General features: G+C 43.5%; 1 protein-coding gene and 2 long non-coding RNA genes across 36 annotated transcripts; 2 read left to right on the forward strand and 1 right to left on the reverse strand.

Moving 5' to 3' along the window:
• Nucleotides 1-55,534: 55,534 nt before the first annotated feature.
• Nucleotides 55,535-222,739, reverse strand: CFAP20DC (CFAP20 domain containing). Of its 34 annotated transcripts, none has more exons than XM_037903800.2 (18): nt 222,390-222,537; nt 220,044-220,152; nt 211,664-211,751; nt 209,347-209,436; nt 207,797-207,890; nt 205,341-205,413; nt 176,784-176,822; nt 172,466-172,580; nt 168,595-168,751; nt 163,429-163,593; nt 151,741-151,880; nt 149,933-150,113; nt 137,735-138,066; nt 126,511-126,918; nt 111,825-112,028; nt 97,586-97,647; nt 69,295-69,386; nt 60,170-60,907 (listed from the first exon to the last, which is right to left on the reverse strand). In XM_037903800.2, exons 2-18 carry the CDS (start codon nt 220,079-220,081, stop codon nt 60,795-60,797), a joined length of 2,391 nt encoding a protein of 796 aa, XP_037759728.2. In that variant the 5' UTR covers nt 220,082-220,152; nt 222,390-222,537; the 3' UTR covers nt 60,170-60,794. The 34 variants fall into 34 exon arrangements, with proteins under 34 accessions (XP_043406699.1, XP_037759728.2, XP_037759727.2 ...); XM_037903799.2 differs by having other exon boundaries at nt 211,664-211,754; XM_043550765.1 differs by lacking the exon at nt 220,044-220,152 and adding an exon at nt 96,122-96,140 and having other exon boundaries at nt 60,772-60,907; nt 211,664-211,754; nt 222,410-222,738.
• LOC122466520 lies at nt 84,235-91,839 on the forward strand. Its single transcript, XR_006292117.1, has 3 exons — nt 84,235-84,546; nt 87,122-87,295; nt 91,702-91,839. It is a non-coding gene; the product is annotated as an uncharacterized LOC122466520 (long non-coding RNA).
• A 22,330-nt stretch (nt 222,740-245,069) lies between the features above and the next one.
• On the forward strand, nt 245,070-249,429 carry LOC122466759. The gene is made up of 3 exons (XR_006292528.1): nt 245,070-245,546; nt 247,782-247,943; nt 248,976-249,429. It is a non-coding gene; the product is annotated as an uncharacterized LOC122466759 (long non-coding RNA).
• The last annotated feature ends 38,929 nt before the right edge of the window (nt 249,430-288,358 follow it).

Genomic DNA, 288,358 nt, shown 5'->3' on the forward strand with positions numbered 1-288,358 from the left:
TATGTATTTAGGCAGGTTTCTTTTAAGCATCTGTTACTTTTATGTGCCTGATGCCAGGAACAGCTCTTTGGAGGGACTGGTTCTCCACGCTGCGCTGTATGCAATATACATCTTTCAGGATCCAGGCCCCGTTCACCTGGCACATGGTGAATGGAGCCTTGTCCTTTTTCATTCCCACCACTTAGAGCCAAATGGATTATCTTAGAGGTTCAAAAAGTAATTTTCAGCATGACAACTTAGATCCCACATATCACCCCAGAGCAAAGCTTTACAGCCGAAAAGCAGGGCTGGTAATTGAAATACTGCTGACGTACCCCTACCTAGAGCGGCACTTCCGGGCTGTAATGGGAAACGTGAACAGCGAGGCCCCCATTCGTCTGAGGTCAGAAGCAGCCCCTGGTCTGTGGCAGACATTATTCAGCTCTAATTAGCATTTTAAGGGTTCTCTGCTTTGTGCAGAAAGATTTTTGCCCCCTCCCCTTTTCTTTGCATTCCCTGTTGATCCAGGGCTTTTGCGTACAGATGTCTTGCACTCCTTCCCCTGACCAAATGCAGGCGTGGATACTTTATCAATACGGTTAACCACCAGGGTCCTGATCCAACCCACATTAAAGTCAACGGGCCTGATTCTTATGAACACTAAGGCTTCTTAACCACCCTTGGGGCAGTGCAAACAGCCTTAAGATGCATGTAAATAGAAGAGTGGTGTCAAGGGGCTTCAGTGTAAGTGAGACTCCGGCCCAAGGAGTTCAGTGGGAATGGCTTTAGATCCCAGGTTTCCCAGCTTGCATTGCCTTGCTCAGTGTGGAGAGACGTGCCCCGTGGCTGCCCAGACCCCACTAGCCCTTCACCTGCAGGAAATGCTTTGAGGCAGTGAGAAAGTGAGCTCCCTGCACCCTGCCCAGCCGGAGAGACTCAGGGGGAGAGGGGGCGGGCCCCAGGCGGGCTGACTGATGTCCCACTCCAAACCCCGGCTCACGGGCACAGCAGCGAAGGGGCAGAAAGCGGGTTGCTCCTGTTCTAGGGAGAGAACTGCAGGGAGCATGGGAGCTGCTCCGGAGAGCACAAGTTCAGGGTCCGTGTCGCTAGTACCTCAGTGCCACTCGTTTTGCTAAAGCAGCTTCTGAGCTGCTGAGCAGTTTTGTTAAGGCAAGAGCGACCATTTCATCTGCTCCTGTGACCTCATCACCCCTGAATTCTTGTCTAGCGGGGAGAGCAGCACAAGAACATTGAGTGTTCGGTGACCTCACTCCCAGACATGGATCTCGCTCTATACAAGGCCGCTGCGGCTCCGAATGTCCCACGAGACCCCTCAGGACTCTGTGAACGGTGTCGTGGGGTCCTCCCAGCTAGGGAGAAGGGAAGGGGTATGGACTGACCTTTCTGCGCAGCATGGACCAGATGCGGAGGCCCCGTCCCATTGATTTCGGGGGAACTCCTCGTGAATGGAGGTGCTGCTTAATGTGAGCAAAGGTGGCAGATCCCCTCCCTTCTGTCTCTGGGGCTGCCTTCCACCTGCAGCCTCGTGATGAAGCCTGGCAAACCACGACCGGGCTCATGGCGCTCACGGCATTGCCCTTCCCAGTCAGAGGCTCACAGCAGCGTGGCAGAAGGTGGTGCCATCTTGGCTGGCTACCCCTTGTTCATCAGAGGCAACAAGAGTGGTTGGACTGAGGAGAAAGAAGGTGGGGAAGGAAGGTGACGCACGAGGGAGCAGGGACCCAAGCCTCACATCCCTAGTGGTGTTCAGGATTTGCTGAAGCCGGGAGCAGTTTCACTGATTCCCACTCTCTGGCCTGGTCTGGTCAGGACACCTTTCAGACTCAGGCCAGTCAAGGCCCAGTCCTGTCATGGTGGATCCCAGAGTCCCAGGAGAGGATGGGGTGGCAGCCATGATGGAACAAAGCTCAATTTTTCCCGTCCGTGGTTCCCACTGCTCCCATGTAGTGACCCTCATAGTATAGAGGAATCAGGTATTATCCCTTTAAATAGCTGGTGAGCCCTCTAGCCGTGCTGTCTGCGGTCTGAGCCTAGACACCCGGAAGCACAGCAATGTGTGTATGTAGCTAGGCCTGGCTCGTTGCGAACAGTCAGTGTACCCATCTAACCGTCGGCGTAACTACGTTGTTCGGGGGTGTGGAAAATCCACATCCCGGTGTGACGCAATTATACCGACCTAGCGCCCTGTGTAGACAGCGCTATGTCAGCAGGACAGCTTCTCCCGTCCACATAGCTCCTGCCTCCCGGTGAGGTGGCCTCACTGCGCCCATGGGAGACGCTCTCCCGGCGACGTAGCCTGTGTCTTCACTAGGTGCTACAGAGGTGGACCCGTACCATGCAGCACTGCAGATCAGCCCTTAGTTATCTGACCACGGTGCCGGTCTGGCTCCTTCACGCTACGTTCACTGCGTAACCAGCAGAGAGCCACTGCCCCAGACACATGGAGTGCAAGGAGGGGGCCTGGTCTCATCCGTTAGCATGAACCAATCAAACACATTGTGATGGCTTGACTATAAACATGGCTTCCCATTCTGGACTCTGCAGGTCATCGCTAGGCCAACCTGTGACTTTAGCAGGCGCCGTCAGCCCCCTGAGCATGGTTAGGCAGCCCAGTTCGTGCCAGCGTTTGTCTCCACCTCTTTTTCATAAGCCGTTTTCTGTGAGGGGCTGGCTGGGCTCCCGTGACCCTGAACGCCTTCGAGTAGAGGCGTCTGCACAAAAGGGGACCAGTCTGCAAATCAAAGATCTGGAGCCGGTCGCCGTTTCCCTGCCCCTTTAACAACTGGCTGCGTGTCTCTCGCCCTTCATCTCTCCCTTCTTCCCGTGTCCTTGTCCCCCTTTCCTTCCAGCAGTTCTCCTTGCCCACCTCCTCTGGCCGGTCTCCCTTTGCTGTGCTAGGGCTGGGGCTCGATCTACATCCCAGAGTTTCCTCAGGACTGCTGAGGGGGCTGGAATGTCCTTAACACTCACTGATTGCCGGGGGCTGCTGGGCTCAGGCAGGCAGGCGAGAGGCTGCGGGAGGGCGACTGCACGCCTGTTGCTGGGTGAGTCAGTTGGACATTGCTGGGCAGGAGCGCACGGTGGATCTGATTGCAGGATCGGGGCCCAGGGTGCTGTGCTGTAGCTGGGCAGGGCTGACCGATGTAATAATCTGATGGGCCCAGCCACAGCCATCTGGACATCAAAGTGCACCTGTTCGAGCCACTCTGGGACTGGGGTGATGAGGCCCTCCCCTGTCCGTAACAGCAGGGCTGTAAAATCACATTGCGGCTCTTTTCACACTGATCACTTTAACTAACAGAAATCTAGGACTGAACTTTGCATTTTGATGCTTGTCGGCCTCAGACAGAAATTTTAGCTGCAGTGAGAATCTGGGCTTAAACAGCACATTCTCAATCAGCAGCCTCTTCTCTCCCCAGGGAAATATCCTTCCTATTAGTTTGTTTAGCTGCTGGTAATAACCGGCTCTGCTCAATAACAAACAGCCTCAGAGACCCCAGTATGCTGCAGCCCTACGGGCCTCCCTGGCTCTCTGCAGCGTCTGAGACGCGGCCTAATTTGGGAAGCTGTAATGATAAAAGCCTAGCTTTGGCTGGAGGAGGCCTGCTGGGCTCCCCAAGCTGCTCTTCATACCTGGGGAAGTCATGCTTGTGAGCGAGAGCGTGAGAAGGTTCACTGAGCATGCTTGGGACGTCCTTGCAACAGCTCCTCTCCTTTGTCTGCCTGTAGAAGGGAAAAGGGACCCAATGGGGCCGAACAAGATGAGCAAAGAAAGTGAGGCCAAGGAGTCTCTATAAAAGGTTGGGGGCACTTCCCCTGCTAGAGGCCACATCGTGTTGGTGTGAGAGGATGGGGGGGGGGGGGCGGCATTGAAGTGACCGCAGAAAGTGCTTAAACACTGAAAGCATCTGACTGAATGGGCAGGAAATGTACATCCATGATCGACAACGTCACAGGGCAAAATATCACCAGCTGAAAGGTGACCTGCAAAGTTAATGGAAATGGGGCCCAGACCCTGTTTTGCTTCTTTATGGTGGAGAATGAAGATCTGAAAGGGGTTTCCAAAAACAGCGTTTGTTTTTCCCCTCTGCTTCTTAGGTAGAGATTCAGTTTTCAACTACCCAGGAAGACTCTATGTTCAACTGGAGAACTCTTGAGACATCACAAGCTCCAAGGAAGTGAAAGCAGTTTAGTCAATGGGCTGGTTTCAGTGGGGTTTGGATCAAGTCCTAAGTGTATGTAGACTGCACGGCTCTAATTTTGGTTGCCCCCTATTTAATGGACACACTTGGGAGAGGAGTTTGTTTTCTGAGGGATTCCCTCTCCCTCCCCTGCCCCCTTACCTTCCACCAAGGACTCAGAAAGCTCCCAATATACATTTCTGGGTCATCCAAAAAGCCCTCCAACAAAAAAAGGGAGAGGATTAGACTCAATTCACCAGACACTTCCGGAAGGAACAAGAGGAAAAACTTAAAATGCAAAGACCCTCTTAGCAGACCTATTGTAGCCATCATAAGGAAGCAAAAGAGGGCACAACTCTCCCTATTTTAAGAACACAAGAACGGCCATACTGAGTCAGACCAAAGGTCCATCTAGTCCAGTATCCTGGCTTCTGACAGTGGCCAATGCCAGGTGCCCCAGAGGGACTGAACAGAACAGGTAAACGTCAAGTGATTACATTGCATTAACTCTGTCCAATTTCTTCTCAAGTCCCACTGGGAAGGGCTGGACCCAAATCCCCAGCATTTGATGCCTCAAAACTTGCGGAGGAAGTTTATGTCCAGGATTGCCTCTGGGGAGCTCAGGCACCATCTTGTATTGCAGTGACCCACAGCAAGGTGCAATTAAAATGAAGCACACCATTATTCAAGACGTCAATACATCAAACTGCGGGAGCAGATCATTAACTTGATTGCAACGTAGCAAATAATAAACCAGAGCCGTGGAATGGAATGGCATTGGGCTCAGGCTGCAATCTTCCCATTGGGAGAATCCTTCACGGTTCTTAAGGACAAGGAGGAATTAAAAAAAAAATACATGTCATATTGAAAAGCTGCCAGGCAGGGGAATGAATAATGTGCCATGCAAACAACAACGCACCGCCTTTATAGCAGCATTATCCTGTAGCCATTAAAGATAATAGTCCAGCTTCCATGTGTAACTCTTTTGCCAGGTGTGATTGGCAGCAGCAAGGGCTGGCCTGCTGATAGCTGGGGGTCCACTTTAGCAATGCTGGCCCAAGGTCCCACCCAGAGTCTCATTGGTATTCCTGCTCTGGGAAACACAATAAAACAAAGCCCTCTCTGGTCAGCCTTGTCAGGCGGTTCTTCTCCTCCAGCAAGCTCTCTTGCCTGGGCTGGAGCAGAGAACTGTACTGAAGGGAAAGGGAACACAAACAAGAGACCATAGGAAACCCAAGATTATTAGATGCACAGGTAAAGTGAAGAAAAGCACACTGACTTGCAAGGAATCTGTTCATCTCCCCATCCCCGCAGCCTCAATACATGCTCAGTACTAGCCATCCATCTCCTTGACCTCCCGGCTGGTGCCCACCAGGGACAATCAGGGGCAGCTTCCCTCGCTGGCCCTGGCTCTTCCCATCACAGCCGCCTGGCCTGGTCCCACCGTAGGGTATGGCTGCACCTCAGCTCAGGGTTCAGCTTGCCCTCACCCCAGGTGGGTTAAGGCCCCATAAAGGCTCTTCAGCTTCTCATTACTCAGCCCACCCCCTGCTCCATGTCACCTCTCCAAAGAGCCTGCATTGCTGGGCTGGCCCTGGCCTCTCACTAGAGCAGCGTAGCTCAGCTCTATGCTGCTCTTGCTGCAGCTCCTCCGTGTCGCTGTCTTCAAGCTGGGAGCTCCCCGGGCAACGCTGAGCTGCTGGTGAGAGTCCTCGCCTCTTAGAACCAGGCCTCACACCCCAAGATGAGCCCCCACCCCCTTCCATTCCTGTGTCCATGCTGCACAGCCCAGCCATGCAAGACTGGGGTTTGCACCAGGGTGATCCCTTCACCTCGATTTAGTACAGGGTTTTGCCTTCTGGTTACACAACAAGGATAGTGATATTTCATTACGAATTTTAGCCAAAATGTTCACAGTGAAATGGTGGGTAACAAACATGCAAATGAAGCTTGTTCACTTTGTCTTTTCCCCCTGACACCAAGGAGGGGGCCAGAGGGGAGCTGGAGGGCTTTATTCCTCGGTGCTCCTGCCACGGGGTTTATGCATGGTTAAATGTCAGGACAATATGGATGGCTACAAAGCCTCCTGTAGGTATTGTGGAGGCAGAAGTTTGGTCCCGCACCCTCCTGATCTGGCCCCTTACAAAGAGAGGACCATCTCCTAGCAGAAGGCATGTTCAGCAGTGAGACGTCACTCAACCACCTCTGAACACAATGGTGTATGGCCCCAGCATCAGTGTGACAGCATCTCTTGCGGCCGGAGAAGGTCGAATAGAACTGGGTTCATTCGTGGAGAAGCACGTGGGGGTTAGTGGTGCTGAGGGTTTGGGCTGGTCAGGTTCCATCTGCACAGAGGCAAATTTCCCTGTCCTCACATGGATTCAAACAGCCACCAGCTCCTAGTGAAACACTGGTGAATGCAGAGATGTTAGCACAAAGGATGATTACACCCATGCAGCGTGTGTTTGCTCAGCCGTGTTCATTACTCCCCAGTTTGAAACACTCAAGTCACCTTGTCAGGGGACAGGGCCTCTTGTAATCACTGGGCCTACAAATTTACTCAAATTGTGAGAAGTGGGTCAAAGTTCCTACAGTGCCGGAGTGCCGTGTAACAACACGTGTTGATGGGAAAAGGTGCAAAACGAAAACAGAAAAGCTGAAATAGTCCAAACAAAAAGACGCCATGGTATAATTCACAGACTCTGTTAAGCTCGTGTGTGGTAAACAAGAAAAGTGTAGGACTGGAAATTAGTGAACTAAAAAGAGTAGGTCAGAAATTAGGCTTAATTGGTGAACAAAATAACGAGGGAATGAGCTATTCTGCCCTTCATTCCCTTTGGGGGGGGGGTCTTTAAAAAAGATACTTTGGGGGAAAAGACAGATGGCTGGAAGCAAACGCTGGCTGGCTGAACGACAAAAGAAGGGAAAGGAGCAAGCTTCACCATCCCTGGCTGCCATCCCCACCATCTCCTGAGATGCCGGGCCTTCTTCATCCTGATCCTGAGAGATGTCTGGACCCGAGAGAGGGACCCAGATGACACCGCCACATCCACCGGCTCTGGCTAAATCCTAAATACTACCTGGGATGTGAGACTTGGTCTCCCACAGCCCCATGTGTCCTTTTCCTTGCCCAGCTTATTTCTATCTTTCCTATCTCCTTTTTCCTTCTGCCTAGTAAGAGCCTGGCTAGCCAGCCAAGCATGCATATTTTGCAACACTGCTATAAGCCTGAGACCAGAAAGGGGCAGCTAAATGTAATACCTTAAACAGCTCAATGCTGGAACAAGTTTGCCAGGTCTCAGACTTGCTGATCAGACCATGTGCTGTGCTTGTCTTTTTCCAGCAGCAAGTCTGCAAGTGAGAGTCAGCACCAGAGACAGAAGCTGCATTTTCGCTCTTTGCTGCTCTTTTCTTTCCGTGTGTGTGTGTGTGTGTGTGTGTGTTTGTCTTCTAGGAAAGGGGATTGGACTTTAACAACAACAGCAACAACGAGCACTCCAGCCCATCTTAACTAACTTCTTCTCTATTCCCCAGGAGGACAGTTATTACCCTCTATAATGCCATCTAAGAGACTGTCAGACCTGGTGGTGGTGGGGGGTCCATATATTCATCTACAGGAATACAGGAGGCCAGGCCATGAGACAAACCTTGGGAGACAGGCAGCGAACAGCCCAAGAACAGCGCTTGTGAACTGTTTGTGCAGAGGATTCAATGAGCACACACAGGCAGCATCGCTTTGCTAACAGTCTGCTAACCGAGATGTGCTAAAGGCCTAACAAATACCACCCGTAAAGACTAGTCTGAGCAGCCCTACCTATTACAAACAACGTCACAGGGGCTGAAAGCCAACAATATGGGTTCAGGCTGCTGCGTGCAGGACAAAGCTACAGGACATCAGAGGGACCCTTCAGACTAATCGCAGCTCACAAGCCAGACAGCCACGTCATTGGTTCCACATCAGCCCGTGAGTCACACATTGAAGAGATGGGTTCATCACCATCCAGGCTTGCTACCGGCCTCTGATAATTACGCCTCTGATGACCACTTCCGGGGCTGAGAAGGAACATCATCTGTTAAAAGCAAACCTCAGCCCGCTCAGGAGTTTAGCTCTCTGATCCACTTTTGCAGTGCACGCATATGGAACAGGGAAAATGAAATGATTCATTCAACTAAGGAACGAACCACATTAGCAAACTGATCACACCTTCATCGGGCATTACCGCAGTGCAGCTGGAATCCCACTTTGCCGTAACTTGGTTCTGCTGGCAAACATTTGCGAGTGGTAGCTATCCCAGTCCCCTTATGGGCTAAAGGGGACAATAAATAAAGGCAAATGCTCCATAAAAGTATACGATAGTAGACAAATAAAGTGTGAGTATTATTCTGCACTGCACTCAGCAGTCTTAACTTGTGCAGCCAAGAGATAACATCTGAGTGTCTTCTCCGTAACGCCGTGAGATTGTCTACTGGTGGTGCTGTTGTGCAACTCATCAGCTGCTGCATGCTGGAGGCACGCTGAACGCGTGTATGGAACAGCTGTGTAAGCAAAGCCAAATACTCACGGTTTTACCCTTAGAAGAGAAACATAAGTAAAGCCAAATTATAACGGTTTTACCCTTAAAAGAGAAATTAGCCCATACAGCACCAACCACACAGTATGCCGGGCTAGCCAAATACAGAGCAATCTGTTTTTATTGTTTCTTATGAGTCCTCTTCAACCAAAAGATGATAAATACCTAGAATTAGAGGAATGTAATTACTCCATATTAGTTGGATTCACAGAGTATAGACACAGATCATAAACAGCCCCTGATTATTACTAATTTTGCATTTTTAACATTTTGAATTGCTGCAATTAGGCACGTCCTAGGAAATTAGCTTCCATTTCACTTTATCAAACCCTCATTCATCACCCTGTATTTATGTTGCTTACTCTCAAAAGGTTATTTTCAATGTAACCCCCTCCCCATCCCTACTATGTACCCTAGCCGAGTTCTGCTCAGTTTGCTGAGGACTGGCCTCAGGTGGAGGATAGAGACCAGGTGTTACCCAAACAGTAGGCCAGAGCTTTATCCTACCCAGTTTAATTATGGAGACAATCAGTCCCTGAGGCCCAGGATCTGCCCACAGAGGCACTTATCAGTAATGTCAGACTGAAGCACCTAGAGACGCAGGGGCTCACACTTGTGCAAATCAGATCACTAATACTTCGGTGCCTACCCAGCTGCGTGACGTTAAGCTTGACAGTTGTGGCCTGGATAACGGAATGGTTCTTCCAGGCAGCCACACAGCACGGCACGGCACGGCACGGCACGGCGCTCCCCCCTGGCCCTGTTTACAACACACAAGTGCTGTTGAACTCTTGAGCTGCTCCCCCATGGTGCCATTTATACCCAGCAAAGGGGGGGGAAAGTACTACCCGGTGACCGTGCACAAGTGCGAGTGACGATGTCAGGTGCGAAGCAGAGGAGAATCAGGGGCACTAGTGTGCAATTAAACTGTCATCGTAACAGCCACGTCCCATGGCACAGAACGCATGCTGACACCAGGATACCAAATGACTTCTTATGGAAAATAATGATGCCTAGCCCTTCGGTCACCTTTTGTAACAGATCTCAAAGTGCTCCACAAGCTTGAACGTGTTTAGCCTCACGCCCGCCTGTGGGTAGAGGAGTGGTATTGACCCCGTTTTGGAGACCTCCAGTAAGTTTGTTTTAAGTGCCTTTTCCCCTCCTCTGGCACAAACAGTTGAATAGCACAGAAAATACATTGCTAGTTCCCTGACATCCTTGCGAGAGCCTGGGGAGTGTAGCCCAGTAGCAGTTTATGAGTTAGCCTCCGCAGAACAAAACGAAGAGAGCCAGAAATGTTGCGTTAGCTTCTCGTGTAAAAGTTTTCCCAAGAAAAGATGCTGTAGTTCTTTTGTTGAGATGGTTTCTCACTGACTAGGAAATACTGGGTTGAGCAGAGACATCGGACGTCAATAGTTTGGCATCATTTCTTTGTTCTGATGGAAAATGTGCACATTATAAGACTGAGATTGCAGTGTTCCCGCTATGCCACAGACAGTGGGTCTGTTTCCAACAGAACAACAGTTGGGGATCATCCTGTGCAATTCTGGAGAGTTGATCGTGGTTTGAGGGGAAATTAGGTGCCATCCCATATGCATCCAAACCTTCCTTATTCATTGGCACTTACACAAGGTTTTTAATGTGGCCTTCGTGATGTTCAGCTTTGCCTTGCTGTACAGGAGCAATTTCACCCTGAGTACAAAGATCCGCAGATCTGTAAGATTTACTCAGCCGTGTGAAGTCTAGCTGTTCATAACTGGCCGGAATCCAAGAACTGGCCAAACCAGCCCTAGTCAGACGCCTTGGCTCCGGGGATTATTAGAGGTCGGTTACCTCTGCAGCTGCCCCTTTCTGAGCTGTGCTGAAAACCCCTGGGTTCAGCTGAGGTTCTGGGCCCTGCATCTTCTGAATGCCTGTAGGTTTTCCTCTCGGTCACCTAATTTGACATTAAATTTGTGTTTCAGCCTCTAGAGCTCTGGTTAGTTCATTACACGAGGGGCTTGCCTGGCATTTTCCAAGAGCAGGATGGATGTCTCACTTTCCTTGCCACTGGTGTGTAAAATTGATGTGAGTGGCATCTTGGCTGCTGGCGACAAGTTAGAAGCAAGGCCATTGTCTCCTCTCATACGAAGTGGCACCGAGGGGGAGGTGGGCATAGAAGGGAGGCAACCAGCAATGCCACACCCTGTTTACCCAGTTTTCTGCAGTTAGTCTAAGAAGGCATCTGGTGAAGTTTTGCCAGGGGCAGAATCTCCAGCCAGATCCGGTTGAAAGGTACTGGAAAAAATACAGAGTGGCCACTGAGCACCCTGCACAGCAAGCAACCCCTGCAGCTCGGTTTCCATTTGCTCTCTGGACAGCTGTAATGCTTGCTATCTATTTCCCATCGTCGGCGATCATCCCTGGCTTCAGAGTATTGATGGCGACGGCAGAGCGGGCCTTGACTCAACACCCTAGATGCAATCGTCCCTGGGGGTGTTCACAGTTCAGACCCAGGTCTGGATGAGGGCTGGGCAAATGGCCCCAATAAAATAATAATACCAATAATGGGCCCTTTGGAGTGTTGGAACCTGGATCCCGGTTTTATGGCTTGGAAGCACACGTGGTGCAGCTGCTGGTCGTTTCACTTCCTGCTCGTCTGGCAGGCGCTCGGACACTGGGGAGAGGAGGGCTGGAGAGAGACCCAAAGACCAAAGCACACAATGGATTCAGAGATTTTAAGGCCAGACGGGTCTATTGGTTCCTCCAGTCTGACCTCCTGCAAAGCACAGGGCACGAAGCCGTCCTATAGTTTCTGCATCACGCCCATAACCATGGCCTGATTTACCCTTTACAAAGACTTCCAGCCTTGCTTTAAAGGCTTCAGATGACCGAGAATCCAACAGAGTAGACTAGAATGGGCCCGTCTCTGGCTGTGAGCCACGTAGCAGTTTGCCATCCTTTTCTTCTACCCTTTGCTACCTCAGTATCCTGTGACACTTCCTTTGCAAATCAGCTGATTGCTGTTTCCTAGCCTTCTGCTCCCTTCAGATTGGGGGTGGGGGGAGTGCGGAGAGCCTGGAGGTGCCCAGATCCAGCCTGGTCCCTGGGGAGCGGATGGATGGAAAGGGGAGGTAACATGCTGCAAAGCTGCTGCTTTGCCTTGACCCTCTCCTTGCAGCAGCAGAAGGGAGCAGCCATCCTGAGAGGTTATTTGTGATGATGATAATTCATCTCTCAGTGGGGCCTGGTGCCCCCATCAGGGGTCAGGGCCCCACTGCCACAGACAGGCACTAACACTGCCTTGAAGCCCTCACAAGCTAATTAAGCCTGAGTCCGGCCTGAGCCCCATTGCGGTGGGGAAAGCGGTGCGCTGACAAGCCGGCCGTGCACCAAGCAGCAGCATTCTGATGATGATTTTTGCACTAACGAATGCAGCCGCTAACATACAAACCCCAAACGATCCCCGCCGCTCCTGGGTGAAGGCAGACCCGATGAATATCCAGCATTTAAAGTAGCTAGAGTGAGGCCAATGAAGGGAATGTTCACATTTTAAGCACAGTCTCTCCTTTAAACTGTGGACAAGGCAATTCCCATTATTTCCAAATGGCGAATTTGCACCTCTAGTGGCTTCATGCTGGGGACCTTTCTCTCTGGTACGTTGGCGACTGTCCTTCCCCTGGACGGGAAACGAAACGGGGGATTGATAGGCTAGCGGCACAGCATTTCCTTGTTACAGAAGCACAGACAGCATTAAAAAATGAATGTCGCTATAAATGATTAATGCTGGCACAGGTCATTTCTAACCCTATTAGTATCATACCATTACATTTGTTTCTTATGCACAGGCCGTGTTTTTATTGCAAAGCGTAACAGAGCATAATGCTAACACTGCAACACTGGAGTTGGTCAATTAATGAGGAGGGGGAAAGAAATGGGAAATGGCCAGCCGCTGACCGAGGGCAGCATTTGGCAGGGCAGCTCCTTCCGCGCGTTGCCTTTGCTGGGCGTAGTAATGACGGGACGTCTGGCTGGGCGAGTCCTGCCAGCTGAATGCCGAGCAAAACAACAAATGCTTGGAGTTCGGGCTGGAAAGAGCGCTCATGGCTGGTGCTAAGCAATGTGGGTATCAGAGGAGCAGCGCCAAGGGGAGGCCCGCGCCATCGCACCAAAACCATGGCGTAGCTAGCAGTCGTACGCTGTGGCTCGGGAGCCAAGCCCACGCCCCTCTCGAGGCTTCAGAGCCGAGCTCCAGCCCGCTCAGCGATTTTCATCGGAGTCTCTAGGCTGGACGGAGGCTGCCGTGGAGCTGCACCCCGAGAGACCAGGGCCCCGTTGCTCGGCATTGGACAAAGACATGGCAAGAGACCACCCCTGCCCTCCCTGGGTGGGAAGAGTAGGAACCCCATTTTACTTACGGGGAAGCAAGCCCAGGGCGGCTAGGGGGCTTGCCCAGGGGTCTGGGCAGGAGCTGGGAACTGAACGCAGCGCTGCTGGCACAAGGGCGAGACACACCACCCTTCGTCCTCTCCGTGCCCCACTAGCATCGGGAGTGCCAGGGAAAATGTCGCAGCCTGTGGGAGGGAAATCTAGCAGCTCAGTGGGGGGCGGAGCAGAGCCTGTGTCCGTGGTGCTGGGACGGGGTGGGCCTGCCCCGCCACGCTGCTCCAGAGCAGGCCTGGCTGCTACGCACCTCGCTGCGGTTCCGGAGCGCCTGCCCTTCCCTAGCCGGCAGCAACACGTGGGAGGTCTCCCCAGGCCGGGGAAGCCCCATCAGCCCTTGCAGGGAGACTCTCAGGGTAGCATCACCGGCGGACCAGGCCAGCACAGCTCCTTCCAGCAAGGGGCGGGCAGGTGGACTCGGTGTGGATGCCCTTTGCCAGATTCCCCCAAGCTGGGCAGGTCTGGGCCCTGAACCCCCTTTCTTCAGGGGCCGAGGGAGAGGGCAGCTGGGGGAAAGGCTAGCTACACTCCTCAGGAGAGGAATTAGGTGGCAGCTGCATGAGTTGGAGTTCATGGCGCGTCCACTCCCCCACGTGGGGGCTTGTCCCAGTGCAGGGTGATCAGGGCTTTCTGAGAAGTCCCCTGCTGAGAGCACGTCTCACTGTCTGCCTCAGGCAGGGTCCTATTTATTTCATCCCAGAGTTCTGGCCACGTAGCAACGGCAGCAGGTTTTACTGTGCGCGTTCCCTAAGACACTGCAGAAAGATTATGCACGCTTCCCCCATGCAAGCTTTCATTAGGTTGCAGACGGGGTTAACCTGATCCTTGTCAGCACAAATCTAATGCCCAGGGTGAAGGAAATAGCATAAATTGAGGACAAGAGGTGACCGCTTTTACCACCGCTCTCGAGACTTCTCTGGCATTTTTGCGTGTTGTACACTTTTTAATTGGGAGGTTTTCCCTTTGCCAGAGGATTTCTCGCCTTCTTTACCAATGAGGCTGACGTGCAAAAATAAAGCTGTGGAACGACAGTGTAGGACAGAGAATAATTTGGCAGCGAGACAAAAAATACTGGCATCGCTCTGCCAATGTGACCGTTTCAAACCCTCGTTTGGTTGCCAAGTGTAACAATTTCTGCACAAACATCTTGCTAATAGGAAACAATGAAAATGACAGCCCAGCCCATAACTCACCATGGAAATGGTCTCAATAAAAATGTAACCCAACTCTAAAGACATCTATTGTGCCATCCGTGGGGCTTAGCAGCTCCCACTGAGAATCACCAGTGAGGTCCCTTCTTCTGCTGGAGAGGCAGAGACACCCTGCAGGAACTGCAAGTTTCTCTCTAACTTACTCATTGGCTCCATAAAAGGGCCTGCATAATGTCCTTGTCCGTTTCCTCTCGTGGACCATTATGGCGCCTGCCATTTTCCGCACACGACTGAATTTAAGTGCCATGATTGTTACATTAGCACAAATCACACAGAAGCTTTTCTTTATTCTGCAGCCACAGCCCTGTAAATGTTAATAACAGGCTGTTGTCCTTGGAGGCTTTTAAACAGTGCGAGTTGAATTGTGAATGGTTTGGGATTTTTTTTTCTTTTTGTGTTGAAAAGATGTATTCAAATGAAAGTACAGTAATGCTGTACTTTGTGCTGGCCAGATTTCCTTAGCGTTTCAGACAGAGGGGGACAGTGGGGATGGATCAATTGAATGCCAGGAAATTGCCTGCTATTTGGTGCAATTAGGGAGCATGAGGCATTACCGATTGCCACTCGCTTCTCCAGAATGAAACCAATATGAGATTCCAAGGTCAGGAGACACATTTGGCTGGGTCAGTGGGGCCACGGAAGAACCGGATGAATGGCACGAGGCTGAACAATGGAAACTTCCTCCTCTCCCCCTCCAATTCTGAACTGCAGTACCAACCTGCCCCCGGAAGTGTCCTCTATGTCTCGCCGTAGGGTACGGCCAGGGCATTTTGGGTCAGAGCTGCGCACAGTTACACCCCCACAACCCCCCTGCATGATCTGGCAGAGACACCCGCAGTACGGCTTGGCCCTGCACCTAGCAGGGAGGTACAAAGCCCCCTGCCCTGCACAAAGGCCACACGACACGGCCACTGCATTTTGGCCCTTACACAGCTGCTTTGGCACAATACGTCCCTGTATGAAAGATCACAGCTGGGTCAATCACCCTTTAAATTCAGTAGTTAGCTTAGAGCCTTGGCAAAAGGCCGACTGGCCCTACATTGAGAGAGGCTTGGAAACTTGCTGAGATCTTGATGGACAATGACGGTGATATGAACCGCTCAAGTCCTGGGAGTTTTTTCTCCTTAAAGACTTTGCATAATGCTAGGGCTGAATAGCAGGTCAGGTTTGTAGGTGCTGGCCCCTGAGCTCAGGTGAAAGACAGGTTAGGGCCTTGAAACGTTCTGTGGATTGTTTATTTTGCTCTATGTAGCACACACAGGCAGAGTTTTGTCTCCATGATCAGCAGTGTCCAGCTTGCAGCAGGGACAGTCCCAGACAGGGAGCTGAATGTGGGGTGGTGGGGAATGGAGAAAAGATTTGGGGAGAAGTGTCCAAATTGCTGTTCAACTTTTCACATTAATTCTGTAACTCGTTACTATATTTATTAATAAAAATATTCTCCCATCTTCAACCCCGGTGCAGTTGCGCCAATTCCAGCAATCGATGGAGCGGAGCAGGTGAATACTCCAGTTACTCTGGGTGTGTCTACACAGCTGACCCATGCCAGCTGACTCAGGCTCGTTGGGCTTGGGCTGCAGGGCTGATTCATTGCTGTGTAGACTTCCAGGCTCAGGCTGGCACTGGGCTCTATCACCTGCGGTGTGGGCCAGACCCAGGTTTTTTTTGCTGTGTAGACAGATCCTCTCTGCATTCTCTGAACTGGTACAGGTTTCAGAGCGGTAGCCATATCAGCAAAAATAACGAGGAGTCCTTGTGGCACCTTAGAGACTAACAGATTTATCTGGGCATAAGCCACAAAAGCTTATGCCCAAATAAAGTTATTAGTCTCTAAGGTGCCACAAGGACTCCGTGTTATTTTTGAATTGGTACAGCATATCCTGGTTTCAAGCAGGGTAAGCTCATTTGATGTAAATAGCATCTTGGCCTGTCTACACCAGGACTTTGCTGTGGAGGCCAGGCCTTTGAGGGTGTGGATTGGGGAAAATCCCCACTGGAGAAAGGACTGGGAAAATATGGAAAAAGATACATACAATAAATTGCCCATGGAGGCTGTGGAATCTCCATCATTGGAGGTTTTTAAGAACAGGTTAGACAAGCTCCTGTCAGGGATGGTCTAGTTATTACGTAGTCCTGCCAGGGTGCCAGGGACTGGAGTAGATGAACTAGTGAGGTCCCTTCCAGTCCTTCACTTCTAAAGTTCTGCGCTTCTCTCCTGAATTAGATACAGGTAGCCCTCCTGATGTCAGCTGGATCCAGTGACCTATTAACCTCACTAGCTGGTCCCTGATGTGAAAGAGAGCATAATCCAGAGCATGTTTCCCCATTACCCCAATCCTTGTGCATCCCAAATTCTGAAACGATTGGAAGAGACAATAATATAACTGGCTTCAGGAGGCATTATAAGTGTGTACAGATCCCTTAAGAAACGGCAGAACTAACAGCCCTGGGCAAATTGCCCTGGCGTGTGTCAATGGATCTAACACCAACAAGGTTAGAACTTGAGTGTTGATTCAGGTAAAGCAATGTAGCATGCTCAATTTAGGCAGAATTAGAGGAAAAAGAGGATGAGATTTCATTATCTATTACATGATCTTCAATGAGCTGTGAGGCAGGAGGTTAAATTAAATGCTTTCAGCCACCCTTGGGTGGTCGGCAGCTGGTGAAACAACCTACGTTTGCAATAAGACCCCATAGTGTTCAGTATGAATAACTTTGGGGTCATTTAAATATCTTGTAATGATTTAAAAGCTGGCAGACTAGGGTGTTTTGTATTCCTGCCTATTCAGAAAGGCTTTGATCTCCACACGCTTCGTATTTCTTTTAACATCCTAAAATTCATTTCATGTGCGAGGGACACGTCTGGTATTATGAGCGTGAGGATTAGGCAGCAAATGTAGCAAATTATTATCGATTGGGGACACCAGATACCGGGCTTGCCCTGTTCTGCTGAAATGAAACAACTGGTGGGAAGCCAGTGGAAAGTTTGGTTTAACCGTTCATTGGTGAGTGCCTTCCGCCGTGGCAGAGTTAGGGCTGGGCAAATGTTCCTCCCCCCCACTCTTTGTGAGGCGTAAGGTGGAAAGGAACAGACAGTGACTATTTTATAAAATTCACTGGTTTTTCCTTCTTCTTCTGGGATTTGTGTAAAGGCCCTGCTGGCCCCTCACTGAAACGTAGTGGGTCCCGTCCTCCGTGTGAGCTGGTTCTGCTCGAGCCCCCACCCTAAGTGACCACGACAAGATGGGGGTCGAGCCCCCCAGGAATCCTGGGCCCAGCCTTGTTGGGGTTACGAGGACTCTGCCACCCAGGAGAGCGGAAGGGGAGCCTCCAGGGGAGGCAGGCCTCTGGGTAAAGGGAGTGGGAGCGAGGACTCAGATCCCTTCGCTAGCCCATGCCACCGGGGTGGGGTGTAAGCCAGGAAAGTTCCCCACAAGAGCGTCCCCTGATGATATCAGGATGAAGGAATCTCTCCCCCGTTGGTAAGGAGGTGGCAGCAGAACCTGCTGCTGGTTCAGAAGCGCTTGGTTTGCTCCCAGCAGCAGTTGTTCGGACACGGCTGTCGGCTCCAAAGGGAGGGAGTGGCCCAGGCCCATGGCCTTCAAACACTCAACCCCGGCCTCCGCTTAGGAGATGGAAATGGGCACTTGATCCATCTGCGGCCTAGGCAGCTCGCCCCGCTTGTCTCCATTCAGAACGCCCCGCCTCCGATTGGCCCCCGGTGCCCGTCTCCATCGCCAGCTTGGTACATTTTCACACCAGCCGCTTGGTGCTTTCTCTCCCGCTGACCCTCGCGGTTGGGAGGAACTCCCAGGAAACACCAGCAAAGCCAGCTCATTATCCTCCCTGCTCAGAACTCTTCTTTGCCATGATGCCGCAAAGAGCAGCGAGGCCGCAGGTGTGCAGAGACCACGGCCCATCATGCTGGCTCCGGGGCACGATGGCAATACAAATAATAAATAAAAATAATAATGATTGGGAGGTGCTGGAAGGCAGGACTAGGAATCAGGGCTCTGGTCCGGGCACTGCCCCACACTCCCTGGGTGCTGAGGGCCCTGCGTACCACAGAACCAATGCAGCTGTGCTCCGCGGGAGGGAGAGGGCAGGATTTTGGAAGGCTGGGCAGGATGGGGCACTCTCTGCGCAGCACAGAGACCAGCTACACGGGGGCCCCTAAGAGCCCATTACAGCAAGGCTGCAGAGGGACGGCCTGTTGCTCCAACAGCCCTTCAATCCTCGCCCTGTATTGGGTGCAGAGAGAGGTGCTCGAGCCATGGGATCTACTCCAGCTCTCGGGCCCGAGGAGCTGATGCAAAGAAGTGCCACACCTGTGCTATAGCCCATGGCAGGGTGGCTTCCTCATCTGACCCTGTGCCGCTCGCTGGCACCCAGCCAGCTTTCAGGAAAAATTGGTGCTTAACCTCTTTGCCCCTCAGTTACTAATCTGCAGAATGGGTGTAATCCCTGCCTCCCTTGAGGGGTATGATTAGAATCAGCCAGTGAATGTGCCATGAGAACTGGTGAAAAGAGCCAGCTATGGAAGTGCAAAATATTCTGCCCAGTACTCAGGGTGGTGTTTTCTGTGTACTGCACCTTTCAACTTCTAACAACACTGCCTGCCTGCAAAGAAGGGAGGGAGCCATTTTGTTCTCAGTGTTGCCACCATGTGTAAGGCTGGAAACACACACCCTGTGCTCTCTGGCTGGCAGATCGCGCTTGCGTTCTCTCTTATTGGTCATTTTTAGGCTGATAATTCATGGTTTGTTCTCTGCGTATGGAGCCATAACTCTCTGCATTTGTTGTCTAGAGCATGAAACTTGATTACAAACTTATATTACTCTCAATACTCCCCTTGATATGCTGTGAGATGAGCAAGGCGTCCTATGGTGCTGTTTTGTACACAGTCCCCTCGCACACCCCTCTCTGTCTCTTTCTCACAGAACTGCTTCCACTGTAAAATTCATGTGAAAATATTTTCACTGCCACAAAATTTCCTCTCCTGTTTCTCCCATCCAGATGCCACCAGCACTGAGAGCTGACGTGTAGACTGGGAGCTGGGTTAGACAACCAAGTCTTGTCTTCTGCTGTGGGTAGCCCCAGTGCAGAGACACTTATGGACTCCGCTCTCTCCCAGGATTTAAACATGTAGCATTAGCTCCATTCCTCGTGTCTTTGGAGCCAGCCATTTCTTCAGAGGTCTGCCTTGGGCCGGTGGTTAGATGCTGCAGGATGGCATGTTCATTCCTGTCATCTCCGCCATCTTCATACAGTCCCACCAGCAGGGTCCCTGCAAAGGGTTGTGTGAGAGAGCGTCACTGCGGCGTCCGTGGCCATGAAAGAGACCCGCAGCAGGTCACACACAGGCCTGGGGCAACAGCACCCCTCTGGGGTCGCATGTTCTCAGCACCGCGCAGGGTCAGGCCCCGGGTGTTCCCAGCGCTGGTGCTTTCTCACTTATGCCAAAGCTGCCTTTAAAATGCATGTTGGAGATGAGCCTGTCTGATTGAGCTCCCCCGGGAGTCCAGGAGAAATAAAACACGGGTCTCAGGAAGCTCTCTCAGGCAGCAACATTTTAAATAAATAACTACGCAAGCCAGACAGGCAAATGCTGTGGTTGTTTTATCTCAGTGATGAACACGCCTCTCTTCTGGGAAATGGGCGATTAGGCTGCCCCGTGCGAGCAGGAACAGGCCTGTGTATTCCAGGTGTCACTGCAACCCAATGAGCGCGAGGATGAGAACGAATTCATCAAGCCTCCGAATCAGCGTTTGGCTGGCGTGTCCCTCGCTTACAGACGCCCTGCTCTGCTGATAGCTTGACTCTCAGCACACAGACCGATACAGCTGTACTGACGGGTGAGTAGGGCCCTACCAAATTCGTGGCCATGAAAAACACATCACGGACCGTGAAATCTGGTCTCCCTGCCATGAAATCTGGTCTTTTTAGTGCTTTTACCCTGTATTATACAGATTTCACGGGGGAGACCAGCTTTTCTCAAATTAGGGGTCCTGACCCAAAAGGGAATTGCGGGGGGGTCGCAAGGTTATTTGGGGGGTTGTGCTGCGCTGCCTTCGGAGGTGGTCAGACGGAGAGTGGCGGCTGTTGGCCAGGTGCCCAGCTCTGAAGGCGGCGCCCTGCCAGCAGCAGTGCAGAAGGAAGGGTGGTGATACCGCACCAGGCCACCCTTCCTTCTGCACGGCTGCCTGCAGAGCTGGGCGGCCGGAGAGTGACGGATGCTGACTGAGGGCCCAGCTCGCAGGCAGCCGTGCAGAAGGAAGGGTGGCCGTACCGCAGCCCTCCGAGAGTAAACGTCTGCCACCCCCCAACTCCTGTTTGGGTCAGGACCCCTAAATTCCAACCCTGTGACATTTCAGATTTAAATCACTGAAATCATGAAATTTATGATTTCTGAAATCCTATGACTGTGAAATTGACCAAAATGGATGATGAATTTGGTAGGGCCCTACAGATGAGGGAAGGAGAAGAACCTGGATTAATACCAGATACGTTAAAACAAAATGACACAGGAGCTGGATCGCAGAGGCCTGTGGGTCTGAATGGGAGAGACAGGCAGAGGCAGTGGCCTCCTGTAGCACGGGGCAGGGGTTTAGGCTAAATCACATTAAGGGTTGATTCTGGATTGGACAATGCTGAAACTTACAAAGGGGCTGCCGCAGCTTTCTGCAGGGACCTTGGACCATCAGTGCCCTTCGGAGAGGCTGTTTCCTGCCCTCTGGGCAAACGCTCCCCCGGCTCAGAAGGCCAGGCTGCCAGAACCTCTCTGGGATCTGTCCCCACGCCCAGGAAGGTGATGGGGGGGGCCCTGCACCGGTCACACAACGGAGAGATCGCTCCTTAGAATCACAGGCTTCAACCAGCGGCCACATCTGGAGTGGCGGGCATAGAAAACTGCACGGACGCTGTGAAAAGCAGAGCTGCCGAAGAAATGCAGCAGCAGGTGGGGAGCAGGATCTCTTGAGAAGGGCCCTGGGACCTGCTGGGGAAAGGGGAAGCTTCAGTGGATGAGTGGAAGTGACTGCAACAGCCCCATTGCTGATTACAGGGCAGGTCTGGTGGATTATGATGGTACACCCCCACGCCCCTGAGGGCTGGCGCATCCAGACGTCATGCTTTCAAGCTTCCCTCCCCAGGCACCAGGACCAGGACTGCGTCCCCAAATGAACACTGGGGTTCTCACGTAATAACCTAAGCCCAGCAACCGGATCTTTACGAAAAACGCCCACGTATTGCAAGGCTGGGGGTCAACTCCTGGGAGCGGGCAACTCTGTAACACGTAGGCAGCGTTATGCTACCACGGGAGTTTTTAACCAAGCCGTAGCAACAGTCCATCCCTATAGAACGAACCAGCCACTAAGTCCTTTGTAAAACTTAACATGTTTCGACTCAGCGGATGAAAGCGTCTACAAAGCTGAGACTCTACGGACTGTCTTTGTCTGGGGGCTGCGATTCAGACCTAGGTGGGCTTTGTTCCTTTTACCGAGAGTTTTCGTGTCCTCCTGTGTTTTATGCAACCTATCCACGTCTGTATGAACTCTCTCAGTGCTGAGGAGAAGGTAATAATATGGTAAACGTAGTGAATACGGCTTTTATGTGTTACGTCTTTCACAGAGAAATAAAGAGCAGCCCCCAGAAATCCCCCCCCCCCCATACACTGGCTGTGCACTGGGCAGAGGATTTGGACCTTCCAGGTTTAATGTCTGCATTTTGCGAGGAAGGTCATTCTTGTTGCTATGAGCTTTTTGTGTATGAAAAGGACCTCCCACTGGCCAACTCTCATCAGACTTTCAAGAGTCTCATGACTGTGGAGTAATTTTACTTCCTTCTCAGAGTCTTTAGAGAGGCCCCTGCTAGCTCAGGGTTTCTGGGGGAACTGGAATGGATGCGGCAGTTCTGGCTGCAGCCGCTACATGACTCTGCTGAGAGCCAAAGCTGCGCGGATCTGGCTGCAGTTCGCCAGGAGAGGCAGATGGAGAGGTTGCTGCCTCCCGTAGGCCCTGCTCCCCTGCGATAGCCTGCCCAGTGAGAGAAGGGGAGCAGCAACCCAGAGGGCAGGAGAAACAGTGGGGAACCAGCTGGGTGCCAGATGCAGGAGCCGCTCCTACCCGCCCTGTTCATTCCCCCATCATGCTGCTCAAGGAAGGGAGAAAGGGACCCCAGGGCCACATGCACCCCTCACATTGCTACTGTAGCGTAGGGCAATAGAGTAGTATCCCTGTAAATGATCTGTGATCCCTCTAGGGGCTCTGACTGTGTTTTAGAAGCCACCAGAAACCAGTCAGAGCTGCAGCGTGGCTGGAGCTAGGCCCTGCATGGCTGTGTATATTTAGGAAATATGGTTACTTGGGACCCAGGTAATTTCTCCTGCATCCTCTGAGCTCTTCATTTTAGGGCTTGTGAGTCCTTCCCCTGCCTGTCCTCTCCCTGTTGTTGCTAGGGGTGGTCTCCTCACATTCTCCCTCCAGGGACTCTCATCTCCCTTTCCCCGAGCCCACTGGTTCTTGCTGCACTAAGGTCGGCATTCCTGAGCTGCTCCGAATGGGAAAATGTCTTGCATGTGTAAGCAGAGTCAGGATGGGCTCCACCCTGACATCTGGTGGTGAGGTGTGGCAAGTAGTGGAAAAGAACTTCAGGGGCTGATCTCAATTTGCATAGGCACACCCACCCCGCCTAGAATGAGGCCATAACTGCCCAAATGGTCACTTTGGCTGTTGTGGGATCCCCAGTGTCTTTGTTATTGGGGCAGGAAGAGTAAATTGTTATTACCCTGATTATGGGAACTGTGCTTGGAACTGTACTTGGCCTTTTGTTATGATGGAGGGACTCACCATCAACTGAGTAGCACTCGCTAGGCAAGGGACATGGGTTCCAAAACTCTGTGAATTGAGAGAGACTTGAGACAGGTATTAGTACCTGGTGGTGTGGGCCCCTTTGTGAGGGCCTGAAGCACCCATTGCACCTCTGTCTCTCTCCACTGTGGAATGTCAGAGCTAATTTTGGGTCTATTAAGAGTCTTGCTGCAGGCACTGTGCTGCATTCACTTTGGCCTTATGGTGCACCAGCACTAAGGCCCCCACTACTATGAGCTGAAATCACTAAGAGCTGAAATCACTAAGAGCACTGTGTCAAGTAGTGGGGAGCCAGAAGCTCTAGAGTGCAGTGGTGCTGTTCGTGAGACAGCGGCGTGTTCGTGAGACGGCGAGCTGAGCTGAGCAGAGCCGTTCGTGAGACGGCGAGCGGAGCTGAGCGGAGCCGTTCGTGAGACGGCGAGCGGAGCTGAGCGGAGCCGTTCGTGAGACGGCGAGCGGAGCTGAGCGGAGCCGTTCGTGAGACGGCGAGCGGAGCGGAGCCGTTCGTGAGACGGCGAGCTGAGCGGAGCTGTTCGTGAGACGGCGAGCTGAGCTGAGCTGAGAGGAGCTGTTCGTGAGACGGCGAGCTGTGCAGAGCGGAGCTGTTTGTGAGACGGCGAGCTGTGCAGAGCTGTTCGTGAGACGGCGAGCTGAGCAGCGCGGAGCTGTTCGTGAGACGGCGAGCTGAGCAGAGCTGTTCGTGAGACGGCGAGCTGAGCAGAGCTGTTCGTGAGACGGCGAGCTGAGCAGCGCGGAGCTGTTCGTGAGACGGCGAGCTGAGCTGAGCGGAGCTGTTCGTGAGACGGCGAGCTGTGCAGAGCGGAGCCGGTCGTGGTGGAGCGGAGCCGTTCGTGAGACAGCGTAGCAGAGCAGAGCCCTGTGGGGCAGTCAGCTTCAGGACACGTAAGGTGCCCCTTACCTCTTTCCCCCACACACAGGCATATCTTAGCCAGACTGGGGAGTAACACTCTGCAGATGAACTTTTGAACTCTGGGGCTGGACTTTTTGGATTTTGGGTGATTTGAGGATTGCTGGACTCAAGAGACGTTTGGGTTCTGGGACTCAAGAACCTGAGGGAAAGGATGTGGCCCAATTTTCTGGGGTGGGTCTTTGCTCATGGTTTGGTTAATGAACACTAGTTGTGGTGTTTCCCCAATTTAACGCTGATGTCGTTTACCTCATGTTATTAAAGATTCTCTACTACACCGAGACTCTGTGCTTGCGAGAGGGGAAGTATTGCCTCATTGAGGCGCCCAGGGGGTGTGTAAGATTTTCCCAGGTCACTGGGTGGGGGCTCAAGCCAGTTTTGTATTTACTTTGATGAGAGGGAACCCCTGTGTACTGAACCCGGCCCTTGCTGCTATCAACTTGGCCTGGCAGAATGGTTACACATGAGTCCAGGGATCGATTCCCCTGGATTTTCCGTATAACCAGGAATTGCAGGAGTAATTAGCGCTTTGGGTCCATTGCTGCAGCAGGAGCGTGCGTCATTCCTGGGTAGCGCTCAGTCACACCCGACTGTCTGTGAGTCGCAACAAAAACTCTCACTGCTGCCCAAACACCGCCTCGGCCGAAGCTGCACCCAACATCCAGGCCATTCCAAACACTGGACACGGCCACAAAATTCTTAATGGGCCCTAGATTGCTAGGCAATAAAGTGAATGAATAAATAACTAAAAGAAAATTACACATCGCAGTGAAATTTATTTATATTGCTGGCTCCATTAGGGACCAAGCCATTATTTCAAATGGGCACTAAATACTTTCCACCGAGGGTCCCATCAGCAGGACATAGGCTGTCCCACAAGCCCATAGACAAACACTCCGAGTGGATAAGTTCGTTAGTGCAGCCCATTATTTTTATTTAATTATAGCTCAATCTAAGTAGTTAGAAGCCTTCTGAAGCCCTAGTGCTGCACCGTCGCTCGGAAAACAACGTTTTGTCCTTTCCTTGCTAATGAACCCTTTAGATTCCAGGAACCGGTCTGGTCCAGCACAGCGTCTTGTTCAAAGGGGCAGCAGAAATTAAAACCCTCCAACGGAAGCAGAGCCCCTAGAATGTTGCTTCTATTGTCTGTAGGATAGTTTATGATATTTCAGAGTAACAGCCGTGTTAGTCTGTATTCGCAAAAAGAAAAGGAGGACTTGTGGCACCTTAGAGACTAACCATGCTCAAATAAATTGGTTAGTCTCTAAGGTGCCACAAGTCCTCCTTTTCTTTTTATGATATTTGTCAAACAGAACTGTTTTACTGAGGGAGAATATCTTTCCTCCCATGCTGTGTCTCTTAGACACCTTAAAGAAGATTTCAGCTTGCTAAGGAAATAACAGATAGACATAGGCTGCTCTCTGACACTGGTACAAGTTATTAAGTGTTTGGATACAAGAAGGAAACTCAGAAAGTATCACCAACACAATGATCAGCATTAAATTGTCACCATTTGCTGACAGTTACTAGACAGTGCTACTGTATCTTTGATGCCCCTGTACACAGAATAGGAAATAACTGTTGTCTTTTTAATGTCAAACATTGTACTTGTGGCCGGAGAACTCTGTGGCCAATCTACAGTAGCTGACCCTAAAGGAATCCACTTTTGACTTCAGCTTGCTGCGGAATAGAAATCTGCACACATTTACCAGCGAGAGGCACTATTTCAACGTGTTAAAATTGTGTCACCTGACTGAACAGTGGAAAGTGCAGCTGAGAGCACCAGAATCTGGACCAAAAAGAGTGGGCTCTTAGGAAATATTTTAAATTACATAGAAACTAGAATGATTTTTCATTCATTACTTTGAAGGGTGAATATATATATATAAAAAAAAACCCAACAAAAAAACACAAGCCTGTAGGGACAAAACTAGAACGGCCAAGGCACAGAATGAGATTAAACTAGCTAGGGACATAAAGAGTAACAAGAAAACATTTTATAAATCTATTAGAAGCAAGAGAAAGACCAAGGACAGATAGGCCCGTTACTCAGTGAGGGAGGAAAGACAATAACAGAAAACACAGCAGTGGTTGAAATGTTCAATGTCTTTTTTGTTTCAGTTTTCACCAAAACGTTTAGCAGTGACTGGACTATTAACCTTGTGAACATCAGTGTAGATGGGGTAGGCTCTGAGGCTGAAATAGGGAAAGAACAAGTTAAGAATTACTTAGACAAGTCAGATGTCTTCATGTCAGCAGAGCCTGACAAAATATATCTAGAATACTTTGGGAACTGGCTGAAGAGATCTCTGAGCCATTCGCAATTATCTTTGAGAAGTCGTGGAGGACAGGGGGGATCCCAGAGGACTGGAAAAGGGAAAATATAGTACCTATCTATGAACACGGGAATAAGGACAACCCAGTGAATTATAGACCAGCCAGCTTAACTTTGGTACCCAGAAAGATAATGGTGCAAATAATCAATCAGTTTGCAAACACCTAGAAGATAATAAGGTTACAAGTAACAGTTAACATGGATTTGTCAAGAACAAATCATGTCAAATCAACCTAATGTCCTTTTTTGACAGAGTAACAACCCTTGTGGATGGGGGAAAGCAGATGATGTGATGTATCTCAACTTTAGTAAAGCTTTTGATACTGTCTCACATGACCTTCTCAAAAACAAACTAGGGAACTATAGCCAAGGCAAAGCTACTAGAGGGTAGGCATGCAACTGGTTGGAAAACCATACTCAGAGAGTAGTTATCAATGGTTCACACAATCAAGCTGGAAGGGCATACTGAGTGAGCTTCTGCAGGGATCTGTCATGGGTCTGGTTCTATTCAAAATCTTCATCAATGATTGGATAATGGCATAGATAATACGCTTATAAAATTTACAGATGATACCAAGCTGGGAGGGGCTGCAAGTGCTTTGGAGCCAGGATGAGAATTCAAAATGATCTTGACAAACTGGAAAAATGGTCTGAAATGAACAGGACAAAATTAAATAAGGACAATGCAAATAGAACACTTAGGAAGGAACAATCAGTTGCACAAATACAAAATGGGAAACGACTGCCTAAGAAGGAGTACTGCAGAAAAGGATTTGGGGGTTATAGTGGATCACAGACAAAATGTGAATCAACGGTGTAACACTGTTGCAAAAAATGATCATCCTTCTGAGATGTGTTAGCAGGAGTGTTGTCAGCAGAAGATGAACAATAATTCTTCTGCTCTACTCAGCACTGATAAGGCTTCAGTTGGAGTCGTGTGTCCAGTTCTGGGTGCCACACTTTGGGGAAGAGGTGAACAAATTGGAGAGAGTCCAGAGGAGAACAGCAAAAATGATTAACACATGACCTATGAAGAAAGATTGAAACAACTGAGTTTGTTTAGTCTGGAGAAGAGAAGACTGAGAGTGGGACATAAAAGATGCAATAAAGAGGAGGGTGATAAATTGTTCTGCTTATCTGCAGAGGACAGGACAAGAAGCAATGGGCTTAAATTCCAGCAAGGGAGGGTTTAGGTTGGACATTAGGAAAAACTTCCTGACTGTCAGGGTGGTTAAGCACTGGAAGAAATTACCAAGAGAGTCTGTGGAATCTCCATCACTGGAGGTTTTAAGAATAGGTTAGAGAAATACATCAGGCATGGGCTAGATAATACTTAGTAGTCCTGCCTCAGTGCAGGAGACTGGACTAGATGACCTATAGAAGTTCCTTCCAGTCCTACACTTCGATGATTCATGCTACAAAAAACAAATCTCTGTCTTGCTTCCCTTGTCCACCACATCAGCCTCAAATTCTTTCTCCTGCACATTCTGATCTCCTGATTGTTTTTGCCTCATTTTGCCCCCCCGATGCCCATCAGACTAGCTTTCCCTCAGACAACACAATCATCCCCAGTCAGATCTTGTATTTTGCACCAAAGCCCAGTTTATGCCGAGCTGGGTACTTGAACTCTCTTAGTCACGTCAGCCACTGACAGCACCGTACCATACATGGTGCCCAGTCTTTTCGCTGAATCTCGGCATGCAGAGTGGATTGGAAAAGGCAGTGCCCCAGATCGCCAGCTCAGCACGGTGCCTGGGGAGCTGTGTGACACACACATGTGCACGGCAGGGATAAAAGCAGAGGGCAGGGGACATGCCAGGCCAAGAAGTTTCGATCCAACAAAGCAGAGTATTTCTGCATGACCATCTGGCCTGCACTTTATGAAGCAATAACAGGGGCCTGAAAGCATTGCCCACTGCATTTCACAGTCCAACGTTTAATTCAGGGGGCGGTTTTGCTTGACTAGGAAGGGAATGCAAGACTGAGACCCAAATAAACAAAGAAAAGAAAATCTAACCCAGACACAACAGCTTGAAATGAATCAAGACAAAATACTGAACTTACCAACTAACATCAGCAAGCTTCCCATTGGGACAAAACTCCCTGCAACTTCATTATAGCCAATGGCCCAGTTACATTCTAATGCCACGTTGAGGTGATCCATAAATACAGTACATTACAGACAATAATTTGCACCCTCATATTTATGGTCTAAAGATTGTTTTTTTTTAAGCTCTCTCTTCATTTCACCTCCTCTGCAGAGTCTCTTGCTCTCTCATTCTCCTTCTTTACAGCCTTGTCTTTCTGTTTTCTCTCTTTTGTGGTGCCTGGTTTGGCAGAGGGTACGTTGTGTCTTAGTCACATAGTGTCTCTTCACATTAACTTTCGTTGTCTGTTCCTGCACCCATTCTGGATTTTGGCAATAAAGGGGAATAAATGTATTCCTAGCTGACTTGCCTTCAGGGCTCAGTTTCTTACAGTTGATCAGAATGGTCTAATTAAGGTTTGGAAGTTTATTTCAGGGACAGCTAATAGATTAATTAGTTAAATTAATTGGTCCTTATTGGGCATACATACACGTTTAGTTTGGCTGAAAGGGGGCCTGCTTAAAAAATAACATGTTCATTCTGACTCACCAGAGCGTCTGAGCAGTCAGAATTCATCCACAAGCCTCGCAGAAAGAGGGGGACGAAGTTTTAAAGTATGATCAAGTTTTACAGCTAGATCCTCTGACCCAGCGGGGCTGTGATGGGGAGGGGTTGAGGGGCAAAGGTGGCTTTGTGTCATCATGGAGTGAGTTCAGCCCCTGGAGCAACTTAGAGCAGTGTGTGGACCCATGGGGTCATGTCCGTGGCTGGAGATGGCTGGAGTGCAGAGGTGCTCCAGTTGCGGTCAGAGATCCAGCAATCAGGGAGGTATAGATGGATTTATTGTCCCTTTGGTCTTTCCAGAGCCACAGGATATAAGTAGTGCGGACTCAGCACAGGGGTGAATGTCACTCACCTACTCGAACTTCACTCATGCACATCCGTTCCAGAGCTGTTTCACCTTTAGCCACTGGCTGGAGATTGGGTGCAAGGCACATAACCCATCCAGTGGCCATTACCAAAAGGGGAATGCCCTGTTCAAGGCGAATTTGGCATTTTTAAAGCTCTCTTGGCAGAAGATAAACCACAGGAAGTTTCAGAAAGAGAAAAAGTTTTACAAGGGTGATCATAGATTGGAGAGCATCTCAGTGATGTCTCTGATTCTTTCCCCTTTAAATCTCCTGCACTGGGAGCCTACGTTACCATTTCATCGGTGACCTGCTTTGGTTTGATCACCCGAAAAAAAGCTGCACCCACTGAGTTGCCTCTGATCCTTTCTGAGATGGAAGGAGGGTGGGAAGACTGACTAAGCAGGGCTTTTCTTTGTTGAGATGCAATGTAATTACTTTGTGGGGCTTGCCTGATGTGTTAAACTCAGCCGTGACAAAGCGCGCGGCAGGTTACATAACTGTGCGGTTTGTTAGAGATTTGTGGAGCAAGGGGTGTAATTTTACACTTCAATAAGTTCTAGTTTGAAGTTGAATGTTGACATGTTTCTTAGTTGTTTAGATATGTTTATTTAGCCTTTACTCTTGTGTAAAACAAATATCTTGGGAGGGGAAAAGAGATTTTAAAAGATAGAGAAAACAGAGTTGTTTTCTTTTTGAAACTTTTTGAAAGCACTCCCTAATAAACAACATGAAATATACTCTGCTGGGCCCAACTCATGGGGGGTTTCAGAAGGAAAAAAGCATTCAGGACAATGTTACGATGCGAGAGGACAAATGGACACACACCGGCAGTCAGCTCAGAGCAGCCCGTCCTGAGCAGGCCAAGCTTGTCTGTTATAGACAATTACAAAGCTTTGGGTTGCAAGTGAAGCTGGTGAAAATCAGCAAAGCTTCACTGACCAATGGATTTACGCCAGCTGAGGATCTGGCCCTTGGGACAGGTACCTGAACAATCTTGAGTTTGGCTGCTCCTAGCTTTCGTATGCATGTAAATCTCATCTTCCTGATTTGTAAAAGTTCATTTAAATGAATGGTGGTTTATCCTTTCATTCACAGCCTGAGGTGGCAATGACCTTCGGTGTAACCTCAGATTCTTTGGTCTTATTAGAGGTTACAATGTGCTTCTCTTCCGCCTGTGATTTAAATTCTGTACTGGTTTCCCACAGACTTGCCGCACAAACATGAATGTTCGTCATTCTGTTGACTGCAGTCGGCATTCTTAGGGTAAAACTTCTCTGCTGGAGTAATTTCACTGACACAACGGGAGTTTTGTCAGCAGATAATTTGGCCCATAGGGTGAAATCCAGGTGCCACTGAAGTCAATGGTAAAACTCCCATTGGCCTCAATTTCCCCCATAGATTTTAAGGCCAGAAGCAACCACTATAATAATCTCATCTGACCTCTTGCATAACACAGGGCTTCAAGGTTCACCCATAACTCCTGCAATGGAAGAAGCTATTCTTCCCTATTATGTAAATGACACTATCAAGTTCAATAACTTGTGGTTAAACTTGAGAACATAAGAGCGGCCACACTGGGTCAGACCAATGGTCCATCTAGCCAGTATCCTGTCTTCCGACAGTGGCCAATGCCAGGTGCTTCAGAAGAAATGAACAAAACAAGCGATCATCGAGTGATCCGTCTCCTGTCGTCCATTCCCAGCTTCTGGCAGTTGGAGGTTTAGGGACACCTGGAGCATGGGGTAGCATCCCTGACCATCTTGGCTATTAGCCATTGATGGGTCTATCCACTATGAACGTATCTAATTCTTCTTTGAACTTCCCTTAAAGTTGGTCTCTAAGGTTTTTGCTTTGCTACATTTTCCATTAACCCACACAAACGCAGTGGCCATGATTCTCCTAGCACTTATACAGGGTTTCACTAGAGTAACTCCGTTGTGCCCGGGGGAAGGGAGGTTACTCTGGGTTCATGGTGAGTGATGGTATGTGCCAGGAGAAGCAGGCTCAGTGACTTACATGGTGCTACATGCATAGGCCCCGATTTTCAAAAGCGCATGCTCAGAAGTGTGCATCTACTTCTGCATGTGCCCGCTTCAGGCGTGTACGTCCCTCACGTGTGCATGCAGCTCAGGGAATGTACACACGCACATTGCAGGGGCTTGCACACCCACACTGGACAAGCTGAAAAATATGTATGCACGTTTGCATGCCTCTCTTTGAAAAATGTGGGCTTTAACATTCGCTGACTTCTATTTTGGCCATCAAACCAGTTTGTTTCCACAATCCCATTGATACTGCTGGCTAAATGCCTCAAAAGCGCTATAAAGAAACACTTTCAGGCTAACTTCAGAAAACGTAACCTGCCTTCCCCTCCTTTCTGCAGCCGATAGTCACTCCCTGCGTGCGTGGCATACATATAGAGCAAAAGCTATTTTCTAAGTGCAACTCTTGGAGGCAACATTTACAGCCTGAGGTGTGAACAGAGATCCAGGTGGGGGCTAGACAACTGGCTAGGACTGTCAGAGATCTGCCACCCAGATTTTAGCATCAAGCAATAGGGGGACAGTCCAGATTCAGTGATGCTCCAGAACACTCATGTTCACAAAGCCTCTGTGTTGCGTTCATCGCCGGGCTAAGCCCATTTGTTAAGATGCTCGAATTAATATTTCACATTTGTGCTCCAGCAGGGCAGGAGTTTTAAAGCACAAAGTTGTCAATTGAAATATTGACTGCCTATGCTTCTGCTTATTAGGATGCTCTGGGCACAGCTAACATCGTAGCCAAATGAAACTTGGAGTAAAACTGCAAGTAACAGATGATATTGAGTAGTTAATGCTTTACCATCCTCGGGCTAGGATGTGCAGCTTGATCTGGCACAAGGTATCCACTCAGCTTTGTCAACATATGTTGGGTTGTAAGAAGAGCTGGTTAGTTATTGATCTTGAGTCCATTCTGTAATCACATAGGGTCTCTCCTGTTGCAGGAGAATGGTGCGACTGTCCACAGTGCGACAGAAAGACCAGCAGCTGAAGGGAGATAGCACAGCATTGACAAAATATGAGGATTTCTGACCTGGTGAGCGCCAAACAATTGACATGGCTGGAAGGCCAATCAACATCAAGCGAAGTACTTGCTAGTCAATTGCAAAAAGAGGCCTGGGGTAAAAGGTAGATCGGAAGGAGCAGCCTAAAAGATAATGTGTGGCTTTGGGCAGGGGGGAGGGGTTCAGGGCAAGAGGAGACGACTGAGGACACTGCTGATGTATGTAATACAAGTTGTACAGGTCACACACACACCTGGCTACTGTCTTATATACACATGGCTACATCAAACATGGCACAACAAGAGAGGAGCTCTGACCAAAACCTTTCCCTCAAGGCGAGGTCATTCACTTGGCCTTTCAAAGCCTTATCCAGGTTTCGTTGCAAACCCCAGGGTGGCTTGGAAAACACATCTGCCCCTGACTGGACTCAGAGTGAGTTTCCTTAGGTCACTGGTCTGGTGAACTCTTCTCTAACGTGTGGCAGGTCGGTGCTGGTCCTGGCTCCTTGACCCACCCCCAGGCCGGAGGGGCAGTGTCTAGCCTACAGCTCAGCTGTGGGTTCATGGAAGGACCTTGTCCTGGTTTTGGTGTCTGGCTGTACAGATGTTAGTATCTGGGCTTATCACCCTCCACCATTTCCCAGCCACACAATCCTCATCCCCTTTATCCCAGAAAGCATGTGCTTTGAGCTGTAATCTTACCTCCAGCCAGCATCTTTGCCTTCTCTCTTAGGCCACTAAAATTTAAACATAAAAACAAAATAATCTGGAGAGGTGCTGTCTCAAATTCCCTGGACTGAACGAAGTTACAGAAAGGGCTCTCAGCCATCAAAGAATATTTTATTTTATGGTGTTCTTTCTTTCCATCTGACTTAACGACAATTGGTTAACAGGATGGCCTCCGAGCACCCTGGGGTTTAAAGCACCCGCGTGCTAGAGCTTTTCCTCTGTCTGCACTACATGCAACCATGAATTAGTGATATGAAAATTGATATTGACCAAAAAAAATCAATACTGTTTGATGAAACATACCGTGTTTTCTCTCCCCTGGATAAATGGCCAAGCCAGAACAAGGTTCTGCGGCTCTGTTGTAGTGTATAATTCATGCTGCGGCACCGTGATCTATTGTTTCTCTTCAGAGATTGGGTCACCCCTATTTACTCCACTGAAGAGGTCTTCTTAATCCCAGCTGCTATGGGAGCTTTCTGTAGGCTGCGATGTGGCACAAAGCGCCTTTGTGCAGAGGGCTAGCACAGGGACCCTTCAAACTTCCAAAACAGGATTTACGCCTATGTGGCCCCCTGCCCAGGGGTGAGTTTCAACCCTAAGTAATTACAAACCAGTGAAGCTGAGCACTGCAGAGTACAGGGCACCGTCCCTTTCCCAGGGCCATGGGATAATGCCTTTGTTCTTTCTGACTCCATGTCCATCGATGTGGAGCCTGTCCTGACACTGACCATGGAGCTAATTACTGCAGAGGTGTCATTTCACTTGCTGACCCTCCTGCGCCAGATCTGCTGTATTCTGAAAAGCTGAAATACCTTTCGATGACGGAAAGCATTTCTCTGAAACGGGCGCCGTATCGGTTTCCCTGATAGGAATTAATGAATGCTGTGGCTTATCAACCGGCTGTTTCGGGTGTCCGGTGCCTTACCATGGATAATAGCATGAATAATGAAAATCATTATTAATATTTTCATATGTCGTTTCTTCCAATATTTCACTGAGCTCTTCAGCTGCCACTGGTAAGGGAACTGGTCCTTGCTCCGTATTTCAACGGATTTAGTATTTGTTCCCTACATTTGATTAGCGCCTCAAAGATTTTCTGATAGAAGGCTGTCTCAATACGTGGGCTGGGACAGAGTAGAAAACTCCACTGGCACTCAGCTGCTACAGTGAAGACCACAGAAGAAAACCCAGAGTGCATTTGCATTAGTACGGAATATTCCCTGGACATTGTACACACCTGTGAGCCCAGTGCAAGGCGCGCGCTTCGTTTTCAGCTGCAATTCAAATTTCACAGTCAACTCATCATCGAAACAACAACAGAGAAAAGACGCATTGGGTCGCTGTAACGATTAGCTTTATTACTCGCACCACGGGAACGAGCCTCAGCACAGGTGGGAGGCAGTCGCGGCACAAAATACCGTCGCGTACAGAATTCCAGTGGCGGTGACAGTGATCGATAGCCAGCGGCGATGCTGCAGATTTCAGCTGGAGCTGACAGAACCATTCCACGTTAATAGAGTTCGTTGTGAGCGTAACCCCCGATTAGGCTGGTGAATAACAAAGATTCAGGAGGGTTCCGGCTGAAGCATTTGCCCTGTAGTTTGCAGCCAGCCTGCTTGAGGTCTGCCCATGTCAGCTTTTGGCTATGGGCAGTGGCTGGGTGGTCACTGTGCTCCCAGGGCACTGGGTCCTCTTCTTGGGGGATGGCGAGCACATTTCAAACCAGCCAGTGGTGCAATTCGGAGACATGTTTTCAGACACTCATTTGTGCGAAACCTGTGTAACCGGGGAGCTGCCCCCGTGCAAGAACAGCTGCTCCCAGCTGGGCCAACTAAGAAGGCAGGGGAGCAGCTGGGGCTCTATGGAGCCAGGCTGGCAGTAAGGAAGGGAAGCGGGAGCTGCAGGGCGTTCACTGGGAGGGGAGGCACTGGGAATCTGCTGGGGAAAAGGGCCTCCAAGGAGACAGCCTTGGGCAGTGGGAATCAGCAAACATGGCTGGGAAGAATCCTGCAGGAGGCCCTGAAACAGGAGGGACTGAGAGGGCAAAGGGGAAAACCGCCCAGGAGCTCTAGCCCAGGAGGGACGGCTTTGGGGTTTTGTCTATGTTTGGAAAATAAACCTGTGGCCAGAAAGAGACTCTGGGTCTGGCAGTGGGTCCTTCGTGGGCACCTTACAGGGGCTTTGCAAACAGTTTCATGTGCCCCTGGCAGTTGTCCAAATATTTGCAAGTCAACCCCGTGCAGAGGGTTGGCGCACTGCCTGTCCCATATGGCTTCATCAAGACCAAAGTGGGGCAGAGCAGAACCCTGGGACCAGCCGCCCTCTGCGCAGGGGGAATTTCTTCACAAGACTATCGAGAGCCAGAAACTACGGGGAACGGAACATGCCAGTTTTATTCTTGTCTCCATTTTGACCAGTTCTAGTTTCGGTTAACGCAAGGGGGGGCAGTCGGTGTCAGTGTTATTATGGGAGGGTCACCGAGCGCAAGGGCTCACCCAGCGGTGAAGAAGTGATGCCCGCGGTTCAGTGTAAATCCTGACTCTGCTCTGTATCCCTTCTTTGAGATGTAATGTCTCATTATCTCCCGAATGACCCTCCTGGATGAATGTTCCCCTTGCCTGATTGACCTCAGAGTCGAGAATTTCCCCACAATGGCGAACTCGAACCTTCCCTTTCTTATTTCAGGCTGTTGTTCTTTTGCCTGCTCTCTGTTAACTACTCTGCATAATTCCTGCCCTTTGTTTCTGTAACAAGCCCTGCGCTGTTTGTCCTGCAGACAGTTATCGATACAGGCAATTTTACTGCAGCCACAAAGGAGCAGGCAAGAGATGATGGCCAGAAGGTCAGACCCGCAATCACTGTAGTGAAAGAACGAGCCAATTAAATCACTTGTAACTCTTTCTTATGCTGCACTGGCCAAAGGCCCATTGCTGTCCTCTTCCGAGCCTGCGACCCCAGGAGGCTGGCTCGTGTCCCCCTCTGATCTCCACCTTCCCCTTCTGCTACCTGAGCCACCTCCTGGGACCCCAGGGCTCGCGCAGAGTGTGCTCTGTTGCACTCATCTCCGAGAGGCGGACAGAAGGGTTGGGGCCTAGAGAATGGAGACTCTTCAATATTTTATTCTTTTATTAGAAACGTGTAATAATGTACTTAGCCCAAGGAGCGCATTCGGGGGCACAGGCCTTCTGCTAGGCTAGGTCCTGCAGACACGGCCGTGCGAGTGAGTAATGGGGCTCACCTGAGGAGTCCCTACGAATATCAGCGTTAGCAGGATCAGGCCCACGCAGAAGGATCACATCATTGCATTGTGCTTATGGTGCATTGTAACCGTGCGGCTCTCCCTGAATGGCTCCCTGTCATGACCCCCCCGGTCTCAAACCTGGGTCCGCAGGATCACCACGCTCCGACCCTCCACCTGACAGCTGGAACCAGGGTCCCATGAAGCCCAGCGCAGAGAGGAGGCTCCGCCCCCGGGGTCCCAATTGGTGCAACACCAGAGCCCCTCACTGGCCCACTCCCCCTGCTGAAGTCAGGAGGAGGAACAGGGTGTCGTCCATACAACTGGGCAACCTGCTGCTTTGGGTCGTTCACCCAGCACTACCTGCTCCTGCCCTAACTCCCGACTCCTGACATCCGACTCTTGGTTCCTAACCTCAGCCCCTGACCTTCTGGGTCTGAACCCCAGCGGGCCTGGGGACCCCACCCCCACATCCTGTGCTAACCTTCGTCCTGGCCCTGACTTACCTCATCTAATCAAACCGCCACAAGAGCATTTGTAGTTGATATCTTAATAAATGACTAACAATCCATCAGCTTGTGATAGAATTCACTGCCGCAAATTATCTTCTTCATGGATTAATTTGGGCTTCACAGATAAACACTGGGCTCAGAAATTGAAATTTTTAGTATTACAATTTGATTTAGGAATAAAATCCCCTTCTCGTTCATTAGACAGACGAGGCATTCGTTAGAAGAAACCCTAGGCTGGGTGACTACCATGTCTCCTCTCCAATCACTATCTGCTCCTTTGATAATAAGCACAGTCATTAAACAAATTAACATCACATTCCTGAAGGCTGAGGGCACCTTCACAAGGTTTAATTACAACATTAGGAACCAGGACAAAGCATCTAAGTAAACAGGCCACAAATCCAGTGTGGAAAGTGAGCAAAAAGCCCCTTCACTCATGACACAGGGCAATGCCATTAAACAAAAGCCACTCGATACACGGCTTCTGTGGCTACTATCCCGTGCAGACTGCGGGAACCTCCAGAGCTCTGCAGGGGCCCACGCCTACAGGCTGTTCCCTTTGGACACTGCCAGGTATGTTCTTATGTGTCGGCCTGTGACTTCCATTTTCGCAGGAGATGAGTCTGTGACGCCCGCCCACCGCCTGGCGTTGGGCTCTAGGTGTTGGGTTTCAGGCAGGCCTTCAGCGCACTCAGGACGGACTCGACATGCTCAGCGCTCCTCTGACGTTCTAGCGGGCAGATTGTTCCCACCCTGAGCCAGGAAGCAAGGGATGGATCCTTCAGGTGCATAATGCCTGGAATAAGTCTCCCACCCCCCAGCTGCTAGTGCTGAAATGGAGCTCAGCTGATAAAGGTCTGGTGGGATAATGATCCCCCCCTGCAGCAATCCGGAGTCTGTCTAAAGGGATAACATGATCACTCTCACCAGCTGGGTGGCCTGCACCCTCCCCCACCGAGGCAGGGGATAATTACAGAATATCAGGGTTGGAAGGGACCTCAGGAGGTCATCTTGTCCAACCCCCTGCTCAAAGCAGGACCCATCCCCAATTTTTGCCCCAGATCCCTAAATGGCCCCCTCAAGGATTGAACTCACAACCCTGGGTTTAGCAAACCACTGAGCTATCCCTCCCTGCAAAGGCATTCAGCAAGCTGCCATGTGGCAGCAATGGTTCTGGCAGAGCTGCATGGGGCCTGCAATGCTGCCCGGCACAAACCAACTGCCCGGCAGGGAACAGCAGCCCCTTGCCACGCAGGGCGGCTTTCTCGGCCCAGTGACGCACGTTTCACACTCGCGGATAATGACCTGGAGGAATCACGCTAACAAGACAGTGCAACCCACCCATGTGATGTCAGGCTTGCAGCAACCCTTGAAAACACTCCCACTGTTGCCGAGGCAGCGTGGCCCAGTGGAAAGGGAACGTGGACCCCGGAGAGGTGCGTTCAATGCCTGCCGCCGTTTCCCCCTCCCACCGTTGCTGTCAATGCAGATTGTCAGCTCTATGGGCAGAGGCCGTCTCTCACTAGCTGTGTTTACAGCAGCTTGCACAAGGGAGTCCTCGTCTCAGCTGGGGCAGCTAGATGAGATTGGAATACAGCAAATCGCTCACAGTGCTTGTATTTGGTAGCTAAAGTTCCATTTTTACTAGGCAGTTGGTGTGCATTAGTGACATGGGGTGGGGGGAGCTGAAATCAGGGTTTCCTTTACACTCTCCTAGGCAACGCTAGCAGACAATTTAACAGAATAGGACGTCGTGTAACAGTTAAGGTCGTCTTATCCAGGAGCGTGTGACTTATGACATTTTTATGGATAGTTTGTAGCCGGTGACTTGGTGCCCACATGAGAGAGATTGGCACAAAATATTTATTCAGAACCATTATGGCCAATAAGCTGCGAATTAAGAGGGATTTAGATGATAGTCTCTGAAAGCTGTTTCAGAGCCGGGAGAGTCTCATCAATAATCCAGTCACAAGAAAATGCCAGTGCGTGTTCTTGAGCGAAGATCGTCACCGCTCTTAAAAGGCTGCTATGGGCCACTGCAGGAAGGAGAGACAGTAGCTTAAATATTCAAAGCCACTCAGTGCCTTTGGGCTTTGCCGTGTGTTACTCTGATTTATACAGGACATAAAAAACAATCCTCAGAAATGCTACACAAGAATCAGAAGCAGAAGTACAGCGATTCACTCTGAATGTGCACTGGTAATGCAAGAGAAGAGGATTGCGGAACCACTGGCAAAGGGAGAGAGAAAAACTAAACTCAGTGCTTACTGGAAAATAATTTCCACAGTATAATAATAATAATCCATTATCCCTGGAAGAGAAGACGGTTGTTCTCTTGGTGCCACAATGTTTCATCTTTCCCAAAGCAAACCAAACCCGCATTAAGCACATTGGAATCTCTTCAGCTTTTTTATGCTAATCTTTGATTCAAATAAAAAACCTTGTTGCCCACAGGAAAAAAATGCCCTATAAGAAATACAAGGTTATAATTCAGTCAAGGTTTTCTGGTGATGTCATACACTGATTTTAATGGGAAAAGAGCCCTGAAATTGAATTAGTGCCTGAAGATTTTGTGCAAGATCCTTCATTGTTAAGGGGCCTTGTCAGATCATATTTTATGTGGTTTACAAGGCGTCAAATAGCGTACATTTAAACTGCACAGAGAAGAGTTTATAGCACAGGGAGCACGGAGGGAGGAGGACGGCAGGATGGGAGGTGGCTGGGGACAGATCACGGAAATCAAAGGCACACATTTCCACTGGTCACTCTCATTTAGCTCAACTTTTCTACTCTGGAAACCAAACAGCTGTCTGTGCATGAATGTCAATAAAATCTCACAGCTGAAATCTGCATGCTAGGGGTCAGGGGAAGGCCCCTGGGTCTGCAATTCATTCCCTGGCTTGTCGAGCTCCTTTCTGACAGGCTGCAGGGAAAGGCCTGCATATGTAAATGCTATCCAGAGGCTGCGGGGGCTGCTGGGTGTTGGGGGAAAGGGGGGGTTAGTTATTTTGTTTTCCTGTGTTAATACTGGTCTAGCTGATGTAAGATGGTTTATACCATGGTAAATGCACCTGGAGATAAACCATGGTTGTGCTACACACATGGAAATACCGAAGTACAAAGCCTCCCTTCAAAGGGACGCGTATCACCGCCTAAGTCAGCGATTCCAAACCTATTTCTCATTGTGGGCCGCATATGCAGGCCACAAAGTGTTACCTGGGGTGCAGGTTGAGAACCATATTGTCCCCCACCTGACCTGCCCCACAAACCCTTATGCCCAGCTCCCTCCACCCAGAGACCCCTCCATGGAGTGGGACCAGGAGCGGAAAGCCGGGCATGGGGTGGGGACCCCGATCCAGCCATAACCCTGGACCCCACCGTGCGGGACCATGCAGCAGCTGGGACCCCGATCCCGCTGTGCCGGGCCAGGTAGCAGCCAGGACCCCAGACCCTGCATGGGGCTGGGTGGCAGCCGGCAGCCCGGACCCCGCTGTGTGGAGCTGGCGGTAGCCGGCAGTCCCGAGCCCGCTGCATGGCAGGGAAGCTGGGAGCCCACGGCCTTTAACACACAACTGAGCTGGGCCGCAGCTGTGTGCTAATTGGGCTGCATGTGGCCTGTGGGTTGAGAACCGCCGGCCTCAGTCATAGGAGTTGTAATGTCTGAAAGTGGCAATCAGGCCACTTACCTCACATCAAAGTGAGGCCCGATGAGCTGAAGACAGGGTGCTACCTGTTCAAATTGGCTCAGACACCAACCAGACTCTGTGTCCTGAGGTGAATTACTTGTCTTCCAGGCTTCACTTTGTCCCCTGTGCAATGGGGCTAACAGTGCTGAGTTCCTGTGTCGACCACACAGCAATGTTTTGAGATTGAATTTGAAGCTACACAGCTCACCATCGCCTACAAGGAACATGTCTCTGAATAGGTGATTTTAGATCTAGTTCCCATTGCGAGAACTGGAGCCTTGTGCTGCAAAGGTAGAATGTATCCCGGGGTATATTTTTTGCCCCAGGCCATTTGTAACCTGGATGGAGAAAGAAAAAGCTGGAATTTTACAGCAGTGGAAGAGAGAGACAGCACCAGTTGCCTCCCAATCTTACAGCCTGATCTTGTAAAGAACTCATGAAGATTTATTAAAGACTATTATTGCGCTTTTATAATGTGTGGAAGGAATTTAACAGAATGGCAAGTTTGTTCCCCACAGACACCCTGGTCATTTGAATCGCAGTTCCTGGGATCTTTTTCTAAAGCTCAGTTAAGATGGTGTCTGACATTACTGTTGCGTCTAGTTTCATTGCCCAGAAGGACAGAGGCACTGTCTGAAACGTGGGATACCAACCGCACAGCGGCACTCAGGCAGAGAAAATTCCCATTGACTCCAATGCAAAGTGTGCTTGACCAAGATAAGGTCTGAAGGGCTGCTGGATGTGAATCTGGGAGTTTACTAATACCATTGGCATGCTGTGGCATTTTGACAGGTTTAAATGAGGCACTTTGAAGTGCACTGGCATTATTTCAAGCTTCTCAAGGCACAGCCTCTCTCTATCCCCTTCTGATGATACTTCTTAGGCTGGCATTTTCACGATGCCTAAGTGATTTGGGTGTCAAATTCCCGTAGCTTTTGTTTCTGGCCAGCAGGCTAAATGGTCACATTCTGGCATGTTCCTTGGTATTCCTCACATCATCCGCATCCCATGCTGCCCTCCATGGCTAGCAAACACAATGCTTGGTTTTGCACCTTTCCAGCCAGCTGCTGGGACCCATCAAGGTTTCCTTGGCTGACTGGCGAGTTCATCACTCTGTGCAGCTAAAATGTCTTTGTGAATTAGCACCTTCAGGCCCATATTAGCAACCACTCCTAGTAACTCACTGAGAGTAAGGAATGGGCTAATGCAGGAAGAATTTCCCTGCAAACTATCAATTACTTAGAGGGCATTCCTGCCATCCTAGCATTATTGTAATTTCAAAGCTGGTGCTTCGGGGCGTTTTGGAACAGGCTACTCAGGCTGGTTAATATGGTTCGACATTACGACTCAAACTATAAATCTGACGATAAACGTGCCTTTCCTCTTTAAGCAATGGGTCATTAACTTTAGTGTCGAAGTGTTCCCAGTATAACATTCAGCGTAATTAGCACGCAAAGTAATATTAAACGCCACACTTCCCACGGAGGAAGACATTTATACCTCTCCTTTGGGCGTGGGGGTGTGTGTGGGGTGGCTAGGAATAGATACAACAACCCGCTGTCCTCACTGGGAGTGAGTTTGAGAGAAGCCATGTAGTGCTGGGGAGATGGAGCATGCGACAGCATGTAGGGGCCAGACACAGTGGGAGGTGGAGGGATAGAGATGAGGCAGACCACGTCTGCTGATCACCAGCGTACTGCCTTGCTGCTTGGTTCAGCTTTGCTGGTGGTTCGCAAGCCAAGGAAAGGCAATCAGAGAAAGATCTGTCCTGGATGTGCGCCAGGCATTGCCTTCCATGGGCACCCGGAGGTCACTGTCTTCCTTTAAATTGTCTGTTGCACTGACGGAGCCCAGGGCGCTGTACGGTAACCGATCAGTGGCACACAGCTAACGAGCGCTCGCCACGGGCACAGGTGGAGCCGATGGCTCTAGGCGGCCTGCAGCCATTCAGGCTTGGACATGCGGTGATGCAACGGGCTCCTCAATCGTGTTCTTCAGAGAGTGGCTCGAGGGAGCCTGGCGTAACAGACAGGCTGAGCCTTGGCATGCACAAGCGGAAATGCTTGTTTCTGGCAGAGAACCCCCCTTCCCAAAGGCTGGCTCCCTGCGTGAGGACTGCTGTTCCTGTTGCTTCTTAGGGCAGGGGTCTCGTCTCTCGGCTGCTTCAGGGTGGCACCAGAGACCGAGGGCAGGTTCTTCGGGCTGCAGCCCCTAACACCCTGTGTGCTCTGGGGAATGCTCCTTTGGCTTTGACCACAGGATTATTTGGAGGCCAGGACGAGGGTTAACTGAAGAACCTCCCTTGTGGACCAGCCTCTCTCTGTCCATTTCCACAGTCTTAACAAGTAATTTCTCCCCTGCTGCTTTTGCAGTCTGGAGCAGCCTTTCTATATTTCTTCACCTCCTTTCCCTCTCGTCCCTCTCCCTCAGCCGCTATTCACATAATGCAGTAACCCGGAGGTTTACCTTTGTTAAGCACTTGGGGGTTTCAGAGTAACAGCCCTGTTAGTCTGTATTCGCAAAAAGAAAAGGAGGACTTGTGGCACCTTAGAGACTAACCAATTTATTTGAGCATGAGCTTTCGTGAGCTACAGCTCACTTCATCGGATGCATACTGTGCTTAATAGTAACAACTTGGGGGTTGTTACTATTAAGCACTGCGGGATTCCAGTTAGTGATAGCCTAGGATAACCTCCAACGTGCAGGGTGCTCTACGAACACATAGCAACAATCCCTGCCCTGAGGAGTTGACACTCTACAAAGGCAGAAGCGGATAAGGCGGGGGAGTGGGATATAGCATTCAGAAGAGGGTGAGTACAAGTACTAGCTATGGGTTACGATTAGTACAACCAGCTAGACCAAAAAAGTTGTGGTGTATTCCTGAGTTAGAGACTGCCATTACACTTGTTCTCCTCTCATTCAATTCCATCTTGCGGCCCCCACATCTCTGAACCCAGCCACTTATCTATGCCCCATCGGCAAATGTTATTCTGCACCTCTGTTAAGAGTCCAGCTCCAGCAACAGGGTGCTAAAGAATCAGAGGCAGCGTGGTAATTAAACTGGATAAAGATGCATGGGCTGCTCATTTGCAAATATGCCACAGATGGGCACTGTGTGCAGGTCAGTGCGAGAAATGTGGATGCTCTAAAGACTCCTCTGGTTATTGGAAAAGAGGAGGAAATAAAAAGGTTTGATTATTTTTTGTTATTCTTTTGCCTGAAAGTCACCCAGACGTTAATTGTTTTTTTGGGGGCAGTTGTTTCTGAAAAGCTACATGCTGCTTCTCTCACTTGGCAAAACACCAGCCATTTTAACTTGAGCTTCTTGTGGCCTGTTAGCAACATACAGCACAGATTCCTGTCCTTACTACCCAGACAACCTAACCAAAAGCTGCCTTGTAAAATTTAGAATTTCAAAATTCAACCCCAGCCAATCATGTGCAGGGCACAATAAACTTGTCCATACAATGGGATTCCAGCATTTACAGTCCTTTCCAGGCTCCAAGATTGGGTTATAGAAGGCATGAAAAACCCTGGCTTATTTGCGTCATTCTTACAGTGAAGAAGGAGCCCCCAACCTTAAAGGAAATTTTCACATTTCACAGCTTTATGAATTCATTTGAAAATTACTCAGCACAATAATAAATGCAAGTAGAGCTTTGTTATTTTTCACATCAGGTGGTAAAACTGTAGCCGTGAATAAATTGTCTGTAGTAAGGGTTTCGCCGTTAATGCTGCAGTAGCAGATGGCCTAATAAATATGCAGTGTTTTAAAACTACATTTGCAATTTCAGAGAGCTACGATTATTTTTTTATCTCCCACACAAACTGCACAATCACCCAATATTAAACTTTTTAATAGAAAAAGTTAAGCTGTGTAACGTAAACATTATTTGATGTGCAACTGCGTTACTAGTTTAGTCACAGTTGCAAGAGGAGATAAGAAGTCTTTCTTTAAAGTTCATGAAAACTACACACCACACCCAGGCCAACACTGTCTCTTTCCTTTGAGCCCTGATTAGGGACACCACATCGGTGTGTCATTCCCAGAGCAATGCCTCAGAGACGCAAGGTTCCTTCCATGCTCACTGCAGCAGGGTCCAGGCCAGATGAATTCCTTGCACACTGGCCCACCTGCGCCAGTGGAAACGTTGCGTGTGTGTGTGTGTGGGGGGGGCAAGGATCCTCTCATTCCCCACCCATATGCTTGACTGGGGGACAGGTGCGCAGCCCTCACTGTGATCTGGCACCAACACCTGGTTTGGGATCAGTAATTTCTGGAAGACCTGTAACTGCTTTGCATTGTGTAGCCAAGTGGGAAGTTACAGAGGGGAGCTAGAGTTTAAATGTCTGCTCCCTGCTTGCACAGCAGTTACCAAGAAAGTTGACCTACTTAATAACGAGAGAGAGAAACTCCAGACCCTCAGCAAAGCTCTGTGTCTATTTCCCATCCTGGGAGGGGGGGAGAGGGGGAACCTCAGCAGGGTCAGTACTTTCCCATATAACCCATGCCACACAAACAACTAGTCAGATGTCGGTGCCCCTTGCTTGCTCATCTCTGAAATGAGGCAAAGCTGGACTAGGCTAGAGCTGGCTGTGCCTTGGGATCTGCTCTGGCCTTGAGTCTGCTAACAGGGGGTTGGGGGCAGGGAGGTGGACCCGACTCACCGAACTGGTTAGAATCGTTCTGGAGGTGGTGAATGTGACCAAGGAACTAACCCATCCTGTCCAGCACGTCTAGTCGTGGCTGCTGCCCTCGCACAATGAGTGACACCTCTCCACGGCAGCTCAACAGCCCAAGGCAGCTGGCATGGGCCAGCCGCGGGTTTTTACTTGCAGTGTAGACGTCCTGAGTGTGCTTTGTACTGCTGCTTTAAACCCAGACGCCCAGATTGCCCCTTCTGGTGGGAGCACTGCACTCAGCCCAGGCTCTCCGAGACATGATCCAGGCCCAGCCTTGCTATCACTACACCAGCCCTATGACCCACCGCATCAGGCTCCCACAAACCCAGTCTTTGCTTCTACCCTGGGCTGCCGCAATGCTCAGGCCCACGGCAGCAGCCCTACTCCCTCTTCAGTCCAATTCCCCAGCCCCACTGCAGGGTTCAGCAGGCCTGGGTCAGCACCTCTGCTGATCTCTTGCTCACCAACTTCCCCATAGTGCACAGCAGGGCTCCCGAGAAAATCCGGTCTTGCCGACGCTGGGGTTTCCAAGGCATGAGTACATGGCAGGGGAAGTCCAATACAGCAGGAAGTTTAAAGCGCGCACTGATTCCTCTGTATTTCTAACCCAGCTGCCAAAAAAACGGACCAAAGAGCAGAGACTGAATGTCCACAAGTCATTGCCCTTCCTAACGGTTAGCAAACCAGGAAGCAGGGCTGCTTCTGAAGGGGCAATGGGATAGGAAAAGGCTCGGCTTGGTTAGCCTGCGCCGGTCTCCAGCATTTCAGGCTGGTGAATGTGGAGGAGTTCATGGCAGTTTCCAAAGCTTCATCCATGGCTGCAGGGTGTGTACTGGTTCGAACATCTGGGGCAGGGCCTGAAACATCCCAGTTCCAGCTGTTTGTACAGCTGCTAAAAAGCAGGTTAACTCCAGCTATGAAAACTGCAGGCATCGGCGGCACACACCCCTGGCGTGCCTTGAAGCAGAGCCATCGGCTTAGCAGGGGGCTGATTTTAAATAGTTTTTAGTGCCAAAAAAGGTAGCAGTTGAGGAGGCCACATTACTATAGCAACCAGGGGAGAAAGTGGAAATTAGCAATGATGCCACATCGGACAGATTGGTTTTATTTTTGTTACATGTAGAGCATTGCTTAAAAAAATGCCCAACATATACCACAAAGACAGCGGGGGAAGTCCTTTTAGTATAGAATAGGATTATGCAAAATGATTTTCTAAAATTTTATCAAGAGGCAAGTAGTCTTCACAATCTTGGCTTTTGACAGACATGCCCCCAGATAGGAAGTTTTTCAGAGCAAGAGTATGTAATGTGACAAAGCTCTGTCCTTGCCTCCGTGGGTCCAGCGTTTCCTGGCGGATTTCGCTAGCCTCAGAGGCTCACTGTGACCCTCCACGTAACCCTTCTCTCTCTAGAGACAAGGGTCACAGTCTACTGAGCCATTTTCATCATAAGCTAGTGAGGGAGGTGAGGAGAAGTTATCCTTCCTTGCACAGTCTCTGTTGTCTCCCAGTCTCAATGATTAATCAGGGGGCAAAGGTGGTGGAGGGGGGCAAAGCCCGGGCCCACCCTCTACTCCGGGCTCCAGCCCAGGGACCCTAATAGTATCAGCTATGGTAGCTGACCTTTTAGAAACATGACATGTACAATTCCCTGGGCTACTTCCCCCACAGCAGACCTCACTTCCTCAAGCTCCACTTCACCCTTACCTCAGGGCCTCCTTCCTTGTGCCTGATATGGTGTGTACTACTCAGCCTCTCCAACAGCGCAACTTCCTCCCACAGCTCCTGACATGCACACCCACCTGACTGACTGGGAGGCTTTTAACTAGTTTCAGCCAGCCCCTGATTGGCTTCAGGTGTCCCAATCAACCTAGCCTTCTCCCTGCCTTCTGGAAAGTTCTTAATTGGCCCCAGGTGTCTTAATTGACTTGGAGCAGCTGCCATTTCATTTATCCTGGTACCAGGGATTTGTTTAGCCTGGAGCTAATATATCTATCTCCCTCTACTTTTCTACAGCCATCTGGCCTTGCCCCGTCACATATCCCCCCCCTCTGCTCAACACCATAGAGTTGGGCAACTTGGGAAGCCAGGCTGTATGCTCGTGACAGACCATCAGCGTTGCCATGGTGGCATCCAGCCCTGTGCCGTATGTGGAACTGGAATGGTTGGAGGGATAAGAACCACCTGGTGACCCTTGCATTCTTTTCCTTATTCCGCTGCATCCACTGGAAGGATGCATGGTCCGTCACAAGAGTAAATCGCAGGCCTAAGAGGTAACAACACAGTGTCTCCATAAGTCATTACAGAATCTCATGGTATTGTCAGGTTTAGGCACTAGAACAATTGGACTGGACCACTGACTGTAAGATTCTTCAATAACCCCTAATTCTAACATTTTCTTTACTTCTGCCTTGATTTCTTCTCTTTTGGCTGCTGGGATTCAGTAGGGTCTCAATGTTACCTTGGTTCCGGGGATCGTGTGGATATGGTGATAGGTCTCAGTCGTCCGCCCTGGTTTTGTAGAGAACACATCTCGGTTGCGATTAATCACGTCGGCTGCCTCAATCTTTTGGATCGGCGTCAAGTTGGATGATATCGTCACTTGCTCGTGTAAGTTATCCTCCTGGGGAAGGATCTCCTGCATAACTAAGCATACCTCTCGATCGTGCCAAGGTTTTAGAAGATTGATGTGGTAAATTTGCTCCGATTTCCCTGGAAATCAGAGGAATTGGTGGGTTAACACAGGTCAATTCCAATGACAGTCGAATAAGGAATAAGTCTGCTAGGGATCCTTAGAGTGGAACAAAAGGTCAGGCTCTTGTTTTTGTCAGCCGTGAACAGGTCCTAATGAAGGATGACCCCTTTCCTGGGAAATGACGTGAAACACAGACTCCTGGATTATCCACTCATGAGCTGATGAGAAATGCCTGCTCCAACGGTCCACCAGAGTGTTCTGCAAACCTGGAAGGTGAATCGCTGTGAGAGGTACTCGATGGTGGGGATGGCTGTGCCCCCCCGCCATATAAAACATGAAAGTCATACTGTCAGTCAGAATTTGGATAGTCAGCTCTTGAATCTTGAATGCAGCTGTCACGCATGGTTTGGTATGTAGGGGTGGATTAAAGGGTACTCCTCTGCACACCTTGTTGGGATCATTCTGCCAATGTAGTGATGAAAGCATGTCTTGGGTAGGGCTGGTTCTGGGGCAGGCGAGCAGGGCGGTTGCCTGGGTGCCTACTTCCTGGAGACGCGATACCGCTCTAAGGTTTTTGGTGGTGTTTTCTGGTTTTGGCTCAGCCACATGGGGTGTGGGTGCCGAAAATATTTTCAACCCTGGCTGGCAAAACAAACAAGGCCACTCCTGCTCTTGGGGAATCAGCACAGGGCCTTTCCATGTAGTGTCTGCTCAGTGCATGTCCTGATTTTAGCCAACCCCGCACACAGCGCAGGAGTAGTCTGGCATGCTGTGTGATGAATGTGCAGGAGGCCAGGTATCTGAGTAGACTTAGACAAGTCCTTAGTGTAATCTGTGGAGTTGTTTGTAGTTGAGTAACAAGTTCATGGCTTCGAACCTGTTTTGGGGGCAGACCGGCTCTGGCTGTTGTAGAGTCTAATGCTGCCCCTGTGGATTTTATTTGCTGTGCTGGTATTAAAGGGGACTCTTCTCTGTTGATATTTAGGCTGAGCATCATGAAGAGTTGAAGAATCTGATGGGTGGAGGTTTCCACCTGTTGTGGAGACTTTCCTCAGATGAGCCAGTCATCCAGGTACATGTTATGCCTTGTCTTCTCAGATGAGCTGCTTCCTACCTTTCTCCCTCAGCGAGGCTCCACAGTTCCCCCGGGGTCTCTGGAGTCCTCCAGTGGCCTAGTTCCTGCCGGCGCGGTCCCTTTTCCAGGTTCGTCAGGCAGCCTGGAGTCCGTCTGGAGCTTTGTGTGCAGTGCCTTGTAGTCAGGGCCTGTAGCAGCTCCCTGGAGAGAGCCTGCCATCTGCCTCCTCCCCCTTCAGCAGCCTGCCCAGATTGAGCTGGGCTGCTTCCTTTTATACTCCGCCTCCAGGCTGAGCATGCCCAGCAGAGTCGGAGGAGCAGGGTTTCCTCAACCTGTAAAGCACAGTTAACCCTTTGCAGGCTGGTGCGGGGTAGGTATACCCCATCACATATGGCTAAACATAAATGTATAATCTAGGAACAAAGAATGTCGGCTGTACTTTCAGGATGGGGGACTGTACCCTGGGAAGCAGCGACTCTGGAAAAGATTGAGGGATGGTGACAGACAATCAGCAGAACATGGGCTCCCAGTGCAACACTGTGGCTAAAATAGCTCATGGGATCCTGGGAGGCATCACCAGTGGATCCTGAGTAGGAGCCGAGAGGTTGTTTGACCCCTGGATTTGGCCCTGGTGTGACCGCTGCTGGAATCCCGTGTCCAGTTCTGGTGTCCACAGTTCATGAAGGATGTTGATAAACTGGAGAGGGTTGGTGCCTGATCTATTGATTATTAATTACATTGATCAGCTAGAAATCCTAATTAATGCTCAGTGGGTTGGCAGGATCCTGCAATCAGACCCAGAAGGATTAGAGTTATTACAGTGATGAGGTCCCTGGTGTGCATGAAGGAGAGATTACGTTTAGGAAAGGCATTCTGCCCCAAGAATAATTTCATTTAGCACAACTCGCAAAGCCACAAACGCTCCAACCCAGGAAAGAAGGTAGCGATAATATAAAATGAGCATCTGAGCGTTCATATATTCACACCATACGTTGCAGAAAAACCCAGAATGTTAGTCATCCTCCTTCTCCTCCTCCTCACCACCAGTGGTTGTCATCCTGACATCTCTCCAGGCATGCAGGTGGGGACACAGCTTTCATAATGTGTTACGCTAACACCAATATGCCTAATCCATATTCAGCAGGGGTTTCAGCCCGTCTTCCTTATTTGAATATCCACACCCCATTAATGTTGGGATGCCTTTCTCCCATAGGTTACTAGGCTTTTTACCTCAAGTTCATTAGCGTGTATGTCCATCAGCTGCCATAGCATTCTTGTGGTCAGACATCTGCTGATGTTACAACTTTAAAATATCTCAAGCTAGTATAAACTGACATCTTGGGGTTACCTGTCAGCAGTTTAGACATACTTGTGGATTCCAGCATTCTATCTTGTGATATCTTATGATCTAAGTCACTCCTGGTTAGCTGTACATATGGACTTTATGCCTTGATTAGTTTAGCTAAACTATTGTCTGACAGGCCTTCAGACCTATAGGCTCATTGGGTTACTGCCTTAACTTTGCCTTCCTCAGCAAATAGTTATACCTACAGGCTACAGGGTTCAGAGAAGAGCCATGAGAATGATTAAAGAACTAGAAAACATGACATATAGTGATAGACTCCAGGAGCTCAATCTATGTAGTTTAACAAAGGGAAGGTTAAGGGGTGACTTGATCACAGTCCATAAGTATCGACATGGGGAACAAATATTTAATAATGGGCTCTTTAATCTAGCAGAGAAAGGTCTAACACCATCCAATGCCTGGAAGTTGAGGCTAGACAAATCCAAATTGGAAATAAGGCAAAAAATGTGAACAGTCAGAGTAATTAACTTTTGGATCAACTTACCAAGGTGTTGCTGTGGAATCTCCATCACAGACAATTTTGAAATCAAGACTGGATGTTTTCCCAAAAGCTCTGCTCTACAAATTATTTTGGACAACACAGCCACAGGCACTTGTAAATCTCCACTCTGAGTTTGTTCCTCCTTCTAAGAAATTTTCTCTGGTGGCCGAGGATCATGTGTTGTCCTCTGGAGCACCAGAGGTTTTTGCCCTTGCATAGAGGAGGAGGTGCAAAGACTCTGATCTCAAGCGCATGGGCCACATGCACACCAAGAGTGGAGTGTATATATATATATATATATGGACAAGCACTTGAAGAAGAAATCCCCAATCCCTTTAAAAGCTGGTTGATTGAAAGGAGGGTTGCCAACCTTACCAGTCTGAAACAAGCCCACATGTGACATGTACAAGCTATAGACACAGGGTCCAAGGTCTTTGATGAGTTTCATTCAAGCCTTGCCAACCGCAGATAGCATCTACCAAACTAGCTGATTCTTGCAACTTCACAGCTCAACTAGAAAGCACTGATGAGGCATTATTAAAATTGATTGCATTTCAAAACTTCTTTACTCTCAGGGATCAGTTGTTGGGCTGCCTGCAGATAGCCTGAAAATCTTATGCCCATCACAGTTTTTACGTGTTTGGAAGCACTCCCTAGTGTGAATTTTGCAATTCTCATGAATCACAAATCAAAACATTGTACATAACTGCTAGAAGCAAATCTATGTGCTTCCTTAAGTCTTGCCACTTTCAGCATAAATGCTGACTTTGATAAACTGGCTGAAGAAAAGAATCAATAACATGCTCCACCTTAGTAATGCTTTAGTTCGAGGCTCTTAGAATGATGATGAAGAAGAATGGCAGTAACAGAAGCTACGCCTTGTTTTGGTCTGCACACGGTGCTGGAGTTCACATGATGATGGTCATGCAGCCCATAAGATGTCAAACAGACAATGCTGCTCATTAAGACAAAAAGGACAAACATCCCAACATAATGCTATAGGAGTGCATTCCTCACATGCAAAATACATGTCATAGTGACAGGAAGGCGCAAACAATGTAACAACATCGCCCTCTGAAGCAGCAAGAGACTTATATGCAGTTCCTCCCTCCACTGGCCAGCCTGTACTTTCTTTAGGCTCTATATTGTTGCCAGAAGCATAGTATCTGAGCATCTAGCTGCTGAGCCGTACCCAGAAGCTCCTCATTCACTTTTCCTGCTACTCAGTGAGCTTAACTGCAATTTTAGGTGGATGGCAATGTTCCCTCTAATTTTTGACAGGCCGTATGTGCAAAAAATGTCTTTTGTGCAAATTTTTGACAGGCCGTGTGCGCAAAAAATGTCTTCTGTGCAAATTGTTGTACGTGCGGTGTTTTGCCGTGTGCGCGGGGTTTAGGATCTGTGTGCGCGCGCACACGCGCACAGCTTAAGGGAACAGTGGTGGATGGAGAAAAGATTCAGTTTAAAATAAATTCCTGTGCAATCTTCGATGAAAACCCTGAATGCTGGGTCTCCATGTGCTTTTCTGTAGGACCGGTGTTGAAGCCCTAGGAGAGGGACAGTGAAGTGAATTCTAGCCCACCCCCAAGTTACAACAATTTCTGACAAGCATTTTAAACAAGTGGCTTTTCTCTCCCCATGTTCATGAAAATATTTTGGTCAATACCAATTTAAGATTTACTCATCTTTGATTAAATGTGGGACTTTTCCCAATTCTAAATACTATAGGGAGTTCCTGATGGTGTTTAACACATTTACCATATGGAGAACAAATGCTTTCCACTATTCTCTCCTCATTGCTGATAAGCAGTAACCTGATCCAAAGAGCACTGAGAAGAAAGTATTCTGTGTTGTAATTGAAATCAAAGTGTACATTATTTTTATTACAAATATTTACACTGTCAAATGATAAACAAAAGAAATAGTATTTTTCAATTTACCTCACACAAGTACTGAAGTACAATCTCTGTCATGAAAATGCAACTTACAAATGTCGATTTTTTTGTTATATAACTGCACCCAAAAACAAAACTATGTAAAACTTCAGAGCCCACAAGTCCACTCAGTCCTACTTAGAATCACAGAATCATAGAATAACAGAGTTGGAAGAGACCTCTGGAGGCCATCTAGTCCAACCTCCTGCCCAGGGCAGGACCAATCCCAACTAAATCATCCCAGCCAGGGCTTTGTCAAGCCTGACCTTAAAAACTTCTAAGGAAGGGGATTCCACCACCTCCCTAGGTAACGCGTTCCAGTGTTTCACCACCCTCCTAGTGAAAAAGTTTTTCCTAATATCCAATCTAAATCCCCCCCACTGCAACTTGAGACCATTACTCCTTGTCCTGTCATCTGCTATCACTGAGAATAGTTTAGATCCATCCTCTTTGGATCCACCTTTCAGGTAGTTAAAAACAGCTATCAGATCCCCCCTCATTCTTCTCTTCCGTACACTAAACAATCCCAGTTCCCTCAGCCTCTCCTAGTACGTCACGTGTTCCAGACCCCTAATCATTTTTGTTGCCCTTCACTGGACTCTCTCCAATTTCTCCACATCCTTCTTGTAGTGTGGGGCCCAAAACTGGACACAGTACTCCAGATGAGGCCTCACCAGTGTCAAATAGAGGGGAACGATCACGTCCCTCGATCTGCTCGCTATGCCCCTACTTATACAGCCCAAAATGCCATTGGCCTTCTTGGCAACAAGGGCACACTGTCGACTCATATCCAGGTTCTCGTCCACTGTCACCCCTAGGTCCTTCTCTGCAGAACTGCTGCCTAGCCATTCGGTCCCTAGTCTGTAGCGGCGCATGGGATTCTTCCGTCCTAAGTGCAGGACTCTGCACTTGTCCTTGTTGAACCTCATCAGATTTCTTTTGGCCCCATCCTCCAATTTGTCTAGGTCCCTCTGTATCCTATCCCTACCCTCCAGCGTATCTACCACTCCTCCCAGTTTAGTGTCATCTGCAAACTTGCTGAGGGTGCAATCCACACCATCCTCCAGATCATTAATGAAGATATTGAACAAAACCGGCCCCAGGACCGACCCTTGGGGCACTCCGCTAGATACCGGCTGCCAACTAGACATGGAGCCATTGGTCACTACCCGTTGAGCCCGACAATCTAGCCAACTTTCTACCCACCTTGTAGCGCGTCCATCCAGCCCATACTTCTTTAACTTGCTGACAAGAATACTGTGGGAGACCGTGTCAAAAGCTTTGCTAAAGTCGAGGAATAACACGTCCACTACTTCTCGTTCTGCCAGTCACTAAGACAAACAAGTTTGTTTACATTTACAAGAGATAATGCTGCCCTCTTCTTATTTACAATGTCACCAGAAAGTGGGAACAGGCATTTGCATGGCATTTTTAGCCGGCATTGCAAGGTATTTATGTGCCAGATATGCTAACCATTCATATGCCCCTTTATGCTTCAGCCAACGTTCCAGAGGACATGCTTCCATGCTGATGATGCTAGCTAAAAAAATAATGCGTAAATTAAATTTGTGCCTGAACTCCTTGGGGGAGAAGTGTATGTCCCCTGCTCTGCATTCTGCCTTATATTTCATGTTATAGCAGTCTCGGATGATGACCCAGCACGTTGTTCATTTTAAAAACACTTTCACTGCAGATTTGACAAAATGCAAAGAAGGTACCAATGTGAGATTTCTAAAGATAGCTACAGCACTTGACCCAAGATTTAAGAAACTGAAGTGCCTTCCAAAATCTGAGAGGGATGAGGTGTGGAGCATGCTTTCAGAAGAGCAACACTTAAAAGAGCAACACTTCGATGTGGAAACTACAGAACCTGAACCACCAAAAAAGAAAATCAACCTTCTGCTGGTGGCATCTGACTCAGACAATGAAAATGAACATGCATCGGTCCGCACTGCTTTGGATTATTATCAAGCAGAACCCGTCACCAGCATGAACGCATGTCCCCTGGAATGGGGGTTGAAGCATGAAGGGACATATGAATCTTTAGCACACCTGGCACGTAAATATCTTGCGATGCCGGCTACAATAGTGCCATGCGAACGCCTGTTCTCACTTTCAGGTGACATTGTAAACAAGAAGCGGGCAGCATTATCTCCTGCAAACGTAAACAAACTTGTTTGTCTGAGCGACTGGCTGACCAAGCGGTAGGACTGAGTGGACTTGGCAGGCTTTACAATTTTACATTGTTTTATTTTTGAATGCAGTTTTCTTTGTACATAATTCTACATTTGTAAGTTCAACTTTCATGATAAAGAGATTGCACTATAGTACTTGTATGAAGTGAAGTGAAAAATACTATCTTTTTTGTTTTTATACAGTGTATTTGTAATCAAAAATAAATATAAAGTGAGCACTGTACATTTTGTATTCTGTGTTGTAATTGGAATCAATATATTTGAAAATGTAGAAAACATCCAAAAATATTTAAATAAATGGTATTCTATTATTAACAGTGCGATTAGTCACATGATTAATCATGATTCATTTTTTTAATTGCGCGATTAATCACAATTAATTTTTTTAAATGTTTGACAGCTCTAGTCTTCCCCGAATTCGGTCTACTGCCATTTGGGGCTGAGATCATACTGCTTCAAGGATGATACCAGTGCACCGGAAGGTGTTCTTACAGCAGACTGCTGCCGTTTGCTCCAGACCATGCCATCCCGAGTTTTTACATGAAAGTCCGTGTTCTGTTTCCGTTGCGAGGGGGTTGAGAGTCGGCATTTAGTCGAGTGGCTAGGTGTTGAACGAAACCAAATGTCAAGACACAAAGGCAGCTGCAAAGGAGGAACAATGTTGTCAGCCGCATTTGCTATAAGTCATTTTTTACTTCAGTCTCCCCTGGGGATCTGGGATTGTTGGATATCGGCAAAGACACGTCTTCTTTCTGGTACAACTTGAATTAATTACCCTGGTAACACTTTATTTACCTTTTGTTTGTTACCAGTGATTTGAATTTTATATACAAATGAACTAAGTTTGGTTACCAGGTTTGAATTCGATAGTTTGATTCTTTCCACTCTCCCCAAACCTGTGGGTGGTGAGGGCAGTGCACCCTTGAAATACGTGGGTGTGTTTTTATTTTTGATGGAGAGTCCCTGGCAAGGAAACATCTATTCTCCCAGAGCCTTAGCAGTGGCAGAACAGTTTTGTTAACCTTTTAAAGGAATCGCTGTCTCCCACTTTGAGAGAGATCCACTACCTCCTACCTTTGGTGTAAGAGAGAGCGGTCCCACAAAATCAATTCAGAGGGCTTAATTGGTCCCCTGCTGTTCTTCAAAGGGAACACTTACACTGAGAGTTTTAACCGCAAAGTTGGTTTTACAATATTTTATTTTCCTTGTATAGGACTTTAAATTAGGGATTTAGTCCTTTTGCATTCCCTTAATCAAAGAAATTCAGTGGGAGTGACAGGTTGGCTCACAAACATGTGAGCGTCTGTTTACATCACGCCCCTATGATCCCCTTTTGGAGAATAAATTAGCTTTATTATTTGGATGTACACAGGGTCCATTTGACCTTTTACTTTGAGAACATAAAGGGGCTTCCTACGGCAAGAGGCTAAAACACTAATACAACACAACAGTGGGATGTGTAAGAGGTGAACCATTTGAGCAGGCAAATCCTCAAATACCAGAAGGACAAACATTTTATCAGGGCATTAGATACTCAAATAGAACCCTAAAAGAATACAATTCACATATGAATTGACAATACACCACAACATTCCATTGCAGTACATTATGCTTAGCCAAATCAACCTATAATCCAAAAGACCAGGTTAATCCCAATCTCAACATCAAGTTAATGCTGAGATTTGGTACGGTCTAATCCCGAGCTCAGGCCCAGTGTTAGAATTACTATTATGTGACGAATCCTGACGTAGACAGTTGCAACACTCACATGAAGGAAAAGCCTTCCATATTTACAAGGTTTTTTAACAGTATTAACAAATTTGGAAACGCTCCAACCCAACAAGGCTAGGTAGAAATAATACAGAATGAGCATATGAGCCTTTATATACTCACACCATCCCTTGCATAAAGACCTGAAAGTCATCCTCGTCATCCTCACCACCACCAGTGGTCACTGTCTTGGCAACTTCCAAGGCACACAGGTCAGGATAAAATGTTTATAATGTGTTATGCTGACACCACTATACCTAATGCATATTCAATAGGGGTTTTAGTCCCTTTTCCTTATTTGAACTTCCACACCCACTAATGTTGGGATGCCCTTCTTCCATACGTTACTAGGCCTTTTACCTCAAGTTTATTAGCATGTACGTCCATTAGTTGCCATGGCATTCTTGCGATCAGGCATCTGCTGATGTTCCAACTTGAAAATATCTCAAGCTGGTATAAACTGACATTGTGAGGTTACCTGTCAGCAGTTTAGTCAGCCCAGCATTCTATCTTGTGATATCTTACAATTAAAGCTACGATTCTGTCACGGAGGTCATGGTTTCCATGACTTTCCAGGATCACTTCCAGGACAGGGCTGGAGCAGCAGCTGTCAGAATAGCTGAGCAGCAGCCAGCCCAGGGCCAGCAGAACAGCTGACTGGCGGCCAGCCCCGTGGCCACTGGAACAGCAGTCCCCAACCTGCAGGAGCAGCAGCTGGGATTGGGTCAGCCCCTGCCGCAGGAGCAGTAGTGGGGGGGCTGGAACGGCTGCAAGCCTCGACAGTGCTCTCTTTGTCCCACCCCTCACCCGGGTATTTTTAGTAAAAGTCAGGGACAGGTCACAGGCTTCCATGGTTTTTTGTTTATTGCCCGTGACCTGTCCCTGAGTTGTACTAAAAATACCCATGACAAAATCTTAGCCTTACTTATGATCCAGGTTTACTCCTCATTAGCTGCTTATGCTTTTTGGGCCCTATGCCTTGATCAGTTTAGCTAAACTACTGTCTGACAGCCCTGGAGGCTTGGTATGCTCATTGGGTTCCTGCCTTAAATTATACCTGTGCCTTCCTTGGCAAACACCTACACCTACAGGCTACAACCCTGAAGATGGGGGTAACAGGCAAGAACCCTTAGAAGAAAGGATGACTCACCATGAGTATGGCCTTACTAGATAACTTCCTGGACCATTAGAGATAGTCAGGGATCTAAGGATGGAGCTCTCAATGCCCCCTGTAAGTAGAAGGCCTTCACATACTTCTCCTGGTTTTCCATACTCTCTATATCCATCCAGCAATAATTTTAGACTACACTGTCACACAGCATCTGCTGAGTGCAGCTGTTATAACACTCCTTGCTGGGGAGTGACTCTCACCAAGATACATGGAACACAGAACATACGTTGGTCCATTGCAGATTCTGAGTCTTGCACGATGGACACTTCTTACAGCTAGCCACTTTGTCACAGTAAGCCATGGTTCAAAACCAGCAGTGAACCAGGCCTGATTCACAAGGCAGCCTTGGCAGCAGCAGGTCACTCCTCTGAGACCTGGAGACCTGAGGCAATACAAGGAACAGAAATGATCTGGTTTCAAAAACCACCAGAGAAGAGAGCAGACCAACATAACCCCCCATAATTATCCTGAGATGAACAATGTGTTTCTAAGAACAATTGCCAGAAATACAGTGGACACTACAGAGAGAGACTCAGAATGCCCTGAGCTAAGTGGCGCTGGAAGGAGGGAGGTTGGGTCTGTATAACCTTGTATAGCCTATTTCAGAGTAGCAGCCGTGTTAGTCTGTATTCGCAAAAAGAAAAGAAGGACTTGTGGCACCCTAGAGACTAAAAATTTTATTTGAGCATAAGCTTTCGTGAGCTACAGCTCACGAAAGCTTATGCTCAAATAAATTTTTTAGTCTCTAGGGTGCCACAAGTCCTCCTTTTCTTCTTGTATAGCCTAGAATCTGCAAGGAAGTGACTATCCCATAAGTGAGGATCAGCCAAGGCAATTCTCAAAGGTCAGAAACATAATTCCAATGCACATTTAAATTGAATATAGGAGTCACAAAAAAAGGGTCTAAAACTGGTTGGCAGAAATATGTTGACACAGGGTAAGTGAATTACATCAGTACAGTATCTGTCTTCCTGCAGATTCTGTTGGCACGCTCACTTGAATCAATTTGTGATGATACGCTTAAGCCTGCCAAGGAAGCCAACTACATGATTTGATCTTATGCCAAGCTCCTATTAACAACTGCATTTTCTATTGATGCCAGGATGTTCATTAACTGGGATCCATAATTACAAATAATTTAGAGACATACCATTTTCAATCACTTGCCAGTTGTAACCTAAACCTGACCTTAGAATGCTTTATTCTTAGCAAAAATTCACAGAGTAATCATCTTGCAAATGACTGCTATAGCATAGATATAATCAAGCAGAGGGTCAGAACACTAGAAATGTCTGTAGATCCCTTGGGAAATGCCCTGGGAGTAAAGCATTCGCAATCAGGATTGGGGGGCGCCTTGTGCTCGGTGCTGTTCAAATTCAGACACATAGACAGGGTATCCAGCTCTGAAAGCTTATAGCCTAATTTAAGGCAAGGTGAAACAAGTGAGCAACACACAACAGGAGCGAAGATGCAGGAAGAAAGCAAAATACATGGCTACATAAGCTAGAAAGTGCAAAATGTGGGTAAATCCAAATCAGTAACTTTTTAACGGATTCGAAAGCCAGCAGGGACCATTGTGATTATGTGGCCTGAGCGCCTGTGTAACACAGGCCAGAGAACTTCCCCAGAGTAATTACAGAGCAAAAAATACAATTTGGTTTAATCAGATACCATCTTTTGCTGGGAGGTGTAACACAGCAGCTGTACGTGCGCCCAGAGTGCATCTCCACATCTGAGAGATGCACCCAGCTTCCTCCCTAGTAACCCACTTCTATCCATAGCTCTGCTTATCGAATGGTGGAACCCCACCCCCACCCGTTGGAAGAGGGAATCTGTGAAGTGAGATTAATCACTACACTTTGGGATCATGGAGTTTTCCAGTCAGATAGCAAATCTCTATTGTGGTTTGGATTCACAGCTTGACCATGCACATACTGGGTCAGCTTTGAACAGCATTGCATTGTACCACTTGAGAGTTTGGGTTTTGTACCTCTGTGCCAAACTGTCGATAGAGGGGATTGTGACAAAACCCAAGAAACGTTCACACAATCCAAAAATACGAAATGAAGAGGCTTTAAATCTGCTAGCAGCAATCCAGTGTATTACAGTAACCTTATAAGGATTATAAGCGGATAAGATTTCTCAAAAGCAGCTCCTATACTGCCATTTAATCAGGACAGAGACTTTCCCGGAGAGGAAGGAAAATGATGTTCTTTCTAGTGAATAAGAGAGAGAGCCCATAAAGCACATGCCTTTGAACATCACACTCCATTTCTTCGAGTACAAAGTTAAGGTATCATAGAATCCATTTAAACAAACATCTGATAAGTCAGAAATGAAAAGATACATTTTCTTTCTATGAAGCCATAATTTACATATTAACACTGAAAAACCTTTGGATTCCACCTAATTTGTTCATACACAGAATCTTTCAATATTTAATATAAAACAAACTAGTATCACAAACAACTGTCAAAGCCACGAGAGTTTGTGCGCTGTGATGTTCTACTGTATTATAACAATACAAAACTACAAAAATAAGATGTTACATTATCTGTAAAATATATTCACTTGCTTGCAAAATGATTTACGGATTCAAATTTTTAAATTATGCAATAAAATGTTACATTCTAGTTCATACTTTCCAGAGAAATAGATGTTAATTCTGTTCTGATGGAGAGCAATATTCTCTGAACCATGAACTAGCTAAGCCAATTCATAGTATTTTCCAGTTTCTGGATCAAAGTAACAGTTTAGACATGGATCATACAAAAGAGTCAGAACTTCCTCATCCTCCTCAGCACTGAAGTCATCTTCACCTGTGTGAATGGAGAAAAAGAAGAGTAAAATTACCCTGCTAGTCACTCTTGAAACACAGGAAAAGCACCCTTCTATCACAGATGACAATCTGGCAGAGTGCCTCTTTAGGAGGGTGTAATCTCTTGGCTTTTGTGCAGAATACTAAAATTGTTACCTTTGAGGTTAACATTTATTCATGTTTTCATTCATGTTTCTAAAGGTTTATATTTAGTTGAGGTAAAATTATAATGCAAAGTTTGCCTAAGAACTGAAAGCACAGACAGTTTGCTGGAATAGTAGATTTAAAAGTTGGTCTAAAAATCTATCTATCTATCTATTAATAAGGGGTCAAAGTACTCCTACCGGAGATCTTTTTCACAGAATTGCTCAAATAATTGTATATTAGTATGCACAAAAAATACAGAGAATCAGCTCTTAATCTGTGAAAATGAAACTGCGTTAACCATTAAAATGTTCTAGATGAAAGAATCAGATAATCTAACATAAAGCAAAAGGTCTTGTTTTAGAGATTTTATCCTTGCTATGCTTGTCTCACACAATTTACCTTTAAGCTTGCTAACTTATTATTTAATTTGATCAGTTTTCTGTTGTTGAAAGTTATAAATGTATTAAATATAAGTAATTAAGTATGTACAATATGTTTCATTAATTGGCTTTAAACAGGTGGGTGGAGAAATTCTGTGTCAAAACTAATCTAACAAATTTATTACGTCAGTAGTGCTGTAATAGGTAAAATCAAGTAGGCATTTCTTTGACTATAAACTCCTTGTGTATTGGATCATGCTTCAAGCTGGTAAACAAACTTACCTAAAATGTTATTGGTTTGGTAACTAGAGATGGTGTTATTCTGATAAACCTTTTTTACATATAGAGCAGCAGAAATAATAATTTAGATCCTGCTCCAAATGCAGTTTGCTATCCCTAAACCAAAAATGGGTTCATTTAAAAAATGTATAAAATTTGTAAGTAATTAGTCCTTACAGTGAGTATAGTATAGTGAGGCAGTGCACCATTTTGAAAAAAAACACAGCAAATCAACTATGAAACCTTCAAGAAATGTAACTGAAATTTAATTTTCACGCATGCACTGCAATGACTGCATTTCCTACTGTCTTGACATCATACTGGTCATTACATCATGACATTATAGGTTCATTATAGTTTTGTTATAACAGTAAAAAGACGTCAGCGGAAGTCTCTGGAAACCAAAGTTACAATGCAAAATCAAAAGTTTGGTGATCATGTGGGCCAAATTCTGATGTCAGTTACTCCGTATAGATACACAGTAGATGGAATCCACTGATCCATCCTCCGTTGCCCATTCCCAACTTCTGGCAAACAGGGCCACGTCAGAGTTTTTGCATCCCAGGTGTTGCATCCCTGCCCATCCTGGCTCATAGCCCCTGATGGACCTATCCTCCATGAACTTTTGCTATGGGCTTCAGTGGGGCCAGATTTTCACCCAGTAACTCTACTAGAGAGCATGGTCAGATGACACGCAAGAAAATTTAGCAATGCTTCATTTCACTAAAAGGAATAATGTCAATTCAGTTTCGACTAACACTAAAGAAGTTTGTTACTGCTAAAACAAGCAATACGCACCCTGACTACAACTTCCTTGTTCCTAGACTTTACAGCATGTTAGAAATTTTGTAGAAAAACTTACATTTTGCAAGATAACGCCATTAGTGATTTTTTTTCCAGGTAGCAGAACAACCAATAAGAATTGGGTCTACCTCAGTTCCAACAACTACTGAAATGCACGATACAGAGGAATTCAAGTACATTTTTATAATATTTCTACTGCTTTCCGGCAATACAATATTTCTATTTCTTGAATGTCAGTTTGTACATGCATCCGACGAAGTGGGTATTCTCCCACAAAAGCTTATGCTCCAATACGTCTGTTAGTCTACAAGGTGCCACAGGACTCTTTGCCGCTTTTACAGATCCAGACTAACACGGCTACCCCTCTGATGGTTTGTACATTAACCCTGATGTACAAGATTGTAATGCAGGAGTCAGATTTTCTAGCCCATCATCCATTACAGGCGAAGGGCGTATGAAACCTCTCAGCACCAAAGAGTTAATAGGATGCAGTCAGCTAATAAATCAGTATAAATCTAATATTTTGGGCATTATGTTAACTCCAAGAATGTTTTTAGGATATGGAAATCATTTCTTAGCCCCAAGTAGAAGTACACTGATAGCGCTAAAGATGGATATGTACTATAAACGTTTCATATAGTAAAGTTCTTTTCTCAGTTCTGTCTTTTATAAAAGCTAAATGTAAGTTATGATATATAAGTTTTTGATAGGAAATAATTGACAGTTGAATGCAATCTGTATCTAGCATTTCATCCTAAACGTTTACCTCTTGCTCAGAACAGTAATGCAAATCAGGCGGTTTGCACGCGCCGCTCCCTCATAGGAAGTAATAGCCTGTTATGCTAACACCGCTGGTTTCACCACACTCAGCGTCTATTTACAGCTGGGATTGCACAACGATATATGGGTTATATTATCAGGTGGCCAAAAAATAGGCTGGTGTGATAGCTGCGCACAGAAATACAGGGTACTTGCCCGTCCAGTAATCAGAGTTCTTTGAGATGTTTGTCCTCGTGGGTGCTCCCCAGCAGGATGTGGGCGTACCAGGGCACACTTGATGAGAGATTTTTCGTCAGCAGTGTCTGTGGGTCTGCACCTGCGCCCCACACAGCCTTGCGGTCCAGTACAAGGGCATATAGGAAGGGGTGGTCTTGCCGTCGCTCCACTTCCTTCTCAGTACAAAGCCCAACAGCAGGGCTCCGCATCAGAGGGAAAGAGGGCAGGTGGAGCAGCACCCCTAGAGACAAAACATCTGGAAGAACTCCAGTTACTGTACAGGTAAGCAATCTCTCCCTCTTCAACACTGAATTTCATCTCCCATTTTGTTGCCCAGTCTCCCAGTTTTGCGAGATCCCTTTGTAACTCTTTGCAGTTTGCTTTGGACTTAACTATCTTGAGGGCCACAAAAGCGGAACAGGCATATTTGAGGACTTGTCAGTTCCTGCATCTGTGAAGGCAGATGAGGGCTGCAGCAGGACGGAGACCTCCGGTTGTCTCGGACTCCCCTGCCACCGGGTCCAGGCTCCTTCCTGTCAAGTTTCGTGAGGTTGTTGCCTGCACACTGGCTCCCACACATTAAAAGATTTCATGCATAGGCCTCTGCCAAGGGTGTTAACATCTCTCACTATCGAAGTCCTGTGGTGATAGATGAGTGGTGGTGGGAACAGGAGCAATGAGCTCTGGGAGTCCCTAGTCACAAATCTGCATGCAGGTGGCAGCCGTGTGTTGGTCGTCTTGCGCTTAGACTTGTGAGACAGAAGTGCAATTTTGGCAGCTGCCACCATGACTGAGCAGTCCTTTTCAGGATCCCATCTGCTCATCCTGAACAGGGAAGGGACTAGAAAAGGTGCCCTGAACATAGGCTGTCTCAATGCCCTCCTGGTTGCATGGCTGTGTCCAGCCGGATTACTCTACCTACGCTCAGAACATCCAAAGCAAAATAATGAAGTTCCCCACTTGGAATGTTCGCACTCTCATGGATTCCCCGAACAGTGACGGTCCTGAAAGAAGAACTGCCATAACAGCTAGAGAACTTGAAAGATCTGACATTGATATTGCTGCGGTAAATGAGATCCCTTGGGCAGATGAAGACCAACTGAAAGAAGATGGAGGTGGTTATACCTTCTTTTGGAAAGGAAAGACATCTGAAGAGAGGCATATTCATGGGGTTGGTTTTGCCATCAAAAACAAAATTGCTAACCAGCTTTTAGAACTCCCTATGGGTATTAACGAATGTCTCATGACTCTTCATCTTAAGCTTAGTATCAACCAGTATGCCAAGGTCATTAGTGTGTATACTCCCAAAGTGGACGATGACGAAGACAACAAGGAGCAGTTCTACTGTGCTCTTGATGAAGTTCTCACTGCCACAGCCAGGGAAGACAAGCTTATCCTCATAGGTGACCTCATGGGTGACACCCCAAACTCTGGAGAGACGCCACTGGGAAAAAAGGGCTGGGGAAAGTTAACTCTAATGGCATTCTTCTCCTCAGCAAATGTGTGCAACATGATTTTCCTATCACAAAACCATCTTTAGACAGAGGGACATATATAAGACCATTTGGAAACACCCATGTTCCGAACACTGGCATCTTCTTGACTATGTCATTGTCACAGCCTGTGATCGTACTGATGTCCATATTACACAAGCCATGACAGGGTCAGATGACTGCTGGACAGACCATCGGTTAGTCAGATCAATCACGAACATACGGCTTGCACCATAACACAGTAAACAACTAAAAGACTAAAACTAAAACAACTAAAACTAAAAAATACGGAAGAGATTTAACATCAAGGCATTTCAAAACCATGCTAGTCACGAGACCCTTCCGCAACGCCGCAGTGAGAGGCTCGCTGACCTACCTGACAACATCAATCACATCCAAACACACTGGGAGATTTTAGAGGTCCTGAGCTCCCCCATCTCCTACTGAAGGGAACAGGATCTTCAGCTGGTCAGCACCTCGGAAAACGAGGCTGAAAGGATGAAATGTTGCCTCAATTAAATCAGTGGGCGTTTTGCCACTGATTTTAATGGAGTCAAGCTCACTTTACATGTCTGAAGTCGGGCATCTAAAAACTGAGGTGCTCCCAGAGGCCATTTCTGAAAATTTGGCCTTATTCTTATCTAAACTCAGAGGCATAAGATATTCATTATTTATATTACAGTAGTGCTGCCATGTTTATACAGTGACCATAGCCCAGAGCATGGGTATAAAGACATCCTCCTATTTTATACAAAAGGGGTTTTCACTGTATTCCAGGTTTTAGTACCTGAAAACGGCTCACAATCTGGACATCACTATAGGCATACATGGGCCAAATTTTGACCTGGACTCTGTGGTGGTAACTCTACTGGACCCACTGTCAGATGTGCTGCACATTTAGCAGAATATCCTTAATGTTTTCTCCAATATTATCTTGGACAATAGGCAAGGTGCTCAGACCTGTATTGTAATTATATGCTCCAGAGTTAATTTATAAATGTTGCCAAGAGTTGCACCCTGAGCAACAAGACTGTTTAGCATGGTCCTTAGAGTTCTTTCATGAGAAGTTAAGGCAAGTAAATTGATGAAAAAAGAGGCGAGTTCCAAAGAGTTTATGTGTGAGTCATTTACTACCCATTTTTTCATATGAAAGATATCAAATAAAATGTAATGGACTCTAAATCATAAACATCAATGACCAAAGGAAAAAAAACTTTTAAAGATATCAAACAAATTGGCTCAAATTTTGCTCTCAATTACATCTCTGCAACCCTATTGACAATAAGTCTATTTCTTGTGACACCTGGATACATCTCTGGATATGCCAAAAGAAAAGGAGTACTTGTGGCACCTTAGAGACTAACCAATTTATTTGAGCATAAGCTTTCGTGAGCTACAGCTCACTTCGTCGGATGCATGCTGTAGCTCACGAAAGCTTATCCTCAAATAAATTGGTTAGTCTCTAAGGTGCCACAAGTACTCCTTTTCTTTTGGCAAATACAGACTAACACGGCTGTTACTCTGATCTCTGGATATGTTTCTAAAGGAGCACATGCTTAAGAATGTAATTGTAAACTTTAAAGTGCAGTGGTTTTTATGGAATATTTCCACTTAGGTATTTCCCTTGAGTTATGCCAAAAATAAAGAATATCTTCCAAATCTTTTATTAACATGAGCAAAATTATATTGACTTTTTTGTTTTAGGATACTGTTAAAGAAGTATATAAAAGATGACAAGGATATTTTGTATGGGTTATAAATAATTACAGGTGTTCATTATGGATATGATTTTATTATCTTTGGCACTTGAGTGTTCATGATTTCAGAGTCATAAGTTCTTGAAGTCTGGCAATTGCTATTTGTACAACTTCACAAGATAGATTAGAAAATTAACTATTAAACTAACATTTTGTTTAAAATAAAGATAGGAGGGCAGAGGTTGTTGGTATGAACGTTCTGATCCCATTCACCAAGCAGTTCAGGAATTTAAGGGTAAGTAGTGTGAACCTGGTAAGCTTCTGTGAACCTGAGTTAAAGGGTAACTGAGTTAAGGGTAAGCTTCTGTGAACCTGAGTTAAAGCTGTTATAGGTTTATAACAGAATAGGAAATTTTTGTATAATGTCTTTCATACAAAGTACTGCAAACACCCAGTTACCACTTACAGGTCAAATTTTGTCTCGTGTTTGCATCTGTAAGGGGTTCGTCCACTCAAGATAGCTACAAGTACATTTAAACACTACCGACACACATAAAATATTTTATCATTAAAGCAAGTGAATTTATGAGGATTTCACAAATTACCTTGGTCAGAGATTCCAGTGAGAATAATAAGGAAAAAACAACAAATTAGCAAATATGCTTTGGTGTCACTTTCTTAACTAAATCTTTCAATTTTCAACCTTATGGAAAGGTTTTCAATTTTCAACCTTATCACCTCCTGAGGTCCCTTCCAACCCTGATATTCTATGATTCTATGAAATTCTAGGGTTACTGCAGCAAGTTTTGGATTCCACAATACTGACATCAAGAATCATCTGAGGCCCCTATCAGAAATATATGTCTAACTTGCTTTTAACTCAAGGATTACTGTCCCATTCTCTTTGGTTTATTTAAGCCACTTAACATAACATATTATTCGATTCTTCAAAGCAAGGTCCCCTCTTGACAGCAGAGTTCTATTTTGCTGTCATAAGCAATTACAAATGTACACCTATGAAAAGATTCCCAATTTGAGAGGCATAATCAATTTTAGACAGTATATCACTGAGACATGTTCATCCCTTGGGCAGCCAAAATACACAGCTGAGATTTATGAGATCTCACACTGAATTCTCTGTACCTGGAGAAAAATATAGGAACCTATTCTATTCCGTAGGGTAGCAGAAAAGAAAAAAGGACCTTTGTAGAAAGAGATGTATTTATTTTAATTCTATTGTTGTTCACTGTCCTGTTTCAGCACATGTTCTTTGTCATCCTCCAGCCAGGGTTGGATTTAGGGGTGCCAGGCTCGGGGGTGCTGTTTTTGTTGTTAGCGGCAAAAGGGAAAATAGAATGTTTGAAGTAACATGTTTCAGGTATTCTGTATGTGGATTCATTTTTCACTAACTTTCTAGAATGTTCTGGACCTTTGTAGAATCTCATGGAACCTTCCAGGCTTTCTGAGCACTACATTTTCCTCAAACCTCCTAGAATGTTGTCAGCCATGCCCTTGCGGGTATCTAAGGGGCGGGGCATCGCTAGTCAGTCAGTGAGACATAAGAACGAAGTGAGAGCCCAGCTGCAATATTGTGAACCTTGTTTTATTGTGTAATTGTGAAAGTGCACTTGTGTTTTAAGATTTGAAGAGTGTAAGTAGCGACTAATAAAGGACATATTTAATGAGATGCCAGAGATATCTGTCAAGCCCCTGTCTCTGCAGCAATATAAAAGAAATACCGGTACTTCTTTTGCTATACTTAACACGTAACGTTTGATGACTTTCTAAGACTGTGGAATACAGACTTTTGCTCTCCCTAATACTGTCCGTTTCCCCCCATAGAAAATAAAAGATGTCCCCGAAGAAGCCTTCAGGAGCTCAGTATAGGAAGCGAAAAGCTCAGTTGCAATCTAGTTTGCAGCACGGGGCAAATTTTACAGAGCCTATGACAGGGATAAAATATGCATGCAAATTGTGCGTCAAAGTCGTGAAATGGGCTACAAATGCAATAAAAATAAGGTATTCAAAAGTTTAACAAATGAGGGGGGGCACCAAAGGCGCTCCTCACCGGGAGCACCATTTGGTCTAGAACCAGACCTGCCTCCAGCGAAGAACCTTAACGTATGGGTGCTGCTATCATGTTAGGTGATGATTGAACATTGTTTAACAGTGCTCAAGAGAGACACCAAGCTTTCACTTAGGACGTGATCTGAACTCTTTACTCACATAAGCAATGCTTACTCAGTGGAGCTATTCTTGTGTGTAGGGATTATTTGCATGACTAAAGGTTGCAGCCTCATGTTTACACATCCCCTCTATATGGACTCTCCATTCCTACCTCCTTCTACCCCAGCCCCCAGGAGCAACGTCCCCTTTCAAAATGAACAGTAAGAATCAGAGGACTTAAAGAGTCAGACCCAGAATTTAGCTCCATGGAAGTGCAACCAAATGACCACATTGACTTCCTTGCAGAAGTCAGCATTTAACAGATGTATAAGAACAATATTGAGCAATACTTCTCTGTTACAATTTGTAAATTATTACACATCCTTCACATATTCTCCTCACTGTCCCATCTTTATAAATTCCTACCTGGAATATTTAGACTTGCTGAAGCTTCAATATGCTTTGCTAGCTCTTGGCTTGGAAGAATTATGGGGGGGCTGAACACATTTAACCAGTCCCTGAAAAAGATGAATCCAAATGTCAGTCATTCTGAACAAAGTTGTTTTGTTCCTCCCTAAATCTCACAATTAAGTTAAAAACGTTTCATAAACATCTTAGGTGTGGTGAAACAAAATAAAGCTAGATTTCCAGATGTTATCAAATTATGTGCTTTTCCCATTTAATAAACTCAATAGCAGCAGTCTTCAAAAGTTTGAAAATTAAGGTGTACTTAGCAGCAAAACGAGTATCTCCTAGGTAGAAATCTCTAGACAGTTCTACAGTGAGCCCTAAAGCTCACCAAGTAATTTTCCTTCAAGTAAACACATTCATGAATTTTGACTATAACAGAAAATATCTGAACAACAACAAAACCCACCTCTATTTTAAAATTACCCGTTTTCTGTGCATTGCATTTTGATATACTGCTAACACCAATTACTAAACCAAAACTAATGAAATAAGCACAGTTAACCAGATATACAATGGAATTTCATAATCACAGACAAATACACATTAAAACACATTCATAACAACACATCTATAAAGACTTCTCATGGACTTTCTTGCTAATGGAGCATTTTCTAACAACTTTTTATTTTGTTTCTCTAATTATAGCAGACAGAAAAATTCCTATATGGCACCAAATTACAGGTTTCTATTAAACTGCAACACAGTTAGCTCATTATATGAATATACTTGCATAATCATATACATACACATATTTACACATGTACACACTTCTGGTCTGATTTTCAAAGGAACATTTGTTTTTATTTACTGCATTATTATTTCCAGAATATATCCAACAAAAGTGATAGGGAAGAAGAATGTTCAGTGTAGTTTAAAAAAAAAAAGGGGGGGGGGGGATTAACAACATGTACCAGACCCCTATAAATGAGAAAATTATACAACAGTATCTTAAGTCTTATTACCCACAATCCATGATGGCAGAGGGAGAGAGAGAAGAAAGCGTAGTAGCACAACCACAGTAAGACCATATGCTCTTCTGGGCAGGGCCCATGTTTTTGTTATGTGTTGGTCCCATGCTTAACACAATAGGCTTGAAACGCCTCGGTGCTACTGCAGTACAAACAATAAAAACAACAATATGTACACATTCACTAGGATACCTTTTTGTATAACTACCACAGAGCTAAGAAATGCAGAGTAAATTAAGAACACATTTTACTCGCCAAATATATAGTTAGAAGACTATGGAGAAGGACCCCTCCCAGACCCAACTGCTGCAGTGGTGTTTTGCTTCAGTAAATAACAAAATTTGGTGGGCCTTTGATAATTAAGATTTGGTGGGCTTTCGGTAATTAAGAAGGGAGTCTGGGCCAGTTAATCCATGGATGGCTTATTTATCCCTTATTTAACTTGACCTGCTTTTTATGCCTTTGTTGCACTTTGTATTTTCTAAAGCTTTGTGAAATGACTTTCATGTTATCATGTGTTCACACAAAATCCAATTGTTCATATACTGCACTCCATTTGTTGCAGTTGAATGTGGTATGACAGAAAGCATCATATTTCAGGTAATGGAGAATAAAACAGACCTTTAGGGAAATGTGTGTTTTGGTTGCAGACTGAGCTGCAGACTTTTTCACCAACAGAATTTGGGCAGAAGTTGCCGCATCAGCATGCCCAGGTTACCAGGGCAGTTCTTTCACATTACACTGTGAATCAAACCAGCTCTTGCGCACCACTAGGGGGCCATGTTTCAGTATGGAAAAAGAGCTGCAAGTACATGGGCCCATCAGTTTCTACGGCAGGACTCTGGTATTTGTCAGAACTTCCACATAAACCATGAACTAGCCTTAAATGCGTTAAAAGCTTTAACAGTTGAACACGGAATCCCGATGTGGACCTTGGTAAACAAACCTACCTTATTAGATTAAGGCATGTCTCCAGATATAAACCTAGGTCCCTCCTGCTGGGCCAAGCTGTGCTCAGTGCAAAACTGAAGGTGGCGGGGGAGGGAGGGAAGGGACAAAGGTGCCTTTAAAGGTGCCACCCTTATGTTTGCCTCATGCTGGGGCTGGCTTAGGACTGGGTGGGTTTCTGGCATACGTCAGAGCAATTTCTGGGCTGCCGTAACTAATACCTTATTGGTCGTGGTTCCAACGGGCTGTTCCAGCAGCCAGACACAGGGATGTCCTGGGCACGTCCCTATGCCGTAGGCCAGGAGGACGAGGTGTAAGTGCTGCTAAGGTGGCTCTTAACCACTCAGAGATTCCTCTGGGCTAGGGGAATGCTCATGAAGCCAGCCAGATCTGCTGGCTTTTCACTATTTTCTGGCTGCCAGCTTGGGGCCCATGATCTGGCACATAATAAATATGTAAGATACTGGTGCTTACAGTGCTTTCTGCAAATCTATGCCGACCTGAGATAACACACACTCGGATTTATTTCTGAAAGAGAAACCTGGCAGAGCTCAGCTGGATACTGTGGCTGCTAAAATAGGCCTTTTGCTTTCCTTCTTTCAGTTGGTTCTTGTGCTGCTGGTGCATGTTATTGCTTCCACATCATCTGCTACTGGTATGTACACACAATCTGGGGTGAATCTGGGGACATACACCTGCTCTTTTGCAGCCAAGATGAAAAAACCTAATTTTCCACCTCAGAAAACACAACTGCTGGGGCGGAAGTTCACCAAGTACAATAGAGGGTTTAAAGAGATATATATTGAATTTTCCATAATTTTAATATGTACAAAATAAAATTTAAAATGTTCTTTTATACCATCCTTGTATTAGCACCTAGATGACCAACTTCACAACCAGTCCTAGCTACCACTCAGCCACTGGCAGTGAGGACCAGTCCACGCCGTGCACACAACAGTATACTTTCTCCAGACTGCTCATTACCATTTCTCTCTGCCACTCTCCACACACACATTCTCCAAAAACACCCTAAAGAGTATCCCGTTCCACCCAAGTGTCCAAAGCGTCACAGAATGCCAGTTAGGTAAGAGAGCGCACCAGAACGCACAGTGTCACAGGTAAAACCACTTCAGTTCCTGCAATTTGCATTTCTGGTATTATCTACCTTGAGCACAAGCTCTTGAGTTTTTGTGCTTTTGCTGGGACCAGGGTTTAATCATAATTAGCTGACATTATAGTTAATCTCAGATTTGACCTGGTTCATGCTGTGTGGTCAGTCATGATCAAGCATCGTGACAGCTAACTTGACTCTTCACAATCACATTCAAACACCATTACGTTTTGAGTGAAGACAAGCTCCAAGAGAAATTACAGGGGGAATTGAAAGAATATAAAAGGTAATGTTTTGCTGGAGCATGTGTCTTAATACCCTACACCAGCAAAAAACACCACACAATCTTTAAGGAAGAGTGGTGGGTCAGATCCAGAGAGAGAAAGAGAGGACTAGACTGTGTCTCATCTGAAGGACAGTACCTCCAGCAGGTGCCTATTAATACCATGCTGGTGCAATGGCCAATTTTTAAACTGCAATATCTTGGCTATTTAAAATTTTTTTCTTTTCAATTTAATATTATGGACTCCTTGTTGGCCAAAAGTTACTTTTAAATTTGAAGCCATTCAAACAAATGCATGTTAAAAATGGATCTCATATTTCCACACGTGACCAACCCAACCTTTTCCAAAATTGGCAAACAAAATTCCTATCTGTGTTGAGATCTTGTCTGCCAACTTTCAGAAGAAAGCAAAGATTTGCAACGGATTGATAAGCCTCTAAAAAGTGGATTTCTAGTGGAAATGCTGACAGATGCTTTACTCTAGCAACCAAGGCAGGCATTAGGCACACATTAAACTGGTAACCTCTAGGGGCTCAGCTTTCAAGGAAGCGCCTAAGATAGCATGTGTGCGTGAGCGGGAGAGAGTATAAGTGAGCTACATTTTTTATAACATTCCTTGTTGAAATCGTTTTTATACCTTTGTATAAAGTAAGAAGTCTAGCAGACAACTGGTCATTAGAATGCTCAGCAATGTAGATTGTGGGCTGCGTGTCTAATTTATCCTTCATCTTACACTGACTGAAGAAATAATCTTCTTAAAGAAGCCAGTTTATCTCCTCAAAACAGAAAAACTAATCAAGCATTTTGATTAATTAGAGACACCCTCTGTTTATGCTATTGTCAAGACCTCAAGCTGTAATCAATACAATCAACACACCGGGACCTAGCTAAGGCTTTCTTGATAACAAAGTTGAATGCTAAACAGTACACTCTTTGACATTGTGAGTTACATTATGTGAAGGCCCAGAAGAGGCAGTTTTCATAAACGTTCAAAGTTAGGTTTAGCCCTGACTTTGACACTAAGATTCTTACAGTAATACAGAGACTCTAAGGTACCACAAGTACTCCTCGTTCTTTTTGCTGATACAGACTAACACGGCTACCACTCTGAAACCTATACAATGTTACCATCTCATTCCCTTTTTCCTCCAATATTTGTATCAGAAAATCTGTCTTATATATTCAGGAAGTAATTATAATATATTGAAAATCACAAGATAGTTGAGCATCATTTAAATATGAACATAATCATTTGTATTTCTGTAAACAGCTTCTGTTATAGCTATGTGACAAACTTAATTAATCTTTGCAACAAATTGTGCCGATCAGTGAAGTATGCTTGGGAAACCTTGCCAATACTTTGTAACTAGCATGGACACAAAGCCTTTGCCAGTGACAGTAAGAGTAGCATATCACAATTGTCACCATTAACAATAAATTGCTAGCAACAGCAGAATTCAGGAGCACTGCAGGTCCCTTCTTGAAACGTGAGAGCTTGCCAACACGGTGTGGCAAAGTGCGCCAGAGGGGTGTGATTTGTAAAGTTAACAGTCCCACATAGACCCTATTGGCCTGCTCTAACAGGTACCTCTTTCACACAATGCAGACAGATCTGGACAAGCTCCCCCTCCTAGACACTCGCCAGACTGCTTGCTGTGAGGGGATACAACAGCTGGATCCTGTGTGTTTTAAACCTCCAGAATCTGAACTGAGACTAGACTCTGCCGTTGCCCTGGGCCTCTAGGCACACTCGTGGGGTGTACACCCTCTGTTTAGCAACCCCTCCTGAGAGCTGCAACCATGCTGCCCACTGCCCAGCCCCTGGAACCAGTGCTGACCCCCTCCCCCATAGCTTAAACACAGCCTCTCCCATGTGAACATGCTGGGTCCAAAGGTTAACTCTCCAAGGGCACGTGCAACCTGTAACACATAAAACGCAGGCACTTTGCACAGGATTCTAACACCAGTGTTCTTTATTTAATCACCTGAGGAATATAAATATCTATACAAAAATAAACCCTTCAAACATTTTCCTGCCTCAGTTTCCTCACCACTCCAAAGCATTCTTTGGGCTAGGTCAGAGCTGTCTAGCGGCATTCAGGATCCTCCTGCTGCAGCACATGGTCTGTGTTCTGAAAATGGAGCTTCCTCTCACCAGCCAGCTTTCTCTGACTAATCCGCCCCCTTCCTCTCTCCTGCCGAAAGCTTCCTGGGTAATTCTGTGTGTCCTTTTTAAACGCCTGCTTTGTTACCTCTGTCTTTTTGTCTTGTTAGGAAATTTCCACACTCCACTCTCTGCTCTCTACAGACAAGCAGAAGGAAGTAGCTTCTCCTTGGCTCCAGCTAACTCACTGTCCCGCCATTATACCTGGTCTGGGAGGGATGTGCTTAAACTTTGTCAGGAATGGTGGATACAAAACAGATAGAGACGCTGTCCCTGATACAGCAACATCATAACAACCACCTCACAATATCAACCAGAATTCAGAAATTGTACAGACAGATTGTCATGGCTTCATACCCTGATTTTCATAGTCGTGATCTGTTTTTATGGGACAGGGTGAGGCTGGAGCTAGTCAAATAGTACAGAAATAATAATTAATAAGCACATTTGTGAATGAATCTGGCATATTTGTTCCACGGTTATTCGTTTTTATGAGTATTCAGAAAATGAGTTTATTTGCTCAAAATTATTGTAAAGCCCAAACTTTATATAAGTTTTAGCACATTTGTCTCAAAATCCAAACAGAAAGTGTGTTATTTATTATATGCTATTGATTATTCTTCTGCATAAAAAAACTGAGTTGTCCAATCAGGGAGCAGAAAAAATTTGACTTATGTGACCAGTCAGACACTGACAATGATGAATAGTAAATAGTTGAAGAGGACTTATGTAGGAACAACTGATAGGTGATATTTAATTGCATAAACTATTTCGTGAATATTTAGGAATAACAGATGAGGACAGATTCATGAATGATTCACAAGCAGATGAAAAGGGCTGAATTTGTCGAGTAACTTATTGGCAATGAATAATTTCACTAACTCTACATGAGGTCAAAACACCCCAATTTGTGGGCCAAAGCTACAAAAATATTTTGAAGAAATACAGAAACAAAATTTCTACATCTCTGGTTAGTATCCATAAAGCACTTGGTATATGGGATTTCTCATGTGCATAATGTTAAGCACATGTGTAAACATTCGGATGACTGGGGCTTTACACTGTAATGTATAATGTACATGTAGTTGGAGAAGTCATCTTGTTTTATGGTAACAGTTCCATTAAAATAACAAATGAGTTCTCTTCAAAACTTGCTTTACAGTGACTTTAGGAGCGCTGAAGTCCATTAACAATGAACAACAAGAAAAGATGTGTATGTAACTTCTGGTTCATCTTATATCTGTTCTGGGGATACAAAATGTTGAAATCAAATTTCAGTTACTGCCATCAGCTATGGTCAATCATAATGCTGCAGTCATCTTTGTCTTAAACTGTCCATTACTGCCTCTAAAAACTCTTCAGTTTTGCTGTTTGAACATTCTCACAATTACTTAAATCAAAAATGCCATAAAACCATGAGAAATTCCTCATTGAGAAAACTGGTCATTTTTTCTCAACTCCAGGTCAGAAAACAACATTTCTATAATGGATAATAGAGAGACTGTGCAGAAGCATAAGAAGATGCATTACCTACAAAGATACATAGTATATTTATACACACAAATCAGGGAAAAAGAGATTTTCAAGGGCATATTTTAATAGAATGTTTAAACAGTACTCAGATACATATGTTGGTGTGTCTACATTTTATTTTGCAATATAAGTTTGTATGACTTGAAAAATATATTTTAAAAAGAAATATCACAATTATTTTAAGGTCAAGCTGGCAATATGTTGATGATTAAAAAATGCAAGGCATGAGCTATATTTTATTACTCTCCTAGAGTGTTAGTGTAGTTTTAAAATATCATTAAATCAGCACAAACCAACACTTATCATTTCCTGCACATTTTTCACAGTGAGCTGCATTCTGACTATGAGTAATCTGTTAATCTGTTCTTTTCCTCACAATCCGTCAAAGTGACAGATTCATTCCATCCCTAATACATAATATCTTCATTTACTGTATGCCTTACTGGAACTTTCATTTTTGCTAGCACTGAGATTTAGAAAATCACAAGCAAATTTACAGAATCTCACAAGCTCTTGGTCTTGCCTCTTTCCTGCTATCCACCACTTTGGGAAATCCAGCCTGTCACAGTTCAGGGTAACTGCACCTGTAGTTCCCCTCAGTGGACCAGACAGGGAACCCAATCTTGGGCTTCCAGATCCCGAACTGTTGCCTGTCTTGGATGAAGACCTGCGTTCCTCTCCCTTCTGACGGGGTATTTCCAGGCTGCAAGCTCCCTGCCTTTACGGTCTATTTCCCAGCACAGACAGATTGCCCAAGACCTCCTGCTGGCTTTCTCTTTTGAGACGGTTAACAGGTGTAATTGCTACAGATGTAAGTTACCGCACAGCACTTCCTATTGAAGCCTAATTTATTCTTAAGGTAAAAGGTACTACAAAGAAAACATATTAAAAACAATAAAAGAAACTACAAATATTAACAAGTTTACCAGAACTGACTCCAACCCTAACATGGATTCTTGTAGGATCAGTGCTTCACCCCCCCACCCACAGGGGTTCTGCTGTGGTCATGAGTTCATCACAGCTTCAGCTCAGAACAAGCCGCCAGTCCTTACAACCATACCCTGAGGACTGGGGCCCTCTGTGGACTAGGGGTCCTGTCTATTTGCTGGATCAGGAAGAAAAGGACCTGAAACAGTTTAAAACCAGGCTATTTATCCAAAACCCTTTCTTTGTCTGTTGGTCCCTGGAGAATCCAGTTTGAATTAGTATATGCACGTTTCTCCAAGAGGTGGCTTCAAAGTGTTGATAATGGAGGTAGCAAATTAGCATACCCCCTCCTACTAGGGAAGAGAAGGTACATACAATGCCGCAATAACACATACACAATTGCATTTTTAACACAATGGACCCCAAAGGTATTAATACTAATTCAATAAGGTTTAATTTAATTTAATAAAGTTTATCTAAATTCCATAAGGTTTGTTCAGGATATTACAGGATATTGTCAGTCTGTTACAAGGCCAACTAAATGCTCAGTAATCCTAAAGGACGCAAAGAGATTTTTATTTTTAAACCTGACTAATTTAATGTTTAATGACTAAATAATTAAAGAAGAGGTCGCTAAAACTACAAGTGAGATTGTACATGGAGATCCTAATTTGGCTCCTATTAAAGTATCTTTCCATTGGCTTCCATGAAAGCAGAATCAAGTCCAGAGAGAGTAAAGCAGTCATGAATTCTACACATTGAGCTAGACCCTCAGCTGGTGTAAACACTGTAAATCAGCATAGGCACACTGATATCAGTTGGCTTACAGCAGTTGAGAATCTAGTCTATTAAATCTAACAGGATTTTCTTTCAATGTCAGCTGTCGATGGATATATTTTAGTAGTTTATTAAAAGCAAAAAGAACACAGGAATATTCATTTACATTAGGCTGAAAACGGTAGCGAAAGGCCTGCAGGTTAATAATCATTTAATAATAAGCAGATCTTGCTATTTGGTGGTCAGATCTTCCTTAAGTAAGTATGCACAACTCCCATCATGTTTTATGTTTAGTAGGAGCTAAACTGCAATTTTACTTAAAGACTAAACTTCCATTTTATTATACTGGTGACTTGCTGGCTAGATTTCAAACTTGGTGTTCACTGCTCTTTTTGCATTATAAATGATGCCAACAGAGAAAAACAATGTTTTATTACCTAATTTAACTAAGAATATTATGCCCTTTCTTCTTTGTTAACTTTGATTCATTTGTTTATCAGTGTATTGGCTGTATAAGTTGCAGTAAGGAAGATTTTAAAGAAAAATAAGTTACTTGGCAAAATTCCTACATACTCACATTTAATCTCAGTCAAATAGATGATAATAAAGCATATCAATTATCCACTGTCATCACTTGCATTCACCTGTCTGCTAGTTCAAATGCCCAAATATTTAACAAAGTGTCAGTTGGTGGGGGTTTTATAAAACTAAAATGCTGAACACAAGCAAATCATTCATTTTAAGAATTACATTTTAATGTTTCATCAATTCATAAAACGCCTTCTAACTAACCTCGTTGCGGCTAACATCAATTGCTTTCTCTCATACAGTCAACCCCCAGCAGCATGCTTCTGTCCTACGCCATAGACTGCATCCCATTTATTCTTAATGGATGACTAGGGAGCTAGGGGCTTTTAAAAATCAATGGACAAGTACAACTCAACGGAACAATAACTTTAACGTTAATATACTCAGATTAGTTAACAGTTGTGCTGCTGAAAACAAAACCTGAAAATTACTTTTCCTTCTCTGTGAGAGGAATCATTTAAACAAATATACTCAAGATGAGATTGGACTTTTGGCATATAATTACACTGGCCTGGTTTTATTTTGATATAACAACAGTATAAAATGAAGCCGTAAACTAAATTAATGTGGCAAAAACTCTGCTTTTGCAGTGTAATCTGCTTTTAAAAGTAGCAAGGTTTTTCAATAACAGTAGGATAACTACAAAGGAATGCTGAGTAATAAACTCTTTTGTGTAGCAGAGCAGATGTATAATTTACCACGTCATAACCCACCCCCAGAAAATTATAAAAATTAATAGCTTTTCTAAAAGGAAAGTGAACTTTGGAAGTTACATGAGACTGACTGATACCATCCTGGAAAAAGGGATGTAGGACCCTAATCCTGTAACTGTCTCTGTGTGGGTGACCCTTATGTCTGCGTGGAGACAACTCCAGGATCAGGATGTAAGTGAATTCCTGCTCTGCTTTGTCTGCCTGGCAGTCTGCTTCAATGGAGTCTCAAAGAAACCCCATTAATCCCACCCCTACACCCTGGGGACACTCTTGTGTTGCAAGGGTAACAATGGTCTTACTTTGCTAGAAAGATGCCTCTGTACTGCGAGCAGCCGGATCTCTGTGGAACCAAGGAGTGTCAACTTGATGACATGACTGAATTTACCAATGCCCCCGGAAGTGAGAGGTCACTCCTCAACTTACTGTAGGTCTCTAGAGCTACAGCTCACAGTGTTGCCACTGAGCTAGCTTAAACCTCCACAGTGTTTTAGTGGCATAATAAAAGAGGCTAATCTATATGAATAAGCTGTTTAGGGCAGTGGTTCTCAAACTAGGGCCACCACTTGTTCAGGGAAAGCCCCTGGCGGGCCAGGCCGGTTTGTTTACCTACTGTGTCCGCAGGTTCGGCTGATCGCGGCTCCCACTGGCCGTGGTTCGCTGCTCCCGGCCAATGGGGGCTGCAAGGAAGTGGTGTGGGCCGAGGGATGTGCTGGCCGCCCTTCTTGCAGCCCCCACGAAAGGTTATGCTCAAATAAATTTGTTAGTCTCTAAGGTGCCACAAGTACTCCTTTTCTTTTTGTGAAACAATGAAGTACAGGTTCATTTTGACAGTGTCTTGCAGACAGATCAACTGTGTGTCCAAATGTTTCACAGAGATAAGTACTAGATAGCAGCGGGGCGAAGAATTGAAGAGGTCTCAGCAAGGCAGACAACGACACATGTCAACCCGCAATTCTGAAGAAATGGGGTGGCAGCAGAGGGATCGAGAAAAGCATGTCTAGGCAGGAGCTGCACAGGAGAAAGGCCTCACCCCAGCAATGAGCAGTGGGTAGTGAAGGGACAGAGATGAGGCTGATGCTATGGCAGGAACAGGGAAAGGGGGTAGAGCTCGGATTCTGGGCTGTAGCTGAGCTCAGGTTTATGCATCCTTTGGATCTCCTGTGTTCTCGAGCTGCCAGGAGCCAGGTGAGCCCCTTGTGCAAGCTTGAGCAGCCCCAAGTGGTGCTTTACAATTGGATAATTTCCCTCAGGCAGTGGGTCTTCCTCAGTGGGGCAATCAGCCACTGGAGCTGCACAAAGGATCCAGGATCCAGCTCATACTTAGGGCCAAGGTCTGTGCAACAAGATAGGACAAGTCCAAGGATGGCTGTATGAAGTGGGAAGTTTTGTATTGGATTGTGAAATGAACAGGGAGCCAGGGATTTATCTGAGGAGAGAGGTGATCACTCTGACATCTGCTGGGAGAGCAATAGAGCAGTGCAGACTTCCCACTTCTTGCACCCACTTCTTCTTCCTCTACCAGTTCTTCCCTGTTTGTGAACAGCAGGTCAAGAGGAGCATGGCCCCTAGATGGTTCCTCCAGCACTTGCACCAGGAAGTTTTTGGAGTGTGCTGGGAACAACTTCCTGGTGCAAGTGCTGGAGGAACCATCTAGGGGCCATGCTTCTCTTGACCTGCTGTTCACAAACAGGGAAGAACTAGTAGAGGAAGAAGAAGTGGGTGGCAACCTGGGCAGCAGTGACCATGAGATGGTCGAGTTCAGGAGCCTGACAAAAGGAAGAAAGGAGAGCAGCAGAATACGGACCCTGGGCTTCAGAAAAGCAGACTTTGACTCCCTCAGGGAACTGATGGGCAGGATCCCCTGGGAGGCTAATATGAGGGGGAAAGGAGTCCAGGAGAGCTGGCTGTATTTTAAAGAAGCCTTATTGAGGGAGCAGGAACAAACCATCCCAATGTGGAGAAAGAATAGCAAATATGGCAGGTGACCAGCTTGGCTTACCGGAGAAATCTTCGGTGAGCTTAAACACAAAAAGGAAGCTTGCAAGAAGTGGAAACTTCGACAGATGACTAGGGAGGAGTATAAAAATATTGCTCGAGCATACAGGGGTGTTATCAGGAAGGCCAAAGCACAATTGGAATTGCAGCTAGTAAGGGATGTGAAGGGTAACAAAAAGGGTTTCTACAGGTACGTGAGCAACAAGAAGGTGGTCAGGGAAAGTGTGGGCCCCTTACTGAATGGGGGAGGTAACCTAGTGACAGATGATGTGGAAAAAGCTGAAAGTACTCAATGCTTTTTTTGCCTCGGTCTTCACAGAAAAGATCAGCTCCCTGATTGCTGCACTGCACATACTACACAGTATGGGGAGGAGGTGAGCAGCCCTCAGTGGTGAAAAAAACAGGTTAAGGACTATTTAGAAAATCTGGATAGGCACAAGTCCATAGGGCTGGATGTAATGCATCTAAGGGTGCTACGGGAGTTGGCCGATGTGATTGCACAGTCAGTGGCCATTATCTTGGAAAACTTGTGGTGATCGCGGGAGGTCCAAGACAATTGGAAAAAGGCAAATATAGTGCCCATTGTTAAAAAAGGAAAGAAGGAGAATCTGGGGAACTCCAGAGTGGTCAGCCTGACCTCTGTCCCTGGCAAAATCATGGCGCAAGTCCTCAAGGAATCCTTTTTGAAGCACTTGGAGGAGAGGAAGGTGATCAGGAACAGTCACCATGGATTCACCAAGGGCAAGTCATGCCTGACCAAACTGATTGCCTTCTATGATGAGATAATTGGCTCTGTGGATATGGGGAAAGCAATGGATGTGATATACCTTGACTTAAGCAAAGCTTTTGATACGGTCTCCCACAGTATTCTTGCCAGCAACTTAAAGTATGGATTGGGTGAATGGACTATAAGGTGGATAGAAAGCTGGCTAGATCATTGGGCTCAACGGGTAGTGATCAATGGCTCCATCTCTAGCTGGCAGCCGGTATCAAGCGGAGTGCCCCAGAGGTTGGTCCTGGGGCCGGTTTTGTTCAACAACTTAATTAATGGTCTGGATGATAGGATGGATTCAGAGGTGAAAGTAAGCCGGTACTAAGAGCCGGTGCGCCATACCGAGACCGGCTTTCCCAGGCGGCAATTTAAAGCCCTAGGGTAGCGGCGGCGGGGCTGCGGCGGGGATTTAAAGGGCCCTGGAGCTCCAGCCGCCGCTACCGCTCCGGCCCTTTAAATCCCTGCCGGAAGCCTGCTACCGAAGCCCTAGGGTAGCAGCGGCAGGGCTCCGGAGGGGATTTGAACAGCTGGGGCGGTAGCGGCTGCCAGAGCCCCAAGCCCTTTAAATCACCACCCGAGCCCTGCTGCCGAAGCCCTGGGGTAGCAACGGCGGGGCTCTGGCGGGGATTTAAAGGGCCCCGGAGCTCCAGCTGCTGCTACCACTCCGGGCCTTTAAATCCCTGCCTAAGCCCTGCTACCCGAGTCCCGGGGTAGCGGCGGCGGGACTCTGGCGGGGACTTAAAGGGCCCTGGAGCTCCAGCCGCTGCTACTGCCCCGGGCCTTTAAATCCCTGCCTAAGCGCTGCTGCCCGAGCCCCGGGGTAGCGGTGGCAGTCGGGAGCACCCAGGACTTCTCAGTCATTTAAAGAGCCCGGGGCTTCGCAGCGGTAGCAACAGCTGGAGCCCTGGGCCCTTTAAATCGGCCCGAAGCCCTGGGGCTCCCAGCTGCCTCTGCAGCTGGTCGCTCAGGTGTGATTTAAAGGGCCCCGGGCTCCCAGCCGCCACTACTGCAGGTGGAGCCCTGGGCCCTTTAAACCCAGATTTAAAGGGCCCGGGTATATAAGGCCCTGCCTCTTCTGGTTAAGGCCACGCCTCTTCCGGTTGAGGCCACACCCCCTGCTCAGGACTCAGGGGTACTGGTAAGTCCTCTAACTTACTTTCACCCCTGGATGGATTGCACCCTCAGCAAGTTCGCAGATAACACTAAGCTGGGGGGAGAGGTAGATACGCTGGAGGGGAGGGATAGGGTCCAGAATGACCTAGACAAATTGGAGGATTGGGTCAAAAGAAATCTGATGAGGTTCAACAAGGACAATTGCAGAGTCCTGCATTTAGGACGGAAGAATCCCATGCACCGCGACAGGCTGGGGACTAACTGGCTAAGTGGCAGTTCTGCAGAAAAGGACCTGGGGATTACAGTGGACGAGAAGTTGGATATGAGTCAACAGTGTGCCCTTGTTACCAAGAAGGCCAACGACATATTGGGCTGCATTAGTAGGAGCACTGCCAGCAGATCAAGGGATGTGATTATTCCCCACTGGTGAGGCCACATCTGGAGTATTGTGTCCAGTTTTGGGCCCCCCACTACAGAAAGGATGTGGACAAATTAGAGAGAGTCCAGTGGAGGGCAACAAAAATGATTAGGGGCCTCGGGCACATGATGTATGAGGAGAGGCTGAGGGAACTGGGCTTATTTAGTCCGCAGAAGAGAAGAGTGAAGGGGGATTTGATAGCAGCCTTCAACTACCTGAAGGTGGGGGGGGGGGGGGTTCCAAAGTGGATGGAGCTCGGCTGTTCTCAGTGGTGGCAGATGACAGGACAAGGAGCAATGGTCTCATGTTGCAGTGGGGGAGGTTTAGGTTGGATATTAAGAAACACTATTTCACTAGGAGGGTGGTGAAGCACTGGAATGGGTTCCCTAGGGAGGTGGTGGAATCTCTATCCTTAGAGGTTTTTAAGGCCCAGCTTGACAAAGCCCTGGCTGGGATGATTTAGTTGGGGTTGGTCTTGCTTTGAGCAGGGGGTTGGACTAGATGACCTCTTGAGGTCTCTTCCAATCCTAATCTTCTATGATATTGGTCAGGCTTATTTAGAGGTATTAAAAGGCAGGAAGCAACATACATGTACTTGCTTCCTGGAGGGTGGGAGACAAGACGAAAAAATGATACTTTGGCTGCACGTGGTATGCAAAAGGTGGATTCCACGGTAAAGTAATTTTGAATACTCCAGCTGAGGAAGCCTGACAAATCTTTGTCAAATCTTCCCAGAGAAGGAGGGGAAGAGGAAGACAGAGTATATAGACTCAGACAATGGGAAGCCATGTGTTTTTCACCAGGATTCCCTCACATCTTCTATACCTTTTGGTCACCAAGTTCTTGAGAACCCCTTGGCAACCAGCTGTTTTGCCAGCATTATGAAAACTTTCTCAGGTAGGTGTTAACCAAGCGTGTTCTATATAACCCGCGTTTATTGTCACGGCACCTTTGGTGCATATTGTGGCCTGACAAGTGCAGCAGAACTTCGCTAATTCAGATTAACGACCGGGAGGTCCAGTGTAAATTACTGAATTTTGTGAATGAGCGAGTAAGTGAACAAGCCTAATGAAAAAGCAAAGTACATTTTGTGATACATTATCCCCGTTTGCTTATTTTGACAGCTGCAGTGTAGTTTTATAATACTTCATAATGTAATGTTGTCTGTTTGGTAAAAGCAATAAAGTTGTATGACTTTGCTCTTGTAATGAATCATAAAAATGAATATGCTTCTTTGAGTGTATTGCTGCACTCATTTTTTTAAACTTACACTTTCAACCTTGAGCTACTTTGCTATTAAATCTGTGCTTGGAAGAGGGTGAGACAGCCGTTGTTTATGTATGAATTCGACAGCATGCAGATTAGTGAAATTCTGTTGTAGTGCAAATATGTATGTACTGTATAATCCTTTTGTGACTGCACTGTATTTTAAGGAAGTTTGAACGATACAGCAAGATTAAGGGTACAAACCAACAGTGAATGTACACCAGAGACTGGTCTGTTTGGTTTTCATTAGCTGAGGCAAACAAGTGTGCTTGAATTGCAATCTCAGCACTTAATGAGCCCCTAGGTTTTACTTTCAAGACAATACGTGGAGTTTGCACCCATGTAGCAGAATCTTGCATGTTGTCATAAATATAAAGGAAAGGGTAACCACCTTTCTGTATACAGTGCTATAAAATCCCTCCTGGCCAGAGGCAACATCCCGTTACCTGGAAAGGGTTAAGAAGCTCAGCTAACCTGGCTGGCACCTGACCCAAAGGACCAATAAGGGGACAAGATACTTTCAAATCTTGGGGGAGGGGAAAGGCTTTTGTTTGTGCTTTTTGTTTACATGTTTGTTCTCTCTTGGGACTGAGAGAGGCCAGACAGAAATCCATCTTCTCCAACCCATCCTAATCCAAGTCTCCAATATTGCAACCAGTATAGGTAAGCCAGGCAAGGCGGATTAGTTTATCTTTTGTTTTATGTGAATTTTCCCTGTGTTAAGGGGGAGGTTTATTCCTGTTTTCTGTAACTTTAGAGTTTTGCCCAGAGGGCGATCCTCTGTGTTTTGAATCTGATTACCCTGTAAAGTATTTTCCATCCTGATTTTACAGAGATGATTTTTACCTTTCTTTCTTTTTTTTTTTTTTTTTTTAAATAAAATCCTTCTTTTAAGAACCTGACTGATTTTTCCATTGTTCCAAGATCCAGGGATTTGGGTCTTTGATGATTCTGTAACAAATTGGTGAGGATATTATTCTCAAGCCTCCCCAGGAAAGGGGGTGTAGGGCTTGGGGGATATTTTCGGGGAGAAGACGTCTCCAAGTGGGCTCTTTCCCTGTTCTTTGTTTAAAATGCTTGGTGGTGGCAGCATACGGTACAAGGACAAAGCAAAGTTTGTACCTTGGGGAAGTTTTTAACCTAAGCTGGTAAGAATAAGCTTTGGGGGCCTTTCATATGGGTCCCCACATCTGTACCCCAGAGTTCAAAGTGGGGAGGGAACCCTGACACACGTCCATTACAAGTTTCAGGCTGTCTGATAAGGGCAAATGCTGAATGCCGCTGGAAATGAAGAGTTGTGAAGAGAACTCTGTATCAGAGAGATTTAGTTAAAGGAAACCGAGAAGAAGCCACATGCTTACTTAGTCAGGCTAAACACAGAGGGTGGCCTGGAGTCATGCACTGAAAGATGTGTTAAAATGTCACAACATTATTGATCGGATGCATCAGATAAACCGTAATAAATACTTTGTACTTAAGTGCCTTCCCTTTGAGGATCTCCATGTGGCTTATAACCATTAACTATATTTAGCTTCACCATAACTCTGTGAAGTAAGTTTTATTATTCGCATATTGCATATGAGGAAACCAGGGCCTGCAGTTAAAATTATTTATCCAAAATCACACAAGAAGTCTGGCAGAGTCAGGAAAAGAACTAGTTCTCCTGATTTTCATTACTGTGGGATTTAATCATTAGATTGTTCTTCCTCTGCAGGTAGCTGGAGTGCCCCCCTAATTTGAATAAATTTATGGTGGAGTGAGCAAGTGTGTTTCCTTTTTAAACATTTCTCTAGTTAACATTTCAACATCATACCTCTATTTGAGCCTCCGGGCCTCAAGGTTGAAACTAAGCTAAAAAATGAATTCAGAAAGCTGCTTATCCATTTTTATGATTCATTCCTTTACCCACTGTAGACAGACATAACAAAAATTAGAAAATCACATGCTGTGATTCAGTAATAATTAAGGATTTTGGTTCTGCTATGCTCAGGAAGAAGCACATACCTTTTTTCTAATCTTTTGAAGTTGTTAATCTCTTAAAATGTTCTGATTTGCAAGTCACTGAAATAAGAAATAATTTGGGATGGTACAAATTTCAGATCAATTGAGATTTTATTATAACATTAAACAATTGAAGCTGATTACAATGCAACCTCTGTTTGGTAATTTATTGATCTGTACACTTTATCTGTTTCTGTCTGAAAAGATTCATTCACCAAAAGAGGGAGAAAACATCATGCTTACTGGCTCCAAAAAAATATCTGAGATTGTAAAGGAAAGAAAAATGACGACATCCTGATCAGTCCAATGTAATACATGTCGGTTATGATGACAAGACAGCTTGCTTCAGTCAGCCCATATTGAACCAATGTGAACTGAGGTCAGTGGCTATTAATCATTTGTCAAAGACTGCAGGCCCTTATCAGCCAGTTATAGATACAAGGATGTTTATATCACAACCACAAGTGGCAAAGCTATAAAGAATTTAAACCATAGCACAGCAATGACACTTTTTATAGATAAAATAGAAATCTAAACGAAATGCTGGCCTGGATAGCATCATCCATTCCCAGTTAGGTATTTTAGTAAATACTTCATAAGTTCTTTAGGGTTTTAGAACCTTGGTTAGTTTTTCTTTTTTTCTATTTTGTAAAAGCCAAAATAAACACAAGACATGCTCGTAAAGAGGAAACAGACTGTGGGTGAGCTGCAACTGAATGCAACTGCCGCTTATTTTACCCAATCAGTTATTGGGCCTTTATCCAGTGATGAGCTGCCAAAATGTTAACAACCGGTTCCCTCCTCACCCCACGAGGGGGTCGTGGCCTGCCCCCGCCACTCCTGCCCCATCCAACCCCCCGCGTTCCTCGACGCCCTCCCCCCTGGGACCCTTGCTCCATCCACTCCCCTCCCCATCCCCTGACTGCCCCCAGAACTGGGCAGGAAGGTCTCGTGGCCACCGTAGTGGGTGTCCACCCTGCCCCGCCCCTAAGAGCCTGAGGGACCTGCCAGGGGGCGAGGTGGGGAGTCCCGGTGGTGCTTACCTGGCGCGGCTCCCGGGAAGCATCCAGCAGGTCCCTCTGCCTCCTAGGGGCAGGCTAGCGTAGCTAGGGGGGGAGCAGGGGGAGCAGCCGCTCCCCCCACTGATCACATCAAAAGTGGCATCTTAGGCACCGAATCCGTAGGTGCTCCGGGGCTGGCGCGCCCACGGGGAAAATTTGGTGGGTCAGAGCCCGCATTGGCAGCTCCCTGCCCCAGCCCACCTCCGCTCCGCCTTCTTCCCTGAACGCGCCGCCCCACTCTGCTTCTCTGCGGCCCCCCCTCCCCAGCTTCCCACGAATCAGCTATTCGCACGGGAAGCCGGGGAGGGCTGAGAAGCAGGCGGCGGCTTCGCGCTCAGGCCTGCAGAAGTGGAGGCAAGCTGGGGCGGGGAGCGGTTCCCCTGTGCACCCCCCAGGTTACCTGCTGCGGCGCGGGCGGCCCTCCTCGCGCCCCCCTGCCCCAGCTCACCTCCGCTCTACCTCCCTGGGCCTGAGTGTGAAGCCACCGCCTGCTTCTCAGCCCTCCCAGGCTTCCCGCGCGAACAGCTGATTCACAGGAAGCCGGGGGGGGGGGGGGGCGGAGAAGCAGGGCGGGGCAGTGCGTTCAGGGGAGGAGGCGGAGCGGAGATGAGCTGGGGTCAGGCACAGGGCGGGGAGCTGCCAGTGAGTGCTCTGCACCCACCAAATTTTCCCCGTGGGGGCTCCAGCCCCGGAGCACCCACGGAGTTGGCACCTAAGGCGCCACTTTTGGCCGGTTGTTAAATTTAGAAGCCCTTTTAGAACCGGTTGTCCCGCAAAAGGGCTTCTAAATTTAACAACCGGTTCTAGCGAACCGGCTCCAGCTCACCACTGCCTTTATTCCCACATATCTGAGGGTAGGACTGAATACTATAAAGGCAACAGAGTAATTACAAAAGAGTTACTGTCCATAGCAACTGTCTGCAGGAAGGTGGACTGGTAGGCTGGGGAGAACACGCAGTTTGAGTGAGAAGAGCTGTGGAGTGTGGAGCAGGAAGGAGAGCAGTGAAGCAAAGGGGAGGGGCGATGGGAGCCCAGTGAAAAGGCATTCCAATTCCTCCTGTGGACTCTGCTGGACTTGTTGGGATCTTTATGGGTCAGAGCCCTTATCCCACCCCCAAGCCTTAGTAGAGGCATAGGAGAGCCCTTCAAAATGGCTCCCACTCAATGGGATCCTGATTAACCCCAGGAGATCCCAACTAGTCTAGGGAAGTTTGTCAGCTCCCTGCCCTTCCCAAACAGCCTAAGCAGGGTCTTTGGGAGATTGACAATTCTGTTTAGGCTTTTGGGGACTAACAAGTTTCCTAAATCTTGTAGTTTTATTGGGATTAAGGTGTTCAGCTGTCAGTGTGCTTGTTTGGTCCATACTGGGGCAGAGTGAAAGCCGTGGTAGCTATTTGAGAGCGTCTCAGTGCCTTGCTTGAGAAGCGTAACCTTCACTCCTACATTCCTGGCTCTCGAACAGTCTAGTTTTTACTCTGGTTTTTAAAGGTGCAATACCTATAAGTCACTGATATGGACCAGCCACCTTACCTACAGCTACCAGATATTGTCATCTGGGAATAGAATATAACATGATCAGAGAACTCTCTCATACAGCATGGGTAAGATTTTAAGTGCTGGCCTTTCATGCTGCGGCCACAATCCAAAGCAGGTAGACATCTAACTACAAATATCTGTGCCCAAAGTTTATTGTGGGTACATTTATTTTGCACAGGTGCAAAGTCACAAGCCCAGCTGAAGCCTGACTGAAAATCTGGCTGTGCATCTTTTGTAGGAAATTACTGAGGTGTAAAATACGTTTCTTATTACAGGAAGCCCAGTTTAAGTGCTGAAATATTTATGTCCCGTCTTAGCTTGTTTATGCAGTTACTTGGGAAACCAGCTGCTTGAACTTCAGTGCATAAATTTCAGTAGGTGGCTTGGGAAGAGCCTGGTATGCCACCATGCCAATATTGTGACAACTGGTGAGTCCCAGGCAGAGCCAGTGTTTATAGCAATCGTTTTCAACTTTAATAAAAAAAAAAAAAAAAAGACAGAAAATCAGCTCTTTTTGGAAAAACAGATTTTCTGAAAAGAGTCTGTAGAAACTTCAAAAAGTCTGTCCATGCAGTGCCTACAGCTTGGCTCACAATACCTTCTTGAGAGCCGTTCCAGGTTTTACAGCCCTGCAGGGCCCGAAAGCCTGTACAATATTTCTCTTCATTTAGCGTTTCTTTTGATAAAGCTTTCAAACCTTCCATGCCACGTGGATCTGATGGAGGATGAAACAAGGTGGGTGGCCCTCTACACTAGAAGGAGAATTCACTCCTAGGTGAGGGTAGTGGCAGCAACGCCACTGCCTCTCTCTTTGGGCTCAGCTGGGGGAGAGCAACTTTCAAATCCAGCCAGGACGTCACAGGAGTCCCACTTATGGAAACTGGCCGGCTGAGGCTTGGAATCCAGCACATCTCCGGGTGGGCCTGGCCCTGGCCCTCCCAGCCAACCAGGCTCACTGTGCTAGCAGGTTCTGGACCCCACAGACGACCATAGTCTGGGGGCGGCTGGTGTCACTGTACCAATATTCCAGGGTGGGTTTCTGACCTGGGCTCTGTGGAACCCCTGGAAATTGAGTCTAGCTCTAGCCCTTTCTGTTTATTGCTCTCAGTGCCATTATTTTTTAAGTGGTTTTCTTTTCATATCTGTTCCTTAACTTGGTTAGGGATAGAAGTTAAATTTACTGGATAGTAACTGCCATGATCACTCTCTCTGTATTTTATGAATAACATTACCGCCCACACTTTTTCCCAGTCATTTGGTACCTTCTCAGTTGTCCATGACTATTCAAAAAGAAACTGCTTGTGCTGATTGTCTCAATATCGTTATGTTGGATATCATTCACACCCGCTAATCTACATAGCATATATCCCTTTTTCAAATATTCTCTTCCCTGCTTCTCTGCAACAGCTACTGCCTGCTTATGAGGATTTAGATAGTTCCCAACTGTCCAAATGTAGCCCCCTTTTCTTTTTCTTATTTCATGGTTTTCGGCCAATAACTTATTGCTGTAATCAGAACGGCCAGGGATAACCCATACGGACTCTGTGGGTTGGATCTCAATACAGTTTCCTGTAATTTTACAGGTTAGTTGGACCTTATTGGTCTGCAGCAGTTATATGTTAAAGTATCTCTAAAGTCCTTAGTCCCAAGAAGAAAAATAAGTATAGCAATGGGTCATAGTTAAAGGGATAGGGAAGTTTGCTACTAGCCTAAAAGGCTGCTGCCTTGGTCTTGTTATTCTAAGAAGCAAGCTTAGAATTAAGTAAATCGGGTGCTTGTGTTGTGTGAATATATATGTTATTGAGACACAAAGCATGGCCCTGTGTCCTGACTGGCAGAGCACCAGTCAGATCCACGCCCCCGCCCCCAACTCTTCAGGGAGCAGATTGAGCTGCCAGAGGTAACTCAGTTTAAATCTGTGGGTTGGATCTCAATATGGTTTCCTGTAATTTTACACAAGTCAGTGGAATTGAGACTGGAAAGACATCTGTGATTGTTCCTTTACGATTGGAGGCCAAATGTCTTTGTGAGGTGTATTATGTCACTGAACCAACGACAGTGTGTGAGCCTAACAGCTGCAGTAATTGTCAAGTTTTTTTTCTCTTATGTGAAGTTGTGTATGTTCTCCATGTCATGGATGTTGAACAACTATTTATGAAGTATAACTGTTTTATTTAATTGTCAATAGAATACCCAGGGTGAGCCTACATGAAAGCAGAAGATCCCTGATTGTAAGAAGACCCAATCTCTGTATTTATTTATAATACAGTGGTTCCCAAACTGGAGGGGTTCACGAAATGTTACAGGGGGGTCTCGGGGGAAAATTCCCTAATGGCGGACAGAGCTGTCCTTAGGAACCCCGGGGCCAGCATCCCGGAGCCCCTGGATTTCCAAGATTTCTAAGCAGATAAAAGCAAGCAGATCTATCACACTGAGGAGATTTAAACTTCAAGACTCCTTAAAAGAAATGGAAAGGGAGTTGGATATTTTTTGCTGTTTTTAAAATTAAATAGGCAGCTAGTATTGTTTTTAAAATTATTATGAAGAACAAGTTTAAGCTTTGTTGTAACGTGCGTTGTTTGCTTGGACTGCTCAAGACCTGAATGCTTGTGCAGGAGGAAGTCTTTGAGTTGGCTTCTTAAATACCTTCCTGCTCTTTCACATCTGATACTTCTTGACGAAACACAGGAGCCTTGTCTTATAAAGGCTTATTCAAAGTGATACAAGCTACGAAAGTGAGATCTTGGAAGAGTGTTGCCATTTTCATAATGTAATAAAAATACTGTAATGATAAATAATAATTAATAACAGTGTGTGATAAGCATGTCATAAAAACAAATTTTATATTTCCAAGATCACTGCCTTTATAATTTATACTCAGGTAAAGGAGAAAATACTTGGAAATATTCATTTTTAGGAGGAGGTTCGTGAGACTTGACATTTTATTGAAAAGGGTCCACAGTTGTTAAAATTTGCGAACCACTGATTTATAACAATTTTGGGGGTTAGGCCTGTGTTATATTTTTCATTTGAAAAGAAAAAATCTCTAGTTAATGATGTTAGTCTAGCTAGGTGCATTGGAACTGCTGTGCTGTAATAGTTTATCATTGGAGTGTTAGTCATAAAAAAGAATTTGAAATTATTAATTGTGTGTGCACATAACTGTCTTATGGTGAAGAGGAGTACTGGATTCCTAAGGAGAGAAAGAAAGTGAATCTATTATTTCCACTTTTAGTATTTAGAGGGATCCTATAGAAAATCCAGCTACAGTCTCTTTCAAGGACAGGAATTCATGGTCTGTGCTAACAGTTTAAGTCAAAGAGAGGATTGGTAAGTAAATTGACTTACCTCCCCCCTCTATATAGGTTACATACACATTTTTTCTTAGGGCTTGGCTACACTTGCAGATGTAGAGTGCTGGGAGTTAAACCAGCCCTCGGAGACCACAGCAGGGAAAACGCTGCTGGGTATTTACACTCAGCTGGAAGCGCACCGGCGTGGCCACATTAGCAACTCTTGCAATGCCACAAAGAGCAGTGCATTGTGGTAGCTATCCCAGTGTGCAAGTGGCTGCAGTGTGCTTTTCAAATGGGGGGGGGGTGGGATGTGACAGGGAGTTTGCTGTGTGTATGTGGAGGGAGAGACAGCACGTTTTGAGGGGCAGAGAGTGTGTCAGCATGCTGTTTTGTAAGTTCAGACAGCAGCAGACCCATAAGAACATGAGAACGGCCATACTAGGTCAGACCAAAGGTCCATCCAGCCCAGTATCCTGTCTGCCGACAGTGGCCAATGCCAGGTGCCCCAGAGGGAGTGAACCTAACAGGTGATGATCTAGTGATCTCTCTCCTGCCATCCATCTCCACCCTCTGACAAACAGAGGCTAGGGACACCGTTCCTTACCCATCCTGGCTAATAGCCATTAATAGATTTAACCTACATGAATTTATCCAGTTCTCTTTTAAACCCTGTTATAGTCCTAGCCGTCACAATCTCTAGGCCCCTAGTTCTTATATTATGGGAACAAGTAAATAACTTTTCCTTATTCACTTTCTCCACACCACTCATGATTTTACAGACCTCTACCATATCCCCCGCTAGTCTCCTCTTTTCCAAGCTGAAAAGTCCAAGCCTCTTTAATCGCTCCTCAGTGGGACCCGTTCCAAACCCCTCATCATTTTAGTTGCCCTTCTCGGAACCTTTTCTAATGCCAGTATATCTTTTCTGAGATGAGGGGACCACATCTGTACGCAGTATTCAAGATGTGGGCGTACCATGGATTTATGTAAGGGCAATAAGATATTCTCCATCTTATTCTCTATCCCTTTTTTAATGATTCCTAACATCCCGTTTGCTTTTTTGGCTGCCGCTGCACACTGCGTGGACGTCTCCAGAGAAATATCCATGGTGACTCCAAGATCTCTTTCCTGATTAGTTGTAGCTAAATTAGCCCCCATGATATTGTATGTATAATTGGAGTTATTTTTTCCAATGTGCATTACTTTACATTTATCCACATTACATTTCATTTGCCATTTTGTTGCCCAATCACTTAGTTTTGTGAGATTTTTTTGAAGTTCTTCACAGTCTGCTTTGGTCTTGACTATCTTGAGAAGTTTAGTATCATCTGCAAACTTTGCCGCCTCACTGTTTACCCCTTTCTCCAGATCATTTATGAATAAGTTGAATAGGACTGGTCCTAGGACTGCGCTTTGGGGAACTCCACTAGTTACCCCTCTCCATTCTGAAAATTTACCATTTATTCCTACCCTTTGTTCCCTGTCTTTTAACCAGTTCTCAGTCCATGAAAGGATCTTCCCTCTTATCCCATGACAACTTAATTTACGTAAGAGCCTTTGGTGAGGGACCTTGTCAAAGGCTTTCTGGAAATCTAAGTACACTATGTCCACTGGATCCCCCTTGTCCACATGTTTGTTGACCCCCTCAAAGAACTCTAATAGATTAGAAAGACATGATCTCCCTTTACAGAAACCATGCTGACTTTTGCGCAACAATTTATGTTCTTCTATGTGTCTGACCATTTTATTCTTTACTATTGTTTCAACTAATTTGCCCGGTACTGACGTTAGACTTACCGGTCTGTAATTGCCAGGATCACCTCTAGAGCCCTTCTTAAATATAGGCATTACATTAGCTATCTTCCAGTCATTGGGTACAGAAGCTGATTTAAAGGACAGGTTACAAACCATAGTTAATAGTTCCACAATTTCACCTTTGAGTTCTTTCAGAACTCTTGGGTGAATGCCATCTGGTCTCGGCGACTTGTTACTGTTAAGTTTATCAATTAATTCCAAACCCTCCTCTAATTACACTTCAATCTGTGACAATTCCTCAGATTTGTCACCTACAAAGGACAGCTCAGGTTTGGGAATCTCCCTAACATCCTCAGCTGTGAAGACTGAAGCAAAGAATTCATTTAGTTTCTCCTCAGTGACTTTGCCGTCTTTAAGTGCTCCCCCATCCCCACCTCTCTCTCTCTCTCTCTCACACACACACGCTGATACAGACTAACATGGCTACCCCTCTGAACCCCCCCCCCCACCCCTAGGCAGCAGCAGCATTCCACAGTAACCGTTTGCTTTGTCCCAGAGCAGATAAGCAGCCAGCTGTCAGAAACGGAACTTTGAAAGGGGGTATCCGCATGCCTGCGGCCGAGTTCAAAACAATGAGAAGAGTGGCCACTTGATTATGGGATGTTTCTGAAGGCCAATCACAGCGCAGTAATGCAACACGTTGTCCACACTGATGCCCGGGCGTTTCAGCTGGAGCATAGCAAGCTTTATGCTTCTCGTGGAGGTGGATTACCGGAAGCGCTCCAGCTGCAGAGTCCAGGTGTTCTACGTGCCTTGCCGGTGTGGACACCTCAGGAGTTAGGGCACCCAGGGCTGATTTAATGCTCTCTAACTTGCAAGTGTAGCCAAGCCCTTACACTGCTTGTTAAAACTGGTTTTAAAGAATAGTTCAGGATTTCACTCATTTTAGAATCACCATCAGTTTTATCTCCCTTCTAATTTACTTGTCCCCCTTTCCTCCATGGTGAACAACATTTCTCAGTTTTCCATCTTCAAATAAAATGTAACAATGTGAATCATGATTTTTCAGTCACAGGCTATAAAATACTTCTGCATTACATACATCTTCTCCAGTTTTTATATCCTGATGCAAGCTGACCTCAAAATTTTGTCTTCTATATTTACAGCCCAATAATGCCTTTCTGGCAGTTCAGAAGGGATACTGAATTTATGAGGCAGTTGCAAGTCAGGTATTTTACAGGTATTTTGATTGCCCACATTTGTCAAAAATGATTTTGTAAAAAAATTAAAGATTACTGTGTGATAGATTAAACAGCAGTACAAAAGCTGGTAGTAATTTTTGCCCAGAAAATTTGACTTTGAATCACACAAACTAAAACACAAACTAACTTTCTTGAACATATTAACCTGACCTTTAAAAATGTTTATCTTATGTTTATGATAAAGGAGTTTATTAAATTTTTCAGTATATAAAATGCATCTGGCACTAAAGTGTTTGAGCATATGCACAACATTTCATATACTGTAACAATGACTTTTTACAAATGAACTACTCACCCTTCCCTTGGGAAAAAGCCTGCAAAAAGAGGTGAACCATGAGCCATGCCCTAAAGATAGAAGACTTGAGCACTGTCAGACCAGAGAGAGAAATCAATCCCAGAATTAAGGGCCCTGCACCCAGAATGCCCACATACAAGCTACCTGGCATTTATATCTGGGGAGCTGGGTTAGATAAGCAGGTCCCAAGCTATCTATGGTCTTTGTAGACCAAAGTCAACATCTTGATGTACACATGAAAGAGAAGAGGAACCCAGGCCTGCTAACAAATAACTGCTGTAATACGCTCTCTGAAGCAAAGACCACCAAGAATGCAAATAGCTGCCAAGTGCACTAGCCGATGCTTTCAAGTGATCTTCAAGAGTAGTCCCACGCACATCACATTAGGGTAACAAAAGCATGGATGACAGTGCTGAAATCCAGGCCTGAGAAACAAATGGTTGCAAACACCTAGCTGAACAGAAATGGAAAAGGTGCTTTACTACTGACAACCGGACACCAGAAGCATCCCCAGATTGCTAACATCCTGAAACAAGGCAAACAGACCTCCTCAGTAATAGAGGAATATATCACACCCCCGAGATCCTTTCCCTGCCCCACCAGCATGACCTACATGTTGCTCAGATAGATTAAACTTCATGCATCTTGCTTTAATCTGAAAACAGTCTTGGCCAAGCATTGGGAAAGCAAAGAGAGCATCATTGGGGTCAGATGAAAAATGAGACACAGCTGTCTGTCTGAACTACTGGTCAACACGGAGGCTCAACAGTGGGGTGACAAAGCGATTGTAAGATTTCACAGATACAGTAGTTTAAGAGGTTTCTGATGGTGGACAAGTCTCTCTCTCTCGCTTTCAAAAGGTCTCATTGAAATCAAGGGGAGTTGTGGTCCTGACTACAATGGGAAGAGGCACAACTTCAAACTTGAATAATTTATATACATTACAGACAGATTAAATCTGCAAATGCCCCAGTACTATCACATAATACTCTACTCTTGAAAGTGCTGTGTAACTAAAGGTCCTGTCTAACTCCATAATGCTAAATCATGTATCATTTGTGAAGAATGGGGCTCCTTGACTACAAGGAATGCAATCCGCCCTCCCCCCTGCAAACCAACCCACACCCCCAAATGACTATAGCCCCAGTCCTGCAATGTGATGTGCATACAAAGTCCTACTGTGTCATGCACCACTTCACAGGATCAGGGACTACATCGGTTACATTAAATGCATGACGCTATGTGCAGATGGCTATTACGTATAGTAGAGTTCTGTCCTGCACTCTGGGGTAATGTGGTCGCACTGCAATATTATAGAACTCTGAAGAAAAAGAGCGGTGGGAAAACTCTATGAAGAGGTAACAATTGAAAAAATGATTTAAGATGAAATCAATGAAAGATACATTTACTAGCCAGAATATTCTAACTGAATTCTCACTGCCTGACCCATAAACAGAATCTTACCTTGGATTGGAATGAGCAAGTGGGTTCATTTCTTTCTGATAGTGATGACCTTGATTGACAGGCTGTGGAAAACACAAAAAACAGTAGTGAGAAGATAACTGTGCAAATATTTTTTCAATATATCTAGAAGTATAGGAGAGAATCCTTTTGGAACGATATATTTGTAGTATCTGATATATTAGAATTCTATGGTCTTTATCACTGAGGTGGAATTCCAAAAATGGTATTCAGGTTCCAATTTTGTAAAAGTACATTTTAAATTGATGATTTTCTTGGTTGATATGCCTATACGTTGTACACTGAGTTACAGTATAAGCATTTACATGAGATTTGATCACCTTGCACAAAGTAGATGCAAATCCTCTGAAATGTCGTTGACTCTAGTTTATCAGTGTTTATCTCCATGATGTGTCCTACTCAGTTTAAATGTTATATAATTTGGATCATATTTTTAATTAAAAGAAACAGTGTATCTGACATAAAAAACAAATGTTCACAAACTGATATAAAAAAATCCAAGAGTTCTAAATTTTAGGAATATATTTTTGTCTCAGGGCAAGGTAACAGAAGACTAATCATTACATTTACAAAGCACTCAGCTCCACCCAAAGCACTCAGGGCATGACACAGACAAATTAAAACATAACCATACACAAACATTATCAATACACAATGAAATGAGAAATATTAAAAACAAACATGCAGCTTTATTAAAGGAATAGCGTCTTAAACAGGGACCAACATTAAAAAAACGAGTATGTTCACATGATTTTTGGAAGTGGAGAGAGATAAGAACATAAGAACGGCCAGACTGGGTCAGACCAAAGGTCCATCCAGCCCAGTGTCCTGTCTGCCGACAGTGGCCAATGCCAGGTGCCCCAGAGGGAGTGAACTTAACAGGTAATGATCTACTGATCTCTCTCCTGCCATCCATCTCCACCCTCTGACAAACAGAGGCTAGGGACACCATTCCTTACCCATCCTGGCTAATAGCCATTAATGGACTTAACCTCCATGAATTTATCCAGATGTGATAAAACAGATGTCCCTGGGGAGTGATGTCCATATCACAGCAAAAAAACTCATTCACTGGTCAAACTGTGATAGTGAACATCCCGAAAAAGGGTAGTAGAAGAGAAGGGAAAACACGGAGCACCTAATCAGGCTATCTATGAATCATAACCCCTGTTCCCAGTGATCTGTGATCTGGTTCTCCAGTAAAGAATAGCCTTGGTTTTACATTTTGACTGAATGGGAATATATCTGCCTTAGGATGACCTAGTTAAGATATCTGCTGGGATACGTCTGGGTTTAAAGATCAGTTTATGTTGTCTGTCCGCTTACATCTTATAATTAACTATATATTATTTGCATCTCCATAGTGCCTAGGAGCACCTAATCATGGATGAGTACCCACACTGTGCTAGACACTATACAAATACAGAACAAAAAGACAGTCCCTGCCCAAAGAGCTTACAAACTAAGTATAAGACAAGAGACAACAAATGGATACAGACAGACCAATGGGAGCACAAGGAAATAATAAGCGACAGGCAGGGTGGTGGTCTTGTCCACAGTAAGAGAGAATGGAAGTAATGGGGAAGGCTTGGGGGGAGGGGGAAGATAAGAGCTCAGTTTTATTCCTGTTTGGCTTAATCTTATCACTAGACATCCACAAGAAGATGTCAGAGAGACAGGCTGAGACTTTAGTTGGTACAGAAGGAGACAGGTCTGGAGTATAGAAGTATACCTGTGAGTCGCCAGCCTAGAGATGGTAGCTGAATTTGTGTTTGTGGATGAGATTATCCAGAAATAAGGAGTAGCAGAAGACGAGAAGGGGACCAAGGACAGAGTCCTGTGGAGACCCTGCAGAAAGCTGGAGAGGAGGAGGGATGGGGAGGATCTTCCAAAGGATGTGCTGAAGGAGTGATTAGAGAGGTAGGAGGAGAACCAGGGGAGGACTGAGTCAAGCCAAGGGAGAACAAGATTTCAAGAAGAATGTGGTCAACAATGTCAAGGGTGGCTGACTGGTCAAGGAGGATGTTTTGGAAGTAGTTTATTAGAGTGTCTCAGGTGTGCTTCCCTCCTGAAAGGCAGGCATTTGTGGTCAGGATATTTTGGAGGGCTGGGTTTTTAAAGGTATTTAGGTGTCTTAGTGGAATTTTCCATAGCCGCTAGGTGTCTAGCACCCATTGAAATCAATGAGTGTTTACGTGCCTAGGTGCTTTTGAAAATCTCACTAGGTCCTTAAGTACCTTTAAAATCTGGCCTGGAGTATCCTACCATCAGGTGGGCTTCCTGTTTCCATCAAGGGAGTGACTGAACCATGTAAACAGAATCGTCATTTTCCTTTTCATCTCCTGTTGGGAACAGCTGCAGGCACATAAGAGGAAGCCCAGAATGTCGAGGAGTGCTGATGTGACAAATCTAGGGGTGCTGTATCTGAATCCGTATTTGCCTCTGGAAGAGTATTTTAGTACTGAATATTTTTGAGGAAGTGTCTTTCCATAGGGGACCAACTGGGATATTCAGAGCAGGAAGGAAAAGAGGTCTCATGGTGGTTACTTAGCTGTTTCCACTTATAGTTCAGGCATTATTCCTAAATACCTCTTGTCATGCATTCACAGGGTCAGGTCCATGCCCTGGCCTTCAACCAGTCTCCTGGGAATATCCCTTCAGTGGACCCCAGAGATCCACGCTGTTCTGCAAGAGCAGGCCTGTAGTTTCCATGACTCTGAAATGAGCCCTTTCTGCCACAGCGTTGCCCTGGGAGCTCACGTTCAGTTGCTTGTCTGAAAGTCTTCAGCCTAGCCTCAGGAAAGTGGGCTTAGGACAGAGTGTATATTGGGGAAGCCATGGCTTCTCCAGGCCCTCTTTCCCTGAACTCCATCTTCGCTCTTCCCCGTCCCTTTGTCTGTCAGTCCCAAATCCATCATTCAGTGCCAAGTGAGGTGTGTAGTTGACCAGTCAGTTTGTAACGGGTGTTCATAACTCTGAGGTTCTACCGTATATCTATACTACTTGTACATTTCCCCAAAAAAGGTTTAGTGTTTGTTATATGACAGTAATACGACTCAAATTGATACCGCACCTTTCATTTCAGCACTGCCAAATGTCTATCAAGAGCATTTTAAATGAGCAAAGTCAGTCAAAGCATTAACTGTTAACGTGAATTAACTGACTGTAAGGGAGGCGTGGCACGGCGTACTGCCACCTTCACTTCCGCCCTGCGCTGGCGGCGCGGTTGGGCTGAGCTCCCAGAGACCACGGCTCCAGAGCCTGCCTGCAAAGACAGGGTAGGGAGGCCCCCGCCCCACCCCCCAACAGCCAGAGACTGCACCCCATGCACCCAATCCCCTCACTCAGGGACTGCCCCCAGCCCCTCCCCAGTCTGCTCCCAATCACCCAACCTTCCTGGGACTGTCCCCCAAGCATCCAGAACCCCCCCCCGAACACTGGGCTGGCACACATCTCCCTGCAGAGACAGGGTGCCCTGTCCCGGGCAGAATGCTGCCCCCAAGGACTTCTGCCTCCACCATCCAGTCCCCTACCCAGGGATTGCCCCACAGCACCTGCCTCAGCACTCAGTCCCCTAAGGACTGCCCCTTCCACCACTCAACCCCCTCCCCATTCAGGGACTGTGTCCCAGTATCTAGCCCCCCATCCACGGACTGCCCCCAGCCATCAGCCCCCCCACCGAGAGTCCGTCCTCCATGTACCAGTGGCATCCCCCTCCCCATGGCCCTAGCCCCCTGCACTCTCTTCCCCGCACCCACCGGTCTTTTACCTCTGCTGCATAGCTCAGTTGTGCAGCCTGCCCTGCCTGCCTGCTGCTGAGATCTCAGTGCTGGGGAGCCTGTTCCAGCCAGGGTCACTGAACCCGGGATCCTGCGGGGTGCGCTGAGCACCCTGGCCTCCTGCTAATACTGCTGGGTCTGATCGGGGGTGGGGGGAGGGACACGACTGACACTGGGTCCAAACTTGCACCGCCCCATTTTTGCGCCCCCTGCTGGCTCTGTGCATGAGGCAAGTGCCCCTCGCCCTGCCACAGTTATGGCCCTGCTGATGTCACATGGGCTGCAGCCGTGTGCTGATTGGGCCACAAGCAGCCCACAGGCTGCAGGTTGAGAACAACTGCTTTAAGAGTCTAGGTGTGTCTTTACGGTACTTGCCTAAACAGTGCCTCACCATCTACACTACTATTTGTATCAGTGCTGGGGGGGCATGCAGTGTAGTTACGTTACACACTGCCGTAAGGAGTGTGCAGTGTAGACATACCCTAAGAATGGAAGGACTGTGAGTTTCTGTCCTGACACAGATAAGAACAAGAAACCTAGCATTAGAGAGGGGGTGCAGTGCTTTAAGTTTATTGTGAACTTGTGTGCCTAGAGACCCTGAGAGGCCCCTGGAGATGATGCTGTGGTAAGTGTGTCACTTAAGAATAGCAATCATCACTACCACTACCTTTGTGAACATGCTCGTGAGTGGAGAACAAACGCATGGTTATGTAGTGACAGTGTCAATTTTCATGGGTCAGCCAAAAAATGGATGATTATTGGGTTGGATCTGAATTCACAGATAAGCAGCAGCTCTAATATAGCACTTCTCATCCAGATAAGCTTCTGCGAGGTACATCAATATCTGCTGGGGACACACATATGATAGTTTCAGAGTAACAGCCGTGTTAGTCTGTATTCGCAAAAAGAAAAGGAGTACTTGCGCCACTTTAGAGACTAACCACTTTATTTGAGCATAAGCTTTCGTGAGCTACAGCTTATGCTCAAATAAATTGGTTAGTCTCTAAGGTGCCACAAGTACTCCTTTTCTTTATATATGATAGTGCAAGCCAGTCTCCATCCTGAATTTCATCTTCATTAATCTTTTCTGGCTTTTGAGAAATCAGATGGCCAAGACCCCCTCCCCAGATTCTTTTTGTTACTGTGAAGAATATGGAGCAGAGCCCTGAGCACCGTTTGTTGTGAGAGACAAGCTTCACTGCTGTTATGTCTAGGAGATAAGAAAGCTGCTTCAATCTGGCCGAGTACTCGTCAACTCACAAGGTTGGAGACAGAATGACAAAGGGGATGTGGAGGATCTCCAGACAGCGAATGCTGCACTGCTGTCTAAAACTGACTGGCACCAACTGTCTGAGAAATGGGGCCAGCAAGGCCTGCCAGGTAGGTCTATTTCTGGGTGGCAGCAGACCAGAAACAGACATTTTGACTTTTTGGAATAGGAGGATGAAGTGTACAGCAGCAAATATTCCACAGGATTGCGCAACACCTGTATGTATATTTCATCTCTCTGAAAAGGTCAGGCGGGATGCAGTGTAAAATATTTTCATTTTTAAAATACTTGTATTTTTTAATTCTACATATATATTCTATTACTGATTTGGAATCTAAGCAATTTTTAATTTTCACATTTTATAAAGCCTTAGGAATCAATCACCTTCAAGGTAAAATTCAATGTTTTAAAAAATATCTACAGCTGACAGCTATGCTGGGTAATGTACAGTACCTAAAACTATTTTATTCCTTTTGGGCTGCCACAGTTTAGAACAGCTGCTAAACAACTTATATTTCAACAATTTCTTTTGACAGCATAGATATTACATTTCAGTTCTTGGAAAACTATTATTAGCCATAAAATTCAGTTTTTAGTATATCAATTTTATAGTTGTATAAGAACATCTGTTCATTTGTTTTAACTGCAGCTTAGCAATATGATCTATATACCTTTGGAGTTCAGAAGGGTTTTTTTGAACCTCATTAAAGCCAAAAATAGATGGGCATCTTTTAAATGAAACTGAAAATCAGACTAAAACATGCAAAATGATGGAAAATTTAAAGTCACAAAAAACATGTTACAAGTAAAATATTACATACGTTTACTAGGTAACATACCTATATGCTATACTACTTTATAGAAAATAAAGCGTATTCCAAAGATGAAAGATATAAAATATGCCTTCTGGTGGTGCTGTTGCTATAGATTACATCAAGGGATAAAATTACCCAGCATTTAGAACAAAAAGGCTTACCTTTTGGGGAAGAGCTGTTGATAATTTTTGTGGAAAAATAAGAATAGCCTTAATGGAGGAATATGATTTGCAAAAACATTATCAATTTAATAGAGAGGAAAAGATGTTAATGCTTTAAATCAACAGAAGAAGACTACCTAGAAATGAAGTAATCTCTCAAGGTTAATCATAGCCAGGAACAATTTTTCAGATTGTCCTTAATTTTATAAAGTATAATGTACAGATTAGTTCTAATTTGTTTCTGATACATTGTGCAGATGAACCATGCCGATGTGTACAAATGGAAGATGGATGCAGGTACACAGTAGCTTTTCTGTGGTTTGCACATAAATATAATATTTATTAAGGTCCTGATTTTTAGCATCTGCAGCTCCCCGACTCTTTGGGACTGATGAAAATCAATCCCAGTGTAAATACGAACTAGCTTTTAGTTACACAAATTCTGAACTTCAACACAGACTGGAAACTGAAGAAATGAAGGCCTTTATTTATGTAGGGTGACATTCACCTGTAGCCATACAGCAGCACAGTGCAGGGAAGAGAGGAGAACAGTCTGCAAACACTTCCTGCTCACTTTAGAAGGGAGCTCCACATGGAGTCCGAATAGGCTGAATTTTGAACGGTCAGTTACCCTGCGTGACCATGGAGTAGCACAAGTCTACTGCACATTTGAGTTCTGCTTAATGTCTGGATTCAATGAAAACTCTGTCCATTAGCTAAGACATTAGTTCATAGATTAATTGATGTTAAGGCTGTTAGATCATCTAGCCTGACCTCTTGCATATACTGCCATTAAATTTCACCCCGTTACCCCTCTACTGAGCCCAATAACTTGTGTTTGACCAAAGCATCTTCCAGGTTGGCATCCAGTCTTGATCTGGAGATATCAAGAGATTAACCTTGTTCCAAGGATTAATCACCCTCACTGTTAAAAATGTGCCTTATTTCTAACTTGAATTTGTCTGAGTTCAGCTTCCCCCCACTGGTTGCTATGCCTTTCTCTCCCAGACTGAAAAGCTTTTAGTACCTTGTATTTGCTCCCTGTGAAGATACTTATATACTGTAATCAAGTCGCTTCTCAATCTTCTTTTTGATTAACTAAACAGACTGATGCTAAGTCTCTTGCTTTAAGGCATTTCCTCTAACTCTGGAATAATTTTTGTGGCTCTTTTCTGCACCCTCTCCAATTTTTCAACATCCTGTTTAAGATGTGGACACCAGAATTATATGCAATGTTTTAATATCTGTCTCACCAATGCCATACACAGAGGTGAAATCACCCCCCTGCTTCTACTCACCACTCACTGTTAATACACCCCAGGACCACATTAGCCCTTTCTACCACAGCATTGCATTGGGAACTCATGTTCAATTGTTTGTCCACTATGATCCCTAAATCTTTTTCAGAGCCATTGCTTTCCAAGATACAGCCTCCACAACCTGCAGGTATGGCCTGCATTCTTTGTTCCTAGACTGCATTTGGTTATATTAAAACACATTTTGTTTGTGCTGAGCTTACCAAGAGGTCTAAATCACTCTGATTGACTTCCCTGTCCCTCATCATTATTTTCCACTCCACCAATCTCTGTGTCTTCAGCAGTGATTTTATATTTACTTCCAGATCAGATACAAATGTTGAATAGCATGGGGCCTAGAACTGATCCCTGCATCATTTGATGATTTCCTGATGACAACTACTTTCTGAGATCTGTTAGTTAGCCAGTTTTTAATCAATTTAAAATGTGCTTTATTGATATTGTATAGTGCTAATTTGTTAATGAAAATGTCATACAGTACTAAATCAAGTGCTGTACAAAATCCTAAGTATATTAATTACCGCTACAAAACTACCTTTATCAGCCAACCATGTAATCTCATTGTGATGCTGGCAAACTAGGTGTCAGCTCATGCCAAAGCCCCAGGCCTCACTGAATGTTTACAAATGATGGTTGGAAGCCAGGCCAATTCACTTGTGTATTAGCATAAATCAAAGTGATTGTTAAATGTATAAGAGTGTATTTGGTGTTTAAACTCCATGAAAACTAATGGGGTGTTACTTGCATTGTTTTCATTTATCTGTATCCTATTATATCATAGTAGTAAACATTTACATTATGTATACCCTGTAATTAAATAACCCATTGAATGAAAAAGAGGCCTTGTGGAATTCAAATGAAGAACTTCAACAGAAAAGCGCTAATTTCAAAGCAAGTGGTGATTGTGTGTGATACCTGGAGGTCAAAGACTCTAAATGCATTCCTCATTCTCCATCACCAAAGGAAGAGCCAACGTGGGTAGTGACCCTGTCAAATTGTTTTCTGTGAGAAGAAGCTATAAGTAGGGATTCAGGGAAAGATCCTTCATCTCTGGACTGTTTGGATTCTAACAAGGTGGAATAACTGAATAAAGAGTTATTCTGGGTAGCCCTGAGAGACTTTTGGGAAACTGGCAGACTACAACATCTCTGTTGCTGTTTGGAATTATAGACTGCGACTCACCTGTACATATATTTTACCTGCTTTAATTTCTCAATAACTCTCATTTCCTTTTCTTAGCGAAGAAACCTTTAGAACTGGCTACCAACGTTGTCTTTGGTGTAAAATCTTTGGTACCAATTGTGACGATGTGACGCAGCAGGGAGGGGGAAGTGTTGACCTGGGAATGTGCCCTGGGGACGGGAGACCTGAGAGCCTGTCACCTGAGCCAGGAGGGGGAGGGGGAGGTGACACCTCTGCCCAGGAATGTGGACGGAGGCTGCAGCAGGGAACCTGCTGGGGGGGTTTAGTTTCAGTTTGGGGCTGGGGGGAGGAACACAGGGAACCCCAGGGCTGGGGTCTGAGCTCCCTGCTCCCCCAGAAGGACTTGACTGAGGGGTCCTGGGTGTACCCACAAGCTCTGTTTTGGACTGTGTTCCTGTTGTCCAATAAACCTTCTGTTTTACTGGCTGGCTGAGAGTCTCAGTGAATCCCAGGAAGAGGGGTGCAGGGCCTGGACTCCCCTACACTCCGTGACACCAATCAATCTGGGGTAAATGACTAGACTTTGGGTCTGGGAGCAATCTTGATATGATTTTTGGTGTAAGTGACCATTATCACTCAGTCCAGGTGGCAAGATAGATTGGAGAGTCTAAGGGGACTGTTTGTGACTCCATGGTAAGACTGGTATAGTGATCCAGGAGTTCTCACTTGTTACTGGGTTGGTGAAATCTAATTATAGAACATACCACCACCTTATTTTGTGACAGTATGCCCTCATCAAAACATTAAGTCAGGTTCATTTGACTACACCTATGTTCTATAAAACCATATTGACTGGCATTAATTAATTATATTCCCATCCTTTAATGCTTTCATCAGCTGAATCACGTAACAGCTTTTCCGTATTTTGCCAGGGATTTTAACTGGCCTATTACCTGGATCATCCTGCCTGCCCTTTTGGAATATTGGCACAACATTAGCACTCTTCCAGCCTTCTGATATTTCTCCAGTATTCCAAGATTTATTAAAAATTAACATCAGCAGCCCAGAGAGCTCTTCAGCAAACGCTTTTAGGTCTATTGGTGCAAGGTATCCAGACCTTATGTTTTAAAAATGTTTATCCCTAGTAGTGCTGTTTAACATCCTCCTTAGTTACGAATGGACTGCAAAGTAATTCATCATCCTCATGTGATACAAGTACATTATCCCTCTTTCCAAATACATAAGTATATAACAGTTGATGATTTCTGACCAGTTTCTAATAGATGTAAATCCACACCCCAAAAATCTGTGATCAAAATTGGCACTAAATGGCACCCTGGCAGCTCGCTCAGAAAAAGATAACAATAATTGAATGAACGGGCATGGATATAAACTACCATTTTATTGCTACAGGATGTTCCCCTAGGTGAGGTATGTTGTTAGGGGAGTGTAAGGAAGGGGTTGGATGGACATACGAAGACTTTCAATTTCTAGTTATACATGGTGGGCGACGTAATATCTTTTATTGGACCAATGTCTGTTGGTGAGAGACAAGCTTTCAAGCCGCACAGAGCTCTTCCTTCAGTTGTGGCTCGAAAGCTTGTTTCTCTCACCAACAGACATTGGGTCAATAAAAGATATGACCGCACACCCCTTGCCTCGCTAACATCCTGGGACCGACATGGCTACAGCAACACTGCATAACATTTCTAGTGATGTCCATCTGGCATTTTTCAGAAACGTTACATTCACTTTCTAAATTAAAACAAAACAAAAAAACCTCCCACTACAATCTAACAACTTTAAAACCCTATGACCTAGTTTGCAGAGAGTAGAGCAGACGACTACACAAAGTTGCACAGATAAGACTCACCAATTCATTACTTGGGTCTTGCATGATTCAGGTATTTGAAATATTACTTTTAATTGAATTTGGATTTAAGTTAGAAACCTTGAAAAATCTGCCTCTGCCAAAGTTCACTACATTTCCTTATTGGTTTGATTTATATAGGCAGAGATGGCCACAAAAGAATATTCTGAGTAACTACAGCTATATCTAATTACAATTTTAAATGACTAATTAGCTATATCTAAACGCTTTAACTGAAGACATTAGTCTGAAACGTACAGAAGATGATCAAAGTAGTGAGATCAAAGAAAACTCTTTGCATTTACACCATGCTTTGCTAAATATCGGAGAAATACATTTTATAGTAAAACTTTTTTTTTAAATCATATAATATATGTAAAACCAAACCTGACAGGTCTCAATAATCGTATCAATTTCCTGATAATTACTTAAAAATTAATGAGTTTTATATGCTCTTCATTTGCCTGAAACCTACTGGTCCAATCCTGCAGACTTACTGATACAAGCAGTTCCATTCAGCTCAACGGGACTGCTTCTGCGAGTAGGCACTTAAGGATCAGGCTCTTTGCATGGGTCTAATCAAGTGACTACTAAGAAAACCATATGTAGGACTTGGGACGCAAGGAAGTGCACAGTGTCAGTGTGTTATGAACAATTAGAGGAAAGCTATGTTTATCTGCCCTCCCCCAAAATACTAGTTTGTAAATCAGACTTTTATTAAGACAGTAACAAATTTATCAATACATTTCTGTTCACTTTAAACCTCTACTCTCTAGCCCACCACAAAGCTGTAATGTAGCATTGATCATTCATTATGGAAGACTGCTATAATGATTCTGCATTCTGGCAAATCTCAGTTCATATATTTTCCCTTTTGGTCGCTGGTAGTTACATAAATTAGAGCATTACTCAGGTCTCAATAACTTATGGTGAGGGACAACTAATGCAAGACTGGACCCACACCTGAGGGTTGTTCTGTCTTAATTCTTATCCACAGGGCATTTTCAAGGTTTATTATGGTTTCATCTACTACTACCTTGCCACAAAAAGTGGGACTGTGCTAATAAAATCTGTGGATGACACAAAGTTGGGAGGTACTGGCCATATGGAGGATGACCAGAATATCATATAAAAAGATTGGGATGACCTTGAAACCTGAAGTAATAGAAATGAGATGAAATGTAATAGTGGAAGATACAAGGGCATGCACTTAGAGACTAATAACAAGAATGTTTGCTATAAGCTGGGGATTTACCAATTGAAAATGACAGAGGAAGAGAAAAACCTGTGTGTACTGATTGATCACAGGATGATTATAAGTTACCAATGTGATATGCTGTCATAAATATAAAGGGAAGGGTAAACACCTTTAAAATCCCTCCTGGCCAGAGGAAAAACCCTTTCACCTGTAAAGGGTTAAGAAGCTAGGATAATCTCACTGGCACCTGACCACAATGACCAATGAGGAGACAAGATACTTTCAAAGCTGGATGTGGAGGGAGAAACAAAGGGTCTGGGTCTGTCTGTGTGATGCTTTTGCCGGGGACAGAACAGGAATGGAGTCTTAGAACTTAGTAAGTAATCTAGCTAGGTATGTGTTAGATTATGATTTCTTTAAATGGCTGAGAAAAATATGCAGTGCTGAATGGAATGGATATTCCTGTTTTTGTGTCTTTTTGTAACTTAAGGTTTTGCCGAGAGGGATTCTCTATGTTTTGAATCTAATTACCCTGTAAGGTATTTACCATCCTGATTTTACAGAGGTGATTCTTTTTTACTTTTTCTTCTATTAAAATTCTTCTTTTAAGAAACTGAATGCTTTTTTCATTGTTCTTAAGATCCAAGGGTTTGAGTCTGTGGTCACATATGCAAATTGGTGAGGATTTTTATCAAACCTTCCCCAGAAAAGAGGGGGTAAGATTTGGGAGGATTTTGGGGGTAAAGACGTTTCCAAATTAACTCTTTCCTAATAATAATAATACCAGTGTTAGACGTTTGGTGGTAGCAGCGAAAGTCCAAGGGCAAAGGGTAAAATAGTTTGTACCTTGGGGAAGTTTTAACCTAAGCTGGTAAAAGTAAGCTTAGGAGGTTTTCATGCAGGTCCCCACATCTGTACCCTAGTGTTCAGAGTGGGGAAGGAACCTTGACATATGCCCATGAAAAAGACTAATGCAATCTTATGATGCATCAGGTGAGGTATTTCCAGTAGATATAGGAAGTGTTTGTGCCATTACACAAGGCACTGGTGAGCCCTCATCTGGAATACTGTGTGCAATTCTGGTCTCCCGTGTTTAAGAAAGATGAATTTTAACTGGAACAGGTGCAGAGAAGGGCCACTAAGATGATCAAAGGAATGGAAAACATATCTTATGAGAGGAGAGTTTGGCTTGTTTAGCCTAACAAAACAAAGGCTGAGGGGAGATCTGACTGCTCTCTATAAATAAATCAGAGGGATAAATACCAGGGAGGGAGAGGAGTTATTTAAGTTAAGTGCAAATGTGGACACAAGAACAAATGGATATAAACTGATCATCAACAAATTTAGGCTTGAAATTAGATGAATGTTTCTAACCATCAGAGAAGCGAAGTTCTGGAACAGCCTTCCAAGGGGAGCAGTGCGGGTAAAAAAAACCTAACTGGCTTCAAGACTTAGCTTGACAATGTGTGGAGGGGAAGGTCTGATGAAACTGCCTACAATGGCCTGTAGCCATTCTGCGATTGCTAGTAGCAAATATCCCCAATGGCCGGTGATGGGACATTAGATGGGGAGGGCTCTGAGTTACTACAGAATTCTCTCCCACATGTCTGGCTGTTGGGTCTTGCCAAAATGTTCAGGGTCCAACTGACTGTAATATTTGGGGTCGGGAAGGAATTTTCCTGCAGGTCAGATTCGCAGAGATCCTGGAGGATTTTTGCTTTCCTTTCCAGCATGGGGAACACATCTCTCGCAGATTTAAACTAATGTAAATGGTGGATTCCCTGTAACGTGAAGTCTTTAAACCATGATTTGAGGACTTCAGTAACTCAGTCAGAGGTTAGGGGTCTATTACAGGAGTGGGTGGGCGAGGTTCTGTGGCCTGCAATGTGCAAGAGGCCAGACTAAAATTAGTGGTTCTCAACTTATTTATCATTGTGGGTTGCATACCTGCATACCGCTGGGTGGCGGGGCAACCCGGATCCCACTCCGCTGGGCAGCCGGGAACATATGCAGGCCACAATGTGTTACTGGGCCACAGGGGCTGGGTGGCAGGGCAGGCGCAGTCCAAACTCTAAGCTTGGACCCCAGACACCTGCCAACAGGGCTGGCAGGCTGCCCGCCCTGGACCCCCTACCCCATGGGGCCAGCTGGCCCGGAGCCTCTGACTCCGTGAGGCTGGCCAGGAGCCCTGGCCCCCACCGCATGGGGCCAGCTGGCTGCCCTGGATCCTGGAGCTTGTGGGACTGGACGGCAGTCCCAGATCCTCAAGCCCATGGGGCCAGCCAGGAACCCTGGACCCCGGATCCCCACTGTGTGGGGCTGGATGGCAGCCCCACACCCCCAACCCCGCGAGGCCATTGGGCTGGCCTTAAGCACACAGCTGAGCTAATTGGGCTGTGTGCTAATTGGGCTGCATGCAACCTGCAGGCAGCAAACCGCTGGACTGATCATGATGGTCCCTTCTGGCCTTAAAGTCTATGAGTCTATTAAATAAAAACTAGAAGTGTTTAGATAAATGGACTACGAATTGTCTAACTTTATGGTAGCTTCTGTAAGTATCTTTGTACGATTGCTGAAATGTTATTCTGTTATTATACCTCAAAATTGGTGAAGACTTTTACTGAACATTCATTTAAGCATTTTTAGAGCACTCTAAGATTTAAACTTACTGGGGGGAGACAAGAGTTCCAGGTTGTTGTCTCATCACTGCTTGTACTGATGCTGACATTACAGTTGTCAATCTGAGATGCACTCAGTCCGTGTGAGATCCCATTATCCTCTAGCTCTTCATTTTGTTGTCTCTTCATACTAGCCAACATCTGTAGTTCAGATGCACTCAATATGCTTGGCTGGTAGTTTCTCCAGTCATACTCCTATGAAATAAAATTGCACACGCAACAGTTAATAATCTAGAAAGGATAATGGAAGAGAATACATGAACAAAACAGATCACTTGGATAAGCTTAAATATATTTTCAAGAAGAAGCTAACCTAGAAGGAGAAAAGCAAAATATTTAGTAGACAGGGTTAATGAACAGACTCCTGGTTCCACTCTGAAGATCAAGCATAAATACTTCCACAGATTCATAGATAAGAAGCAACATAAAAACAAATACTGCTATGGAGGGCAGGTTGAATCAACAGTGCATGGTGAATCTGCTGTTCCTCATAGAGACTACAATAAGGTTTAGACAAAAAAAATCAAGGTAACTTAACTTGGACTCGACCACACGTTTACCATGGTGTCATAAAGGTCACAAAAATGAAAATGTATGTAGGTTCACACAAACTATAGCAAACACAGGGTTTTTAAGACAGATCTGGATTCTGGAAAGATATATTGGCCACTTGGTAGCATAAAGTGACATTTATTTTAAAATGTACATTTTAGTTCATCATGTTTTTGATCACTTAAAAGAGGTTGGTTCATAGGATTTCTAAAGTGCTGCAAACCTCCATTAGCTATTGTGTGGTCTGCATTACATTCGTGAGGCTGACCTGTGGCACACATGGAAACCTCTATGACAGAAATGTGAAAGTTCACCATTACCTGTGTTGAAATAGTCTTTTCAGTGAAAAATAAAGTTTTTAAATGAGGCTGGAGGGATACCTGCTTCCCAAAAGAGGAAATCTAAGAACTAAGGGGGACTGCTGAAGCTTCCATTTCATTCAAAGGTGGATTTTCATTTGATTTTTTAAAGAGCTGTTCATTGGAGCTTCAAAAGTGACTGAAAAATTTTTACTTAAAAAGTGAATCCAAAATAACGGCGAGGATTTCAGGTACTTGAAATTCCTATAACGTGATGTTGTGCTGCAACCCACTTCAGTACCACAAATGGCATTAGTGATCGTAGTCCAGTTCCTATGAACAGATCTTAACATCAGAAATAACAATTGCTGTCATCCTTATCAGTAATTTCACCAGTGATGTTTTGGTTACCTCTCACATGACAGGCAGTCCCATCAGGCTGGATTTGAGGCACACTGGTGTGGCAGCGCAAGGAAACTTGCCTTGACACTTATATTGTGTTTGTTGTGTTGAGAGACACATCGGCCTCCAACGCCATCAAACTGGCAACTTCAATAAGCTTTACATTTGCTTTTAAAAATTTCTGTAAACATCTAAGGGCCTGTTTTATTAAAAGATGATATGGGCTCAATTACAGGGCAGACGCCTAAGATATACAAGTTTCAAAAGATTTTGCACACAGTCAACAACTTCCCCTCTCTTTAAAGAGATCAAGAAAGAAAGGGAAATTGGATCGCCTAGATTTGTACCCATACTGCTTAGCTTTTCACATGCAACCAATTGTAAAATGGATCACTTTCACTACAGATGATTACATATCACTCAACAAAGAAAATGATTTAGATCTCCATGTGGGGTGCTTTCCTCTGTCTTGGATGCTTACCAGTACCTCTGGTAAAGAGTCCTTTATGGAATACAGGGTTGTTGACAGGAATAGCATTATTGTTCCTCGGCTCCCCTTCCACTCCAGGTTTTATTGTCCTCAGGATCAATTAGCTCAGTCCAGAGCCAGACACTGCAGGATTATGGGGATAGTACACCACTTCCTCATAAAAATGAGTGCTGGGATATGGCCCTGTGTACTGAAGCACAACTACACAGCATGCAGCACACTACACAACAACAGGGGCAACGGAAATTTGGATGAAGGACACAGGGACAACCCCCCACCTTTCTTTTTTTTTTTTTTTTAAACAAGATGATCACACAGCAGACATGACCTTATTTTTAACTCAGTTTCTAGAATGCTATTGCTTTAATATTCAGTTTCAAAGACAGTAGGTACATACCATATTTTACTTGTGCATTGTGCTCACCATTAAAGAGTCAACAGCTACCACCCAATGGTGTCCAAGATAATGTTATTTCCTGTTTTAATTACAGTAACGAAATTATGGTCTCTGTTGGCAAATGAAACTTTTTAAGGGTGATCACTGTTTTACAGTTATAATACGGAAAGTCTGAGCTAAATCATTTGTAATTTTTGGATGCTATGCAACAGTCAGACTCAAAAACCAGAGGCAAATAAAGAGAACCCATTTTTTAAAACGTCATCTAATTAGGCCAACCTTACAATTTTTTGAGCCTGACTGTTGCATTAGCTCAAACTTTCCATATTATAGCACTGAAAAAAAAAATCCTACAGTGCCCTGAGCCCATTGATGGAGTCACAGTGCCCGAAATTATGCCCAGCAAAATGCACTCAACTCTAAAAATCACAATGCCAAAAAGCTGAAATATACAAGCCAAAATATATTTTAGAACATCAAGATCTCTTTGGGTTGACAACTAGTTGTTATTTCCTGGCAGTTCATTCTTGAAAAAGGCTTTGTAAGCTGGAACATTTAAACTTGCTGCCCCCTCAACTGTTTGAAAAACAGCTAGTAAGTCAATGACAAAGCTTTGGTATGTGTCTCTTTGCCCATTGTTATTAATTATTATTATTATTTATGTACAAGTAACACCCACAAAGAGCTAGGTGGTATTCACATACAGAAAACCAAAGTTCCTGCCCCCAAAAGCATTTTAAATACTTTGATCTAGAGTTTTTCAGCTTTTCAATTCTTCAAGTGCACATATACACTCATTTTGCAGTTTTTCTGAAACATACAACCACGAAATAAGCCTTGTCCATTTCCCCAAGTTTATAGTCAATTATATAATTTTCGCTTTCTTTGTGTCTTTTGCCTTTGCTCCTGTTATTGTATTTATTGTCTTTTTACCCTTATTTATTAACCTCCCCATCACCTCTGCCAGCCTTTTGTCTTGTGTTGGACCACCTCAATTTGTTACATATGTATACAATTTATCAATGTTTTTACAGAGTGTTTGTTTTTAGAGTGCCTTTATATTGTAAAGCACCTGGAGTGGCTTTTGCAGTTGGGAATGGCAGTTTTAGTAATAAATTTATGTTAACCTATTTTAAAAAGTGTAAATTTTGTATTACAATGTTTTTTTTCAGTCCTAGCCTCTTTCATCACTGTCAAAAAGTGCTTCACACTCTGATCCAAAGAAGATTTGCATCAAAATAACAGAACCAATTTAAACAAATTTTGAAAGGGGGAAAAGAAATATGCCTGCAACCTGACAACCAGCAAGCCAAGTTTCAGTCTGAAGTGATCTGAGGTGGTCAAGATATTACTGCAATACAGGGTTTATAATGAAAGGGCACTAGGGGATGACATCTAATTCTAAAATCTTACTGCTAAAAATTCTCCATTTTTATCACACATCTCAAGCCCTTTGCCATATTCCTCTATAGAGAACAGGTTTTTGGATTATCAGATTTTCCTACAAAATAGTCTTAAACACTGGGACACTATTTTCTGAGACAGCCAGCCAGGTAGTCTTGCCAAGTCTTCCATGGTCCATAAGATTTTACATCATTGCAGAATCCAGGAGTCAGGGATGTGAATGTGCAAGATTACTGTTATCACTTGAGACTAAATGTGATCTACAAGAATTCCCTTGTTCGGTCCAATGTGGAAAAGCAATGGGACTTAAACAATCTTCTCTCTGTTCAGAATGTTCAGATGTCTCAAACATTTACGGTTAACTAGTGACTTTTAGGAAATCAGTGCAGAAGTAGCTATATTTGTCCTGATCGGGGAGATTACTTTGGTTTCATAATATTGCACAGAAGTTGAATCAATTCTCTCTATACTTCTTTGATGAACTGGATAAGGTCTCCTACCTGAGGAGGTGATACTCACCCAGGGCTGGATTTAGGGGCAGGTGACCCAGGCAACCTGGTTTTGTTGTTAGTGGCAAAAGGGAAAATAGAATGTTTGAAGTAACATGTTTCCGGTATTCCGTAGGTGGATTCATTTTTCACTGACCTCCTAGAACGTTCTGGACCTTTGTGAATCTCATGGAGCCTTCCAGACTTTCTGAGAACTACATTTTCCTCAAACCTCCTAGAATGTTGTCAGCCATTCCCCCATGGGTATATATGGGGTGGGGCATCGCCAGTCAGTGAAATGTAAATACAGATTTACAGATCCTAGCCTGCAAATTTATCATCTTATATGACATGAATAAATCAGGCATGTAAATCCTGCAAAGTCGCGAAATAGGCTACAAATACAATAAAAATAAGGTATTCAAAAGTTTAACAAATGGGTGGGTGGGGGGCTCCTAAAGACGCTCCTTGCCTGGGGCGCTATTTGGTCTAGGGCTGGCCCTCTACTCACCTTTGTGAATCCGGACACATTTTAATCCAGGAATTTTTATACCTGATAGTCTTTCTAATCTATTTTTAAAGGCATCCATTCTTATGATTTCTGGGTAACTGTCCTGAACATTTTAACATTGTATTTTTAGCTCCAGGCTCTACTCCTGTAGTATGTGATAACTATCACCACAGTTTAATCCTACAATAGCACAAGCCAGATTCTCTAGACCCTTACAGAATAGAATACATATGCAATAATCTGAGCTTCTATTAGTAACATCAAGACATTAGTGTGAAAAACCTGCTTTTTCATTTTTTGTGTCAATCATCCATGTGAGCTTTAGCTACTGTAAAAATCTATTTTATTAATCTTGCTGAAGTTGTTAAAAGCTTTTCTGTTGATTCTCCCACTGATTAACTTTTTGTTTTATCGGAACTTCCATCATATTTGTCAATCCTCCTATGTAGTGACTGACTGGCATGGAGTTATTCAGATGGCATGAACTCATGAAACACCTGCAGTCTCTTTCAGAGCTCAAATAATAGAATGTTCACTATCCTTCCCCTTTAATTAAGGGGAAACTGCTTTTTGTCCTGTCATTTGCCTCTTCTCTTAAGTCTCTACAGAAAGAGCTTACACTTTGGAATCTTTTTATAAGAATTCGAAACACACAGCACAGTTTTGTCTTTTGAATCTTTTTGTGCTTATCTGAAAATATCAAGGTGTTGGCAATTGGTTTCCCTCCCCAGTAACACACTTATTTTTCAGGCAAATAAAACGTTTAGAGAAGAGAGGACTGGCTCATTCTCTCTCTCCTTTATCCTTCCCTACAATAACCTCTTTATTATTAAATAAAACAAAGTTTGGGGGAAATTATTTTGCCGCTTCAGATGCCTACCACATAATGCTTTGATAGGATTCATCATTTCTTAGTTGATTTTCAAAGAGAGAATTTGAAAATTGAATTTGAAATTAAGTTCACTTTGTATTTTATAAGGCATTTTTGATGTAAAAATCTTTTTGCCATGCACTTAAATTTTTCTAAACTGAATACTTCAGTTAGTAATTAAAAGTTTATCTTGTGTTTCTGTATATCCTCTCCTTATGATAAGAAACATTTATTAAGTGTCTAAACTTTTGCTGGATTGACAAAACCTGTTATTTAAAGGCATTTTTTCAGTTTAAAGATGTATGTAATGACATTTGCATTGTACTAGGTTCATGTGATTTATTCAGTATTATTTGAATGCAGTTATACGTGCGGAAAAGTTTAATTACCAGCTATCTACATGGTTTCAATATTACCCAGAAGGCTGTACTTCCTTCTTAATTAAAAATATTTGAACATAATAATAGAGAACTCTATTAAAACATGAATAAAACATTGCAAGCAACCAGGTCCTTACAGTTTCCTAAGTAGTTTTCCAATCAATTTCATTAAGAGTTGCTTAAGCATTTTTACCAGTGCTCTGTATGAGATGAACAGAAGACACTGCTTCTATGTAAACTCTCATTTTGGCATGAAACTACCTGTGTCATAAAGCTACTTCACTTCCTTTTGGATTCTCAGAACACTGAAACATGTTTCAACATGGAATATATAAAGACTAGTTACCAGTGACAATCATATTAAAATGGGACTGTCTGGTTACATTTAACAATGTCTCACTTCTAGTATGTTTTTGTAAAACTCAATGGGAGCCCACGTTTTCGGTGCATACAATGTAAAAACATTCCTAGATCTAGGACTGTATGTGTTCTGACTTTAAAATAATGTACAGACAAGTCAATTTCAAATCATCTCTCTTCTCAAATCATGCCAAACCAACCTAATTTCCTTCTCTGACAGGGTTACTTGCTTAGGTGATAAGGGGAAGCAGTAGACATGATACATCTTGATTTTACGGATGCAACTATCGTTTAAAAAACTACCCCTTTAAACGACAAAAATTATATTGGTTAACCGTTTACTCGTTAACAAGCTCACAACCTACCCCTGGCTTGGCGGGGGGGGCACTCTGCTGTCTCTCCTGGGAGGTGGAGTACAGTGGGCTGGGGGATCGTTTGCATGTGCATGGCTGGACATGCTCTGATCCCACCCCTCGCTCTCCCAGTTACTAGGCGCTGCCTAGCAGCTAGTTCGGCGCACTGCTGCTGGGAGAGCAGCAGTGCCAGGGCAGATCCAAGTGTTCCGGCAGATCCAGTGGTGCCTGGGCAGACCCACTGCTGCAGCGAGCGGCAAGAGAAGCAGAGCTGAGGGGGCGCAGGGCTGCCCCAAGCAGTGCCCTCTCCGCCAGGCACAGGCTGATTCAGCGGTGCCCCAAGCTGCGAGAGCTCTGCAAGCTCCAGTGCCCTCCGGCTATTGCGGTGGAGTTTTTAATGTGCACATTAGGTACTACATCACAAAATTATTTTACCAATCTGTTTTAAACATTAACTGCAATATATTAATGGTAAGACTACTACTTATCGGTTAACCGTTTAACATTTTACATCCCTACTTGATTGAGTTAGGCTTTTAATACAGTTCCACATAACATGCTCATAAGCAAACTAAGGATATGTGGACTACATGAAATTACTATAAGGTGGGTACACAACCAGTTCAAAGAGTGTAGTCGAAGAGTAATCATCAATGGTTTGCTGTCAAACTGGGAGGACGTACCTAATGGGGTCCTTCAGTCCTGGGTCTGGAACTATTCAATATTTTAATTAATGACTTGGATAATGGAGTGGAGAGTATGCTTATAAAATTTGCAGATGACACCAAATTGGGAGGGGTTGCAAGCACTTTGGAGGGCAGGATTAGAATTCAAAACAACCTTGACATATTAGAGGATTGGTCTGAGATCATAATGATGAAATTCAAAGACAAATGCAAAGTACTACACCTAGAAAGGAAAAATCAACGGCACAACTACAAAAGGGGGAATAACTGGCTAGGTGACACTACTGCTAAAAGGGATTTTGGGGGTACAGTGTTTCAGAAATTGAATAGGTGTCAACAACGTGATGCAGTTGGGAAAAAGGCTAATATAATTTTGAGGTTTATTAATAGGAGTGTTGTATGAAAGATATGGGAGATTATTGTCCTGCTCTGCTCTGGTGAGGCCTCAGCTGGAGTAAAGTGTCCAATTCTGAGTGCTACACCTTAGGAAAGCTGTGGGTAAGCTGAAGAGAGTCCAGAGTAGAGCAACAAAGGTTTAGAAAACCTGACCTACAAGGAAAGATGAAAAAACCTGGGAATGTTTAGTCCTGAGAAAAGAAGAATGCAGGGGACCTAATAACAGTCTGCACATATGTTAAGGGCTGTTATAAAGAGGACGGTTTCATCACATGTGTGCTGCAAAGAGGCGCAGGAGACACATTGCCATAGACCTCCCCCAAAATAACTCCTAGAACATCCAATTTCATTCCAAAGGTTCATTACTCTCACTGTTAAAAATGTACGCCTTACATAGTGATCAATTGTTCTCCCTGTCCACTGGAGGTACAAGTGTAATGGACTTAATCTGAAGCAAGGGAGATATCAATTCGATATTAGGTAAACTTTCTAACAAAAGGTGTATTTAAGCTCTGGAACAGGCTTCCAAGGGAGGTTGTGGAATTCTTATCACTGGAGGATTTTAAGAACAAGTTGGACAAACATGTTATCAGGGATGGTCTAGGTTTACTTGGTCCTGCCTCAGGGCTTTGGGCTGGACTTGATGACCTCTTGAGGTCCCTTCCAGGGCTACATTTCTATGATTCTCTATTAACTTTAGAATGCCTGGAATGATCTATATTTTTATAATACTCTAATATCAGAAAAAACATAAGATTTTATTTGTTAATGGAGCCTGTTTTCTAATGGTAAAACAAGGCAATACTGAAAGTGAATCAGCATCTTTTCAATTTTGGGACACAATGTGGAACAGCAGTACCACAAAGAGAAGCATCAGAGGACTACCAAATAAAGACTTCCGAGTGGAAAAAAATATTTTCAAACTTTGATCAAATACTATACGTGTAAGTCTGTCAAAAACCGCTGCCTATCATGCTGATGAGCATTGTCCCACTGTATTTCCCCCCTTCTGTCTGTATCCATCTGTTGTCTTTTGTCTTATACCTAGAATGTATGACCCTGGGGGAGCGACCACCTTTTTGTTCTCTGTTTTACAATGCCTCGCACAATGGGGTCCTGATCCATGACTATGGCTCCTAGGAGCTACAGTAATGCAAATAATAATAAATAATAGTAAGTCTGTCAGATCCGCTATATATATATTTTGTGGCAATAAAAAAAAATCGTATCAGCCATCCATATACCGCCACATCCATCTTGCAAACACTTATGCATGTTAGTAACTTTACACACAAGAGTACTATCATTAAGAGTCTAACCATTCTGTTAGAAATTGTAACCAAACATCTGAGACCAAAGGAAAAATGACAGCTCTTCCCTTCCATGTTTAAAAACTAACCAGTTCAGCCAACAAAAAACACGCATGTACTTTTTTAAGATGAAGAAATTAACTTGTTTCGTAGGGCACTGAAAATTTGAAAAAACCTTCCTGCTGGGAAGAAGTTTTCTGTTAAATAAAAACAGTCTCATAAGATTCCTCAGTTTGCCCCAATGTGCTTTGTGGACCTACACAACTTTTGCCTAGTTGCCACTCTTACTCTCAGCTGCAGCAAGAAGGTATTGGAGAGGAAGGACCATTAGCAGAGGTTTTTCATTCTCCACCCTCGAGACAGCTGTCCTGTTTTTTCAGTTGTTTCTCTTTTTAGCCACGACTTCTCTTTCACTGCACTTGAAGTGCCCCAACGACTACATGTGCTCATTGTCTGAGTGCTACTATTTTTAATTGTCTCACTGAGTGCACCTTACAGAGGATCAGGACCATGAAAGAGGAAGTTACTCACCTTGAGTAGTAACCATGGTTCTTCGAGACATGTCCCTTTGGCTGCTCCAAGGCAGGTGTGCTTGTGTCCCTGCACTGCTGATTGGAGAACTTCGGTAGCAGTGTCTGTTAGGCCCGCACATGCGCTGTCTCTCCTTGTGCCCCGCCACAAGGCTAGCCAGCAGGCCTGGGCTAACTCCGCTCAGTTCCTTCTCTACCGCAGAGTCACAGACAAGAACTCTGAAGTAGAGGGGAGGAGGGTGGGTTGTGGAGCACCCATAGCGACACACATCGTTACTGCACAAGGTGAGTAGCTTCCTCCTCTTCTTAGGCAGGGCCATTCCCAAGGAAGGTGACTGATATGGAGATTGGCCTCAGGGAGTGTACAAATATCAGCTGGAGACGTCATGTTGTGAACCTGATAACATTGACTGAAAGCCCTGACGGTCCGGATCTGACCTGCGGGCCGTAGTTTGCCCTTCCCTGCTCTACTGTGTAGTAATACCTCTTGTAGCTTCTCCAGGCAGGAGCTTTCTATGTGTTGGAACCATAAAGGAGCCAAGCCTCCAGGCGGAGAATCCCCAGGTTGGGATGTAGAGTACATCCTTCATTCTGCGAGAGGAGGTATGGCCTGGTTTGTCACGAGTTGTGACAGGTAATGGTACCAAGTCTGTTCTTATTTTGCCAAAACGATCAGTATGACATGTTCTCCTTCTCTTTTTATTTTTAATAGGACTTTCGATAGCAGAGGAAATGGAGGAAAGGCATAGAGAAGGTCCCTGTCCCAGGGAAGGAGAGCGTTGCCCAGCATGTGTTGCCCCATCCCTGAAGGAGAAGAAACTGAGGGGGGTAGCCCATGCGCACTGGCTAGCATCGTGGCGAGACCTAACTGCTACCAAAGTTCTCTGAACAGCAGCACAGGGATGCAAGCACACCGACAGTGGAGCACCCATAGAGCCAGTACTCGAAGAAGAATGATATTCTTTAAATTCTAACACTCTGCAAGTTTGATCTGAGCCAAAAAAACAAAGAAAAATTTAGATTCTAGGTTATGCTCAAATAAATTGGTTAGTCTCTAAGGTGCCACAAGTATTCCATTCTAGGTTTTAACTAACAATTTACTTGTACAGGAGCGTTAATCATAGAAAGGAATTCATTTCCTTTTAGCATCAAAGCCCTCTGAGTCTGAAACAGAGCAGGTAGCTATGAAGTAACAGAAGGTAAAGAATCAGACTGGAAATAAGGCATTAATGTTTAACGATGAGAGTAATTAACCACTGGAACAATTTACCAAGGGGCATGGTGGAATCTTCATCACTGACAATTTTTAAATCAAGACTGGATGTTTTTCTAAAAAAAAAAAAAAAATCTGCTCTAGAAATTAATTTGGGGAAGTTTTTTGTCCCTGTGTTTAGACTAGATATCACAATGGTCCCTGGAATCTATGTTACATGGTAGCTTGGGAAAGGACTGTAAAAAAAGAATTACAATGTACTGGGAAGATATTTTGGAAAAAAAAGTCCACAATCTGCATTATATTCCAGAAAAGGCATTACAAAACATTATACCAATAGCCTATCACTTCAGGGAGTCTGAAAACAATATAGGACAAATAACCGCAAAACTGCTAGAGAAATTATGGAGCAATAGGTTCCTTGCCCACAAGTAGTTGGAATACCATTAAAACAGCCTTTTGGGGAATCTGTCTGTTCCTATATTATCTCAAAACAGCAATTGTGTGATCCAGTAGCTTTCCTGCTGGGAATACCTGGAATCGATGACCTGCTGTAAGAACAAAGGGTAACATGCCTGTTGGTGACAGTTGCCATGCACTTTGTTACACACTGGAAGAAACTAACACTCCTGAAGGGACCAGCTGGCATATGTGAGTGTGCACTATTTCATTCATGTACAAATTAACAGCCATGAATAGACAGATGGATGTAATGGACAAGGCTATCAGCCATGGAGCAAGGGCTAAAACTAAAGCCACTACCTGCCCTCCTTCCCCTATAGTGCGGCATGCTAGAAGACATTAGAAATTTGCAATTAGGGAGAAAGACTGAGTTGCTTGTGGGGTGGCACTGCCTTATACACCATGGGACAATGCCACCACCCTCATGCAAGATCTCGTGAACCTCCTCCTCCCCCCCAACAGAGATGGCTTTTCAAGGCAATTCTGCAACTTGACACCAGGGTGCCAGATCCCACAAGTGGGAATACACAGATGCCCTCATGAAAGATTCTGTGACTTTGTGAAGGGCAGGAACTAGAAAATAGATTGTCCCCAAATCAACATTATAGCTGGGTTTTAGAGATGACAGCTAGGAGGGTTGTGCCAGTGTCACATTTTCACCTCCACTGGCAGAAGTTCTGGTGGGTGAAGAAAGGAGAGAGAGGCCATGCTCAGAAGCCTGAGTAACATGTCTGGACTACCCCCAGTTAATTCAGGAAGAAGTGCAATTCATTTATAATGGATTGAGGATGGGCCCGGAGCTGGGAAAAGAAGACTTATATTCTAAACAGCAAAGTATGACACTGCCTAAAGTGTGTCATAAGAACATGCTCTTTGATCTGCTGCCTACAGAATGTGCTTGAAAGTAAAAAACTAATTTCTCATTCAAAGCAGACTTTTTAATACATAACTTGGGAAGAAAATCCTTAACGCTTAAGTAATGTCCTGTCATTTGTGTGAAATGGGCTAATTTATTCTCACATCACTGCATGTAGCCATAAGGAGAATACAAGAGGAAAAAAAAAATCACATGGGGAAAAAAATCCCCAAAGTAGCCGGGGATTTAGTCTCTGACACTGCCTTACTTTTAGCCTTCGATCAGATCATTTATTATTGTTCAGGACTGCTGCAGAGAGACTATGAACTGCACAGACTAGTGATTTTTTTATGGCTTTTCCTGTAGATTGCTATTGAAACTCTATCAATTTTTCTTCCTAGCCTTTCTGCTCAAAACTATGCCTGCATTTGTAATTCACACATTTTGAGAACTTGAGTTGTATGACTATTCAAGCCTATTATCTTTTTGTTTGCAAACCCCAGTGATTTCTGTTTGTAGGTACAGTGCTATTTTATATGCAGTGCAACTTTAAGAACCCAAACTTGGGAACTGAAGTATGCTTTTTAAACACGGATGTGGTGAAATATATATTTTGCATATATCTGGATGAAACATATACTATTTTATTATTTCTCAACTGATGCTAATGATTTATAGAATCATAGAAATGTAGGACAGCAAAGGACCCCAATATGTCATCAAGTCCAGCCCCTTGCGTTCAGGAAGGCCACATAAACCCTGGACATTCTACAACCACCCTTGGAAGCTTGTTCCACAGCTTAACTACCTTATAACTAGAAAGTTTTTCCTAATATCTAAAACTAAATCTCCCTTGCTGCAGATTAAGCCCATTACTTCTTGTCCTGCCTTCAGTGGACATGGTAACAATTGATCACCATCTTCTTTATAACAGCCGGTAACACCTTTGAAGACTGTTATCAGGTCCCCCCCCCAGTCTTCTTTTCTCAAGACTAAATATTCCCAGGTTTTTTTAACCTTTCCTCACAGGTCAGGTTTTCTAAACCTTTTGTCATCTTTGTTGCTCTCCTCTGGACTGTCTTCAGTTTATCCACAGCTTTCCTAAAGTACTGTGCTCAGAACCGGACACAATACTCCCTCTGAGGCCCCAGTGCCAAGCAGAGTGGGACAGTTACCTCTCAGGTCTTATGTACAACGCTCCTGTTCATACACCCCCGGAATGAAAATAGCCTTGCTCACAACTGCACCTTACTGTTGACTCATTTTCAATATGCGATTCACTATAACCCCCAGATCCTTTTCAGCAGTTCTAACACCTAGCCAGTTATTCCCCATTTTGCAGTTGTGCATTTGATTTTTCCTTCCTAAGGGAAGTACTTACCTTTATTGAATTTCATCTTGTTTTAAGTCAGATCAATTCTCCAAAAGCCACCCACCTGCAAGAATGGGTGGGGGAACCTGATGGGGCCAGTGGTGAAAGGGGAACAGTCCCAGTAGCAAGGGAGAGAGACACTTGCTAAGGGACATTATGTAGCTCCTCTCCCTAGGAGTCTTTGGCACCCATTGGCCAGCTGGGAGAAAGTGATGCTGACTGACCAGCATTCCCCAGCTGCCAGGATTGAGCCCAGCATTAAGGGCCCTGTGGAGGCTCTTTTGACTCCATTCCAGCAGCCTGCCCTACCCACCTGCACTAGGAATGGGAACCTGGCCTGACAGATGCTGCGGGCCTAGCCAATCATGGGCCAATTTGCAAAAGACCAGGGAGTTCCTTGCAGCACCTTCAAGCCACAATGGGTTAAGCAGGGATGCACTTATTACCTGACTAAGGTACCAGAGTAGAGTTGTTTATTCATTGCAACTTGTGGCCAATTTCCAGTGCGATTAAGAGAATAAAATGAATGGTTCCCAGAGTTAAAAGACGTGGGATTTTGGTGTTGTGCCTTGGGCTCATGGGATAGGGTGAGACCTTGTGGCCTTTGTGGGCCAAGGTCCCCGCCCTGCTGCACAATTTGTCCCTCCTCATGGGGAGAAGGGTGCTAGGACTCAGAGAGCAGAGACCTACCATGCGTTATGGGTTATACAGTAAGGAGCCCCGTAACCTGGCGGCAGTTATGGGTTATTTGGCAAGGAGCCATATGTGTAACCCCTGCACTGGAATCAATTAAATGCCTGGTATAGGAGAATATGGGAGTTGGGCTGGTAGCACCCCTCTACTTTGTTAAAGTTTAATAAAAGTTGCAGCCTGCCACTTATTTCCATGCATGTGTCTGACCTCATTTTGCCGGTGTCCACATCAATTTGAACTCTAATGCTGTCCTCCAAAGTGTTTGCAACCCCTCCCAGCTTGGTGTCATCTGCAAACTTTACATGCATGCTCTCTCACTCTATTACCCAAGTCACTAATGAAAATATTGAATAATACCGGACCAAGGACTGATCCCTGCTAGACCTCACAAAATACATCCTCCCAGTTTGACAATGAACCATTGATAACTACTCTTTGAGTACGACCTTTCAATCCGTTGTGCACAAACCTTATAGTAATTTCACCTAGACCCCATTTTCCTCATTTGCTGGTGAGAATGTCCTGTGGGACTGTGTCAAAACCCTTACTAAAACCCAATATATTAGATATACATTAGTATAGCTTTGGACCCAGTTACAGCCTTTCTGTTCAAACAATGTAAATCATTTAATTCCAAAGCAAAATCACTTACGGGAGTCTCAGCTTTCAGACTTGAATTCTCTCGTAAGATTTCTTTGAGGGACTTTTTACTTATTGATGCTCTTAATTCACTCACTGATGTATCCTTTGTTTTTTCAAAGGTGCTTGGGCTTTCCTTAGAGAATTCAGGTTTACTTCCAGTTGGAGAAAGACAGGGGGTAGGCATCAAGCTTCTTGGAATGTTATCAGGCTCTACTTTTTTCACAACCGAATCTTGTGGGGCTGATGATAGTGTTTTCAGGTGGCTATGTTTGCTATATCCTTTATACTTCCAGTACTCAGGACTCCCTGACATCATCTTTAATGGAATCGCTTTAAAAACTGTCGAATCAGATGACCCTGATGTACTGTGGCTGGTTTTGAGGTTTGAAGCACCTTGGATGAATTCACTGGGGTCATCCTAAATTTGGGAAAGAAAACAACAGTGATTCTGAGAGGAAACTACCCTCCACTTGTTTAAGATCTGTTTGCAAATATTTAGTCCTAAGATTTCAAAATTGCTCTTTAATTATGATGGCTTAATTTGAGATTTTTCAATGGTTTTGAGCATCTCCTACTCCCAGTGAAGGAGAATGGAGCGTTGGGTGCTCAGGACCTTTACAAAAATCAGGTTTATGTATCTCAAGTTGGGCAGCCCAAAATGACAGCATGCTTTAAACGTATAGGCCTAAATTCCTGTTCTAATTCAGAATGCTGGAAATCCCAAAAGTCCGTATGTCATAAATATACTTTTTAGTATAATGTGGCTTACGCACTTATGCTAACCAATAACATTGATGTAAGGTGGAAAAGTCAACAATGTTGATATCCGCTTGACTATTGTAGTGGTAGGTGACACTTTAACATACTGTATAGAAATCCTAAACATATCTGTCTGCAGAGATCACCTTGCCCTTCTTTGAAAGTTACTAAAAAAAATCATTTAGCATATAACATTTTAAGAATACTTTATGAATCCATTATTCCTCTTCCAAACAAGGTCTATACAAAACATCCAAGAATTGCACTTCTGATGTTCCCTTAAAATTTCAACTAAAAAATAAACAGCAAGCAGAAAAATCAAGTGATATGGGAGGAGGAAAGATTGGGTAAACTAGGGATGGTCATCCCATGGTCCTTATTGATACAGGGAAGGGGAAAATGGAGGTCTCCAATCCTTATCCAATCAGGTACCACACTTCCTGTCTCCCACAGGCACAACACAGTACTACTGTATTTGTTGGAAGGATGGCTACAACATGAACGTTGCATCCTTAAATATGCATATTTCACCTTCTAGGGTCCAATCCTGCTGATATTGAAATCAAAGGGAGTTTTGTCATTCACTTCACTGGGACCAGGACTAGACCCTAAAAGGGGAAATTCATATTTAAAAGAAAACCCTTCATTATATAATAATCTTTACAACAAATATAATAGCACTGTATTATATATTTTCATGAAGAATACACTTCTCTCCTATTGCTTTATTTTGTTTTATGTTTTCTTTGAGTAGGTTTACATAAGACACGAGCAGTGAACATTTTGTGGGTCGAGGATAATGATTACATATAGGTCTTTCTCAATGATAGGTTTCTTGTGGTTATCGTATGATTTTGTTCTTAATATAAAAGAAAAAAGTGTTACGGCAGAACAGTCTCTCCTCCCGTCCTCTGCAATCACACACAGGGCTTTCCCTATAAAATGAGCTAAGCAACTTTTCAGCAACCACATCCATATGGAGACCAAAACAATCAACTGTTCATTAATATTTTTATCAAGGGTGCTCAAGTCACAAAGTTTTTATTTTCCCTTAAAAACAGAATTCTAAAGGATAAAAATCCAGAAAAAAGGGGACCTATATTATTTATTAAACCCTCTTATATAGTGCTGTAAATGTACATGACACTTTATAAGCAGATTAGTAGGTTAGCTGCAAATATAAAACACTGAAGTGTTAAAGTAAATAACAGAAGCAGGAAATAAATTTGGAGGCCTTTTGGCTGCAAGGTTTTCTTTTATCTCCTCAGACTATAAATTTAAAAATGCAATTAGAATGCGCTCAGTTTCCCCAATCCCTGTACAGACAGCTCCTATTTTCCTGTTTTATCATCCGGCATCTTTTTGGAATCAATATAAGAAAGTGAAGGTTACGATGAGGATGTGTTAAATCAGCTCAGTGCTATGAGAAAGTACGTAAACCCTGAAACAGTCAAACGAAAGCAAACATTAATGTTCTATATAGTTTCCATAATCACCAGTCTTCCCAATTCACACTGAAAGATGTGTGAAAGCCAAATTTATAATAATGTATAATATTTAAGGGTAGAATTCAATTTAAAATCAGATTACAGCCCCAATTCCGCAAAGCACTCAAGCACATGCTTTACACACATTGACTTTAGAGGGACATAAGCACAACCTTAAAGTTAAGCACGTGCATAAGCTTTTTTTCTGAATTAAGGGTTATAGGAGCTACGTGCAGGGAAGCAAACAGGACGTTAAGAAGGACAGAATCCACCACACTATGAGAGAAGTAGGCTGAATGTAATGTATTCAGGCTAAACCTTCTAAATTTGATTTGTGAAACACCTGCATGAATCAATGAGCTATGGATGTATGCACAACACTTCATAATATTTTATTAATGTATTCCATGGCATAAGCCATTTAACACCTTGAAAAATCTCTCTCTTTATATTAAGGTACAGGATGTATAAGGAAGGGTAAACGAGAATAAACTCTGATTATAACAATATCTTAGTTTAGCATCACTGACCCCTACTAGCTTGTAAATAACTGGAAAAGACATAAACATGCACTATTTTTACAGAAGACATCTGAAACTTCACACATGTAGCCATTTCTACAGTATTTCTTTTTCTTGTAGGTTTTATGTACACAACACGAGATTTACAGTTATATGAAATGCCTTTGAAATTTATAAACACTTAATATGCTGCTTTTCTTCATTTTGCTTTTGTTACTGCTAAAGTTATATGCATTTTGGAAGGTTGTAAATATTGCTTTATTTCCCTAGTTTGGGATTTCACTGAGGCACAAAGACACATTTCTCTTTTTTCCAGACTTTTATTTGCCACACCACAGTTATTTTAAAACCTATGCTATAAACCTGCACTATTAAGTCACATTACAGTACTGTAATTTGACAGATTATTAAAGAAAATGTCACATTATTGTCACATATTGGAGACAAATGGATAATACTTATTTAACTTAAATTTAAATCCCTCCCACCTATCTATTGAACTTGGGTTTTATAATCATTTTGTTTGTTAAATATTCAATCATCAGATTGTGCCAGGACTATCAATAAAGTTTGCTTGATTAACTCCAGCACAGCATATGTATACTGAAGATGCAAATGATTTCCCTGAGGAGCTAGCATGTCTATTGCTGTACTACATGCCTTGCAAGAACATGCAGATGGGCAGTTGGACAATAATTTCTGGATACTTAAAATTGATTGCTCTTGCTGGGTTGTAATTTTAAGAAGATCATTCTAACGACTCTTGAGGGCCACCTACTTGGAGCAGATGGGACACAGGCCTTCTGTACCCAGAGTCTTAATGTCAAAAAGTCAGAGTAAAATTGCAAGAGTACGCTGTCTTATTTAATTGTATTATGCTGGCTCTTTTAATTATATAAGTGCAGAAAATTTCCTGATTCAATTGAAGGCTTCACAGATGAGCTCATCGGCTCTATCCAAAACGTTTTGGGTAACACTGTCTGATACCGCAGTTGTTATGCTGTGGTGTAAACCAGCAAGGGTTCTTACTTTTGCTCTAGGTTTGATGGAATGGGCGGACGCTGACAGTTGAGTCTAATTGGACAGTGTCTATGACAGAAGAGAGAGATACATTAGAATTTAGTTGTCAGTTTGAAAGTCTGGCCGCTTGTACAAATATAGAATAGGCCACTGGTGGTAAGCTGCAGCAAGATAAGACGCTGTTTTGCTGTTTTCTGATCATTTGGGACTGGCAGTTTAATAACAGTACTTAACTGTTTCAATGACTAATTAGCTACCCACTAACGGTATTTATAAGTGATTGCATTTTCCAGCTTGAAAACTAATTTGGAAAACCAAATATTTCCCTCCGGATGGCACAGAAGGGAAGTTCCATACATGGTAGGTTCTCTAAAGTTCTTATTATGCATGGATAGGCCCTCCTGAGTGTCACGTGGCCTCCAGCCCATAAGCATAAGGAGATTCAAAGATCACTTCTCCTGGAAACTTACCTCCAAGCAAAGCCATTTGGCCTGGGTCTCACATGCCTCGTAAGTAAAGCCCTTCCTTTCTGGTATTATTTATTAATTTCCTGGGAATTTATCAGTGTTTATTTCAAAAATTTAAAAAATGGGTGACAAATCAATGAAAAATTAATTGCACATATTATCAGGGTTAATACTGGAGAGCGGGGACAGAAAACCCCCCAATTAGAATAAAGGAAGAGTGCATTGTTTATGAAACCATTATCTCAAATCCCCATTACACAAACAACACCAGTTTACTGTTGGTGACTTGCACAGTTGTGTTTGATACAAGGGGCTTCCGGGCGAATTCCACAGGCTCAAAGCAGCTTTTTCAAAGCATCTTTTCCAAGGCTCAGACTCCTGTGGTCTTGGATGCAGCTGAATTTAGAAAATATTCTCTCTCCATCAGCTGGGCCAGGTGGGACACTGCCACCATGTGATCCTTTGCAGCCGCAGGGAGATTGGAATGACCTGTTCGCAGCTTGGGGGCTGGACAGGGGCTCTGTCTGGTGGCTGAAGTGGAAGGGGCTCTGTGCCCTTGAAACCTCTCTGGGCAGTGACATGTCCCTAGGCCCAGCTACTTACTAGGTCTACCATGGGGGGGAGCAGGTGGGAGGCAAGGGATGCCTGGTGGGAGATGGGGGTGCTCGGTACTCATGGTTGCAGCAGATGGGAGAGGGTGCCCAGTAGTCATGGGGGGGCATCTAGGGGAAGAGAGGATGCCTGGTGGGAATAGGGGTGCCAGATACTCATGGTAAGAGTGTGGGGGGGGAAAGGAGGCTGGGAGGGAGACCGACCAGGTCTGTACCCTGGGGCTGTGCTGAGGGGGCCAGTGCTCAGAGGGTGCAGCCTTCCGCTCTCCGCAGCCTGTCGCTGCAGCAGTCGGGCATTCTTGGCAGACAACCTGCCAATCTCGCATCTCCACTGCACAGGTGCAGATGCCATCAACCGGCGTGTGCAGGCATGTTGTGCCATCCAACAGGGAGTCTTTGAGGCGGGAGCAGGGTCCATTGAGTTCAAGCCAGTACAAAATGTGGGTAGAAATCAGAAATATCCAAATACTGGATTTTTTAAAACCTGGGCATTTTTTGGAGGTTTTTGATAAAAAACTAAAATGAAGGGCCCTATTCATAGGTTAGTGAGTCTTTATGCATTGATACTCACTCCTTGAGTCACAAGTACACAACTCCCTTCCATAAACATACAATTTTGGGGGCCAGATTCTGATTTAACTTCCACTGGAATAAAACCAGAGTAGCTCTACGAATTCCAAATTTATCCTGATGTGAGATCAGGGTAAACTGGTCCCTAGAGCTTAAAGTGGAAAATTTGTGACCTGATGATTTCCTTTCTGGAATGGACCTTTCCCCCAGCCTGAGACATCTGGACTGCACAGAAGTGCAGAACCTTCATTCTTTACAAAGCACTACAGGCTTGGCCTTGGTTCCTCAGCAGAAACGTTCTTTGTCAGGAAGATGCTTCAAAGTGATGGTCCTAAAATGAACTTATGCCAGTAATTTTAGGAAAGGGGGAACATTCTTCTTTCTACCCTAGCTATATCTTATTCCAGCATAATTTCCCCCTGCTGCTCGGTATATCCCAAACGTTTCAATCAAGGTGAGAGGTCAGGAGCCAGAATCTATAAGAACTATCAAACAGAAAATTATTTTAGCAGTCTGTTCTTAATACCCAGCTATCTGCCAATATTGGCTTCACGTGTTTCTGGGTTGACAATCCACAGTCACCAACTGTAAAACAAACATGACTGGTAAAAACATTTTTTCACGAAAAAGCAATTTATCATAGCTGGCTTACTTATCCTGCTGTGACGGTATTAGCTGACATCATAGGTGCACCCAGTAAATCTATCTTAATGAATATAAAATCATACAAACCAAGGAATCAAAATACCACGCACAGTACAAAGCAATCAAAAGTGACATGACCAAAATAACTAACCTAAAAAGAGAAGGCTAGAAGTGATGGGCCCACAGATAAAAAATATATTTTATTTGTATTTATATGTTTCTGTGACTTTTAAAATTAGATATACATTCACGATACGTGATTTTCAAACATATAGAAAAACAGTGAACATCAAGTATCTTCAGCATATCAGGTTTTTTTTTAGAGGAGGCTTGCAAAAATGCAGCTTAACTGGGTGAGTAAATATCATTTTTTAATTATAATAATGGCAAAGTCGGGTGAACAGATATTGTCCCAGGATTAAGAAATATTCATGATGATTTTACAAGGATGTCTTAGATTGTGCTAATGTAACAACAGGTACTATAAGTCAGCAGTCTCATGTCCTTTTTTTAGGATCTTGTGTGATAGTCCTGACTTTACAGCCCACTATAAAACATTTTTCTATAGTTTGTTTTTGCAGTGCAAATTAAATAATGATTTGAAAAATTAAATGAGCACCTAGAACAGGGGTGGTCAAACTACGGCCTGCAGGCCGGATCCGGCCCATCAGGGCTTTGGATCTGGCCCCATGGGACTGCCCCTCGTGGTGCCGCAGGCCCTGTGTCGCTCTCAGAAGTGGCTGGCACCACGTCGCTGCGGCCCAGGGGGGCAGAGGGCTCCGTGCGTTGCCCTTGCCTCCAGGCACCGCCCCCCGCAGCTCCCTTTGGCCGGGAACGGGAGGTACCTGGAGGTGTGGCAAGGGCAGCGTGCGGAGCCTTGTGCCCACCCCTCCCCCAGGGGCTGTGCAGTGATGTGGTGCTGGCCGCTTCCTGGAGCGGCGCCGCGTGGGGCCAGGGCAGGCATGCAGGGAGCCTGCTCTGGCCCCGGTGCGCACTGCTGCCACCCTGGAGCCGCTTTAGCCTAAAACCTTTCGGTAAGCGGTGCCGGGCCGGAGCCCAAACCCCTCCTGCACCCTGCCCCCCAACTCCCTGCCGTAAGCCCCCTGCCTGCACCTTGCACCCCTCCTGCACCCCAACCCCCTTCCCTGAGCCCCCTCATATACCCAGTACCCCGCCTCTGCCCCAATCCCTTGCCCTGAGCCCGTTCCTGCACACCGCACCCCCTCCCACACTCCTTCCCGCACCTCAACCCCTTGCCCCGGCCCTGCATACAATTTCCCCACCCAGATGTGGCCCTTGGCCCAAAAAGTTTGCCCACCCCTAATCTCGAATATCAATACACAACTGACTACAGAAGTAACATAAAATACATTAGTGCAAGAATACAAGCAAAATATAAACGCTAAATAATTTTCTGGTTCATTGATTTTCCTTTCACATGAAAGAAAGCTTTAACTCTGAATGAGTAAATTGGTAGTGAAATTAAGCAAAAACTATAACTGTTATTGTAATGTAGGTTTGTTGATTTTAAATTATCTTTTAGCATTGTACATCTAGTGCTTTGCTAGCTGTCACACTAACATTATCTAACGTAATCCATATGAGAATAAATGAACTGAAAGTCCTTCTCTGTAGTTACTGGCATACAGTAGATTTTAGTTTATACAATATTTGAAATCTGCTGTTCCTGACAAGAAGGGATAGCCTCCATTTGCTAAAGGGATCGTGAATAACTGTACATGCACCTGTCAGCTAACTGATCATTTGCAACACACCTTGGAAAACACAATGATTATCATGATATATTGAGAAATATTATACAGCATATAGAATTCGCTAACTGTATTTAAGATAGATGCTCGCTTTTTGGGAGTAAAAAATAACGATTATTATGTCTCTGTGGGCAGTGAGAACAGTTACTATTAAGGTTATTAAAAGGAACCAAATGATGCCGTCTTTCTTAGGAAAGAGAACTTCCCTTCTTATGAACATGACATGGGATTTTTAATGACCACAGCCCTTAGTTTTCTATCTTAGTTGAACAAAAAGGCACCTTCAGCAGCATGCTAAGACAATGGTTAAGTACAGGCTGCAAGAGTGATGCTGAATCATCACCCACACCTCCTCCAGCACCTAAGAGTCCCTTAGTGAGCTCTCATCCAAGTATTGACCTAGAATCTCCTATCCTGCTTATCTCGTGAGAACAGACAAGATCAAACACAATGGTGTAACTGCCAGCTTTGGGATCACATATAGTTTCTCTCAGAGCGCACACACTCTCTTAGGTGTTTTTACGTTTCGCAATGCTGTATGAAGCAGGGTTACACGAAATGTTGAAACCTACCTTCACTTTACCGAGCTAATCATTTTGTTCAGTATTCAGAGTTATTTAAAAATTAACCCTTTACCTACAGTATTAAGTACCAATCATCAAACACTTACACATGTGTAACTTTTCACACAAGTCAATAGGACTAGGGGGTTGAATGCTTTGTAGTGTCTCTAGGACAACCTCACTGCACACCACAGTGGCGCCTTGCATCCCTCCCTTCCACCCCACAAGCTCCCTGAACCTTTCTGTTTCAGGGACTCCCTGCACCTCCCCCCAGTCCCTCCTCCTCCCATGCCAGGGTTCCCCGTTCTCCCTCTCATGGCAGGGGCTGTGTGTGCAACCCATTCTCCCCCTTCCTCCCCATTCTCCCCCCATGCCAAAGGTTGTGTGCATACCCCCCATTATTTGTCTGGGAGATAAGACATTCAGGGTGTTAACATGTTAAACTACAGGAAAAGCAGGACATTGTTACGTTAGAAAGCATTAATGGGTGCCATCTATCAGTTGTTTGAGGATAGCAGTGGCTCTCAACCTTTCCAGACTACTGTACCCCTCTCAGGAATCTGATTTGTCTTGCGTACCCCCAAGTTTCACCTCACTTAAAAACTATTTGCTTACAAAATCAGACATAAAATTACAAAAGTGTTACTGAAAAATTGCTTTACTTTCTCATTTTTTACCATATAATTATAAAATAAATAAACTGGAATATAAATATTGTACTTATTTCAGTATATAATATAGAGAGCAGTATTAACAAATCATTGTATTAAATTTTAGTTTGTACGGACTTTGCTAGTGATTTTTATGTAGCCTGTTGTAGAACTAAGCAACTATTTAGGTAAGTTGATGTACCCCCTGGAAGACCTCTGCGTACCCCCAGGAGTACACATATCCCTGGTTGAGAACCACTGATCTATAGCTTCAAGCACCTGTGCAATTATCTGTGGATGTGATAATCAGATGACAGTGGCTCCACTGTCCCCCATTTTCCCTCTTTTTGGTTTCCCAATTTTCCCCAAATCAGTGAGTTCTGCCACTGATGCCTAGAACATTCCCTGAATTACAGAAGTGGCATTCAAAGTTAATGTGTTACATACAGACATACAAACACAGAACTGCCTCACCCACCTTATCTATTAAATTGAGTGTAAGGCCTTTGCAAGCTCAGCCAATGATGCCTTTTAGCGTATGAACTGAAAGCTCAAGGATAGTTGGGAAATATATGAAATTTTCCTTCATTACACTCTTGTTAGCCATATGCCCTCAGGTCTATTTTACATTATATAAAGAACTACGAGTCTAATCCTGAGCAGTGCGATGTATCCTCCATTAATATTAACATCAAAGGTCTGAGAGAGAGTGCAAAACCTCGCAGAACCAGCAGATTAGAGGTTTTTTTAAGCACTATGGTGGTACAAAATAATAAATAAGAGTAAGCAGAAACACTGGTTCTGTACATTGAAAAGATATTTGAACTGGAATATATGAGTCTTGCAATCAATTTGGTTTAAACTGAAGAAGAAAAATTTCTCTTTATTGTATTACACACACACACACACGTTATAAAAATACATAGGAATCAAATACCAAGATTTACAACACAGGGAAAAGTTTACCATAATGATGTGTTTTAGAACTGTCTTCTTAATCTAGCTTCAGTTAGTAACCAGTCTGACTTTTCTTGAGCATAATTGACATAGAAAATCTCTGTGGATTTTAGAGAGTTCCAAAACAGACACCATATGGTAGAGACAAGACCCCCGCATTGTTCATGATTCATTATCTCAACTTTAATTGGTTTAACCCTGAAATTCTGGGACCATATTTGAAATAATGAGGTCTGACAGGTCTAAGGTGAAAAGAAAACAAAATATACACAAACAACCCCCCTATTGGTTATAGTTAGCATCTGCAAAATAATTTCCCAGGAGGAATGGAACAATATTTTTGCAAAGTTTCATCTGTCTTGCTATCACATAATTCTGTTGTACTTCCTTCCCAGTCTGTGAGAAAAAGATTAGAATGATAAGAAACAGTTCTATAATTAAAAATGAAATAGACTGGAATGTTAATAAAGGCAGTTACCATAACAACTTGATGCAACTGTTAACTGACATGACAATCTGCTTCATTTTTATAAATATATTAGAAGTTGATGATTTTTTTCTTTTCTCTCACTAATCCAAGTGCTCAAAAATTTTCACATTGCAACAGAATAAAAACCCAGAACTATACATGGCATTACCACATTTCAGATAAGATGTAAAACTGAAGTGGTGACCAGTGAGAGAAATCAAGCATTGGACCCAGCCTTCTGGTCAAATTTCAGCATAGTTAAATCACATCCTGCCTACTTAAACTTCCCCTGTAATTTTTGTTGTAAGCAGTGTTTTTCACTTCCTTACCTAAAATACTGTGCAGTATCGCTGAGTGCCTTTAAACCGCTGAGATGTCTTGGCTGCATTCTGAAGTAACGGTGAGCAAAGTGACCCCGATGCACACTTTGTATAAATGTATAAAGAGCAAGATTAAGCTCTTAGGCTCAGATCTGTATGTTGCGGGTGATGGGGAAGGGTGAATCCTTCCACTCCTCATCCCTTGCCCAACTTGCAAACTGGACAGAACTCTAGCTTCCCCAACCTCTCCTACACCCGCAGACACAAACTGAGCAAGATTAACTTGCTGCTAAACGCGAGAGGTTTTGAGGTGGGACGGGCTTCACTCCCTTGTAGAGCCATAAGCTTGAGGGCAGAATCTCACCCTCAGAGTTTTAGGATGAAGTGTGTGTTATCAAGGATTGCATGTATAGAGAAGCTCACCTCTTCATTGCTGTCACTTCCAAAAAAGTCACCTTCCATTGGGGCTCCTCTACAGACCCCATCACTGTTCTCATTTAACTCCAAAGGAGACATGCAGCCTTCTGGCGACATATTCGGGGACTTCCCATGAGGAGCTGATCGAGGCCGCGACGAAAATGTGAAAATCTCTTTATGGCTTATTTGGTGTTCGCCTGTTTGCTTGCTTTCACTGTCAACGTCAGTATTCGGTGGCAGGGATAAATTACTGCAGGATGTATTGTGGGTAGCTACTGACTGTCCATCAGACTCCATCTGAAAACTGTCACTGCAATTTTCAGGAAATATCCAGTCATCTGAAATTTACAAAAGGTTACATGTTTATTAAAATGTTTATTTTAGCATATAGCATTTAAATAAACTCTCTATAGCATCAAAATATCAAAGTTATACAGCAAATAAATGTTATGGAAAACCCTTTATCCCACTTATGCTTATAAAGATGGAGACCAGATCATATAGCAGAGATGAAAGAAGTCATGCTGCTCTCTAGTAATCTTGCAGTGTGCCAAAGATTTAACAAACTGTTTTATCGGTCACAACTCCAGGCAATTAATTTGCAGGCCACAGTCTGTTTCAGTTGTAATAATACGCAAGGAATTTACAAATCCGAAATTACAATTAACACCTCTCTAGCAGTTAAGAATCCTATGTAGTTCCAGTACAGCATATTTATTATACTTGGTCATTGATGGTGTTTTTGAAATAGACATTTTTTGTGAACAGGATTTTCTGAAAAATCACACGTGCTATGCAGAAAGTTCAAAAAGTTATTTACCCCGCCACTCTCACTCCACTAAAATCCCATACTTTGTTTTAGGCCCAGAAGACTGGTTTTAATTTAAATATGAAACTACAGCTCAGCTGAAAAATCGTGTAAACACGAAAAGCCCATTTTTACACTCACCCTGTTAAGATATATATTTACTGTTTGGCTGGTAGAGAAAAAAAGCGTCAATCTGATCGATTTAGGTGGATCTCAAACAGCATATGAGAAAAAGAGACTTGTTCAAGTATACAACACTCTCTTCTCTTCATTAAATGTAGTGTAGCGTGGATCAGTTACCGTGAAACTCCCTGGCTTCGTAAGCCAGCGTTACTGTTACCAACATAAAAACATAAACCTCAATATAAAGTGCTAAAATGGCAAGGCTGAAGTAGCCCTTCAATAGCAGCAAGATGCATTGCCGCCGCTGAACAGAGTAACAAGGATTAGACTATTAATATGGCATTCAAGCCACTCTCCATAGTTTAACAACACATTCAAATTACCTGCTCAGGCAGGCTCAGGGAACAGTTGGAGCAGCTACAGGAGCTCTATTTGGAAACCTTTGGTTTCTGGACTAAAGCAGCTGAAGAAAATTGGATGAGAAATCTAGAATGAGTAGCAACCTTGGAGAAGTAACTATCTTCTGACTGGCTTGCTCCATACCTGCTGTGATTTTTGCAGTACTATTCAAAGTGGCTATCGACAAAAGAAGGGCCTAGCTCTACCAGACTCCAGGTGAGGTGGGAGTAGGAACCTAACTCTAAAAGGTCATTTCTACTAGTAAACTGGCCAAAGGAGTTGGGGGTTTAATACCAACTAGTTCTCTACTTGTCTTGTACATGAGTTGTCCCTGGTACATCAATAAACCGCTTTGTTCAAGGACAGATTGTCTTAAGGTCTCTTTAAACCATAGCCTACAAGATTCAGAAGCCCAAGCCATTTTTCAGTAATCTCTTTAGATCAAGTTGATAAAGGCTGGCCTATAAATCAAGGTAATCTGAAACAGCATTTTCTAAAAAAGTCTATTGTCTAGAAATTATGCAGAAATAGCGTATCTGTAAATGACAAAAAACAAAACAGGGATCTAAGATACGGTAGCATCTGTGTGAGGTGACTACCCAAATAATCTCTCTCATTTGATTAAAAAAATCTCGACTGTTCTTTCAGGAGCCATGTCAAATAAGTGAGAATTCCCAACGCTCTGGGGGCCCTTTCATCTCTTGTACAAAGTATGATACTTTTCTGCTCTGTTCCATGGTCTATGAGATCACCTGGTATTCGTCTTTGAAAAAAAAAAAAGTTCTCCATTCTGTGCTAACCTAAAATTAGTTCAAGATTATCTGATAACACATTTTTCTCTAGAGAGATAAGGTGGGTGAGGTAATATCATTTATTGGACCAATAAAAGACATTATCTCACCCACCTTGTCTCTAATATCCCGGGACCAACAGAGCTATAACAACACGGCATACATTTTTCTGTGTCACACAAGTGGAAATTAATGTCAGACATTACCCAAAGCTATATGTTGAAGCCATCAGAGCAAACACTAACTTTCTTTCTACTCTTCTACAGTACTAATCATCTTGCACTAACAAATCATTTCTCAGTTTCTAGATATAGTCACTACATTTTAGTATATATTTAAAAACTATATTGTTTAAAGTAATCATTCTTTCTAAAAAAGCCCTCAAAAGAATACGGAAATTACATGACCTTTCACAAGAGGTTGCTGTCAAGATGCTCTAGAGCTAAAGATATTTAGAAACTTTTTTTTGCCCCCCCAACACCAGATTTGATTTTGTGATTTTTTGGAATCAAGAAAGATCTTGCCCTAACTAAATACTTTAAGGAAACGCTCTCTAAGGCTATTATGAATGCGGACTTGCTCTCCTCTGCACGCCAGCACAAGCATTCCCTGCTGATGAAAACACACTCTAACCCCCTTCTGGGGAGTGAAGAGTTGCTATTACCATTACCGTTAATAGCAACTGTCAACCTAACTTTCTGAATGGAGGATAAGTTCTCTCTTTGTGGAGGGGGGTTAGTGCCTAGGGATGTGTCTGGGGTCCCCTTCAACCAATCACAGTTCTTTATCATTTCTTAATGGCTTGTGATTTTACACGAGTTTTGAATTAAACTTGATAATTTAGAGGAGATACCAAGGAACACTTTTATTTGGCCACCACTTAAAATAATAAAAACAACTTTTTGAGATCCATTTCTTGCAGTTAGCACTAATCTTGGAATCCCAAATTCCAGTTCTTGGTCCCTGTGCCCTGGGGAGGAGACCTCTGGGCTAGGAACCTACCTACTTGAGCTAACTTGTCAAAATTCATATCCAGAATGATTTGCAGATGGGTTCCTGGATCAGCGGCATCAGCTCCCAATCAGACATGCTAGGCCCAGTGACTATGACTGCTTTTCTCAAATTGGAAGTTGGGAATCTGACACGGGTTGCATGAGTAGGGGACTGCAGCAAAATCACTGCCAGGTGGCTGCTAGGAATCCCGGAGACAGAACAAGGAAAGGAAATAAGACATCCTGCTTTCTTCTGCTGATGCTGCTGCGGCTACAACTTCCCATATCTACCCTGCTACAGCTTCTTGTTCTCCCTCACCTCCTGCCCATCCCTATTCTGCTCCATGGAAGTTCTGCTTAAAAATGATGAGGAGCAACTTGCCTTGACTCCACAGTTCATGTGTTTCTTACCATCTTCCGGTGGCCTTTCCCTGAAGCAGAATGCAGCGTGACCAGCGGGGATGAACTGAAGCTCCACTACCTTCCCCCAACACCCTAGCAGCACCCACTCTCCCGAAGAATCCATCCCCTCTATCCAGGCCCCGGCATCTACTACCCAAATTGCTCCCAGCACGATCTACTGTCCAGCAGCATCCAGCACCCTCTACGAAAACTAGCCACTTTGTTCTTTGCCAGGATCTCAATCCCATTATCCTTTGCAGCCACAATGGATTATGGGATGTGACCTAAAGTTTTGGGATCATCACAAAAAAGCATGCCTGATTTTATGAACCCAGGCAGTAAAAGTACAAGGACTCCTGGCCTGTGGCATTAAAGTTTTCAACTCAATGAATGGTTCAAAATGATACAAACAAAAAGACTGTCTCCAGTACTTACCTGCCTAACAGGGTGTGTATGGTAAAAGTGATTGTAATGATTCAAGCTGTGGAAAAGAAACCCTCTCATTCTTGCAAAAAAAAATTATATTATGCAGTAAAATAAATGAAGTGAGATTTCATATAATTTACATGTTTTGGCCAAGATTTACATCCTTAGCCACAGGTGCACTGACCAAGCTGAACTGTTTATGTGAGGAGAAAATAAAACATTCTGCTGGAGACAACATTATCCTGAGTATATGTATTTATAAACCTTGTGCTCATGGAGAAGAAAGAGTAGTTGTCATCCATACAGCATAGAGGTTTGAAGGAAAATCTCACAGCCATTTTGCTCTATCCAGCAATCTGAAATTTTCAAAAGGTAAAACTCAGTTTTCACCACGAATACTTAGTGAAATTGTATCTGAAATGATCAAGTTTTATTGACATGGGGCAACGCTGTTGTGTGTTCACTCCTTAAGGATTAAAACATGTCTACATCAAGAACACTGGAAGGAGCCCAGTGTAAGAGATTTTAATTTCTTAAATGGCTGCAGAGCTAATTAAAACTTTCAGATAAATTAATCACAGTTTTCCAGCTGCGGTATAGGTCGTTATAAAGGCAGAACTTGTAAAGCTACTGGCAGAAAAGATGGTGAAGACCGCATGAGCAGTGGGGCTGTGGAGTCAAGCCCATCTTGAATAAATGAAGGATCAAAATATAAAAAGGCAACTTTCAATAAGTACTATTGTCCAGTGTTTAGAGAAGGGGAACTGGCCAACAGGCCACACTCCAGGGTCCCATACCTGGCTCTGTCAGACACATTCCAGGACGGACAAAAAAAAAAAATCTATGTTTTTTTATAATATCAGGTTTTTTACATTTAAATTAAATACAGGTCTATTTTTTAAAAAATAAACCTATTTAAATTTAATTTGGAATTACTAACACATATGTTAAGGCCTAAATTATAATATATTACAATAATTTAAATTAATTTAAAAATATTAAGCAGTACGTGTTTGCTGGCAAGTTTTAAAAGAAACTCAAACTCACTGAACTGGTGGAAGTCACCGGTTAAGTACCTCAAACCAGCTTGTGACAGCAGCGGCCTCTTCTGCAAATGCAGAGAGAATATTTTCTTCTGATCAGTTTATTTAACTAGTTCAGTTCAATCTACGAATAAAAAACTAGGTGTGAGAGGATAAGATCTACAACTTCTAAAATCTTGAAGGACATGTTGATCAGAAACAGTCCGTTCAATTCCTATCTACAGATAATATTTCCTTTGTTTAACAAATCACAGTTTTAAATGCCAAATAGGTTTTGATAATGGATGGGTAAGATAGCAGCCAGCCTGCTGATCAGTGGAGACGTGGGTTTCTTGGAGTGTAAGGACGTAGATGTTATGCGCCTTCAACGTGTTTGCAAGATACTCGCACTTCGTCCAGGAAATGTTAAGTTGGAGGATCCTTGTTGCAGAACCTATCTGGCATGTTACGTGGCCCTGAAGAGGGCCATTATGGTGGCTTGAGTTGTTGCTCTGAAGACTGGGAGACTTTTGAGTAATGTTCGATCACCAGGTTGATGGCATTAGTCACGATTTCTAACTTAACAGCGCGGGCCGTGTGAAGGCTCACATCTCGTGCCAATGCTTTTCAATGTTTACGCGAGTGACATGCCTCCAATGAAGCTACGCAAATTTGCATATGCGGATGATGTTGCCCTGGCAATGCAAGCAGCCACCTTCAGTGACATCGAGTCCACCCTGAACAAGGACCTAAACACCAGGGAGGAATATTTCCAGAAATGGAGGCTCCAGCCAAATCCTCACAAAACAACAGTCACTGCATTCCATCTGAAAAACAGGAAGACTAAGCGACCTTCTGTGGCAACACTGTGTGACATGACCCCACTCCGACCTATCTGGGAGTGAAGATAACCATCCACAACCATCTGAAGAAGGTAGCTGCCAAGAAGATGACAAGGTCAACCTGATCCAGAAACTGGCAAGCACAAGCTGGGGAGCATTAGTTTTACAGACATCAGCGATAGCCCTTGTGTACTCTGTAGCGGAGTGCTGAACACCAGTATGGAGCAGAAGTAGCCATACTTGACTTGACGATGTCCAACTAACCATTGCAATGCGGTACATCCTGGAACCCTCAAATTGACCCCAACACCTTGGTCTTCCAGTGCTGTCACACATTGCTTTCCCATCCATTCATTGCAATGCTGCAACCTATGGGAATTCCAGAGGATCTTGGAAAATGAACGTCTTCCCATCCACCAGGACCTTAACAATGTCCCTCACCACTGCTTGAAGTCGCGTAAACCCTTTTGGACATACGCATTTAACCTTCAACAATGCAACTTCAACCCTGATGAAGCTTGGAAAGCTGAACACAGTTCACAAGAAGTCACAAATAAACTCCTTGTGAAAGACCCAATGCAGAAGATCCCTGATTTCGAACTCCCACAAAGATCATGGGCAACCCTAAACCGTATCCACACAAACCATGGCAGATGCGGATACTTGCTATACAGATGGAAAGTTAAAGACTCTCCAGTGTGCGACTCACCCATAACAGACCATGGAACATATAATAACTCAGTGCCCGATTCACAAATACGGAGGAGGCACCACAGAAATACGTAGATGTGATTATGTTTCTTAACCATCTCAGTGTAAAATTGTAAATGTCAAGCAACAACTACATCAGCCATATGAAAAAAAAGAAAAAGAAACTTTTGATAATTTTATACAACACATTAAGTGTAGTTTTATTTAATGAATACAAAAAAATCTTTAAATGCTTTTTGTGCATTTAATTTCCATCCAAGCAGGTCTTGACCCAGATTACAAGTAAAAAATGAATAATCTAGTAAATAACAAAATGCATCATTCGCCATTTCTGACAAATAAAAATGTAAATATTAAGAATCAGAACCAATGTAAGTTAAGCTATACAGTCGCTTAAATAAACATATATAGATATAGGCGCAAATTTCAAAAGGTATTAGGTGTTGCTGTGCTTAGTGTTGCAATACCTATCTCATTGAGGAGCCTACATCTCATTTTCAGAAGTGATTTAGGCACTTAAGAGCCTAAATCCCATTGACTGCCAATGGAATTTAGGATCCTAAATGCCTAAATCTCTTTTTAAAATGATATTTAGGCTCCTAAAACAGTTAGATGTTCCATGGTGAGCGCAGCAATGCCTCATTAGCTTTAAAAATCTGGGGTACAGACTGTCCTCCTGGTTAGCAAAAAGAAGCATAACATTTAGTGTAAAGGCTACATTTAGCTGCAAATCAACATGTTTTAATGGTTATCAACCAACAAGAGTCAGCTTTTATTTAGGAAAATAATTAAAAAATAGAAAGGCAAAGCAATATTAAAACTGATTATTTAAATCAGGGTTTCCTGCTTAAATCAAGGTTTCATGGTTTAAATCCATCCACCCTGACACATTATTTGGCAGCTTCCCTGTATGTCATTTATTCAGTGCAGTGGCTGTAATAATATGTACTTGAATGTATGTAAAAAGTGTTTAAAATCCCAATTTCAAAAGGCAATGCAGAAGTGTAAAGGATTATTTTAAAAGATCTTGTGTACCTAGAGGGTCATTTAACCTTACTTTTCTAACACTTTGCTTTCACTAGACTGCCTTTGTTTGCTAAGAATCAAGAAGTTTACCTTTTCTGGAAAAGCCAAATGGTGCTCTCCAGAGATGTTCATTAAGTGCACTCAATTTAGTAATAAGCTAAACACAAACAAACTGCAAATATATTAGCTTATTTACTATATTACTGATGTCTAGGGTAATATGCTGTGTGAAAATATAGAAGATTGTACAATGACATTTTACACTGGTTATGTAGTTCAACAACTTGTGAGACCTGTGGCTAATGCAGCATCATTAATTGTCTACAAGTGAAAGATGGGGCGTTCTAGACCAAACCAAATCTTTTTATCTCTCAACCACTAATTATACTGCCATCTCTTTTTACCGCAAGTATTTCCATATCAATTGTAATGAATAATTTGGTGTATCGTCTTAGGAAAATATGTAGATTACTGTGTAATCACAATATTGCAGCAAACAAGATAAATGCAAGAACGATCACCTAAACATCTAATTAGTTTCTCTATACACTCAGATTTACGCTAGAGCTTCTAATTGCAGCCTAACATTTTAATGAAGGTTTCAACATTGCATAAATAAGACTGACAAACTATAAACAATATTCATTCATTTTATTTCTTCCCTTGCTCAAAAACAATTTGCCTTTGTAAAAGTATTGCACACCTGCAAGGGAAGATGTGTTTATGTGGGTCTCTGCTACGAAGCTGAAGAATTTCCATTATAAACAGCAACGGCATACTACAAGGTAATATTGGGGATCCTTTAATAGGAGACAACCACAATGGAAAAGCACTAGCGATATTTAAAATGTTAACGTTCATTCTGAACAGGGCAACATAAAACACATTTTCTTTATCTGGAGAACGGAAAAATGTAAAATATGGTTCTCTTCAGGCAGCCTTTTCAGTACAGGGCTTCATCCCAATTTCTCCTACTGAAGTCAGTGGCAAAACTCCCCATGACTTGAGTGGCAGCAGGATCTTACCCTTTTTAATGATCTATTTGCAGGTTAGTAACTGCAGCTGGAAGTGTATGTCCTACCAAAAGAGGATTTAATTTAAAACATACTAAAAGATTTAAAAAGCACCTTTCGTGAACAAGAAGAAAAAGGCAAAAAATCAAGCAGATGAGTATTTTGACAGGTTGGTTAATAAAAACAAACACTCTGGAAACTCTAACCTGTTTGGTTAAGTGACTGCGGCAGCAATCTGGAGTTTAGTGTTTCTACACTGTTCACTTTTTTATAGGAAAGCACGGAGAGCTTAACTGTTGGCTTATCTTCATTCCTGTAATGTCTTGTGCCTTGATGAGAATACAGTAATGTTTTTAAGAGTCGTTTTTTCTTTAGCTCATTTTTAAAAAACTGTTTGTTTTTAAAATATAAATGTTAAAGAGATTACTTTGGTCTGAGATGGGTGGAGGTGTTTGTGTTCTTTGATTTGATACCAGTAATATAGGTGCATTTCCCTTTCTTTTGTAAGCAGTTTCTGTACGGTATTTTTAAGTAACTAGTCAAATTTCCTTTCTAAGGTTCGCAAAAAGAAAAGGAGTACTTGTGGCACCTTAGAGACTAACCAATTTATTTGAGCATAAGCTTTCGTGAGCTACAGCTCACTTCATCGGATGTATAAAAGTGGAAAATGCAGTGAGGATATTTTTATACACACAGACCATGAAAAAATGGGTGTTTATCACTTCAAAAGGTTTTCTCTTCCCCCCACCCCACTCTCCTGCTGCTAAAAGCATTTGTTCCAATCCCTCAGACAGAGACAAACACCTACAAGATCTCTATCAAGCATTCTTACAACTACAATACCCACCTGCTGAAGTGAAGAAACAGACTGACAGAGCCAGAAGAGTACCCAGAAGTCACCTACTACAGGACAGGCCTAACAAAGAAAATAACAGAACGCCACTAGCCGTCACCTTCATCCCCCAACTAAAACCTCTCCAATGCATTATCAAGGACTTACAACCTATCCTGAAGGATGACCCATCACTCTCACAGATCTTGGGAGACAGGCCAGTCCTTGCTTACAGACAGCCCCCCAGCCTGAAGCAAATACTCACCAGCAACTACATACCACACAACAGAACCACTAACCCAGGAACCTATCCTTGCAACAAAGCCCGTTGCCAACTGTGTCCACATATCTATTCAGGGGACACCATCACAGGGCCTAATCACATCAGCCACACCATCAGAGGCTCGTTCACCTGCACATCTACCAATGTGATATATGCCATCATGTGCAAGCAATGCCCCTCTGCCATGTACATTGGTCAAACTGGACAGTCTCTACGTTAAAGAATAAATGGACACAAATCAGATGTCAAGAATTATAACATTCATAAACCAGTCGGAGAACACTTCAATCTCTCTGGACACGCGATTACAGACATGAAAGTTGCGATATTACAACAGAAAAACTTCAATACCAGACTCCAGCGAGAAACTGCTGAATTGGAATTCATTTGCAAATTGGATACAATTAACTTAGGCTTGAATAGAGACTGGGAGTGGCTAAGTTATTATGCAAGGTAACCTATTTCCCCTTGTCTACACTGGGGTTAGGTATCTGTAAGGTAATTTTTTTTGTCACAATAACATGCTTGCCTAGACACTGCAAGAGAAGTATGAAAGTCTATGAAAAGGTTTTTGGCAGGGGAAGGAAGACAACAGGAGACATGAGTAGCCTGACTCTTTGTTAACGAGTAAATGGTATAATATGTATTAACCACTCAGCTTTAAAAAATGAAACTGGGTCTATGCAGGCACCATCAGAATTAAAACCAGAAACTATTATCTAGAATGAGTAAAAGGTCTAACTTTTTTAATGATTTGGTTCTTTGGTGTTAAACTGAATAAGGGTTTAAAGAATAATTTATTTTTAGTTCCTTCTCTTTAATCATGAAAGCATGGAGTTTTTTTTTTAATGCAACTCTTTGCTTAATCCTGAAAATCTTTATCAATGCTCTAAAGCAATTCTGTTGCACAGTGTTTGATTTCCATAAACCCTGCAGCACACACATTTATATTTTATGTGAACCGGTTCAGAATCCTTTGAAATTTACAACAGAGAGAGAGAGCTTCTTACCCTGGATAGAACACAGGTGTAAAACAACATAAAATTAGTGCTGTACCATTGGTTGATTATCTCAGGTCTTTTACAACTTAACTTGTATTACTCTTGCCAAGCATCACCTAGGATGTCTGAGGAACAGTCAGGAATAGAAAGAAGCTTTTCTGAGTCTCAATCCGATGACTTAAAACACAAGAGAACATGCTCTCATATCCTGCAAACCTCTGCCTCATTCACTATCCCTCTGCAATACACTGAATGAAGCAGGGTACTTTTGCACAAATAGTATACAGCTAAAGGAGTAATTATTAGCAGTAGTAGGATGCTGTGTTCTGTGGAAAAGCCATGAGAGGGATACCTCATACACCCTTTTCCAGTGGTTTACTTAACTAGTTGCTAGATAGCAGAAAAATGCAGGAAGTCAGGATTGCTGGGTTCTATTCCTTGTTCCGGAAGGGAGTGTTATCTAGTGGTTACAAGCAGTACAGCCAAACACACAGATCTGGCACATTCCTTCTGAAAAGTAGCGCTGCTAAAGGGATGAGACTTGGGTTAGCCATATTAGAACCGTGGCTGTAGTTCCAGCTGTTTCAGAGAGTACCTGGTGTAAATGATCAGTTACCCCACCTATTGTGTGTGTGTGTGGGTGTATAAAATTATACTTGCTTTTCTCTAAGATAGGAGGTATGAAGCATTGCACAATAATAAGGGCTGTGAAGTGAACATAATTATTGGCAATTTAGTGGAAGAGCTTAGGCTAGAATTCATGGTCTCCTGGATCCCAGCACAGCATACGTTCTTCCTGATCAGAGAGTATGTTGCAGCTGCTGCTTTGCTTGTGTGCTATCTAGAGTCATATAGGGAGCTCCTTGGCGTTGGAATGAGGCTCACAGCAGATGGGATGTTTGGGAATTTTTTTTTTTTTTAATCAGGCAGCCTCTTATAATTTGGCCAAATAGTGTTGAATTTTCCTGAGGACAGCAAAAGGCCCCTCACTGCCCCCATAGATAACCCCCTGCCAAATCTCACATACTTACTCCAAAGCATGGAGTTGTTAGCACTCTTCACACAAACGGTTAGAAACATTTTTAACACGGATAAAACAGCTTAGTTTCCCTTCGCTCCATTTTCAGAGATGGCAGAACTATCTTCACCGAAACTTCCAAAAATAATTCATCCTGAGGCAAGCCTGGAAATTTTTGGCGGAGATGGTTGAAGTTTGGGAAAGTTATATGCGACGGAAAAGAATGGGGCTTATCATGGAAAGTGTCAGAGCGCCATACCACCACCAGCCACTATAGTATCACCATCAGCATTATGATTTCATTCGTGGTCGGATCAAATAGGAAGGCAACAAACCATTGTTTACCACAAGTGTCTTCAACAACTAGCAAGCTTGGCAAAAACATTATGAAAATCAAGAGATTAAGAGACTCACATTTAAGTGAAATGCAAAAGCTTTTTGCAGCTGGAAAGTATGGCTGTTAGATGGTATTGCTATCAATCAGTCTTCACATATTGTTCACTTTAGTTTCTTACCATTTTGACTTGTAATCTGATTTGTTTGGTGAATATTTTCTTTGTCCCCTTGATCAAAAGCCTTACAGAACGGTGAGGGAGACAGTCCAGACCTCTTGGTATCTCGTATTGACTTGCTTCCTTTTTCTAATGTCAGTTGTTGGCATGATCTGCTACTTCGGCTACCCAACGACTTTGTTATCTTTAAGGAAAAAAATCTGAATAAAAGGTCACGTGACAGCTTTAAGATTAGCTCTCTAAACTGAACTAAAACCAGATTTTGGATAAAGTTTATTTTTCACAATAGATTTTCCTCAGCCCATTTTATTTTTTACATTAACTTTGCAGGAAAAAAAATAACCAAGGTACCCACGTCACCTCTTCCTTGCTTACAGCTACTTTCTCACTGTAAGCCCAATGCCTGATTTCTTCGGAATCCTCAGCTCCACCAAGTTTTGCCTACGTGTAAAATGCCTTTTAGGATACAGCTGAGCAAAATGAGTTTCTCAAAAAACTTGGGATCTCTATGGTGCTTGCATCTGGGTTAATGACAGAGAGTGCCAAAAGTAACCATTAGATACTTTTTCAGCAAAGGTCTAAACACTTTGAAAATAAGAGAGAGAATTATGTGGTGGGAAAGGGAGGGAAACATTAACAGGAGAGGGGAAGAAATGGAGGCAATGGAAGATGGAGATGTGCCATGCCAGAATTAATTTAAAATTAAGCCCATGCTTAAGTTGATTCCCTTTCTCATCCATAAAAAGCTGATATTTCAAGCCAATAACAACATCAGTTATTTATTATGACACTCACTGAGGTTTATAAGGCGTTTCTCTTACACTGCATTTTACCCTGTAGCAGGTTCCCTCTGCATGGAGGTTCTGTCCTCAGTTGTTGGGACATATACCCTAGGGGCAGGGAGATGTTTATTGCATCTTATGGGACATTGCTGGTGAGAATCACCGATGTGCATCAGGATATGGGTGAAATTACAAAAGGAATCAGGTGACATTACTGGTGCGACCTCTACCAGAGGATTCTCAGTTGTGAAAAGCTACACATAGGAGGCTACTATTACGCAGAGGCTGGGGACATCTTTTGTGTTTACAATAGCAGAGATGACCCATTAAAATGCATTTAATAGCTTTATGTGGGTCTGCTACATGTTGATCATTCATAGTTTTAACACTTTAAGCTTTTGATAATGGCACTAATTAAGGCACTTCACACTTTATTAAGCAGACTAAAAACCACAATTTTTCCTCCCTTTCCCTTCTCAAGAACCACTGCTCCTTCTCTGGAGGAGCTGGTTTCTCTCAATCTCTCCTGTTGAAGGCATTCTGCTGTGTATAAATAATTGTTGGACTAAGGAGTTGAATTTTGGTCTCCCATCTGCTAGGTCAACGCTCTACCACCAAGCTATAGAGTTATTCTCGCTCTCTTTCCATAGCCCAAACACTATTCATTGTCGCAACGAATCACCCACTCACTACATATGTGAATGCAGAGTTTGCCTCTTGCATGGTGGCCCTCTTATTATGGAAAGATTCCACTTAAACACATGGAAAAATCTTGCTTTTGTCAAACTTCATTCCTACTTTTACTTACAAAAACATAAAAATTTAGCACTTTAAAAATAAACTTTATGAGAAAAATAAATGTACTCAAGAGAAAAGAAATTATTTCTGAAGAAAACCTTTTTGCAAAACCTTTGTTCTTCCATCATATACAAACATAATTTGGAGTCTGGCTCTCAAGAGATAATAACTGTAATTGTTCCTTTCAGATATGTGGTACTGGTTTTGTGATAGTTTAATCCTTCGTCTTACCTCTCCAGATACCCTTGTGTTGAATCTTCTGCCAGAAGGTGGAGGTGGACCAAGGACCTTGGATCCAAATGCAATGTGAGACACATCTTGATTTTTACTGTTGTGTGTACTGCCTTGTCCTCTATTAATTAACTGGTCTACTTAAAAAAGAAAGACACCTTTTCAAACATGATGCTTTAGACTGAACATATTTATAAGCATGATATATCACAGTATTTGACACAATAGCAAATTCTTATTTCTTCATTCTTGCTTTTCTATTCATTTAAATAATTATTTCATAAATCATATACGAAAAAATCATACTTCCAAGAAATAACTGATGTATCTTTCTAACACCACAACAGGTATATATATTACTGCTGACAAAATACAAATGTATCTCCTTCCTTTTCCATTTGACAGTGTGCCCAGTGCAACAGATACTATAAACGCATGGAATAGTCAAAGAATATTATATCATCGTTATAAATGATTCATGTACCTCTATGGGCTAGGGATTGTATTCTGCCTCCATGCGGGAGTTACAGGTTTTCCTGCAGGAACTAAAATCACTGGGAAGTGTTGGGGCATCATTAAAAGCAACTCAATAGCAAAGCCCTGGGCTTTGAAAGAAAAAGACATGTTTAAAGAAGATAAGAAATGCTGACAATAAACTATCACCATGTTTTCCATAACGCCTTCTCCTAAGGATAATACACATATACTTACTTATACCATTGAAATAGAAAAAAAAATAGTTAATGGTAAGATTAAGAGCTTCGATAGCTAGATTTTTAATTATTTGTAATAATGTATAGTGAATGAGTACAGATGAGGTAACACTGATGCCAAGTCGTTGCTGACATAAGTGTGGTATTGTCAATTCATCCTTTACACAGAATTGCTAATCTGCTTAAAATGTTATTGGTGATAGAAAAAAGGTCACACACATGTGTTGGAAGATATAAGTAAGAAGACATATCATGTAATGATAAATACCCCCCCCCCCTTTTTTTTTTTTTTCTTCTGGGAAGACCCAGAGCAGGGTGACACAAAAACATGACCCAGAAAATGCAAAACCAGTTGGAAAAATACAGAATTGGGGTAATTGAAGCTTGTACATGCGTAATGTCTGGGTTACATAAAATCAAAAGGGTTGATGTGCGAAAAGCCTATTGGACAAGGATCACATAATCTGTAATACAGAAAAGTATAAAAGACCTAAGTGAATATGGATCCAAACTCAAGAAACATTAGACCAGAAACTGAAGAACAGGACAGAAGCACCAGACCAAGGGATCAGAGACGGCGATGACTATCATGGAAGGCAGAACTTCTTCCTGGTGCCCCAGAATGTGGTAACTTGGGCCATTTACCAATTCTGTTTTCTCTTATTATTTGTCTGGCATAACTGTACATGCAGACTCTATTAGTGACAATAATTCTGTCTGAAATTGTATAAATAAAGGTGAAAATTGATTTAGCCTAAATCGAGTGGGGTCGTGACTCTGTTTCCCAACTTTTATTCCCAGCAGGAATAATTAAAACAGGCAGCAAATCTGGAGAAGCCTCAGCCCCTGGGGAAAATTGCCGATACTAATTTGACCCAGCTCAAACAAATAAATGAAAAAGATAATATGACCACCCTGATGTGGGGAGAGGTCAATCTCACCTGACCCAAGAACTGTTGTGAGACTGTGGCCAAAGGGACAGGCCCTGTGAGAGGCCCTGAAGTACTCTGATACCTGCCAGGGTCTCCATGTGGTAAATGGGGGACACCTGGTAAGGTAGACATACATATAAGCTGTTCATTGTTTTTAAGGTGTATTTTTGTGTAATATTTTTGTTCTGGATAATTAATACTTTTCTTTATGAAGGCTGGCTCGTCATTGGTTAACTCTGTCATTGCCCTTGAGACAGATGGACTGCAAGTGCTGAACTGAACTCAGACTTCCTGAGGTGATCACAGTGAATTGCAAGAGGAACTGCAGCCTAAACTCTCAACCAAGAAGGGAATGTGTCACAGGACTCCACTCTGAGAAAGGTGACAGCTAGACACCTGAGATCTAAGTGATGTGCCTTCAAGCAGGTCACAAATAAATCAGAGGTGCAGTTAGCCTGGGAACGGACACACCCAACTTGAAGCAAGTCAACATTATAAGGTTATTTCTGTACACTCTTAGCTTGAAACAGTTGTTTAAATACTGTGGTTTAAAAACTGAGTTAGAAGTAAATAAAAGTATCATTTTTCTCTGCATGATTACTGAAGGAATACAATATAAAGCGTATGTTGTAAACAGGCAGAAGAAACAGCTCAAATTCATAAAGAATTCAGATAAAAGCTGTAGCTTGCCAGTCAAGATATCAGTTACAAGTTCTGTAAAGCATCTGATACAAGAATTATTTATGTGTAATTTTACCATCCAAAGATATAGAGTCACCTCAATTTCAGCATTTGGGCTCCAATCCTGCAAATACATACACAGGTAATTTTTCAGCTCAAACTTTTTACTCTTATTTTTCCCATGAACATTTAAAAAAATTAACTTCTTTGAAAAAAAACTGAAAAATGTCAACCAGCTTGATAGCTGGTCAGAAACCAAACCAAACCAAAAGGTAGATGGACATTTTTGTTGAAAACGTCTTGTGGTAAAAGATGGGTAAGCGGTTATACAGTGGAATATAGCTCATCTTCAGAGAACAATTATAGGTAAGGCGCTTTAAAAAAGATTCCCCAAAGATTCTTATTTCATTGGATCACCACTTCAGGAGCTGATAAAGATCGAGGATGTTGCAAAATATTGCAGTTCAGAAAGAAAAAGTTACTCTAATATGCTGTTTTAAGGAAAACAAACAAAACATTCTCCCCTCGCCCTCTTCTCTTTTAACACAGACTAAATTAACATCTAATTTTCTGTTTTGAGATGTGATATTTCTGTAAAACAATAAAGTAATACCAAAGCATATTTCTGAGAGTCTCGTTTATCGTTTTTACAATGGTGGAACTGGTTAAATTTGAATTCAAATCAGTTTGACTTTCATTTTCAGCTAGGAAATGTCAACAAGTCCACATATTTACCACTCTCTAGCATCATTCACTAGTATTACTCATAACAAAAGAAGTCCCTGTATGCCATGAGTTCCTTGTTCTCCTCTTCCTGAAGTGACATTCAGTTGCTATTAACAGCTGCCATCTCAATAGCTTAGATGACCCATTCAGTTTACTGTCAATTTCTTTAATTTGCTGACTACTTTGGGAAGCCTTTTGCCCACACACCAATTATAAAAGCTGATTAACATGAAAATTCTCTGTTTATGTTCATATTAATTGACTGCAATTAATTGCCTACATCAACACATCTGCCACAATGAACAAATATGTGTAGTTAAAAGAAGATATGACCAAAAAATAACTTGAGCTTTTGATTAGTAAAACAAAATGAAGTTTAGTGGATAAAAAGAAAAAGTTTCTAATTAAACTGAAGCTTAAACTTATCACAGCTTCCATTTGCAGGAAAGCCTGATTTCTGAACTTTGAAAGGAGAGTCTGGGAGAACTCATATTATAGTCATAGTACAAGGTTAAAAACAAAGATTAGATTAAACCCGCAGCTCAAGGCATTTCATTTTCTCTAGTTAGCGAAAACCAAAACTTTGTGTAGGTCAGGGATGTTACCATTAATTATTTTACTACTTTGCCAAGGGCTATATGCCTTTGTAGTTAGATAGGAAAACCTGAGGGCTCACCGTCTAATTGTCCTTTTTAAAATAAGCATTCATTTTTCTCTCTAGATACATCATTCTCATTATTTTAGTCATTTAATTTTTACATCCCTCTCATCCAAAGCCTGAACAAAAAGTGCTGATTTTTCAATCTATTGTCATGGAGAGGTCACACTTTCTTTGCTATCTAACAATAAAATTAGTATGAAACTTTTTACCAGAACTTTGGCTTGACTATTTCTGAAGGAAAAAATACTACAAATATTATTTGTCTTTGAATATTACTCTGATTTTCAAATAAATATTCTTGCATATGAAAAGATGTTAAAAACCAGTTTAAACAAGTAAAACTATTAAGGGCCCAATCCTGCTCTGAACACAATAAATGAAAAAAACTACCATTAACTTCAGTAGTGTAAGATGAACCCTCGTTGACTGAGAGTTGATTCAGCACAGGGCAAAAGGTTAAGAATTTGCAAAAGCACCTGACATTAGACACAAAATAAATGCAGGTGAGAGAAGAGCTTTGTGAGTAAAGAAAACAGTATAAGCCTTGGTTAAAATAAAAGAGAGTCGGTTTAAAAGGGAATTTTAGAAGCATCCCTTCTCCCACATTGTCAAGAGCATGCATGAACAGCACAGACTTGTGTTTGGTTCAAATGCCAGGAAAGGTGGCAACTTCTTCAGAACAAGCTGTTAAACTGGGTACTGAACACATCTGGGTACTAAGAGTAGCTTGAACACTGAAGGATTCCAGATGTGCACATCCTACTTGACCCTTTTGCCCCTAATTTCAGATGTAAGTCTCAAGCAGTGGTGCGGCCAGGAAACTCCCGAAAGTCTGCCCTGAACTGTTACCCTGCAGGGGACAGCAAGAAAGCAGAGTAGAGTTGAAGTGATGCAGCACTCAGCTGCAAGAGTTTGCTCCTGCTTCAAGCATCACTGTCACGGCAACTTCACCCTGGGCAGGAAATCTAAACTCCACGAGACCACTCCAGCTCCTCCAGAGCAGACAGTCTCACCTGTGAAACTAGCGTGACTGAACCCCTTACTCCTGGTAACTGCTGGGGGCAGTGGAACCAGAAGAGAAGGGTGGAAGTGGGTTTGGCTGGCATCAGGGTACAGCCTATCAACTTGTCTGAGCTCTTGTAGTTCGTGCAGCCCATTGTGAAGCAGGTTCAAGGGATGGTTACAGAAATGACTGCCGCTGTAAGTTTGGCATTTCTTTTGACCTATTAGTCCCTGTCTCAACTATGTTTCATCTTCTACCAATGTGGAAGAGGAATTCTCTCTTTATGCCACGAGTCTACCTTTGTGCCCTCCAATCACGAGGCTTCTTGAGGAACTGTGGACCTGGCCAATAGTGCCCATCGTTAAAAAAGGGAAGAAGGAGAATCTGGGGAACTACAGACCAGTCAGCCTCAGCTCAGTCCCTGGAAAAATCATGGAGCAGGTCCTTAAGGAATCCATTTTGCAGCTCTTGGAGGAGCGGAAGATGATCAGGAACAGTCAACATGGATTCACCAAGGGCAAGTCATGCCTGACCAACCTGATTGCCTTCTATAATGAGATAACGGGCTCTGCGGATATGGGGAAAGCGGTGGATGTGATAAATCTTGACTTTAGCAAAGCTTTTGATATGGTGTCCCACAGTATTCTTGGCAGATGATGGGGTCTAGGGCTGCTGGCCCAGCTGGCCCCGCAGAGGGTCCAGTGGGGTCCAGGGCTGCTCCTTGGCTAGCCACTCTGACTTTAACTATCAATCACTTAAAATTTACCTTCTGTAATCAATAAACTTGTTTTACTGTATCTTTATCAGTGAGTTTGCCTGATTTGCTTGGAAAATCTGCTCAGGTTTACAAAGGCTGGTGTATATCCACTTTCCATTGTTGAAGTGGTGAACCAATTAATAAACTTGCATTGCTCAAGAAAGGGTCTTGAACAGTGCAAGACGGTATATTCCTGAGGTACAAGGCTGGGAGCTGGGGGGATTTGGCTGGTGCCTTTCTCTGTGTGATTTCATGAGTGGCTCTGGGAGCATTCATGCAATCTAGCTGGGTGTGGGGCTCCACATGTGGTTGTGCTGTGTGATAACAGAGCCTGGAGTGGTTTGCTGCTTTTGACTAGCAAAGCATTGCGAGAGACAGCTCAGGCTGGAGAGTTAAGGGGGCACAGCAGTCCCATAGTCCCAGGCTTCACCCTAGGGATTCCGTCACAATGGTATCACCTGCAAACTTTATAAGTGTACTCTCTATGCTATTATCTAAATCACTGATGAAGATATTGAACAGAACCAGACCCAGAGCTGATCCCTGCGGGACCCCACTTCATATGCCCTTCCAGCTTGCCTGTGAACCACTGATAACTACTCTCTGGGAACCATTTTCCAACCAGTTATGCACCCACCTTACAATAGCTCCATCTAGATTGCATTTCCCTAGTTTGTTTTTGAGAAGGTCATGTGAGACAGTATCAAAAGCCTTACTAAAATCAAGATATACTATACACATCTACTGCTTCCCTCCAGCCACAAGCCTCGTTACCCTGTCAAAGAAAGCTATTAGATTGGTTTGACAGGATTTGTTCTTGAGAAATCCTCCATGCTGTTATTTATCACCTTATTATCTTCTAGGTGTTTGCAAATTGATTGCTTAATTATTTGCTCCATTATCTTTCTGGGTACAGAAGTTAAGCTGACTGGTCTGTAATTCCCTGGGTTGTCCTTATTTCCCTTTTCATAGATTGGCACTATGTTTGCCCCTTTCCAGTCTTCTGGAATCTCTCCCGTCTTTCATGACTTTTCAAAGATAATCACTAATGGCTCAGACATCTCTTCAGTCAGCTCCTTGAGTATTCTAGGATGCATTTCATCAGGCCCTGGTGACCTGAAGACAGCTAACTTGTCTAAGTACTTTTTAACTTGTTCTTTCCCCATTTTAGCCTCTGATCCTACCTCATTTTCATCAGCTTTCAATATGTTAGACGTCCAAGATATATGTGTTCTACTTCTCAGATATAATCTTTTAGTACCTTATCTGGTCACTGAAAAGTTTATAAATTCATAAAAAAGGTGAAGAGATGGGGAAAACTGGAACAAAATTGGAATAAAAATCTGCTGTAGGAGGACATATGAATCTTCCCATACCGTATGCATCTTTGTTTCAAAACACATTACGGCAAACACAGCTTGCTTGTATTTCTTAGAAGACGTGCCTAGATAACATGTTCCAGGATACTTTCCTGTTTCATATTGACATACAGTCCAAAAGAAACATGGTTGCCCTTACTTAAAGCAAAGAAAAAAAGCAATCCACAATGTTGCTGCTGTGGAAATGAAAGCACTCAGGCAAATAGAGTACTAATTTTTAAGTAAATTACTGGTTTTGAGCTGTGCTTAGTGGACCACTACATCTTGTCATTAGTGAGTTGAACTACTCAATTTAAATAACCAGACTTGATTCTGTGTTCAATTAAACTGAGGTCTCATTAATGAAAAAAAAAAATTACTTCCTACAGTCCTACATTGACTGACAGTCATTACGTAATGTGGGCTGGGAATTGAAGGAATTAACAGTGTACATTTTTAGTTAAATTGGACACAGTGATTGACTGGATACATGCTGGTTTTATTAATTTAATTGAAAACATTCAAAACACTCTTGCTCTTGAACAGGTTACATCTCTATTTGTAATTCAAGAAAATTACTCCTACATGACAATTCTGAAGCAACAACATGCTCTTAATTTTGGAAAAACTGTAATCTGTTAATGAAATAAAAACCCTGAAAAAGGACCCATGCAATGTGCATGCCAGTATTTTCTGTTTTTTCCTCATACTGCATGTACGTTTGGAAGCAAACGTTACAATTTATGCAAGCATATGCTACTGTACAAGTGAAGATACTCATTTATATTCAAAGATCATCTGTTTTTTAAGTTTGTATTCTAATCAGTCTTTATTCTTGGATAATAAAAGTGTACACCACCATGGGTACTTTTGCTCCCTCTCGAGTCAATGTGAGTTTTACCACTGACTTCAGTGGGAGCAGGATTTGGCCTGAAAAGCGATTACCAGAATATGGGACTGCCTATACTTTAGATAGCATTTAAATAGTGTGTAGGTGTTTAGGAAATGAAATGGAGGATATTATTTAATGCGATTCTGTGTTCAGATCCTTGCTAAGACACATAGTGATGCACATCTGCTTATCAATGGACAGGCTCGACTACAATTTCGATCAAGAATTTTTAGTTCAGGTATAAAAAAAATTAATAATGCAGTCAGTTTCAGTTTTTCAGCAGCCTAACCTCTACTTGGTGTGACAAAGTTCCTCCTCTACCTTGGTGGGTCTTGCGCTTATTGACGGATTTGCTCGCCTTGGCGCTTCACGGCAGCCCTTAGTTTGGCCATTTTCGGGAACCCACAGTCCAGGTCAACTCCTCCTGTGTCTGACCAGGAGTTGGGAGGTTTGGGGGGAACCCAGGCCCGCCCTCTACTCTGGGTTCCAGCCCAGGGCCCTGTGGAATGCAGCTGTCTAGAGTGTCTCCTGGAACAGCTGTGCGACAGCTAAAACTCCCTGGGCTACTTCCCCATGCCTCCTCCCAACACCTTCTTTATCCTCACCATAGGACCTTCCTCCTGGTGTCTGATAATGCTTGTACTCCTTAGTCCTCCGACAGTCCGCGTTCTCAGTCTCAGCTCCTAGTGCCTCTTGCTCCCAGCTCCTCACATGCACACCACAAACTGAAGTGAGCTCCTTTTTAAACCCAGGTGCCCTTATTAGCCTGCCTTAATTGATTCTAACAGCTTCTTGATTGGCTGCAGGTGTTCTAACCAGCCTGTCTGTCTTAATTGGCTCCAGAAGGTTCCTGATTGTTCTGGAACCTTCCCTGTTACCTTACCCAGGGAAAAAGGACCTACTTAGCCTGGGGCTAATATATCTGCTTTCTATTACTCTCCTGTAGCCATCCGGCCCGACCCTGTCACATTCGGTATACACAACATTTTGCATACATACCCCTGCACTTTGCAGATGCAAACATATTAACATAGGGACTGCCATAAGGAACATTTCAAGGGTCCATCTAGTCCAGTATCCTGACTCTGACAGTGGCCAGAACCATATGATTCAGAGGACAGCAGAATCCTGAAGTAGGCATAACAATCTGGCTCCCCGATTATACGTCTCATCCTGATCTCTAATAGTTAGAGCGGGGTGGCCAACCTGGGGCTCTGGTGCCACGTGCGGCTCTTCAGAGGTTACTATGCGGCTCCTTGTCTAGGCACCGACTCCGGGGCTGGAGCTACAGGCGCCAACTTTCCAGTGTGCCGGGGGGTGCTCACTGCTCAACCCTGGCTCTGCTACAGGCCCTGCCCCCACTCCACCCCTTCCCGTCCCCTCCCCCGAGTCTGCTGTGCCCTCACTCCTCCCCCTCCCCCCCAGAGCCTCCTGCATGCCACGAAACAGCTGATCAGGAGGTGTGCGGAGGGAGGGAGGCAGGCGCTGATCGGCAGGGCTGCCGGTGGGTGGGAGGCTCTGGGAGGGCGGGGGAACAGGGGAGCTCATGAGGGGCTGCTGATGTATTACTGTGGCTCTTTGGCAATGTACATTTGTAAATTCTGGCTCTCTTTCTCAGCCTCAGGTTGGCCACCCCTGAGTTAGAGACTGGCTAACCCAGGTCTTTGATCATTCTGTTGCTCTTCTCTGAACCCCTTTAGTTCCACAATATTCTTTTTGAGATGGGCTGCTCAATGTGCACACAGTAATCCAGGGAAGGATACACCATTGATTTAAATAATGGCATTATAATATTTTTACTATTGTTCTCCATCCCATTGCTTATGCAGCATAACATCCTGTTAGCTTTTTTGACTGCAGCTGTGCATTAAACAGACATTTTCACTGAGCTGCTTATAATGATGCTCAGATCCCTTTCTTGGGTTGCAACAGTTAAATTAGAAACTAGTAAAGTATAAGAGTAGTTTAATTTTTTTCCTCCAATGTGCATTACTTTGCATTTATTGACACTGAGCTTCATTGTGTTGCCGTTCACCAAGCTCTTTTAGGTCTCTTTCAAGTTCTTCACAGTCCTCTCTGGCTCTGACCAACCTAAATGATGTCATCTGAAAATTTTACTACCTCATTATTCACTCACCTTTGCAGTTCATTAATAAATATATTGAACACCACCACGGGCTCGAGCCTAGAATCTTGAGGCCCCTCTGTTAACATCTTGCCATGATGAAAATTGAATCCTCTTTGCTTTCTGTCTCTTAGCCAGTTCTTGATCTAAGACAGTACTTTGTCACTCTCACCCTGTGATTACTTAGAGTCTTTATTAGCTTTTAGCCTTTTTTGCAGAACCTCACAGAACGTCTTTTGGAAGTCTAAATAAATTACGTCAAAAAGTTTTTCTTCATGCACTATTTTACTGACACATTCAAAGAATTCTAACAGATCAGTGAGAAATGATTTTCCATTTCAGAATCCATGCTGGTTAAACCCAGCAGTTCATGAAGTTCATAAAGAAGTATGGACTGGATGAATGGACTATAAGGTGGATAGAACGCTGGCTAGATTGTCGGGCACAACCCGTAGCGACCAATGGCTCGATGTCTAGTTGACAGCTGGTATCAAGCGGAGTGCCGCAGGGGTTTGTCCTGGGGCCGGTTTTGTTCAACATCTTCATTAATGATCTGGATGATGGGGTGGATTGCACCCTCAGCAAGTTTGTGGATGACACTAAGCTGGGGGGAGAGGTAGATACGCTGTAGGGTAGGGATAGGATCCAGAGTGACGTAGACAAATTGGAGGATTGGGCCAAAAGAAATCTGATGAGGTTCAACAAGGACAAGTGCAGAGTCCTGCACTTAGGATGGAAGAATCCCATGTACCGCTACAGACTGGGGACTGACTGGCTAAGTGGCAGTTCTGCAGAAAAGGACCTGGGGATTACATTGGACAAGAAGCTGGATATGAGTCAACAGTGTGCCCTTGTTGCCAAGGAGGCTAATGGCATATTGGCCTGCATTAGTAGGAGCATTGCCAGCAGATTGAGGGAAGTGATTATTCCCCCTCTATTCAGCACAGGTCAGGCCACATCTGGAGTATTGCATCCAGTTTTGGGCCCCCCACTACAGAAAGGATGTGGACAAATTGGAGATAGTCTAGCAGAGGGCAACAAAAAGGATTAGTGAGCAGTGACTATGACTTACGAGGAGAAGCTGAGGGAACTGAGCTTGTTCAGTCTGCAGAAGAGAAGAGTGAGGGGGGATTTGATAGCAGCCTTCAACTACCTGCGGGGGCGGGGTCCAAAGAGGATGGAGCTTGGCTGTTCTCAGTGGTGGCAGATGACACAACAAGGAGCAATGGTCTCAAATTGCAGTGGGGGAGGTCTAGGTTGGATATTAGGAAACACTATTTCACTAGGAGGGTGGTGAAGCACTGGAATGGGTTACCTATGGAGGTGGTGGAATCGCCTTCCTTAGAGGTTTTTAAGGCCCGGCTTGACAAAGACCCGACTGGGATGATTTAGTTGGTGTTGGTCCCGCTTTGAGCAGGGGGGGTTGGACTAGAGGACCTCCTGAAGTCTCTTCCAACCTTAATCTTCTATGATCTTCCAGATGCTTTGTTATTCTACTGGCAAAACACCCAAGTGTACACTTGTAAAATTCTAACAACTGAGCATACAAACATTAGAATTTCCACCTACAAAAACTCATTCTAATGGGTTTTGTGCTTCTAAATCCCAGGACTTTGCAAGCATGCGTGTTAGAATTGTTCAAGTCTGCACGCATCCTTGCACCTACAAAATGTAGGTGCATTTGTGTGTGCATACAATTTTAGTCATGTACAACTGGTGCCTAGGTGAGAAAACTGGACCCTTAAAATGTGTTATAGGACACATCAAACTGTATGCACATTATATTACTCTCTCTCTCTCACACACACACACACAGAGTAATTTTAGTAAGACAGTATACCTGATTCTGATGAAGTTAAGGGACGACCTCCAAATCTTATTTCTGGTTGGCGAAGTTTAGTCATGTTCAGCAGTTGTGTGACTTGTGGCACATCTGTATTTAGCTGGCAGGTTCGAGGAATAGTATCCATGGGGTCATTAGCTGTGAATGGAAGACCAAATATATCTGGAATTAAAGACAAAGGCTTCACTTTTTTATAACTAACGTGGTCAGAAATGCAGTAGGATTAAATTATTTGTTACTTGGGCTATAAAGGCCAGTTTATGTGATTGGACATATTTATAACACATCGTAGTCACTGAAAAGCTTGTGCAACTATTGATTTTTCAAAGAATGTTCTTGTTAATTCTAAAACAACACTGTCAAGTTGATTAGGGCCCAAATGTTAACTAGTTAAACTTTCTAGCTTGTGCAAATAACTGGGATAGCCGTGGTGAGTAAATGAATTCCGTGGTTTAGTAAGTAAACAAAGCTACGGTCACAAAATGTTCTTTGTTCATTATTTTGACAAACGTTTAGTTTCCGTTCTAATACTTCAGTTTTCTGATTTTCAGACATGCTGCGCATCAGAATACTGCACTGATCGCTGGTACAATTGCTAAAGTAGCAAATATTGAATTGCTAGTAAATACTGCAAAACTCTAGTATTAAACTTAGCTCAGGTAGGTACAAACGGTAGTTTTTATTAGTTTATTTTAACAATAAAAAAGGTGTGTGAGCAGATTAGGAAGATGCAACTACACCCTGAAACAATTTAGATTTAGTAGGAAATGTTTGTTCTACAGATGCTAATAGCCAAATTTTCCATCTTGATTAACTGGGTCTGTTTTTGTGCTCCCAGTTAGTAGTTTCCACAATTAAGGCCATAGAGATGTCGAAATACCTAACTAAGCCACCTTCTACACCACTGGTTCTCAGCCAGGGGCATGCATGCCTCTGGGGGTACGCAGATGTTTTCCAGGGGGTACATCAACTCCTTTAGATATTTGCCTAGTTTTACAACAGGCTACATAAAAAGCACTAGCGAAGACAGTACAAACTAAAATTTCATACAGACAATGACTTGTTTATGCTGCTCCATATACACACTGAAATGTATTCCAATTGATTTATTTTATAATCTGTGACAAAGCTCTGTCCTTGCCTCTGTGGGTCCCGTGTTTCCTGGTGGATTTTGCTAGCCTCAGAGGCTCACTGTAACCCTCCACGTAACCCTTCTCTCTCTAGAGACAAAGGTCACAGTCTACTGAGCCATTTTCATCATAAGCCAGCGAGGGAGGTGAGGAGAAGTTATCCTTCCTTGCACAGTCTCTGTTGTCTCCCAGTCTCAGTGATTAATCAGGGGACAAAGGGGGGCGGGGGGGAAGCCCGGGCTCATGCTCTACTCTGGGCTCCAGCCCAGGGACCCTAATAGTATCAGCTATGGTAGCTGACCTTTTAGAAACATGACATGTACAATTCCCTGGACTACTTCCCCCACAGCAGACCTCACTTCCTCAAGCTCCACTTCACCGTTACCTCAGGGCCTCCTTCCTTGTGCCTGATATGGTGTGTACTACTCAGCCTCTCCAACAGCGCAACTTCCTCCCACAGCTCCTGACATGCACCCCACCTGATTGACTGGGAGGCTTTTAACTAGATTCAGCCAGCCCCTGATTGGCTTCAGGTGTCCCAATCAACCTAGCCTTCTCCCTGCCTTCTGGAAAGTTCTTAATTGGCCCCAGGTGTCTTAATTGACCTGGAGCAGCTGCCATTTCACTTATCCTGGTACCAGGGATTTGTTTAGCCTGGAGCTAATATATCTATCTCCCACTACTTTTCTATAGCCATCTGGCCTTGCCCCATCACAAATCATATGGCAAAAAATGAGAAAGTAAGCAATTTTTCAGTAATAGTGTGCTGTGACACTTTTGTTATTTTTAATTTCTAATTTTGTAAGCAAGTAGTTTTTCAGTGAGGTGAGACTTGGAGTACATAAGACAAATCAGCATCCTGAAAGGGGTACAGTAGGCTGGAGTACTGCAGGGCTCTCTATACAGAACTACATCTTCTGTGTAGTTTCATGATGTAGTTCTGTATAGAGAGCCCTGCAGCAGTTGCATCTGGAAAATGCTGGTTAAAAAATGGGAGTCAGTGTTTCAAACTCTACCTCTTCCTTTCATAAAGATAAATTATTTTTTACTTTAATGCTTAGGTCTGGATGAAGAAATTGTGAACCCCCCACAATAGCAACTTTTAAAAAAAACGAAGTTGCTAGTTTGTTATCCAGACACATTACAAGCGCATAACTTTTGTTTGATCTAGAGCATATCTTTTAGAAAGGCAGCTGGCAGTGCTGGGAGAGGATAGCAATGCAGTCCAGAGATGACCAGCAGTGGTGCCAGAATTTCAGGCGAACAGCAGGTACTTTCCAATACGTCTGCACGGAACTCACCTGAACACTCCTCTCTGCGTGGAGAAGCATGTGGCCATTGCCAACTGGCAGCCTGCCACTTCCAGTTGCTACCAGTCAGTAGCTAACCAATTTGCTAGTGGTATATTGACTGCCAGGGCTATTGTTGAAGAGGTGTGTGCTGCTCTAAAGAAGGTGCTGATAGTGGGGGTCATAAAGCTTGGCAATGCACAGGAGACTGATGGATTTGCAGGGTTGGGGTACCCAAACTGTACTGCAGCCTCTGATGAGACCCATATGCCTATTCTTCTTGCTCTCCACAGGCTTCACATATCATACAAAAAACCCAGCATTTCTCCATGTTGCTCTAAGGCCTGGCTGATCACCAAAACAGGCTGACCAACAATGTGGGGTGGTCTGGAAAGTTCCATGATGCTCAGATCTTTTGAAACTCTCACCCATTTTCTTTAATGAAAAAAGGAATTTTTGCTTATAGGACCACTATGGACATTAATGGTGTTGTGATTCCCACTCTCATTCTGAGAGACCAAGTTTACACTTTGTTTCCCTGTCTTATGTAGTTTTTTACTGGACATTTGGACAGCACAAAGGACTTGTTCAGCTACAACCTGAGTAGCTGCAGAATGACAGCAGAGTGTGCATTTGGAAGGCTGAAAAGAAGATGGCATTTTCTCATGAGGAGGCTGAAAGCTGCCAAGCAATATATACCTTGAATGATAACTGCTTGCTGTATTTTGCACATCTGTGAAAGCAAGGGAGAGAGCCTCACCAATGGGCAGGAGCCAGACATGCAGAGACTTCCTATTTCAGTCCTAAAAAGTAGATTGCATTGTTCCAAACTCCCACTAAAAGTCACTAGGAATCAGCTACTTAATGCTCAGAATGCTTTTGAAAATCCACCCTAAATCTGTATGACCATTTCTTCCTGCTCCCTGTGCCCTGCCAAGTCATTTACTTGGCCTCTCCCTTTGAATCCTTCTCCTAATGTTCTCTGTATATCTTCTCCCCTTCTGCATGGAACACTTTTCTAGTACAGCAATCAAGTGCCTTCTCTCCATATCCCTCCTGAAAATACACTTCTTACATGAAGAAAAGGAGTACTTGTGGCACCTTAGAGACGAACCAATTTATTTGAGGATAAGCTTTCGTGAGCTACAGCTTACTTCACCGGATGCATACAGTATGCATCCGATGAAGTGAGCTGTAGCTCACGAAAGCTTATGCTCAAATAAATTGGTTCGTCTCTAAGGTGCCACAAGTACTCCTTTTCTTTTTGCAAATACAGACTAACACGGCTGTTACTCTGAAACTTCTCACATGAAGTCCTTCAGTGTTAGTCCCAAAGAAACTTATGATACATAACTCTATATAATAAATTCCTAATATCTACTGGTATCTATATTGGTTTGGAAATGGTCATCTTGTTATCTGGGGTACCATGTATCCAATTTATACTGTAACATCCTATGGCAGGGACCCTATTTTCTTCTAGGTTTAGTGCAAGGCCAAGTAGAATGGTGGTACCGAATACATAATTAATAGGGGGTGTTCTGTGGTAGGCTGTGGACAGACTAATGGAAAAAGGGATTTTTTTGGAGTTGGTGTAGAAATAGAAGACACCGCAATAGGCCATAGATGCCAGCGCAACAAGGCCCATGCTCTAGCCTGCATAAGAGGCAAAATTGGCCATGCGCAGACCCTAAATAGGGGAGGTGCAAGTTGTCTCCCAGCCATCCTTGTACTGGTGCTGGGTGTGGTATAGGGATGAATCTGTCTCATCAGGCAAATGACAGTCTAGTGGTTAGGGTGCTAGCCTAGGATTCTAGAGACCTGGGTTCAATGTCTTGCTCCACTGTGGACTTCCTGAGTGACCTTGAGAAAGTAATTCAGTCTCTGTTCCTCAGCTGTAAGATGCGGAGAATAAGACTTCCTTAACTAACAAGGATATTTTGAAGACAAACCAATAAAGACTGTGGGGCACTAGGATACTATGGCAACAGGGATCATGTCGTATCTATGGTCATTCAGTATCTTTCACTTGTACAATTTACCTTTCTTGCAGTCTTTATGAGAAGAGTAGATTCCACATTGGGCCACTTTCAGTTCTCTTTAGATTCTTTGCCATGAGAAGATGGCATCAAATTGCAATTAGAATTTTAATAATCTAGGACTGTTTAAAACCTCTCTGTTTAATGCACCTTAAAATCATCAGGAAGTAGAACAGTGACTTGCAGTCTCCCAGCTAACATTTCCTTGGATTGTTTAAAGAAGAAAGCCTTCATCAACTGTTAAATCTCTAAGCTAGAGGTAATCGGGGAACTGCTGGAGTACAGCTAATGTACATGTTTTTCATCCTCACCGGAAGCCACCCTGGGGAAGGACATCTCCTTTTTTCAAGCAGAAGCAGCCACTGATAATTAAGCAAGAAGTTATCTTCCAATCAACATGATAAAACAACTCCACATAGAGTTTTGCCAGAAAAGTTTTAAAAAGGCATTCTAAACCAAAGAGGAGACCTTTCCCACACAACAGTGTTCATGAAGCTGGCACTCTATAAAATGTACATAGGTACATTTACCTGATGTCATCTATTGTCCAAGAAGACTAGATGTGTATGACCTAAACACGCTTCAGTTTTCATGAAATCACATAATTTCTCAAAATGATTAATTCAAAGATTATGGTCAAGGAGCTTTTGTTTTTACAATATGAACAGTAATGACTGAGATAGCATAATATCATCTGTAACACACCATCTTCCTCAGCTGTATCTTGAGGCTTTGATTTCAAAGTGAAGATCTTTCTCAGTTTACAGTTAGCCGAGATGATAATTCCATCCAAAGACTGGAAAACAGCTCCTTTGAATATTTCACTGGTGAATGCTACCAAGTCAATGCACAAATTGCACCACTAGAATAGAGAAACAAAATATTTTTAGTGCAATCCTTACATAAACTATTGCAGTGTAGTAAAAATGATAGAACCTTACTAATTTAGGGCTGGCAGGGACCTCGAGAGGTTATCTAGCCCAAAACCTGTGCTGAGGTGCTATAGTATACCTAGACGACAACTTGCATGTTTGTCTAATCTATTCTTAAAAACCTCCAGTGACAGGGATTCCACAACCAGAAACCTATTCCAGTGCTTAACTATCCTTACAGTTAGAAAGGGTTTTTTTAATATCTTAAATCTCCCTTCCTGCAGATTAAGCCCATTACTAATTGTCCTACCTTCATAGAGAACAATTGATCATGATCCTCTTAACAACCTTTGACATATTTGAAGACTGTCTAGTTCTCTGCTAACTAAACTTGCAGTACGGGTTTGGACTCACTGACAGTTTTCCTTTATGCATAATATTTCACTATTTTAAAAATAATCTGTTACCATTGCGGTAGTTACACATGCAACAGTCATTTATATATACAAACTAGTAATTGCATATATAAAATTGGTGACTTCATGCTCAAATGAGCACAATTATCCAGGGTATCCTCACAAAGATATTTTTGCAGACACAACTGGAGAAGCAAATTATGAGAAGCATTTGTTAACTGCAAGTGTTTGGATACAAAGTTTGGCTACTTTCAATACTTTAAAGGTTGTTTAATTTCACTGTAGCTTTTTAACTACTTTTATAGACTGTGCTTAAAAACTTTGGTAACTTCTTATATCAAGATTTCTCCCCATGAATTGCAACAGGTGCTGTCCCCTCACATCCTCCAAAACAACGGTACACGGCGACTAGTGGTCTGTCTGCATTAGGAAACTGTACTATATTTAAACAATTTTTTAAAACTATTTAGTTAGCTAACACGGTGACACCCACGACTTTAACAACAAGTTACGTTCCGCATCATGTCAGATAGTTATGACACAATACTGAACTTGTCCTGTTCTTGTCTACATTCTGCAAAGTCAAGGTCAGCATTATGTTAGCTAACTGGATGGTTAAAACCAGTGTTAAATAGTGTTTAACTACAATGCAATTTCTTAGTACAAACAAGACCTTGGTGATTTTTTTTTTTTTTTTTTTAACCGAGTGGAAGAATAGACAGCCAAAAATTGTATTATGGCACTAGTCTCTTATATTACTCCAATAGCTCCTGCACTTTTGTCAGTTTCAATTTCATTCGAAGAGAACTTAACATCTGTGCATAAAGTTGATTTTTGTACAATATAGACAAGTAGTTGAACATACATCATGTTGAACATAATGAAAATCAGTATTTCCCTAGAAAAATAGAATTTAAAAAGGTCCTATATATATATAAATAAAAAAAACCCCAGTATCTACATGCCAAATGTAAAACATATGGGGGGGGGGGGGAATTCAGTGCACAAATTAAATTTAATCCCAAGTAGTTTTAAAAGAAAACTGCATCCATTATTTTTCTGCTCCTGAATCTGAAAGTTCAAAAAGGTAAGAAATATATATTAGGAATAAACTGTGCAAGTTAATGAAAACACAATTTTTAATTATAATTGACATTTCTAAGTCTACTACTGGAGCAGTCGCCTTGCTGAAGAACTGCAATAATTTGTAAAAATGGCACTACAGGATGCCTATGTATGAGAATGTAAGGCACATTACATCTGGTTTCAACACAAAAGAAGAAGTGTTTGGAAATAGCACTGAATTACACATGACAAAAATACAATGCCTAATGGATAGAGCTGTGCAGGGTTCAGAACTGGGACTCAGGAGACCTGGCTTCTATTCCCAGCTCTGCCACTGGCCAACTGGCTTTACCTTGGGCAAGTCACTTCACTGTGTCTTAGTTTGCCCATCTTTAAAATGGTGATAAATGATACTTACTCCTTTGCAATGTGTTTTGAGATTGACAGATGAAAAGTACGATATAAGAGCTAGATGTTAAGGGACTAAAAGTTCAATAAAAATATTGGGGTTTACATTTGAACACAGTAGATACCACTATTAATTACCAGCATCTATATACATTTTTTTTAAAAAAAGTCATGCAACCTTGGCCGTGGAGAAAATCAACCTTTTATTACTAAAAACAAACATGCCCCTCTTTAAATATCTGCTACAATTAACAGGCAGCTAATCATCAGATTTTTAAAAAAATGGTTAAGTACTCACGATGCTCACAGAGTTCAGACCTATTCTTGAACAAGCAAATTCTTGGCTGTTCAGAGGTTAAGGTTATTAAAACATTTTGTCATTGTATTTGATCAGAATATTGAGTCAGATCTCTGATGAAAGATTTATTATCTGAATGAAACCCTGTAATTGAAGTTCATATTCTGATTGAATTTAATTTACTGTACATTAATGCATACTTTAGTCTTGACACATTAGTGTTAGCCTCACACCAAGACCAACTAATTGAAATGGTATTGAAGAAAAATAATTTATTTCAATGGATCTTGAATTAATGACTACTTCAGTGGTATGGCCTGGTGCATATTCTGTTTTTAAAAACAGCTCTTGCCAGAAAGTAGAAAACTAAGGGAAGTTAGAAGTAGAAATTAACATAACTGTCTTCAACTAAATGATAATAAAATAACCCCTTAATTTTAGAGTTCTCTATGAAATATTTTTTCTTATGTCTTATATCCTGTAGCTACATGTGTAGAATTCTATGTAAAAATAAGTGAGATTTCAAAGTAGGCGCTAATACTTAGTCAGAGTTCCACTAAAGGTGATAAAGTTAGCTTCAGGTGAGGGTGAGAGAGAAAAGGAGGGCTGCCAATGAAACAGAATCAGTAAGGAAAACCATGTTTCAGCAATGTTGAGGAGATGTAGGGTGACCAGATAGCAAGTGCGAAAAATTGGGACAGGGGGTGGCAGGTAATAGGAGTCCATATAAAAAAGCCCCAAATATCCAGACTGTGCCTATAAATTGGGACATCTGGTCACCTTAAGGAGATGGAGCTTGTAAGAGATCAATAGGTCATGAATGGCAGAGAGCTTGGAAACGGAGCAGGAATTCCAAATGTATTGGAAGGGAAGGACAGCAGGTGGGAGGACAAACAGCAGCAACAGACAGCACTTAGAGAAAACAGAGCCTAAAGGACAAGAAGGGAGTCCAGGGTAGTAAGGAGACGAGGTGGTTGTGGGTTTATATGCAGAGAAGGTCATGAATAGGACTAATAGCCAGTAGCTAGGAGAAGACAGACAGAGAGAGGGGATGAAGAAATCTGTGAGAAGAGAGAAAGCACCAAAAAAGAAATGGATTGTGGGAGAATAGGAAGAGGCAAAGTTTTTACAACAGATATAGGGCACCAATTAAAACAGATCCACAGCCTCCTCAGATTTTGATTATCACTCAGATCTTCATAGTGGTAAGGGAGACAGAACTCAGATTCTTCTCTTCCACACTATAAGCAGTTCTGATATCAAGTAGAGAACAGTTATACATAAAAATATCTACACATATGCAATATCTGGTGCATATGCGAGCGTATCTGTTCAGTTAGACAAAGCTCTCTTTCAAGTGTCTTGAATCAACAGGATTTTATGAGGTCTGTAAAGCGAGAGAGAGAGCGCGCGCGCTTTACAGACCTGATAAAATAAAATATATATATTAAGTCTTCTGATACAAACAGAAATATTCTGTTCAACAGTACTTTAGGTAACATATCCAAGATACCTACTATTTTGCGTTTGATCATAAAAAGAGGAAGTTTTGCATGCAGAGGGGTTATAGACAACTCCTTATGGACCGTTGATAAATACAATCTTCTTTTAATGTTTCCTAAATCAGTTACCCTGTAAAGAGAAAAAGGTGGGGGGGGGAAGGGAATGAGAAGAAATGGATCTTGGTCAATTCAATAACCTCTATCTTTGGGCAACCACAGAAAACTTTTATTCATATGCAGAACCTTTATATCAGGGATAGCAAATGGGGAATTTAAGAATTCTCTCTTTTACAAGATAAGTAATGGGATTTTTCTCAAATTCAAACTTAGTGGCTACAAACCTGCATATATAAAATCACTTTACATGCTAATTTTATTTCAGAGCTCTACACTCTTCGCTGGATTTCCACAGCCCTTCAGCCTATGAAAGAATTCAATTTGTATGAACTCAGAAGCCACTAGCCTCTAATAATGATGCTTATTTTGGTCCCTTAAGCTTGTGTTATCTTGGGACACACTGTCACCTACTAAATAGGAAAACATTATGGGCTTTCTTTTCCTAAAAATGCACCTGTCATTTTATATAGGCTCTTTGTTGGCTTAAAGATAGACAAAACATTGTCAGTTTCACTTCCTCAGCACATATCTCTAAACTTGAATTATAATAAATAAGTTTATTGCTCACTATTCAGGTCATCTCCCAGTGACACCAAGGAGACTGAATTTGAACATCTGTAATAGGTTTAGACCACAGCCATGATCAAAGATTAGGTTTGCTTAAAATTGATAAAGAGGCTCATTTTTATGTTCTGCTTCCTTCAGGTCTCAGGTGTAACAGAACAGGCTTAATATATCCTACCTGTCCCACACTGTTATACTGAGAACTGTTGTTACCTTAAAGGCTATATTTTATACCTGGAAATCAGGATTAATTCATTTGATATTTTAAAACACCTTTATTTCTATCAGACTGATAATTTTCTAAAATTTACAGCCCCCCTCAGAAGATGACGATTCATTCTTTCCGTCAACTTTCAATCAATGTTTAGAGTTTGATTTTTTTTTCTTTTTAAACCTACTTAGTAAATGTGAAATCTAAATGCAGTGTTACAGTTTCAAATTGTAAGAAACTGTCCCTCACATGCGTCAGGTCTTTCCCTTCTGTTCTGCAAAATTTAGGCTTTGATTTTACAAAAAAAAAAAAAAAAAAAAGACTACAGTTTCTAGCTCTTTGTTAGTGGTGAAGACAACCTTCCCAAGGTAAACTAAAACCTATCAACTCCCTCAGAACTGCGAGAGCCTTCAGCCATCTGAACCTCAGCCTGTTCTTCAGACCTTGGCAGTGGAATAAGATAAATCTGTATAGTGACTCTGAACATAACGTTAGGAATGCTGGGCAACTTTTGAAAAATTTCCCTAGTGTAGATAGAACTGCCTTCTCCTCAGGTTAGACCATCTCTCGGGTTCAGTGAAGAGAAGGCCTAATAGTGTGATGGCAAACCCCATCTCTCACCATGCCGTGATGGTAGCAGTTATAATAGTGCTACTGGGGTTGATACGGATGCTGAAGCCTCACTGCAACATTGAGAATGTTAGTAAGTAGTCCCCACTAAAGAAATATCCAAAAGGTGTGACATCCTTGTCCAAACAAAACAAGTTTCAATGATTCATATATAGATAATTCTCTCTCTTAAAATAGTTCTGGTCTAAGAACATGAGAACAGCCATACCAGGCCAGACCAATGGTCCATCTACCCCAGTATACTGTCTTTCTACAGTGGCAAATGCCAGGTGCTTCAGAGGGAATGAACAGAAGGATCATTGAGCGATCCATCCCCTGTCGTCCACTCCCAGCTTCTGACGGAGAGGCTAGGAACTCTCAGAATATGGTGTTGCATCCCTGACCATCCTGGCTAATAGCCACTGATGGACCTATCCTCCATGAACTTATCTAGTTCTTATTTGAACCTTCTTATAGTTTGGGCCTTCATGGCATCCACTGGCAACAAGTTCCACAGGTTGACTGTGTGTTGCATGAAGATGTTTGTTCTAAGCCTACTGCATATTAATTTCATTGGGTGACCTCTAGTTCTTGTGTTATATGAAGGAGTAAACAACATTTCTTTATTCACTTTCTCCACACCAGTCAAAATTTTATAGACCTCTATCATATCCTCTTAGTTATTTCTTTCCCAAGCTGAAAAGTCCCAGTGTTTTTAATCTCTCCTGATATGGAAGCTGTTCCATACACCTAATCGTATTTGTTCACCTTCTCTCTTCCTAGAATAGTTTTGTAACCTCACCAGAAGCTTTGAAAACCCCTAATTGTAAGTTTTTAGTTTGGGGGGAAAAAAAACAAATAAACCTCAGTTCACATCCTTTCACTTTGTTCTGTGCTTTCAACAATAAGTTTTACATAATATGTTTACACATTGAAATGACTTTACTGTCACCCACTTTAGGTAATTTAAACTTTCAACCAAAATGGATTCAACACAACCCATCCCTTAAATATGTGAATCTCAGAGGGGTTCTGCTGGCAGCTGCAGACAGAAGTGGGTACAAGAAGGAACGGCTTCAGAGCACCCATTAGCTCCTTTCCTTGTTCCCTAGTATTAGTGGCAGCTTACTACAAGGACAATGGAATTTTTGGCAAATTTCCACAAATTGCTGTTCCTCTGCTTTTCCTTGAGCGCCCTCTGCTTTTTCTCCAGCCTTCTATCACAAGCACCCACAGGGAAACCAAACAGAGGGAAGCAACAGTTCAACAGCTGCTCCCTCTGCAGCAGCCCCCACAGAACCCCATCCATCACAGAGAAAGGAGCTACACTTATGGGTTGGGGAAGCAGAATTCACACCCTTGCTGTTCTTGTTGTTTGGCTGGAGGTACTTTTATGTAAGCCTAGCTTCCATTGGCTTACATAAGATCAGGTTGTTGGTGTCTACAGTCGAGCAACTAATAGGAGAGGCCACTAGTTGTAATGACTGCATTACTTAAACCAGTGGTCCCCAAACTGTGGGATGCCCCCCCTTGGGGGGGGCACATGGCAGGGCTTGGGCCAGCCCCCACAGTGGGCAGGAGGGACCATCACCGAGCTCCACCGCAGCTCTGTGCCGCCCCCAGCCCAGCTCTGTGCCCCAGCTGCAGCTCACTCCGCCTCCTGCTCCATTCCCAGCTCAGCTATGCCCTCATACCTCTCCACCCCCTGGCCAGCCGTGCCTCTAGCCCCAGCTCCTCCTTCAGCCCAAGCTCCTCCGCTGAGCAGACTGTCCATAGAATCTCAGGGTTGGAGGGGATCTCAGGAGGTCATCTAGTCCAATCCCCTGCTCAAAGCAGGACCAATCCCCAGCTAAATCGTCAAGCCTGACCTTAAAAACTTCTAAGGAAGGAGAGTCCACCACCTCTCTAGGTAACCCATTCCAGTGCTTCACCAGCCTCCTAGTGAAATAGTGTTTCCTAATATCCAACCTAAACCTCCCCCACTGCAACTTGAGACCATTACTCCTTGTTCTGTCATCTGCTACCACTGAGAACAGTCTAGAGCCATCCTCTTTGGAACCCCCTTTCAGGTAGTTGAAAGCAGCTATCAAATCCCGCCTCATTCTTCTCTTCTGCAGACTAAATAAGCCCATTCCCCTCAGCCTCTCCTCATAAGTCATGTGCTCCAGCCCCCTAATCATTTTTGTTGCCCTCTGCTGGATGCTTTCCAATTTTTCCATATCCTTCTTGTAGTGTGGGGCCCAAAACTGGACACAGTACTCCAGATGAGGCCTCACCAATGCTGAATAGAGGGGAATGATCACGTCCCTCGATCTGCTGGCAATGCTCCTACTTATTCAGCCCACAATGCCGTTAGCTTTCTTGGCAACAAGGCCACACTGTTGACTCATATCCAGCTTCTTGTCCACTGTAACCCCTAGGTCCTTTTCTGCAGAACTGCTGCCTAGCCATTCAGTCCCTAGTCTGTAGCAGTGCATGGGATTCTTCCATCCTAAGTGCAGGACTCTGCACTTGTCCTTGTTGAACCTCAGATTTCTTTTGGCCCAATCCTCTAATTTGTCTAGGTCCCTCTGTATCCTATCCCTACCCTCCAGCATATCTACCACTCCTCCCAGTTTAGTGTCATCTGTAAACTTGCTGAGGGTGCAATCCCCGCCATCCTCCAGATCATTAATGATGCTGAGTGTGCAATCCATGCCATCTGCTGAGGGTGCATTCCACACCAGTAATGGGGGGAAGGGGAGCATGGACCGATTCCATTATTGGTAAGGGAGGGGCACAACAGGAAAAGCTTGGGCACCACTGACTTGAACAGAGCCCAATCTTACTTACTTAGTTAACTTCACAATTCCCAATGGAGAGTACTGCTCCCTGTGAAGCCAATGGCAAACATTGTGAGTAAGACTGGATCAAAGTGAGAGCCTATGAGTAAGTTACTCACACCTTTCCAAATAAGTGGCAACAAAAACGTAATAGTACCCCACATCTTTAAAGATTTGTTTGCAACATATGTTTAAAAGTAATAATTTATCCTGTTTTATTCATTTTTGTCTTTTCCCTTCTGAAATATGTTACTGTAGCAATAAAGAAGCCATTGGCATGGGTGCAACTCCGTGATATCCAAATGTGCAGTGCAAAGCACAGTCATTTAGATAATGATGACCATCTTATACCATTAGCTGTAAAATGCAAGAGTTAAATGTGATGGTTTCCATGATCATATTTGTGGTATAAACAGGAATCCACTGAGATGTGATTATAATTACACCAGAAGATTATTTGTTCTTTCTTGATCTAAATTGTAAATCAACTCATACATATTTATACTCTGTTCAGGGACTACATTTGAACAGTCAGAGGTAGACTTGGAGAAACAGGCATTGCTTAATATGCTGTCAAAGTAATTTATTTTGGAAAACAAACAGAATTGTTAAAGATTTAGTATAGCTTTTTATACTTTTATTACAGTACTTCTTGCGGGCTATAACTAAACTGAGAGGTCTGAACAGTTAACACATCCATCAAGAAGCTCTTATTTGGGAGAATGCAGATACTGAGCGATTAGAATTTAGGAATCTTATTTGCAAAATTATTTGTATGGTACGTGCTGTGAAACTCAGCCTTTATTTTTGCTATCAAAAACAAAACCTATGTTAAGCCTATGAACACAAGAAACATCTGCATTATGCTCCTTGTACTCATGAAAAAAGCCATATAAGAGTTAATGTGTTTTTATTGTGTCTGTGCTTGAGTATTCATATTTAAGGGTCATACATGTGATAGAAAAGTAATGAGACCACGCTGAGGGGAAAAAAAAAATGAAGTAGTCAACAAGAAAAAAAATCAACCTCATTTATAATATTCCTGTGATCAGCAGGTGCATAACTCTCCCAGCTATGGTCATTAACGACATTCATTTCACACTTAACATCTACATTTGCAAACCATTTGAAAGTAAAATTACTTTTCAATTCAATTTTCAATTCTATTTTATATCTTCAACTTTGAGTGACTATTTTCCTCACAATGGCAACTATAGCGAGAATGTGAGTAAATGGTGGGCGACTACCCACGAGTCTAGACAAACTCATCTACTCAGATTACCTATTCACTTTGCTACTGTATAGACAATAATTTACAGCCATTTGTTAATGTTCACTTCAAGGCTTAAATGAACTTGGAAAAAAGCTGATGTTAGGCTGCTGAAGGGATGTTTCATTTATTAGACTTACTTGTTCTAAATATGAAGCTGTTTCCTCTCTTTTTAAATGACTCAACATAGAAACTTAACAGGTAGTGAAAGCAAATCTTCTTTCACTAATGTGAAAAAGGAACTCCCATATAAATCACCGTTCATTTAGAACTTTGAAACTTTTGTTCTGAAATCCGATAGAGAGCCAGCTAGTAAAACTTTACAATTATTGGTATGAGGATACAAACGTTTAGTTTTAATATTTTAACAGCACTTTACCCAGAGATGAGCTCATCACCTATAGATCATAACGTGCTTTATAAAAAGGTAGGTTAGTAGCATCATCCCCATTTTACAGAAACCGAGGAACAGAAAGGTGAAGTGACCTGCTAAAGTCACAGCCTCCCTCATTCAGCAATAGTTTATATTTACTTAGTGCCTTATTTTATGCACTGTGTATAACCTGATGTCCCAACAAGCTGTATAATACATTAACTGGCTGTTTGAAGACCTAAAATCCGAAGCAATTTGGTTCCATCCCTATCATAGATGTAGTTGTGTTGACAATCCATCAGAATCCTAAAACTAAAATACTCAAGATAGCTGATAAGTGACTGATCTAGTGAACTCCAGTTACAAATAGGCACCTTGTTCTTTACATCATGAGATCTCCCCTCCATGGATCTCATACCTATTCTTGAGAGAATAAAAAAATTAGTATCCATAAAAAAACAGCATCAGTGGAAAGTCTCAGAAAGAGACTCAAATCCCACAAAGCGGAGCGTCTAGAAGGAGTTGACACATAGAAGACCTTTGAGAATACACGCAACTATGAAATCAAAAAGAGGGGGCATTCATGAACCCTCCCTATAAGCCTTTTTAATCCATTTCATCAATTTAAGGTAGGACCTGAAAGCATGACCCTGATACAGTTACTAAACAGGAGTAATTTTCTGTAAGGGTGTTGTTATCACTATTCTCACAACTTTCTATATTGTAAAGCCTTTTGATGAATAACTCCAAACACTTAATTCCTTTTACTAGTTGGTTTCCTTTTTAGTGCCCCACCTTTACTGCCTTGAGAACAGAGCCCCCTGATTACCTGAAGGCAAATTCTACTACCTGTGCTGAGCCATACTATGTACGTTTAGAGTAAGGGTTATTTATGCAGGAGGAGAGTGGGGAAAGAGAGTGTACTTGCTTACATGCAATAATTCTTCACTGAACATATGAGTTGTAATTGAATCACATTTTGAGTACATGCTGATAGCACGAACCAAGGCTGTAACTCTCCAAGCTATACTGTTTGGAAAGTGTATGGGGACTTTGAAGAGCTGGTCTCGGGAAGAGGCTATGGCAGGATGATTATGGAGGGCATAAAACATACAAAGGGAGTGGGTGCATTACTGAGACCTTGGGGAGGCTGCCAGAGGCAAAGGAACCAAGTGGAGAATGGGGCTGAGCAGATTTAAAAAAAAAAAAAATTAAAATTAAAAAAAAAAAAGGTGGCCCTGTGAAACTATCAATGCAGCTTTACCGCAGATACTCTGACAGTTTTCATAATCACTGAATTTGGAGAGAAAATGTTCTATTAATTCATTAACATTAATTACTATATTAAAAAAGACAGTTTTAGGAATCTGTTAAATGTAAAAGTCACAGGAAAGGTTTCTGTTAAAACAGGTTTATGGTCAAATGATTAATATTTTTAAAACTTGAGAATATAATGTAGACAGCTATACAGTTCTGACAGCATTTTACTAGCTTATCTCCCATTTGAATGATAAGCAGATTTTAAAGAGATCTAATCTAACTTTCTGAAGGAACATTACTATGTAGTTTCATTTTCTGCAACTGGAAGCATATATTTTTAGTACTATAAAAATATGTTGTGTTAGTCCTCTGCTTTGTATTTTTTAAGTAAAACAAATATCCCCAAAAGTCCTGCAGCATGTTTTAAACATATAAATAATCAGGCGATCAAATACATCTGTGATGGTGGCCATATGAATGCCCATATAGAGATACAAACAATGGATCTTTGGTGAAACATAATGGAGAATACACATTTGGTTTTGGTTTGGCAGATACTAACCACTGGCACAGGACTTGAGACCACAAGGTTATGGTCGATGCTACAAACCTATTAATATAAAATGAAAATACTGAGATCAACAGTAATGTGGGTTTGGTGTTTCTGGGAAAACTAACTCCTTCAGATTCATCTCTCTCATTTCAGTTTATTAAATGAGAGTTTAAAAAGGATTTGTGCATGTGTTGCTTTGGTATACTGGGAATCTACTAGTCTTAGCATCTTGAGCAACATGGTAGCAGCTCTGCCTATATACCACATAAAGCAATGGGAAAGATTTCCACAGCTTTTGGAAGCTACTGGAAACAAGAGTGTATAATTTTGTAAAAGATTGAAGATATACATAATATGCAGAGCTAGGTTTTGCCAAACAATCATATCTAACATCTCAAAGCATATTAGTATTATGTACATCATCTTGTTCACAGAACCAATGGAGTATTGATCACTTTTCTAAGTTCACCTGCTTTAAAAAAAAAACGAAGTCCTCTTTACAATCAATTTCAAATTAAACATCTTTGACCAAAGTAGTCATATCTGTGACCAGACTCATGTCTTTTGTGTGTGTTAAAGAGTTTACAATAAGGTTAAAAGGCAGCTGATATGAATGAATGACTTATCTACTGAAAATTTCCAGTAATAATCTTGCAATATATTTGCTTTTGCTAACCCCACTCCCCAGGGCAGACTGCAGTGTATCAGCCACTCATCACAGGCAAAGGGGTTTGGACCTGATGCCTCTGTCTACCCGTGGGCTGCCTCCTTGCAACCACAGTGCCTAATAGGCCCTAATCTAGGCCTCGCACCCGGGGGGTTTCCAGGCTAGAGCTCCCCTGGCCTTTCCCCCTCAGCCCTGCTCCACTCTAGGTATTCCCTCAGGTCGCTGCAGCCAGGCCCTTCCCTCTCTGAACACAGAGAGAGACTCTAGCTAAGCTGCAGCCCAGCAGCCCCTTTATAGGTCCAGCTGCGGCCTGATTGGGGCATGGCCCAGCTGTGGCCATTTCCCCAATCTGCCTAGCTTCTCTTGCCCTCAGCCCTGGCTCTCTCCCAGGACTGGCTTTTAAGCTCCACAGGGCAGGAGTGGGTAACCACCCCACTACAATATATTGTGTGTGTGTGTGTGTATATATATTTTTTTATATATATATATATATATATATATATATATATATATATATATATATATATATATATATATATATATATATATATAGCTCAGCTCAATGCCTCCTTTCTTGGGTTTCAAATATTTCCAAATTCAATTTTATGGCACAGTGATTTGCTTTTTTGAAGCCTGGCTATCTATGTCAGATAATCTAGGAAAATGTAATTCCACAAAATAGCTTTTACTTTATTCAGTACAGACAAGATGCAGTAATGAGTATAAATGTGTGCAATGTCCAGCACATGCATCTCTTCCAAAACCTAGATTGGTTATGCCTAAAAATGTGGCTATTTATGATTCTAATTAATTTTGTTGGTTCTTCTCTTTCATTTATTGGCTGCTATCTCTTCCATTTTGTTCTCCTCTCCGTAAAATTATCTTTTCACAAGACAATCTGTCCCTTCAAGTTTAAAGACAAAGAAAAGGTTAAATTCATACCTGTGATATAATACTTCTGTAAGTACAGTGATAATTCTTCCACATAAGTTGTGTTTCAGTTCTAATTGCTGAGAGTTTTTCTATTATGAATTGCTAACCGACTTGTCCTTTAAACAGCCATACTATGTTGTTGTTTTTTTTTTACTAATACTGCATCTTCAAGTTTCAGATTCAGCACATTGATTTTAAAAAACAGCATTCAATTGTCCTTCCATGTTACATTAAACTGAACCACCAACACAGGTTACATAATAAATAATATTTTTTTCCTGTGGAGAGTCCATGTTAAAGGATAATTTCGTTTGTGGTATTATCAGAACATAATCTGACAAAAGGATATTATGAGTCATACCAAGCAAACTAAAGAAGTCCATTATAAAGAATTACCTCTATAGCCCATTGAAATGAACAGCATACATCTTATCAAAGGAGAAGCAAAACATTTAATATTTCAACTCAAAAGTGCTTTGGGATATACTTCATCAAAGATGAAATTCTATCGGTTACAATGTAAAGATCTCTAGGGTGGTTTTGAGACTATTAGATAGGAATATGACAACACACAGAGATCATGGCCTTGATCCTTGGGTTGGGCTGAGCTGTGCCTGGCAGAAGACCTGGGGAGATGGGGGAGCGAGGGAGGCTGGAAAAGTGGCTGCTTACTACCTTTATCACCCCATAAAGTCTACTCTAATTTAGGCTGGCTTTAAATGGCTCCAAGCGGGTGTTGTGCTAGCTGTGAACTGCCAGAGTGCAGTGCACTCTGGCCAAAACACCCCAACTATAACCCAAACGCTGTAAGAGCATCCATGGAGGATCAGTAACCTGGAGGGGGAAGCACTCTTCCTCCAAAGCTCCTTATTCCAAAGCTGACATGGAGCTTCTCTTAGTGCTAAACTGAACTCCGTGACTTTCACTGCATCATAGCAGTGACCACAAAGAAAGTTAGTGCACTGTAGATTCACACACTGGCTTGCCATACACTAACTCGGTGTACAGACAAGCACTCAGGGTTGGTCTTTCATATATTAACCTATATTATATCCCCCCCAACAACAGAATTTATTATTGGTTGTGACATTTATTTTAGAAGAGTTGTAAGTTTTACACATGATTCTAACCTTAGATTTCTCCTAATCTGTGTCTTGGCATATACTACCTTATCTATAAGGTGCAAGAGAAAACACTCTCCTATACAATGTGAAAATATAATAGCATGTACAGATATTTAAAAGAAAAGAGACCCGTTATACCTTTGGTGTTCAAAAATAACTGGATTTTTTCAAGTTCTCTAGCAATAAAAATCAATCATTTAAAAATAAAGCTGTTGATACTGGAATATTGTTCATGTATTTTTTTTTATTGAACAAAAGGAACAAAGAAATAGGAGCAGTTTTGGGCATATTTGGGCATAAATATTTAGTCAGGGCTTTTAAAATATGTTTTCAACATGTGAACAAGGCAATGATCACACACATTTTGGGAGTACTTGAAAACTCAGGATATATAAAGTGCTTTACAATTATGTATCTAAACAACCAACAACCTCGCTTATTACATCTAGCCTTGTCTCTATGGGTATGAGAGTCACATTTTCTGTTTAATATTTTCAGCATGATGGCACTCAGTCGCAAAGATTACTGTGAGACCAAATGAGAAACACCTGAGCGGGCCGGGGGCATGGACCGCTATTTAAGCATGCAATTACAATTTTCACCCATTGCAAAATATGATGACTTGTCTAATTACATGTCAAAATTAAGTTTATGCATTTCCAAATTATAATTTGCTCTGTTTTCTTTAAAAGCACTTTTGGGGATGCTTTTCCCCCCTCCTACATACCAAACTAATGAGAAACAGATATGATCGTAATTTTTTGCAAATTGTTTTGGGGCTAAAACGATATATACATTTGAGAACAATCAGAAATAAAGGGCATTTTAACCTTGCCAGTAGGGTAGACAGTAACTACAAACATCCATTCCCAGGATCTCTACCTTCTATAGGATTGTGGCAGCCAGGAATCTTTACTTTACCATTCACACTCTGTCCCCTTCGCTGTCCAGCACCCCCAACTCCAACTTCTTCACAACACTCCCATGCAAAACATGCTTCTGTCAAACCTGTCTCTCTCTTTGTTGATGATGCTATAGACACCAACAACTGTAACAGTCTATCTGAGCTCCAGCACTAATGAATACAAATTATGCTTTCTAATAGACCGCCAGTATCACGGACACATCAGATCAGGCAGCATTCTCAGATAGGGCCACATGACAGCAGAACATAAGAATGGCCATACTGGTCAGACCAATGGTCCATCTAGCTCAGTATCCTGTCTTCCAACAGCGGCCAACACCAGATATTTCCAAGGGAATGAACAGAACAGGGCAACAGGGTGGATTTGATTTAAATTAAATTGATTTAAATCACGAGTCAGGAAGACTTGATTTAATCATGGTTTTCTACATAAAAGTGCATTCTTGTTGGTTGTTATAACCTTAATACATATTCTTCACAACTCAGAGATAGATGTAGGTTTCATTTTTAGAAGGTACACACTACACATTTTTAAACAGTGATTTATTTTGAAAACTTTTCAGATTAGTTTTACAGCTATATCAGAAAATGAGTGAGTGATTGGTTATTTTATTTACCAAAGGTAATTGAAGCAGATATTTATGAAGTAATTGGGAGGTGAACTATCTCCATTATTCAACAGGTTAATCATTAATGTTTGGAGGATTTTCTTGCCATGCTGTATTAAGAGGAGAACATCACCAGACAGATATTTAAATTGTTTTATTTAACTAAAAACAACAACGTTAAATATTCTGGATTTTTTTCTCCAATAGCAAACATATAATATTTTAACAAAACAAGCAAATGTCCCTCACTTCTCACATTTATCTCCAGACTTCTTCTCCTTGTGCAGATCTATTCTGCCCCCCAACAATCTTCTATTCATTGAACTTTTTGAAACTTTGCACTTTTACAGAGAGGCAAGGGACTGACTGTGTGTACACAAATTTGCAGAGGGAAAATAGAGTTGAAGTCTGTTATTTCTCACCTCTATATATTAATTTATTTATTTTAAAACATTTTTGCTAATAACAAGCATGTTAACTCTGGAGACACATATCCACAGTTTGCAAACTGCAAAACTAAGCATCTCAGATAGTATCTTCTAGCCTGAGCACTAAGTCCCATTGGGTAGACAGAAAGATTAACCTAAATAATCTATGCAGAAGCCCGAGGAACCCCATAAGATTGGGTCCGTAATACATGAACTATTGGAACTCATTTACAAAACTTTTCTTAAACATTACATGAATATATTGTCTCATACTATAGAATTAGAATTTATAATCCCTTTTCCATTATGAGACATATTTGAGCTATAATGTATCTTAATTAAAACTATCTTTAGATAGGTTTTTTCCTCAAAAAGCATTTTATCAAAAAAATCTGATTTAAATTAAAAAAAAATCATTGATTTTTATCCATCCTGCAGAGCAATCAGCAAATGATCCATCCCCTGTTGTCCAGTCCCAGCATCTGCAAGTCAGAGACTTAGGGACACTCAGAGCATGGAGTTGTGTCCCTGACCATCTTGGCTAATAGCCATTGATAGATCTATCCTTCATGAACTTATCTAGTTCTTTTTTTTAACCCTGTTACAGTGTTGGCCTTCACAACACCCCTTGGCAATGAGTTCTACAGGTTGACTGTGCATTGTGTGAAGAAGTTCTTCCTTTTGTCTATAAATAACACTTCCTTATTCACTTTCTTCACACCTTTCATGATTTTATAGACCTGATTCCTATCCCCCCTCAGTCTTCTCTTTCCAAGATGAACAGACCCAGGGTTTTTAATCTCTCCTTGTAGGGATGCTGTTACATACCCCTAATCATTTTTGTTGCCTTCTCTGTACCTTTTCCATTTCTAAAATATCTTTTTGGAGATGGGGTGACCAGAACTGCACGCTGTATTCAAGGTGTGGACGTAATGTGGATTTATATAGTGGCATTATGATCCTTACTGTCTTAATACCTATTTCTTAGGTATTAAGTATACCTATTTTTGCTAAGTTTTTTTCCCCTTTAAATAAAGTGAGAGAACTGGACTGCGACAGATATCTTGAGATGAAATGGGTTCCGCAACCTAATGTCTTAGTAAGCAAGAGGACCATCACTTGTCAACCTGAGACACAACAGTGGGACCCAGTGAAGGAGTGTACTACTCCTTAAGGGTCAGCCAGAAGCTCACAGCCTGAGATAATCAAGGAGACTCCCTGCTCCACCTTGAACAGTCCTTTTTAAACAGCAAGAGGAAATTGAGTGGAGAAGAGAGACTAGAAATGGTCTAGCTGACAAACGGGGTGAACTCTCTCCAGCATGTTAGCCTGACCAGGCACAGACTATTTTTGAACTTTTAGATACAAAATCCAAAAGCTTCATTTAACAAACAATAGGAAAACAAACTTCTCAAAACTAGACCCCATCTCCCTCACTAAAGCCACCCCTGCACACCCTCACAGAAGAAGCTATAATTCCCTGAACACTGGGCAGGATTAAACTGAAAAAACAGGGACTGTCCCTGCCACACTGAGAGGACTGCAAGGAAGGCACTGCCAATTTGAAGCCAATCCACCACTTCATTAGCTGCCAAGGTAAAGAATGAATGGCCAGAAGGATATGATTATGGCTACTCATTGCAGCAAATAAGCACTCTGTGGCATTACGCATGTGATGCAAATGGTGGAAAGCCTTGATAGGAAGGAAATAGGATACGAAAGCCTTGTGGTCATGAAGGTATATGCTAGTGTTAAGAGATCACAGAATATTTAAGGGGTAGCCTATGCAAAATGCACAACTGAGTGAAATGCTATACTTTGTCCGAAACATGGCTTTAATTAGAAAGGGAGTGGTCAGAAAAGACTATGAGATTCTTAACCTAATTCACTAGACCTGTGAACAAATCCCCTGAACAAGAAGATTGGCAAGCCACCTTATACATATACTCTTTATGTAGCATTTTCCCAGTGTGGGCTACAAGGTCACTCAGATACATCCAGCTGGCAATATCATTTGTGCATTCTTCCCAGTCCCACTGGGCAAGATGTATAGTTGCATACTGATGATGCTCTGCTTCATGTTTGTAAGTAGTCTTGCAGAGAGATCTTCTGTACACACTGGACAACACAGGCCCCATTTCAGAGATACTACACACACTACCAATCCCTTCATTGATGACGCAAATTGCCTAGTGCCACTAACTGACATCTATCTTCAGTGTCTGCAGTGTTGTGGGTCCAATATAAGATATTGCCTCGCCCACCTTGTCTATCTATCTGCAGATTCAGGCACAACTAACAATATCTCTTAATCCACTGAATCAAAAGCAAACGAATGGTCCTACATGACTAGCCAATCCTGATCTAAAACCAGCAGAAATCATTCATGATTCTGACCTTTGTGGTCTCAACTCCAAAAAGAAAGGCCAGAACCTACATAGTATGTCATTAGTATCCAAGAACACCAGAAGCTGAATATTACTGGCCTTCCCAAAAGACAAGGCTTGAGACTGGGCAATAATGGGCAAGCAATACCACATCAAGAGTTTATCTGCAAGTATAATTATCATAGAATCATAGGACTGGAAGGGACCACGGGAGGTCATCTAGTCCAGGGCCCTGCACCCATGGCAGGACTACATATTATCTAGATCCTCCCTGACAGGTGTTTGTCTCACCTGCTCTTAAAAATCTCCAATGATGGAGATTCCACCACCTCCCTATGCAATTTATTCCAGTGCTTAACCACCCTGACAGTTAGGAAGATTTTCCTAATGTCCAACCTAAACCACCCTTGCTGCAATTTCAGCCCATTGCTTCTTGTCCTATCCTCAGAGGTTAAGAACAACAATTTTTCTCCCTCCTTCATGTTACAACCTTTTATGTACTTGAAAACTGTTATGTCCCCTCTCCGTTTTCTCTTTTCCAGACTAAACAAACTCAATTTTTTCAATCTTCCCTCAATTGTCATGTTTTCTAGACCTTTAATCATTTTTGTTGCTCTTCTCTGGACTTTCTCCAATTTGTCCACTTATACCCTTCCTCTGACTACAGGCTAAAACCTCTATTCTGCTCTTACCCTGAAAAATGGGTTGTACCAATATTCAGGAAAGGTACTAGTGGGGAGAACAGCTCCCTTCCTAGGTTACACTGGCTACGGAGCCACTACAGGGAGGCTGCTTCAGACTGATGGCTAAAGTAGCTCTGTGCATCCTTTAGTACCTCCACCATAGGATGGATATCCACACCATGGAAGATCTTCTTTCCCCTTTTTCTCATAAGAACATAAGAATGGCCATACTGGGTCAGACCAAAGGTCCATCAAGCCCAGTATCCTGTCTTCCAACAGTAGCCAATACCAGGTGACCCAGAGGGAGTGAACCTAACAGGTAATGATCAAGTGATCTCTCTCCTGCCATCCATCTCCACCCTCTGACAAACAGAGGCTAGGGACACCATTCCTTGCCCCTCCTGGCTAATAGCCATTAATGGACGTAACCTCCGTTAATTTATCCAGTTCTCTTTTAAACCCTGTTATAGTCCTAGCCTTCACAACCTCCTCAGGCAAGGAGTTCCACAGGTTGACTGTGCGCTGAGTGAAGAAGAACTTCCTTTTATTTGTTTTAAACCTGCTACCCATTAATTTCATTTGGTGGCCCCTAGTTCTTATATTATGGGAACAAGTAAATAACTTTTCTTTATTCACTTTCTCCACACCACTCATGATTTTATAGACCTCTATCATATCCCCCCTTAGTTTCCTCTTTTCCAAACTGAAAAGTCCTAGCCTCTTTAATCTCTCCTCATATGGGACCCGTTCCAAACCCCTCATCATTTTAGTTGCCCTTTTCTAATGCCAGTATATCTTTTTTGAGATGAGGGGACCACATCAGTATGCAGTATTCAAGATGTGGGCGTACCATGGATTTATATAAGGGCAATAAGATATTCTCCGTCTTATTCTCTCTCCCTTTTTAAATGACTCCTAACATCCTGTTTGCTTTTTTGACTGCCGCTGCACACTGCGTGGACGTCTTCAGACGTATCCAAGATCTTTCTCCTGATTAGCTGAAGCTAATTAGCCCCCATCATATTGTATGTATAGTTAGGGTTATTTTTTCCAATGTGCATTACTTTACATTTATCCACATTAAATTTCATTTGCCATCTTGTTGCCCAATCACTTAGTTTTGTGAGATTTTTTTGAAGTTCTTCACAGTCTGCTTTGGACTTAACTATCTTGAGCAGTTTAGTATCATCTGCAAACCCTGCAACCTCAAACCTCTGTTTACCCCAGGTCATTTATGAGTAAGTTGAATAGGACTGGTCCTAGGACTGACCCTTGAGGAACACCACTAGTTACCCCTCTCCATTCTGAAAATTTACCATTTATTCCTACCCTGTGTTCCCTGTCTTTTAACCAGTTCTCAATCCATGAAAGGATCTTCCCTCTTATCCCATGTCAACTTAATTTACGTAAGAGCCTTTGGTGAAAGACCTTGTCAAAGGCTTTCTGGAAATCTAAGTACACTATGTCCACTGGATCCCCCTTATCCACGTTTGTTGACCCCATCAGAGAACTCTAATAGATGAGAAAGACATGATCTCCCTTTACAGAAACCATGCTGACTTTTGCACAACAATTTATGTTCTTCTTTGTGTCTGACAATTTTATTCTTTACTATTGTTTCAACTAATTTGCCCGGTACTGATGTTAGACTTACCGGTATGTAATTGCCAGGATCACCTCTAGAGCCCTTTAAATACTGGTGTTACATTAGCTATCTTCCAGTCATTCTCATGTTCTTCAGACACAAAATTGTTCTTCACACAAATTACACAGAGACAATATAGGAAAAAAGCTTTTGCAACCAGCCACAATGAGTCAAGTTTAAGTTAGGCTTCTGCAGTCTCCTTCTCGCTACACATGTGTGTCATGGAAAGTCTACTGACATTTCCATTCAACTCCCAGAGCAAATGGTCACAAACCCTCAACTCTTTGCTGACCTTTTCCCCTCATCTGCAGGTGAACCAAGCCCCATTCCTCCCTGGCAGAGTTACTCCACAGTCCCTATAAGAAGGGCAGTGGTGTCAGTTTCTAGTTCAGGGATCTAGTTATTTCCCCACCAATCACTGGAAGGGTTTTTTTCTATACCACTTATGCTATTCTATATAGGTTCTTATATCATGATCATCACCGTAGTATCTCAGTACTCGGACACATGTACCCATTTTCCTCAGGACAGCTAGCTGAAATTTCAGAAGCAGCATCTCCTATCATGAATACATTTAGGAAAAAAATGAAACTTCATATGAAATTATCCTTTGAAATGTCAGGCTTCTGGGATAACCGAAATCTGTAACATTTTCTTTAAAATGGTAATAGTGTATACAGTAAAAGCGTTGTTATCCAGCCCTGGACCAACCAGAAAGCTCTATAAATCAGCATTTCTAATCTTCATAGATAGTCCGGTTGATAGTTCGGTTGGCGCGGGGCCAGCGGCTCCCTACCTGGCTCCGTGTGGCTCCCTGGAAGCAGCGACATGTCCCTGCTGGTCCTAGGTGGAGGAACGGCCACGAGGGGTTTGGAGAGTGGGAGGGACTGCGGGGCTGGGGCATGGGAGGGGGTGCGGGCTCTGGGAGGGAGTTCGGGGTAGGGGGTTGGGGCACAGGAGGGGGCTCGAGATGCCAGATCCAGGGGCACTCACCTCAGGCAGATCCCCACAAGCAGCAACCTATCCCTTCTGTTCCTAGGTGGAGGCGTGGCTAGGTGGCTCTGCACGCTGCCTCCGCCCCCAGGTTCTGCCCCTGCCCATAGGTTCTGCCCCCGCCCATAAGTTCTGCCCCCACAGCTCCCATTGGCTGCAGTCCCCTTCAAACTTTATCTCTGATGATTTTATGTTTTCTTCCAGGCCATTCATAAAAATGTTAAACAACACAGGACCAAGAACTGATCCTTGTGGGACTACACTGGAAACAACCTGCTTGCTGATGATTCCCCGTTTACAAGTACAGTTAGCCAGTTAATTTTATATCTTATAGAAGTCTTACAGAAGTGTAAGTATGCGTGTGTCTGACCACAACCGTGCCAGTGACAAATCTTATGGTAAGAACATTTTCTCAGTCTTTGCCCTTTTGACCAAGACATGGTGAGGTATTCATCTTTCACTACCTTTTCTTAAAAGACTAATTTTTAATACCTCTGGATTGATTTAGGTGCATGAAGTAATATCTTTTATTGGATCAACTTCTGTTGGTGAGAGAGAGAGAGAGAGAGAAGCTTTTGAGGTACACAGAGCTCTACTTCACCCTTTCGCATTCTACGTTCTTAGCAAGATAGGTTGGTGTTTGATCCATTTATTGATACTTAAAGAAATCATCATAATAGCTGGCGATGACGACTCCCCACTTCTCGGCCATCTGGCTCGGCAGGCATGATCAGTTTCCCAATGTTTCAGAATGCTTATTCAGCACCAATGTCCTCATTACCTTCCTTCCTCTCTATTTGGAATGTCTTTTTCTAAACACTAAGTAGTTGCTTTGCCTCACTTTCAGCAGACAATAAAATTCTCTCCATAGGTGGTAAATCTTATTTGAGATAGTAATACATTATGTTGACAGTCATGAATCCCTCTAATATATCATCTTAACATAAAAGACTGCAAATTTTATAGGATATTCCACAAGATGTGACATGGGCAAGAGGAGGTCCATTTTCTGCTACTGTACTCTATTCTGCCATGATCTTTAGAAAAATGGGGAGATCTGCTCATGCATGTCCCCAGAGGAAGGATTTTGTCCTTAGTCTGTGCCACAGATCTGCAGATACAATTTGGCATCAGTGGCAGCTTTTGATCGAAAAGATGTTAGGAATCAGAGGACCAAGTAAAAATATCTTTCATACAAGATAGGAGATTCTTCTGAGTCAGGCTCAAGTTTAAAACAGATTAAGTAGATTTTAGTTTTCAGCATTACACGTTCCTTAATGTTAGCCAGTCTAATATCCAAAATGTGAAAAAAATTACTTGTTACAAAAGGCACAAGGTGTTGACATTTTGCTATTTAAATTTACATTTGGCAGAGTAGACGTAAGTGTGTATCTGAGAAATTATTTCCAGCCTTGATGTGACAGTCTAGAGCTTTTAGTAGGTCATTTTCCCCACATTTGTTTTGTATCATAAGCTTTTAACAGACTGCACTGAAAATGAAAACTGGAAGACAAAGCCTATTTGCACCTATTACCTAGTGGTTAATTAGGAAGAAAAGGCAACTTAGGTTTACAAATGATAATATTAAACAAAACTATCATGCCTCTATTTTTGTTAAGTCTATAATGGAGAAAAATAAAATATGTTTGATAATAATCAGTCCACCAATTCAAACAGCATGGATTAGAATAGGATACAATACTTATGATGTAGTACATACTTTCTGGTGGTAGTCAATTTGCCTAGCAACTTTCATTCACAATGTTGTAAAGTATATGTGAGAGAAGTTTTAAAGCATTTTATTATCAACTTTCTTGAACTGTCCCCTTATGATGGCTACTTCACAGTTGTGTTCTCACTAATATTCTTAAACCGAGGACACTCTACAGGGAAGGGAGCAAAGCTGATGTCTTTCTCATAGGTACAACAAAGGAAACACTGGTGGGAAGGGCAAATGTAAGCATGCAGGTAGGGACCTTTCTAGTCTGTGGAGCAGATACAACACCTGGAATAATGACCTAAACCTTATATTTTCTACCCAGAAAAGGGTCTGCATCTACCAATACTGGGGAAGTGCAGATCCAATATAGGAAAAACCCTCTTATGAATTTGGAAATACGAAGAAATAAAACTCCAGGCCCTGTTCCTTGAAATAAAGGCAAGGTCATTCTCTCTGGAACTCAAGCTAGGAGAAATCCCGGGGTGAAACCTCAAGAGAGCATCTAATGTTCTTCCCTACTCTTAAATTAAAAAAAACAAAACTAAACTAAAACCCAAAACCATTGCAGTAAGACTCCTAAAGGAGGAAAAGACCAAGAAGATCACAAAAGAGTATGGTCAGTAGAACTACAGATGGGAAAAGGGAGAGTTTCTGGTTGGGCGAGTCCCATCTATGTCTACAGTTTCTTCTATTGGAGAAGTGAGAACTCCTAGCTCTGAAGAAGCCTCCTGAAAGAAGAAACAAAAGAAGAGCAGGAAACAGGAAAGACGATAGAGATACCCCTCTGTATAAAACCTAGGTGATTTTCATAGTTACAGAAGAGAGAACAGATAGTGTTTCTCAGTGACTTATGTCTTAAAACAGCTTATTTGCTTGGAGTGGCAGGAAGGGACATTTGGACTTAAAGCCTCAGTTTGGGTTCCAGTACCCAAGTCACAAATCCAGACTTTGGTGGCAGTGCTGAGAGCCCTAGCTGCCAGCCATATGCTTTCAAAAACTGCATTGTATTAAAGAAGTATGTTCTACAGATTCCAAAAATAAACTTAATAACTTGCTTTCAGGCCACTGCCATGGACACCTGAGGGGATAGTTTCTCCAAAGTCCTCTGAATGGCCCTTGAAACAAATTTAAATAGTACAGCCACTTAAGGCTAAAACAGCCCAGTATAATTCTGCAAGTTAGTTCAGACTGTATATCTCAGTTATATCTGGTATGGAAGTCATTGTGTCTGTTGATAGAGTAATTTTGGAACTGTGTGCTTGACAGAAGACTCCACATGGCAAGCTATGAGAAATGTGTCTGAATCCTCTGAAAAGTTGAGGCCCTGCCTCACAATTGTGGGAAAAAACAAAGACTTGTCCATTGAGACCTTTCAATAATGTTCAAATAATGTTCAATAATGGCCAAAAAGTGAGATACCAAGTGCCTTTTCAGAGCAGCTCTGTTAAATGCTTATCCACTGGACTTTGGAGGACTTTCTGTGTCCAGTGAAGTTAGGGCTCAGCCAATCATTTATTATTCAAATAAAGCAGAAGGCCTCAATTCCATATTTGTATAATTTTGTATCTGTTTTACCCCACTCATACTCCCTCTTGGATACCTTCTAAAAACTGGACAAGGACTCAAATTAAGGACAGAAGAAAAGGAAGCATGCAGAGTACACTAAGCACCTCTTGCAGATAAATGAAGCCTGAGGGAACATAGACTGATTAATATATCCAGGAATCTACTCCAAATGCTTCTGCATTTGGAGAGGACATGAGAGCAAGATAAATCCGGCAGGAAAACCCCCTGGCTTAAAGAAGTCTTAGACCAGGAGGACTTAAGAAATAAATAAATTACTGCTGAGAAGCAGCCTCACTTACACTTGTCAAAGGAAAAGTATCTCAAAGAGGTAACGCCTACTTTAGGAAGATAGAGAAGAGAAGTAGGAATTGTTGATTTCTGAAAAGAATGTATAGTGCTGAGGAGCAGAGGTTTCATTTATAGCCAAAGGCTAAGCCTGGACGTGTACAAGGACACAGAGTTGGAGAAAGGCACCTCTAAGAAGGCACTCTCCTCAGATATGTTAAAGAAAATTTTGCTAGAAAGGAGGTTAGTTAGAATAATCTCTAGAGTAAAATATTTTATTTGATTCCTCCTCCCCACCCCCTTTCCCTTATTTTTCTTTGGATGACTCAAAGGAAGACAGGGTTAACATGGAGAGGAAAAAATATGACTTTGGCATAGGCTTTGAGCTGTCAGGATGACGGAAACTAAAAGTCTGAGGGAAATGTGTAGGACGGTTCCTTTATACTAACCTTGAATGACAATTTCTTTCAATTTTGCTACCTGGTAGGCAAATCTATAACGCTGTCCATTAGTATCTAGTTTTGTATGATGGGGAAAGAGGAGGAGACTAACATTTAGGATGACCAGACAGCAAGTGTGAAAAATCGGGACGGGGATGGGGGGGTAATAGGAGCCTATATAAGAAAAAGACCCAAAAATTGGGCCTGTCCCTATAAAATCGGGACATCTGGTCACCCTACTAACATGCAACTTCTCTCATAGTTTCAACTTGTCTCTTCTATTTTAAAAATATATTCCTTTTATGCCCTTCCAATCTTCCAACTGTAGCCCCTGTATTTCTCTTACTGCAATGACTATTGGGTCATTATGTTTAGCCACCGCTTTTACTCTGAAGATACTGTTTCTACAGAGGAGAATTAACAGGTTAAGATGCAAAAGGCAGTCTTTCTTCCTCTTCCCTATCACTCTGAAAAGGTCTCCTCCACATAGATATATTTTGTAGCCAGGAAATAAGATTTTCAGACCCTTCAGTAATACCACAGGTTTTGCTTAAGGTTTTGTACAACAGAACTGAAAAAAACCCAGGGGCAAGGGATAGCTTAGTGGTTTGAATATTAGCCTGCTAACCCCAGGGCTGTGAGTTCAATCCTCAAGGAGGCCATTGAGGGGTCTGGGGCAAAAATTGGGGATTGGTCCTGCTTTGAGCAGGGGTTGGACTAGATGACCTCCTGAGGTCCCTTCCCACCCTGATAGTCTATGGACTGGATGATTCTTAATTTAAGAACACCTCATAAAAATGCAACATTTGAACATATTCACAGACTAGGGAAGAGTGAATGTGATCAAATGCCAAGAATTAAAGGCATCTATCTCCAAAGGGAAGCTAAGAAATTAATTCTGAGTAGGAGGAAAAAAGTGTTCATCTTCTTTAAGACTACACACTAATCACAACAGAGGCTCATTTTTCAGCTGCGACTGTGCCTATTACTATTAATTCCATAATAAATTGCACTGATCCTCACACACCCGCCAAGCAAGACAACCCGCAAGTGCTCACTGGGATTATCAGGTTTCTACATTGCTACCAGATTTGTGCTGCTGCCTCCTTCACAAGGGCAACAGCAAGGCGTTTTTTTCCTACGTACAATGCCTGGGAATGAACTAGCTAATCTTTTCCTTAAATTATAGAAATAAATGTACTTAATTTACTTCAAAAAAAAAAAAGTTGTTTCCACATTTCATTCTTATTTCGCAAAATCGAAAGAGCAAGCTACATGCTATTAAAAGTTAACCACCAGCTTTTGAATTTCAAATGGGTCTCACCAGATAGATCTGTTCAATGAACTTTTACCTTCAGCCTGTTATCTAAAATCTTCAATGCTGTCAAAAGTAAATGATGGAATGATCATCTGTTTTCTGCTTCTAATTTTACAAGGCCATTCCAAGCTCAACAATGCTAAACATGAAATTTGAGGCAAGCATGAATAATTTATCATATCACTGTCCTCAGAACTACAAGACTAATTATGATAGCAAACAATTCAAGTTTAAGTACATTGATAGACAATTAAAACCTCATTAAACCTTATCAATTATTTCAGAAAATACCTTAGAATATTCTAGCTCTAAAGTGTTTAAAAGCCAGAAAATTCTAAGCTAAAGTTTTTTTAAAAACAAAACAAATGCTTGAAAGTCTGGAAATCTGGTTCAACACACAACCTTAACTCTGCCCCTGTATTCTGGCACCCTGTGCACCATCCTTGTGAAGTAGTTAAGTATTACAACCATTTTCCAAATTTTTTGAAACCATTCATTTGTAATTGTCCACAGGCTATGAACAGTTTAAACTTCATATAATCTTGTGGTTCTTCTATACACTAAGTAGTCAGCAACCTTTGACTGCATATTTCTTATATGCCATCAAAGATAGGTCTGGAATTTTAAACTCCATAGTTTAAACTCCAGAGTTTGAGTTTGCATAGTTCCTCTGGTTTTATCAAATATATACAAAACAAACATATTCTGAGTCACAGGATGATTTCTTACATCTGAATCTTTGGATAACACTACATGAAAAGTCGAGACATATTATCAACTATCTTACCTTCAAATATGCTTTATGTAAAACGGTTCTTTGTGAATTTTTAATAGCTGTACTTTATGGTACATTTCTTCCTGTCCCATTTTTGCATACAGATGGAAATGTTCTGAATCTAGTTTGAGGCTGATCCCCTTTTTCGTATTCTGTTCTGTGATTGATCTGATCACAAACAAGAAATTCTTCAAGGCCATCCATCACTCGTGGCAGCAGCTGAGCTAAACCTTCTAACTTGCTGCTGCCAGCCAGTCATGCGAGATTCCTGTCATAAATACTGAATGTGCAAACAACTGTTTAAATTAGCTGTCCTATCTCTTTTAAAGCGATTTCAGTGGAAATACAGGCTGATATTTTGTATGGTGGCATGAGGTGGAGGAGACTGAGTTAACATTTGTCACATTAGGAATCAATGCATTGGTCTGGCTGGCAAATATTTAAATTGATTAAATTTTTTTTTAATCCCTAAACATAGAAAAAAAATTAGAACTAAAGCAACAGAGCATGTAATTTATGTATCCTTTTTGAAGCAAATAATAACAAGGCTGTTAGTAATACTGGGTATAGCCATCTGCTGTAAATATAGTAGCCAATTGCTTAACACTCAGTTTTAGAAATTTTGCTACCTTTTTGAAATAACAAAAGTAGCTTATGTTTGGAAAACATTTGGGTAGGAAAGAAAACAGCATCTGGCTTGCACTGGCATTCTTGGTAAATGCTCCAAAATATGGGGCATGTGCAGGTGCGAGTAATTCTGCTGCTTGGAGTCTGACCAAATGTACACACATTCATTCTTTTTGAAGTACTAACTATGATGCCAGTCATTCGTCACAATTTATAACAGATGGTTTTATTTTACATGTCAGTTTTCATGTAAGCTGTGAAACTGGCATATCACATTATAATTGATAAGTTCTACAACAAATAAGTAAACCTGTTCATGTGAGAAAATGCATAACACAATCCTAGCAGAAAGGCAACATGACATGGGCAAGTCACTTCACTTTTCCATCTCAGTAGCATTTTCTCAATTTTATTTTAAAACCTCAATTCTTCAATCTGTATTATGGGAATAATAATATTTACCTGCTATCTTGCTGGGGTAGTATTATGACTAATAGTTGTAGAATACACTTGAACACGTGAAATGCTATAAAATGCTTAATAGTGAAAATGAGTTTGAAAAGATCTACTAGTTTATCAAGTCCATCCCCCAGGAATATGGGGTGGGGAGCCTATGGCCCGCGGGCTGGATCTGGCATGCTGCTTGATTTCATCCGGCCCGCAGCAAGTCTCCGTGCCGCGGGCCGGAAGCCCCAAACCCTGGCACTCCCTCCGCGGGGCTGGAGCCGCGAGCGCTGGCTCACCCCTCTACCGGGGGAAGCTAGGGTGCCAGGCCATTACAAGTCCAGTTGGCTCAGGATAGCTTCCAGAAGCAACCGGCATGTCCCTGCAGCCCCCTAGGAGCAGGAGCGATCAGGGATGCTCCGCACGCTGCCCCCGCACCCAGTGCCAGCTCTGTAGCTCCCATTAGCCGGGAACTGTGGCCAATGGGAGCTGATGGGGCAGCACCTGTGGGCGTAGGCAGCGTGCACTGCACAGAGCCTCCTTGCCCCTCCACCTAGCGACTGGACACGGCAGCCACCTCCGGGAAAAGCGCGGTGCCAGGGCAGGCAGGGAGCCTGCCTTAGCCCTGGTGTGTCGCCAACCGTGAGCCACCGAGCTACAGGTCCTAGAACGCCTAGAGGACACTGACCCAAATCCCAAATGGCTGTCAGGAGTGAGGAAACTGAGGACAAACTGAGATAACAAATGTTTGCTTGCAGGTATTTATGGAGTTCAGCACTGGCCACAATGCCTTTTGTTGTCGGTTTCATCACACAGTCTTTTGCTAATGCAAAGAGGATTGATCAAAATACACAACCTTCTCTAACTCCGGTCACAAAATCGAATCATCCCCCCACGCCTGCATCTGATCTGACTGCATATCTACTTCCATCATATAAACTCCTTATTACATTCTTCAGCTTGTCTGGTAACCCACACCTTCTAGCAATATTACACAGGTTTCTCAGTGGACACTGCTGAATATTTCTAAAGGTTGATAAAGTTGATTTAGATGGGTTTTTGCCAAGTAATAGCTTTTTCAATGATCTGTCAAAGAGTGAATATCCATTCACAACATGATCTACCTGAATGGAACCCTGCCTGTTCTTTCTGTAACATTTCATCTACGGTCGTCATTCTATTCAGCAAAATGGGAGCCAATTCTTTGCCTGGGGATTGACAGCAGTACAATACCTCTCCAGTCTGTGCACGGAGTAAGATTGCCCCTTTTTTGCCAATGCCACTACGATACCATCTTCCCTGTCTTTCACCCATATTTTCTTAAACTTTTGCTAGCTGCTCAATCAGAATTTCACCTCCCACCTTTAGTATCCCTACTTGAATTCTGTCAACTGCAGGAGATTTCCCCTGCTTAAGCTCTTTGAGGGTTGCTTTAATCTAATCAGGTGTTATTGGTCCCTCTTCTGTTCCTAATTTAGCACTGGAATTTCTGTTGAGCCTGTGTATGATTGTTGGTGTAAGGATCTGAGGACTAAAATGTGGGTCTTCAGAGCCTAGGACAGCTGATATTCCCACAGACCCACTCCAGGAAGTACTACCCCAGAGACCCAGAATGATGGTACCCTGCAGCTCTCTGATTGGCCAACCACCCTATTTAACCTCATGGGTGCCACAGGGCAACCACAGACTTGGGCCTGCTGCCATGCCAGACTTTGCTTGATCTCCTGATTTCCGGTCTCTGACTACAGCCTGACTCTGACCCTGATTCCTGCCTCTCAATTCTAGCCTGGAAACTCAGGACACTCAAAAAAACCCAAAAAACCTGGCACATACTAGTACAGCTTAATGTACATTAAATATATAATTCAGAGCCTGAGTCTACTGACCTTTACAGCACACTGCAGGCCCCATCTCTTCCTGCAGGCTTTGGTAGTTGGATATTACTTGTTAGCGAGGAAAATTTGAGGTATTAAATAGTAGAAATGATGGGCCGGATAGTGCAAGGTGTATTTCAAAGATTGAGAACTTAATTGAAGCACTCATTCACTTTTAAAAGGACTGCAACCATACCTCTGTCAGTCAGTCAAGACCTAATTAGGAATTTACCCTCTGAGACATGGAGGAATAGGGATAAGCCTCGGGACCCTTCCTAAACCAATGAGCCTAAAATACTGTAGAGCTGCTTCCCAACTAGGAGCAAGTTGTACTTACTCCACAACTGTTCATTTCACATATCCTGAGTTCTGTAGGACCCAGTCAATTCTGTGGTACAAAGCTCAAGAGACCAGGAAAATTAAAAATGTATTCCAATAGTTGGAGGGTTAGCCAGGATGTTAATGGGTGCAAGTTAAGAGCATATTTAGGCTTCCCCATTCAATGCCTCTTATTATTTCTGCTCATATTGTTTTCAAAAATATAAACTTCCCAAGCTACGGAAGAACAGAGTCAGTCTCTCTCTCTCTCTCTCCCCCCCTCCCCTGTGATTGCTCAGTATGCAATTTTCAAACAACTTGAAGATACAAATCCTATTTTCTTTGAACTTCAGTTATAAATAAAGCCTCTTTGAGGACGGTTCACGTGCCAAGTTTGAGAGTTGGGCCAAAAAGTATGTTAGAATTATTCTTTAAAGGGAAAAGTGGATTTTTCAGTTTTACATGAGTTTCCTCAAACTTTCAAAACATATTCATACTAAAGATACACCAAATATGGAAAGTTTCAACCTAAAAAGTGAAGTTCTTGGTAAGTTGTGAGTGTTTTAATGGAAGCTATTCTGCAGACTTCAATATAGTGGTCTTTACTTAGCAGACTTAATGCTATAAACAAGATTAAGCAGTGGAATGATAATGCGATACACTGGGCATTTCAGCACAGGTGGAAAAAATGTGCAGCACCTCAGCATAAGTTTAAATGTTACTCTGCTAGCCTGGAATAAAGTGAGCAACTCGCATGGTCTGTTTCCTGGACTACAAGGACTCATTTTCTAGCCTCATGTGGTTGGTGCCTTCTTTACCGTTCTGATTTCCAATACTTTAACATCCAAAAAGGAGAGGAGTTACTTTCATCCCACCATCCACGTTCATATATTTTTCCCCCCTTTCTTTCAAAAATGCTTCACATACCATGCAGTTTTCTTCTCCTATTTAAACAACTTGATTTCCTTTCTCTTTGTTCCTACTTTCCCATTTACTCTGAAATATTCTAGAGAATTTGTTTTCTTTCCTGTTGGTCGTCTAATCAACTCAGGAAATATTATGACCTACCACCACCATGTAGGGGAGGATCACAGTCCATCAAGGGTGGAGAAAGGGAGCCTCCTGTTCTACAATTCCTTTAAAAATTAGAGCATAGCAGAGGTGGAATTCAAAATGCCTTACAAGGCATTTAGCTGAATTCTACCCCCTTCAATGAAATAGGAGAAATTAAAAACATTTCACAGCACTTTAATTTCTACTTCAACAGAAGACTATTTCAGAGCTGTACATGGTATGCCCATGCTGAGGAAGCAGGTGACTACACTTTGCTCTAACCCTCTTGTCCTGTGCTCATTAGAGGGAAATACCTAACCACTGCAAAAAAACAGACAATTAATAGTGGTCTAAAGGCAATTTCAATTTGTTAAATTTTCAAACAATTAAAATTAACACAATTTTATTAAAAGTGCTCAACACAAGCAATCTTTTGTGTAGTGGGCTAAATAATGCAGTACAAACCAAAGAAGTTTCTTTCAAGGTTAAAAATAAAAGGACAAATTGTAAGAGAAAGCAAAGCAAGGCAGAAAGGACTGAAGACAAATGATAAAGAAAGAACAGGCACAAAGACAGTAAGGAAACAACTGAAATAAGACAAAAGGTATACACAGTAGGGAAAAAAACAGGAAGAGAAAAGGGAGTTATTAAGCTTGAAATCCTATTCTTACAATATTTGACACACATTCTGGTACTTCCTCTCACAAATATTGCCTATACTGTACCTGTGCTATGGACTTTTTATATATCTTAAAGTTCCTGTCTTCTACAAACACTACATTTACATACAATTAAGTGGTCAACTCCCTCATTAGGGAAAAAAATCTAAGTTTAATATATTTGCTTGAACTAATATTCTAGACCAGAGGTTCTAAATGTTGTCAATTTGGACTTCATCTAAACAGAAAGATTGCCTTGTAGAGACCTCTCTTCCAGTCAAGTTTGTGCGAACTATGTCTCTTCTTATTTGCACTTGCATAACATTCTTGCAAACCACAGCAACTGCTTGCATGCCAGGGTAATATTAGGAAATTATTTATGTATTTTTAACTTCATTTAATTCAGTTCAGAAGGAGATCTGATCCAGTATTGTAATTCCTATGCATTTAGGCTCAGATTTTCAAAAGTGATTACCAATTTTTGGTGCCTCGGTTTTGGGTACCTGACTTAAGAGACTTCTAAAAGGGGCCTGATTCTTTAGAAATATTCAGAGGATGGATGCTCAGCAGTCAGGCCCTTTGGAGTGTCCTAAATTGGCCACCTAAAAACTGAGGTACCCTAAATCCATATTCACATATGAAAATCTTGGCCTTAAGTTCTAAGTCATAAAACCAAAGAACTATTACAGGAAAATAAATAAAAATCTGTAAAATATATCTTAAAGCACTAAATTCAATTCTATGCAGCGTCTACATTTTTAGCTGTCAATGTTCCATTGAATTTGGTAAAAAATTAACACAATGCATGAACAGTGCATAACAATACACTGTCAATTTGGGGGGGGGGGGGAAGGGAAGGGGAGTTGCAGGCAAAATCGAGGAGAACTAGATTTGCATATCTGGAGACCTTGCCACCAAAGCAGGCAGGAGGAGATTGTGGGATAGGCACATCAACCAGATGATTTGATCAAAACAATTAATAATTCAGTTAAAATTGACAATTACATTATGAGACTTAAATTCCAGCATTAATGCCCCATTGAGATGCATGGGACAGTTCAAATTTCTCAGAGGCAATAATTCAGAGCCAGTAGACAACACTGCATCAGTGTAAAACAGACTCATATTTGGAAAGTTATCTTTGCAACCCTGAATGCTACAAGTACTTTTTGTTTGTTTTAAATGAAGGGTTATATTTTGGAGCACAATTCTGAGGTATATATAGATTCTGCAGCAAATTCTACAAGATCTCAGAATATATGAGGGCCTAGCTGCAGGCATGATTCCTGTTCAGTTCTCAGAGTAGTGCCCTACTCTCCATCATCTCCCCATCACATACTAAAGATCCCAATTTGCGCAATCAGGTAGGAAGCTCCCTATACATTTTGTTAAGTTTTGAGACAGTAACTCAAATCCACAAGCAGGGGCTCTGGGGGATAAGAATTCAAGAATGAAAGCCTACTCATATATATTAGTTTTACCTTTACAAAATAGGTCAACACCGAGGGAAAAACTTAGAAGCAAGAAACTCTATTGTTAAGTAGCTTCTCAGGTTAAATATACAATATTGAAATTGGCTCATGCCTGTAACTCTGGAAATATGGTAGAAGGTTAACATTAGTTGAAGCCCCTTTACATAACAAAATATTGGGGTCAGGAAAGGCAAATACCAAAGGATCTACATTTGCTAAGATAACAGCAGAAAAAACAGTATCATATTCAGTAATATCCTGCTTAGAAGTAGCATAAATGCATTTATTGTAGTTGTAAAATAGTTCTTTCAGAAGCTATGCTTTCAAGGCCCAATCTTGGAGTCCCAAGAAGCAAAACTGCCTCCGACTTCAAATGACGCCCCACAGGCTTTGGATAGAGGTTCTGTGCTCAAGGTATCATAGAATACCATTCCCACGAGTGGAAATGTAGAAAATGAACTGATAATTCTCAGTCCCTCAGGAATTATTCATAAATTACAGAAAGACTTCAGTTTTCAACAACCAATAAATTAAAAAAAAAAATTATGGAAGTTAGAATTTTGAGTTACCCTTTAAGAACTCTGTCTCCAGCTTCTGAAACTCTTTGTAGTAGGTGATGGATTCCTTACATCTGCTTTATAATTTTATATTACACATGAACTCTTCTGTATTTCCTTATGATCTTGCACTAAGCCTATGTATCCATTGTATCGTAACACCTATGTTACTTCTATATGGTTCATGTGGGCAGGTAAAATCTAAATTCCTTTGTTTAAACATTGTCTAAGGACAAAAGCACCCAAGACCTGTTAGCAAGAGGCCCATTTCAAATTTGCTATTCTAGGGACATTAAATCTCTTAACATCAGACAGTAGGGGAAACAAAAGACCCTCTTCTTTGGGGTGGTGAAGAATTGTCTGGAAGGTGATAGATGCATAAGGAATGGCGTAGCAGGAACATATGGTTATGGTCAGAATGGGAAAAGCCAAAGGACTCGAGAGGTGAGGCCTCATTACAAGCTTTTTACTGGTTGCAATGCCCTCTAAGAAGAGTAAATGAAATTTCATAGCAATGTTGTACTTTTCCATTCAGTAAATATGTTTTTCCTGTGTTGCAGAGAAAGGTTTGTTTGTGCACCAGCATCTTTGATAACATCAGCACAGCTCTGGCAATAGCGTTAGTCTGATCTTACAGCTCATGTCCTGCTACAAATCAAGCCTACATCACAAAGACAAATTTTGGTCTTGGTCCTACACAGCATTTGGTTTAGTTTAGTTCTTGGCAACAGGCTGGCGGACAAAAATAAAGACATTTTAGGATTTTCAGGACATTATCCACTAAAAACAACATGTCATATTTAGCCTTGGATGTAAGCAGGCATAACATCCATTTAAATCAGGCATGTGACCTCTCAATCAATGGATTAGCAGGAGAGGTACACTATGAGTTGAGAGAAGCAGCATTAAGAGAAACTCATTTTTTTCCTTCACCATTTGCTAGGCCAAATAATCAGTTTACTGACAAGAAAATGAACAATCACTCTGTTTTTGGCTTGAGGCAGAATCTTTTTACTTCAGTGAATCTGTAAATTTCACCATCTAGCTTCACTATCAACAATTCAACAGGCAACCCTGGAAGGTTTTAAGCATCATCCAAAAGAACCAATATGCTACATTAGTAATGTACTGATCTCACTAAATGCACAGCTGAACAAAGTCAATGACTTTCATTCTTTTCTCCTTTAGGTACAAAAATAATTAAACTGACAGGGTTCTCCCAAATGTCCTTAAACTAAACAGTATTTCTTTTTTTCCCTGCCAGAGGAGACCTAAATATTTAATACACACCACTTTTGATACTCTTCAGCAGTTTAAGAGGAATTTAAAAGCACCCATCTTTTCCACGTAGCTGCATATAGTTTAGTCTGCGTACTGTCACAATAAGTATTTTTAAGTTTTGTTAAATAGAATTTACTTTCTATTCTCAGGGAAAGGTCAGAAAATAGAGGTGTCTGACAAATAATGATCAAAATTACTTATGCTGATGTCATAAATCACCGCTCTTCGACATGAAATCTGCCACACAGAATTAATGGCTGTTGGTATTGGTTCATCTGATCAAGTGTCTACTATACATAAAACATGCTATGAAGTTCTGCGTCTCTTACAGCAATTCAGTAGAGAAGTCTTGTCCCAATGGCACATAAATCTGAAGTACCAGAAACCGCTGGATCAGTCCAACTAGAAACAGAGACAAAGAAATATATAGCTATGGATACACACACAAAGCAAACTCCACCATTTAGCATTTCAATGACATATAGCTATACTGCTGCAATACCATTTCCCAAGGTTCACACAACTTTCGAAAGCAGAAAAGAACCGAAGAAAACCAAATCAAACTGTAATAAAAATGTTCCTTTTAAAAAGTCCCATTTGTGGTTTTGGTGGAATTCTTATGAAAATAAAAGGAATGTAATTTTTTTTATTTACCATTCTTCATAGTGTTCAGAGAGCATATAAACAGCATATCCCACAAAGACACATAAAAGTTCACACCAAGATTATTATAAAAGCATGTGGCAATTACTCACTACTTAATCAAAAACAATAAATCATAAATGCAATCCTAATGATGACAACTGAGACCACACTTACACGATGGGGGACTCTATCCTAGGAAGCAATGACTCTGAAAAAGATTTGGAGATTGGAGCAGGTAGTCAGCTGAACATGAGCTCCCAGTGTGATGCTGCAGCCAAAAGAGCTAAAGAGGTCCTGGGATGCATAAATTGGCAAATCCTGAGCAGGAGTAGAGTGGTTATTTGAGCTCTATATTTGGCATTGGTTTGACTACTGCTGGAATACTGCATCCAGTTCTGGTGTCCACAGTTCAAGAAGAATATTGATAAATTGGAGAGGGTTCAGAGAAGAGCCATGAAAACTATTAAAGGATTAGAAGACATGCTTTATAGTGAAAGACTCAAGGAGCTTAATTTATTTAGCTTAAAAATAGAAGGCGAAGGGGAGACTTGATTACAGTCTATAAGTATCTACACTGGAACAAATATTTAATAATGGGTTCTTCAATTGAGCAGAGAAACATAACAAGATCCAATGGCTGGAAGCTGAAGCTAGACAAATTCAGATTGCAAATAAGGCAAAAAACAAAACAAAACCCACACTGGAGAGAGTAATTAACCATTGGAACAATTTCCCAAGGGTTTCCATGGATACTCCATCACTGATGATTCTTAAATCAATATTGGATTTTTTTTTTCTAAAAGCTCTGCTCAAGGAATTATTCTGGGGCAATTCTGTGGCCTGTGCTATTCAGGAGGTCAGACTAGACGATAATGTTCCCTTCTGGTCTTAGAATCTATGAGGCAGATCTAGTTCTGAAGTTTAAAATAGTAGAAATATAGCTTAATTGGGGAGCAAACCAGAAAACTTTAAGATACTTTCCTATTCAGGAAAAGCCACACACTTGCAGGTTATACAAGTATCCATGAGTTGAAATTTGTAGTTTCCTCTTATTGGTTCCATTAGTGAAGGAGAGAGTTGGCTTTTTATTGAATTGGCAGGCGTTTTAAGATCCTAAAGCAGTATTATTCCAAGAGCAACATGGATCTCAAGAGGTCTTCAGAAACTGAGATCAAGCATGCAAAAGCTCACTGCCTCTGAACAGTTGCCCGGGCTACTCCCTCATCCACAACAACATGGCTCCTGTAGGAATTCTGTTCCCATTGGCCACCCACCCTGAGTCAACAAATAAAATCCCATGCCTTTGGAAGGGGGAGCAGACATGGAGCTTAAGTTAACAGGTCTTCTAGCGCTCACTGTTTAGTTTAGCAGATTTCAAAACAGGTACAGTATATATGATTTAGGGCCAGATTCTCAGGTAGTATAAATCAGAGTGTCTTTCCATTGAGTTTAATGGAGCAATGCGGATTTAAACAACCTGACGAGCTAGCTCTTGAAATGTTAAGATAGATATGACTGTAATACTGCTTGTTAAGTTCCCTGAGCCACTGGGGGGGTGGGAGTAGGAAATCACATGAAAAATATTCAGGTAAGAAATTCTGCAAAACTGAAGTTTTATTTTGTTGAATAACTTCTCGCCCCTTGTTATTTCTACTCTAACTTAAAAAAGGTCATGGATCTAAACAACTAACTGTTTGTAAAAAGTAATCAGAAATGATCAATCTTAGACTGTAGAGCACATTTTATCAAACACAAAAAAACTCTTTACAAACAATTAAGCCTCACAGCTCTATAAAGTGAGTAAATATCACCATTTTAAGAATAAGATGAAAGAGCGATTAAGAGGCCCATTCAATGCCTGCTGAGACAGACAGACTTTTATTGACAACAACGTCTACTGGAGCAGAACCTAAGTTAGGTTTGACCTTGAGCAAAAACCACACCAGCTGAGGATCTGCCCCAATGTGTTTAATTGTAAACGTCTACTTATTGGTAACAACTGTCTTGCTGAAAAGTGACCTTTCAGTCCCCTGACAGAGGAGCTGCCCAAAGGAAGACAATATCGCAAATAGCTACATCTTGGAGTAGTACTGGATTAGTACAGAACAACATCTTATATTTGTAATGCCTCAATACTTACGAGTTTGTCTAGTTTCCTTTGGTAGCTGAATCTTGTTTGTTTGACTGCTTCCTTCAAGGACAAAAACAAAGCCTTTTACTTCTTTATCAAATTCCTATAAAAAGGAACAATGAAAAAACAAACAAACAAACAAACCTTTTATCATTCTCTTAATCAAGAAGACTTAACCAAATTTGCAGATGGCACAAAGCTGGGGGAAAAAGTTGCAAACACTTTGGAAGGTAGAGCTAAAATTCAAAGAATCTTGATACATTGGAGAACTGGGCTACAGACAACAAAATAAAATTCAACAAAGACAAATGTAAGGTGCTACACTTAGGGGGAAAAAAACCAAACGCACAAATAAAGAATGGGGGATAACTGGCCTGACAGCAGCACTGCTGAGAAGGATCTGGGAGTTGTGGTAGATCACAACCTCAACATAAATCAAAAATGCAAGGGTGTTGCCAAAAAAAAAAAAAGAAGAAGCAAGTGCAATTTTAGGTTGCATTACCAGAGGCATAGCATGAAAATCACAGGAGTTGACAGTACCACTCTACTCAGCACTGGTTAGGCCTCAGCTGGAGTACGGTGTCCAATTTTGGTCACAAATGTATAGAAAGGATGTAACAAAACAGGAAAAGATCTAGAGCTAAGCGACAAAGATCATCAGAGGGATGGAATGCAAGCCACGTAAGCAAAGGCTGAAGGAACCAGATATGTTTAGTTTGGAGAAGAGGAGATTAAGCGGGTGACATAATAGCAGTCTTCAAATACTTGAAAGGCTTCCATAAAAAAGATGGAGAAAAGTTGATCTCTCTTGCCACAGAGTGCAGACAAGAGGCAGTGGGGTCAAACTACAGCATAGCAGATTTAGACTAAATCCCAAGAAAAGCTTCTTAACTATAAAAACAGTAGGACAACTGAACAGACTGCCTAGGGAGGTCATGGAAGCTCCTTCACTGAAGATTTTCAAGAAGAGGCCAGATAGCCATCTGGATGGTTTAGACACAACAAACCCTGCATCTTGGAAGGAGATTAGAGTGAATGAGCCTTGCTGAACCTTCTAATTCTATGGTTCTATGAGTCTAAGATGGCAAAAAACCCAAACTTATAGCCAAAGTGTTAGGCTACTTTGATTGTTCTTAAGACTGTCAAGAGGTATGTAGCAACAAGAATTTTATAACAATGCAGAGATGGTAATAATAATATTCTCAGTAAATTTTTGGCTTTTCGTAATATATTTTATAAATAAAATATGTTGACAGATACGTGATTCATGATCCACTGGCCCAGACTTGACCCAATGGTTATCAGAATAGCAAAACTATTTTAAGCTTTGTTCCACTAGAAATATTTAAGCTATAAAACTACAGCTGTGACCAATCCAGTTTGCAAGCAGGGATAAAGTGCTAATTTAAGTGGTCATTTATTCTGTTATGGTGACGGAACTGCAAGTGACAACTTTTCCATAGTCAGGTCAAAGCCCTCATTACCTTCTAATTTTAAGCTTCATGTACTTTCTTCCACGGTTTATACTTCAGGTCTTATAAGTCCCCCATAAAACTTACTTTCCAAATTGCTGATGGACTGCCATAGATCTTCCATTTTGCTCCTGGATTCTTGCCTTGAGCACTGAATATTTCAACAAATGGGCCACCCTGTGATAAAATTGTTTAAGGATATGTCACTCTAGCCAGGTGTTGAGCATAGCATCATCATTGAGCACAGTTTGCTAAATCCGAGTAGGTAAGACCAAATGCTCATGAAACAATAGTTAACTCTGGTTAATATAAATATTATTGACCACAGTCAACCACCACCATTTTTTTTTTTTTACACAATCAACAAATGGCACTCTTGACTTCATAGTCTGATTTTACTGTAGCATCAGAGTCCATGCTTCCTTACAACACTACCTTCTTTGGTAAAGGAAATAGGATATATTTTTACCATTGTCCTTTCTTTACATGCAAGCAAAAAAAACCCCACCAAATTCTTAAACATGGCATGTAAAAAATACTAAAAACATGCAAGAGGTGAATGGCTATTATTTTCATGTGTTTTATTTCTGCAACTCACCTGTCTCCGCAGGCTTCCTCCCACTTGAGCATGCGCCCTGTGTTTAGGCTGGTATAATAAAGAATCTTCCACACCTTTTTTTGCTGGATCACCCAAGTGTTTTTATTTACAGTGTTCGTGCAGTTCCCCGATCCCTCAACAGCTAGTGCTCCACAGACCCTCCCCAGGGCCTCCTGGCTTTTGAGGCTTCCTTCTTTGGTAAGGAGACAGCGATACCACCCTCCTGTCTCCTCCCAGGCTAGCCCCCCACGCTGAGGTTTTCCCAGGGCTTTTATAGCCCTCTTGTGCCTCAGCCCAGCTGTCAGTACTTAGCTCAGCATGTTCCTCGGAGCCAGCCCTTGTTAGGGCTTGCAACTGGGCTTCCTGCTGAATACCTGTGCTGTGTCTCTACCCCTGGCCTCCTGGCCAGAGAGCAGGCTGCAGCCAGCATTTTGGCAGGGCCTTAAAGGGGTTTACCCCTGCCCTGCCACATCACCCTAAAAGGATTTTCTGAATAATGCTCATCTAAACAGAAGAATATCTATTAATTTCTAGTAAAGAGATGTAGCCAATGCAGTTGATTTTTGATTTTTCAATATTTCATCCATCATGAATCATAACAGAACTTTACTGACGGTTTCTGAGACGCCACTTTTGCACTTTAACCGAGTTTAGTAATTAAGGGCTCATTTCAGATATTCATAAATTCCAAGGGCACAAAGACCACTGTGATCATCTACGATGACCTCCTGCATAATAGGTGACAGACCTGCCCCCTCCAAATTCCTAGAGCATATATTTTAGAAAAACATCCAATCTTGATTTAAAAACGGTCAGTGATGGAGAATCTACCACGACCCTTGGGAAATTGTTCCAGTGGTTAATAACCCGCATTGTTAAAAATGTACACCTTATTTCCAGTCTGAATGTGTCTAGCTTGAGCTTCCAGCGATTGGACAGATTTTTACACCTTTCTCTGCTAGACTGAAGAGCCCATTATCAATTATTTGCTCTCCATATAGACACTTATAGACTGTAATCAAGTCACCCCTTAACTTTCTCTTTGTTAAACTAAATAGATTTAAGAAGCTCTATAACTATAAGGCAGGTTTTCTAATCCTTTCATCATTCTTGTGACTCCTCTGAACCCTCTCCAATTTATCAACATCCTTGAATTGTGGACACCAGAACTGGACACAGTATTCCAGCGGCTATCACACCAGTGTCAAATACAGAGGCAAAACAAGCCCTACTCAAGATTCCTGTGTTGATGCATCCCAGGATTGCATTAGCCCTTTTGGCCACAGCGTCACATTGGGAGCTCATGTTCATATGATTATGCACCATGATCCTCACCCCCAATCATCTTCAGTCATTGCTTCCCATGATACAGTTCCCCATTCTGTATGTATGGCCTACACTCTTTGTTCCTAGATGTATGCATTTACATTTAGTCATAATATAACACAGATTGTTTGCCTGCACCTAGTTTACCAATTGATCCAGATTTCCTCCATGATGGAGGAAACAAGGAACAAACAAAACCCACTGCACTGGTAACTTGAAGTCAATAGAACTACTCACAGATTAAAGGACTGAACGATCAAGATCTCAGACAGGTACTAAAGTTTTTGAAAAAACAAACTTGGGTGTGTTTGTATCTGATATTATTTGCAAATTAATTATTATTTCTATATTTGCAAATAAGGTTTAAAAAATATTGACCAATTAAACACCTAAGAAGGTTTCAACATCAAGGGTGTTTGCGTTTCAGCTTTGGAAGACATAAATGAAAGGAAGTAAAAAAAATAGCAATTTCTGCTTTACCTGATACTCGTTTCTGAACATTCTTGCAGATATTTCACAGTTCGAAAACAATGTCAGCACCCCAGTGAGTAATAAAGACTTACAGATGCTGCTGAAAATACAAGAGATTTTATTGTTAAACATTATTCCACTAAAAAAGTCTTCCTATAATCAAGTAGGAATCCATGTTTTAAAAGTCAATTAGCACATTTCTAAAATACTGTTCATTACAGCAAACTTGTAACTCTTCAGCATAAAAAGCTACCACAAAGGAATTCAGATTAGAAAACTGATTTATACTGTTGGCATCTCTTGAGCAATGTTTCTTTACACAACCACCATTCAACCTGACCTTCCAGGTAGACCCAGTTAAAATGGCCACTCTATCCCTAGCCTTTATTTTTAAGAAAGGAGGATCCACTTATCTTTTTAAAATCTTCAGAAAGTATATATTTACTCATCAAACCTATCTTCAACATATATTGTTTATTTCTCACTGCTACCAACTGTTGTCTGGAAAAGGTTAAAAATCCATTAAACAAGAGCTTTGACTTTAACACAGAAAAACAGAAATTTATGGAATACAAATAATGGAAACCTCATTTTCAACCAGAGATGTGAGGCAGAGACTTATTCCACAAGTTACTTTTTTAAAAATTTCATCACTCTACGTTCAGGATGGCTAGTGTAAGTATCAAACCAAATGATATGGCAGAGGTGCCTATCTAGAGGCATGCTGAAGCCAATGAGAACGAAGGATGTGTTGCACGTCGGGAGAATCAGGACTATGGTGAATTAAGGGTTTGATTCTGCAAACACCCAAGCACCTCCAAATAGGTGCTGAGTGCCCACTGCCCCCATTGACTTCAGTGGGAACGGAGAGTACCCTGCACTTCTCAAAATATGCTCCGCACCTGCAGGTTTAAGCCCTAAATGCTAATCTAGAACCCAATCCCAGGAGGTGGCAAGTTCCCTCACTGTGGGAGTGGAGAGTACTCACCAACTCACAGGGGCACTGTTGCAGGACTGTGCCTACAGTGTATACCTTTTGGCAATGTCCATTTGTGCTTAAATTCAGAGATGGAATACTTCAGAGAATTAAGATGATCTTGGACATGGTGATATTTCCTTAGATCCTGAAACTGTTCTGTTAGTGGACCAAAATAACATGCCTACCAGCAAACTCAGAGATGCCATCCATGTCTGAGATGTTTAAGCATAATTATGAAAAGAATTAGGGATCTTGGTTGGACCTCTCTCTCCCTCTCCTTCCCCCTACACACAGAAACCAGGCTCTCTCTCTCTCTACCCCCTCCCCTCCAGTCCTTTTGCTATCCATGGACAAGAAGTGGGGGGACTTGGCTCCTTAGTCCTCACCCCTCATTTCATCCCTGACCCCCCACGCCCAAACAGGGAGAAGGGAAAGCTTGGTCCCAGGAATGCTGCCCTCTTATGCCAAATATGGACTTTAATTTCCTTGAACAGTCCCAGGTCTGACCCCCTTCCCAAGATGATCCTCCTCCTCCTCTTCTTCTCCTCCACCACTGCCTCCTCCTGCCCCTTCATGCTCTCCTCTCCCCCAGAATGTGCAATGAAGATCTGACAGGCAGCAAGCTAGAGGCTGCGTGGACACTAATGGACTATGTGACCATACTCTAGGTACTTACAGCATGCCAGCAGGGTCCACACGGGACAAAGTGCAACGTGCAGCCTGTGGCTTGGGAGATGAACCCAGCAGCACTCCAACCCATTCAAAATTGCTGTAGCTTGCCTCCTATCAGACCCTCATTGCAATCTGTGCGTGTGCCATAGAGGTGGTAGAAAATAATGCCCCCCATGGCCATGGCACTCCTTGCTGTGTTTGTCAGACCCAAGTGGTGGCGAGTGACACACAGATTTTTATATACTCTGTATGTGTGCGCATGCTTGAAAAATAGTAGAATAAGCCTGGATTAGTAATTACATGTAAAAATCAGGATTACAGAAAATTAGGGACGGTTAGCATCTCTCCAAATCACACGTACCATTTATCTTAAGAACTAGCTTCACCAAAATATTGATCTTTCAGAACTGAAAAGCATTTAGAAGCTTTACATGTTATAAAATGGTACATAACTCTGGGTGAATTAGTAAATGTATGCCCTGATCTTTCATACACTTATGCACTAGTTGTTCCATGGGTAAAATTACTCACCTACATGTTTGCAGAATCAGGGCCTTAGAGAGCTAACTGATTAATATTTTAATTTTATTGATTCAATACTGTCTACTAGTATTTTGATGAATAGCTTGTATCATACTGTAAACCACACTATTTGTTACAACCAAGTTATTTGTCAGTAAAAGAAACTGAAACGGATAGTGTAACTGGTATAATTATTTAAGAAAGGCACATTAATAACTATATTAAGTAACAATTGACAACCATGAATTAGTCATTTTACAAGTTTGAAAGCAGTATACTATTTCTTTGTTCTATAAATAAAGCAGTCTGGCAGTACATTAACAATTTCTGGAAAATTTTATTGCTCTAATTTTTCTTGTCCTCTATTCAGATCTCATCTTTGCTATTATTCGGGGCTTTTAAACCAGAAGAATGTTCAACATTCCACAAATCATTCCTTAGCCAAGAATACCGTACTTTGAAGCAAATCTTACAGTGACCAACGTGCTGATCCATTGAACCAAAATTCACATGGAAAGCAGGTGGTGAAAGGGCGATAGCACAGGTTATGTCCTCTTACAGTAAGTATTTATAATGTACTTATTACTGTGACCCAGATGTGCAGGCACCCTGTCAGTTTGGGGCTGAGGATTCCATCACCCAAGGGTTTGAGTTGCTGTTGCTGTGTTTTGTTTTTGTCAGACCAAAGCCCTTTTACACAGGCTTGCAGCTTCAAAAGATCAGGACCAGATCGGCCAAGTGTCATTTGGCACTTCTGTCATGCCTTCCAGCATTTCTGGGAAAATGTCACACATAGATATGTAAGGCAGAGAGCCCCTAATAAAAAAAAAATGGTGTAGGGGGAAGTTGCACTAGACTGCAAATCCAAATACCTGGAGTTCTTGTCTCATTTCTTCCATAGAGTGCTGTTAATATTTTTGCTGTTCACCACCCTTACTGATGAACATGGTCTTATGCACCTTGGAACAGAACTCTGGTCTATAATATAAAGGACCCAAATTTCATCCCCTTTGCCATTCTACTTTTCAGAACGAACATGCCAAAGCTAGTTAGCAATGTGGTTGGGTATACTGTCTGCAAGCACAGCTGTAACCAGTAGACCATACTTTGCTCCCAGAGCCAGAATCAGAACCTAGGAATCATTATACTTAGTACTTCACCACTCTCTCACAAATAGAGGTGTAACGCACAGACAAAGTGTCTTCTCCTGCTCTTGGAACTGATCCACATAGAGGATAATAACCTACTTCTGCTACCAGTTAATTTTTTAGCAACTGCTCAAGCGCAAGAGGTCTGTGTCGTAGATCTAAAGTCCTAGTTCAAACTCTGCTGATGTCTCATGCAGAGAAAAATACAGCATGTGATGATTATGAATTTATCTTTTATATATATATATACACATAGATAAATTCATGGAGGATAGGTCCATCAATAGCTATTAGCTAGGATAGGCGGGGATGGTGTCCCTAGCCTCTGTTTGCAAGAAGCTGGGAATGGGCGACAGGGGATGGATCACTTGATGATTGCCTGTTCATTCCCTCTGGGGCACCTGGCATTGGCCACTGTTGGAAGACAGGATACTGGGTTAGATGGACTGTTGGTCTGACCCAGTATGGCTGTTCTTATGTAATTAAAGATTGTATCATGAGGCAGATACACAAGAGGCAGAATTAAGATACCCCAGATAACCCTAATTCTGATGCTTGTCTTTGCAAATTTGATGTTCCTTCACTTCTTTTAAGTCAGCACTTACTGGGGCACCGGAATACCCACTTTTAATGAACTAAAGAGTCTTTCACCTGCAAGCCACCAGTTTAAATCCAGCCTAGCGCTCTGTAGAGCTTGAAAGTTGTTTCTATCTAATGGATATTTGGTGACTACTCTACAAAATGAGGTTGGTGTGTCTCATTTCCAGCTCCTACTTCATAAACTCCCCACTGCACATTCCACTGTCAGACTCAGCTGAGGTTAAGAACTGCAAAGGCCATGGAGATGAGGCTACCCCAGTTGGACCTAGAGGAAGTTTCCCCCATATCCAGGTTAAGGCAAGCTGGAAGGGCAGTGTGGACTGGAAGCTTGCTGTGCAGAGAAACAGAAGATTTCATTTGCTAGGGATGAAACTAATGCCTTTCACCAGTACTAAATCCACACAACTTTTTAAAGCTGAGATTTAGCAATATGCAAATTAGCTCATTACATAATTTGAATAACGTCACATGGAGTTGCCAAAAAAACCTAACAACTGTGCTGGTCCTAATTAATAAATGGAGTCTTGTCACTTACTTCAGTGGAAGTCGGATCACACCCAAATAGAGCAAGCAAACTTGTGTCTGGCCAAACTAGATAAACTCACTCATCTCACACAGCTTTATTATTGCTGTGAACGTATCAATGAAATGATAGTTTTTTCTAAAATATAAATATACAGAGGAACACACTGCAATACATTTTGCTTATATTACCTACTTGTAATATTTTGAGTGCTTGCATTAACTTAATAGAAAAGACTACAATTAATTTTATTTTCTGCATGAGGATTGGTAGCTATTGGAGATACTAAACATAAAATGAATGACAATTTTTTTATAGCGTACATACTATGATAATACTAAGTGGCACATCTGTGAGGCACTAAATGTCATTAGTCTCTAATATCCTGGGACCAACACAGATAGAACTGCACTGCAAACACTAGTGGAACATAAGACTTTCCCAGATTGGTTTCCATACTATAGTCCTATATTGGGCATGACATTCATGCATTGCAAGGATTGAAACGCAACAGTTAATGGAACTGTCTGAGTTATGATAATATATGCTTTAAGCAGAACATTCTAGGAAAATTGAGATTTGCACCTTCTTTCATCCCCACACCTCTCAAAAAAATCTTAATTTTTGGACCGACAAAAATGCTTAAAATCCAGATAGACTAGAGTTTTTGGAAAAACTACAGTATCTTGAAATTTAAAGTCCTCCAGTTTTTAACATTTTTTTTCAAATAAACAAACATCTTTATAGAATGCTGTAAAAAAAGAAGTATTCTCTCATTTTTCAGCCAGGGATCGAAATTCTTATTTTATTGCCCTACAGCATGTACTTTTAGTATAGTGCATCTGTCCAACTGGGGACACAGAATCTGCAGCACCAAAGTCAATGATAAACTATCAGGAAGGCAGTTATAAAATTATGTCACACTATAAGACGTATTCATTTTCCCTACTAGGACTTATTTTACAGTGCTCCTGATCTGTACACTGACTTTTTAAAAAAATCATTAGTTTCACAATTCTTTCCACAGTGTAAAACAAAATACAGCATACTCCCATTTATCTGAATAGCATGGGAGACACGGATTTTATTTGGATATTGATAGTGTAGGAGCCATAGAGCAGTGGGTGGCCTCCCCCAGAGCCAGGGGCTTGTTGTCATCCTCCTCCTCGCAGCCCTGGCTGTGGGTCTCTGCTTTGCCCTATTGAGACCACAGATTCTCCCACCTGCATCTTGCGACTGCAGGGATCAGGTCTCACAGGCCCTATGGCAGTGCAGGGAGCCCTCTGAAGCTCTGCTGTCATGGCCTGGTTCACTCACTCCAACAGGTTTCAGAGTAACAGCCGTGTTAGTCTGTATTCACAAAAAGAAAAGGAGGACTTGTGGCACCTTAGAGACTAACCAATTTATTTGAGCATAAGCTTTCGTGAGCTACAGCTCACTTCATCGGATGCATACTGTGGAAAATACAGAAGATCTTTTTATACACACAAACCATGAAAAAATGGGTGTTTACCACTATAAAAGGTTTTCTCTCCCCCCATCCCACTCTCCTGATGGTAATAGCTTATCTAAAGTGATACACATTGTAAAGAGAGTGATGATAATCAAGTTGGGCCATTTCCAGCAAAAATCCAGGTTTTCTCCCCCCCGTCCCCACAAACCCACTCTCCTGTTGGTAATAGCTTATCTAAAGTGATCACTCTCCTTACAATGTGTATGATAATCAAGGTGGGCCATCTCCAGCACAAATCCAGGGTTTAACAAGAACGTCGGGGGGGGGGGGGGGAATAGGAAAAAACAAGGGGAAATAGGTTACCTTGCATAATGACTTAGCCACTCCCAGTCTCTATTCAAGCCTAAGTTAATTGTATCAAATTTGCAAATGAATTCCAATTCAACAGTTTCTCGCTGGAGTCTGGTTTTGAAGTTTGAAGAGAGTGATCACTTTAGATAAGCTATTACCAGCAGGAGAGTGGGTTTGTGGGGGGAGAGAAAACCTTTTGTAGTGGTAAACACCCATTTTTTCATGGTTTGTGTGTATAAAAAGATCTTCTGTACTTTCCACAGTATGCATCCGATGAAGTGAGCTGTAGCTCACGAAAGCTTATGCTCAAATAAATTGGTTAGTCTCTAAGGTGCCACAAGTCCTCCTTTTCTTTTTTCTACTCACTCCAACGTAACAGTATATACCCTAGGGTCCCTCATTACCTTCATCCACCACCACCATTTTAGATCCAAATATATCTCCATCCAGCACCGCTGGCATTTCCCCTACTATTTACTCTTTATGTCAGAACTTTTGCTACATAATCTTAGTTTTATGATCTGTCACAATTTACGTGCAAGAAATTAATTCCGTATCTCATTGGTAAGGCTGCGAGTCTGTGACCTCCATGATTTCTGCAGCAGGGGTTTGGATATGTGGGTGGGGACTCATACCACAATCCTGTAAACACATATGTACATGCTTAACTCGATTAATATGAGCAGTCCCATTGACTTCCATAGGGGTATTCATAAGAGTAAAGTTATGTGCATGTGTTTGGAAGATTGGGGTTCTAGAATTTCGTAAACATATTTGTTGAAAATATGCTACGAAGTGAATTTGTAGCTAGTACTTTTGACAGGGAAAGGAGACTTCAGTATAAGACTGTTAATACATATAACTCAGCATAACAGTCCTAAAGCTAATGCTGATTTATGATAGGCTGGAACACAACAGAGAAAGCAGTTAATCATAGATGAAAGGTTTTAACATCTTCTAGACAAATGAAGTCTACATACTGAATATTTAAAACTAGGTCCATCACATTGCTATATATTTTCTCAAAATACAAGTTAACATATCAGATGTATATTAATATCCTTTTTTACCCACACCAAGACTATCAATGTTTCAATATAAAAACAAAGTAAAAAATAGTCTTTACAGAAAACTGCAGGATATAACAATGAAACACCTGTTTATTTTATAAGTTAAAGCTATGAACAATTGTTTGCAATACGTTACGTATGAGCTCAAACACCAATACCAATAATAAATGAGTCCCTTTGTCTACAAAGTACTCAAGCTTTCAGATGAGTGCTATTGTACTTTTCAGCAAATGAAACATTTTAATGAACATAGCTTGATGTCATCCATACTGTACAAGTCTAGTAAGTTTAACTGATTACATTTATAGCATCAAAGATTCGTACAAAACCTGGACTCATCGTTAACACTAGGATGAAGCACCAAAGACTAGATAGCAGAGAAGAATCCTGGCACAGGCAACAGCATACAATAGGTTGGGTTGTCACTCCCATCACTGATATGATTTTTAGGAATCATATAAATCCTGCATTTCATAAGCATGGAGCTAGAAACTGCCAACATCCACACACCACTCCTCGTCTGTTTTCAGCATTGTACAGTGCAATACTGAATTAGAGAGGAGCCCAAAGCAAAACCCAGAGCTGAACACCAATTTGGGGGGACAGTTTTGGATCCTCATCCAAATATTATGGCTCGAGTTAATCTCATGTACATACTGGACTTATGCATTTCAATAACAGTTCTTTGAGTTCTTTGGCATGGGGGTGTCATCCCATATTTTAGTTTGTATGTTTTATTCACTTACTAGATAATTATATTTTATATTCATGCCTCCCTCCCCATAAAGGAATAGACATTTTAGACCACTTCTCCACGCATTTCAACAGAGTGATGTTCTGATACACAGCAATGACATTTTAAAGCACCGCCATTGCAGTTAATTGTGACAGGCTGCCATCCTATAAAATACCCCCTTGCAATGGCAAAGCACATACATTTCCATGGCAATACTGAAGAACAGCTGAACTACCTGTCCACCACAGCCTGGCCAGACCCAACGTCAGAGAGGGTTAATATCCCCACCACCACTGCTCATTTGGGGAAATACAGGGGGGCTGGGAGGGGCTCACCTGTGGGGACCATTGCGAGGGCGCAGAGAGGACAGCATCAAGCAAGGTCTCACCTGCAGGGGGGTTTCACCTTGGGGAGTGCATGAGCATCTCACCTGGGGCACTGTATCTGGGAGGGGAAGCATCTCACCTAAGTCTCTCACCTGGGGAGTGTATGAAGGGGATGGGGGTCTCACAAGGGGGAGTGTGTGAGAGAAGCTAGGAAGAATGTCTCCTCTGAGGGAGTGTGTGACAAGGCAAGGGTTCTCACCTGAGGGAGTGTGCATGGGGGGGGCATGCACCACACCTGCGGGGGGGTTCTCACCTGGGCAGCGTGTGAAAGGGGAGAGTGCTTCACCTGCCGGGGGGTCTCATCTGCGGGAGTGTGCATGGAGGCGGGGGGCCGTGCACCGCACCATGGGGGGTTCTCACTTGGCGGGGGGGTGTGTGGTGTGTGAGAGGGGAGAGTGCATCACCTGCCGGGGGTTCGCACTGGGGGGAGTGTGTAACAGGGGAGAGTGCTTCACCTGGGGGAGTGTGCATGGAGGGGGGGCATGCACCACGCCATGAGGGGTTCTCACTTGGCGGGAGTGTGTGTGTGTGTGAGAGGGGACAGTGCTTCACCTGGGGGAGTGTGCGGGGGGGGGGGTTCTCACTTGGTGGGGGGATGTGAGAGGGGAGAGTGCTTCATCTGCGGGGGTTCTCACCTGAGGGAGTGTGTAACAGGGGAGAGTGCTTCACCTGGGGGAGTGTGCGGGGGGAGGCCATGCACAGTACCGTGGGGGGGTTCTCACTTGGCGGCGGGGGAGTGAGAGGGGAGAGCGCTTCACCTGCGGGGGGTTCTCACTTGGTGGGGGGAGGGGGGAGAGAGCTTCACCTGCGGGAGGTTCTCACCTGAGGCAGTGTGTAACAGGGGAGAGTGCTTCACCTGGGGGAGTGTGTGTGTGGGGGGTATGCACCGCACCGTGGGGGGTTCCCTCTCACTCCCCCCTGCCAAGTGAGGAGAGTGCTTCACCTGTGGGGGGTTCTCACTTGGCGGGGGAGGGGTGTGAGGGGGGGGAGTGCTGCACCTGCAGGGGGTTCTTGCTTGGCGGGGGAGGGGTGTGATATGGGAGAGTGCTTCACCTGCGGGGGGTTCTCACTTGGCGGGGGGGGCGAGAGGGGAGGGCGCTTCACCTGCAGGGGGGTTCTCACTTGGCGGGGGGGGCGAGAGGGGAGAGCACTTCACCTGCGGGGGGTTCTCACTTGGCGGGGGGGGGGGGGGGGAGAGTGCTTAACCTGCGGGGGGTTCTCACTTGGCGGGGGGGGGAGAGTGCTTCACCTGCGGGAGTTCTCCCTTGGTGGGGGAGGGCGAGAGGGGAGAGCGCTTCACCTGCAGAGGGGTTCTCACTTGGCGGGGGGGGGGGGGAGAGGGGAGAGCGCTTCACCTGCGGGGGGGTTCTCACTTGGCGGGGGGGGAGAGGGGAGAGCGCTTCACCTGCGGGGTGGGGGGGGGGGGGGGTTCCTCACTTGGCGGGGGGGGGGAGAGGGGAGAGCGCTTCACCTGTGGGGGGGGTTCTCACTTGGCGGGGGCGGGGGAGAGTGCTTCACCTGCGGGGGGGGCTCTCACTTGGCGGGGGGGCGAGAGAGGAGAGCGCTTCACCTGTGGGGGGGGCTCTCACTTGGCAGGGGGGGCGAGAGGGGAGGGCGCTTCACCTGCGGGGGGGGCTCTCACTTGGCGGGGGGGGCGAGAGAGGAGAGCGCTTCACCTGCGGGGGGGGGTTTTCTCACTTGGCGGGGGGGGTGAGGGGGGAGAGCGCTTCACCTGCGGGGGGGGTTTTCTCACTTGGCGGGGGGGTCGAGGGGGGAGAGCGCTTCACCTGCGGGGGGGCTCTCACTTGGCGGGGGGGGCGAGGGGGGAGAGCGCTTCACCTGCGGGGGGGGCTCTCACTTGGCGGGGGGGGTGAGGGGGGAGAGCGCTTCACCTGCGGGGGGGGTTTTCTCACTTGGCGGGGGGGTCGAGGAGGGAGAGAGCTTCACCTGCGGGGGGGCTCTCACTTGGCGGGGGGGGCGAGGGGGGAGAGCGCTTCACCTGCGGGGGGGCTCTCACTTGGCGGGGGGGGGGGAAGGGGGAGAGTGCTTCACCTGCGGGGGGGGCTCTCACTTGGCGGGGGGGCGAGAGAGGAGAGCGCTTCACCTGCGGGGGGGGGTTTCTCACTTGGCGGGGGGGTCGAGGGGGGAGAGAGCTTCACCTGCGGGGGGGGGGGGTTCCTCACTTGGCGGGGGGGCGAGAGGGGAGAGCGCTTCACCTACGGGGGGGTTCTCACTTGGCGGCGGGGGGGGGGGGTTCTCACCAGGAGGAGTGTGCGGGGGGGCGGGGCCCCTCACCTGCGGGGCTCGCCTCTCACCTGGGGGAATCCGCGCCCACGGCGGAGCTCACACGCTGCGCCTGCGCCTCCCGAGGCCCGGGCTCCGCGCGGCGACGGGGGTGGGCGGAGCTTGCGGCCGCTCGCGCCCGCCCGCCCGTTTGCAATGGCGACGTGCGGAGACGCGTGCCGGGGGCGGGGGCGGGGGCGGAGACGCGTGGCGGGGGCGGGGTGATCGCCGAGTTACCGATAGGCCCCAGCACCATCCCCCCCCGACAGGCCAGGAGAGCGGGAACTGCTGGCCCTCCGCCTCATCCCTGGCTCGCCCCGCAAGCAGCGCCCCACCCCGCTGCGAGGCGGCTGCGCTCCCCCGCTGCCGGGCACAGCCGAGGGCGGGAGGGGCCGGGCGGTGGCCCCGCGCTCGCTGCGCGCCGCTGAGGGAAGGGCGGCGGGGAGCGGGCTGGGCGCGCTGCGGGGCTGCCGAGGGTGGGGCCGTGGAGGAGGCGGGCCGGGAAAGGGGAGCCTAGCGGGGAGGCCCAGCACGGGGAGACTGCAGCCGTTCCCCCCCCCCCGCCTTCCCGACCCCGCATTACCCCCCACCCGTGGCCGGCGCGGGCTGGCTGCAGGGGAGGGGGAGAGCCTGGGGTGGGAGTCCCCAGGCTGGGGGCGGACTTGGCCCTGGTGACCCGGGGGCGGTTGGGAGCAGGCGCCCCTCAGCGGGGCCTCGTGCCCCCGTGTGGCGGGGCGGCCTGGGGGGGCCCGGCCGCACCTCCCGAACGCTGCCTGGGCCCGCGCGCAAGGCCCGGGGCGCGGGGGTGTCCGCGAACCGCTCGCCCGCTCCTGAGCCGGGCTCCCCACGGGCTTTGCCGCGTGCGCTGGGCTGTGGCGAGCCGGAGGGCGACTGTCGGGTCGCGGGTTTCCAAGCGAGCTGTAGCTCGGGAAAACTTATGCTCAAGTAAATTGGTTAGTCTCTGAGGTGCCACAAGTCCTCCTTTTCCTTTTGTAAATTTGATTCCGGTTTTAGTCCGACGTTCTTGTAATGATAGTTCATTTGATAGCACCGTTTATTCCTAAAGGTTTATTGCCTTTTCATAGGAATATAATTTCAGTCTTTTTTCTTTAACGTATATAGGATCATTCTTACTGAGAGGAGTATTCAGAATTCAGTAACCCATCCCTGGTTAAAAGAAAAGGAGGACTTGTGGCACCTTAGAGACTAACCAATTTATTTGAGCATAAGCTTTCGTGAGCTACAGCTCACTTCATCGGATGCTTTCAGTGGAAATGCATCCGATGATTAAATTTAATCAACCCTGGTTGATTATTAAATTTAATCCTTAAAGTTCCACAGCTTCCTAGTAGGGTAGAATTATAGTATAGTCCGGGTAGGGAGAGGGGAAGAGTTAAATCAGTTATGAAACCTGTCTGGCTGTCTCATGTTACCTTGGGATTTTAGAAGACATGGTATCCTGTGCTGTATTACCACATAATAGATTGTATTGATCAGAGTTTGTTGGGTACTAAAGAACAGAAGAACAGCCTTACTGGGTCCAACTAATGGTCCATCTAGCCCAGTATCCTGTCTTCCGACAGCCACCAGTGCCAGGTGCTTCAGAGGGAATGAACAGAACAGGCAATTATTGCATGAGCCATCGCATGTCGTTCATTCCCAGTTTCTGTCAGTCAGCGGCTAGGGATACTCAGAGCATGGGGTTGCATCCCTAACCATCTTGGCTAATAGCCATCGCTGCGACCTATCCTGCATGAACTTACCTAATTCTTTTTTGAACCTAGTTATACTTCTGGTCTTCACAACATCTGGCAATGAGTTTAACTGGGTGACTGTGTTGTGTGAAGAAGTACTTCCTTTTGTTTGTTTTAAACCTGCTGCCTCTTAATTTAATTGGGGGACTCTTGGTTCTTCTGTTATATGAAGGGGTAAATAACACTTCTGTACTCACTTTCTCCATACCATTAATTATTTTATAAACCTCTCTCATATCTCCTTACAGTGATCTTTTTTCCAGTTTGAAAAGTCCCATTCTTTTTAATCTCTCCTCATCCGGAAGCTGTTCCACACTCTTAATCATTTTTGTTGCCCTTTGCTGTACCTTTTCCAATTCTGATATTTTGAGAAGTTAAGGACAACCTTAATGGTAAAATTGGTACAGTTTATTAAATAACAAAAATAGTTTACAGAGTTAAGACTAAAGAGAGAAGATGTTAGCTTCCAAAGAAGGGTGAAAGAACTGTTAGGCTTTTTTGGGGAGACAACAGATGGTAGTGGAACTCTGTAGTTTAAGCTAAAGTGACGTTAAATTCATTTCACACAGCTCTGTCGAAAGAGTCTGAAGCTTATGTGACAGGAAGGCAGGGCCTGAAGTTCTGAAAAATTCCACAAAAAGCTAAGACTTGGGCAGAAAAGCCTAAGGTTAATCAGATAAGTGTAGCAAGCAGCTGTGATGTGGGGAAGCAGCTATGTGCCTGTTCAGGACAAAACTGACCAATAGGCCTTTTGCCAACCGCAATGAGTGATGATTAAATGGAGACACTGGGAGAGGGAAACATTACAATTTAATTATGTATTTATTTAGATTTCTACCAGTTTGTACCAAAAAGGCACCTAACCTTTGCTCTAGGCACCTTGTGACTCACAAATTACAGTTAATCAATGTAAAAACCAGAAAGTAACCAACCATCATAAAACTTAGCCCCAGTGTAGACTAAATAGCTTGTCATGCTTCTGAGGTGTGATTGGTAGCAATATATTTATAATGACTGCTATAGAATTTCTTATTAGTTCAATAGCCATCTTCACCTGTCTTAGACCACTGTTTTCTTTTTCTTTAACTGCTCACTTTACTGCTATATTTGAATTGTTTAAATATTGCATGGTTACTAATTCATGACAATGATGTATAAACATCAGGATTGGAAATTAGGCCACTATACAGTATACATTGACTAGAACTTCTAAAAAGGGTGTGTTTAGCTTTTCGTAAGTGCTTGACTAATAATTTTTTTAGGAAAAATGTGAATTTGTCTCTTACCTTCTGGTACACTTCTACTATGCTCTAAACTTAACCCAATTCACTTCACAACCTGTTTCAATGAACACACGTTTTTCACCTTAATATATCATAGGAAACACCAACATATGGACTCCCCTTCCTGATGGAAAGATCCCAAGCACAATATGGGGTTAGTTCTCCTGTCTTTTGAATTAAAATACAAATGTAAGCTGCATTATGTTGGGAACTGAATTGACTTAATTTAGATTATTCAGTGTGCTACAGAATATTTGATATGTGATATTAAAACCAGGCTTCTTTAAAGGCCCCCCCCCCCCCATGGATATATCATGGCTCAATATCCATGGGAATATTACTGTAATTTTCTTCACCCACTCCTGACTCGGACTTATTTGAGAGCATCAGTTAGGCTTGGAGCAGCCTGCCTGTTAATGTATGCCAAGTGGCCTCCCCTGCTGTGTAAAGCTCCATTTCAGCTGTAATGACAATTTGTCAACTTGTTCTGTACTGCGTTGTTTTGAATTGGCCCTACCTGTGCCTTTTCAGACTGTCATCTCTTCCAGTTTGGGATTCCCTTATCTGACTGTTGCAATTTATCTCCTGTAAAAGGCTGTGTACACTTATATTGCACCATAACTAATAAATAGTAATCCTAATGACAAAGTAAGAAAGCATCTTGTCACCCTACAGGAGGTCCCAAAGCTCTGTGCTATCATTCCAGATTTACTGAGTCACTGGCTAGAGCAGAGTTAGAAGAGAGAGAGGGATTATGAGTTATAGTGGAAACTGCAAACTTCCTTTGAAGTAGTAAGTAAAGAGAAATACCATCTGTGAATGGATTGAGTTATTCTTTCTGGCTGTTAATATATTTTTTACAAAATCAAGAGTCATATCATGTCTCTTCTCATCACATAATAAAATCACAGACATGTAGGGCTGCATGAGACCACAAGAGGTCATCTAGTCCCGCTCCCTGTGCTGAGGCAGGACCAACTATACCTAGACCATCCTTGATAGGTGTTTGTGGAATTCCCATCACTGGAGGTTTAGACAACCTACCTTGGAAACATTTTCCAGTGCATAACTATCCTTCTAGTTTTTCAAATATCTAACCTAAATCTCCCTTGCTGCAGATTAAGCCTATTACTTCTTGTCCTACCTTCAGTGGGCATGGAGCACAATTGATCACAGTCTTCTTTTGAAGAGCCCTTAACGTATTTGAAGACTTATCAGATCCTCTCTTAGTCTTCTTTTCTCAAAAGTAAACACACCCAGTCTTTTTTTTAACCTTTCCTCATAGGTGTGGTTTTCTAATTTTTTTTATCATTTTTGTTGCTCTCCTCTAAGCACTCTCCAGTTTGTCCTCATTTTTTTTAAAGTGTGGGCCCAAAGCTGAACATAATAGTCTATCTAAGGCGGTAGTTGCCAACCCGTCGATCCTGGAGCCTCTGCCATTCGACAGTGATCTCCGGGCAGCTAAAAGTCCAGCGGTGCAGCAGGGCTCCTGCCTGCCTGCCGTGGCCTCACGCTGCTCCCAGAAGTGGCTGGCTGCTGGCACATCTCTGCAGCCCCTGGGGTGGGGAGGGGAGAGGCAGCTCCGCACCTTGCCCCCAGCACCGTTTGCGGGTAGCGGGCAGTGCAGGAGACCTGCTGCCCCGCTGCCCCACTCCCCTTGCCAGGGGCCACAGAGATGTGCCAGCAGCCAGCCGCTTCCAGGAACGGCATGAGGCCAGGGCAGGCAGGCAGCCTGCCTGAGCCCTGATGCGCCACCGGCCGGGAGCTGTCTGTGGTAAGCGCCTCCCTCCTGCACCCCAATCCCCTGCACCAGCCCAGAGCCCCCTCCTACACCAAACTCCTTCCCAGACCCCTCACCCTCTCCTGCACCTCAGTCACCTGCCCCAAGCTCAGCCAATGCACACCCCACATTTGAGAATGCTACACTGATTTGTGACCATCCCTGGAGGATTTTGGATCTATAAACCACAAATGACACTAATAAAATCTAAAATTCATGAAATGTCCAGTGGATTCTATGAGATTAGGTGCACTGTGCCCATATGACCCCTGCAACCAAACTCCCTCCCAGAGCTTGCACCCTTTACTCCTGCACCCCAATCTTCTGCCCCAGGCTCAGCCCAGAGCCCCCTCTCACACCCTTGGCCCCAGCCCAGAGCCTGCACCCCCTCTTGCACACCTGCTCCAGCCCGGTGAAAGTGAGTGAAGGGTCGGGGGGAGAGTGATGGAGGGAGGGGGGAATGGAGTGAGTGGGGCGAGGCCTTGGGGAAGGGGCAGGGTAGATCCTGGGTTGACGTTAAATTCAGAAAGTGATCTTGTATGTGAAAAGGTTGGAGACGACTGATCTAAGGCCTTACCAATGCCAAGCAGAGTGGGACAGTTACCTCCTGTGTCTTACATGTGACACTGTTAATACACCCCAGAATATTAATCTTTTTTACAACTGCATTACATTGTTGACTCTCATTCAGTGTGATCTGCTATAACTTCACATCCTTTTCGCAACAATACTGCCTTGTTAGTTATTCCCATTTTCTATTGTGCATTTGACTTTTTTCTTCCTTAGTGTAGTACATTGCACTTGTCTCTGTTGAATTTAATCACATTGTTTTCAGACCAGTTCTTCAATTTGTCATGACTATTTTGGATTCTAATCCTACCTTTCAAAGTGCTTGCAACGCCTCTCAGCTTGGTGTGACCCACAAATTTTATAAGCATACTCTCCATCCCACAATCCAAGTCATTAATATTGAATAGTACTGGATACAAGACTGACCTCTGGGGAACTCCACTACATGCCCCCCCCTTCCAGTTTGATAGTAAACCATTGATGATTATTCTGAGTACAGTCCTTTAACCACTTTTGCATCCACCTTATAGTAATTTCATCTACACCACATTTCCCTAGTGTGCTTATGAAAGTGTCATGTGGAACTATGTCAAAAGCCTTTCTAAAAAAAAATCAAGATAAATCACGTCTACGGCTCTCCTATCCGGTGGGCCAGTAACCCTGTCAAAAAGGGAAATTAGGTTTGTTTGGTAAGATTTGTTCTTTACAAATCCATATTGGCTATTGTTTATCACCCGTTTATCCTATAGGTGGTTTCAAATTGATTAATAATTTGTTCCAGTATCTTTCCAGGTATGGAAGTTAGGCTGACTGGTCTATAATTCTCTGGGTCCTCTTTGTTCCCCTTTTTAAAGATAAGTACTGTTTGACTTTCTTGAGTCCTCTGGGACCTCACCTATCCTCCATGAGTTCATAGAATCCTAGAATATCAGGGTTGGAAGGGACCTCAGGAGGTCATCTAGTCCAACCCCCTGCTCAAAGCAGGACCAATCTCCAACTAAATCATCCCAGCCAGGGCTTTGTCAAGCCTGACCTTAAAAACCTCTAAGGAAGGAGATTCCACCACCTCCCTAGGTAACGCATTCCAGTGTTTCACCACCCTCCTAGTGAAAAAGTTTTTCCTAATATCCAACCTAAACCTCCCCCACTGCAACTTGAGACCATTACTCCTTGTTCTGTCATCAGCTACCACTGAGAACTGTCTAGATCCATCCTCTTTGGAACCCCCTTTCAGGTAGTTGAAAGCAGCTATCAAATCCCCCCTCATTCTTCTCTTCTGCAGACTAAACATTCCCAGTTCCCTCAGCCTCTCCTCATAAGTCATGTGTTCCAGTCCCCTAATCATTTTTGTTGTCCTCCGCTGGACGTTTTCCAATTTTTCCACATCCTTCTTGGAGGGTGGGGCCCAAAACTGGACACAGTACTGCAGATGAGGCATCACCAATGTCAAATAGAGGGGAACGATCACGTCCCTTGCTCTGCTGGCAATGCCCCTTCTTATACATCCCAAAATGCCATTGGTCTTCTTGGCAACAAGGGCACACTGTTGACTCATATCTAGCTTCTCGTCCACTGTAACCCCTAGGTCCTTTTCCGCAGAACTGCTGCCTATCCTTTCGGTCCCTAATCTGTAACGGTGCATGGGATTCTTTCGTCCTAAGTGCAGGACTCTGCACTTGTCCTTGTTGAACCTCATCCGATTTCTTTTGGCCCAATCCTCTAATTTGTCTAGGTCCCCCTGTATCCTATCCCTACCCTCCCAGTTTAGTGTCATCTGCAAACTTGCTGAGGGTGCAATCCACACCATCCTCCAGATCATTAATGAAGATAATGAATAAAACCGGCCCCAGGACCGACCCTTGGGGCACTCCACTTGATACCGGCTGCCAACTAGACATGGAGCCATTGATCACTACCCGTTGAGCCCGACAATCTAGCCAGCTTTCTATCCACCTTATAGTCCATTCATCCAGCCCATACTTCTTTAACTTGCTGGCAAGACTACTGTGAGAGACCATGTCAAAAGCTTTGCTAAAGTCAAGGAATAACACGTCCACTGCTTTCCCCTCATCCACAGAGCCAGTTATCTCATCATAGAAGGCAATTAGATTAGTCAGGCATGACTTGCCCTTGGTGAATCCTTGCTGACTGTTCCTGATCACTTTCCTCTCCTCTAAGTGCTTCAGAATTGTTTCCTTGAGGACCTGCTCCAGGATTTTTCCAGGGACTGAGGTGAGGCTGGCTGGCCTGTAGTTCCCCGGATCCTCCTCCTTCCCTTTTTTAAAGATGGGCACTACATTAACCTTTTTTCAGTCGTCCGGGACCTCCCCCGATCGCCATGAGTTTTCAAAGATAATGGCCAATGGCTCTGCAATCACATCCGCCAACTCCTTTAGCACTCTCGGATGCAGCGCATCTGGCCCCGTGGACTTGTGTTCATCCAGCTTTTCTAAATAGTCCTGAACCACTTCTTTCTCCACAGAGGGCTGGTCACCTCCTCCCTGTGCTGTGCTGCCCAGTGCAGTAGTCTGGGAGCTGAGCTTGTTCATGAAGACAGAGGCAAAAAAAGCATTGAGTACATTAGCTTTTTCCACATCCTCTGTCACTAGGTTGCTTCCCTCATTCAGTAAGGGGCCCACACTTTCCTTGACTTCCTTCTTGTTGCTAACATACCTGAAGAAACCCTTCTTGTTACTCTTAACATCTCTTGCTAGCTGCAACTCCAGGTGTGATTTGGCCTTCCTGATTTCACTCTTGCATGCCTGAGCAATATTTTTATACTCTTCCCTGGTCATTTGTCCAATCTTCCACTTCTTGTAAGCTTCTTTTTTGTGTTTAAGATCAGCAAGGATTTCACTGTTAAGCCAAGCTGGTCGCCTGCCATATTTACTGTTCTTTCTACACATCGGGATGGTTTGTCCCTGTAACCTCAATAAGGATTCTTTAAAATACAGCCAGCTCTCCTGGACTCCTTTCCCCCTCATGTTATTCTCCCAGGGGATCCTGCCCATCAGTTCCCTGAGGGAGTCAAAGTCTGCTTTTTTGAAGTCCAGGGTCTGTATTCTGCTGCTCTCCTTTCTTCCTTGTGTCAGGATCCTGAACTCGACCATCTCATGGTCACTGCCTCCCAGGTTCCCATCCACTTTTGCTTCCTCTACTAATTCTTCCCGGTTTGTGAGCAGCAGGTCAAGAAGAGCTCTGCCCCAGTTGCTCACAGTTTGTTAAAATCTACTTTTTTGAAGTCCATTGCTTCTCTCCTTCCATTCCTTAGAACAGGGGTGGGCAAACTTTTTGGGAGGGCCACATCTGAGTATGGAAATTGTATGGCGGGCCATGAATGCTCACGAAATTGGGGGCTGGGGATGCGGGCTCTGGGGTGGGGCTGGGGATGAGGGGTTGGGAGTGCAGGAGGGTGCTCCGGGCTGGGACCGAGGGGTTCAGAGAGCAGGAGGGGGATCAGGGATGGGGCATGGAAGAGGGTCAGGGGGCAGGGTCTGGGCAGCGCTTACCTCAAGCCGCTCCCAGAAACAGCGGCATGTCCCCCCTCTGGCTCTTACGTGGAGGTGCGGCCAGGCGGCTCTGCGCGCTGTCTTGTCCGCAGGCGCTGCCCCTGCAGCTCCCATTGGCTGCAGTTCCCAGCCAATGGGAGCTGCGGGGGCAGCGCTTGGGGAAGGGGCAGCGTGCAGAGCCCCCTGCCTGCTTCTATGTGTAGGAGCCAGAGAGAGGACATGCCACTGCGTCTGGGAGCAATGTGGAGCGGGACAAGCCCCGGACCCCGCTTCCTGGCAGGAGCTCGAGGGTTGAATTAAAATGTCTGGATGGACAGATGTGGCTCCCGGGCCATAGTTTGCCCACCCCTGCCTTAGAATCATGGAATATGTCCTTTCATGATCACCTTCATGCAAATTGCCTTCACTACCAATTTTCCTGTAACGCAGAATCAGAATTAAAATGGCTGTGCCCCTGGTTACTTCCTCCACCTTCTGAAACAAAAAGTTGGCCCCAATACATTTCAAGCATTTATTGGACAGTTGTGTTTTGCCTTATTACTTTACCAAGTACTAGTTAAAGACAGTAAAAGTCCCCAATTACTACCAGGTCTTGTGTTTTGGATATTTCTGTTGTTTTAGAAATGCCTTCTCCATCTCCTGATTTGGTGGTCTGTAGCAGAGCCTTAACATGACATTACCCTCATTTCCCCTCATTTCTTTTTATCTTCGTCCAGAGACTTTCATGTGCTCTGCCTTTCACCTTCTCCTGGACCTCAGAACAAGTGTATAGATATATTCTTGATGTATAATGCAAAACTTCCCTCCTTTTTGTCTCTGCCTGTCCTTCCTGAACAAGCTGTATTCTCATACCAGTGTTCCAGTCATTAGATTTATCCCACCAAGTCTCTGTGGTGCCCATTAAGTCATAGTTTAGCTTATTTACTAATACTTCCAGTTCTTCTTGTTTATTTCCTATACTCCTTGCACTGTGTAAAGACATCTAAGATGCTCAGCAGATTCCAGATTCCCCCAGTCTTATCCCTCTTCTTGTTCCTATGGCACTCTTGTAATTTCCAACCCTTTCCCCTGCCCCCCAACACATGTAGCCCTCAGTTAAGGTCACCTTTTTTATACCTACTAGTGGGCTTTTGTCATCTGCCGCCTTTGAACCTAATCTAGATTGCTAGGTCTGTGTGCAAAGATGCTCTTCCTCTTCTGGGTCAGATTGACCACGTCTCTTCCCAGTTGTCCTCAGAAATGCATCCAATGATCAAGGAAGTCTGCACCCTCCTGTTGACATCTGCGTAGCCATGCATTCATCTCCAGGATGTGTGTATCCCTCCTGGGCCCTTATCTTTAACCAGGAGGATGGATGAGAACACCTGCATCCCTAACCCCTTCATCTTTGCTCCTGGAGCCCTGTAACCACAGGTGATCTGCTTAGGGTCAGACCTGGCAGTATCATTAGTGTCTACATGGATGAGCAGCATGGGGTAGTAGTCAAAGGGGCCCATGAATCTCATCAATGTTTCCGTAATGTCTCAGGTGCTGGCTCCAGGCAGGCAACATGCCTCGAAAAAATCCTGGTATCTCTGAGATTAATATCTCAGTTGACTTCCTTGACTGGTGTGTATCCTAGTAACCAAAAACTAATCCTCAATTATTATGCTATGTACAGGTAAGCTATATTACACACACATAGCTATATTAAAAGAACATTATTAAGGATTTTGTTCAATATCTTCATTAACGATCTGGAGGATGGTGTGGATTGTACCCTCAGCAAGTTTGCAGATGACACTAAACTGGGAGGAGCGGTAGATATGCTGGAGGGTAGGGATAGGATACAGAGGGCCCTAGACAAATTAGAGGGTTGGGCCAAAAGAAATCTGATGAGGTTCAACAAGGACAAGTGCAGAGTCCTGCACTTAGGACGGAAGAATCCCATGCACCGTAACAGACTAGGGACCGAAAGGCTAGGCAGCAGTTCTGCAGAAAAGGACCTAAGGGTTACAGTGGATGAGAAGCTGGATATGAGTCAACAGTGTGCCCTTGTTGCCAAGAAGGCCAGTGGCATTTTGGGATGTATAAGTAGGGGCATTGCCAGCAGAGCGAGGGATGTGATTGTTCCCCTCTATTTGACATTGGTGAGGCCTCATCTGGAGTACTGTGTCCAGTTTTGGACCCCACACTCCAAGAAGGATGTGGAAAAATTGGAGAGAGTCCAGCGGAGGGCAACAAAAATGATTAGGGGACTGGAACACATGACTTATGAGGAGAGGCTGAGGGAACTGGGATTGTTTAGTCTGCGGAAGAGAAGAATGAGGGGGGATTTGATAGCTGCTTTCAACTACCTGAAAGGGGGTTCCAAAGAGGATGGATCTCGATAGTTCTCAGTGGTAGCAGATGACAGAACGAGGAGTAATGGTCTCAAGTTGCAGCGGGGTAGGTTTAGGTTGGATATTAGGAAAAACTTTTTCACTAGGAGCGTGGTGAAACACTGGAATGCGTTGCCTAGGGAGGTGGTGGAATCTCCTTCCTTATAAGTTTTTAAGGTCAGGCTTGACAAAGCCCTGGCTGGGATGGTTTAGTTGGGGATTGGTCCTGCTTTGAGCAGGGGCTTGGACTAGATGACCTCCTGAGGTCCCTTCCATCCCTGATATTCTATGATGCAAAGTCAAACACTCAAAAGTTAGGAAATGTCATAATTAGGATTGTCTGCAACCTTTATAATAGGCATCGCTATACTATGTCTCCTGAAATGTTTCTTCTGGTAGAACTCCGAATTTGATTAAAAGAATTCTAGGACAAAGATAGAGCTTTGAATTGTGGAAAGAAGTGACATCTTGAGGAGACAAATGGCAGAAAAAAGTAACGTCCAGAGACTTAATCACATGGAGTATGTAAATATTATTTCAGATACGAGTCCTGATTTTCAGTTTAGAGTAGAATTGCACATATTTTAGTACTGCAGCCATCACAGATAAATAGCAACACATTTAATTTTGTCTTATTTTTTACTTGTAACATGCTCTCAGATTAAAAATACTGTAAATAGATAAAATGGTGGAATTCATTGCTGCATTTTCCTTATCTGTTCTCCCTGAGCAATCAGACCAACAACATTTTCCAGTTGCTGGAAATGGATATATTGTCCTTCCCTGTTAGTTTAAGATAATGACACTTTTCTTTCTAAGGGTCCCATTCTCCCCTTTAAGTAGAGGGGAGCTGAAATCAAGATTTGGTTGAGGAGGCATGGAAAAGGGGAGGGAATCCACTGCAGACCTATATCTATATAACTAGGTCACTCAAGGTGTGAAAAATCCACACCCATAAGCAACACAGTTAGACTGACCTTAACCCACTTCTAGGCAGCCCTGTGTTGATGGGAGAGCTTCTCTCATCGACACAACTACCACCTCTCAGGGAGGTGGGTTAACTACGCCAATGGGAGAAGCTCTTTTGTCGGTGTAGGCACTTCTTCGCTTAAGCACTACAGCTGCATTGGTGCAGCTGTGCTGATGCAGCATTTTAAGTGTAGACCTGATCTAAGTCTGCAGAATTTCCCCCCTTCTCAGTAAACCCCACAGAAACCCTGTGGAATTTACAGATTTGTGAGGGAGTGTGGCTAGGCCACTTTCCAGAGTATGCTCCCACTTCCCCAAACCACAAGGGAAACTAGCAAATTTAGTGCAGATCTGATTTTGGTCAGGTTACCTGTTTCCATGCTGTGGAATCACACTTTTGCTTAGAGAGGGTTCTGAGAACTAGGGTCAAGGGAGTTGCTCAAGAAGGGATAGCGGAACAAGGAGCACCTCCCCCCCTCCCCCGGCACTCCAGTGCATTGGCCAAGCAGTCTTGTATTCTCCTGAGCATGAGAATTTAGCACCCAAAGTGGAACTAGCCCCTTGGAAGTGAGCAGGAAAGGATAGTGAGGGAGCAGTTTCCTCTGTTTCCTCTCTGCAGTGGTCAACAAACTTGTCCAGGTGCAGAGAAGAATACATGCTGCAACTTGCAGTTGAGTGAAACAAAGATAATGTGCTCTACTCCAGGAGGTGTTGGGCACGAAATATCTTTGTAATCCTCCAATGTGGAGCACAGTCCTAAAAAGTGTAATTGAGATCTGCGTATTGTCAGACTTTACTGGGGTCCACCCACATGTATCAGATTTCAGAATGAGGGCATATTTGCCAAATTTTAACCCAGTTAATTATTCAGCAAACTTTTAAAGCTTGAAAACCAGGAGCAGCAAGTATTTAACAAGAAAACATAGACTCTTTAGCCACAGTTGTTGGGGAAGTTTCCTTGGATGTATGAAACTGCATTGAGCAATAAATACTAAGTTCCTCAATTATACTTGTGATTCATTTAGTTTAGGGCAACAGATTTTCGTTTACAAGTATGTTGCTTAACAAAGTATGGAAATAGCCGATAAACTTGCTATCATTAACTGAAAGATGATCTGACAGCTCTGTGCAACATTTGTGGTAATGAACTCTATCCCTTCAGAGCATTTCATTAATGTATATACCAGCAAATGAGAGCATCTAGGAAAAGTGGCAGCTTATTTTGTTTTACTATTGTACGGGGGCAATCTGTGCTTCATTCTTGTAGTTACCTTAAAGCTAAGCGTTTTCTTCGCAGCTGTTAAGACGCTATTAGAGTAATTATAGTCCTATTCTGACACCACACAACTATATTGCAAAAAGAAAAGGAGTACTTGTGGCACCTTAGAGACTAACCAATTTATTTGAGCATAAGCTTTCGTGAGCTACAGCTCACTTCATTGGATGCATACTGTGGAAAGTGTAGAAGATCTTTTTATATACACACAAAGCATGAAAAAGTACCTCCTCCCACCCCACTCTCCTGCTGGTAATAGCTTATCTAAAGTGATCACTCTCCTTACAATGTGTATGATAATCAAGGTGGGCCATCTCCAGCACAAATCCAGGGTTTAACAAGAATGTCGGGGGGGGTTGGGGGGGGAATAGGAAAAAACAAGGGGAAATAGGTTACCTTGCATAATGACTTAGCCACTCCCAGTCTCTATTCAAGCCTAAGTTAATTGTATCAAATTTGCAACTTCAAATCCAGACTCCAGGGAGAAACTGTTAAATTGGAATTCATTTGCAAATTTGATACAATTAACTTAGGCTTGAATAGAGACTGGGAGTGGCTAAGTCATTATGCAAGGTAACCTATTTCCCCTTGTTTTTTCCTACCCCCCCCCCAGACGTTCTTGTTAAACCCTGGATTTGTGCTGGAAATGGCCCACCTTGATTATCATACACATTGTAAGGAGAATGTTCACTTTAGATGAGCTATTACCAGCAGGAGAGTGGGTTTGTGTGTGTGGGGGGGGGGTGAGAAAACCTGGATTTGTGCTGGAAATGGCCCAACTTGATTATCATACACATTGTAAGGAGAGTGATCGCTTTAGATAAGCTATTACCAGCAGGAGAGTGGGGTGGGAGGAGGTACTTTTTCATGCTTTGTGTGTATATAAAAAGATCTTCTACACTTTCCACAGTATGCATCCGATGAAGTGAGCTGTAGCTCACGAAAGCTTATGCTCAAATAAATTGGTTAGTCTCTAAGGTGCCACAAGTCCTCCTTTTCTTTTTGCGAATACAGACTAACACGGCTGTTACTCTGAAACATAACTATATTGGTATATCAGTAGTTTTATTTCAGCTTTTATAGTGTATCAGGAGACATTGTGTCATCCCTTTTAGTGTCTGTTAGCCCTCATTTAACTCAGAGTTTTGAAACTACTTCATTGATGTCAACTTGAATACTAAATAATTGATTGTTTAGATTACTAAAAAATACATAATCAGTAGAAACTCTAAATAGCATTAGCTGCTTTTGTCTATCCAATGGAGCAATTTTAATGGTATACGATTGATCTTTATATAATGCAGTTAAGTTTCCCATGATTTCTTTAGAACTCAGTTTAGATTAATTTATATGGTACACGGAGTACATTGTCTATTTAGAGTTGTCAGTCTGGAAATAAACTATTTTCATCTTACCCTCAATATTTCAGAAGGTTTTAACCTTAAAAAGAACTGATGGCTTTGCCATAGAGCCTTTTATCTATCTGATCACTGCATGGATTTATTTATATATATATTTATTTAATCTGTGAAATTCACTAATAGTTTAGCAAGCTTAAAAGGGGTTAGGCATTTGTATGAAGAGAAATAATATTTGGAGTCACACTAGCAAGGTTAAAAATCCTTGTGCTTGAGGGCATAAACTGTTTACTATCTGGAGTAAAAAAGCAGTTCCTTTACCTTTTATGGCACAGAATTAAACAATGGAGAAGAGTGGGAGGTTTTCCTCTGAAGCAATATCAAGTATATCAGAGTCAGGATATTGGATTTGACAGCCCAAAATGGTCTGTTCTTATGTGGCATTTCCTATGTTCTTTTGTGCTAAGACAGGATAAAACAAAGTCCTTATTCATTCTGATTTTTGTCTTCCTTCCATCATACCATTTTTTCACTGAAAAGATTTTAAAAAATGGCCAACATATAGTTTGGTTTAGTTCATCCATCTAACTTACACAGTTCTAAAAACTACGGCTATTTTACTTATTTCTTGTTCATATTGTTATGGTTTAAAGTTTCTCATGTTATGCACTACATATAGAGGACTATTTTGATATCTTTATAGATTTTGAATAAATTTTTGATGAAGATAATGTACACACAGCACACAAATGCAGTCAAATAACACACACACAGAGAAATGCAGATAAATATACAAACTCAAAGACAAATTTTGAGAAATGGTGAGTATTTGCACTCATTGGCTTCCTTGGAGTTAAGCATGCTCAAGACCTTATAGAATCAAGCCCAAGAAGAGGTAACATGGAATTGATATAAAATACAATACAATATGAAAATAAATTAAGAGTTTAAACCCAGTGTAACTTTTCATGAAATAATGTAGTGCATATGTTACTGATACACTTTTGATATAAATAGTTATGTATAGGCAATATTAGTATTCAAGTCACTTTTAATATGGTTCAATAAGTTCCCCTAAACTGCTTTGTGCTCTGGTAATTCACTTTGTATTTATAGATTACTCTTTCAAAAGATGATGGATGCAGTGGATTTTGAACATTCATGTGCCTGTCTTCTCTCTCGTAGATTTCCTCTGTCCCTCAATCTTTACTAACTGTATAGAGTATTCCACACTATGGATAACAGAAATATGTGGATTTGTAGGTTTATAAGGGAAAGATTTTGTATAGCTGCAGGGGAGACTTGGGTTATTATCTCTCTTTTCCTGATAATTTAGGGCTTGAATTAAAGTCCTACATCGATACGCAATACATCGTTATGCAACATTTGTGTAAACATGTCCGTTTGCTTGTTTCTGGAGCATAGAATAAAAATTCATGTTTACAGTGTTACAACTGAGTAGTCAGTCATCCAAGTCCTCTGATGTGCTCATGAGTTGGATCTGTGTGCAAAACCGGTGTGCACTTCCTCTTCCAGACAGTCAGTTCTGTACTAAAAAGCAAAAAGAAAAGGAGTACTTGTGGCACCTTAGAGACTAAAACATTTATTTGAGCATCAGCTTTTGTGAGCTACAGCTCACTTCATGCATCCAATGAAGTGAGCTGTAACTCACAAAAGCTGATGCTCAAATAAATTTGTTAGTCTCTAAGGTGCCACAAGTCCTCCTTTTCTTTTTGTGGATACAGACTAACACGGCTGCTACTCTGAAACCTACTAAAAGGCAGTCATTGATAAAAATGACCAAGGCCAAGGCACATGTATTATATGCTTTTTTTACCAAGTGTGATGGGGCCTACAGGCATTGCCCATCCCCTGGTGCCAGCCCCACTGCCTAGGCACACTCTGCCCTAAGAAGGAACCCTGCTGGAAAGGGGGAGCAGTGAGTTCCGACCTCAAGGGGTTGCCCAGAGAGGCCTCGTATGATCAGCTGCAGGCAGAACCAGTGAGAGTTGGTCCTCTGGCACCTAGAAGGGCCAGGAACAGGTAGAGGCCAATCAGAGCTCAGCAGGCCAGATAAAAAGGGTAGACTGCTTTTATTAGGTGCTAATTCTGGGTGAAGCTATGAGAGGCAAGGGTGTTCCTGTCCTTACCTAAGTAACCTGGCCCAGCAAGGGGCGTAACCTTGACAACACCAGCCATGGATCTCTAGGAAGGGCTAGCGTTTACATACTATAGAGTTTAATGCCCAGCTGGCTATTTTGAGTTGAGATTTAATATGTTTTTTGTTAGCTGCAGAAGAGGTCTGGACTGAGAGGTGACTTGGGTGGAGGGCTTGGTCGCAGTAGCAGCCAACCATTGTGGAACCAGGAACAATAGGGAGTGCTGGAGTGGAAGAGTCTCTGCAGTCTGACGTAAGGGTGTACCCTGGGGAGTGAGTGCGTGCTATAAGTCATGACTGCATTTGTTTTAAGACAGAATGTACATGCCATAAAAATGTTTCTAACAGGAAACTGGCAATTTTTCTTTAAATGTACATGTCATGGAGCATGAACAAAGGCCATACCCACTGAAACAAATTTTTTACCACATACCCTTTATAAAACCGCACATGCATGCACAGGCTGCTTAACAGCAGGCACGATGACATGAATACACTGTTCACTTGGAAAACGTGAATCAAGTGTGGCTTTAGATTAATTGCTTATGCTGTACAAAAAACAGTGTGAATAACATGGATTACTATAAGGCCCACTTTAAATTAATGAGTTCAGTGTTATAAGTACTCTGCCGCTGCTATGCATGAATAGTTATCCTCATAAGAGATAATGCAGGTGAAGAGATACATTGCTTGCTTACCAGTTTACATTATTAGAGATAACAGCAACAACCCTTGTTCATGTGGACTGATTATTTGAGTTTTCACAAGGATTTCACAGATCTAGAACAACAAAGGCTATATGCTCCTCTTCACTAGGTAGCTTGAATGAGTGCAACGAATTAAGATTTGGGAGCCAGTTAAAAGAGAGATGGCAGTTTCTTCCACCCTGGAGTGATTTGTCACCAGCTGTGTTGCACTAATTCCCTACCTGCAGAAGCTTGCAGCGAGGGTGGGAGTGGTTTGGGAGAGGGCGCACCTGTTCTGCACAGCATGCTATCCTTGCAAAGTAGAAACGTCAAACTGCAAATTACTGTGTACATTAATGGCGATATTTTCAGCATTAACTCCCCTGCCAGGAGTTCCAAATATCTACTGGCAGGGGAGAAGCATACAGGACAGGATGCTAGGGGATCTAACGGCAGCATAGTACAAAAGATAAACATATTCAAGGCTTGTTGTGTGTGTGGGCGAGGGGTGATTTGTGAGTTGTGCAGAGGCATCATGATTATACCAAATGGTCCAAGCTCTGCAGGGCTTGGGCCCAGTTTTTCAAAGATATTTGTCATTCATGAGATCTGGGGGAAAAGAGAAGGCTGCTGTGGACTGTTCACCCCTCTTTTGTATATTGATGAGATGAGAGGATCCCCATCCCATGTAACCCTTGGGGCAATCACTCCAGAACGTGACCTCTTTCAATAGTACGCAAACCTAAGGTAAAGATAAGGAGCAAAATTCTATTGACTTCAGTAGGGTCAACTGAACATGAACTGCCAGTGTGATGCTGTGGCCATAAATGGGAATCTTGAGTAGGGGTAGAGAAGTTATTTTACCTCTCTTTTTGGTACTGATGCGACTGCTGCTGGACTGCTGTGTCCAGTTCTGATGCCCACAATTCAAGAACAATGGTGATAAATTGGAGAGGGTTCAGAAAAGAGCCATGAGAATGATTAAAGGATTTAAAAAAACATGCCTTATAGTAATCAATTCAAAGAGCTCAATCTATTTAGCTTAACAAAGAGAAGGTTAAAGGGTGACGTGATCACAGTCTATAAGTATCTACCTGGGAAACAAATATTTAATAATGGGCTCTTCAATGTAGCAGAGAAAGGTATAATGTGATCCAATGGCTGGAAGTTGAAACTAGACAAATTCACACTGGATATAAGGCATAAATGATTAAAAGTGAGGCTAATTAATTGTTGGAACCATTTACCACGGGTTGTGGTGGATTCTCCATTACTGAAATTTTTTAAATTAAGATTTGATGTTTTTCTAAAAGATTTGTTCTAGGAATTATATATTACACGGCCTGTGTTGTATAGGAGGTCAGACTAGATGTCACAATGGTCCCTTCTGGCCTTGGAATCTATGAACTGACAATAGAATTTGGGCTAGGTTCTGTTAAAAGACCTGTGATATTCCAGTACCTGGAGAAAGGTGACTCTGAAGTAGTCAGTCCTGAAGAGGGTATTGCTTGGGTCTAGTTAACTCACAAGGAGTGAAAGAAATGCAGAAAACTTTAAAATGGCCAAAAGAGGATTTTGCTGTATTTTTTTTTCATAATTTATCAGTCATTTTTTGGCCCTTAAAATCGAGTGTACAATGTTAATGCCACTGCCTGATTCTGCTATCCCTACTCTTGGAGTCAATCAGGAGCAGTTCCACTGAAGTCAGTGGGAATTACATTTGTGTAAAGCCTGTGTAGGTGAGAAAAGAATCAGGCCCAGTGAATTCCCAGACTTCGTTTCATTTTTACGTTTCATACTCTTTAACTTAGGGTTTAGGAAAGATAGAAGACAGAGCAATGGAGTAAACTACTTAAAAGGAGCAGACCTCACTGTGGAAATGGCATGGTGCCCTGGGATGCTTGGGGGAGCCCAATAAAATAAACATTGCTGCTGGCTGTGATGGTACCGTGAGAACAGCTCCATATGTTTCAGGCCCACCAGATAACAAATGGCAATATGACAAAAGGAAGAGAGCGAAAGCAGCATTAAATAAATATATATTTTTAATTGGCTTGTACTCACCTCCCAGCGTGAGGCAGAAATTTGATTTGGCAGAAGAAGCAGTATTTTTAATTGCCTTGTCCTGATCTCCTTGTTGTGATGCTTTATCCAAACTGGCAACTTGACATCATCATGCATATGTTTTATATGGCCTTTGTATGTTGTAGGCCAAGTTGACAGATCCAGGTAACATCATACATCTTTCACAGAAATACCACAAAACATCTTGATGTTGTCTTTTAGGTTTACACAATCCATCATATTACAAACTAGCAGGTCAAATTCTGCTGTCAGGCATATTGTTTTAAATCTGGAGTTAATCCACGGGAATAAAATCCTGTATAAATTCAAGATGTTGAATATATGACTCTACCTTTCTTGGTCTTAAAAAAGGCTAATCTTACCTACCAAATTGTCTTACCCAGCAAGGATTTTTTAAAGATTCTGATAATAAATATTTCTACCTGAAGGCACTAATCCCCACTCCCACGCCCCCCAAATCTTACATGTAGCCTGTATTAATTCTTTGCAAAATTTCAAGGTAGGGTACCTAAACTGAATTTTCTCTAAAAACATATCCCCAATAGCAGTGCCCTTTGCAAGTAATATGTTTGCTCTGAAATGGAATTTTGGGATTATTGATTGTTACATATATAAATGTCTGTGTAATGTGTACCCCTGCCCCAGAGCAAGAATGAAGGAATGAAAAATGTTTTGCATATATTAGGGCCAGGATGCCAATGTGCAGAGATCACAGCAAGAGGAGCAGGGCAAGCCAATACAAAATGCTTCTTGCTTTTGTAGCTATTTACAGACATTCTTTCCATGCTTCAGTCCCCTGTAGAGGGTCAGATGCTCAGCTGTATTTGCAGCTGAAAGTGGGCACTATAGAATCCTTTAGACCTCCAACAGCTTGAGGCCATGTGACTGTTGTTCCAATGCCCACTGTAAATTAGAGCAGCCCGAAAGCTGATCTAATATGTGTTGCCCCCCAGAGACTGTTCTGACAGCCAGGAATCCCTGTGACTTCAAGACGCACTGGAAATGCCCCCATTACTGAAGTGGTTTAAGATCTACTGTAGAGGCCGTATGCCAAAGACTGCCCACACTGACCTTTAAGGCTGCTTTGAACCACTAGAAGAGTGCAAAGAAGCTGGCATGCAGAACACTCCAGATGGGGTAAGAAGAGTTATTCTGAACTTACACCAGGGTGACTGACCGAAAGCAGAAACTAGTCCACCACTCTACTGTGCTGGATACTGCTCATTTGTGATGCTCATAGCAGCAGCTGCATCAAAGGATGAGTAGGAATGTTTGGAGAGGATACCTCAGGGGCCGGTCACCAAAATCAAATGCCTTTCAGTCCACATTCTGAATATATATTCAAGGCCACTCGTACTGAGCTTGAAACCTGAAAGGGATCACTGTAAAGAGCTACAAAAGCAAAACGCATTTTGTATTGGCTTGTCCTGTTCCTCTCACTGTGATCTCTGCACATTGGCACCCTGGCGCTGACAATGCAAAGCATTTTTGATTCCTTCATTCTCATTCTAGGGCAGCAGTGCACATAGCAGACTCTGTACACCTATTATACAATTACAGTCAGCCCTCTTCACTCCCCCAGCTCCTTTTCAAAGCAAGTACATTACTCACACCAGTGATATTGCGAATGTTGGTTGTTTTTTGAGGCAATTTGATTTTGGGACCTAGCCTGACCTTTTTAAAGAAATTGGCAATAAAGGTACCTGACAGCATGTTTGGTTTGTTTGTTGCTTGGGTACACTCAGAAAGAAAGAAATATATTACTGTGAGTACATCTGTAGAAAACTTTGGGTTAAGGGTTATGAGTTAAATGGGTTAAGGATGATGAGACTAAATATTTGAATTATTATATGGGTATCAGGGACCAAGTTTTTTAAGACCAAGGAATGAAAAGTTACACTGGGCTAGATTCCATCACTGACATTAATTGAATAGCACCTTAGTGTTGAGTAATCCCATTGATTTCCAGGGGACAACTCCTAAAGGAAAGCACTACTCATTGTGAGTAAGGAGTGGAAGAGTCTAGTCCTTAATCAACAGCTGGAAGTTATGAAGGATCTTATTTTAATGTGGGATAATAGCAAGAATTATGAAGCCACAGCAGCAACATAATGGTGGCAACACAATATAACAGTAGCATCCCTTACAAACACACCAGCTGTCACTAGAATATCGTTGGGGTTCCCTCCAAGACCTTTTCCACTAGGCCAGTGGTTCCCAAACTGGGGTTCAGGAACTCAATGTTGCAGGGGGTTCTCAGGAAAAAATTCCCTAATGGCGGACAGAGCTGTCCCTAGTGACCCCCAGGTAACACGGGCCAGCAGGCTGGAGCCCCTGGACTTCCAAGAGCTAAGCAGAGCAAAGCAAGCATATCTGTTACACTGAGGAGATTTAAACTTCAAGACTTCTTAGAAGAAATGGAAAGGGAGGTAGATATTTTTTGCTGTTTTAAAAATTAAATAGGCAGCTAGTATTGTTTTTAAAATTATTATGAAGAACAAGTTTAAGCTTTGTTGTAACGTGTGTTGTTTACTTGGACTGCTCAAGACCTGAATGCTTATGTAGGAGGAACTCTTTGAGTTGGCGTCTTAAATACCTTCGTGCTGTTTCACATTTGATACTCCATGACGAAACATAGGAGCCTTGTCTTATAACAGGCTTATTCAAAGTGATACAAGCTATGAAAGTGAGATCTTGGAAGAGTGTTGCTGTTTTCATAATGTAATAAAAATACTGTAATGATAAATAATAATAATAAATAGTGTGTAATAAGAATGTCATAAAAACAAATTTTATATTTTCAAGATTACTGCTTTTATAATTTATACTCAGGTAAAGGAGAAAATCCCTGGAAATATTCATTTTTAGGAGGGGGTTCGCGAGACGTGACATTTTAGTGAAAGGGGTTCACAGGTTGTTAAAGTTTGGGAACCGCTGTGCTAGGCTTATCCAGATGCCTTTTCCAGTTCTGGGAGAACACTTCATCCATTGCTCTGGGATCCAGAACACATAGTTTGACTACAGATTTTGCCACTCAGGTATTTTTATTTATTTTATTTTCCTTACTGCCAGGCCCACAGACTGTCCCTAGGCTCTGATAGTCAAGCTGGGTGCTTTCCATCTCATGGATCATCTCCAGCAGTAAAGATTTTACAGGGCAAATAATGCCCTCATTGACACCTGTGTTACCCCCTTGACTTCAGCATATACCCTCATTGACACCTGTGCAAACCCATTGGTTTCAGGTTACACCTTAAGTGACTCAGTCATTTTTACCCTATTTGTAAATAAGTGGTATATGTTCTCAGCCTATCTCAGCCTATACAGTTTAAAATTTTTTTTTATTTCAGCTAAAACAGTTCAGCCATTTCCAAGAATGAGGTTAGTGAAAAATTGTTTTGCCCACGATAGAAAATTCTGGTGGCCATTTTAAAAGAAATTCCAGCAACCCCATGCTTTGGAGCAGACACTTGAAATTTGGCACAGAGTGGCATTTGTGTCAGGGGTGTGCCTGTTGCTGTCTCTGTGAAAATCTGCCCAAATCTGGCCAATTTTAGCTTTGCAGCTGAAAACTCCAGTGATTCCATCTGTATTGAGCATGCTGCAGCCTGGGGCTGAGTAGGACTTTCCTAGCAGTTAGAGCTCTGGGTGGCTGTGAGCCATGCTAGATCCAGACACCAGAAATGAGAGCATGGAGACTCTCTCCTGTCCTCTGAATGAACCCCGCGCAGAACCCAGGCAGCAAGAAGGAGGAAGTTGTCTGATTCAGTGCAGAGGGGACAAGTGCCAGGCCTGTGTGTGGGGAATAGATTGGTATGAGGAGTAGGATAGCAATAGGCTGGAACTTGCTGGGCAAGGAGACTTGGACGAGAAGCCTGAGGAGCGGAGACTGAGACTGGCTAGATGAAAACAGAACTAAGACAAAGAGTCAGGATGAAAAAGAAGTGGGGCTGGGATAGAAAGAGGTTGGAGGGGAGAGGTCAGAAGGGGTCACATTTAGGGGATAATGGCAGAAGAGTGTGTGCCCACTACAGCATGCTCCCTTCCAGAGTCTGGAATCGAACCCAAGATTTCTGAGTTTCACCATTCCTTTGCTGTCAGCAAATATATGTGAAAACCACTGGCAAAGTGTATCATCCACTTTAGTACTGGTCCATATAGAGGATAACAACCTACTACTGCCACCAGTTACTGCATTAGCTCAAGTAGCAGTAATCTGTATGGTGAATCTAAAGAGTACAACTCTGCTGATGAACCATGTGGGTATCAGTATGATGCCTCATGACATACTTGCTTGGTTTTTTCATTTTTTTTAAAAGCCTTGGAAACGACACAAAAATATTACATTAAAATAACAAAGTCAAGCACTCAGGTGTAAGGAAATGCCACAATTTTGCATACACTTTACGATAGACTCTTTAATTATGTGATCACATACTATTTTTTGCACAGGATCCTTTGCCTCATTAAGTGCACAGGATTGACCTGTTCTGGGGATGAACTGAGCGTAGTGAAGGACTGGAGGCTGTTTGTAGGACCCCTGCCTCAGTTGCTACAGGTGTTAGACGGTGTGTAGAGAATGAGGCAGGAGTTTACAGAAAGAGAAAGGACAGTCTCATGGTTAAGGGAGTTGAAAGCTGCCCTGGAGAATTGGATTCTATCCCTGCCTCTGTTGCTCTGTGATAGTGGGTATGTATGTTTAAACCACTTTCCACAGGTGAACACTAATTGTGTGTGCCTCATTTTCTGGGTGCCCAATTTTATACCCTGGGGTCTGATTTACAGAAGTGCTGAGCATTCACAACTGCAAATGAAGTCAGTGCGGGTTGTGCTTTGAACGTATAAAGTGCTGTATAATACTAAGTACTCTGAGGATAATTAATCATTGGAACAATTTACCAAAGCTTGCGGATTCTCCATCACTGAAAATTTTAAAATCGAGATTTAGTTAAAACAGGTATAATTTTAGGGGCAGTTCTCTGGCCTGTGTTATACAGGAGATCAGACTAGATGATCACAGTGATCCCTTCTTGCTTTGGAATCTATGAAAGAAATCAGCTCCTACGTGTTTCAGATTGGGCACACAGATACAGGGTATTTTGACTTTAATCTGTCTGTGCCTCAACTCCCCATCTGTACAATGGAGATGACACCACCCCCTCACCTCACAGAGGTAGAGTGAAGATAGATTAACGTTTGGGAAGCACTCAGATACTATAACAATGAGCACCATAGAAAAGGCCATGAGGAAATTAATAATTCTGTCTTCAGAGCAGGCTTTGAAGTGTGCAGTAAATAAGGCAGCACCCACATTCTGAAGAATGAGGAGAAAACAAAATATTGCATAGTGGCTCATTAAGTGAGCATTGTCCCTCCTGTACATGGACAGAGGTCCAACGGAAAAAATAGCAACCTTAATTCTTTTATTTCCTAACTTTAGACTGCTTGACTTTGCAACCCTAATGTTCTTTTTACATGGGGGAGAAGTGGATGTGTGTGTGTTATATATGAATGTTATAGACATTTTTACTCGGGGAAATGTATTTTGATGGTTCTGAATGTGTCAGGACTTTTATAACTCATTCAATAAACATTAAAACATCTTAATTTTGGCAGGACTGCAGTGGTTGGAATGAAGAGCTATCTACCCATCAGTATGTGTGTGACTCCCACTATATTAGGGGAGGGATGCAAGGCCCAAAATTCAGACCCAAAATTCATCTCTCTTCTGCAGACTATACCTTTGTTCTCTCTTGTGGTGTTTTCCCTTAGCCTAAAGTAAGTAATTTGAGTCTGAAAGTAAATGATTGCTCTTAATTTATGGCAAAACATAACTTGTATATAACGACAGGTTTCAGAGTAGAAGCCATGTTAGTCTGTATCCGCAAAAAGAAAAGGAGGATTTGTGGCACCTTAGAGACTAACAAATTTATTTGAGCATAAGCTTTTGTGAGCTACAGCTCACTTCATCGGAAGCTCACGAAAGCTTATGCTCAAATAAATTTGTTAGTCTCTAAGGTGCCACAAGTCCTCCTTTTCTTTTTGTATATAATGGTTTTACTTTGACATATGTTATGTTCCATCCTGATCTCCAATATTTAGCAAACTAGCTGCTCCAGGTTTGCTAGAGTTAGCACCATAAGTAGCTCATGCAGTGTCTGCCAGCATGGTTCATTGCTTTGATATTCTCAAACCTTTTTTGCTTTATTCTATCAGTTCCCTGTCTCTTGTGTTAGCACAAGCTTTGCTTTCCTGTCCTTTTCCTCCTTGTTTCTTAGTTCTTACACTCTTAGCACCTTTCTTTTGTGTCTGGTTTCTCTATTTCTCCTCCAGTATTTTAGCTGCAGTGTTGCCATTAGTAGGTTGCATCATATCTGTGATATAAGTAAGTACTCTTCTTCGTAGGATCTGTATCGACGATTTCCTCCCTCTTTCTACATTGTAATTCTTCTCTATGGCTGTTCTCAGAATACTTTAGCAGTTTATTTTCTTTTGAATTTTCCCAGCTTTAAGATTCTCCATTACAGAGGTAACTGGAAGATGGAGTTATTAGGTTTTATGTCTTTTTAATCAAAGTTCCGCTTTTATAAGGTTGTTGGTGACATTTCTTTTGCAGATATGTGTTGTTGCTTTGCAGATGCCTTTCTTTTCATGGCTGCTACATCTGACAGTGGTTAGCAATTAATGAATTGTATACGGTGTAGTGATGATAGATTAATTTCATACCAGAGGCACTGAGGGTATTATATTTACTGATGAACTGTAATTTTGCACAGTCACAGTAATGAACAGTCATCTTTCTCATTTCAGGAGGAGTCAGGTAGTCCTTGTTGTGTTCCATGGGAAGCCATCAAAATCTGACAGGTATTTGGAAGGAGGTGACTTCTAACATACTAGTTATGTTCTACAACCCTTTTTTGTTTTAAATGAGAATAAGACCTCAGACTTTGTGGGATAGTTCCCCACCTTCAAGATCTGTGGTATATATTTCAAAAACTACTGTCGGAGTGCTTCCTGAGCCTTCCATTATAATGTCCCATCGCTCAGGAATCAGCTGGTAGTACAGTGCTATGGAGTTCAAACAGATGAAAATCACTGTATAAATATAAAACACTGATAGTTCTTTTCACTGCTTCTCAAATAAGTGACAACCAGGAATTTTGGAGTTTGATTAAAAGATAAATTAACACAAACATTTTACCAGTATCAAATTATGAGATTTCCTATTCTTACATAAAGTCTAGCGACGCAACACACCTTATGTATACATTACTTAGCCCTGGTCTACACTAGGACTTTAGGTCGAATTTAGCAGCGTTAAATCGATGTAAACCTGCACCCGTCCACACGATGAAGCCCTTTATTTCGACTTAAAGGGCTCTTAAAATCGATTTCCTTACTCCACCCCTGACAAGTGGATTAGCGCTTAAATCGGCCTTGCTGGGTCGAATTTGGGGTACTGTGGACACAATTCGACGGTATTGGCCTCCGGGAGCTATCCCAGAGTGCTCCATTGTGACCGCTCTGGACAGCACTCTCAACTCAGATGCACTGGCCAGGTAGACAGGAAAAGAACCGCGAACTTTTGAATCTCATTTCCTGTTTGGCCAGCGTGGCAAGCTGCAGGTGACCATGCAGAGCTCATCAGCAGAGGTGACCATGATGGAGTCCCAGAATTGCAAAAGAGCTCCAGCATGGACCGAACGGGAGGTATGGGATCTGATCGCTGTGTGGGGAGAGGAATCCATGCTATCAGAACTCTGTTCCAGTTTTCGAAATGCCAAAACCTTTGTCAAAATGTCCCAGGGCATGAAGGACAGAGGCCATAACAGGGACCCAAAGCAGTGCTGCGTGAAACTTAAGGAGCTGAGGCAAGCCTACCAGAAAACCAGAGAGGCGAACGGCCGCTCCGGGTCAGAGCCCCAAACATGCCGCTTGATGATGAGCTGCATGCCATTTTAGGGGGTTCAGCCACCACTACCCCAGCCGTGTTGTTTGACTCCTTCAATGGAGATGGAGGCAACACGGAAGCAGGTTTTGGGGACGAAGAAGATGATGATGATGATGATGATGAGGTTGTAGATAACTCACAGCAAGCAAGCGGAGAAACCGGTTTTCCCAACAGCCAGGAACTGTTTCTCACCCTGGACCTGGAGCCAGTACCCCCCGAACCCACCCAAGGCTGTTTCCTGGACCCGGCAGGCGGAGAAGGGACTTCCGGTGAATGTACCTTTTAAAATACTATACATGGTTTAAAAGCAAGCATGTGAAAGGATTACTTTGCCCCGGCATTCGCGGCTCTCCTGGATGTACTCCCAAAGCCTTTGCAAAAGGTTTCTGGGGAGGGCAGCCTTATTGCGTCCTTCATGGTAGGACACTTTACCACTCCAGGCCAGTAACACGTACTCGGGAATCATTGTACAACAAAGCATTGCAGTGTATGTTTGCTGGCGTTCAAACAACATCCGTTCTTTATCTCTCTATGTTATCCTCAGGAGAGTGAGATATCATTCATGGTCACCTGGTTGAAATAGGGTGCTTTTCTTCAGGGGACACTCAGAGGAGCCCATTCCTGCTGGGCTGTTTGCCTGTGGCTGAACAGAAATGTTCCCCGCTGTTAGCCACGGAGAGGGGAGGGGGGAGGGGGTAGCCACGCGGTGGGGGGAGGCAAAATGCGACCTTGTAATGAAAGCACATGTGCTATGTATGTAATGTTAATAGCAAGGTTTACCCTGAAAGAGTGTAGCCACTGTTTTATAAAATGTGTCTTTTTAAATACCGCTGTCCCTTTTTTTTCTCCACCAGCTGCATGTGTTTCAATGATCACAGGATCTTCTCCTTCCCAGAGGCTAGTGAAGATTAGAAAGAAAGAAAAAACGCACTCGTGATGAAATGTTCTCTGAGCTCATGCTGTCCTCCCACACTGACAGAGCACAGACGAATGCGTGGAGGCAAATAATGTCAGAGTGCAGGAAAGCACAAAATGACTGGGAGGAGGGGTGGCGGGCTGAAGAGAGTAAGTGGCGGGCTGAAGACAGGGCTGAAGCTCAAATGTGGCGGCAGCGTGATGAGAGGAGGCAGGATTCAATGCTGAGGCTGCTGGAGGACCAAATCAGTATGCTCCAGTGTATGGTTGAGCTGCAGCAAAGGCAGCTGGAGCACAGACTGCCACTACAGCCCCTGTGTAACCAACTGCCCTCCTCCCCAAGTTCCATAGCCTCCACACCCAGACGCCCAAGAACGCGGTGGGGGGGCCTCCGGCCAACCAGCCACTCCACCACAGAGGATTGCCCAAAAAACAGAAGGCTGGCATTCAATAAATTTTAAAGTTGTAAACTTTTAAAGTGCTGTGTGGCATTTTCCTTCCTTCCTCCACCACCCCTCCTGGGCTATCTTGGTAGTCATCCCCCTATTTGTGTAATGAATGAATAAAGAATGCATGAATGTGAAGCAACAATGACTTTATTGCCTCTGCAAGCAGTGATTGAAGGGAGGAGAGGAGGGTGGTTAGCTTACAGGGAAGTAGAGTGAACCAAGGGGCGGGGGTTTCATCAAGGAAAAACAAAGAGAACTTTCACACCGTAGCCTGGCCAGTCATGAAACTGGTTTTCAAAGCTTCTCTGATGCACACCGCGCCCTCCTGTGCTCTTCTAACCGCCCTGGTGTCTGGCTGCGCATAACCAGCAGCCAGGCGATTTGCCTCAACCTCCCACCCCGCCATAAACGTCTCCCCCTTACTCTCACAGATATTGTGGAGCACACAGCAAGCAGTAATAACAGTGGGAATATTGGTTTCGCTGAGGTCTAAGCGAGTCAGTAAAATGCGCCAGCGCGCCTTTAAACGTCCAAATGCACATTCTACCACCATTCTGCACTTACTCAGCCTGTAGTTGAACAGCTCCTGACTACTGTCCAGGGTGCCTGTGTATGGCTTCATGAGCCATGACATTAAGGGGTAGGCTGGGTCCCCAAGGATACATATAGGCATTTCAACGTCCCCAACAGTTATTTTCTGGTCTGGGAATAAAGTCCCTTCCTGCAGCTTTTGAAACAGACCAGAGTTCCTGAAGATGCGAGCGTCATGTACCTTTCCCGGCCATCCCACGTTGATGTTGGAGAAACGTCCCTTGTGATCCACCAGAGCTTGCAGCACTATTGAAAAGTACCCCTTGCGGTTTATGTACTCGCCGGCTTGGTGCTCCGGTGCCAAGATAGGGATATGGGTTCCGTCTATGGCCCCACCACAGTTAGGGAATCCCATTGCAGGAAAGCCATCCACCATGACCTGCACATTTCCCAGGGTCACTACCCTTGATATCAGCAGATCTTTGATTGCGTGGGCTACTTGCATCACAGCAGCCCCAACAGTAGATTTGCCCACTCCAAATTGAGTCCCAACTGACCGGTAGCTGTCTGGCGTTGCAAGCTTCCACAGGGCTATCGCCACTCGCTTCTCAACTGTGAGGGCTGCTCTCATCTTGGTATTCATGCGCTTCAGGGCAGGGGAAAGCAAGTCACAAAGTTCCATGAAAGTGCCCTTACGCATGCGAAAGTTTCGCAGCCACTGGGAATCGTCCCAGACCTGCAACACTATGTGGTCCCACCAGTCTGTGCTTGTTTCCTGAGCCCAGAATCGGCGTTCCACAGCATGAACCTGCCCCATTAGCACCATGATGCATGCATTGGCAGGGCCAATGCTTTCAGAGAAATCTGTGTCCATGTCCTGATCACTCACGTCACCGCGCTGACATCGCCTCCTCGCCCGGTATCGCTCTGCCAGGTTCCCGTGCTGCATATACTGCTGGATAATGCGTGTGGTGTTTAATGTGCTCCTAATTGCCAAAGTGAGCTGAGCGGCCTCCATGCTTGCCTTGGTATGGCATCCGCACAGAAAAAAGGCGCGGAACGATTGTCTGCCGTTGCTCTGACGGAGGGAGGGGCGACTGACGACACGGCTTACAGGGTTGGCTTCAGGGAGCTAAAATCAACAAAGGGGGTGGCTTTACATCAAGGAGTATTTCAGGCAGGACTTCACGGAGGGTTCCAATAAGAAATGGTGCACCTAAGTTATTGTTCTTATTGGAACAAGCAGGTTGGTCTGGCCTCTGATTGATACATGGCTAGATTTACCTCGCTGCACCTTCTCTGTGAGTGACTGCAGTGTGACCTAGAGGAATGAGTCCCCTAGACAGGGGAGGGGGGGAAGCAAATGAGTACAAAACAAATCTGGTCTATTTCTTGTTTTGATCCACTCCATCTATCTTTTACATCTTTGGCTGGCAGCAGACGGTGCAGAAGGACTGCAAGCCATCCACATCTCATGGCTGCTCGGCAGAAGATGGTACAATAGGACTGCTAGCCATCCTCATCTCTTGCCTGCCCGGCAGAAGATGGTACAGTACGACTGCTAGCAATCCGTATCGCCTGCCTGCTCACCATAAGATGGTTCAATAGGACAGACTGCAGGACTAAAGAGAATGACCTGGTCAGGTCACTTCTAATGTAGTCCCTGCACCCATGTCTGCCCAGGCACTCCCGGCCAACGTGGCCAGGAGCACCTCGGACATGACAATGACAGCTACCAGTCGTATTGCACCGTCTGCTGCCAGAAGGCAATGGGTTGCTGCTACTGTGTAGCAATGCAGTACCACGTCTGCCAGCACCCAGGAGACATACGGTGACGGTTACCTGAGCGGGCTCCATGGTTGCCGTGGTATGGCGTCTGCACAGGTAACTCAGGAAAAAAGGCGCGAAACGATTGTCTGCTGCTGCTTTCACGGAGGGAGGGAGGGAACGGGGGCCTGATGATATGTACCCAGAACCACCCGCGACAATGTTTTAGCCCCATCAGGCATTGGGATCTCAACCCAGGATTCCAATGGGCAGCGGAGACTGCGGTAACTGTGGGATAGCTACCCACAGTGCAACACTCCAGAAGTCGACGCTTGCCTCGGTACTGTGGAAGGACTCCGCCGAGTTAATGCACTTAATGCACTTAGAGCATTTTCTGTGGGCACACACACACTCGAATATATAAAACTGATTTCTAAAAAACCGACTTCTATAAATTCGACCTAATTCCGTAGTGTAGACATACCCTTAGAAATAGTAATTTGCAACACTTTGTTGTAATTAGCATTTTTTCTGATGGAGTTACTGAGCCAAATTTTCTGCAGGTGTAAATTCCTCCAGTTACTTCATTTGTATTCTGCTTATTTATATCACCAGAGCATTTGCCCCATCATGCATAGGCAGATTAGTTCCCCTGAATAATATATAGTATTTAGCAGTAACTGTGTAGTTAGGAGGGCTAGTCAAATGTTAAGAAATTAGTTTGCAAATATTTTCACAAATAAAAGCTTTGAGTTTGGTTTATATTACTTTTGGGGACACAAAATTGTGTGAATACATGAAATACAAGGTGCGCATGAATCTTAAAAGGTTCATTATGTGTGACTGTGAACAACTACAAGGTGTTATTGAACCCCAAAATTGTGAATCTTAAAACTATTTTTAGCACAAACTGATATGCACCCAAAAATTAATGCTAAAGGTCCATTATTTGGTATTCCTCATTCTCTACCTTAAAAAATATCAGTAATCCAATCAGAAAGTCGTTACAATACCATATGACTTAAGTGACCAATCACACACTATGAATAATGAATAGCAAATCGTCAAAGTGAACAGGATGCAATACGCCAGGCTGAAAATTGTTTGTCCAAATGATGAATGTGTTTGCAGAAATCAGGATTGGTTTGCCAAGAAGAAGGGCTAAATTCACAACAAATATTACAACAAATAATTTGACTTTAGCTATGCAAAATCATGTGCCATCTCTGTTCTTGTTTATTCTAGCACTTCACTTTCTCCATTGTGGAAAGTATCCATTAGATCAGGGGGTCTCAACCTTTTTTCTTTCTGAGGCCTCCCCAACATGCTATAAAATCTCCAGGGCCCACCTGGGCCACAGCAGCTGGTTTTCTGCATCTAAAAGCCAGGGCCAGCGTTGGGGAATAGCTAGCAGGGCAATTGCCTGGGGCTCCACGCCACAGGGGGTCCTGCAAAGCTACATTGTTCAGGCTTTGGCTTCAGCCCTGGGTGGTGGGGCTCAGGGCCCCGAGCTTCAGCCCCATGTGGTGGGGCTTTGGCTTTCTGCCTTGGGCCCAAATGAGTCTAATGCTGGCCCTGCTTGGCGGCCCCAGACTCCTGGTTGAGAACCACTGCATTAGATCTCTTGTCCTGATATTAATGTTAAATGATTACTGCATGCTCTGGTGAATGGTGGTTGTTTGAGTATATTAGAGCTTTACACTCCTTTCTGGCTCATGTAACCAGCAAATTCATTGAAAAGTAAACAGTGTTGCCAAATGTACATTGTTGTAATACGTTTCTCAAGTCTTTACCACTATGTTTCTTCTCCACATTTATAAGCACGTAAGGAGTTTTCAGTAGGAGACAATCTTTACTAGAACATGCAGCTTAATATGACCTTTATAAAAGCATAAGAGAGAGTTTTATACATTAATCAGTGCTTTGCTGTTACTGCTTGAAAAATTAATCTGTCAGATGAATGCATTCTAATCAGCCAGAGATATCAAGTTCTCCTTTTTGCCTAGATGTATTTGTCCCTAATGTAAACACAGATAATATTTTGGACAGTGCTTAAAAAAGAAATCCCCACTTATCATATAATTGCTCTAAAACAATTATAAATCTGCACTTTTTCTTTTGATTTAAAGAAACTTTGCACTCTTGCTTGCTTACTTTCCACAGCAGCTTTAATGTCCTCCATAGACGGCCTGCTCCTGGTCCCATTTGTTAAGACCTGATCATTAGGAAGCCATATGGAGCAGAGCAGTGCAAATCACTGATTTTTTTCTTTTGTTGTTTTGGGAGCCAACCCATGGGGAAACATTTGTTTTGAGTCAGCCTGAAACTACTTTTTTCAAAATTTTCAGTGAACCAACAAAATTCATTTACTTTTCAGGTCAAATGAAATGTTTTGTGTGACCTGAAGCAAAATGTTTAGATTTGTTTTGAGGTTTTAGTTTTTAAACTGAAACCTCAAAACAAAAACATAATAATAAAAATACATTTCTATTTCAAAATGAAATGTTTTGGTTTTTTTAAAGTGTCAAAACTAAACAATTTTTTTTCAAAATTTTTTGACTAAAATCATTTGGCAAATTTCTCACAAGTTTATTAAATGTTTTTGGTCAACCCAAATCTGTATTTTTTGGCAAAAAAAATCTGAAAAATTTTCCACTGCACTAATTTGGAATGCATAACAGCCTTATTAAACCTAGTAGTTTATGAACTATGCTACATATTATATACCAACAAATGGGGCGCTGTTTATCTGCTAATATACATATTATGGAGGCACTAGTTGCAGTTCAATAGTTAAGGTGGAGTTTTGTACTTAAACTAGGGATTCAACCTCTTTAATATATAAGAAAATTATAGCATATTCTTCCCAGAATTACAGCACTTACTCTCTGAGCATAGAAGAAATTTTCAGAGAATTTACAATTAAATCTGTTAAGTATCTTAGGAGTTTAAATTAATTTTAAAACGGGTCCTTTAGGAAATTTCACACCCTGTGTCAGACTTTTTTTCTTTTGGTTCTGAATAGCAGAATAACACAGGTGCTTCACACTTCCCAAACAGTGTCATTAAACTCATTAAAATCTCATGGGAAGACTACATTTGAAGAGTGTGTTTTCAGATTAATTGTAATGTTCCCATGTTGTTCTTCATAACTGAGAGTTTTGCCTTCAGCAGAGGCTGACAAAGAATGTGATGCTCCAGAGACTTCCATGAAGAGCTGTTGTCTCCCGTTGTTCTTGTGGGGGCTGAATGAACAGGTTGCTCTCAGATGGCCCTTTTGAGAAGAACCTCTCTTGTGATAAATCAGCTGAGCAAGTGATCGGTTAGCAGAAGTCAGATTCTGTTCTTTTTCTTCTGCTGCAGAGGGTGATAATTGGCCAGCCGAGGAAGATTTAATGGCCATTAGGGGGAGTGGGTCTCAGAGACAGAGTATTTGGGGCCCTGAGAAGAGCATCACATTTGAAAGCAGTTAGAGAGTTGCACTGAGGCCCTTAGCGGTTGAAGTGTCTGGAAGCTTCCAGCATGACTTTGTTCACCCTTTAATTAAGTTTCTCTACCAGGTGACTATTTTTTCTGGTTACTTTTGTTGTCACTACAGACACCTCTACAAATCACAACAGTGAGAGATTATGCTGGTGATTGTAAGGACAAAGTTAGGAGGATACTATGCCCTTTTGTGATTGGGAAACAGTTCACCAACTTGGGGCTAAATCATGACACAAATTGGAATATATTTGAGGCAGTAAGTTGTAGCTCTCTCTGGACTCAGGTCCAATGCATCACATTTTAGGGTTAGAATTTTTATAAAATCTAGTTTAAAAATAGCTAATATGTCTGCTAAATGTGATTTGAAGGCATTGGAAAAGTGACACACAACCTTCCATAGCGGAATGGATAATGCTGATGTCCAGCTCAGTCTGTGAATGAGTAATGTGTTGAACACAAAAGTAGCCTTGTAAAGTGAATTTAGTTAATTTACTATTTTCAGTAATTGTGTATTATACCACCATGGGTCTGACTCCAGTGGGTAGAGTTTCAAGCTCAGAGTGAAAGTTACTTTTGTCATTTGTCTCAGATCTAGAGTCTCTAGGAACACATGAAGATCAAGGAAAGTAACAGACATTCACAACGTCTTGTCTGCCTTATCAATTTTATTAAAGTTACCAACAAGGTTATGATTATCCAAGCATATATAAATCCTAAAAATATCCATGCACAAGTTATAGCTGTAGTCATACTTACATCTTCCAAAATAGTCTTAAGGTCTAATGGGTCCTCCACAGATTGATCATCAATAGATAGGTGGTTCCTGCTGGAGTATTCCCAAAGGTACCTCATTTTTCCCATTCCAGGCATCCTCTTTTATAATTTGATTCTGACTATACCTAATACCCTGCGCATGTGTGTGAAAGGGTCAACCCCCTTTTTTCCTTATCTATATTGTGTCCCCCAAGAATATTGGGGTACCCTGTTTTTCATAGGTTGCTTATAGTTCCCTTTATTCTGATTAGCATTTACATCGTGTACCCTTCGGTTAGGGCATGTGTTAGAAAAATGTGACTACTGGGTATCTTGTAATCAAAAATTAATCCTGTGGTTAATTTTTCACAGTACCACCCATTGGTGCATCTTTTCCCATAATCCTGTGGCATCGGGTTATTCTTTGGTCACTTTCTTATGTCAAGCATTTCTTAAGCCTAAGGCCTAGTATGGCTAAGCTAAAATCTGACAGGCATCAGACTGTATGCCTTGCGTTTCAGCCCTACTTACTTAGATACCTAATACATATTTATCACTTCACACTACCAATCAATCCTATCCTTCTATAATCCTACAATTTAATTCTATTCAACATACAATGATTATATATGACACGACATGTTAGTTAATCATAACATCACACAATGAATGAATGATAAAATTAAGTAATTGGCTACACAAAGCAGAAGAGAAACTTTCCGTGACATTTGGTTGCCCTTTATGACATACAGACATAGAAATCCCCCTGGGAATCTCAAATGGGGTAGTAATAAAAGTACGTTCTCTGCTTGGCTAATTATGTATTCTCTCTTAGAAAAGGTACTGGTTGGGGTGGAGGCAGAAGACAGCTTAAGGAAGTGAAGTTGCTTTGCACTTGAGGGGTTAATTTGTAATTTTTAGGGTTGTTCTTAAGTTTGAAATGATACTTTATAAACTACTCTGTACACTTAACATATTTAAGCATGTGGAAAACTGACTGTATTATATAAAAAACAAAAGGACATAAAGAAACCTTTCCACAGATGTGTCTCTGGCTACATCCTTTTAAAACAGCAGCCACTTATAGTATATTCAGTATTCAAAGGGATTCTGTGGAGTTGTAATACCCATTAAAAGACTGAAATATCAGTGATATAATAAATAAGTGGCAATACATTTCCACTTACATTACTCAATGTACATATTATATTGATCCATATGTATAGTTTTCTTTAATCTGCTTTAGTTAAGAGGTTATGAACTCATTTACTAGGAGTTTCTAATATAAATGTAAACCATTTAATGTAATTCTTTCAAGGTGAAATCTTGGCTCCATTGTAGTCAATGGCAAAACTCTTATTGACTTCAGTGGGGCAAGGATTTTACCCCCAGCACGTATGAACGTGCGTACACATACACCCCCCCCCCATTTCCACCCTCCCCCCAGTAATACTATTCATTTACTTAGCCAGCATAGTGTAAATCATCACATACTGTAATAAGAAATAGGAGCAAATGTAATGTTTCTTGGTCATACCTAGATTGGCTAAACTGCTTGAAGCTTTGTTTCCTCATAAACTTTTATTGATGGCAACTGTTCCATACTTGGGCCTAGATCTTCAATGGGAATTTTGCCTGCCAAAGAAATGAAGGGTCATAGCTGTGCTCTGTGCTAAATCAGGTCAAGTATTGACTGTGAAGCCTGTTCTTTGTTGATCAGTCAGAACAAGGCACCAGTTGTCAGAAGACTGCCTAAAATGACCCAGCTTATGCATGTGATGAAATAGTTGTACAAAGTGCAATGGCATGCACTAGGGACTAGTAACAAGAATTTCTGCTGTAAGCTGGTAACTCATCAGTAGCAAATGTCAGAGGAAAACAACCTGGGTAAATAGGTCGATCACAGGGTGACTATGAACCACCAGCATATTGCTGCCATAAAAACACAAAGATGATCCTAGGATGTATCAGATGAGGCATTTCCAGTAGATATATGGAAGTATTAATGCCATTGTAGAAGGCACTGGTAAGACCTTATCTGCAATACTGTGTGGTGTTCTGGTCCTCGTTTTCAAGAAAGATGAACTCAGACTGGAACAGATGCAGTGAAGGGCTACTAAGATGATCAAGGGGACAGAGAGCCTATTTACGAGCAGCACCAGCATTTGTCCCATTGTAGTCCCCTGCAAAACTCAGTTTTGCCAGTGTTGCCTCCCATCATGCTGGCTGGGGTTTGCGTCATTGTGTCATCATGCTGAGCGGATGCATTTCACTTTGGTTTTCAATTTGTCACCAGGGACAAGAACCTGAGTTACTATGTCCGGCGGCCCCATCGTTGCTTTGTGGCTCCCTGCAATTGCATGGGTTGCCGCTCCTTAATACCGCTGCTGCTTATGAGAGAAGACTGAAAGAGCTTGGCTTGGTTAGCCTAGAAGAACAAAGGGTGAGAAAGAATTGGATTGCTCTCTATAAATAGATAAGGGAGGGGGAAGAGCTGTTTAAACCAAAGGACAAAGTTGGCAGAAGAATGACTGCACGTAATTGTCAAATAATTCTGCCACTTCTTCTTAAGCTGTTGTAGTCTAATGACTAACTCCCCATCTGTTTACATATTTTAGCTTTTTTCATGGCTGGCCAATGAATTTTCCTCCCCTTTTTACTCCTAGACACCTCATGGTCCAACATTTACAGGTATGTGGATGAGAGCTCTGCAGAGGGCATCCTGATTCAGCATCTCATCACTAATCCAGCTGCTGGGCTCAATATTTTTCTTCCATGTAGTGTACATGCTGTTGTTTATAGACCATTCTTACTTCAAAGACTTGTAAACCACATTCACTTATGCAGATTTTGCTTTAATACATGTTGATTTTGTCACATACTGCCACAAGTACTCCTGTTCTTTTTGCGGATACAGGCTAACACTGCTGCTACTCTGAAACCTGTCAGTTTTTCTTTGTGGATCATAATCCTGTCCCAGCAATCTACTATCAGCCTGACTAGCTTACCAGACCCTTTACTCTCCTCTCCTGGGGTTTTTTGAGTTTTCATTCGGTTCTCCTTGCCGTTTGATAGGAGTGTCAGTTTTGCTGGCTGCTCATCAGAGTAATGTTAATCCTATGTGGCTGTGCCAGTCTTCCCTGGCACCAGTTCTCTTTTGAGAAGCCACCAGAGTACTCATGGCTGTCAGCTGGTATTTCACCAAGCAGATGAGCAGTGTACAGTCTCTTAAAAATGCAAATGTACTATAGAATTTAGGGCCAAAGTCAATGGGAAATTTGCCATCAGTGGGAGTAGGAGTGGAAGTGTAGCTAAGACACATTCCTGAATTCCGGAACAATTTTCAAGATAAATAATTTTGGAAATCCAGATTTACTCTGCCTCTTCCCTTTTGCTCCAACTGTGTATTCTTGTCAAACCTTTAATCCGAAGAAACATCAGAGTGTAGGTAGCTTCCCAAACACAATTTTGCTTTTATGGTTTATGAAGATCTTGTAATAGGTTTTATTTTGGCATTTTTGCTCATTCTAGCTCTATCTTGAACTGAATATGTAAAGAGTTCTTTTAAAAAAAAAATCACTGGTCACATGCAGCTCCCAAGTTGATTTCAATAACGCTGCTGCACATTAGACTCATTTTAAACTACCAGTATCAGGGCCCCAGGTACTCCATGGCAAAATAGGACCAAATTCCACAGCAAGCGCTTCTAATTCTGTGGCATATTCCATGGCAATGTTAGTTTACTCTAATGCCACATTTGATTCCAGAGCAGAGAGCCACAAAGACAATCTTACTATCCTTGGTGTGGATACTTTGTAAGAACATCCCTTCTTAGTTATTTTGATATTGTGTTTTAAACTGACCACTGATTTCAGTGCTGCACCACCCATCAAAGCCTGAGCCTAAACTCACTCTTTGCCCAGACAGGTATTGGCAGGAAGGACAGGGTGGTTTGTACTGGCTGTAAATGTTGGAAGGGTTAGTATTTATGTATTATTGTTTTTGTCTTTTATTATCCCAATTCCTTCTTGCATATCCCTTATCCCGAGTTCCCCGTAACTAATAAAGTCTCAGTTACTGTTTTATTACTCTTGGAATTGTGATAGCTGTTTTATTCTTGTGTGCTCTGACTGGCACTCCTCTGCATGAGATTGGGTGTTGAATATTTTCCCAAGAGACAGGCCCTCTGTGTTCTCTGCACTAGGAGGTGTTTCCTTGGGTGGAAGTATCAGGTGCCCCTATAGGTGAATCCAGGTACTTACCCCTGAGGAGGGAAGGGAGAAAGCTGCAGCCACACCTCAAAGTGGTTACAAAAGTGACAAGGCCAAAAGTAGGATTCTGATTGGATAATGAAGGATTCAACTTCTGGTCCCAACCCTCAAGGATTATAACAACTCATTAGTGTTGCATATTTTTACCAAAACTTAGGAGTTCTGATGCTGCTAAATGTTAAAGTAGTGTTTTACTCATTACCACTCCAATTTTACCATTCTGTTAATTAAATAGCGAAATGCAATCATATTCGTTCCTCCTGACACCTGTTTTGCTAAAGCCGAAATGAACGTTAATATCAGGAGAGTGGTAGCATTAGTGGTGGTTTTAGCTCTAATTAAAGCTCTAGCACCACAAACAGGGATGAAAGAGGGTAAAATGAGAGTCTGCACAATAAAAACAAAATGAGAGGAACACAATCTGACAGCTTCTTGGCTGCCATGGGGGGCACACAGCTCAGCTTGTAAAGGCAGCATAAAGTGCATTCTTGTACTCCCCCAAACCAAGGACTGCTGTGTTCAGAGCTGGTCCCCTGCTGTAAATCACAGCAAGCCCTAGGGCTGCTCTAACTTACACCTACAACTTACACTTGTGCTAGCAGCCCCAAGCAGCCAAAACTACAACTGGGGAAGAGGGCAACATAGGGGCTCTTTTCCTCTAACCACATTCCCTATAATAGCAGTAGGGAGGCGGAAGGTAGGAGCCCACACTGGCTTTATGCCACTGGAGGTTCCCCTTGCAAACTGGGGTGATCTTCTTGGAGTCATATATGCCGACTCAGTGGCCACAAATGGTTGGTGCTGTGGCACAAAGGCCTATACCATATCCAACAATCTGGCCCAATATATTTTCAAACTTTTGAAGTTTTTATTATTTTTAAGTAACAGTATAATGTAATTATTATAATACTTAGTACCTTTTGCCCCCAAAGCCACAAAGATGGCTAAGCATTGTCCCCCCTGTTTTACAGGCAAACAGACTGAGGCAGAGGTAGGTGACATGTATAATAAGGCCAGGTTTTCAAAAGAGCTCAGCTCTTTGGGTGCTGAGCAAGTCTGAAACCTTAACCTTTACATTTAGGTTCCCAAAGGAGAGCTGAGCTCATCTGAGGATACGATTTCAGTTGTGGGTGCTGCGCACTTGAAAATCCATAATGAAGAGCCCGTAATGATCCAAGTCAACATCCCCTACCTGCCACTCCTCTGTAATTGCAACCACTTCGCAAGCCCATGGGAGATGCACCTGCACAGCAGCCACAGAATTGAGGCCTGTCTAATTGCAATCAAGGTAACAGCTTGTTTCACAGCATAAATAAGGCTTGTATCATTTCATTGTCTGCACATCATGGTTCAGAGCTTGTAATATCATACACAGGGGCATTTGCTTGGTTAGAAATGGTAATCATGGCCTTCAGCTGTGTTAGCAGAGGGAACATCCTGTATATCTTTGTGTATGAGCCACTGCTTTTATTGCTTTCTCCTGCAGTTTCACTGAAAGATGCATAGTAAAGGAGCAGATATTGAATGAGGGCAACTTCTACGAGAAACTATGTGGTAAATGTGTGGGCTACTAATCAAGGACTACTTCTGCACAAAGGTATATGGAATATTAGGTAGATATCATGACTCCAAATCTGTCTTAGTGCCATTTTATTTATGAGTCAGGGCTAATTCCAAGTGGGCTTAGAATGTACAAAATACTTAAACAATGTGGCCCTGATTCTCTATGCCTGTGCAGGAATGCAGCAAGAGAAGGCAAAGGTGGCTCTAAGTCCTTTATTACTGAGACAGCCATGGGCCTTTTGGGGCCCTACGAAGTCAGACATTTCAGGGTTGGTCTCAGGATGCCCAGGACTCCCTAGGGTATGTCTACATTGCTGCTGGAAGCATGTTTCCCAGCACTGGTTAACAGACTTGTGTTTGCAGGACTCTTGCTAGAGCACAAAACAAAAGAGCAGTGTGGATGTTCTGGCTCAGGCTCTGGAGCCGTGGGGGTTAGGTGGGCTTGAGAGCCCAAGCTCCAGCCCAAGATAGAATGTCCACATTGGTATGTTCAGAGCACTAGCCTGAGCCCCACTAACACAAGTCAGTTAACCAGTGCTGGGAGACATGCCCCCAGCGGCAGGCCATATCATCTCCCTTCCCCAGTGTGCCCTGGTATGCTCCTTAGGCTGGAGAGAGCCGGTATAGAGCCATCACACTCTTCGCTGGCCAGAGAATCTCTTTACAATGAAGGCACTTTAAAGGGCCCATTATGTATCATATGAGCAGTGTAACGGGGCTTAGGGAAATGGCAAAGTGAGCCCTAAGAAATAATCCTAGGAAATTTTCAAAAGAAACACTTGCGGGATCTGCAGCTCCTGCTCTTATCCACACCTGGAATGTTTTGTGGCCTGTCTGTTTGGCAGATGTTCAGATTTTTATTTCCCTCCTCTTCTTTCTGCTATTTATGAATTGTAAGCAGTCTGTGAAGCTGAAAACACTTCCATGCAGTTTGTATTGCTGGGTAGCTGGGACTGATTATCCTCTGTACACAGCTCAAGGTTTTCTGGATACAACACATGCACTCTTAATGGGCAGCTATTAGTACAGTTAAATTCCCCAGATTTCCCAAGAACAGAATGTGTGGAAAAGGCACATAAAAGTCACCTAAATAGGGCTTAACACTTTTATTTCCAAGCCAATGTTCTATTAATAAATCTCAGGTTTTTGGCAGAACTACACAAAGCGTGGCTATTTTCATTATTAACTTAATTGCTTTCCACTAACAGGTACACTACCTTTTCCTGTTGGAGGTCAATGCACATTTCCTTGCAGGCAGGGTAGCCAGAATGCTTTGAAATGTGCTGGAGTAGCCAGTACAAAGTGAGATGTAAAGCTAGTGCAAATCAAGAGACATGAAGGGTAGATTTTTAAAGGGCCAGAATTGTGGCTCAAAGCTCTTTGGAGCAGGGTCTGCCCTGTATTTTATACTTGTATGTTGTCTAGCACAATAGGGCCCAACCTGGTCTCTATGGCCTCTAGGCACTACCACAATGTCAATGTTAAATAATTAATAATAATAGTAATAATTAATAAAGCTTATGGAAATGGGGCTTTTAATGATGAAACTTCCCTCCCTGTGGAACTTGGCAGGACATGAGAGGGTTCCCAGTCAGAACTATGGGAAGCTATCATCAGAGTAAAGAACAACATTGCCAGGGATGTCTTCCTCCCAGATATGTCTCTGGATTGAAATGCGGCAGATGCTACTGCCTGAGGTCCAGATCTTGCAAAGACTTATGCACATGCCTAACCTTATACTCTGAGTAGTCTCATTGAAGACAATGTATACATACATCTTTGCAGGATTGGGGCCCAAGATGTATAGACCTACTTCGCAATTATATATTGATTTATATTTTCAAAACACCAGAAGAATAGTAACTAATCCTCCCAGCAACCAACTAAGGGAGGTTGTAGTACAAAAAAAGAAAACAGTGAGCACAACTTGAATTTGATAACAGAACTGAGAACGAGAACAATTCAACACAACTCTCCAGATTCACTTTTCCACTTATTCAACTCTCTCATTTATTGGTGTGTTATAGTTTGCTAAAATTCTGGGTTTCACACATCAACTTATTTTCTTTCCTGAACCAAGTTTACAACTCATTAAAAATACATATGTAGGCAACAGTACAGGATGTATCAGAGGATTTTTGGTCTGTGGGCTGGGAAGTGAAAGATAAAGGCTCACTTCTGGGAATGGACAGCAGAATGTTGGTGGGAGTTTGTCAACTGCAGATATACAAAGCAGGCAGGAAACATCAGATTTTTTTTTTTTTTTTGGTGATTCCTTGCATCAAATCTGCAAACAATTTAATACTTTGCAAGTTGGTGCCCTTCTAGGAAGAATCCTTACTGAAGATTAACAGGGGCAGCTTTGAACCAAAGCCTGTGGTTTCAAGGCACTTGACTGCTGTTATTCCCAGATCTCCCCTCCCCACCATTGGGAAAGTGGCTCGATAGTTGGACCGAGATACCTAACCCCTGGAAGGGGGGAAACCACAGATGGTGACACGGCCAGAGGGACGAGGCATGAAAAGGATGCTGCGGTTCCTGGGCTGAGATGGGTCTGTGGGTGGAAAAGGTGGCAGGAGAGGCACCACCAGAGAGAGCGTGCTGGCTGAGAGAGCTAATCCCCGACACAACCAGCAGGAGGCGCTGCTCTGGTGAATGAACCCTGTCACAGATTTATCCTCTATGAACTTATCTTTTTTTGAACTCAGTTGTACTTTTGGCCATCAGATTATCCCATGGCAATGAGTTCCACAGGTTAATTGTGTGTTGTATTAAAGAATACTTCTTGTTTGTATTAAACCTGTTGCCTATGAATTTCATTGGGTGATCCCTGGTTTTTGTATTGTGGGAAAGAGTAAATAACATTTCCTTATTCACTTTTTCCACACCTTTCATGATTTTATAAACCTCTATCATATCCCCCCTTAGTTGTTTCTTTTCTAACTTTAACAGCCCTAATCTTTTTATTCTCTCCTCATATAGAATGGCTTCCATACCCTGGATCATCCTTGTTGCCCTTCTCTGAAACTTTTCTCATTCTACTCTATCCTTTTTGAGATGGGGTGTGCCCAGGAATTTAAATTTGACTGCTTTCGGAGGGGCACGTTAAACACACACAGTATACACATCAAACCATATCAACACATGCACATACATCATATGCCTAAAAATAAACAGCAGTACACTCACCATTTCAATGAAAATTCATGCGCCATGGAGCCATCTGAATAAATGTAGCCACAAGTACTTGGCTGTGGCGGAGGAGTTCTGTGCCCCCGATTATTGAAGGGGCCTTGTGCCCCTGCTTGCCCCCCTTATACAGACCCCTGCTGTTATCCCATGACTGTTTTAGTTCTGGCGAGGGCACTGATCAAAGGCTTTCTGACAATCCAAGTACACTGCATTTGAGTGGATCACCCTTATCCGCCTGCTTGCTGACACCCGCCAAGAATTCTGATAGATTGTTAAAGCACGACTTCCCTTCACAAAACTAGTTCAAGTTTGCAGACCTTCATTTCAAGCAATTTACTGTGAACAATTTAATTGCAGCATCACTTCAGTTAAATGGTATTTTTTTCGCTAGCTAAAGGGAATATTGTGCTAAGGTAGAACTGCCTCCTCCCCAAAAGCTAGATGAGCACATGGGAAAGTACTGTAATGAACCCCCTCCCCCCCCCCCACATGGGTTGTCAGTAGTTTTGAACCCAGAATATTCAGTACTGTAGGTTGACAAATTCAAACCAGAAATAAGGTGCACATTTTTAATAGTGCAGGTATTCAACCATTGGAACAATTTACCTAGGGATACGGTGGATTCTCCATCACTTTGGATCTTTACAGCAAGGATGGATGTCTTTCTAAAAAACTATGCTGGTAAAAGGGGTATGCTAAGTACAGTTTTGCACAGACCTGCATCATTTGGTTTGCCTTGCTTTGACCCTTGGCCCTGACTGTGCTTGCTGGGATCCTGGCAAAAGACTCTTGCTTCAGAGCACAGATCTGGATTACTCAAAACATAAAGTCCCTGGGCCTGGTCAGACAAATTGTCAAGGGCCTGGGCCAGAGATCACCATCCCATACCAATTATTTACCATCTAATCTCAATGTCACACACACGCAGCTGCCTCTTCCTGTGTTAAATAGGGCAGCCCTCCTGTGGAGCAGGGACCCTCCTTGATTATATGCAGATGGCTCTGATTGTGGCTCCTGTGTGGCCCCTAAAAGATAGGTTTCAGAGTAACAGCCATGTTAGTCTGTATTCGCAAAAAGAAAAGGAGTACTTGTGGCACCTTTGAGACTAACCAATTTATTTGAGCATAAGCTTTCGTGAGCTACAGCTCACTTCATTGGATGCATACTGTGGAAAGTATAGAAGATCTTTTTATACACACAAAGCATGAAAAAATGGGTGTTTACCACTACAAAAGGTTTTCTCTCCCCCCACAAACCCAGTCTCCTGCTGGTAATAGCTTATCTAAAGTGATCACTCTCCTTACAATGTGTATGATAATCAAGGTGGGCCATTTCCAGCACAAATCCAGGGAAATGGCCCACCTTGATTATCATACACATTGTAAGGAGGGTGATCACTTTAGATAAGCTATTACCAACAGGAGAGTGGGTTTGTGGGCGGGGGGAAGAAAACCTGGATTTGTGCTGGAAATGGCCCAACTTGATTTCATACACATTATAAGGAGAGTGAACACTTTAGATAAGCTATTACCAGCAGGAGAGTGGGGTGGGGGGAGAGAAAACCTTTAGTAGTGGTAAACACCCATTTTTTCATGGTTTGTGTGTATAAAAAGATCTTCTGTACTTTCCACAGTATGCATCCGATGAAGTGAGCTGTAGCTCACGAAAGCTTATGCTCAAATAAATTGGTTAGTCTGTAAGGTGCCACAAGTACTCCTTTTCTTTTTCCCTAAAAGATAGTACGCTCCATCTCCATGCTCTAGCTCAGCCACGAGTTATGGGCTCAATGCAGGAATCAATGGGTGAAATTCTCTGATATCTAGTCCAACCTAATTATCACAATGGCCCTTCTGGTGTTAATCTCCGAATCGCTGCAGTACAAAGCTCTATCATGAGAGCTAAAGGACATGAGCTTGTGGATTGCTAACCAGAGGGGGGATATATTGCACCTGATGAGGGTGTTGTATGTGATAGTTCTAGTGTATCTACGTTTAGAATTTATTCTTTCTTCGTGTTCCATTTTTATCCTGTTTCTTCTACTGTATTTTTCCCCCCTCTGTTCTTTTATCACTGTTTCTCCCACAAGCCCAACAGCATTCAAGTTCAAGCTGAACTCCTGAACTCACAACATTTAAAACAAACAAAAGGAGTTTGCCCATCCCTAATCACAAATGTTAACAGCAGTATTCCACTGCAGGCTAGGAATAAAAAGCAGACGCTGAAAAACTGAAGGAGAAGGCAAGTTTGAGAACTGAAGATTGCTTAAAAAAAGAAAATTGAAAAAAATCACAATGACAATAGAAAATGGTCTGGCCCATTCATCAGTGAAAACCTACGCCAGCTCTCAAAGTACTCTGGAAATGAGGAGCAGGGACAAAGGAAGAACTTAAATGGGAGAAATCTCTCAAAGTGTTTCTCTCAAGCAAACATGATTATTGAGAAATTCACTCATTCTTGTGGCTGTAGAAGAATCAAGAACAAATGATATTCTGCATTAAGGACCTTTTTACTGTGAAAGTGTGACACAAAGACAGATGGTAGAGAAAAAACAATCTCTATCAGCTGGGAAATGGGAGGCTGAACATTGTACCAGACTAGTTTTTCACTAACACCTTCTTTCTTTTCATCTTTTACTCAAAGATGTGATTTTTGTACCAAAGAAGTTTTAAAGAAGGCTTCACCTTCAGGCCTTATCCCCACCCTACCTTTTGTCCCTCATTTGCTGTCAAAATGTCAACTCCTGCCTTTGACTGGCTCATGATGCCAGCCTCTCTCACCCACTTATTACTGTTTCAAACAAGCACTTTTGTGTCTTCTCCTACACTGCCCTCAGTCTTGGGAGATTCTCCACACAAATATCTGCAGAGCCCCCTCATTATGCTTCTTCAAAACCCTCCTCACAACTCTTTGTCATGACCACTTACAAAAAAACTGGATAATGGTCAGGCTGCTGGTGTGCTGAAACCACTGCTTATCAGGCCGACCAGTATTGTTTCCTTTACTCCTTGTCCGACTGTCGGTATCCATTTGTTGTCATTTGTCTTCCACTTAGATTGTAAGCTCTTTGGGGCAGGGAACGTTTTTTTGTTCTGTGTTTGTATAGGGCCTAGTGCAAGGGGGTCTGGGTGCATGACTAGGGCTCCTATGTAGTATGGTAATACTAATAAATAGTACAGTTATTGTGGCAGCCACTAACCAATAAACATTTCCCATAGCAGTTTACGTGAGGTTTCTCAGATACTCTGCTGTGGTGATTGTAGACAAATCCTGATTTATTTGAAATGGGATTCACTGTATAGAATCCTGAAATTTCATATTTTGAAACCCCTTATCAGCAGTAACAGCACTGTTTACCTGTGAACAATAAAGTTCTTGTTCGGATTGTTAAAGTAGGATGGAAACTGGATGACAGTCTCTGTCACTGGGCTCCAGCATTCTGTCAGTGCTACATCTGAGGTCACTTGTCAGCCGTTATGGGACTGCCACAAAGAGCCTCAGAGATGCTGATTCAAAACTTTATTCTCCAGTACAATTTCTGGTCTGTACTGGAGGAGAAGAACTTCTCGCCACATGAGCTATGAAGATGTGGATCTGAGTAAAATGTGTGCAGCTTCCTTTTGAGTTGTGCCTCTCAGCACAGGATTGATTTCCCCATCCACACATTGTATTTCTGTTCGAGCTGTGTGAGTGAGAGCAGCCCTTCGTTACTTGTCTCCAAATAACTAAAGTCTTGGATAACAGCTGAACAAAGCTTTCAACAGAGTTGTAACAGCCAACGTTTATCTTCTCTAGAGCCCCTTTCACTTAAATGGGACTATGACGGGGTGACGGCTCACCGCTGCGGTGCCTCCTGCTGCTTGTCCAGGGAAATTAGCTCTTCCAGCCTCCGGAGCGCCCTCTGCAGGCCGGTGTCTCGCTGCCTCTGGCCCCTGTGTCCCTCCCAGACCCCAGTGCCCCTTTCCCTGAGGTGCTGCCCCCTGGAAGTACCCCCACAGTCTCTAGGTCTCCCCTCCCCAGGGAACCCCCACCTCAGTCTTTGGCTACTGCCAGTCACCATTGAGCCCCCGCACACTGGGGTGGACCATAGTGTATCAGCCACTCATCACAGGCAAGGGGGGTTTGGACCTGCTGCTTCTGCCTACCCGTGGGCTGCCCTGTTGCAACCCAAGTACCCTGTCTTAGGCCGTCTCCCAGGCCTGCAGCCTGGGGCTTTTCCAGTCTGGAACCTCCCAGCTCCTCTAGCCGTCCCCAGCCCTGCTTCACCTCAGGTACCCTAGTACGCTCCCCAGCAGCCAGGCCCGTCTGCCTCTACAGCTAAAGGAGACTCTCTCTGCTCCTGGCCCACTGCCCTCTTATAAGGGCCAGCTGAGCCCGGATTGGGGCGGCCACAGCTGAGCCTTCTTCCCCCAATCAGCCTGGGAACTGCTTGCTCCCAGCCACAGTCCTCTCCCAGGGCTGATTTCGCAGGAGCGGGCGACCACCCCGCTACAGGGACCTCATCCTGTAGTGAAACACATACATAGGGTTTTTAATTCAGACACAGCAAGCAGGTCCCCAAGTGCCACCATCACTCTGTTCTGAAGCAGAGGAAGTCTCCTTCATGTATCTCTGCCATCCACATATTGCAGACAGGGTGAAACTGGGGACTGTAGAATTCCTAAAAGCAGCCACAGTAATGCACCCCATCTGCTTGCTCTGCAGGATTTGATTTTTAAGCACATAAAAGGGAGAAGCAGTGGGGAGAAGACATGGATTTTAGCTGAATCCTCTGTGCCTCTGCACAGATACAGAGAGCAAGGCAAGGCAAATTAGTTACAACAACTGAGAAACACCCAGAAGTGTGGGGCAAGGAGCGGTTACCAGACATGCTCAGTAGCTGCAGTTTCTATTGAGGGCGAACAGTCTCACACATTCACCATCTCAGAGCTGAGCCAATGAGGGAAAGATTATAAACAGGAGGGTTGGAGACAGCTCAGGTACTTGGTGGCTGAACACTGTAGGACTAAGATGTGCCTGCTGTATGCAGAGTCTGTCACAGTGCAGCCTCCCTGGCCTGCTGGGCACTGAGGAGATGGCCAGTTTTTGGCTCTGGGACTGGAATTGTTGCTGGCCATGAGGCTGTTCAGAATTTTTTTGGAGGAGATGGTGTGAGCATTTGGGGGGGAATTGTAGGGCTGCCATTCTCGTCTGGCTCTGAGGAGTCCTGGTGATGCACCTGTACTTTTCATGCCTATGGCAGGGCAGATGCCATCCCTCTACACCTCAGTCAATGAGGCTTAAAAAAAGTCCTGTGGTCCCAATCAGCCACACCCTGCTGCACCTGTATGGCTAGCCAGGCCCTTAAAAGGGAGAAATTCAGCCCAGTGAGGGTGTGTGAAGGGTGTACTGCCCCTTTAAGGGACAGATTGGGGTGTAAAAAGGGAGGCAGTGCCCTGCCCTACTCTAGGGTTGGGCTATTTAAACAGGAACACGCAGGCAAGCCAGGGAGGAGGGAATAGAAGCCATGCAGCTGCAATAGGTGGTAGTTTCTCTCTCAGACTCCAGAAGACTAGCCTAACCAGATTCGGGGACTTTAAGTCTGGGGAGCTCTGAACTGGGGCCCTGAGGTGAGGCCCTTATGAACTGTGTATTATAATTGCTCCGTCACTGAAACCTGATGGAAAGGGGACATGCTATTTGTTAGCTTCTCCTTACCCTTGGCTTTTAAAGTGAACCTATGGCTGCCCCAGCTGGGGGAAACTAAGGTGGGGCACACCTACAGTGCTACACTGGGACACAATGGGGTGTATGGGGCTGCCCCAAGACTCAGAAACTAGCAGAACCTGAGCTCACGGATCCCAGAGTATGGCACTGGGTTACTTTCTGAGGAGCGGCTTGGGGGTACCACCAGCCTGAGCCCTCTGAGGCAAGAAGTTGGGCTGGTCTGGTTCCTGCTTTCCCCTTCTTTGTGAGAAGAGGCTCTCATGGGCCTTGGAACACTTTCCTTCTTGTTTGGACTGTTTTACTTACACGCACTCTGGAAGTGGGTGGACTTGCTCAGAGGTACAGACACAGGGCTATACCCCATACCCAAGGACTGGCCCACAGGACTGCTGTCGCAGGGAATGACTTAGGAGGTAAGCGAGGTGTCTGCCTTCACCCCAAGGGGATGACCTTGAGACGTAACCTTTAGTACTGCTACGCTGCGGAGAATGAGAAGTCCTCTCTATGAGAAGAGAGGGTATTTGTGTGTGTGCTAAAATAGACTTTGCACTGAAAATTATCTAACAGCCACAAACTGGAGAAGTCTATGTGGGGAAACAGCCAATAGTTACTATTGAACAGTTTTGTTTATGAAACCTATTCGTGTTAAATACGATTTGCCCCATCTACACTGCCTGCTGAGTTCTATTAAACACGGGCCCTCAGGGCCATGCTCGAATGGCCGAGTGAAGGGGGTTTCAACCTTTTTCTTTCTGAGGCCCCCACAACATGCTATTAAAAACTCCACAGCCCAGCTGTGCCACAATAACTAGTTTTCTGCATATAAAAGCGAGGGCTGGCGCTAAAGGGTAGCAAGCAGGGCACCTGCCTGGGGCCTCCAAACCACAGAGGTCCCCACGAAGCTACATTGCTCAGGCTTTGGCTTCAGCTCCGCGTGGCAGCGTTCAGGGTCCCAGGCTTCAGCCCCATGTTCTGGGTCTTCGGCTTTCTGCCCTGGGCCCAGCGAGTCTAACGCTGGCCCTGCTTGGCTACCCCCTGAAACCTGCTTGCGGCCCTGGGCCCCTGGTTGAGAACCACTGGTCCAGTGAAGACAAACCTGGTATTGGAGAAGTCTTTCATGTCCCTGTTACCTCACCAGCACCCGCTGCCTGCACACAAATATGCAGAATGGGGAGTTGAACAGTGACCGGAAGCTCTACAAAACCTATTGCAATCCCATCCTGGGCCCTTATCCAGCAAAGTACTTTAGCATGTACTTAACTTAAAGCACATGAGTAGTCGTATTAAAGCCAGTGGGATTTCAAATGTGCTGAAGGTTAAGTATGTGCTTAAACGCTTTACTGGGTGGAGCCCTTCCAAATGTGGGATGAGCAAGGCTCCTATACAGGGGCCATTGGCTGGGAGCCAGAGGGCTACTGGAAGAATGTCCCTCCCACTGATTTTGTCTACATCTATCCAGTGATGAGCTGCCAAAATCTTAACAACGGGTTCCCTCCTCACCCCATGAGGGAGTCGTTGCCCATCCCCGCCCCTTGGGACTTCTGCCCCATCCAACCCCCCCCCCTTGCGTTCCTTGATGGCCCCCCCAGGACCGCTGCCCCATCCACCCTCCTCCCCTGTCCCCTAACTGCCCCCAGAACTGGGCAAGAGGGTCTCGTGGCCCACCGTAGTGGGTGCCCACCCCACCCCACCCCTAAGAGCCAGAGGGACCTGCCGGGGGGCGAGGTGAGGAATCCCAGCGGTGCTTCCCTGGCGCGGCTCCCGGGAAGCATCCGGCAGGTCCCTCTGGCTCCTAGGGGTGGGGGAGTGTAGCTAGTGGGGGAGCAGGGGGACTGGCCGCTCCCCCCACTGATCACATCAAAAGTGGCATCTTAGGCGCCGACTCCCTGGGTGCTCTGGGGCTGGAGCCCCCACGGGGAAAATTTGGTGGGTGCAGAGCCCCCACCGGCAGCTCCCCGCCCCACGCCCGGCCCCAGCTCACCTCCGCTCTGCCTCCTCCCCTGAACGCACCGCCCCACTCTGCTTCTCTGCGGGCCCCCCCCACCCCCTGCCGGCTTCCCACAAATCAGCTGTTCAGCGGGAAGCCTGGGAGGGCTGAGAAGCAGGTGGCGGCTTCACACTCAGGCTGAGGGTGGCGGAGGTGAGCTGGGGCGGGGAGCGGTTCCCCTGCGCGCCCCCTGGGTTACCTGCTGCGGCATGGGCGGCCCTCCTCGCGCGCCTCCCCCGAGCTCACCTCCACCTCCCTGGGCCTGAGCAGGAAGCCGCCGCTTGCTTCTCAGCCTGCCTCGGCTCCCCGCGCAAACAGCTGATTCACGGGAAGCCGGGGGGGGGGCGGAGAAACAGAGCAGGACGGCGCGTTCAGGGGAGGAGGTGGAGCGGAGGTGAGCTGGGGCCGGGGGTGGGGTGGGGAGCTGCTGGTGGGTGCTCTGCACCCACCAAATTTTCCCCTTGGGTGCTCCAGGGCTGGAGCACCCGTGGAGTCGGTGCCTAAGGCGCCACTTTTGGCCGGTTAAATTTAGAAGCCCTTTTACAACCGGTTGTCCCTCGCGGAACAACCGGTTCTAAAAGGGCTTCTAAATTTAACAACTGGTTCTAGCGAACCGGTGCAAACCGGCTTCAGCTCACCACTGCGTCTGTCCACAATGTGCCTAGCTAAAGCCAGCGATGTTAGCCCTTCACGTTCATGAGTAAAAAAAAAAATCAAAAAATCTACAGAAACTGAAAACAAACATATTAAGAACATCAAAGTTGCCTCCTTGACATTCTTCTGCTCCAGTGAACCTAGCTGTGATAATTGAGTAAAAAGCAGGACCTTAGTGAAAGCCAGATACTGCCGAAATTACCAAATAACAAAACGTGGAGAAATCTGATCCAAACAGAAGTGTGGAAATTGTGCACTGTAGTAGTAATTACTTTTAATAAATAGTTTACATATGTGTTAGCTGCTTGGGCTTTGCTCTAAATTGCAATGAAATGTCTGCCTCTTCAGAGTACAGCAGTCTGGTGAGAGCCTAATCCTGAAGTCCTTTTTTAAGCAAATATCCCCCCCAAACAACCTTCCCACTGAAAATAATGGGAGTTTTGTCTCCATCAGGACTGCAGGATTGGGCCCCAATATTATAACAATCTGCAGTCTGTTTATTATACTAAGCATTTGCTCTGCCCTTTTGGACCTTACTTGTCATTCAGGCTTGATATAAACTAAAATGGGTGGATTTAAAAAACTCATACATTCTGCCTGTAATTATCCTGGTGGCATAGTGTGACCTGCTGATTCAATCCTTATTGAGATGAATATGAGCAGTTAGCAGAGCAAGGTTCAGTGAATACATTAAATCTTGCGGCCCCAATCAATCACCCATATTCTTCTGGCAGCATCTGGGATGTCTGCAAAGTGGGAAGTCTCATGGGTGATTGCAAGAGAGTTGGATGCAACAAGTCACAGAAAACTTTCATTTAAATGTTGTTGGCATCCCCTGGCACTTCCCTGGATTGAATTCTATTTTTCACTATTGTGAGGCAACAAAAGAAAATGGTAGAGTTTTGTTTTGCTATTTATCATAGACTTCGTATGTTATCTAGACATTGGGGAAGGTATGGCATTTCGATACAACATGCTTTATCTGCTATGCTCCATGGCTAATAAACAAGCACCTGAACCTGCAAAGTGTGAGCACCATCTCACACTAAACTCCCTCATCAGTGGGAAGTGAGGGTGCTCACACTTTGTAGGGTGGGACCCAGGACTTGTCTGAAAGCAGAACTATGGGAATGCTGTTGTCCTGCTTACAGTTAGTAATCTTTGTCGGGAAGGGGCAGGAACAAAAGGGCAGTTCCACTAAATGACTCTTGAAAAGCATGCTGTAGCCCTGCCCAAAGAATAGGTCATGCAACTTTTGTCTGCTCTGTCATGAGACTAAAAACATTGGTTCCAAAAGTTCTATTATGGTGCCTGTGGTGACTGATGCTGATAAAAAGCAGAGGGGCGCGCAGTAACCTGTGCATCATGGTCCTTTATCTGGTGGCACCTTAAAGACTAACAGATTGATTTGGGCATAAGCTTTTGTGGGTAAATCCCCACTTCTTCAGATGCATGGGGTGAAAATTACAGATGCAGGCATTATATACCGACACATGAAGAGACGGGAGTTACCTCACAAGTGGAGAACCAGTGTTGACAGGGCCAATTCGATCAGGGTGGATGTAGTCCACTCCCAATAATAGATGAGGAGGTGTCAATTCCAGGAGAGGCAAAGCTGCTTCTGTAAGGAGCCAGCCACTCCCAGTCCCTATTCAAGCCCAAATTAATGGTGTTACATTTGCAAATGAATTTTAGTTCTGCTGTTTCTTTGAAGTCTGTTTCTGAAGTTTTTTTATTCAAATACAGTTACTTTCAAATCTGTTATAGAATGTCCAGGAAGATTGAAGTGTTCTCCCACTGGCTTTTGTATGTTACCATTCCTGAGGTCCGATTTGTGTCCATTTATTCTTTTACGTAGGGACGGTCCGGTTTGGCCAATGTACGTGGCAGAGGGGCATTGCTGACACATGATGGCATATATCACATTAGTAGACATGCAGGTGAATGAGCCTCTGATGGTGTGGCTGATGTGGTTAGGTCCTCTGATGGTGTCACTAGAGTAGATATGGGGACAGAGTAGGCAACGAGGTTTGCTACAGGGATTGGTTCCTGGGTTAGTGTTTCTGTGGTGTGGTTTGTAGTTGCTGGTGAGTATTTGCTTCAGATTGGGGGGCTGTCTGTAAGCGAGGACTGGCCTGCCTCTCAGGGTCTGTGAGAGTGAGGGATTGTTTTCCAGGATAGGTTGTAGATCGTTGATAATGTGCTGGAGAGGTTTTAGCTGGGGGCTGTACGTGATGGCCAGTGGCGTTCTGTTATTTTCCTTGTTGGGCCTGTCCTGTAGTAGTCTTCCTCGGGTTTGGTGGAGTCTCCATCACTTGAAATCTTACATTCAGTTTTTATTTAATCTCTAGAAGATATGCTGTAGCTCAGACAGAGGTCATGGGCTTTATGCAGGAATCGGTGGGTGAAATTCTGTGGCCTGTGTTATTCAGAAACTCAGAGTAGATGATCATAATGGTCCCATCTGGCCTTAAATCTATGAAAACTCTGTGGATCCTGGTGGGAGAGTCCTCCCTACCTGCAAATAGCATTGTGCGCATGGAGCCATTTGGAGTAAGGCCTCTGCCACATCACTTTCTTAAAGGCTTTGGCAGGGGGCTACCCCAGTACAGGATCCTGGGGAACTGGACACATTATTTAAGCTCATGAGCTGGAATAGGGGTATTAGTTCAGCTCAGAGTGGTGCCTCGGGGGGTTTGGAGTGGATTCTCTCCCCGTCTCCGTTTAGTTCTTGGCACAAAGTGTTGTGCAAGAAGGAATTAATTTCAGCCCAAGTAACTCTCCCCAAAGTTGTATATCTTTTAGGTACATTTGTGTATCTGATTCAAGCTTCCTGTGTTTGTCTTCATGGCCCTACACTGTGCAGGCCCTGTCTGTATTTGAGGCCTAATCTCCTGTCATATTCCATATTACTATTCATATATATATTTTTTTCAGAGGTCCAGAATGAGATGAGAGGCAGACCAGTTGAAAGTCTGAGTTGAGAGTAAAGATGTAAAAGGGGTCAAAATAGGGGTGATGTCATGGTAGAGATCTATTATAGACCTTCAAATCAGGAAGAGGAGGTGAATGATGCATTTCTAGTACAAATCTGATGAGGTTCAACAAGGACTAGTGCAAAATCCTGCATTTAGGATGGAAGAATCCCATGCACTGCTACAGGCTGGGGACCGACTGGCTAAGCGGCAGTTCTGCAGAAAAGGACGTGGAGATTACAGTGGATGAGAAGCTGGATATGAGTCAACAGTGTGCCCTTGTTGCCAAGAAGGCTAATGGCATATTGGGCTGCATTAGCGGGATCATTGCCAGCAGATCGAGGGAAGGGATTATTCCCCTCTATTTGGCACTGGTGAGGCCACATCTGGAGTATTGCATCCATTTTTGTCCCCACCGAATGTGGACAAATTAGAGTCTAGCCGAGAGCAACAAAAATGATTAGGGTGCTGGGGCACATGACTTATGAGGAGAGGCTTAGAGAACTGGGCTTATTTAGTCTGCAGAAGAGAAGAGTGAGGGGGGATTTGACTACCTGAAGGGGGGTTCCAAAGAGGATGGAGCTCGGCTGGTCTCAGTGATGGCAGATGACAGAACAAGGAGCAATGGTCTCAAGTTGCAGCGGGGGAGGTCTAGGTTGGATATTAGGAAAAACTATTTCACTAGGAGGGTTGTGAAGCACTGGAATGGGTTACCTAGGGAGGTGGTGGAATTTCCATCCATAGAGGTTTTTGAGGCCCGGCTTGACAACGCCCTGGCTGGGATGATTTAGTTGGGGTTGGTCCTGCTTTGAGCAGGGGGTTGGACTAGATGCCTCCTGAGGTCCCTTCCAACCCTAATCTTCTCTGATTCTATTATAAATAACAGAAATACCCAGAAAGTAAGGCCTGGTAGTAATGGGGGATACTAACTACCCAGATATCTGTTGGAAAAGTAATATGGCAAAACAGAAAATGTCCAATAAGTTCTTGGAATGTATTTCTTCTTCTTCATTTCAAAAAGTGGAGGAAGTAACAAAGGAAAAGGCATTTTAGACTTGATTCTGACCAACACGGAGGAATTGTTAGTGAAGGTGGAAGACATTTTGTGTGACAGTGATCATGAAATGATAGACTTCATGATTCGGAGGAAAGGAAAGGAAAGAATAAGGACAATGGACTTCAAGAAAGTACACTTTAAGAAACTCAGAGAAATGGCAGGGAAGAAAACCTGAGGAAAAAAAATTCAGGAGAGCCTGTAGTTTCTCAAAGAAATAGTATTGAGGGAAGAACTGCAAACTATTCCAATGTGAAGGAAAGATAGGCAGAATAGCAAGAGATCAATATGGCTCCACCAGGAGCTCTTTAATGAGCTGAAAATAAAAAAGTACCTATCTTTAAAAAGAGGAACAAGAAGGACTTGGGGCATTATAGATCAGTCAGCCTAACTTTGGTCCCTGGAAAGATACTGCAACAAATTATTAAACAATCAATTTGTAAGCTACTAAAGGATAATATGATTTTAAGGAATAGCTAATGTGGATTTGCCAAGAACAAATCATGCCAAAACAACCTAATTTCCTCCTTTGACAGGGTTACTGGCCTAGTGTATGGGGGAAGCGGTAAATGTGATATACCTTGCTTTTCAGTAAGGCTTTTGACCAAGTTCCACATTTCATTCTTCTAAGCAAACTAGGGAGGTGTGGTCTACATGAAATTATTATAAGGTAGGTGCAAAACTGGTTGAAGGACTGTACTCGGAGTAGTTTTCAGTGGTTCACTGTCAAACTGGGATATCTAGTGGAGCCCATCAGTGGTCAGTCCCGTGTCTGGTACTAGTCAATGTTTCATGAATGACTTGGATAATGGAGTTGAGGGTGTGCGTGTAAAATTTGCAGATAAAACTGAGCAAGAAGGGGTTGCAAGCACTTGAAGGATAGGATTAAAATTAAAAGTGACAAACTGGAGAATTGGTCTGAATTAAAACAAGATGAAATTCAATGAAGACAAATGCAAAGTACTATACTTAGGAAGGAAAAATCAAATGCACAACTACAAAATGGGGAATAACTGGTTAGGTAGTAGAACTGCTGAAAAGGATCTGAGGGTTATAGAGGATCACATGGTAAGTATGAGTCAGCAATGTAATGCAGTTGCGAAAAAGGCTAATATTCTGGGGTGTATTAACAGGAGTGTCATGTGTAAGACACAGAAGATAAGTGTTCCACTCTACTCAACACTGGAATACTGTGTCTAATTCTGGGCACCACACTTCAGGAAAGATGTGGATAAACTGGAGAGAATCCAGAGGAGAGCAACAAATGATAAAAGTTTTAGAAAACATGACTTATTAGGAAAGGTTTAAAAAAAACCCCAACTGAGCATTTTTAGTCTTGGCAAAAAGAAGACCGAGAGGCACCTGATAAGTCTTCAAATAGGTCAAGGATTGTTATTAAAAAGGACAGCAATCAATTGTTCTCCATGTCCACTGAAGGTGGGACAAGGCGTAATGGGCTCAATGTACAACAAGGGATATTTAGGCTAGATATTAGGGAAAACGTTCTAACTATAAGTATAGTTAAACTCTGGAATAGGCTTCTAAGGAAGGTTGTGGAATCCCCATCACTGGATGTTAGGACAGGTTGAATAAACACCTGTGAGGCATGGTTTAGGTTTACTTGGTCCTACCTCAGTGCAGGGGGCTGGATTTGATGATTTCCCAAGGCCCCGTCCAGCCCTACATTTCTATGATCTTTCCACCCTTTCTGCTCTGCCAATGGCAATCATTAGTCTTGACATCCAATCTAGCTACTTCTCTTGGCATCTCTGTCCCCTTTTTCTAGTCTGTTCTTTATATTTGGAACATAATCTCTGAACCTATTTACCAAAGCACCTCCCTCAGTGCATTCCTGTCATAAATATAAAGGGACGGGTAACCACCTTTCTGTATGTAGTGCTATAAAATCCCTCCTGGTGAGAGGCAAAACCCTTTCACCTGTAAAGAGTTAAGAAGCCAAGATAACCTCGCTGGCACCTGACCCAAAATGACCAATGAGGGGACAAGATACTTTCAAATCGGGATGGGGGGGACAAAGGGTTTATCGGTCTGTGTGATGCTTTTGCCAGGAACAGATCAGGAATGCAGTCTTACAACTCTTGTTAAATTAGTAAGTAATCTAGCTAGAAATGCGTTAGATTTCCTTTTGTTTAATGGCTGGTAAAATAAGCTGTGCTGGATGGAATGTATATTCCTGTTTTTGTGTCTTTTTGTAACTTAAGGTTTTGCCTAGAGGGATTCTCTATGTTTTGAATCTAATTACCTGTAAGGTATTTACCATTCTGATTTTACAGAAGTGATTCTTTTACCTTTTCTTTAATTAAAATACTTCTTTTAAGAACCTGATTGATTTTTCATTGTTCTTAAGATCCAAGGGTTTGGGTCTGTGTTCACCTGTACAAATTGGTGAGGATTCTTATCAAGCCTTCCCCAGGAAAGGGGGTGTAGGGCTTGGGGGATATTTTGGGGGAAGACATCTCCAAGTGGGCTCTTTTCCTGTTCTTTGTTTAAAACGCTTGGTGGTGGCAGCACACGTTTCAAGGACAAGGCAAAGTTTGTACCTTGGGGAAGTTTTTAACCTAAGCTGGTATGAATAGGAGGTCTTTCATGAAGGTCCCCACATCTGTTCCCTAGAGTTCAGAGTGGGGAAGGAGCCTTGACAATTCCCATCCCTCAAATTCTGCCTCCAAGCCCACAAGCAGTGACAAAAGGAAGGAGGGAATAAAAAAAAAAAACCTGAATAGAATCATCACAACTTGCATGTGCCTTGCTGAGTAGCTGTCTGATCTTCCTGACAGCACCCTTTTCCTTCCTCTCCATTCGCCATTCTTGTCTGTTTATGGCCTTCACTTGTAGTGTCATGACACATCAAGAATCTATGCCCTGTGGACAGAGACTATGTATTCACCTCTTTCTCAGGCACCAAGGGGTATCCAATAACAAATTTTTCATAAATAAACATGGTACTAACTTTCATAATGTGACCAAGTTCATATAAGTTCACAAGGCAGATTTAGGTTGCTTTTTTCATTTATAAAAAGATGTCTGGGTGGCTCAGTGTGTTAAGCCCAGACCTACTGAAGTCAATGTGCCCCTGTGTAGGTGCAAGGCTCTGATTGCAAAGAGCAAATTGCAAGGTTTATAACATGGACTGTATAGCTCAAATTCTCTGTTGGTGTACACAGGTGTAATATAGAGGGCACCACTTTATAGGCATCTTACATCAGCGTGGAATTTGACCTCTTGTCTTGTGTGATCTCACTAAACTGGGCAGAGATTGATCTTCACATCCCACAGCTTTTAAAGCCACACTACCTCTTGATCAATGAGTGGAATAGGTGAGTGTGTTTGGGTGTATCAGGCCCTTTGAGGCTCCCTGCTGGAGGCCTCGCGATCCTATTACACCCTGCCCCAGAAATAAGCAGTAGAGCTGGGTCCTCCAGGCTTCCTAGTGAGGCCGCAGGGAAGCAGCCAATCAGAGCCCAGCAGGCTCATACAAAAGGAGCTGCTGGACAGAGCAGATCAGTTGCTGGGTAGAGCCAGAGGAGCAAGGAGGGTGTTCCAGGCTGATGACTTGGACTCAAGCAAGACTTGAGCCTTGAGGTAAGGGTGAAGCTGAAAGTGATGGGGCTAAGAAGGGAAGTGGCCCAGGGAAATGCAGTAGCAAGTAGTTAAAGAGAAGCAGTCAGCGGCTGCTAATTTTAGGGTCCCTGGGTTTGGACCTGGAGCAGTGGGCAGGCCTGGGTTTCCCCCTGCCCTGCCACAGGCAGAGTGACCTAAGCCCAGAGAAGGAGCTTAACCAAGCCCAGAGAAGGGGACAGAAGACCCCAAACAGGGTCAGAATTTAATTGAACTGTGTTAACCCTTGAAGGGGATGGAACTGAACGAATGCCTCAGCTGGGGTCAGGAAGGCTCACTACAGAGCAAAGAGTCTCCAGGGAGGGGCCCTGGGGCACTGCTCCATAACAGAGCAGATAGCATTGGAAGCTAGCCCAGGAGGGGCCAAGACTAATCAGGGTACTGTGATAGGCCCGGTTAGACTTACTGAGAACCAAGCTGGAGACAGGGCTATGGACCAAGATGTTAGAGAGCACTGTGAGAGGCCCTGTTGGACCTGAACCCTGGAAAGGGTCTGTTTTGTTTGTACACATGTAGGCTGTGTGACTCAGCCAGAGGGCCGAGGCACTGAAAACCTGCTTTAGAAGTTTATCAACAGGGGTTACCACAAGCAGAGCAAAGTTGAGAGAGTGCAAATGCAGACAAACCCGCCCAATTTGGGTGCTCACGTGAGGTGAGTGGCCCTGTCACAGTGAGATTTGAACTAATGCTTCCCTGGTTCATATCTCAGGGCGCTTTCTCTGAAGCTAAAGGGAATTTTGATTAACAGACAAATAATTTTTCCCATTTTTATGGGGAAAATAATCAGAATCTATCATATGCAGTGAGATAGGAGAAAGTCTTACCCTCTGAAACATGCTACTTCCTCTAGAAATATTTATTTACATTTTTTTTAAATGATTGCTCCCTGTTTTCACAGTCTAATTTACAGAGTTGCTATTAAACTGCTTTTTCTGGATAACGTTTTATCTGCCTGTTCTATGCTAATATAATCAGTCATGCTGTATATCTCTTTCCCACCTCTTCTTCCCCATAAATTTATTCAAAACTATTATAGCTAAAACTGAGTGGATTATTTCATTTGCCTACTGAAATGATGGGAGTTATTTGGCTTTGAAGAAAGGTGGAGACCCTGTTGTGTGATGCTAGGACATCTCCTTGCCGAATCAGGGACGTATTGTGAGACAGTAGACTATTTCCAGGAGGAATCGGGGAATATGGATATAAAAGCTTCTTTTCCTTTGAAAAGATTAAAAAGGAAAATTAAACAAAATACCAGTGTCTACCAGAGGCCAGTTTAAGTAACTCCCCATCAAATGCACGAGCATATGCATGAAAGCTTATGGTTCAGAGTCAGTCCATTTCTGCTGCTATGGACTCTCCAATCCTATTCAAGCTTCCCCAAGCAGAGCCTTCCCAAACTGGGACCCCATATCTCTGGTTCAGTTCAGTTTATAGGAAGGGATTACCCATAATCCCTACCCTAAAGAGAAGGTTCCTTTTTCATTCAGAAACACCCCACTTATTCTCCCATGATGTAAACTGATCAGATAACTCATGACCCCTTTTGAATACACAAAAATAATTCTGTAAAATCACATTCCTTAATTGTGTCAGTTGGACACACCAGGAACAAAATGGTCACCCAACTCCCTCAAAAACACATTTCCCAGAAGAATCCCAACCTGGGCTCAGAGTTCTCACCCATTTCGCAGACACAACCTCTTAACTGGTTTCCGCATCAACACACATCTAGGTCCTTCTTTTATAATTACGATCCTTATCCAATACAGTAAGTCCTTGCTTAACGTTGTAGTTATGTTCCTGAAAAATGTGACTTTAGGTTCCAGGAAAAAAAATTTCACCAGACAAAAACATATATATATATATAGAGAGAGAGAGAGAGAGAGAGAGAGAGACAAAGTTCCTCCTCTACCTTGGTGGGACTTGTGCTTATTGGCGGATTTGCTCGCCTTGGAGCTTCACAGTAGTCCTCAGTTTGGCCATTTTTGTGAACCCACAGTCCAGGTCAACTCCTCCTGTGTCTGACCAGGAGTTGGGAGGTTTGGGGGGAACCCGGGCCTGCCCTCTACTCCGGGTTCCAGCCCAGGGCCCTGTGGATTGCAGCTGTCTAGAGTGCCTCCTGGAACAGCTGTGCGACAGCTACAACTCCCTGGGCTACTTCCCCATGGCCTCCTCCCAACACCTTCTTTATCCTCACCATAGGACCTTCCTCCTGGTGTCTGATAATGCTTGTACTCCTCAGTCCTCCAACAGTGCGCGTTCTCACTCTCAGCTCCTAGCGCCTCTTGCTCCCAGCTCCTTACACACGCACCATAAACTGAAGTGAGCTCCTTTTTAAACCCAGGTGCCCTGATTAGCCTGCCTTAATTGATTCTAGCAGCTTCTTGATTGGCTGCAGGTGTTCTAATCAGCCTGTCTGTCTTAATTGTCTCCAGAAGGTTCCTGATTGTTCTGGAACCTTCCCTCTTACCTTACCCAGGGAAAAGGGACCTACTTAACCCGGGGCTAATATATCTGCCTTCTATTACACTCCTGTATCCATCCGGCCTGACCCTGTCACTATATACACACACACACACACACACGTTTTAAACAAACAATTTAATACTGGTACACAGTGATGATGATTGTGAAGCTTGGTTGAGGTGGTGAAGTCAGAGGGTAGAAGAGGGTGGGATATTTCCCAGGGAATGCCTTACTGCTCAATGATGAACTAGCACTCGGCTGAGCCCGCAAGGGTTAACCCATTGTTGTTAATGTAGCCTCACACTCTACAAGGCAGCACGAATGGAGGGAGGGGAGACAGCATGGCAGACAGAGAAGGAGACACACACTGTGTGTGTGTGAGAGAGAGAGATGCACATTGCCCCTTTAAGGACACTGACCTCATTCTAACCAGTTTATTTGAGCATGAGCTTTCGTGAGCTACAGCTCACTTCATCGGATGCATAGCATATCGTGGAAACTGCAGAAGACATTATATACACACAGAGACCATGAAACAAAACTTCCTCCCACCTCACTCCCCCGCTGGCAACAGCTTATCTAAAGTGATCCTCAAGTAGAGCCATTTCCAGCACAAATCCAGGTTTTCTCACCCTTTCCCCCCCCCCCCCACACACATACAAATTCACTCTCCTGCTGGCAACAGCCCATCCCCCTTTGAAACCCCTCTTTATAATGCGCATGATAATCAAGGTGGGTCACCTCCAGCACTAATCCAGGTTTTCTCACCCCCCCCCCACACACACACCCCCCGGATTACTGCTGGAGGTGACCCACCTTGATTATCATGCGCATTATAAAGAGAGGTTTCAAAGGGGGATGGGCTGTTGCCAGCAGGAGAGTGAATTTGTATGTGTGTGTGGGGGGGGGGGGAAAGGGTGAGAAAACCTGGATTTGTGCTGGAAATGGCTCTACTTGAGGATCACTTTAGATAAGCTGTTGCCAGCGGGGGAGTGAGGTGGGAGGAAGTTTTGTTTCATGGTCTCTGTGTGTATATAATGTCTTCTGCAGTTTCCACGATATGCTATGCATCCGATGAAGTGAGCTGTAGCTCACGAAAGCTCATGCTCAAATAAACTGGTTAGTCTCTAAGGTGCCACAAGTACTCCTTTTCTTTTTACGAATACAGACTAACACGGCTGTTACTCTGAAACCTGACCTCATTCTAAGTACATTGCCTTTTTAAGTAGATCAGCAAGTTGAGACAGAAGCTGCTGCCAGGAAGCTCCCTCCATCCTAAGTCCTTTTGTGTCTCCGTCTCCGTCTCCCCCGCCCCCCCCCCACCCCGCCTGCTCTGTGGAAATGGGGTAAGCAGGATGCAGGAGCAGGGGGAAACCCTGACATTAGCTCCCCTCTTCCCCCTGCACAGCAAGCAGGAGGCTCCTGGGAGCAGCTCCAAGGCAGAGGGCAGGAGCAGCACATGGCAGTGGGGGGATGGACACCCGAACTGCTGGGTGGCTGCCGCACAGGGAACTTAGGGGAGCTGATGGTGGGCTGCCGGCCCACCCTGGTTCCAAGCCCCCACCGCTAGCTCCAACGGGCTGCTCTTCCTGCAAGCAGCGGACAAAGCAGGCTGCTGCCTAACAACGTTCTAAGGGAGCATTGCGCAACTTTAAACGAGCATGTTCCCTAATTGATCAGCAACGTAACAACGTTCACCAAGACGACTTTAAGTGAGGAGTTACTGTATATAATTGGCTTCCTGAATATTTACTCTCCTCAGAGAGGGCTCAATAAATAAAACTTTGACCAGCAAACCTCTGTGCAAGTACCAGTCTGTCAAAGCATTATTCTTTCCCCATGCTGTTGTCTGAGAGTCAAATCTGCACATTTCAGGATTTACCCCAGATCACATCAAGCTACATAAGTCAGTAGCTCATAAAAGGAGAAACAAACAGCCTCCTGGTCTGTCACACAGCGACCACAATGTAGAGTGCATCCCACAGAGAACCTCTTGCTAGTATTTCCTGACCCCTTAGGGTTCTGTGTGGGTACAGCGCTCTGTCAGTGTCTTGTTGGAATTGGATCTAACTGCACCATCATGGCATTAGAGTGTGAAAATCTGTTTGCTTTGTCAAAGCCTAAGCAAATATTCTTGCAGAATGCCCCTGTGTTTCTTGTCATGTCCCCCTCCTGTGAGGGAGTAGCACTTCTGCAGACAGTTCCAGTGACTAATGGTGAGGTGGACACTTGGGTTTTCTTGGAGCAGCTATTAGACAAAGGCTTTTATATATGTTTTAATACATTTTTAAAATCTTTAAGGACTCCATGGAAACCCAGCTTTCAGTCTTTTGAATCATGTCTCTCTAGAGCAAGTAATGCAGCACAGCACACACAATACGATGATGATGCAGCTGGTGTCAAAGCACTGACATAAAATGTTGTTAGAAATGGCAAAAATTGCAATACTCCAGTCCTTATATGCACATTTAATCCTTTGCATGGCCCAGGGAGCTCTCATTACTACTTTGCCATATTGTTTTTATTTATTAATACATGGCCAGGTTAGGGGTCTCTTGTTCCATTGAAGATTTTTCCTACCTCCCACCAGCAGTGATGTCATTAACCTGAGCAAATCCCCTGTGGAACAAAATAAGTTGTGTATAGCACCTTCTTATTTGGATTTATTATTATATTGCAGTGATTCCTAGGAGCCTGCTCATGAACCAGGACCCTGTTGTGCTAGGCACTGTACAAACACAGAACAAAAAGATGGTTCCAGCCACAAAGAACTTACACTCTGAGTATAAAACCAAAGACCCCATTGGAAATGTAATAGGTGGGCAAGCTGACAA

The sequence above is a fragment of the Chelonia mydas genome, chromosome 7, assembly GCF_015237465.2.
Source record: "Chelonia mydas isolate rCheMyd1 chromosome 7, rCheMyd1.pri.v2, whole genome shotgun sequence".
Classification (NCBI taxonomy): Eukaryota; Metazoa; Chordata; order Testudines; family Cheloniidae; genus Chelonia; species Chelonia mydas.

Excerpts from the sequence above, each read along its gene's own strand:
- CFAP20DC (XM_037903808.2), bottom strand. The coding sequence starts at position 222,633 with ATGGTGCTGGGGCCTATCGGTAACTCGGCGATCACCCCGCCCCCGCCA. Across the intron at positions 205,414-207,796 it reads AAAGGAAACTAGACAAACTC|TTGGACTGATCCAGCGGTTT; the intron begins GTAAGTATTGAG and ends CTCTGTTTCTAG. Across the intron at positions 97,648-111,824 it reads GGAACTCTTGTCTCCCCCCA|CCTGTCAATCAAGGTCATCA; the intron begins GTAAGTTTAAAT and ends TGTTTTCCACAG.